Source organism: Hemitrygon akajei, chromosome 12, assembly GCF_048418815.1.
Source record: "Hemitrygon akajei chromosome 12, sHemAka1.3, whole genome shotgun sequence".
Lineage (NCBI taxonomy): Eukaryota > Metazoa > Chordata > Chondrichthyes > Myliobatiformes > Dasyatidae > Hemitrygon > Hemitrygon akajei.
Window position 1 is genome coordinate 19,295,170 of NC_133135.1, and position 253,776 is coordinate 19,548,945.

The window sequence follows — 253,776 nt, forward strand, 5'->3', positions numbered from 1 at the left end:
CCAGGCAGCGATGGGAATTGAACCCGGGTTGTCCGCATTGTAAATGCATTGTGCTAACCACTACGCTACCGTGCCGTCGGTTTAGTAATATTGCAATATTCAGTGTATTTCATTGTACTGCAACCGCAAAGCAACAAATTTCACAACATACGCTAGTGATATTAAACCTGATTCTGAAAAAAATAAAAGGAGACAACAGCAGCAAAACAAGCCCCTTTCCTGTCCCTCCGGCCACCTACCACTCACACACCCAGACGGGTCTCCGGTCCTTGTCCCCAGATTCTCAGACTCAGACACTGGGCCTCCGACTTTGGGATTCACCCTAGGACAACAATCACACGTTTGATCTTCGGGCTTCAATTTCTGACCCGTGACCCAGACCCTAGTGACTCCTTTGGGCCTCCACCTTCGGCTTTGCCTCTAAGCTTCGCTGGTTTTGACCTTTGGACCTCTGCAGCTGGACTCAAATGGACCTCCCCACCAGCCCTGGTGACTCGCTTCCTCTTTTAGCCCTCATGGAAAAGCTGCTACATTAAGATTCACGGTATATTCCATATTTTTGTATCCTGACAGAAGTCTTGCAAGTGGTGCAGATTTCCCACAGACTTTCAATCTTGTTACCAAAGTTTTCACTCACACTTTTCTGTATCAAGTACAATAACAATATTTTTAATAGCTGCTGCTAAAAGTTGCCACCTCATCACTTCCCATCATTTCTGTCTGTCAGCTATAATGATGTTTTGCCATTGATAAGCTAATATTAGACAGACACTAAGGTTAAAAGATCTATGGCAAGATAGATTAAGTAACATTAATGATCAGGCATGATCTAGGCACAAGTACATGTGATATCAATAAGTTTGGAAGAGTGCAGAGAAAATTTACAAGCATGTTGCCAGGACTTGAGGACCTGAGTTATTGGGGAAGTTTCAATAGGTTAGGACTTAACTGCCTGGAGCATAGGAGAATGAGAAGAGATTTGATAGAGGAATACAAAATTATGAGGGCTATAGATAGGGTAAATGCAAACAGGCTTTTTCTGGAGGTTGATTGAGACTAGAACTGGAAGTCATGAGTTAAAGGTAAAAAGGGAGAACTCCTTCACTCAGAGGATGGTGGAATGAGTCGGGCAGAAGTGGTGGATGTGGGTCCAATGTCAATATTTAAGGGAAATTTAGATGGGTACATGAATGGCAGGGGTATGGCTGTGGTCCGAATGCAGGTCAATGGGACTATGCAGATTAATAGTTTGGCCAAGACTGGATGGACTAAAGGGGCTGTTTCTGTGCTGTGGTGTTCTATGACTCTGACTCCATGGATGCACAGGTGCAATGAAAAACTTACTTGCAGCACTATCACAAGCACACGGCGTCAGGTAACAAAGTAGCTCACGCCCGCACTTAGCAATTCCCATCCATAAGGCTTCAACAAAGAAAGGGCATTCTGTGGCACACGTTGCTGAGGGTCCGTGGGCAAAGGCTTAATTTTCAACAAATCACTCAAGTGGCTGGCTTTGTCCTGGACTAACTTCGGAAGTTTTCTTGGAACTGCCCTCTTCCAGGAAGGTGAAAAACTGTCCATCACATTCTTAATTTGTGTAAATGGAAAATGGTCATGTTCACGATTGGTGTAAGATTATCCGGGTAAGTGGAAAATATTCCATGATATTCCCAGTCTGTATCAGGAAGAAAAGTGATCAGGGATCAGACTTGCCCCCATATACATTTACATGTATTAGCAATTTACTGTGGTGTGCTGGTCAGGATGTGACATGCAACAAAACACAACAACAACATTCAACATTATAAAGAATAAAGAATGATGTATATAACAATAAAGATGGCAGTTAAAATCTGGATATGGAATTAAATGTGCAAAAATACATTAATACCAGCAAGTATTTACAATGATAGTATCTCTCCCTCCCTAGGTGGCACATGGGGCCTCCACAAGGGTCTTCCATTTCTGCTCCCCCCCCCCCATATTCCCCACCCTGACCTTTTACTACTTCTCACCTGTCCAGCACTTTCCCGAGTCTCCTCCTCTTTCTCCTGTTGTCCACCCTCCTCTCCTATCAGATTCTTTCTTCTCTGACCTTTGACCTTTGCCGCCCACTTGCCTTCACCTTTCACTATCTGGATAGCCTTTTTACCTTACACCCCCCCCCCCCCCCACACCTTTTTATTCTGGCATCTCCTTCCTTCCTTCTCAGTCCTGAAACATCGACTGTTTATTCGTTTCCACAGACACTGCCTGACCGGCTGAGAAGCAGCATTTTATGTACTGTATGTTTCTTTCGGTTTCCAGCATCTTCAGACATCTTCCATGTTTCTGTGCGTACAATGTAAACAGCATAATAAAAACAAGTTTTAAAGTGTTTACAGTGCCGTGACGGGTGCTAGGGAAAGTCAGAAAGTCACCCAGCACAGGACAACAAGAGTGCAACTTGTCCTCAAAGCCATAGCATTAAGACAGCAGACCGTGGATAATGATGCTGATGAGGACGGGATGATGGGATGCTGTTGATCAGTAAAGGGAAGTGTGAGACAGCATAGTGAAAGAGGCTACTCTCTAGCAAGACTACGGCATGAACGTTGCCTGCCATCTATCTGTGGAAGCCCATTGCCTAGGAACTGCTAAGTGCCGGCATGAGCTACTGAGAAATTGGGAATGGGATGGAGTGTTTTGCAACCAGCAGCAAGCAACGCCATGTCTGGCTGTACTAGAGGGAAACAGACTGATGAATCAGCCAGAGGGGTTTCAGTCTAGACACTGCCCAGTCATTTCCTGGGGCTGAGATGGCTGATCTCCAATATCTACAGTCATCACCTTTTGTGCTAGTTGTGATTCCAGCCACCTGAGAGTTCTTCCACTAATACCCTTTGACTTCAATGTAACGGGCTCCTTGACAGCACACACAGTAAACTTGATGTTAAGGTTAGTCACTGCTGTAACACGAAATGGACTAACACTGCATTAAGGCTGGAGACGAATGCTTTCGAGTGTATCGCATCTGGGCATTGGCCAACCAGTTACTGGTGCATTAGCGCCGCCTGACAGCACTTTCATTGATCCTGAAACTATGAAGGGGGGGTATAATTTTACAGCGATTGGAAGAAAATATAGGTGGGGGGAATAGCAGACATAGGTTTTTTTTGCACATAGAGTGGTGGGTGTGTGGAACACCCTGCCAGGGGTGGTGGCACAAACAGATAGATTAGAGTCATTTAAGAAAATCTTAGATCAGCAGCTAGATGATAGAAAAGTTTAGGGCTATTTAGGGGAGGAGGGTTAGAGTGGTCTTCGAGCAGGTTAAAAGACTCGCACAACATTGGGGGCTGAAGGGTTTGTACTATGCTGGACGGTTCTATGTTCTACTCATCACTCTTTGGATATTGGGAACGAGCTGATAAAGTTGTGATTGGTCAGAATGGATATGAGTTCCCTTTTTGTGGGCGGGGCAAATCGAAGTGTCTTTCCACTTAGTCAATATGGAAAGTCAAAGTTTCCATTAGTGGGAGAGTTGAGGACCAGAGGGCACAGCCTTGGAATAGAAGGACATCCCTTTAAAACAGTGATGAGGTGGAATTTCATTAGGCAGAGGGTGGTGAATCTATGAAATTCATTGCCATAGATGGCCGTGGACGCCAAGTTATTAGGCATATTTGAAGCAGAGGTCGATAGGTTCTTGATTAGTAAAGGCGTCAAAGGTTATGGGAGACGGCAGAAGAATGGGTTTGAGAGGAATAATAAATCAGCCATGATAGAATAGTGGAGCAGACTCAATAGGCTGATTCTGCTGATATGCCTTATGGTTTTATATCTGGAGCACACTGAGTGGCAGTACATCCAATTCTGTAACGTAACTTCAACACCTCAGAAATGATATAGGGCCCATAGCCTGTCCTGTATCCAGCATATTCAATTCTTTCGATATATCATTGGCTGAGGACTATGTTCCATTATTGGTGGGTACCACTCTGTGATGGAAGAAAAAAATGTGCAAGATTATTGCATGAACGCAGGCCATAATTTCCAGAAGAGTCAGTCTTGCCTTATTCACTCAAGTACTGGCCCCTCCCATCCTGAAGGATGGAGATAATCATGCAGGCTCATCCTTCAAAAAGGCAGCATCCATCATTAAGGACCCCATTGCCCAGGACCTCATTTCTACAATCAAAGAGGAGGTACAGGAGCATGAATACACACATTCAGTGTTTCAGAAGCAGCTCTTTCCCCTCCGCCATCAAATTTCTGAATGGTCAATGAACCCATGAACACTACCTCACTATTTTTGCTCCCTTTTTGCACTACTTATTTAATTTATAAACAGTATGTATATTCTTTACATATATGTAAATCTTATTATAATTTTATATTTTCATTTATTTCACTGTACTGCTGCCATAAGCAACAAATTTGACAGCATGATCAGTGAATTTAATTCTGATTCAGATTCTGACCCTTTCCTCTGGTTATTGTTCAATTCTCCAGCACCACTCACAGCCAGGGGAGGCAGAGATCTAATTTATTCACTGTTGACGTGGGATTATTTAGCTCTTGTAATACATTTGTTACAATAAAAATGGTGGACATATCATGAAAGCTAACAATATTTTGCTAACAAAATGTGTCATGAATTTACTTAAATAATTAAAATCATGTTAATATAACTGTATATTTACATTAATATTTAAAGATGATAAAGTGCAAATGAGAGGTCAGTTCATTGGTGTGGGAGACAGGAATGAGTCCTGGAAGAGCATTTATTCCAGAGGAATATTGTCCAACACTTTCCTAGTTTATTTCCCTTTATTTTGCAGTATAATATCTCATAAATCGCCACCTTCATTCAGCACAGGCATCAGTACCAAATCCCATCTTAAAAGCATGATTATTACTCAAGACAAGAGCATAGCCAACAGAGACCACTTCATTATTTCAGAGTTAAAACCACATTAAAATAAGAGTTAACTTTCACTAATGGCAATCTGCAAACAGGCAAAGCATTACTGAGGCATATATATTTATTGACACAGTAATGGGGATTGGGGGGGGGGGAGTTTTGTTACATATCTCTGTTGGTAGCTTCAAGTCCCAGTGGAAAAGACTACTCCAGCCTGCCTAATATATACTGATGAGTTTCATCAGTTCTTATTTAGACTCGTGCTGGATAACTTCCAACCACAGGAAACACAGCACTGGCTGATGGCCAAAGTCTGTCTGTTCATTTCTACCTCCAGGTAGGTATTTTTCTACTGGTCCACCCACTGAGATAGATGGTCAGCTGAGGTGCAGAAGTTTGCTTAACCTCCACTCCGACCTGTAACCCTGACCACTCAGAAATGGGAGGATTGATGCATGATCTTTTGAATTAGCTCCACATAACTGAAGCAAATAAAGCCTCTTAAGAGTCCTCCCTCTTTTTTTTTTACAGAACTGTCTCTAGATTTACCTCACTTACAATCTCAGAGATGATTTTGTCTTGCAACTTGAAACAAAACAAGAGACCTCTTAGACACGATAACCAACAATTATTATGTTTGTTTCCTGTATCAGCTCGCACTCTCTTTTCGCTATCGGAGTGGTTTGGCATTTGTACGATGAGAAAAGAAAGAATCTGCATTTGGTTAGCGCCTTTCATGACCTTAGGCATTCCAGAGCACTTGACAACCAACTAATTATTTTTCAAGTGCAGTCACTGTTGTTTTGCTAAAATGAAATTAAAATTAGATGTTTTATGCTTAGATAGATCCATTTTCCCACAGCCTACTACTCGATCACAAGTATTAGAAACGGGTAAAGAATGTGACATTCTTCGCTAAATTGATTACACTGAAGCTGAATTTAACTTAATATGGAGAAGATGTTAAAGGGTTAAAAATACAAAAGAACAAGCATGCTTTACCAATACATAAGGTGAAAGAAACTGAATGGTTGCGCTGCAGGCAACAGTTTAAGTCTGTATCTGCTTGGAATAGGCCAGAAATGCCTGTCATTAAAGTAAACTGCCCCCTTCTCTTCAAGCAATGCTCAATCTCACCACACACAAGTGCAAAGCATTGCTCATTGGCAATCCGATTTTTAAGTATGATATTAATCAAAAACTGGCAATACACTTGGTGTATGATAATGTTACAGAGATATTAAGAATAAGTTTACAGAAGTTTTGATAACCTTTGATCAGCTTATGTTTTATTTATCTTTTTTAGAGATGCAGCACGGTAACAGGCCTTTCCGGCCCAGTGATCCCATACTGCCCAGTTACACCTAGGTGAACAATTAACTTACTAACCTGTACGTCTTTGGAATGTGGGAGGAAACCAGAGCATCTGGAGGAAACCAACACAGTCACGGGGAGAACATACTGTACAAACTCCTTGCAGACAACAGTGGGAATTGAACCCAGGTCACTGGCACTAAGCACTACCTACCATGCTAACAATATATTGAATGCAAATCAAAATTTCATTTTAACACTAACTCCTTAAGATGGCTTCCATTGCTCATCCAGTTTCAACAAGCTCCATATTTTATCATTGTCAAGCCAAAAAAAAGCTTTGAAGCAACAGAACATTTCTCTCTAAATGTCTTACACTCCAAGTGATAAGTCACTTCATAATATTTTAAAAAGGTGGAACTTTATTGTCTCCTCAAACAATTAAATTAACTCTTAAGGCCGTATTAGTACTAATTTAGTAATCTGTACATGTAACCACAGAATGCCTTTAATTCTAAGCACATTATTTTGTTCTTTAGAATATATTCGCATTGTTGTTTTGTATACATATTTCGGTTCCTCTTGAAGCCGACTGAATAGCAAGTAGATAGAACATCATGCAGTTGTGAAACTGTCAAATTGTGAGAGGCTATATTAAAAAATCTTTCTTTATTGCTTGCAAAGCCCATATAATTTAGCTTCCTTCACTATTTATAACAAAATTTGCATCAATATACCCTACATTGCTCTTGTAACATATGGAAAAGCCAAGAACACTAATAAACTGCAGTACAATGAACGATGTGAAACCTGTATTTTATAGAGTGCTGTATATCACATGCACGTTGACCATTAAAGATATTATTAAGATTGGTAAGACTCCAAAGATGGCACATTTATGATCCTGAGAACAGATGGAAGAATACATTTTCCTTGCAAATATTTTTGAAATTGCTCTTCTGGTAGCAGTATAAATGTGATGTACAGATGTAAGAGCCAACAAGGCAAGGACAAGAGGTCCAGATTTGCACAGTAAAAGCTTCACATGCACCCTGTCATTTTTGATGGATCTGAATGATACCTTGGAAACTTGTTGACTGGTATGAAACAGCGCAAATAACTCACTGCAACTACCCAGATAATTCATACACCCAATCAGTTGGCTTTACTCTCTAGATATGACATATGAGCCGTCCCTGGAAAGATGCATCATTTTCCGCTATGAGTGATATTCAATGTCACTGATACAGGAAAGCAGAGGGAAACAGACTCACAAGACACTGCAATATGATGTTACAATCTTGACAGTTCCTCCTTCTCACTTCTGAAAGCACTGCCTGCAGATATCCCAGACCAACTTTGATTACCATATTGATTGAAATAGTTCATCATAGTGTGATTTTAGGTTTAATGCTAACAGATTGGGAAAGAGAGCAAGAATTATCTAACAAAAGAACAACACTCTACCACAGGGATGTTTCCCCATTCCAGTTCATTGATAGAGTTGATTAAGTTTAAATGAAGCAGACGCTGGATAAAAGTAAGGGTATTGACCAGTGAGCATTGCGCTCTGTGCTTGAAAAGGTCTGATACATGCAGAAAAGCAAGATTTACTAAATGCTCTAATCTTCAATCAAATCTTACATCAATACAGACAAAGTTTGGTAATGAGAGATTCAATGAAGCATGCTGGAGAAAGAATTAATCCTCTTGGTCCAAACTGGGTTCAACTTTGAAGCTTGCTCCTAAGCAAAGACAGTTATCTAAATGCTAAATAAGAAACTTATTGTACTTTTCATGGCATGCTAATCTTTTGTCTATTTCATCTCCATTATTTGTACTCTCATAGATTGCAGTCGTCATGGTGATTACCAACTCAAGATAGGGCTAGCCTGGGGACCTTGCTGGAAACCAACCCTGAATGTAAAACAGAGCTCAATAAAATCTCGCTCAAAAGACAAGGCACGGCAATTAACCACCTTCTATCCAAGACCTGAGAGTGACCAGTCCTTCAATATTGTCCTGCAGTGGCAGGTCACCTCCTTCTTTATTTTGGCTGCCATGAAGCTGGTAGTGACCAGGCCCCTGACCGAAGTTTGCATTAAGACTGGTAATTTCATTTGCTTGACTGTCAATATAGTTAATGGGATCATTGTTTTGGAAATGTGATCTTCCAATCGGCGGTATGGATTTATGCAGCTCCTTTCCGACTTCGTGCGGACTACAGACCTCTCCCTAAGCACTGCCCTCTTGTAGCCAAAGCCTTAATAAGTTTTTGATGTGTCGAATCAAGCGCTCGCCAGGAGGCGGATATTAAGAAGTGTGATCTCTGTATTTTTCAACATTGCGGGATACACTTTACACAATCTAGAATGTAGGATGTTAGCCACGGGCGGGGGTTGTAATCTTATAAAATGTATGACGCCAGAAAGAAAATTGTGAAATCCTGAAACCCTCAGCTCAAAGCGTAAAGTTTCAATGATGATGATGTATGAATAAAAAAAATAAAATGTATAGTCAATGATCTATACGAGGCTGATTCCATGCCGCACTGACATGAAAAAATAATTCATATAAAGCCTTCTCATTGATCCGCTCGCAGCTTTTACAATAGTGTCAGGCACGATGTCTGAATGCAATAACTTATCCTGCGGTAAACACATTACTCGGAAACAAACTCGCAAATACAATGAGTTTTAACCAATCAGATAAATTGCGCCTCAAACAATCTGCAACTCAACCTTAAGATCTCTCAAAAAAAAGAGACCCAGGAAATGGAACTTGTAACTTTGGGACGGTGAAGGACGGACGATTGCATGTGTTCATTAGGAACCGAAGAGAGAATTGGCTGGCGTGAAGAGAAACTGCACGCCTCTGGTGACAGGTAGTAAGTAGAATATATAACAGGTGACAAATCCCAGGATGATCATGAAATTTACACGCGTTGTCAGCTCGGAGCTTTCGAATGGGCGGCCGGGGCCCAAGCAAAACAGTCTGCATTAATCGCAAACTATTATAGTCCACCACCCGCCCCCCTCTCCACCAAAAAAAACGGGCTCCGCCGAACGCAGAGCGATTTGTTTCACTTTTACGGCTTGCATTTGCCAAGTGTTAATTATAAACAGAGTTGGGAAACGTGAGTGAGCACGGTTGTTTACAGCGGACCGCGACCAAACATTGACAGAACGGATTGAGGAGGAATATATAATGAGCCGACTACAGTAACAAGAGAGCGTTTTGTCGAGCCATTCATATTTTAATGACACACTGGATATGCAAAGTGATGGCAGGTGCTGGAACTATCCAGGGTGCTGCTTTCAAATCAAGATCAACTTCGACAAAACCCACAATACCAGCAGAAAAGCGCTTTTCCAGCGGGTTCCCTTGTCAGAACCGTCATTATACGTACAGTGGTTAGGAAATTTCCAAATAACCAGAACAGCAGGCTAACAGAGGCGCTCTCCAATGAAAAAGTTGAACGCAAAAAAATTACAATAAACAAAACGTGTCTGATGTACAAAATATTAACCAAAATATGAACCATCCGCAAATAATAACCAGAAGGACGCAAGGTACCGGAGAAAAAGATTCTTCTACCTGGCAATATTTTACTAATTATATTTTAATAATTACTATCCACATAAGTGTGGTGTTCAGAAACACACAATTTGACAAACATGTCACACGCATTGCGTAAGTTTTTTTTTAAATGTGCGGATATTTAATTCTATTAAAGTAAGCTTTATGGCAAATAATAGCATCTCAATTGCATATATATATATGTGTGTGTGTACAATAAAGAAGGTTTTGAAACACCTTTCCCCCATTTCATGCAGATACTTAATTCCATTAATGTAAGTTACATGGTAAATACTGGAACTATCATTTCATATATATATATATATATATGTATATACATATATATTTACATATATATATATATATATATATATATATATATATATATATATATATATATATGTAAAGATTTTGAAATATCTTTCCCCTATTTTGCAACACAAGATAATGGGACAATAAACCTTCAAAGAGAAAATAAAAATGGAAACAGGCCAATTAGATAAATATCGTCTGGTCACTCAAATATAAGCCCCGGTCTCTGTAAGCTTATTTGTTAAGGGCGTGTAGAGAATAGTACTTTCGCTCCCTGTAAGGCAGGGTATATTTGTTAAATTGTGGCGGAATGAAAATCTGAGCAATACTACGCCAGTCATTCGGAGATCCCAGATCAGCTTTCCCCAGTGACTGAGATGGATATCATTTACAAATGGATCGTCTTCTCAAGAAATGAGTATCTCGGGTTTTGCAGCGCATAATGTTTACAAAGAAGCAGTTCCGCGGGATCATTCCCTGAGGTTTAGATGAAAAAAAAGTTCAGCCACATAATCCTACAGATGCCACTCCGATTTTAAATCTATTTCTGTTCCATTATTTTTGCAGAATAAATGTGATTTGCTTTACCATGTATGCATATATCCTATAGATTAGGCCGCGCTACTTTATTAATAACATTTATATAGGTCAATAAAAGTAGCTTTGACATAAGCCCTCAATATGTTGATTACTGATTTTGTTCATTCTGAAACGTGTCGTTTGCTCATCTAACTCCAGAAATGCAGAGAGCATCTCGCAGAGGTAAAGAGAAATATGAAACCACGCACTTCTTCAAGCACGAGATGGTTCTTCTAAGATTGACACTATATACAAGGGGAAAAACTCAAGCATAAGACAAGCTACTTGTCTCAAAAGCTGCATGTGATTTTGTAAAGCATGCGCCTGTTAGCTTCACATGCGACGGCTCTTTAATGTGTCAGCTTTTCCCTCGACTTGTCTCTCCCGCCCAGTGATCGTCTTTTACCTTTCTAACTGCCTGAGTATTCAGCTTGCAATTAAAGGCGGGTGCAAGGCAGTCGCAGAATGCCCCCTTTTTTAATTTCCCGCTGACGCATCAGGTATTCTCTGGGCTTCTCCTACGGCTTGGAGAATTGAAATGCCAAGTATCTGAATAGGAGAATAACCCAGCTTCAGATAATAGGAATATTCGGTAGTTTGACTCACCGCATTTCCGAATAATATAAACATCAAATAAAATGTTTAATTAAAAAAATCCGTGCCTTAAAAAGCACGCAAGGATCTATCGATCCAACGTCATTTATATGAAGTCATTAAAATGATCCCATTAAGAATATTATCAATTATAATCATGTCCATAATATAACAAAATAAAGAGCGAACGTGATGACTGTATAATGTATCTGATTCTTGCACGCTTCCTGTTGCCGAGGCCAAACCTAAATATGTCTTTTCATTTCCAGCACACAACAATTTGTTTAAAATATTTTCTCCAAGACCCACTGAATCGCAGTCTAATATGACATGATTAGAGAATAAATAAACCCTATAATTGCCCTCAATAGTGTATTGTTCCAATCAGATTCTGAACCTACTCGTCTCATTTCTCAAATTGTTTCAAATTATACTGATCAGGCATGTAAAGCACACCATTACTGCGCAATACACTGATAAATCATCAATACATTGTATAATAGTCTGATGTGCCTCTGCTTTACAAATTCATTTCGGGCAAATATTTTTCGCAAAATGAAAGGTAAGAGGGACATCTGTAGTAGACTTTCCAGGGATGGGGTGTTTTAAATTATTACGGCTAAAGTTGTGTATTTTGTGTCCGCCGTGCCCACGCACGGCGCTTGATGTCGCCTGAACGTGTTAACTTCCTTTAAAAAAAATCAATCTGCAAAGGCCAAGACCACATCAGGGAATTAAGGGCACAACCGGCCTTGTTTGGCGGACTGTTAACTTCTCTATTAGCCCAATAAACATAAACAGACACGTTCGTAAATTAAACCAACGCATAAAATAATTGTTAAATTTTGGTATAGCAGAGCAATTCTCTGCCAGAGAAGCAAATTGACGCTATGATTCAGATTTACCCAATTTGAAAAGAAAGACATTAACTATAAGACAATAGAGCAAAATTAAGCCAATCGGCCCATCGCGTCTGCTCCGCCATTCCATTAAGGTTGATTTATTATCCCTCTCAACCCCTTCTCTCCGTAATCTTTGAAGCCCTGACTAATCAACCTCCGCTTTAAATATACTCAATGACTTGATCTCCACAGCCATCTGTGGTCACTGATTCAGCACCTTCTGGCTAAAGAAATTCCTCCCATCTCTGTTCTAAAAGGACGCCTTCCTATTCTGAGGCAGTACCATCCGACCCCAGACTCCTCCACTATAGGAAACATCCTCTCCACGTCCACTCTATCTAGGCCTTTCAATATTCGATAGTTTTCAACGAGGTACCCTCCTCATTCTTCTAAACTCCAATAAGTACAGGCCCAGTGCCATCAAACGCTCCTCATACATTAACCATTTAATTAGCCACCCTCGGTGTGTGAATAAACACTCGCTATCTTTCGAATGAGTCAGAAGAGTGAGCAGTTTGAAGTTTTGAACATTCGGGTTAGGTAATCCATTCGTTTGATGGTTCTTTCACGACAGTCCCACTTCATTATCCAATTGTCCTACGTAACATATTCCCTGAGACGAAATGACCACAAACGTCGACAGTATTAAATCAAATCACGCCAACAACAACAAAAAAAAAAGACATTTTGGAGTGGCTGGCTCACCGTAGACAACAAAGCTTGCTCCAAAGTGGTATCTCTACTGAATATGGACCAGTGATGTCAATTGGATGTGAAGTTCAAGCCCTTGAATCTGCAGAGAGTTCGTCACCTGGAAGTAGTCTTGTGTTCTGGTGAAAGGTCATCGACGTGAAACATTAACTCTGTCTCTCTACAAATGCTGTCTGACCTGCCGAGTATTTCCAGAACTTTCTGGTTTTACCTCGGGTTTCCAGCGTCTGCAGTGTTTCACTTTTGGATTATACTGTAAGTGTTGGTTTCAAATTAATATCAACGCGACGGTCACCTGGCAAAACGCAGGTGGACTTGTCTTCCGTCAGGGCGCTTTTCACGATCGGACTCACTCTTTTAAAGTTATGACCTTAACGTCAAAGTTAGTTATTGGAAATTCAGTGAACCCCTGTCATGTTTTTTTTACAAATACCCAGACGTAATGCCAAGTATGAAGTACCAGACTAAATACAAGTATATAACGGTACGAGAAAAGAAACGTTCATAACGGCAGCTCGACCAGGCTACTGAAGCCAGCCTTCCGAATAACTCCCTTGAGATGACAAGGTCATGATGTTGCAATTAATTAATTAAACGCAAGAGGCCGAAGGCACGGTGCATGTTGCTGTTAACGTAAGGCGCTGGAAAGGAAACAAAATAAGGTTGAGACTAATGTCTGGTAAAGTCTGTAGGGTCCCCATTGGCGCGGTTGTGTTTAAAGCACAGCTTGTTGACTCCAGAACTGTCGAGCTACGGGAGTTGCTAGGTCGACGTGAAATTGATTGATGTCTGGTGTTCCGAGTGATTACCCTCGTTACCTTGTAAAAACTGAAATTGCTCGGGCAAGACGCAAGAATTTGGGGTGTAAATGTCTTAATGTCCGTGCGACAACTAAACTGTCTGATTGTGGGATTTGCATCAAGTTTCTCTGAGAGTATGACTGCCGCTTTCCTCCTCGTTCGGCTTCCTGGCAGTTACTAACTTCCCAAAGTCTCCCGCAGCCCGGCGAACTTAGTAAACTGCATTCCCTTTCGAAGTTAGAATCCTCCTCAGTCGCACTGTGAACCTCCAAACAATCCCGCGATATTGATTACCGTGAGAGGAACTATGTCTACTCCGACCAGGGCCCGCAGTTCATCAAGTATCCAAACGATAAATTACTCTAATTAAGTATGATTATGTCTGATGACGACTGCAACCTAAATGTGACATTTAATTTTTTTTTAAATAATGCATTGGGACTCACACAACGCAATCAACGACGTGTATAAATTTCATCATAGAATTAAGTGAATGTTCTAAACTTTTAAGTAAGTTACTTTGTCATTCTTGAACTCAACGTTCAACTTTTGCTATCTCTTGTGGGGTTGTTGAACATCTTGCTTTAGTGAATTTGAAGAATTTTGTTTTAGATGTCCCCTGACAGAAGATTTATATCGTCTCCCCTCACTCCAAGGGCTCGTTTTCAGCTCTCGTTTTTAAATTATAAAGGTGTGTATCTGAAGTAGATGGCGCCAAAGTTATTCACTGGGTTTCTAGATAAATCACGGTCTACTTTGTTATGATCTTGCACTTTATCGTTTACCTGCACTGCACTTTTCGATATCCTTTACATTTTATTCAGCATTGTTGTTTTACCTTATTCCAGCTCAGTGATTTGATCTGTATGACCAGTATGCAAGACAAACGTTTCACTGTATCTTGATACATGTGACAATAATAAACCACACTAAATGAACGTTTGCTGTACTTTTCATTCCACTTGCTGGCTGTGGAAAAATTGCCCTGAGTTCAAATAATCTCGTAGATACAATATCGGGCAATTCTACCGATAAAATCTAAAACCAATCGTGATTATAATGCCACGACCTGTAAATAGTGCTTAAAAGTGACTTAAATGCAGGACTACGGATTCCACGGGCAAGCAGTTACTAAGAACTTAATCATTCTCACTTAAGCAACAGTGAAAGCCGAATTTCCAAATGGTTGTAGATCCCTAACTGCTTGCGGTTTGCGTTACAGGAGTGGGATTTCATCTAAATTCTACCCAAACTAGTATTGAAACCAATGTCCCAATATAATTTGACTACTTAGAATTAAATGCAACTTTACAATAAATCAGCAAAGGCTATGAAAAGATGTGTTTGGGCTAATTTTATTTATTTAAAGATACATCACGGTAACAGCTCCTTCCGGCCCAGCGAACCCGCGTCACCAAATTTCACCAAGTAGTCCACGCGTCTTTGCGATGTGGGAGGAAACTGGAGCAACTGGAGGAAATTCACGCGGCCTCGGGAAGGGCGGGAAACACACACACTCCTCACTGGCAGCGATAGGAATTGAACCCGAGTCGCTGGCGCTGTAGTAGTATTACGCTAACCGCTACGCTACCGTTAACAAAAATAATGTAACTATAACAGGAGAGATCTGCCAATTTCTGCTCCTCTCTCCAACTTCAACACGACCACTACCTCGACCAGCTTCTCCGAAACCAGGTTTAACACCTTGCTAAATCTTTAGGCTGTAATTCACTTATTGATAATTCACAATCAATTCACTTATTGGGGGGGGGAACCCCCGCAAGAACGGTAAACAGACGCTCTCAGATAAAGTTCCCCGCCTAGTTGGGAGTTAGCACTGTTTCAGAGTGGGAGTCCAACTTTCATGGAGTTCATAGCGCAGTTTAACGTTGGCAGAGCAGTACTGAGAGCGCGCTGCAGTGTCACATGTCACATTTTTCACAAGTCGCACTACTCCGAGGCTCTATTTGGCCACTCGGGTGACGCAGTCTGCAGCGTTACAGAAAGGCCTGGAGTCCTGGCGGATATTTATCAACCCCACCCCCAACGCACATCACCAGGTTATCAGATCTTTGTCTCAATCCCGTTTCTTGAATCTTGATGTGCGCCTGCTGTTTGCCGATATTACATTTCAAAAGTACTCTTAAGAGACATTGGGCACCGTGCGGCGATGGAAGGCGCTATGTTTCTGCTGTTCCCTCTTCCTGATGGCGAATTTATCATTGTAAACTCAGTACTGAGATGTCAATAAATGTAAACTCATTTTGAAATTAAGATAATGCCAAAGAACTTTCTCTCGGCGCTGATTCAGTCCTGAATATTCCACATAATTTCAGATTTGTAGGTTAGCAATTTAATTCTAATTCTGTATTGCTATTTCAACGTGTGGCTAAGTCATTGTAGAGCAGCTTTCTCATTTCAAACAGAAATTCAAAGTAGTTTTTGAAATATATATCATATACGTATATAAATCAGCTTTTAACTAATAATCGGTCTGTTTTGCACCTTCTGTTCTTTGAAATATAGGCGCTATCCTCTGGTGTCCCGTTGCAGATTTCCCGTCAGTTGTAACAAAAGCGCAGGACCCTTCGTGATTACTTCGGCGCCAAAGTCTTCCAGCCAACATTTGACGTCTTGATGATGAGCCGGAGCACTTCAGACCGGAAGTGGCTCAGGAAGAGTAATTTCATTCAGTCAGTGATTATTTTCTGAACAGTTTGAACAGTTCTGACGTTAAAGAACCACAAACACACCCCTGTTGTCAGTATCAGAGTGAAAGGCGGCCCCTGACCAGTCCGGATAACAATTATAAAGTCAGAAAGGCGATTTTTTTTTAGTTTTGCTGCCGAATTGCTTTCTAGAGGCAAAGATGAATGGACTGAAATATTTTCCCTGTGATATTTACGCTTAGCAAGACTAACAAACTGTATTTAATATATTAAACTAATTGCTCCATCTCTCCTTAATCATGGCTAATGCAGAGTGGTTTGCCAGGAATTGGGTAGTTTGATATTTTTATTCAATTCACTTCTGCCGATGGAGCATAAATATTCTCACGTTTCCATTTTTTTTTCTTGTGCGTTTTTGATGCCCAATTTAGAAAGCCGGGGACTGCAGCGCCGCTCATTCTACTGAACAGGTAACTCACACCAGAACAGTGGCTGGGTTACAGTATTTGGAAACATGTTTGTTACTTACTTTGTCCCTGGGTGCAGTTTCTTTCGTGGTTTTTGCGGTTAGCCCCTGGGCAGCATGCGGAAGTTAGAATCAAATAAATATCCTGTCACGTACAGATTCGGAGGTGAGTTTAACAGGCCTCCGGGGTTTTCTAACCGGCTGCTCAGGGATGCGCCGTAACCTCGATACTGCTTTCGCCCAACAGTGAAGGGCGAATGAATTGTCTTTAGCTCTACTTTCTGAGAGAGAATTCGGTGTAAATGGACAAACAACCTGCATGGTTTCGTTTTATTTATTTATTTAAAAATTTCATTGACTGGTTTCAAGCCACAATCAAAAAAAAAATTTTCGGCGGAAAAGACCCGCATTTTCACACAACATAATCACACTTGCTAATTTGTCACTGCACAGAGAATAGTCATGCCTCATCGTTGCCCGGGTTTGACGTTGAAGATGTTTTAGCAGAACTCGTAAGATAAAGCGTAGGAAAAAAATGCTCGCCACTTGTATCTCAAGACTCACTTTGCAAAACTCCACCACGTGTGCATCTGCAAACCTGTCCCGTAATGATGTAGACAGACACTGACAGTCCCTTCTGTGTAAATGCAGAGTGTCCCCTCGCGTTCGGCTGCAGATTTGCATGTCTGCTGGCGAATGTGTGTGACAAAGGGAAAGCAAAATACGTTTGAAAGTGTGGCATACGCCAAGTGATAATGTAAAGCTAGAGGTCCTACAAGGAAAATAGAGCTGAGGTTAATTTGACGGAGTTGTCTTCTAAATTGGATTTCTTTTAAAGTGATAAGATAGCCTCCCCGCAGGGATGTAAATTGATGCCATCCTTACTGGACATATACGTTATGCAATTAGAATGTATGGCTTTTGTATTATGTACACCAATCAGATAAACCAAGCAGCCAATTTCTATCATACATTTTACAAATACAAAAATATAAGACTGAGCTTCAGATAAATTTCAGTACTTATTCCCTGTTTTTAAATAATGTATAGAATATTTAGATTTATGTAATGCGTGAATTATATACATGATTATTCCACAAGTCCTTTCAATGCTAACAAAATGTATATTTCATAACGATTTACTTTTGCGCGTTGACCGTCCAACAGTAGATATAAATTTGCTAATTTTACTTACTTTATGGAAAAACAATGTTTTGGTTAACCACGCGTACTTATCAAAAGGAAAGACAGAAAGGAGGTCACATTTCGCCTGCAGGTATGTGGGGCAGCTGTTTGCTGACCAGCACCCAGTCACACCTATCCCCGCTTCTAAAGGCATGCTTTAGCGAGTAATTAATAGAAAATAATGACATCGCCAGAGGTGCTTCACACAACACAATCTGCAGAAATCGCCAAATAATCCTTCGCATAGTGTTATTACTTGGATGTCTTGGTCGCAGAGCGACTGCGTTGTATTTCTATTGTTGTTTGAAACCGATGGAGAAATTATTGCCACGGTATAACACTAACTATGTAGGTATACATCACGACACAGTCCAGTCTTAGAGAATTTCTCAAACTGGTCTTGCATTCATCAATATAGACATAACTACATCAGTGTAAGCTCCATGAAATTGTCGCCAGCCATATCACACTATCAAATAAAGCTTGCTGGCACTGAAGTTAAAAAAAACCCACAACATTAAAAAAGACACCTCAGTTGTCACTAGTACAAACCTAACAAATGACTTTTTTGACCGATGTGATAAGAAAAGGAAAAAGACAGCTGCTTGTTCCTACGTTGACCCAGGACATAAAAATACAAGGCCAGAATTGTGGAGGCGGGGGAGGAGATTGGTGTTTTCCCCCCGCTACTCACGATGATACTGTGAGTAACCGCACTAGACAGTGGGCAGATCTAAACCTAAATGCACTGATTCGCATTATCCCTGGGTTAGAAACCCTGTCGGGACACGAGATCAAGTCATCGGCGTGGGCAAAGGGACGTATATTGGCCTTGCGATCCACTCCATCAAAGACACGTGTAATGCAACACTGGAGAAGTACGCGCTTCAGCCATTTGTAATAGCAAGGCATGATTGCTTTTTTAATTCGCCTTGTTTATGCTATTTTTCCGAAATCCAGTTTTTTTCGAAAACATACCCCACGCAGTGTCAATATATTTAGCCCATTCTTGTACTGATACTTCTAATAAATAGACTCTCATTGAATGCACTTGAACTAATGTCATTGATGAAACGTAACATTACTTATAACAAAAAAAATAATCTTTCATTTAATGCATTTATAGAGGCCCGGTCGATGGCCTACCCTCGTCTATAATTTGTAATCAAGAGCACAATTTAGTCATTTTGAAATACTAATTATCTAATCGTCCCAGGGTTTAACAATTGCTGCATAAAATACTTGTCTGCCCAATTAGCTAAGACAATTATTAAAATTCTGAGCCTTAATTATGTCTCAATTTTGTACTGGCAAAATTGTCTTTAATGCAGTAATTAAAATCCTATCTGCACCTCTGCCTTTAGGGCACTGGGTGATTAGAACCTGTCAGAGGGGTGCACTCAACTAAACTAGTCAGGCGTGTTGTGCAACATGACCCCGGATTGTTAAGTCTGTCAACATATTAACCCGAATTCCCTACAGCCCCTGCGACCACGATTGGTAGATTACAAGGAGAGCGAGACGGAGAGCATTAAAGCGAAATTTCCCCGCACCCATCACTTCATTTTCCAGCGGAACTTTCTTTTGTGCAATAATTTCCCCTGCATTTCGCTCCGCAGAGCATCTCAGACAACTCCGTTTAAGGTTCAAGATTGTTTAAATGTCATTTCCACTGCACAGGTGTAAAGCAGAACGAAATAATTGTTACTCCGAATCCGATGCAGCATAAAAACAATGAGATAAAGCTCATAATAATAAAACATAATACATATAAATACATAAGATAGCTTTTATACACAGGTCGCTTGTATGTCCATAAAGTGACGCAAGGCACTGGAGGGTCTGTACATAAGGCGACTCTGACATGATGTGATCAAGTAGTGGTGGTTGGGCGGGTGGGTAAACAGGTAGAGGTGTTGATCAGCCTTACTACTTAGGGAAAGTAACTGTATTTGAGTTTTGTGATCTTGGCGTGGATGGTACGTAGACTCCTCCCTGATGGGAGTGGAACAGCTATCTATAAAATCATTATTAAATATGACACACACAGAAAATGTCTTAATTACACTGTGAATTGGCCCAATATTTTGATTTATATGTCGTGACACTGTTAGTTTAAAGTGTCTTACGTACTTATTTAAAAACTTCAAAGCAACTAACCAAAACTGTGGCGTGGCCAACAGCTCCAGCAAAGTGGAGGAAGTTGACATACAAAATGGACTGTCCTTCAGTGCTGTCCTGACGTTGAATGAAAACGTGAGGCAGGGAAATTCAGGACCACGCATCAAGGTGAATTAAGGATGTGCCCCAGAAATGTAAGTAAATTATTCACGGAATGTTAATCTGTAATGGAATGCGTGCAGAAAAATGGATTTTAAAGTATTTATAATCTGTGAAGAATTGAGGAGGTTGTGATATACGCAGTCCTACATAATGTCAAAAGTAATTTAGTTAAAAAATGCCTGAGCTGTTGGTGCTGGGATGTATTAAATAGGCTGAATCAACCAAACTTATCTTCCCCCACCGCCGTCCTTAGTTACTGCCCCATGAAAATAAACGGCACGTGGTGATTGTAAACCCAAGGGTGCAGGGGTAAATCTGACTGCCCCTCTGAGCGTGCTCAGCCTTGTAAATGCCCTTGTTCAGAAGTCTCTTTGGGCAAGAAATGAAGTGCAAATCTGTGTCCCGACTTGTTCATACTGACTGTCGGCATATTTTTCTCTTGTCAGCACCGATTGACTGGTCAGGCTCACCTCTGTGTTCCACCTCTAACAGCTCATTGACAGAGCAGTGACCCACCCGAACCTGATAATGGAAACCTATCGATTTCCCGGGCTCGGGGACTCGGAACTGACTGACCAGACTTATGCCATTACTTGTGTTGAACTCACTGCATTTGTTCTCCAGAATGCTTCGCCCCTCTGTTCCGAAAATAAAGTGAATAGGCCAGCTTCTAATGTAACTTGCTCAATTCAAGCATTATGACGAAGCTGGTTGCTTTTATAAACAAAATACATGAACAGTTTATTGATAGACAAACCCTCCGGCATTTTGTATGTGCGTTGCTTTTGATTTCCAGTATCTGCAGACTCTCGCGTGTTTATGAAAAATGTTTTATAATATCCCCGGGTGCCCCTCTTTCCTCCCAGAGTCCAAAGTAGGGTAGTCTTTGTAAATTGTCCGGTGATTAGGTGGGCGGTGACGTTCGTTGGGTCGGAAGGATATGTTCCGCGCTATTCTCTAAATGAATAAACAAAATAAAAATAAATTATTTTTGGTGCATGACTTAAAGCCTACGCATTCACGTCTTTTGGCTTTAAAAGTGGTAAATGTAAACACTTACTGCAAGGTTTCATACGTAAATATTATACTTAATTATCTGGCATGCGATTAGTGTCACCGCTGTCCAGAAGACATCCCTCTACGGGCAATGATCATTTGTCTTGTGTTGGTTCAGGGACAAATGCCCCGCCTCGGTCGATATGCGTGTTTTAACTGAACCATAAACTTAAGCAATACTTTACCATTTACAACTTCGCTTCAACAATTTACTGCAAAAGCCAAATTTTTAAAAAAACACAAAATAAAAAAAAGTTCTGTAGATTAAATAATAAATGGTTATGTTAAATGTTAAAACATCAATGCAATCAAATTGCAGTAGAAGTAATAAAAAATACTAAAAATCTAACTTAAATATACATTCTGAAAAGGTGTCCAGACGTTATAGCCCTTTTCATCTGTAAGGGCTTTCTTAAATATACAGTTTTGACTACAGTAAGTTCCCTGAGGGGTAACGTCATTATTTACAGACTTGAGTTTTTCTATAGTGGGCGATAAGGCCAGACCCGGAGCCAGATGGTTGGTGTACTCCTCGCTAGGAGAAATACATCTCTTTAGAGATTGCTTTCTTTCTTGTCTCGGTAACCATGCTACCTTTAATAGAATTTGGTCATGGTACTTAAATCACATTACATGTTCTTTTATTCAGTTTCCATGTGTTGTTGTCTGGTCACAATACGACTTCTAACCTCATCTGGGCCTGGCCCTGCTGTCATGTACTGATACACTCGATGCAACTAATGAAGCAGCCAAACAACGCAATCAGGCCGAGTGAAAGGAGTCCTGTGTCACTTAATTAACACTTCCTTTACTCAACAAGCAAGTTAGTATCTGGACAGGTTTCTGCGCAAACATCATTTGACACATTTCTAAGGCAGGCTGTTGTCCAGACCTGGTTGTTCCCCCCGCTTTTGTCGACATCAACTCCGTTAAAAATCACAGTTAAATCGCTAAATTACCCCGTTACCTATGGACTCACTTTCAAGGACTCTACAACCCATGCTCTTAGTATTATTTGTTTACTTGTTAAATCTATTATTTGCACAATTTCTCACACTGGTAATTTGGCCGTCTTTGTTATGTATAGTTTTTTTCATAAATTCTCTAGCGTCTTTATTCTCTTGTGAATGCCTGCAAGAAAATGAGTCTCAAGGTAGAATATGGTGACATATACGTACTTTGATAATAACTTTACTTTGAACTTTGTTACGAGTCTCTCCTAAACCAACACAATTTTTGCACTACAGGGCTATTTAATTCGTAATGCGCTCTGCGCAACAAGCTGAGTCTGTGTGGACTATCATGACTACTGCTCCCCTACCTGTCCAAAAATGAAATAGGAGCGAGCTTTAAGATGTGAATTTTTTTTATTTCTTCCATTTTCCATACTTTAATTGCAAAGAAGATTTTAAAAAATCAGTTCAGAATTTGAGGTCAGATTGCAGGAAATGGCTCGATGCTTGAGCCATTTTCAGTATGAACTTCCATCTAAAAACATCCAAAGTGAACTCCTCTTCAGAAATTTATAGAATGCATTTTGACAAAGCAATCCATTGTTAAAACGTCTGGCCTTGCCTTTTTTAAAAAAATAGACAACTAGACCTGATGATGGTGAAATTATGTTGAAGTCAGGTTGCTGTGAGGGGAACCAGCGGGTGGTGGTGGGCTCCCTACTGCTTCGTCCCGTTAAGTGGCAGAAATTGCGGATTTGGGAGATGCCATCTGGAGTGGCCTATGCGAGTAGTGCAATTTGATGGTGGCGCACACTAGAGTCGTGGTATATTGCTGGTGGAGAGGATGAATGTTTGGTCATCAAGATTGGGGGTATAATGGAGAACTAGGAAGACTATCAAAACTTATAGTGGGATTCAGAACAGATGGAAAGATAGGCTGAAAAAAATGGCAGGTGGATTTTTATGAAGTTTTTTTTGCATTTTGAGAGGACAAACCAGGGTAGGACTTACACAGTGACTCCAGTCCCCTACCTACTTGAAAGAGTACAGAGAAAATTTACAAGGATTTAACATTATTCCCTAGATCATAGGGAAAAGAGGGGAGATTTGATATAGATATTCAAAGTTGTGAAGGGAATAGGTACGGTAAATACAAGCAGGGTTTCCCACCGACATTGGGTGAGACTAGAACTAGAGGTCATGGGTTGAGGCTGAAAGGTGAAATATTTAAGGGAGAAAATGAGGGGGAGCTTCTTTCTACAGGAGGTGAAGAGAATGTGGAACAAGCTGTCAGCAGAACTGATGTCGATGCAGTTTCCATTTCAACATTTAAGAGGTTTGGAAGTGATTCTCCAATATTGAAAGGCCTAGATTGGGTGAACCATCCTCTCCACGTTCACTCTATCTAGACCTTTCAATATTCGAGAATATTGAGGAGCACTTCTCAGAGCACTACAGAACAGGAACATACCCTTCAGCCCATCTAGTCTGTAGCAAGCTATTAATCTGCCTGGTCCCATTGAACTGCACCTGGTCCATAGCCCTAGAAAAGAAGGACATTTGTTTGGAACAAAGGGCGGGGTATCTGTAGAAGTCATGGCCACAGTCAGCTGTGGAGGCTAAGTCATTGGGGATATTAAAAGTAGAAGGTGATAGGTTCTTGATAAGTAAGGGCATCAAATGTTACTGGAGAATCAGCTGAATGGGGCTGAGAGGGATAATAAATCCACCATGATAGAGTGGCAGAGCAGACTCTTGGATCTTGAGTTCCTTTCCTCACACAGATGTAGCTTGACCTGCTGAGTTTCTCCTTCAGACTGTTTGTTGCTCTGTCAGAACTTTAATTGGCTGAAAGCTTATTGGGAGAAAAGCTTTTGCGATTTGACCTACCAGCAGACACACAAAACTCAATTAGTTACCTGCACAAACATGCCTACTGAAAGGCTGTAGTTTGCTGAAATAAAACCATTTTCTATCATTGTGAACTGCAAAGTCCAGGCTAGAAATGGTCATTGTAAAGCCAATTATTTTCCCTAGTCCCTAGTCTGGAGATCATTTAAAAGGTTCATTCTGATTCCAGCACTTAGATGATTGCTTACAGAAATTTTAAAATGACCAACATTAAATTCTTGCGTTTGTTCACTGTGTATTTATCTGATCTTTCCCTCTCTTCATTTCTCTTGCTGTTTGGGCTGCACTGTAGTGGTTAGCAGAGTGTTTTACAATACCAGCAACCTGGGTTCAATTCCCACCGCTGCCTGTAAGGTGTTTGTATGTTTTCTCCGTGACTGCATGGTTTCCTCCGGGTGCTTCATTTTCATACTGGTTGATAGGTTAATTGGGCATTTTACATTGTCCCATGATTAGGCTAGGATTAAATCAGGAGATTGCTGAGCCTATTCCACACTGCACTGTATCTCAGTAATTAAATAAATAATACAGTCTCCTTCTCCAATTCTCAGTCAATTCTTAAAACTTCTCAGCTAAGGAATTTGCTTGCACCTGTCCATGACCCATGTGTCCCATTGTGTCTCTATGTTGTCAGATTGCACTTACAGCAAGTGATTGTGCAGAAATATTTGTTGATCTGAGGGATCCAATTAACAGGGCATACACTACAAGATGGACTTCTCAAAGGGACTAAAGATAGAGTTGATGGAGTTCAACTTGTTGAGCTCAAAGAACATGAACTAAAGCAGAAACGTCATGAAAAGTTAAATAAAAATACAATGAAAAGTTGAATGGTTTACACAACATTATAGAGTAAAAGCTAATTGGAAAATGAAAGAACTACATATTCATTACACTTAGTGGCCTCTTTATTAGTTACACCTATATACCTGCTCATTACTGCAAGTATCTAATCATCCAATCATGTGGCATGGTGACATGGTCAAGAAGTTCAGTTGTTGTTCAGACCAAACATAAGAATGGGGAAGAAATGTATCTAAATTGGATTGGATAGTGGACTACTTGACAGATAGACCTCAGTATGTGCGGTTGGGAGACTGTAGGTCTGACACGGTGGTCAGCAGCACAGGAGCGCCACAGGGAACCGTACTCTCTCCAGTCCTGTTCACCCTGTACACATCTGACTTCCAATATAACTCGGAGTCCTGCCATGTGCAGAAGTTCGCTGATGACACGGCCATAGTGGGGTGTGTCAGGAATGGACAGGAGGAGGAGTATAGGAAACTGATACAGGACTTTGTGATATGGTGCAACTCAAACTACCTGCGTCTCAATGTCACCAAGACCAAGGAGATGGTGGTGGACTTTAGGAGATCTAGGCCTCATATGGAGCCAGTGATCATTAATGGAGAATGTGTGGAGCAGGTTAAGACCTACAAGTATCTGGGAGTACAGTTGGACGAGAAGCTAGACTGGACTGCCAACACAGATGCCTTGTGCAGGAAGGCACAGAGTCGACTGTACTTCCTTAGAAGGTTGGCGTCATTCAATGTCTGTAGTGAGATGCTGAAGATGTTCTATAGGTCAGTTGTTGAGAACACCCTCTTCTTTGTGGTGGCGTGTTGGGGAGGAAGCATTAAGAAGAAGGACGCCTCACGTCTTAATAAGCTGATAAGGAAGGCGGGCTCTGTCGTGGGCAAAGTACTGGAGAGTTTAACATCGGTAGCTGAGCGAAGGGCGCTGAGTAGGCTACGGTCAATTATGGAAAACCCTGAACATCCTCTACATAGCACCATCCAGAGACAGAGAAGCAGTTTCAGCGACAGGTTACTGTCGATGCAATGCTCCTCAGACAGGATGAAGAGGTCAATACTCCCCAATGCCATTAGGCTTTACAATTCAACTGCCAGGACTTAAGAACTTTTTTTTTTAAAGCTATTATTAATGCTTTTTGAGTTAGTGATTTAGATGCATATCATATTATTACTGAGTTAAGTATTGTATGTAATGAGTTTTTGCTACAACAAGTGTATGGGACATTGGAAAAAATGTTGAATTTCCCCATGGGGATGAATAAAGTATCTATCTATCTATCTATCTAAATTACTTTGACCATGGAATGGTTGTTGGTGCCAGATGGGGTGGTTTGAGTAATTCAGAAACTGCTAATCTACTGCGATTTTTGCACACAACAGTCTCTAGAGTTTACAGAGAATGCTGTGGGAAAACAAATAACATCCAGTGTGTGGTAGTTCTGTGGGAGAAGACACTTTGTTAATGAGAAAGGTCATAGGAGAATGGCCAGATTGTTTCAAATTGACAAGAAGGCATGCCAGGAATAATTTTTTTTTTGTGTGTGTGATTGTGCAAAAGTCTTAAGCAGCCTAGATTTCTTAAATGGTTTCAGATAGTATGGCCTCCACAGAGCCCTGATCTCAACATCATCCAAGCTGACAGGAATTACCTGGAGAGAAAGAAGCAAGCGAAACAGCCAATGAAATGTGGCAAGTTGTGCGAGATACTTGGAACAACCTGCCAGATGATTTTCTTATAAAACTATGTGACAGTGTACCTAAGAGAATTGATGCAGTTTTAACGACAGAGGATGGTTACACCAAGTATTGGTTTGTTTGTTTTTTTTTACTGTTTACTGCTCTTAATAGTAATTTTTTGATATTTAAAAACCTTTTCTATTTTTGAAGGCACCTTCACTTTACAGGACATGTACTTTTGCACAGTACTGTATATGTAATGCTATGTGCCTGTGATGCTACTGAACGTAAGTTTTTCATAGCACTTGTGAATATAACAATATAAAAAAGCTTCCTTCCTCTCCAGTTTAGCCACATGAGCAGCATCCTTTTTACTGCCTGGACATTTTGATTTTTGTATCCATAGAAATGCTTTTATTTCAAGTTCAATTCCATGAGCATTGCCAGCATGGCAAGGTCTGCATTTGTTGCTCATTCTTAATTGGTCTTGAGGAGTTAGGGGTGAGGAATCTTCATGAACTTCTGGAGTTCTCCAGGTGAAGGAACTTCCACAATGGCACTGGATGGTGAATTCAATGGTAATGTATTTCATGATGTTGTGTGACTCATAGAGATTAGGTTAGCTTTATTTGTCACACAGATGACGGAATGGAGATACGTCTCTACCAAAGAAGGTGTAAGGCACTTCCTCCCTCTGCTACGCTGCAGGTCACTCTTGGGTAAGGTGTAGCATTTCTGTAGCCCTCAAATCAGGGTCACGTGAAGCCATGGGAGTTTGTGGTGGATGGTCGTATGTGCAGCTGGTGCGTATCACAAGTCCTGGTGATGCAACTACTGACACAAGGCAGACAATCTCTGAAGGGTATTGATAATGGCTGGGGTCACCTGTCTTGTAAAGACACTGCCCAGAAGAAAGCAACAGCAAACCACTTTGGTAGAAAAATTTCCAAGAACAACCATGGTCATGAGGCCATGATCACCTACGTTGTGCGACACGGCACATAATGATGATGACGATTTGCCACAGGTACATCAAAAGATACAGTGAAATGCGTCATTTGTGTCAAATTAAATCAGTGGGGATTAAAATGGTCCTTTTGTTCCAATTCCCACTAATCCAGTCTCTCCTGGGCACATAGCACAGTGGTTAGTGAGGCACCTTACAGCGATCACTGATCAGGATTCAATTAAGGATTGTGGTTCTCCTTGTATCCATATAAGACCATAAGATATAGGAGCAGAAGTAGGCCATTTGGCCCATCGCGTCTACTCCACAATTCAATCATCAGCTGATCCAATTCTTCCGGTCATCCCTTCTCCCCATACCCTTTGATGCCCTGGCTAATCAAGAACTTATCTATCATATGGGTTTCCCCTGGATGTTCCAATTTCCACACACACTTTAAAGCATATGGGTTAGAGTTAGTGAGCTGTGGGCTTGCTGTGCTGCCGCCGAGAGCACGTCAACACTTGTGGGATGTCCGGCGCAATCCCCTCACGTATTTGATTTGACGCAAATAGAGAACTTCACTATATCTTTCAATGTATATTTGACAAATAAAATTAATCCTTAATTCTTTCTCAAGCCCTCCAGTCCTGGCAATATCCTTGTGATATTTTTCTATACCCACTCGAGTTTAATCACATCCGTTCTATAGCTTGGCAATCAGAAGTGCGTACTATATTCCAGATGCAGTCTCGCCAACGTCTTTTACGTCTGAACTAAGATATCATTAATCATATACTCAATGCCCTATCCAATGAAAGGAAGCCCGCAAACTGTGGCTTGGAACTTGTAAGAGGTGGGTGGCAAAGAAGCATTTCCTTCAGGACATCCACCTGCAATGTTATGTACATGATTGGCCTTCCTACCTAGGGAAGAATATACCTACGATAGAGGGAGTGCAGTAAAAGTTCACTGGACTGATCACTGAGGTGAGGGGTTTGTGATCTCACTGAAGCTTACAAAGCTCTTGTGCCTCCTCAGGGTGAATGCATAGATAATATTTCCCCTAGCTGGCAGGTTTGGATCTGCCGTGTGAATCCTGAAATGAGGGGGTTAGCAATTCAGGGCTGAGATGTGAAATTATGCCTCCTTGTATTAGCTGTTGCTGCACTGGGAGTAAGCCTCTGGCTGCCCACCCAATCAATGCCTCATCATCTTTCACACCTCTATCAAGTCACCTCTTAATATCGCTCAACCTATCTTCATAGTACATCTCCTCTAGACCAGGCAGCTTCCTGGTATATGTCCTGGGCACCCTCTCTAATGACTGATCTCCTCTGATGATTTTAATGACTAATCATTTCATGAATGAACCTTCAGGTAAAGTAGTGAAGGCAATATTCTTGTTGTAATTCAAGATATATTTGGATAACATGACAAGATGAAGAAGGCTTCCTCATTCTTATTCACCCAATAACCTTGGAAGCTGAGGTGTGAAGGAAGGTATTTCACCACCCAGAATTCAGTGAATCCAGAATATTCTACCGAAGTGTATTGTGGAATATCAGCTACTACGTATGGTCAAGAGAATAGAAAGATTATTGAATATTAAAGAATCAAGGAATATAGGGTTATTGAAGGAAATGATGCTGAGTTAAAAGTTCAGTTATGAAAGCTGTAAACCCAATCAGCTCCATCATGGGCACCAGCAAACAATACACCTTCAAGGAGTGATGCTTCAAAAAGGCAGCATCCATCAATAGACAATAGACAATAGGTGCAGAAGTAGACCATTTGGCCCTTCGAGCCTGCACCGCCATTTTGAGATCATGGCTGATCAACTACTATCAATACCCGGTTCCTGCCTTGTCCCCATATCCCTTGATTCCTCTATCCATAAGATACCTATCTAGCTCCTTCTTGAAAGCATTCAGAGAATTGGCCTCCACTACCTTCCGAGGCAGTGCATTCCAGACCCCCACAACTCTCTGGGAGAAGAAGTTTTTCCTTAACTCTGTCCTAAATGACCTACCTCTTATTCTCAAACCATGCCCTCTGGTACTGGACTCTCCCAGCATCTGGAACATATTTCCTGCCTCTATCTTGTCCAATCCCTTAATAATCTTATATGTTTCAATCAGATCCCCTCTCAATCTCCTTAATTCCAGCGTGTACAAGCCCAGTCTCTCTAACCTCTCTGTGTAAGACAGTCCAGACATCCCAGGACTCCCATCACCCAGGACATGCCCTCTTCTCATTGCTATAATCAGGGAGGAGGTACAGAAGCCTGATGGCATAGGCTCAATGATTTGGAAACAGCTTCTTCCCCTCTGCCATTAAATTTCTCAATGGACATTGAACCCATGAACAGTTAATGACTATTGCCCGGCAGCACTCACATCTACAGTGATGAAATGCTTTGAGAGGTTGGTCATGACAAGACTGAACTCCTGCCTCAGCAAGGACTTGGACCCATTGCAATTTGCCTATTGCCACAATGGGTCAATGGCAGACACAATCTCAATGGCTCTTCACATGGACTACACAAACACCTATGTCAGGATGCTGTTCAGCGACTATGGTTCAGCATTTAATACCATCATTCCCACAATCCTGATTGTGAAGTTGCAGAATCTGGGCCTCTGTACCTCTCTCTGCAAATGGATCCTCAACTTCCTAGCCAGAAGACCACAATCGGTGCGGATTGGTGATAACATCTCCTCCTTGCTGACGATCAACACTGGTGCACCTCAGGGGTGTGTGCTTAGCCCACTGCTCTACTTTCTACATACACATGACTGTGTGGCTAGGCATAGCTCAAATACCATCTATAAATTTGCTGATGATACAACCATTGCTGGTAGAATTTCAGGTGGTGACAAGAGGGTGTACAGGAGTGAGATATGCCAGCTAGTGGAGTGGTGCCACAGCAAAAACCTGGCACTCAATGTCAGTAAAAGGAACACATTCCAATCCTCATAGAGGGAACAGAAGTGAAGAGAGTGAGCTGTTTCAAGTTACTGGGTGTCAAGATCTCTGAGGATCTAACCTGGTTCCAACATATCAATGTAGTTATAAAGAAGGCAAGACAGAAACTATACTTTATTAGGAGTTTGAAGCAATATGGCATGTCAACAAATACACTCAAAAACTTCTATAGTTGTACCGCGGAGAGCATTCTGACAGACTGTATCACTGTCTGGTATAGAGGGGCTACTGCACAGGACCGAAAGAAGCTGCAGAAGGTTGTAAATCTAGTCAGCTGCATCTTGGGTACTAGCCTACAAAGTACCCAGGACATCTTCAGGAAGCAGTGTCTCAGAAAGGCAGCGTCCGTTATTAAGGACCCCCAGCACCCAGGGCATGCCCTTTTCTCACTGTTACTATCAGGGAGGAGGTACAGGAGCCTGAAGGCACACACTCAGTGATTCAGGAACAGCTTCTTCCCCTCTGCCATCCAATTCCTAACTGGACATTGAATCTTTGGACACTGCCTCACTCTTTTAAAAATACATAGTATTTCTGTTTTTGCACATTTTAAAAATCTATTCAATATATGTAATTGATTTAGTTGTTTATTATTATTATTATTTTTTTATTATTTTTCTCTGCTAGATTATGTATTGCATTGAACTGCTGCTGCTAAGTTAACAAATTTTACATCACATGCCGGTGATAATAAACCTAATTCTGATTCTGGATCTTTATTTCCTCTTTTGGCACTACTCATTTAACATATATATATATATGTATATATATATATATATTCTAATCTCAATAAACGGAGAACTGGCATGTGAGATCTTAAATTCACAGGAGTGATCCCAAGACTGAAAGGCTTCGTATCTGATGAGTGTTTGATGTTTCTGGGGCTGTATTCTAAGGATGAGTGGGATCTCACAGAATCCTTACCAGATACTTAAGGCGGCACAGTAGTGTAGAAGTTAGCATAATGTTATTACAGTGCCAGTGACCTGGGTTCAATTCCCGCCACCGTCTGCAAGCTGTTTGTATGTTCTCCCTGTGACCATGTGGGTTTCCTCCTGGTGCAATAGTTTCCTCCCACATTCCCAAGATGTATGGGTTAGTAGGGTAATTGGTCATATGGCTGTAATTATGCAGTGTGGGTTCATTGGGCTAGAAGGGCCTGTAACCGTGCTGTAGCTCTAATTGTTTTTTTTTAAAGTAAACACTGAAAAGTGAGATGATGTTTCCATTAGGAGAGTCTAGGATCTGATGACACAGCCTCAGGAAAAGGTGGTCATCTCCTTAAAACTGAAATGAGGAGGAATTTCTTCCAACAAAGGGTAATAAAGCTCTGGAATTTGTGGCCGCAGGGGGTAATGGAGGCCAAGTCATTGGGTATATTAAGCTGGTGATTGATAAGTTCTTGATGAAGGGTTACATGAAAAGGCAAGAAGATATGGCTTAAAAATCAATCATGATGTCCAATATAACTCAGAGTCCTGCCATGTGCAGAAGTTCGCTGATGACACGGCCATAGTAGGGTGTGTCAGGAATGGACAGGAGGAGGAGTATAGGAAACTGATACAGGACTTTGTGATATGGTGCAACTCAAACTACCTGCGTCTCAATATCACCAAGACCAAGGAGTTGGTGGTGGACTTTAGGAGATCTAGGCCTCATATGGAGCCAGTGATCATTAATGGAGAATGTGCTGAGCAGGTTAAGACCTACAAGTATCTGGGAGTACAGTTAGACGAGAAGCTAGACTGGACTGCCAACACAGATGCCTTGTGCAGGAAGGCACAGAGTCGACTGTACTTCCTAAGAAGGTTGGCGTCATTCAATGTCTGTAGTGAGATGCTGAAGATGTTCTATAGGTCAGTTGTGGAGAGCGCCCTCTTCTTTGTGGTGGCGTGTTGGGGAGGAAGCATTAAGAAGAGGGACGCCTCACGTCTTAATAAGCTGGTAAGGAAGGCGGACTCTGTCGTGGGCAAAGTACTGGAGAGTTTAACATCGGTAGCTGAGCGAAGGGCGCTGAGTAGGCTACGGTCAATTATGGATAACTCTGAACATCCTCTACATAGCACCATCCAGAGACAGAGAAGCTGTTTCAGCGACAGGTTACTATCGATGCAATGCTCCTCAGACAGGATGAAGAGGTCAATACTCCCCAATGCCATTAGGCTTTACAATTCTACCGCCAGGACTTAAGAACTTTTTAAAAGCTATTATTAATGCTTTTTGAGATAGTGATTTAGATGCATATCATATTTTTTTTATTTTTTTTTACTGAGTTAAGTATTGTATGTAATTAGTTCTGCTACAACAAGTGTATGGGACATTGGAAAAAAAGTTGAATTTCCCCATGGGGATGAATAAAGTATCTATCTATCTATCTATCTATCTGATTGAATGGCAGAGCAGATTGGCCACTTTTGTTCCTAAACCGCAGGTCTTACCTATCCACTTTAAATATACCCAATGCCAAGGCCTCCACAGATTTCTGTGGCAATGAATTCCACAGGTTCACCACCATCTGGCTAAAGAAACTCCTCCTTAACACTGTTCTAAATGGATGTCCTTGTATTCAGAGGTCATGCTGTCTGGTCCTAGATTCTCCATGAATGGAAACTTTGGCTTTCCATATTGACAAAATACTTCAAATATGGTCTAACCAATGGCTTATAAAACCTCATCCTGGCTTTTATGTACTAGTCCTCTGGAAGTGAATGCTAACATTGCATTTGTCTTCCTTACTAACAACTCAACCTTAATCCTTAGGGAATCCTGCAGGATGCCAACATTAATGTTGTTGGATGTTGAGGATAGTGATCAGGCTTAGCTTTATTGGAGACTTTAGTGGATGAGCTTTCTGTTACGTTTTTTAACTTCGAAACATTAAACTAATTCAAATGAAGACACAGCAGCCCGAACTGGTCTAACTTCGTGTTTACTTTAAGTGAGGTGCGGATGTATCACGTGGTTATGCGATGGCGTATGCATTCACATATTCATATATATAACCCGTAATGAATTATTTAATCAAATAAGAATGTTTAATCAACCAATACATACATACAAGATTACTCAAATATTATTTAAATATTAAATGCACAACATTTTATCATCACATTCAAAGAGTAACGATGTCATGCTGTGTTCATCAGTTTATAATTAGCTCTTTTAAATTTCACTTATCCCTTTTCAAACACATATTTAGTACAGAGAAAGTTAGTACTGAGAAATTTCCAGTTTTGGTAACACACACAAGTATTTATAAATTTTCTGAACTGGTGTTGATATTCCAAATTAAATTGAAACAGACGTCCAGAGAGTACTCGACCAGCATATTCCCTCGTCACTGGCTGTGTTCTGTCCCTCTAACAATGATTTATCCATTTATCAAGTTTTATCCTCAATCCACAGCTCATTAGGAAGTGTGTTAAATGCTTTCAGGAAGCTTGGGAATATCTGGCCATCCAGTTAGGATGTTGCATTCCGTAAGACACCACAGGGTGCTTCAGTGATTTCAGACTTACACTTTCATGATTTGTGCTCAAAAGCCAGTCACAATAACCTTCAAAAGGTTCCTGGTCATACTTCTGTATGACAAACAAGCTTGAGCACATTCACAAATAGCACATAAACTGAAGGGGCATATTTCTCCAGGTAATATTCAGATGCTGACAGAAAAAGGCTATTCGTTCAACCATATCTCATTGACCAGTGCATGCCCAACTGTTCTAATCCCATCTTTCGGTGTTTGGGCACCAACCCTCTATGTATAAGTGATTTAACTGTTTGACTAGACATTTCTTACATATTTCTAACTCTAAATCCACCATATTCTCCAGCAGTACGTTTCATATACTTAGCCCTCTCTTGATGGAAAGTAGTCCCTCCAAATCAAACAAAGGTTTTCAACAGGAATCCCAGTCTCTATAAAAGAGAGGTACCACTTAGTCTTCGTGGGAGCAGTCATCGTCGGACAGTCTGAGGCAGAGTTGTAAGGCTTTGACACAACGGGGCTTCGGCGAGAACAAGCAGAGGCAAGGTAAGTAGATAACTTTGTTCCTTATTTCTTATTTAACTCTAGAGAGAATAGGGGGTATGTCTACAGAGCCAGTGTTCTGTTCTGGGCGTCGGATGTGGGATTTCCAGAAGACTCCCGGCCTCCCCGATGGATACAGCTCCTTAGAGACTGTGTCAAGGAACTGGAACTGCAGCTCGATGACCTTCGGCTTGTTAGGAAAAGTGAAGCAGTCAGGAGCTACAAGCAGGTAGTCACCCCAAGGCTACAGGAGACAGATAAGTGGGACTTGGGAGTCCTTGTGCAGGATAACCTAAAGGTTAACCTCCGGGTTGAGCCGGTGGTGAAGAAGGCGAATGCAATGTTGGCATTCATTTCTAGAGGTATAGAATATAAGAGCAGGGATGTGATGTTAAGGCTCTATAAAGACTCTTGTGAGACCACACGGAGTATTGTGTGCAGTTTTGGACTCCTTATTTTAGAAAGCATATACTGACATTGGAGAGGGTTCAGAGAAGATTCACGAGAATGATTCCAGGAATGAAAGGGTTATGGTATGAGGAACGTCTGGCAGCTCTTGGGCTGTATTCCCTGGAGTTCAGGAGAATGAGGGGGGATCTCATAGAAACATTCCAAATGTTAAAAGGCCTGAACAGATTAGATGTAGCAAAGTTATTTCCCATGGTAGGGGAGTCCAGGACAAGAGGGCACAACTTCAGGATTGAAGGATATCCATTTAGAACAGATACGGAGAAACTACTTTAGTCAGAGGGTGGTAAATCTGTGGAATTTGGTGCCAAGAGCAGCTGTGTAGGCCAAGTCACTGGGTGTATTTAAGGCAGAGATAAATAGATAGATTAGTCAGGGCATCAAACGGTATGGGGAGAATGGTAATGGGGATGACTGAAAGAATTGGATCAGCCCATGATTGAATCACAGAGCAGACTTGATGGGCTGAATGGCCTATTTCTGCTCCACAGTCTTATAGTCTTATGGACTGTCAGAAGAGGGAAGGGGGAAATGTCAGATACTCTAGAGCACCCATGTAGCCACCCCCCTCAACAGTAAGTACTTCATTTTGAGTACTGTTGGGGGGACAACCTACCTGGGGGAAGCAACTGTGGCTGTGCCTCTGGCACTGAGTCTGGCCCTGTGGCTCAGAAGGGTAGGGAGCTAAAGAGGATGATAGCAGTAATAGAGGACTCTATGGTCAGGGGACAGATAGGTGACTCTGTGGATGTGAAAAGGAAACGCGGATGGTAGTTTGCCTCCCAGGTGCCAGGCTTCGAGACACGTCCACAATATCCTGAAAAGGGAGGGTGAGCAGCCAGAAGTCATGGTACATTTTGGTACCAATGACATAGGTAGTAAAAGGCAGGAGGTCATGAAAAAAGAAGCTGAGAAGCAGGATCTCAAGGATAGTAATCTCGAGATGGCTGCCTGTGCCATGCAACAGTGAGGATAGGAATGAGGTGGCAGATAAATGTGTGGGTGAATTGGAGCAGGGGGCAGGGATTCAGATTTCTGGATAATTGGAACCTCTTCTGGGGCAGGTGGGACCTGTACAAAAAGGATGAATGGCACTTGCATCCGAGGGGGACCAAAATTCTTGTGGGCAGGTTTACTAGAGCTGTCGGGAGTGGTTTAAACTAATATGGCAGGGGGCTGGGAACCAGTATGATAGAGCTGAGGATGGCCAGCAGATGTTCTGTTGGTAAGAGATGGAATTACATCTTTAGAAAGAGGTGACATAGAGTCAGACAATGTTGAATCTTTGTGGGTGGAGTTAAGAAACTACAAGGGTAAAAAAAACCATTATGGGAAGCATATATAAGCCGCAAAATAGTAGCCAGGATGTGTGGGAGATTGCAAAAGGAGCTGGATAAGGCAGATAATAAGGGTAATGACACAATTGTAATGGGGGACTTCAATATGCAAGGAGATTGGGAAAATCAGGTTGGTGTCAGATCGCAACAGGGGGAATTTGTTGAATACCTATGAGATGTCTTTTCAGTGCAGCTTGTGCTTGAGCCTACTCGGGGAAAGCCATCTTAGATTGGGTGTTGTGTAATAACCCAGATCTTATTAGGGAGCTTAATGTCAAGGAACCTTTAGGAGGCAGTGATCATAATATGATTGAATTCATACTACAGTTTCAGAGAGAGAAGCACATGTATCAGTATTGCAATGGAATAAAGGGAATTACAGAGGTTTGAGAGAGGAGCTTGCCCCGGTGGATTGGAGGTGGATACTATTGGGGTTGACGGCAGAGCAGAGATAGCTGAGTTTTCAAGTCAAGTCACTTTTATTGTCATTTCGACCATAATTGCTGGTACAGTACATAGTAAAAATGAGACAACGTTTTTCAGGACCATGGTGTTACATGACACAGTACAAAAACTAGACTGAACTACGTAAAAAAAAACAACAGAGAAAGCTACACTAGACTACAGACCTACACAGGACTGCGTAAAGTGCACAAAAACAGCGCAGGCATTATAATAAATAATAACGGGACAATAGGGCAGTAAGGTGTTAGTCCAGGCTCTGGGTATTGAGGAGTCTGATAGCTTGGGGGAAGAAACTGTTACATAATCTGGTCATGAAAGCCCGAATGCTTCGGAGCCTTTTCCCAGACAGCAGGAGGGAGAAGAGATTGTATGAGGGGTGCATGGGGTCCTTCATAATGCTGTTTCCTTTGCAGATGCAGCGTGTAGTGTAAATGTCTGTGATGGTGGGAAGAGAGACCCCGATGATCTTCTCAGCTGACCTCACTATCTGCTGCAGGGTCTTGCGATCCGAGATGGTGCAATTTCCGAACCAGGCAGTGATGCAGCTGCTCAGGATGCTCTCAGTACAACCCCTGTAGAATGTGATGAGGATGGGAGCGGGGTGGAAGATGGACTTTCCTCAGCCTTCGCAGAAAGTAGAGACGCTGTTGAGCTTTCTTTGCTATGGAGCTGGTGTTGAGGGACCAGGTGAGATTCTCCACCAGGTGAACACCAAGAAATTTGGTGCTCTTTTCAATCTCTACTGAGGAGCCGTCGATGTTCAGCGGGGAGTGGTCGCTCCGTGCCCTCCTGAAGTCCTGAAGTTTCTGGGAATAGTTCACAAGGCACAGGATAGATATGTCCCACAGAGAAGGAAGTTCTCAGATGGCATGGGTAGGCAGCCGTGGCTGACAAGGGAAGTTAAGGACTGTCTAAAAGCCAAGGAAAGGGCATATAAGGTAGCAAAAATAAGTGGGAAGTTGGATGACTGGGAAGCTTTTAAAATCCAACAAAAGGTAACAAAAACACTATAAGAAGGGAAAAAATGAAATGTGAAGGCACACTCATCAATAATATAAAGCAGGATACCAAAAGTTTTTTCAGTTACATAAAGAGTAATGATGTTATTGGAAGATATTTGAAGGGACTGGATATATAAGTATCTGGATAGACAAGGACTGATTAGGGATAGTCAACATGGTTTTGTGTGTGGTATGTCATGTCTAACCAATTTTATAGAGTTTTTTGAGGAAGTTGCCAGTAAAGTTGATGAAGGCAAGGCAATGGATGTTATTTACATGGACTTTAGCAAGGCCGTTGAAAACATCTCTTTGGAGGTTGGTCAAGAAGGTTCAGTTGATTGGCATTCAAGATGAGGTAGTAAATTGGATTAGACATTGGCTTTATGGGAGAAGCCAAAGGGTGGAGTGGTAGTATATGTTCTTTCCTCTGACTGGAGGCCTGTGACTAGTGGTGTGCTGCAGGGATCAGTACTGGTTCCATTGTTTTTTGTCAACTATATCAACGATCTGGATGATAATGTAATAAACTGGATCAGCAAATTTGTGGATGACACCAAGATTGGGGAAATAATGGACAGCGAGGAAGACTATCAAAGCTTGCAGTGGTATCTGGACCAGCTGGAAAAATAGTCTGAAATATGACAAATGAAATTTAATGCAGACAAGTGGGAACTGTTGCACTTTGGAAGGACAAACCAGGGTAGGATTTGCATAGTGAACAGGAGGGCACCGAGGAGATGGTAGAACAGAGTGATCTGGGCATACAGATCTATAATTCCTTGAAAGTGGCATCACAGGTGGATAAGGTTGTAAAGAAAGATTTTGGCACATTGGCCTTCATAAATCAAAGTATTGAGCACAGGAGCTGGGGTGCTATGTTGAAGTTGTATAAGATGTTGGTGAGACAGAATTTGGAGTAATATATGCAGTTTTGGTCACCTACCTGCAGGAAAGATGTCAATAAGATTGAAAGAATGCAGAGAAAATTTAAAAGGTTATTGCCAGGACTGGAGAACCCGAGTTATAGGGTAAGGTTGAATGGGTTAGGACTTCATTCCCTGGAATGTAGAAGAATGAGGGAGATTTGATAGAGGTGTGAAAAATCATGTGGCGTATAGATAGAATAAATGCAAGGAGGCTTTTTCCACTGAGGTTGGAAGATATTAGAACTAGAACTGGTTTAAAGGTCAAAGCTAAAATATTTAAAAGGAACATTGGGGGGAGCAGGGTAGTGAGAATGCAAGGTGCCAGCAGAAAGAGTGGATGCAGGTTCAATTTGAACAATTAAGAGAAATTTAGATAGGTACATGGATGGGAAGGTTATGGAGGGCTCTGGGTGCAGGTCAATGGGACTGTGCAGATAAGTAGTTCAGCTCAGACTAGTTGGGCCAAATGGCCTGTTGCTGTACTGTTGTGTTCTATGACTTTATGACTCCATTAAGTCAGTTTCAGTAACTACTTCAAACTAAACTGTGAGAATACCAGAAGGCAAGATTAGGATTAACGTTAAGATGTTACTCCTTTATTAATAGGATTTAGAATAGTACACGCAGTGTACACCTCTCAGCCCACAATGTTGTGCCGACCTCTTAACCTAATCTAACCCCTCCCTCCTACGTAGGACTCCATTTTCCTTTCACCCATATTCTTATCTAAGAGTTTCTTAAATGCCTTTAATGTATCTGGATCTACCACTGCCCTGGTGTGGTGTTTCACATACCCACCACTTTCTGTGTAAAGAAGCTATTTCTGACATCCACCTCCCCTCCCCCCCCCCCCCCACACACGTACTTCCCTCCAATCCCCTTAAAATTATGTTCAAAGTTCAAAGTAAATTTTATTATTAGAGTACGTATGTGTCACCACATACAACCCTGAGATTCATGTTCCTATGGGCATACTCAGCAAATCTATAGAACAGTAACTGTAACAAGATCAATGAAAGATCAAGTAGAGCATAGGAGACAACAAACCACGCAAATGGAAAAACAAATAAATAGTAATAAATAATGAGAGCACGAAACAACAAGATAAAGAGTCCTTAAAGTGAGATCATTGGTTGTGGGAACATCTCAATAAATGAGTGTAGTTATCTTCTTTTGTTCAAGAGCCTGATGGTATTAGCCTCTAGGTATTAGCCATTTCCACTCTGAGATCAAGTCTCTGGCTGTTCACCCAATCTATGCCTCTTATCATCTTACAGACCTCTATCAGGTCTCCTCTCATCCTCCTTTGCTCCAAGGAGAAAAGCCCTAATTCTCTCAGCCTATCTTCATAGTGCACGTCCTCCAGCCCAGGCGGCATCCTGGTAAATCTCCTCTGCACCCTCTCTAATGACTGATCTCCTCTGACGACTTTAATGACTGATCATTTCATGCATGAACCTTCAGGTAAAGTAGTGAAGGTGAAATTCTTGTCGTAATTCAAGATATAATTGGATAACATGACAAGCTAAAGAAGGCTTCCTCATTCTTATTCATCCAGTGACCTTGTGAGCAGAGAGTTGGAAGTAGATTGAATGACACAGGTTTGGCAAATCATCAGAGACACACGGTGTACAGGATAACATTGTGTACAATCAAAGGCAGTCTACTTGTAAATGCTGATCTAATGTTATATAATTCAAAATTTAAAATAAAATATTGTACTCAGTGGTAAGTGATTCAAATTTAATGATTAGGTACTAAGGCTAAAAAATCAGAGCTGTGCAATCTTTTGGTAAGAAATAGTTGTTTGGATGTTACCCTTAGCGTTTGGCAGTCATCAATCAAACTAGTAGTCGGTCACAAAACTCATGCATTCAATTTCCTAAAACATTAATTCACCCTCAGAACTGACAGTAAATCAACCAATCTGTCAGTTTAATATCAGTAGTGAAAATGTTACTGGAATGTATCATCAGAGACAGTGATTGAGTACTTGGACAAGCATCAGTTGATCAAAGAGACGTAGGACAGATTCTTTGAAGGGTAGATTACAAATTACTACCAGCAGATTTACTTTCTCTTTGCAAAGAGGTCTATCAGAGTTGTCCACTCAGGTTCTCATTGGTTGTCATTGGTGAGTCCTGAGTCCAGAGTTCCCAACCTTGGGTCCACAGACCCTTGCCTAACGGTACTGGTCCATGGCATAAAAATGGTTGGGAACCCCTGCCTGGGTCAATACCAAAGGTCAATCGTAGGTCCAGAAGTCAGGACTCAATATCCAGAGAACCAAGTTTGCTCATCTCTGCAAGCCAGCTCAGGAAGCTGAAGGCCCAATATCTGCCAATCCACGAGTCCACTGGAGGCTAAAGATAACATCTCCTGGAGTTAGAAGACCATGTATGTGTATGGGTGGGAGGAACGGTGCTTACTTTGCTGTTGTGTGCTTTGTCACTAGGAAAGTTCAGCTTTGTTGTGTTCTGTGTTGTTCTGCCAGGCATTGTGGGCAAGCTACATTGGCGCTGAAATGCGTGGCAACACTTGCGGGCTGCTCCTATCACATCCTTGGGCCTGCCAGTTGTTAACGTAAATGACACATTTATCTGTATATTAAATCTGAATATGAACATTAATGAAGGGTTTGAGCAAAAGTCAAGGTTTCACAAGAGAACATGAGCAAAAGTGAGAGTATTCAGATTACCAATTAGCCTTTTGTGAATTACCAGTATTCGTTGAAAGGTGAAGTGTAGAGATAATGGGTTAATGTTTTGATGGGGAAGATCTGATTGGCATCCCTCTAGTATTTGTACTGTAGCCCCAACATTTCTTCACATCTAGTAATGACTTAGTTGAAGAAACAAAATTACACAGGGCAGTCAGGCTATCTAGCACAAGAGCTAAGAATATAATTGAGAGCGTATACTTCACAGAAGCCACTTGGTAATTCAGTTGTACACCCTTTCATTTCATTCTCTCTCAAGCACTGCTCTGGTTTCTACTGACATGTACAGTTTTGTGGATAGAGTCTGCAAGTGGCACTAACTCAGTAAGTTGTGCAGATGGAAGAACAGTTCCACAATGAGACAAGTAGGTTAGAAGAGAAAGCTACTGAGTACTGAAGTATTTGTTGGGCAGTATGAGTTGTTGAGTGGAGAGGGTCAGCATCTTTAAATTCCTTGGCGTTCAGAGGATCTGTCCCGGGACCAGCACTTAAGTGCCATGAGAAAGGAAGCATGGGAGTGTCTCTACTTTTTTAGAAATCTGCACAAAAACGTTGATAAAATCTATAGATGCACAGTGGAGAACATCCTGACTGGTTGCATCATGGCCTGATATGGAGACACCAATGCCCTTGAATGGAAAAGCCTACAAAGAGAGGTGGATACAGCCTAGTCCATCTCGGGCAAAACCCTCCCTTCCATTGAGCACGTCCAGAAAGAGTCCTGCCACAAAAAGGCAGCATCAATCATCAAGGACACCCACCATCCAGGCCATGCTTTCTTCCCATTGCTGCCATCAGGAAGGAGGTAAAGGAGCTTCAGGTCCCACACCACCAGGTTCAGCAACGGTTATTAGCCTTCAACCATCAGGCTCCTGAACAAGCATGAATAACTTGGCTCACCTCAGATCTGAACTGATTCTACAACCTCAGAACTCACTGTCAAGGACTCTACAACTGATGTTCACAGTATTATTTATTTGTTTGTTTGTTACTTGTTTATTTTCATATTTGCACAGATAGATTTTTGCACATTGTTGTTTGTCAGCCTTTGTGTGTAGTTTTTCATTGATTTTATTGCATTTCTTTATTCTACTGTGAATGCCTGCAAGAAATTAAATCACAGAGTAGTATATGGTGACATATACATACTTCAAAAATAAATTTACTTTGAACTTTTGAAATTAGGATTGAGAAAGCTCAATTTGCAAGTATTTCCTTGTCACCGGGAGTTGAGGAGCTCTTGGCACTGCAAAGTAGCAAATAGAATTAATTATGGAAATAAAATCACAAAATGCTAATACAGAAGCACAATAAGTAATCACAAAGCCCAAAGAAATGCTTTTCTCATTGAAACCAGAAACCAGACATGGGGAACTACTGCTTCTGCACCTTGTTTAAACCCCTCCTGTAGTCTGCATTCAGTTTTGGACAGTGACTTTCAAAACAAGCACTGACAGCTTTGCAAGGTTTACAAGACAGTTTCACGAAATACGTACACTTAAAGGCTTAAACTTGGCAGCTTGAACTTGGCTGGTATTCCATTGCGTCTAAGTCAGAGGAGATGATTTAATCGAGATGCTTGAAATAATGAAGGATTCAGTCGAGTGAGCAAAGAGAAAGAAATTCCAACAGCAATGGAACATGGTAATAAATTAAGGGCTGTTCTGTCTAGCAATGCAATCCAGAAGCACGTTGTATACTGAGTGAAGAGCGGAAATCTCGAACCCTATAAGGATGGTCAATTAAATTGTTCAAGTCTAAGACTTTTGCTGGGTTAAGTTATCAATAGGATATGGAGCCTAAGTGGGTAAATAGATTTGGGGTTGAGGACTGCATTGATCCAATTGAACACTGCATCAGAACTGTGGACCAAACACTTACATTCTCAATGACAATGTACAGCTTCTGCTTTTATGCTTCTGAATTCCATAAGTTGTCACGTAACTATTAAACAATGCACACCCGAGATACAGATTTTGTGGCAGTTGGATTCGTAGAAGCAGATCTACTGATTGCCAGTACACTAAATCAGTTGCCCTAAACACACACCTCCCTTGGGTCTTATTGTGAGCAGATTTAGGCCCTTTATCTAAGAAAGGATATGCACCAAGGGTCCAGAGGAGGTTCACAAGAATGATTCTGGGAATGCAAGGGTTAATGTATAAGGAGTGTTTGATGGCTCTGGGCATGTACTCGCTGGAGTTTAAAAGATTAAGGGAGAATCTCATTGAAACTTGTCAAAAATTGAAATGCCCAGATAGAGTGGATGTGGAGAGGATGTTTCCCATCGTTGGGAGAGTCCAAGACCAGAGGGTGCAGCCTCAGAATACAAGGATGTCCCTTTAGAACAGAGATGAGCAGGAATTTCTTTAGCCAGAGGGTGATAAATCTTTGGAATTCATTGCCATAGATGGCTGTGGAGGCCAAGTCATTGGGTATATTTAAGATCAGTAGATACAGGAGCAGAATTAGGCCATTTGGCCCATCGAGTCTGCTCCATGGAGGTTCATAGTCTGCTCTTGATTAGTAAGGATCTCAAAGGTTATGAAAGAAGCAGGAGGGTGGGGTTGAGAGGGATAATAAATCAGCCATGATCGAATGACAGAACACACTTAATGGCTAAATGGCCTAAATCTGTTCTTATGTCTTATGGTCATATCCTTAGATTGGATAAATGTCTTGCAACTGAGTAACAGTGCCAATTTTCCAAGTCTTATTCATCCACAAAACCAAAATCTAACAGAATTATTTTATGCATTGGTTTAATTTATGAAAGTTTATGTTTACTGTTACTGGGAAATAGAGAAGTTCACAGTCCACCAAACAAGGCTGGCTGCCCTTAATACCCTGATGTGGTTTGGGCTTTTGTAGAGTATATTCCCCCCAGCAGCAGGTCAAGGGCAATTACAGATGGACAATATATGATGTAGCTGCCATAACACACAGATCCTGAAAATGAATATTTTTTAAAAATGGCATGCTTGATAGATGTATCATTTGGTGGTGAAGCATAGCAGTTAGCGCATCGCTTCACAGTGCCAGTGATCAACGATCGGGGTACAATTCCCGCTGATGTCTGTAAGGAGATTGTACATTCTCCCCGTGGCATGCTATGTTGGCGCTGGAAGAATGGCGACACTTGTGGGCTGCCCCACACAACCCTTGCTAATTTGATTTGATGCCAAGGAAGCATTCCACTGCATGTTTCGGTGTACATATCACAAATAAAGCTAATCTTTAAAACATTTAATCTCCAATTATCTTGCAATAAGATAAAGAACTCTGCAGTCAGTGGCATACCCTGTGAAGTCAGGGTCAGATGTGGCTTGATAACAGGATGTAGATTGTCTACAGCACAAGAAACAGTATTGCTAGAGTACAGTAACAAAAGGATTAATGAGGTTCCAAGTGCCAAAGCACGAATGATACATTTAAATATCTGAGCCCACTCACTGGCCTAAATGGTAAACCTGCTGTTCACTTTATATATTTTCATATTGTTTTGTTGTTGAAACAAAATCATTGTATCCCTGCGGACAAAGAGTAGACTAAGTTTGGGAGGTGTCTGAAGATAGGTGTACATAATTGATTTATTTACATTAACACTGCACATCTGAAGCAAGAAGGGACAGGTGAGTTTGGTGATTTCTTTCAGGAAAGTGCAGGGAATATTCTCACCCTAGGCTTTAAGACCTCTCATAAAATTTAGGAGCAGAAGTAGGCCATTTGGCCCATCGAGTCTGATCTGCCATTCAATCATGGGCTGATCCAATTCTTCCAATCATCCCCACTCCCTTGCTTTCATCCCATATCCCTTGATGCCCTGACTAATCAAGAATCTGCCAACCTCTGCCTTAAATACACCCAATGACTGGGCCTCCACAGCTGCTCGTGGCAACAAATTCCACAGATTTACCACCCTCTGACTGAAGCAATTTCTCCGCATCTCTGTGCTAAAAGGATGTCCTTTAATCCTGAAGTCACGCTCTCTTGTCCTAGAATCCCCTACCATGGGAAATAACTTCACCATTTCTAATCTGTTCAGGCCTTTTAACATTTCGAATGTTTCTATGAGATTCCCCCTCATTCTCCTGAACTCCAGGGAATACAGCCCAAGAGCTGCCAGACGTTCCTCATACCATAACCCTTTCATTCTTGGAATCATTCTCATAAATCTTCTCTGAATATCTGAGAATCTTCTCAGTATATCCTTTCTAAAATAAGGAGCCCAAAACTGCACACAATACTCCAAGTGTGGTCTCATGAGTGCCTGATAGAGCCTCAACATTACGTCCCTGCTCTTATATTATAGACAGTAAACAATAGGTGCAGAAGTAGACCATTCGGCCCTTCAAGCCTGCACCGCCATTTTGAGATCATGGCTGATCATCTACTATCAATATCCGGTTCCTGCCTTGTCCCCATATCCTTTGATTCCCCTATCCATAAGATACCTATCTAGCTCCTTCTTGAAAGCATCCAGAGAATTGGCCTCCACTGCCTTCCGAGGCAGTGCATTCCAGACCCCCACAACTCTCTGGGAGAAGAAGTTTTTCCTTAACTCTGTCCTAAATGACCTACCCTTTATTCTCAAACCATGCCCTCTGGTACTGGACTCTCCCAGCATCTGGAACATATTTCCTGCCTCTATCTTGTCCAATCCCTTAATAATCTTATATGTTTCAATCAGATCCCCTCTCAATCTCCTTAATTCCAGCGTGTACAAGCCCAGTCTCTCTAACCTCTCTGCGTAAGACAGTCCGGACATCCCAGGAATTAACCTCGTGAATCTACGCTGCACTTCCTCTACAGCCAGGATGTCCTTCCTTAACCCTGGAGACCAAAACTGTACTCCAGGTGTGGTCTCACCGGGGCTCTGTACAAACGCAAGAGGATTTCCTTGCTCTTGTACTCAATTCCCTTTGTAATAAAGGCCAACATTCCATTAGCCTTCTTCACTGCCTGCTGCACTTGCTCATTCACCTTCAGTGACTGATGAACAAGAACTCCTAGATCTCTTTGTATTTCTTCCTTACCTAACTCTACACCGTTCAGATAATAATCTGCCTTCCTGTTCTTACTCCCAAAGTGGATAACCTCACACTTACTCACATTAAACGTCATCTGCCAAGTATCTGCCCACTCACTCAGCCTATCCAAGTCACCCTGAATTCTCCTAACATCCTCATCACATGTCACACTGCCACCCAGCTTAGTATCATCAGCAAATTTGCTGATGTTATTCTCAATGCCTTCATCTAAATCGTTGCCGTAAATGGTAAACAGCTGTGGTCCCAATACCGAGCCCTGTGGCACCCCACTAGTCACCACCTGCCATTCACTGCTACCCTTTGCTTTCTATCTGCCAACCAGTTTTCTATCCATGTCAATGTCTTCCCCCCAATGCCATGAGCTTTGATTTTACCCACCAATCTCCTATGTGGGACCTTATCAAATGCCTTCTGAAAATCGAGGTACACTACATCCACTGGATCTCCCCTGTCTAACTTCCTGGTTACATCCTCGGAAAACTCCAACAGATTAGTCAAGCATGATTTACCCTTGGTAAATCCATGCTGGCTCGGCCCAATCCTATCACTGCTATCTAGATATGCCGCTATTTTATCTTTAATAATGGACTCTAGCATCTTCCCCACCACCGATGTCAGGCTGACAGGTCGATAGTTCTCTGTTTTCTCCCTCCCTCCTTTCTTAAAAAGTGGGATAACATTAGCCATTCTCCAATCCTCAGGAACTGATCCTGAATCTAAGGAACATTGGAAAATGATTACCAATGCATCCACAATTTCCAGGGCCACCTCCTTTAGTACCCTAGGATGCAGACCATCTGGACCTGGGGATTTGTCAGCCTTCAGTCCCATCAGTTTACTCATCACCGTTTCCTTCCTAATGTCAATCTGTTTCATTTCCTCTGTTACCCTATGTCCTTGACCCATCCATACATCTGGGAGATTGCTTGTGTCTTCCTTAGTGAAGACAGATCTAAAGTACTTATTAAATTCTTCTGCCATTTCTCTGTTTCCCATTACAATTTCACCCAATTCATTCTTCAAGGGCCCAACATTGTTCTTAACTATCTTCTTTCTCTTCACATACCTAAAAAAGCTTTTGCTATCCTCCTTTATATTCCTGGCGAGCTTGCGTTCGTACCTCATTTTTTCTCCCCGTATTGCCTTTTTAGTTAAGTTCTGTTGTTCCTTAAAAACTTCCCAATCATCTGTCCTCCCACTCACCTTAGCTCTGTCATACTTCCTTTTTTTTAATGCTATGCAATCTCTGACTTCCTTTGTCAACCACTGTGGCCCCTTTCCCCCCTTTGAATCCTTCTTTCTCCGGGGGATGAACTGATTTTGCACCTTGTGCATTATTCCCAAGAATACCTGCCATTGCTGTTCCACTGTCTTTTCTGCTAGGATATCCATCCATTTTACTTTGGCCAGCTCCTCCCTCATGGCTCCATAGTTTCCCCTGTTCAACTGCAACACTGACACCTCCGAGCTGCCCTTATCCTTCTCAAATTGCAGATAAAAACTTATCATATTATTCTATACCTCTAAAAAGAAATGCCAGCATTGCATTGGCCTTCTTCACAACCGACTCAACCTGGAGGTTAACCTTTAGGGTATCCTGCACAAGGACTCCCAAGTCTCTTTGCATCTCTGCATTTTGAATTCTCTCCCCATCTAAATAATAGTCCGCCCGTTTATTTCTTCCACCAAAGTTCATGACCATACACTTTCCAACATTGTATTTCATTTGCCACTTCTTTGTCCATTCCCCTAAACTATCTAAGTCTCTCTGCAGGCTCTCTGTTTCCTCAACACTACCTGCTCCTCCACCTATCTTTGTATCATCGGCAAATTTACCACAAATTCATTAATACCATAGTCCAAATCATTGATATACATCGTAAAAAGTAACAGTCCCAACACCAACCCCTGTGGAACTCCACTGGTAACCGGCAGCCAGCCAGAATAGGATCCCTTTATTCCCACTCTCTGTTTTCTGCCGATCAGCCAATGCTCCACCCATGCCAGTAACTTCCCTGTAATTCCATGGGCTCTTATCTTGCTAAGCAGCCTCATGTGTGGCACCTTGTCAAAGGCCTTCTGAAAATCCAAGTACACCACATCTACTACATCTCCTTTGTCTACCCTACTTGTAATTTCCTCAAAAAAAAAATTGCAGTAGGTTTGTCAGGCAGGATCTTCCTTTCAGGAAACCATACTGGCTTTGGCCTATCTTGTTATGTGCCTCCAGGTCTTTATAATGGAAGATGGGTTAAAACTGGGGTACATAGAATATAGAACATTACAGTACAATACAGGCCCTTTGGCCCATAATGTTATGCTGACTTTTCAACCTAACCCTTCCCTCCTATATAACCCATTTTTCTATCATCCATGTGCCTATTTGGTCATTGTCTGTCATGTCCGACGATGACAGGCGAGTTTTGCGGGAGAGTTTTTAAAGTGGAAAAGCCGTTGCACTCTCTGGACCTCAGAAGTCCGGGTTCCAGTGGTAGAAACAAACATCACAAACTGGGGTCTTCCTTGACTGCAGTGGATGACCACGACGTCTCCTGTACCTCGTCACGCTCTGTGCTCTCCACGGAGTGTTGCAGTAACGCCTTCCTGGCTGTTGGATCTCACTGAAGGTTTCCTCCGCCCAGTCTGGCAGAGTTGACTTTGCATGCTAGGACAGAAATGTCCCTGTCTCACTGGAGTAGGAGGCTGCCAGCTACCTTCAGAGGGTTTAGACTGTCTCCAAAAGCAGTGTACCAGGCTGTGGTCTCTGTAGCATGCAAATGACTACTTGGAGCCACGGGTGAGAGCTGAAAGTCATGTGGGCACCAAAGGTGAGTGAGCTGCCCTGGAATGTTCATGACAAGCCCTTTCACCAGAGGTGCTACCCCTCTTTGGGCACCGTATTCACCCCTTGTGCCCACCTAAGAGTTTCATAAATGTCCCTAATGTATCCACTTCTACCTCCACCCATGGTAGTGAATTCCGTACTCACCACTCTCTGTTTAAGCAACTTACCACTGATGTTCTCCCGATCTTTCCTCCAATCATCTTAAGCTTATGCCCCCTTGTATTAGCCTTTTCCATCCCCGTAAAAAGTCTGATAATTCTGCAAACAACAAGAATAGGAGAAGGATCCCAAAACAAAAGAAAAATTTGCAATAACCCTGTAATTTTCACAACCTTGGGATATTTCAAAGAACATTGTAGCCAATGAATTACTATTTAATGCACTGTTATTTCAGTAATGTAGGAAATGTGGCAGTCAATCTTGCACCTACTTGAAGCACAGAGACTAGTTTTGAGGGAGTAGAAAGCAGAGCATCAGTGCAGCTTAGCTTGCAAAGGGCAAGGTCTGATGCATTACAGCCTTCCTTTTCGACATACACTCGGTGACCTCTTTATGAGGTATACCTGTACACCTGCTCATTGATGCAAATGAGGGGTCTGTATGTCCTCCACGTGGAATGCGTAGGTTTTCTCTGGGTCTTCTGGTTTCCTCCCACAGTCCAAAGACATACCAGTTGGTATATTAGTTGGACATTGTAAATTGTCCCGTGACTGGGCTAGGGTTAAATCGGGGTTGCCAGGCGGTGAGGCTCTAAGGGCTGGAAGACCCTGGTGTGAACTGCATCTCTAGAATAAATAAATTGCTTAAAAAATGGCCTTGTCAACATTTGTAAATCATAAAGATAATACTTTGAAATTTCTAATTTTATATTAGCTATTCCAAAACAACAGAAATAAAACACAGAGTTGTTTGCAAACATACTCTACATTTATCTATCTGCCCAAATAGTGAAGCTATTGCTTTTCCATCCTCTGATTTTCAAAGTGTCCTCACCCTCACCAACCACATCTGTACACTGGAAGATGGAAGTCAAAACACTCTGGAGGCGATCTGATGATATGTCCAGCCTCTCAGTCTGCTGCAGGAAAATTCACTACAGTCCACTGGTAGTTCTGACTCACTGAGAGTAGAAGAACCAGAGGTGCTTGCACTGGACCCTAACCACACCATCTTCACAAGAAGAGTGAGGCAGTTATCCTGGGCAATAACTGTACTTCATATAAATATATCCTACCTTCTAACAGTGATTTCACTTACAGACGATATTTGTCATAGAACTTTCTGAAACACCTTAGTCATAAAGCACAACAGCATAGAAACAGGCCCTTTGACCCACCTAGTCCATGACAAACTATTATTCTGTCAAGCTCCGCCAACCTAGACCTGGACCACAGGCCTCCATACGTCTCCCATCCATGTACTTATCCAAACCTGTTCAACATCGAATTTGCATCCACGACTTCTGCTGGCAGCTTGTTGCCCAGTCTCCCCACCCTTAAAATGAATCTAAATGCAGTAATAATAATAATAGAATTGGAATTGGTTTACTATTGTCACGTATACCAAGGTATGTATAGTGAAAAGCTTGTCACACATATTGTTCATACAGATCAAATCATTACACAGTGCAGAATAAAATGTAGCCACTACAGTGCAGACAGAATGGTATAAGATCATAAGGCTTAAGACTTTTGGATCATTGGGCTCTCTTCCAGGGAAGGTGGGACCTGTACTTAAGAGACGGTTTGCACCTGAACTGGAAGGGGACTAATATTCTAGATGGAAGGTTTGCTAGTGCTACATGGGTGGGGGGGGGGGGGGGGTGGGGGAGTTAAACTAGAGTAGCAAAGGGATGGGAACCAGAGTGCCAGAACAGATAGTGGAGATAGATGTTGTTAAGAACTCAGACAAAAGTCTGGAACCAAAAGTTTGAGCATGATGGGAATAATGTCCAGAACTGTGTATATTTCAATGCAAGAAGCATTGTAGGAAAGGCAGACGAGCTCAGGGCATGGACCAACTCCTGGAATTATGATATTGATATTGTAGTGAGTCTTGGTTGCAGGAGGGGCAGGACTGGTAGCTCAATATTCCTGGGTTCCGTTGTTTTAGATGTGACAGAGCGGGAGGGATTAAAGGAAGAGGGGTGGCATTACTAGTCAAGAAAAATGTCAGTGCTCAGGCAGGACAAACTAGAGAACTCATCTAGTGAGGAGTTATGGGTGGAACTGAGCAACAAGAAGGGTATGACCACATTAATGGGCCTATATTACAGACCATCCAACAGTCCGAGGGGTTTAGAGGAACAAATTCGTAATGAGATCACTGAGTGTTGCAAGAAACATAAGGTTGTTATTGTAGGTGATTTTAACTTTCCACATATTGACTGGGATTCCCATACTGCAAAAGGACTAGTTAGGGTGGAATTTGTCAAATGTGTTCAAGGAGGTTTCCTTAATCAGTACGTCGAAGTCCAAATGAGGGAGCGTGTGATACTTGATCTGCTAATAGGGAATGAGACAGGGCAGGTGACAGAAGTTAGTGTAGGGGAACATTACATCTAGTGATCACAATCCCATTACAGTATTTTCAAAGTAAATATGCAAAAAGATAGGCCGATCTGCAGGTTGAGATTCTAAATTGGAGAAAGGCCAATTTTGTTGGTATCAGAAAAGATCTGGCAAGTGTGGATCGGAACAGGCTGTTTTCTGGCAATGGTGTAGTTGGTAAGTGGGAGGCCCTCAAAAGTGAAATTTTGGAAGTGCAAAGCTTGTCAGAATAAAAGGTGCAAGGAACCTTGGTTTTCAAGAGATACTGAGGTCCTGGTTAAGAAAAAAGGAGGTGCATAGCGGGTATAGACAGGTAGAACACTTAAGAAAGATATCAGGAGAGTGAAAAGAAGGCATGAGGTTGCCCTAGCAGAAAAGGTGAAGGAGAATCCTAAGGAACCATACAGATATGTTAAGAGTAAAAGGATTGTAAGGGACAAAATTAGTCCTCTGGAAGATCAGAATGGAGCCAGAAGGGATGGGGGAAGATCTTAAATGAATTTTTTTGCATCTGTGTAATGTATATTTAAGAGACTGATACAAGTCTATAGAAGTGAGGCAAAGTGACATCAACATCATGGACCCCGTAGAGGTTACAGAGGAGAAGGTGTTTTCTGCCCTGAGTCAAATCAAGGTGAATAAATCCCCAGGGCCTGACAAGGTGTTCCCTTGCAGAAATTGCCAGGGCCCTAGCAAAGATATTTAAACCATCCTTGGTGACGGGTGAGTTATCAGAGGATTGGAGGATACACAATGTTGTTCTACTGTTTAAGAAAGCCTCCAAAAATAAGACAAGAAATTATAGGCTGATGAGCCTAACATCAGTTATTAAGTTATTAGAAGGTACTCTAATATTGGTCAAGAAAGGAATGGAGGGCTATGGGGTGAGTGCGGGCCAGTGGGACTAGGCGAGAGTAAGCATTCGGCACGGACTAGAAGGGCTGAGATGGCCTGTTTCCGTGCTGTAATTGTTATATAGTTAAGGGACCAGATAGATGAGTATTTGGATAGGCATGGACTGATAAGGATAGTCAGCGTGGCTTCGTGCATGATACATCATGTCTAACCAATATTATAGAGATTTTTTGAGGAGGTTACCAGGAAAATTCTAGAAGGCAAGGCAATGGATGTTGTCTACATGGACTTTAGCAAGGCATTTGGGCAAGGTCCCATATGGTCAACAAGGTTTAGTTGCTCAATATTTAAGATGAGGTAGTAAATTGGATTATAGACAATGACTTTGTGGGAGAAGCCAGAGAGTGGTAATAGATGGTTTCCTCTCCACCTGGAGGCCTGTGACTAGTGGAATGCCACAGGGATTGGTGCTGTGTCCATTGTTCTTTGCTGTCTATATCAAAAATGTGGATGATAATGTGGTTAACCGAATCAGCAAATTTGCAAATGACCCCAAGATTGGGGGTGTAGTGGACAGCGAGAAAGGCTATCATTGCTTGCAGCAGGATTTGGACCAGCTGGAAAAATGGGCTGAAAAATGGCAGATGGAATTTAATGCAGTCAATTGTGAGGTTTTGCACTTCGATAGGATCAATCAGGGTAGGATCTTGCAATTGAACGATCAGGCACTGAGGAGTGCAATAGAACAAAGGGATCTGGGAATACAGATATATAATTCATTGAAAGTGGTTTCACGTGTAGATGGGGTCGTAAAGAAAACTTTTGGCACATCGGCCTTCATTGAGTACAGAAGATGAGATGTTATTTTGAAGTTGTATAAGGTGTTGGTGAGGCCTAATTTGGAGTATTGTGTGCAGTTTTGATCACCTACCTACAGGAAAGATGTAAATAAGGTTGAAAGAGTACAGGGAAAATTTACAAAGGCATTGCCGGGTCTGGAGGACCTGAGTTATAAAGAAAGATTAAATAGGTTAGGACTTTATTCCTTGGAATATAGAAGACTGAGAGGAGATTTGATAGAGGTAGACAAAAATTATGAAGGGATAAGATAAATGCAAGCAGGCCATCTCCACTGAGGTGGGGGCGAAGGACTACAACTGGAGGGCATGGGTTAAGGGTGAAAGGTTTAAGGGGAAAATGAGGAGAAGCTTCTTCACTCAATGGGTTGTGAGAGTGTGGAATCAGCACAAATGGTGCATTCAAGCTCAATTTCAACATTTAAGAGAAGTTTGGAAAGGTACATGGATGATAGGGGTATGAAGAGTTATGGTCCAGGTGCAGGTCAATGGGAGTAGATGGTATAAATGGTTTGGCATGGACTAGATGGGCTAAATGACCTATTTCTGTGCTGTACTTTTCTATGACTCTATCATAATGAGGTAGATTGCGAAGTCAAGAGTTAATTTTTATCATACTAGAGAATCATTCAGTAATCTGGTAACAGTGAAATCAAAGCCGTGCAGGAGTCTGATGGTACATGATTTCTGGCTTTTGTATCTTCTGTCCAATGGGAGAGGGGAGAAGAGAGTATATCCAGAATGGGTGAAGCTATTTATTATATTGGCCGCTTTACTGAAGTAGCGAGAGATATAGAGAGAGTCCATTGAGGGGAAGCTGGTTTCTGTGATGTGTTCACAACTCTGCAGTTTCTTGTGGTCATGGGCAGATCAATTGCCATACTAACCTTTCATGCATCCAGATAGGATACTTTCCAAAAATTGGCAAGGGTTGACCAAGACATGCCAAATGTCTTTAGCCTCCTGTGAGAGTAGAGGTAGTGAGCTTTTGTGGCCATGACATCGTCATGGTTGGATCAGACAGGTTATTGGTGGTGTTCACCTCTAGGAACTTAAAGCTCTCAAGCTCAACGCCATTGATATAGATAGGACTGTGTGCACTGCCCAGCTCTGAGCTCTTTTGTCTTGCTGATATTGAGCAAATGGTTAGTTGTCATGTTACTAAGCTCTCTATCTCCTTCATGTACATGGCCCATCTGCAAACTTGTAGATGGAGTTAGTGCAGAATCTGGCTGCACAGGGAAGAGACTAGGGAGCTGAAGGCACAACCTTTTGGAGGAGCACTGTTGAGAATAATTGTGGCAGAGACGTTGCTGCCTATTCTTACTTGCAGTCTGTTGGTCAACATGGGAAAGATCCAGATGCAGAAGGCAGTACTGACTCCCAGGTCTTGTACTTCGGTGATGAGGAGTTCGTGAAGATTTGGCATGACATCTAAAACTTTGACAAACTTCTATAGATGTGTGGTGTAGAGTATGTTGACTGACTGCAAATACCAATGCCCTTGAACTGAAAATCCTGCAAGAAGTAGTGGATACAGCCCATTCCATTATGGGTAAAGTCCTCCCCACCATTGAAACACATCTACACGGAGCATTTTCCCAGGAAAGCAGCATCCATCATCAGGAACCCCCACCAGCCAGGTCAGGCTCTCTCTTGGCTGCTGCCATCAGGAAGGTGGTACGGAAGCTTCAGGACTCACACCACCAGGTTTAGGAATAGTTATTACCCCTCAACTATCACGATCTTACAGAAAAGGGGATAGCTTCACATGCCCCATCACAGAAATGTTTCCACAACCTATGGACTCAAGGATTCCTCATCTCATGTTATCATGTTATTTTATTATGTTATCATGTTATTTTTTATTGTTATTATTTATTTCTTTTTGTATTTGCACAGTTTGTTGTCTTTTGCACACTGGTTGAATGCCCAATTGGTGTGGTCCTTCATTGAATCTATTTTGTTTATTATTCCATTATGGATTTATTGACTATGCCTGCAAGAAAATGAATCTCAATTTATTTTGAACTTTGGGTCTTTGCAAGTTTTTTAAATTTGTTGATGTATCACAATTGGACTAAGTTACATTTTACAGCAATCTAAAAGAAATTTTCTTATTGCTTTTTAAAATGGCATTTAACACAACTTACTTTTATAAAGTTGCTCCTTTTCTGAATGGGAATGCTAGGCTTTGATTACATACAAGGTTCATTCCATCATTACCACACATCACTCTCTATCTACAGTTTAATTTTCAAAAACTGCTGCGTTCAGCCTAAACTGGGCTTAAGTTACATGACAGAATTGAGTCTATGATGTATGAAAGCAGATTTTCACCTGAGATCAGAAATCACTGCAGCCACGTTCAGTGACTATTGACGTCTGTTTATTCCTTGTTCCTTAAAGCACCTTTGGAGGATGTCTCTACATCTCTATTACATTTAAAATTTACAGTGTCCTCCAGTGCATTATTGTAACTCATATTCTTTCAACATTTAGATGAAGTAGACAGAAGCCTGGATGAGATCATTGTTTAAAGATTGACTACACAAGAACATTTTTTTCAAATTTAGGTGAATGCTAGAAAAGACAGGGAGAGCAAAGGTGCCTTGAACTTCAACAAAGGCACGTTCACCTTCACAGTGAATTTTTTCCTTCACAAGATGAATTTGCAAGACTCATTTTAGACTTTAGTTGCTACTTAAAAGCTCAGTGACCCAGAATGTCTTGTGGACGTGCTTTTCTTCAGTAGCAGAAAAATTGATATGGGGGATGACTTATACCATTAGTTACTGCATTCTTTCTTCTGAACAGCCAGAGACCTTTTCCCAGGTGGAAATGGCTAATACGAGGGGGCACAACTTTAAGGTGATTGGAGGACAATATAGGGAGTATGTCAAAGGGAACACATTTATAGATATGTGAAAAGAAAAAGATTGGTCAAGACAAATGTAGGTCCTTTACAGTCAGAAACAGGTGAATTGATCATAGGGAACAAAGACATGGCAGACCAATTGAATAACTACTTCGGTTCTGTCTTCACTAAGGAGGACATAAATAATTTTCTGGAAATAGTAAGGGACCGAGGGTCTAGTGAGATGGAGGAACTGAGGGAAATACATGTTAGTAGGGAAGTGGTGTTAGGTAAATTGAAGGGATTAAAGGCAGATAAATCCCCAGGGCCAGATGGTCTGCATCCCAGAGTGCTTAAGGAAGTAGCCTAAGAAATAGTGGATGCATTAGTGATAATTTTTCAAAACTCCTTAGATTCTGGATTAGTTCCTGAGGATTGGAGGGTGGCTAATGTAACCCCACTTTTTAAAAAAGGAGGGAGAGAGAAACCGGGGAATTATAGACCGGTTAGTCTGACATTGGTGGTGGGGAAAATGCTAGAGTCGTTTATCAAAGATGTGATAACAGCACATTTGGAAAGAGGTGAAATCATCAAAGTCAGCATGGATTTGTGAAAGGAAAATCATGTCTGACGAATCTTATAGAATTTTTTGAAGATGTAACTAGTAGAGTGGATAGGGGAGAGCCAGTGGATGTGGTATATTTAGATTTTCAAAAGGCTTTTGACAAGGTCCCACACAGGAGATTAGTGTGCAAACTTAAAGCACATGGTATTGGGGGTATGGTATTGATGTGGATAGAGAATTGGTTGGCAGACAGGAAGCAAAGAGTGGGAGTAAATGGGACCTTTTCAGAATGGCAGGCAGTGACTAGTGGGGTACCACAAGGCTCAGTGCTGGGACCCCAGCTGTTTACGATATATATTAATGATTTAGACGAGGGAATTAAATGCAGCATCTCCAAGCTTGCGGATGACACGAAGCTGGGCGGCGGTGTTAGCTGTGAGGAGGATGCTAAGAGGATGCAGGGTGACTTGGATAGGTTAGGTGAGTGGGCAAATTCATGGCAGATGCAATTTAATGTGGATAAATGTGAGGTTATCCACTTCGGTTGCAAGAACAGGAAAACAGATTATTATCTGAACGGTGGCCGATTAGGAAAAGGGGAGGTGCAACGAGACCTGGGTGTCATTGTACACCAGTCATTGAAGGTGGGCATGCAGGTACAGCAGGTGGTGAAAAAGGCAAATGGTATGTTGGCATTCATAGCAAAAGGATTTGAGTACAGGAGCAGGGAGGTTCTACTGCAGTTGTACAAGGCCTTGGTGAGACCGCACCTAGAATATTGGGTGCAGTTTTGGTCTCCTAATCTGAGGAAAGACATTCTTGCCATAGAGGGAGTACAGAGAAGGTTCACCAGATTGATTCCTGGGATGGCAGGACTTACATATGAAGAAAGACTGGATCAACTAGGCTTATATCACTGGAATTTAGAAGATTGAGGGGGGAATCTTATTGAAACGTATAAAATTCTAAAGGGATTGGACAGGCTAGATGCAGGAAGATTGTTTCCGATGTTGGGGAAGTCCAGAACAAGGGGTCACAGTTTAAGGATAAAGGGGAAGCCTTTTAGGACCGAGATGAGGAAAAACTTCTTCACACAGAGAGTGGTGAATCTGTGGAATTTTCTGCCACAGGAAACAGTTGAGGCCGGTTCATTGGCTATATTTAAGAGGAAGTTAGATATGGCCCTTGTGGCTAAAGGGATCGGGGGTATGGAGAGAAAGCAGGTACAGGGTTCTGAGTTGGATGATCACCAATGATCATACTGAATGGCGGTGCAGGCTCGAAGGGCCAAATGGCCTACTCCTGCAACTATTTTCTATGTTTCTATGAACACACACAAAGAGCTAGAGGAACTCAGCCAGTCGGGCATCTATGGAAATGAATAAATAATCAATGTTTTGGACTGAGACCTTTCTTCAGCACTGGCAAGGAAGAGGGAAGACGTCAGAATTAAAAGGTGGGGGAGGGGGAAGGAGGACTAGCCAGAAGGTAATAGGTGAAACCAGGTGAGTGGGAAAGGTAAAGGGCTGGAGAGGAAGGAATTTGATAGGAGAGGAAAGTGGACCATTGTAGAAAGCGAAGCAGAGGCACCAGGGTGAGGTGATAGACAGGTGAGGAGAAAAGATAAGAGGCTAGAGTGGGGAATAGACAAAGAGGGAAGAGGGAGGGAAGAACTTTTTTTTTTAAAAATCGGAAGGAGAAATTGATATTCATGCCATCAGGTTGAGACTACCGAGAAGGAATATGAGGGGTTGCTCCTCCACATCGTAGCCTCATCGTAGCAAAAGAGGTAAGAGGAGGCCATGGACTGACATGTTGGAATGGGAATGGGGATAGGAATTAAAATGGTTGGCCACTGGGAAATCCTGACTTTTGGTGGATGGAGCAGAGGTGCTCAACAAAGAGATATCCCAATTTACATCGGCTCTCACCAGTGTAGAGGTGGATGCATCAGGAGCTCCAGATACAGTAGACTACCCCAACAGATCGACAAGTGAAAACAATAGACAACCCTAAGAATTTACAGGTATGTCAGAGGCAAGTCCTTTACACAGAGGGTAGTGGGTGTGTGGATTGTCGTGGTAGTGGTAGATGCAGACACATTAGGGGCATTTAAGAAACTCTTAGCCACATTGATGATAGAAAAATGAAACGTTATGTAGGAGGGAAAGGTTACATTGATCTTAGAATAGGTTGAAAGGTCTGCACAACATCATGATGTAATGATCTATGTTCTATGAAAGGTCTTGCAGTTTTCAGAACTCTATCCCATTAAATTGACAGTGACAATCACTTTCATTGTGGTTAATGAGACTTAAAAATACTGATCCAGAATTTGTGGTCAGAAGCAAAGGAAAGGTGGTCACTATTGGCAGTGGTGAAGCTACCATCAAAAAGGTAAATGATTCCTGAGCCACAAGCTCTCTCTTTCCTGACACCCACTGCTGTTGGGTGCCGATTCAACACCAGCCCTGGCAACCAGAAAATGTGATGTCAGCAAGTTGGCTAAGCAGTCAATCACATTAAAGATGAGATTTAAGGGGAAAAAAGTGAATTGTGGTCTCTTGTTAAAAAAAATGAAGCAAATTGCTTAATAAAATATAGGAACTCATATGTGCAGTGAAATAAAAATGTAAAATCTAACACTTGTATTTTAACTTTTAAATCCCTTTATATTTTAAAATATTCAAACAAAGGGATATATTATGTAAAATAAGACCATAAGACACAGGAACAGAATCTGGCCATTTGGCCCATCAAGTCTGCTCTGCTCTTCCATTATGGTTGATTTATTATCCCTTTCAACCCCTTTCTCCTTCCTTCTCTCCATAAACCTCGATGCCCTTACTAATCAAGAACGGATCAACCTCTGCTTTAAATATACAATGACTTGGCTTCCACAGCTGACCCTCGGCAATGAATATCACAGATTTGCCACCCTCTGCTGAAGGAATTTCTCCTCATCTCTAATAAAAATCTCTTTTATTGGGATTAGATAGCTTGGTAAAAACATTCACGGGTTATGTCTTGTATATTTATGTGCAAGTCAAACTACAAAACCTTGAATGTGGTGAATATTATAGAGCAGTAATGGATGGAATCCACATCAGTTATATTAGCTTCCCTTAAGTACAGAGGAGGAGGCTGCAAGTACTGCAGCTTGTGGATTAGTGGTGAATCATTGACATAAAATTGCATATGCTCAGAGAATCATTGCTATCAGTTTCTTAGTGTAACAATAGCAAAACTCCTATAGATTCTTGATCTATAGGTGGTGGATCTGTGGAATTCATTGCCACTGATGGCTGTGGAGGCCAAGTCATTGGGTATATTTAAAGTAGAGGTTTATAGGTTATGATTAGAAAGGGTTTCAAGGTTACGGCAAGAAGGCGGGGTGGAGAGGGATAATAAATCAACCATGATGGAATGGCAGAGCAAACTCAATGAGCCAAATGGTCTATTTCTGCTCCCATGTTTTATGGCTTTTATAAGAGCTTGGAGTAACTTTACCAGTTGCTTTGAGATCTGACTTAAAGTTAAAGCACTTTTAAGTAGAACTATATTATTGCCGTGTAAGGGTTGCACTGACATATGTAAGACCTGCTCCTTCAACTGTGTGCACGGCTTGTTAGGATTATTTATTTTCCTGCAATGCTCAATTCAGAAGCCACTGAAACAATAAATACCACTTGAAATTATTAATCACCACTACTAATCACCATTGTTTCAGTCAGAGGTGTGTAAATTATGAACATCAAAGACATTTTAAGCTCATCTACCCAGAGGAGAGCCAGCATATCATGCAAGGGTTTGTAATTGTAAACCTCATTCACAGAAAATAATTAAATAAACTCTTCAAAGCTTTGAGAATCTACAGCTCGGTTAGATCATTTCATAGTAACACATAAAACAGTGGAGGAACTCATCAGGTCAGGCAGCATCTATGGAGAGAAATAGGGTCAGGCCAAGACCTTTCCAGCATCTGTAGAATCTCTTCTGTTTAGATCAGTTTATGTTGTTCTTAATTAAAATAATCAACACATACTTAATTCTTATAATATTAATTCAGGAACTCAAATATCCCTACACATTAGAGGAAAAAGTCAAAAGGGGGTATATAACTAAAAGTAATTGTGGATTAAAGTTTATTAAAGGCATTACTCTTCAATTTATTTTAAATCCTCTCAGGGCTCCAGTTATGAACGCACTGTCGTTTTAACTCATCTATTGACATCAAGTGCCCTGCCTGTGTTTGCATGTTTTACTTAGGAAACCAGCAAAGATGGAACAAAGTTATTGCCACAGCTGTCCTGGACTAGAGGGGGTAGTTCTGGTCAGAATCAGAGGTTTTCAACCTCTGAAAATTCTGCTGGGTACAATATCTCTCTCATGTCCCTTTTTATATAAATGGCCCCCTCTCCTCGGGTTTTGTCCTCTTCCTTTCAAAACCATCATTATCAAATGTTCTACAAAGTCCTGCACTTCAGCTTTTACAAACTACCTTCCATCTCTTCCTTAAGTTTCTTGAACATAGAACAAACCTCTCCCATTAGGTGTTCAACATGAATTCAATGAAGTGACCAACAATCTGCTGAAGGAACACAGTGCTTCAAACAGCATCAGATACCGAGATCCTCCAGTAACTTGTTTCTTGCTCGAAATCCCAGCATCCACAGTCTCATGTCTTTACTGAAGTGGCTTTGATCAGAGTCACAAGTAACCTTCTCTATGTAATGCTCTGTCCCTCCTTCTTTGACTCTTGGGATTTATCCACCTTTGCGTCCCAAACATCCACCATCTGTACTTTCTTAATATCTACATGGTTCAGACAATCAATATTTCACTCTTTGCACTATCCTCCATGTCCTTCTCCTTAGAGAAAGTAAGTAGTAGTCATCTTGGACACTGCCCACATGCCATGGCCTCACACATTGATTACCTCTTTGGTCCCTAAGGAAACCCATTCTTTCCCTAGCTACCCTTCTGCTTCTAATGTACTTATAGAGTGACATAGGACTTTCTGTAATATTACATGTGAAGAATACTTTATGATCTTTTTGCCCTCTTAATTTCCTTCCTAACTACTCTCCTACACCCTCTATAAGCTCCAAAGGACATTGTTAATTGTACTTGTTTCTTTTCCTTGATCAGATCTTCAATAAACCTTTGACATCTTTTCACCATAACTGAAACATTCTGTCCTTGAATTCTTACCAACTTACTTTTAGAAGGTTTCCACTTGTCAACTTGTTTTACCTGTAAGCAACGGTTCCTAATTTACTTTTGCCAAGTCTTCTCTTGTGCTATTAGAATCGGCCATCCCCGATTTAGAACCTTAACTTGAAGCCCAACCTTATCCCTTTCCATTTAACTGATAAAGCTGTGCTCACTCTTTACAAAGTATGCTCCAGCCAACACTTCCTCCACTTGTCTGGTTTCATTTCCTAAGGAAAGTCAAGTACAGCCCTTCCCATATAGGACTATCTACATATTGTTTCAAAAAAAATACCTCAGATGCACCTAACAAATTCCACCTCATCTAAACCTCTTGCATTAAGGCAATCCAGGTCATTATTGGGAAAGTGAATCCCACTCCCTCCCCCCCCCCCCCCGCAATAATCCCAATATTGTTTTTACACCTTTCTGTAATTTGCTTACTTGTCTGTTCTCTAACTCTCTCCTGATCATTGCAAGACCTATAACATAAACCCCAAAGTGATTGCCCCCCTAACTAAAATGATCTAATAGTAAACTAGAGCTGGGTAAATAAGGGGGAGGGGGGGAATCAGAGGATATACAAGTAGGATTAAAAGAAATAGGATGGGAGAATACTCATTTGCAGAGTTTTGCCAAATGGTCCATGCTGTAACTTACAGTTACAGTTCATTAAGAAATCTTTAATTGAACCTGTCTGGTACCAAAGAGATCCTAGAATAGGGTGAAAGTGCAGAATGCAAACCTTTAGTGAACTTGGAAATATTTAGTAATACTTTTGAATAAGTTCTCCAGTTTCATATAGAAATCATGTATCAGAGAAATTCAGGTATCAGTAACATCACACTTCACTTCCCTCCAGCTATCAGCATGCATTGATGCCACAACTGCCCAGCAAAAGTGATGCAAAAATATGTGGACAGAGAAGTTTATAGATGCATTGCTTATAGATTTTCAGTACAGCAAACTATTGGCAGAAACTTTGCAACTCAACTTAAAATTATGAATTTATTTCTGGAATATTAATTACATGGATTAAAACTCAAGTCAACACTCATGTAGCTGTAGAAGGCCTATTTGTTCATGTACTGTTATTGCCAATGTTGCAAAATGCAAAGCTAGTTCAGAACATAAACTGTTGCTGGTCCAGATTGTACAGCTCATTAAATCACATTCGAAGATTTAATTATCCTAAGAGAATAAACACATAACTGATGGACCTGCACTAGTACCCTAACCCAGGATGTGTTCAAAGTAAATTCATTATCGAAGTATGTATGCACTCAGTGGCCACTTTATTAGATATACTTACTCATTAAAGCAAAGATCTAATTATTGTATCATTTGGCAGCAACTCAATGCATAAAAACATCCAAACATCAGAATGATCTATGTGACTTTGACTGCGGAATGATTGCTGGTGCCAGATTGGGTGGTTTAAGCATCTCAGAAGCTACTGACATCCTCCGATTTTCATGCACAACAGTCTCATAGAGTTCACAGAGAATGGTGCAAAAACAAACAAAAAAATATTTAGTGAGTGGCAGTTCCATGGGTGAAAATTTCTTGTTAATGAGAGAGGTCAGAGGAGAATGGCCAGAGTGGTTTAAGATGACAGGAAGCAATAGTAACTCAATAACCACGTATTACCACAGTGGTGTGCAGAAGAGCACACCAAGTTCCACTCTATCTAATAAAGTGGCTAACGTGTGTCACCATACACATTAAGATCTTTTTCATGTAGGCATTCACAGTAAATACAATAGAATCAATGGTAAACTACAAAGCATGAAAATCAACCAATGTGCTAAAAGACTACAAACCGTGCAAATAAAGAGTTCTGAGAACATGCATTGCATAGTCCCTGAAAGTAAGTCCATTAGGCTTTGCCTGCGATGGACTGCAGTATCCACTTCTTTTCCATTCTTGGGCATTGGTGTTTCCATACCAAGCTGTGTAGCAACTGGTCATGATACTCTCCAATGTACCTCTATTAAAGTTTGTCAAAGTTTTAGATGACATGCTGAAGCTGCACAAACTTCTAAGAAAGTAGAGGCATCATTGTGTGTTCTTTGTAATGACATTTACACATCAGGACAGATCTCTAATAGGAATTTCAAGTTACTGACCCTTTCCACCTCTGATGCCCTAATAAGGCCTAGCTCATGGACCTCCGGTTTCTGCCACCTATGGTCTAGTCTTGCAGAGAGAAAGATGAGAAGTAAAGGTCTTCTGGAATGGAGCTGTTGTTGATATTTCATTAGAGTCCTAATTGATCCTTATAACCTTCCTTGAAATTGTACAAACTCGTTGGGATTTAGATACAGAAGGTGAATTTTAATTACGTATTTCTTCCCATTCTGCTCTCATGTAAACTCAGTGGCCACTTTATTAGGTATACCTGAACACGGACTTGTTAATGCAAATATCTAATCAGCTAATCATGTGGCAGCAACTCAATGTGTAAAAACACACAGACATGTTTTAGAAATTCAGATGTTCAGACCAAATATCAGAATGGGAAAGAAATGTGATCTAAAAGACTTTGACTGCGGATATGATCATTGGTGCCAGACAGAGTGATTTTATTATCTCAATAACTACTGATATCCTGGGATTCTCATGCACAACTGTCCCTAGAATTTTCAGAGAATGGTGCGAAAAAACATCCAGTGAGTGGCAGTTCTGTGGGCAAAAACACCTTGTCAATGAGAGAGTCTGAGAAGAAAGGGCAGGCTTGTTCAAGCTGACAGAACGTCAGTAACTCAAATAAACACGCATTACAACAGTGGTGTGCAGAAGAGCATCTCTGAATGCACAACACATCAAACCTTGAAGTGAATGGGCTACAGCAGCAGAAGACCGCAAACACACTCTTGTCACTTAAGAAGATCACTCAAGATTTCATAAGTTTTCTCCTCACCATTGGTCCAGAGCATGTTATGTTCATATCAATTGGCAGACTGACTTAAGTTCAGATTCTATGAGATTGTAAGGTGCCACATTTTGTGGAACCTCTCAATATCTGCTGTTAAAATCATCTCTGGTGACCTTGATCACAGGACAACTTTAATCAGTCCATGATCCCTTGAGATCAGTGCTGTCTCACTGCAGGATTCATTATAAGCAGCACTCCTCTAATCTCTCAAGCTGAAATTTAGTCCACAGTAATAAACAGGACAATAACAACTTTGAAAACAGCTAAGAAAAAAAGTGGTAATTTTTATAGTGTTACTGGCAAGGGCATTGTCTTTTCATGAAGGTTTTCCAGGTCACTTAGATTTACAGATTTATAGATCTAGTAACATGATGGCCAATTGCAAGAAAATGTTATTGACAGTGCGATGTTTCACATCAAGTCCAGAGGATATCACACAACACAGTTCAGTCAATATTGTAAAAACAGGCTAATTACTCTTTATTATGCCTTAATGTAACCCTGAAGCAGTATTTCTAAGATGATGTCAAATCAAGTATTGGCAAACACTCTTAAGTTAAAGATAGATTCAGTATAACACATCTAAAAATTTAGTATCAAATTGAACTGACCAAATATTTGTCAATTCCATTTTTGTGTAGAAATATACTGCAGTATAAAAAGTGGAAAAAACTGCACCCAGTGGCCACTTTATTAGGTACACCTGCTCGTTAATGCCATTATCTAATCAGACAATCATGTGGCAGCAACTCAAAGCATAAATGCATGCAGGTCAAGAGGTTCGATTGTTGTTCAGACCAAACATCAGAATTTGGAAGAAGTGTGATCCAAGTGACTTGGACTGTGGAATAATTACTGGTGACAGATGGAGTGGCTTGAGTATCTCAGAAACTGCTGATAACCTGGACTTTTCATGCACAACAGTCTCTAGAGTTCAGAGAATGGTACAAAAATCATCCAGTGGGCAGCAGTTCTCTGGGTAAAAACACCTTATTAATAAAAGAGCTTAGAGAATGACTAGACTGGTTCATGCTGACAGGAAGACAACTCAGATCGCCATGCGTTGGAAAAGTAATGCCGAACTTTGAAATAGATGGACTACAGAAGCAGAAGACCATAAACATACAGAAATGCACCCAGGAGGTACCTAATAAAGTGGCAATTGTATACATAGTTTGACAAGCTTGACAAGTTTGTAAGCATTGAATATGGTTTGACAAGCTTGCAAGCATTTATTCAGGCATAAAACCTCAATGGCAACTGCACTGGTTTGTGATTGCACATTTTCACCTACAATTTCCATTAATTTTTTTCTGTGTTAATGCTTATACTGTGATTGCAGGCTTTGGCCACCTTCTGTGAAGTGAGTTCTGAAGTCTTCCTCCCAACAGTTACTATGTTGTATACAAATGAATATCATATTGATCAATTGTCCATGAGCAATGCCCCAGGCAAGTTATTAATAATATATTGAACTCTTGCATACAACATGCACTGCCTGTTAACGCAACATTTTCTTTGTTATACTTTCAGGCCATGCTTTTCATTTTATGGCGGTTTATTATACTTACTTATATCCTTCTCCCCTGCATTTCTCTTGGAGATATCACACAGTGAAGATCATGAACTTCGTGCCTCATGAAGGACGGAATAGGCACTTCAATTCAGGGCGCAGCTCTTTGGAAAATGGGTACAAGAGACAGAGGAGAAGCCTGGCAGTGACTTTCCTTGTAGCAGATAGAGTGAGATAGAGAGATTCCTATGTAGTTACTGAATCAGAATTGATTCTTGATATCACAATTACAGTGTTTCTTAAGTCCCAGTCATTTGTTCTCTTCCCAGGAATGAGCTTCTGAATTTGTGCCTGAACTCCATCTCCAAGTTTTAGAACTTCATCAGGGATACCATCTGTTCTCTTGGCCTTGTTGCTTCTCAGTTGATATACAATCTTGCCATTCAGGGATTGTGATAAGTCTGTTCAGGACCGTTAGCTGTAGAATGGGGTTAAGAACATTCAGAAACTCTTCGACATCTTCTTCCAGTGGCTGCAGACTCCCCCGTCTTTGATAACTTTGCCTTTGTTTGCAGTTTTTGGTCTTCACATTACTGAACAGTCAACCATGAGATGGTTTCCAAGGATCTTATGCACCCACTGGAAAGAACCAATAAAGACCCAGACTAATAATCTTTCTTGAAGATGGCAATTCCAGCAACATGGCCCTGTAGTGAAAGTGGCAAAACAAATTATTACTTAATTCACTGGACTGGAACTTGACCCTCAATATTCTGAATCAGAGTTCCAACAGAGAGCCTACACAAAATAAGTGGTCAAGCCTACACAACATCTCAAACATCCAGGACCAATAGCAAGTTGAAAAAATGATCACACTTAAACTCTAAATCTAGATCACAGCAATGGTCATTTTTAGAAGGAATTTGTCATGAATGCGAACAACTCATTTCACTGTATGTTTTGATATTTATGTGACAAATAAAGCTAATCTTTAAATCTTATCATCCCAAAAATAGCTTTAGCAGTGTTGAAGTTTCGTGTGGTTACTTAAAAAGTTATTAAAATCCAAAGCACACAGGACATCTTTAATAACAGAACAGTATTAAATCTGTATTTCCCCTCAGTTCTGCTCTTGATAAATTACTGATTGTTTTCAGATCATTGAGGTCCACTGTTTGCTCTACATTCCTTTGTGATGAAGCAGAACAACAGGACTGAAGATTTACACACACTGCAAAAGCCTTCAATAAACCACACTAACTTCTCTGAAAGAAAAGTATTTCATGCTGTTACAAACTTACAACACAGCTTCATCTTTATTTGCATTTGCACCTTTTTTTTCTTTTACACTTAGGTTTATTTGTCTTCAATTTCTTTGATTCAATAGGCTTTAAAAAAGCTGTAATTTTGTGCCAACACAATCTAATATATAAGGTAATTATATCTGGATCCTGATTAGACCACCAAAATTGCCTAGAGTGATCTACAAGATTGTTGATAGCTCCTTAATAATGTTGCTTCAAATGGGCTCAAAAATTAAATGATCACTTAAATTTCCATTCAAAATTCACAAACTTGCTGTTGAGAACTGCACCATTAATACAATCACTTTCTTTAAAGCTAATGATTTAAATTCCCCACCATCAAAGCATTGATCACCAAATCCATTTTTCTGATAATTAAAATTCAATTTAATTATTTTTGCAGTTCCAGGCTGAACACAAATGAAAGCAGAAATGCTGAGAATTTATATATATTAGTGTAAAAGCTTTCCTGACCCCAACAATAAAAAAGGAAGTACTACACCAGTAAATCTGCGAGGAATACCACTCTCTTCCCTATGAACTATTAAATTACCTTGATTCATTTTTAGAAAACCAAGTAATGGACATAACAGTGGTGATTATTTTAAGAATATACCCTTAAAATACTTTGTAGACTGAAATACTTTTTTGTCAAACATCATTCCAATTAAAGCTCTTAAATGTTGGTGTGTGGCCGAGTGGTTAAGGCGTTTGTCTAGTGATCTGAAGGTCGCTAGTTCGAGCCTGGGCTGAGGCTGCATGTGTGTGCTTGAGCAAATGCTCTCCCCTTGGACAACATTGGTGGCGTGGAGAGGGGAGACTTGCAGCTTGGGCAACTGCCGGTCTTCCATAAAAAAAACCCTTGCCCAGGCTTGCGCCCTGGAAACTTTCCAAGGTGCAAATCCATGGCCTATTGAGACTAACGGAGGCCTACACATACAAAGTGCTTAAAATAGTAATTGCAGGCAAATGGCTTCCCCACTTAAAATAAGCTCTTGCAAGGAATTTCTTTAGGTTTCTCTCATCACCTTCATGAGAAGATCAGCATTTCCAACCTTTTGTTGACAATTTCTGATCAGGAAAACTCCCAAGGAACTTGCAAGGATTACATCCATCTCAGCAGACTAAATAAATAATTTGCATTATACACACAAAATTACAAGAAGGATTTTCTTTTTGATATTTGGGGTCCATGTGTAGTGTTGTTGCTAATTAATGGTGACAAGGGTATGAACTTGTAGGGACATAAGAACTTCTAGGTAAGCAGATCCATTTACCATTCCAGTAACTGTATGAGAATAATGAAGCTGTTGACTACTCAAAGTTTTTTTCAATTCATCAACAACCAACTCAAAAAATTATGCGATAAAAATGCCAGTATTGGCAAGGTTTAAAAGTTAGGAACACAAAGTCACCTTTTCTCATTCAAGCATGCCACCCAATCTGTGGATGTCTCATACTATTCGCACAATATGGTCAAAATGTTATTTCCTGGGAAAAAATCCATTTAAATCAATACTGATTTAGTCAAAATTCTCCCCAGGGAGTCTTTTCATGGACTGACTTAACTACTCAATCACTGTAATATTGTTTCTGCAAATTAGTTTGAATTTATCCCCCTTCAGGCAGATGTCATGTTCTCTGCTTCTCCTGTTCTGTACGAAGTGAAATATTTGGCCATCATCTTCAGTACATTATGTACTCCCTTTAAAATTCTGAATAAGGCAAACTAGTCACCTCCCAACTTCTTTGATTCCAATGAAATTTCAGAAAATATGATGGAAGATAACTAATACATCGACACTACAGCATCAGGATAAAATACAGCATTGTGTGAAAGGTCATAGTTTAAGCCCAAAGTCAGCAGAACAGCTGCTCTTAGCTATGTCCATCACATTTAAAAAGAGATAATGGACCAAATCTCATTGACTCAGACCTGTCACTGAGTTCATGCTAGTAGTGTCCTGACACCTGCACTAAATAGCTAGGTCAAATATAGGGAATGTCTATTATCAGGGACCCCACCACTTACAACATGTTATCTTCCCACTACTATCATCAAGAAGCCTCAGGACTCACACTATCCGGATCAGGAACAATCACTACCCCTCCATCATCAGGCTCTTGAACCAAAGGGGATAACTTCACTCAACTTCACTTGCCCCATCATTAAAATATTACCATGATCAATGGACTCATTTTCAAAACTTTTCATCTCAATCTCTTTTATCTTTTGCTTGCTTGCTTGCTTGTTTGTTTATTTATTTATTATTATTATTCTTTCTTTTTGTATTTGCGCAGTTCAATGTCTTTTGCACACTGGTTGAACACTTAAGTCAGTGCAGTCTTTCATTGATTTTGTTATGGTTATTTTTCAATGGATTTATTGAGTATGCCCACAAGAAAATGAATCTCAATTATGTATATGGTGACATATATGTACTTTGATAATAAAATTTACTTTGAACTTTATATCTTGTTGGCTCAAAACATCCTGGGCATCAGATATGATTGGGTGCAAGACCTCCAACCACACAGAGGAAATTATATCCTCCAAACATCCTTGAATGTTTTGACCACAACCACTAACACTTGCTGTTGTAAAAACTAAGAGATTTCTAATAGTTTGTTAAATGACTGACATGCAATGGCTTTTTTTTTTGAAAATAAACAATTAAATGTATCAATTTAAAAATACACTTAGCTAAAGCACAATCAAAAACATTAAAAGCTTACACTTCTGTAAAATTAACTGTTTTGTAACTTTCTTCAACACTTACAGAACTACTATCTTAAGAAACAAAGAGGCATAATAGCTATGGAATCTTAGCAATATGGACAGGTGCCCAGTGATTCCATGATCAGTGCAGCAGCAGAGCAAAATGACAGATTTAGTATTTAATCCCAGACTTGCTTCCATTTACAATGTTAAAGGTAACTGCTGATAAACAGACTTCACAGTTGAACTGCATGCTTAGCTTAGCTGGTAGATGGAAGAAAACAAATCTTTTCTCCAAATCATGGCAAAGTTTATCCTCACAGTCAGGTAAAAAGAAGCACATAAAATTTGAAAGTATTTATTAGCAATACATGTTTCATTTCTATTAAGTTTCAGTGGAACACACTGCAGCTCAGAGTCCACTAACTGCCAGAGATCAATGAGAATCAGCAGAATTGTAAAATTAAAAACAAACACGAACTAATACATAATCAGAAGATGAGCACAGTCACATAATTCATATTCCTGGTGTAAATTGAGGTTCAGCAATGTTAACAGCCATTATTGCAAATATTCTGTATCAATTGATACACATTTATTAATATCATCTGGCTGAATAAATTAATTGTGGGATAATAAGGACACAAACATCAAACCTGTGTTAATTATATGACTGTACATTTTATTTCTGCCACTAGATAAGTAGACTTGTAGTAATAGCACATTTCACATAGTGTTTACACAGTTTACTTACAAATATGAGCGTGCACAATCACATCTGAGCACTTAATATCATATACCAGTGTTCTTGTTGGATACACAGTAATCAGGCATAAAAATGCCTAAAAGATACAGTGAATTTTCAAGAAACTCTTATCTCTTAGGTGAGTTCAGAGTTGTAAAGAACATGCTTTCCTTTACAATTAAGATAAAATTGTACAGAAAAAATATACTTTTACAATATCCAATTATGAAATACAGGGAGCTCAAAAAAAGTTAGGCAGGAGTTACTTTTAGTTTCAGCAAATTAAAAGCTACATTGAATCAGTACCTGTAAACCTACTCCAAATAAGTCAACTGGTTAAATACTATTTCAGCCTATTTTAGAAAATACAAATATAAAATCCAATAATATCCATCTCCATAGCAATGCACCTGGTATTTATGTACATGCTAAACCTAGTAAAAGACAAGTACATACATTTTGTTGAGTTATCCTTAGGAAGGTGAATACTGACCTTTGTCAGGGAAAAAAAATATTTAAATGCCCCTTTCTAAGAACATGACAATTCTAAAACAATTAATATGCTAAAATGTACAGCAATACAGTAATCACTAGACTTGGGGAACTATTATCTACATACTGCCATATTCAAAATAGATCTGGCTACTAGAAAATCTCCTACTGACAATGTTAGATGTATTAGTATAGACCTAAAAGTACAAGCAATTGCATAATAGCGAGCAGCCATCTAGATTTCAATTTCAACAAAACTGATGAAAATAAAATCAGGAATTGAGAACAAAGTATTCAAATAAGATTGCTACATAAAAAAAATATAATGAGATTTTAGTCCAGTAGAAAAATGCTTGGTGGAAAAAAACAAAAATTGAATCATACTTGAAGTGTATTTTTTAGTTTTGCTGCATTCTGAGTTTTTGAATGGGAAAAAATATTGTACGTACTATGCTTTACATATTACTAGTGTTAATATCGCCATACTTTGTAATGTGGCCTGGGAACTGTACTCGAGAGTGCTCATCATCGTTAAGTTAAAAGTACGAATACTAAAGTGGCTGATCACTGTCACACACATGCTTGGAAAGCTTTTATTATTCCCAACACTCTGACAGGTGGCAGTTTGAATGAAAAGAACCGTTCTCTCCTCACTCGAATCATACCTCCAGACAAAGGACAGCACAGATAGTGACTCTGGAAGGACTTAGGACATTCTGCTCTCCTGGCTGGAATAGTAAGTATATCTCCAAGCATTTTGCAATGGGGGGGGGGGGGGAGGCAAGGATGGAATTAAAAACAAAACAAGTATTACAGTTTATGTCTCATACTTTAAAGGTATAGTACTGATGTAAAAAAACACATTTCATGAAATTGCAAGTAAACAAGAACCTCTGCAAATTTGTGTGTGTGTCGGGGGGGGGGGGGGGGACTATTTTTAAGTTTTTGTTTAAAATTAAACACTTCTGCTGCAACCAAAGATAACCATCCACAGTTGTTACATGCAATGCTAAACAGGAATGTCGCTTCCTTACTAAATTGGAAGTTAGAACAGTGTTCGTAAATGTGTCAGTGAAATTGAATGCTTCATTTCCTGCTGCCATAAGGTTCCTCAGGCAAAAGGACTATCTTTCCGAAATGATTAGGGAAACATCTGACTTGCTGCTTATGCTAATATCTAGCACTAGCTATTGTAAACTATCTTCTTCATCGTATCTACAGCTTTGTCCAAATTGCGGCAAATCTAGAAACAGGATTCTTCATGCTGATTGGCTGGTGATCTAATTATTGAATTATATTTTTCAATATATGTATAATTATTTGAGCTTTTAACAAAATCAAGCATTTTCAAATTATTTTAAGGTTATAAATAGCTTACATCGTTGCAATGATCTATTAAGCTTTCTAATGGGTAATAGAATGCACTTTTACTAGGTGCTAATAGAAAAACACCAGATCAAATTTACAGCAGATTAATTCATCACTATCAGATAATTTTAGGAAGCTGTCTGTGCCATTAATAAAGAAAACGATGATTCAGTTACTGGGAAATTTTCTTTTGATGGCAGTGAAATTTCTACCATTCCAGCACCAGTGCGAGGAAGATTTGCATTAACAACATGCCGCTGCAAGTGCTTGATCCAATCTTCTTGGACAGAAAGTGGACCTCGGAAGACCAGATCACAGAACCTGGAGGTAAGTAACAAAAGCACAATTCTGATTAATCTAGCATTCATGTTGATGTTTCTATTGCTATGACTTCTTTAAAATTCTAAGACAAGAAATTAATATCCAGTAAGATTAATTCAGAGAAAACTGCATGTAACTGAAAATGCTAGCCATTAATTAAAATACTTTTAAAAACTAAATATGTTTAATCTAAAGCAATCCTTAAATCTCCATCAGCAATATTATTATGGATATACAAATTATTTTAATCTGCAACATAAGCTGAAATGCACTTGCAATGAAGTTCCGCACCTGCAAATTCCTTACCTGCACTTGAGTACATAAGCATCATCAAGAGATGGAACAAATAGGGAAGACTTCTTTTTGGTCCCAGACCGTGATCGTGACCTCTTTTGCTTGCAGTCAAAAGCTGGAAAAATATAGCTTTAGGAATAGGTTTCATTTTTCTTGCAAACAGCAACTAACTTAAACTTTACATTTAGCCTGATTACAACATCATCAGAAACACTCGAGGAATCCATTTGTCACCAAATTTGCACAATTAAAAAATATTTAGCTACACCTACAAAATTCTCATTTCTATTATTCATTTCAGCAATATCTTTGTTCTTCTGCTTTGAGAGCAAGCACACACTACTTGAGGTAATGGATCATACTTATGGGTCCAGAATTGATTTCTCATGTATTAAGTCCCAGAAAGTGCCAGCTAGATTAGAGTCAGTGCAACAAGCCGCTCCATTGACTTCACAGGATGGAAGAAATGAGTGATCTACAATGCCACTTGTTACTATTGGGAAATCTACAGGTATGGAAGATGTCGGCCTTAGTTGTGACAATGCACAGCAAGAAACTACCTGCTATGACTTATTTTGTACATTAAGAAATTAGAACAAGGTATACCATCACTACCACTGGCCCGTCATTAACTAGAGGTCAAACCACAACATGGGTCACATATCATGAAAGCAATACTGATCCTGCCATTACATTTGTATTGTGTGTTTCTTTCAATTTAATTACATTACTCCAGGTATATTTTTAAAAAATGCAAATCTTAAGACTAGAGAAAGAATCAATTAAAAATTTAAATAACCTTGTTATTCACAATGAAAGAATCATCAGTCTGCACAAGCAGTCTGAACGGATGCAATTATGTCACTGTACTGTTAAAGAATAAACCACTAAAATAATTACTGGTTAAAACCACTAATTTAACCATATATCTAAAGGTTCTGTTACCCATATTTGACTAGTTCACAATACATTTCTGTTTCTAATTATTAGTGTGCTATTTCATGATCTATCTCAAAAACAAGCAAGTGTTCATTAAACCTCATAACTAAAAACACAACAACTAAGGTCTTGGCCCGAAATGTCGACAGTACTTCTTCCTATAGATGCTACCTGGCCTGCTGCATTCCACCAGCATTTTTTGTGTGTTGTTATATGAATTTGAGCACAACTACCAAAATTTACAAAGTTTGTATTAGAGTTGCAATCATCCATTTTCCTGTTTAAATAGATCAATGGAATCACAGGGTCGAGCTGAAACATTCTTATTTACAGAATCACAGATATGTGACGGATCTTATCCATACAGTTTTCAGCAAACTAGATGCATTGGTCTGTAAAATGACATCAGGAAAGTTTCATATTTATGTTGGATCATGAACTAAAATTGGTTCAAGTCCTTTATCCAACACTACCTGTATGCCTGGGTTTAACACAAAGGCACACATCAGGATTCCTCATATCAGTTACACGGGTCTGCTACAACTTTAACAATTTTGGTGAATCACCACAGTGGGAGGTATTAACCTCACTGCTGGTTAGTAGTCAACCCACTGTTCACCAAGCTTGTATAAAATATCACAGTTAAGTACTTAAGATGTTAAAAGGCAAGTGCTCAGCAATTTATGCACCTAAAATATTTTACATGTGATTTAAAGCCCACCCAAAGAACATTAAAAAAGTAAGTAAAGAAAACTTACGAGTGCCAGTCAGATCCCCAGCTTGCTTTCTTCTTGCATAGACTCTGAGATGATTTGCCAGGCTAACTGCACTTGTAAAGGTTGCATGACAATGAACACAAGTTCTTAACTTCACAGGATGTCCTTTTGACAAAAATGGAAAGCAATAATTTAAATTGATAAGATTCATTTGCAGTCAATTAAAACTTCTGAAAATCTGCAAATATGTAAAATAAGGCTATTTTATAGTTTTACTTTCTGCATTTGATCAGTATTATGTTAATATCTATACCTTTATTCTAGCATTTAGCTAAATTCTAGCTTTTTACTAAAAGACAATGGTTAATATTTCAATTCTCCTTATGTTCAAGGTAAACATTCACAATAAATGATTAAATGCCTTGATATTTAAAACAGAAATTAATGTTATACAATAACGTAATGTCTATTCACAATTACTGAACCCAACCTGAGATATACAATGTATAAAGTGTATAAAGCAAAGGGCTTTATTAATTTGTGTAAGACATTGGATTGCACTGGGAAGACAAGGTATGTGCTAGACTGGAAGTCAAGCAGCACTACACCAAAGTATTGACAAAGTTGTAAATACAGTACTTAATCAAATATTGAGAAAAGCTGCTTGGGGAATGAAGGGACTGTAAATGGCTCTTTTACTTCACATGAAATAGCTGATGAAGGCATGGGAGGTAAGGTGGTAAAATAAAACAGACTGGTGAACAGCTGTTAAATACAACACTTAAATTAGTGCTTTTGTACAGTCATCACTTTGCATGTTCAGTCAATAATGAAAGCTAATGATTTGTAATTCTGATGGCTGCACTCAAACCTCTGCACTGAACAAAGAATGGACCAACATCCAAATTAACAAACAGTATACACAACTGTATAGATAAAATGCAGCATCAAAAACATACCCAATTAATAATCATGAATCTACTTTTACAAGTTTTTAAAATATGTAAGTAATAACAAAAAATCTAAGACAGCTGTTTACCCTGTGTTGGTGAGATAATGTAGACTGCTATTTTAGGCATATAGAAAAACTCAGGAAGAAATTGACAGCCTAACTATTTTGATTCAGGGTTTAGGGGGAAAAAAATTGAAAATAGTGTCTTTTTGTACTTGCAGCCCTTTTAGAACCCTCATTTAGACAAAAGCAAATCTAAATAATTTTAGCATCCACAGGACAAGTATTAAGTTTCACCCTAAATGATCACAAAGTGCAAACTGTAATGTGGAGAATGATTACATCACTTACTGGATGAAGTTTGTGATGCTTAAGCTAATTTAACTATTCTCCTTATTGTAAATAATGGGCGACTTTACTGTATAAAAGGGCTAATTATCAGAATTCATCTGGGGAAAATGCAATTCAAAGTCCGTAAGACTTAAAGGACATGGCGAGTAGGGGAACGCAGCACTGTGAGTACCGCATCACTTTATTCAAAAGCCGACAACTATTAACATAACACCACTTTCAGCAATGTCCTTGAAGTACTGAAGATGGAGCACATGGTCTTCCCTGCGGATGGAAGGAGAGCATTTTGACAGCAATTGTTTGAGCTAGAAGAATGTGTCAAAGCTGAAAGATTATTACCTGGTATTAATACCATGTTTAATGATTGACCTGGGAAACTGAGTGTCCTATTCAAAGTTTAAATTCCATTCAGTCTTGTTCCACTTTACTATAACTTGAACAATAAAAATTATTACATGGCAGTTTTCCTACAAAGGACTGAAAAAATAAAGCACATCTTGCTGACATATACCAAATAGTTTAGGCATGATGTGGGCCATAAATGTGGGTTTGACGGATGTTCAATCTTTGCTTTGTAGTTTCTATCAAGAGAGTTTAAGCACCTGGAACAAGCAGTTATCTTATTTGTCCCTGTTGGATGCAAGAATGCATAGGCAACTGACAAATGCAGCCTGCATAATAATAACCCAATCATAAAATTTCAAGCCCAGTCACTTTCTTAGCCACAGGTGTAATATTCAACAAGTGAAGCAGTTCATACTAAAGCACAATGAGTGATTTCAGTATTTTGTTCTTACAGTGGCATGCAAAGGTTTGGGCACCCCGGTCAAAATTTCTGTTACTGTGAATAGTTAAGTGAGTAGAAGATGAACTGATCTCCAAAAGTCATAAAGTTAAAGATGAAACATACTTTTCAACATTTTAAGCAAGACTAGTGTATTATTTTTGTTTTGTACAATTTTAGAGTGGGGGAAAAAAGGAAAGGAGCACCATGCAAAAGTCTGGGCACTCCAAGAGATTTGAGCTCTCAGATAACTTTTACCAAGGTCTCAGACCTTAATTAGCTTGTTAGGGCTATGGCTTATTCACGGTCTTCGTTAGGAAAGGCCAGGTGATGCAAATTTCAAAGTTTTATAAATACCCTGACTCTTCAAACCTTGTCCCAACCACCAGCAGCCATGAGCTCCTCTAAGCAGCTGCCTAGCACTCTGAAAATGAAAATAAATGATGCCCACAAAGCAGGAGAAGGCTATAAGAAGAGAGCAAAGCATGTTCAGGTAGCTGTTTCCACAGTTCATAATGTAACTAAGAAATGGCAATTAACAGGAACAGTGGAGTGCGAGTTGATGTCTGGAAGACCAAGAAAACTTTCCAAGAGAACTGCTTGTAGGATTGCGAGAAAGGCAAATCAAAACCCCCGTTTGACTGCAAAAGACCTTCAGGAAGATTTAGCAGACTCTGGAGTGGTGGTGCACTGTTCTACTGTGCAGCGACACCTGCAAAAATATGACCTTCATGGAAGAGTCATCAGAAGAAAACCTTTCTGGTGTCCTCACCACAAAATTCAGCGTCAGAAGTTTGCAAAGGAACATCTAAACAATCCTGATACATTTTGGAAACAAGTCCTGTGGACTGATAAAGTTAAAATAGAACTTCTTGGCCGCAGTGAGCAAAGGTATGTTTGGAGAAAAAAGGGTGCAGAGTTTCATGAAAAGAACACCTCTCCAACTGTTAAGCACGGGGATGGATCGATCATGCTTTGGGCTTGTGATGCAGCCAGTGGCAAAAAGAACACTTCACTGGTAGAGGGAAGAATTAATTTAATTAAATACCAGCAAATTCTGGAAGCAAACATCACACCATCTGTAAAAAAGCTGAAGATGAAAAGAGGATGGCTTCTACAACAGGATAATGATTCTAAACATATCACAAAATCTATAATGGATTACCTCAAGAGGCGCAAGCTGCGGTTTTGCCATGACCCTCACAGTCCCCCGATCTAAACATCATCGAAAATCTGTGGATAGACCTCAAAAGAGCAGTGCATGCAAGACAGCCCAAGAATCTCAGAACTAGAAGCCTTTTGCAAGGAAGAATGGGCGAAAATCCCCCAAACAAGATTTGAAAGTCCCTTAGCTGGCTACAAAAAGCATTTACATGCTGTGATACTTGCCGAAGGGAGTGTCACTAAGTACTGACTGTGCAGGGTGCCCAAACTTTTGCTTCAGGCCCTTTTCCCTTTTTATTTTGAAACTGTAAAAGATGGAAATAAAAGAGTAATCTTGCTTAAAATATTTAAGAAATGTGTCATCTTTAACTTTATGCCTTTTGGAAATCAGGTCATCTTTTACTTGCTTAGCTATTCACAGTAACAGAAATTTTGACCAGGGGTGCCCAAACTTTTGCATGCCACGGTATATGCAGGAATAGATGATCTGTACACCACTTGGGCTAAACTGTGGTGTAAGTTTCTGTCCTGCTTCCTGTGCACTCACCTGCTACTCTGCTTGTTCCTCCTCCAGCCATAATAAATCCCAATTACTACATCTGTTTGGTAACCCAGGATTTGTCATAGACAGCAGATCAAAATCTCAGTGGTTAACTTCAAAATTTTTAAATCAGTTTCTATAACTAACACGACTTAAAACTCAAATCAGCAAACTCACAACTGGGTGATAACTAATCTATCTGAATGTGATACTGAAAAGCTCTTGCTTATTCATGATGTTTTAAGTCTATTGTAGAAATGATGAACGTAATGATGCAACTCTTGATTTTGATGCCTGGAACTAAAGCTTACATTATGTTAATAAAAATGGCTTTGTCCATTTCAAGCCACGTTCAAAATTACAGGGATATAAATGGAGATAATGGATGAACAAAACACATCAATTTTCAGGGTCTAAGAGGGCATATTAACCTGTTAAAACTTAATTCTACATCCTGCAATAGCACAGAATGAAACATCAATTATAGTGCCTTGTAAACGTATTCAGATCCCACAACTATTTTCATACTTTAGAGTTTTTGATCTAATCTACAAAACATTGGGCATCTTGTCAAATCAAAATGAAAATTCCAAAACCTGTCAGTAATTTACTAAAAAGTAAAAACCAAAATAGTCAGGCTGAAAAAGTATTCATTCCAATTGCAATTACTACGCTAACTTTCCTCAGGTGCAATGTAGCCTATTACCTTACCAACTCAGCCAACCTGTTGATGTGGAAAATTGGAGGATCACCTGCATAAATACCTTTCTCTGTAAGGTCCAACAGTATGGTAGATTTTCAACAGAGTAAACCAAGATGAAGAGAAAAAGAGAATTCAAGGCAAGTCAAAGAGATGTTAATAGAGAAACACAGCTGTGGAAGGATACAAGTCAATCTCAAAGGCACTGAACATACCCTCAGTGTAGCCCATGAAAAAGTGGAAAAATATGAAACCATAGCCACACTGCCCCTCTACTTAGTCACCAGAAAGAATGGCACTATGATGCCAGCAGTCACTCTGAGTGAGCTGCAGAAGTTAGTGGCTGCAACTGGAGATGAAGTTCATAGTTCAACAATCCCTCAGGCCTTACATTAAAAAAAGTATTAATGAAAGAGTGGCAAGGAAGCAGCTCTGGCTTAAAAATAAGCATATCCTTACCCATAGAGACTTTGCAAAGCATCACTTTGAAGAAACTGTAAAGACAGAGTCATAGAGCAGTACAGCACAGAAACAGGCCCTTCAGTCCATATAGTCCATGCCAAAATCCTTTAAACTGCCCATTTCCAATTACCTGCATGAGGAGCACAGCCCTCTATACCCCTACTATCCATGTACTGATCCAAACTTCTCTTAAATGTTGAAATCGAGTTCACATGCACCACTTGTACAGGCAGCTCATTCCACACTCTCACAACCCTGAGTGAAGAAGTTTCCTATCATGTCCCCTTAAACTTTTCACCTTTCACCCTTAACCCATGACTTCTAGTGGTACTGCCACCCAATCTCAGTGGAAAAAGCCTGTTTGCATTTACCCTATCTATACTTCTCATAATTTTGTATACCTCTATCAAATCTCCTTTCAATCTTCTATGTTTCAAGGAATACAGTCCTAACCTATTCAATCTTTCCTTATAACTCAGGTCCTCCAGATCCAGCAACATCCTTGTAGATTTTCTCTATACTCTTTCAGCCTTGTTTACATATTTCCCCTAGGTAGGTGACCAAAATTGCACACAACACTGCAAATTAGGACTCAACAATGTCCTCTACAACTTAAACATAACATCCCATCTCCTGTACTCAACACATTGATTTATGAAGGCCAATGTGCCAAAAACTTTCTTTATGACCCAATCTTCCTGTGATGTCACTTTCAACGAATTATGGATGTGTTCCCAGATCCCTTTGTTCTGTCACACACCTCAGTGTCCTACCGTACACTATGTAAGACCTACCTTGGTTGGTCCTATCAAAGTGCAAAAGCTCGCACCTGTCTGCATTAAATTTCATTCGCCATTTTTTTCCAGCTGATACAGATGCCTCTGCAAACCCATGATAGCCTTCCTCACTGTCCACAACCTTGCGGTGTGGAAGAAGGTCTTGTGATTGGATGAAAATAAAGTGGAACTTTTTGGCCTCAACATTAAGCAGTATGTGTGGCATAAATCTAATGCTGTGCATCAGCCAGGTAATACCATCCCTACTGTAAAGTATGGTGGAGGTAGCATCATGCTGTGGGGATGCTTTTCAGCAGCAGGGTCTGGAAATCCAGTCAGGATTGATAGGAAGATGAATGCTGCTAAATACAGAAAGATCCAGGATAAAAACCTGCTAGCCTCTACCAAAAAGCTTGAATTGGGGAGGAAGCTGGTCTTTCAACAGGACAATGACCCAAAGCACATTGCCAGAGCAACCATGAAGTGGCTTCAAATTAAGAAAATTTATATCTTTGAGTGGTCCAGTCAGAGTCCTGACCTTAATCCAATCAAACATCTCTGGCAAGTCCTCAAGTCCACTGCCACTTCCCAACTAACCCAACACAGCTTGAGCAATTTTACAAGGAGGGACGAGCAAACCTCGCTCCATCATGTTGTGAAAAGCTAATAAGAGACTTTCCCAAAGACTACTGGCTATAATAGCTATGAGAAGTGGCTCAACTGGGCAAAGGAGATGAATACTTTTGAACTGCTGACATTTTAGTTTTTGAATTTTTAGTTTTTCATGCTTTACAATTTGCGCTTTTTTTGGGGGGGGCAGGTGGCTCTACTGTGAAAAAAGGAACATGTGATTCACAAATAAAAATTCTCAATTAAATTGATCAAAATCCCTCATTTATGTGAACAAAGGGTTGGGGGTTGAATAGTTTTACAAAGCATTGTATCTCCGAAGAAAGCTTTGAGATTAATCATAGCAAATAAAACTGCTCTGGCAACAAAGTTTAACACATCAGTTTCAAAGTGCTCTTAAGTGCATCAAATTCCTCAAAGCCTTTATATTCCATTCCTCAATTTTGGCTTATTTTGTAAATTAACACAAGGATGGCTAACCTGTTTGGTAAGTCATATCTGCACTTGTCACTGGTTGTGATGATACACTAGGCTGCAAAAATGAACTGCCAAACTGTGGATGAAAGGGGCGTCTGTGATTAGGCAGTCGCTTCTTTGCAGTTTGAACATGACCTCTTCCTGGCTGGGATTTTATTGGTAATCGTGTTTCCTCTCCAAATTTAGTCTTCAGAATTTGCATCAGAGAACTTGACGGTTCATGTGTCTCACTGTATTTTCCTGGCTGCAGGTCGGGGAGGTCATCATTGAGGTCTAATTGTGGTAAGGGGAAGGATTTTGTCTTCATCTCATTTTGCTGCAGTTTTATAGTTATACCATTTGGAGCAAGAAATAGGCCATCACTTGTTGCAAATTTCTGTGAAACAAAGGGCTTATATCTAAATTGTTTGCTACTCAACAACTTTGCAATATTTTCAGCTTCTGCTTCATTTTGCATCATTTCAGTCAAAATGCAGAGTGGGGATTTGTGTGCTTCCAGTTCTGTTTTCCCCAACCTCTTCAAGTGACCACGGACATGATTTGACAGGCCAACCTTTGTGTCAAACCAGCCCCCACACAGAGGACATGTATTCTCAGTTGATGATCCAGATTTCACTTCTGTGGAAACAAAATGAGAATGGGATTACCCAATCTAATTAATTTAATAAGGAAAAAAGCAATCATGGCTCTACTAAAATGGAAAAAAGTGCTTAATCAATTAGTTCAGTTTCATGTGAATAAAAATCAGTTTAATTTTTTTAATTTAATAGAATCATTAGCAGCTGTGAGTCAAATCTATTTCTGCCTAATAACTTACATCAAGATTTAATGTAGAACAACTCAAGTTTAAATACACACATTTACACAAAAAGACTGATTTCTTTTGCAATGTCTGACACAAAGAATTTAGTATGTTTTGCCATCATGGTGGCTATTGAAACATCTGGACCACATAACAATGATCACAATGTCTAAGGCTTAGGTCAGCAATATGAAATCACACTAATAGTCTAATGGTCTTTGCTTAACCTAATAGATCTTGTCACTCTATTCTGAGATACTGGACTCATGTTTCTGGGTTAAAACTTATTAACAGCCAAATATAGAAGATAGAAACATATTTTAAATCAGCTCTATGACATTTTTAAATTTTGCTCTACCCAAAACTTTTAGCAATCCATCAAAATCGCAGCCAGTGAAAATCTGATGGGACTTTAATTACCCACTTGTTTCATTTAATGACATCTGTGACAACAAATGCACAATGATCTCTATTTAACATTACCAATTTTTTATTCTTCTCTATCTACATTTCCAATAACTTCCATCTCCTTCTCTGCAGTCAATTATTTCAAACTTTTTCCTTGATCGTGTTTTCTAAAAACACACTGGAATCACAATCGTATTGCCTGCCTTTTCTCGGTTTCCAGTAATTTAGTATGTTGAAGCTCTCCACACTAGTTTGGTTAGCTGTTAGACACAAACTAAATATTCATGAGGCAATTGGGGGAGGGAGAGGCTCTGAGTAAAGTCATCTGCCTTAGGGGAAGTGGCCAATCATCAAAGACCAAAATGCTTTGGTCTCAGGTTACTTTTATGGGCAATAATTATGATACATGAAGCAATGATATTATCAAAACAAAACATCCCAGAAGACAGTTCTGCTGGAAAACCAATTTTCCTGGAATGACCTATGTTAGTTGCCAACATGGCCTTCCATGATACATTCAAAGAAGCTGCTAACAAACTCTAAAATCATGCAAGAGGGTAACATTCAGTTGCCATTCAGTCAATGGACTTTTTAAATAACATCTCCCAGCAGAGATTCCCTTGCTAACCTGAAGCTAAAAGGAAAGAGCACCTAGCTTGACCAAAACTTGCTGGAGTGCATCCATAATCACCATTTTGTATAATGGAAAAGTCATCAAATTCTTCCACTAAACTCAGGATGAGTGCACAAAATAATTTGGCATATACCTATCAGAGCAGAAAATTTCAGTGCAAACCTGGAACCACAGGGTCAGTTAAAAAAAATAGGTCAAAAATCAATCAACCAGTACTAAGATGAAACAAGACAAGTAAACTAAACCACAGATGAATTGACTGGAAAAATAACTGAACTGTAATCAACAATATTCCATATTTGTGAAGCTTCATAGTAAAAAAAAGTACTAGTTTTTCCCATGTACTACTCTTCAATAACTACAAACAAAAGATCCTTACCAATTGGAAAAAAAAATAGTTTGTTGACTTGAGGGTGTAAAAGCCAACATGAAAATGAACTAATACCATGGTTACTCTCTGGGTTGAAGAGTTGTTAAAGCAGTAAAAAAAAATTCATAAATCTTGTGTTAAACAGGGTAGAAAGTAGGTCATATATGATGGAGGTACACATTTCAGGCTGAGACCTTTCAATCTGGACCCATGGTTCACTCTCACTGACTGTGATTGGCAACATTTAGTCACAGCAAATTTTGGAGTCATAGAGTACCACAGCACAGAAGCAGCAGGCACTTCGGGCCATCTAATCTGTACTGAACTATTAATCTGCTTGCTTGGTCCCATCATCCTGCACCTGAACCAACCCCTCCCATCTGCATACCTATCCAAATTTCTCTTAAATGTTGAAAATGAACCTGCATCCACCAAACATTCCACATTCTGAGTGAAGAATTCTCCCCATATTCCCCTTAAACATTTCACCTTTCACTCTTAACCCATGACCTTTAGTTCTAGTCTCAACCAACCTCAGTCAAAAAAGCCTGCTTCCATTTTACCCTGTCTATATCCCTCACAATTTCCTATCAATCTTCTACATTCTCAGGAATAACTAAGTACATACTTAAGAGTTTTAGTATACATTTTCAAAATTTCCAAACTACAAGGAAAATTCAGACCACTTACACAAAGCAAAATTCTACCTGTAAGCTCTGATTTATCATTTTCAAATTATGAAACGTCGGCTATTACAAATCTTAAGAATCTTCTCTAAAACAACTGACAGTATTCATACAAGAACATTGCAGATCAGTCATCATCAGTATGTTCCTTCTTAACATATATATACTTTGGCTAAGCTGGTTTTCAAATATCACTAAAGCAGAAATATGCTCAATGCTCAACAATCTTGTCATGGATCAATATGCTTGTTTCTGAGCCAGGAGATTCCATGTTGAAGTCCCACAGCAGAAACGTGAGCACTAAAATTTGGGCTCACTCTTCAGTGGAGGTTCTTGTCAATGAAGCCAAAGGCCTGTCTACCTTCTCAGGAGGACTTAAAACATCCCACGGTTATATTCTGAAGTAGCATAGGGGAGATATCAATTAAATCTTGGTCAACATTACTCTTGCGACTGTCAGCACAAAAACAAAAGATATCTGGTCACTTTCATTTCACTTTCAGTTGCCAAATGTTTTGCACAAATTGTCTGTCCCTGTTCTACAACAGTTACTACACTTCCAAAATACTTCAGTGTCTGCAATGTATCTTGAGAAGTCCGAAATTAATATGAAAGGCCTTATTTGTCTGTTTCAAGTACAGAAGCTATTTGGCACATATTTTTGTTTGGTGTAAACACTGGGATTTCTCAACAGAATGGAGGACTTGAGAATCTCTGTCTAACTTACATGGCACCCTAATTATCACACCACACCAATTTCCCACAGGTTCAATCACATTCAATGAACTTCAACTGATTGGGGATTGAATTGATCAGTACTGATCAACAAGCTTCAAAACCTAGGCCTCTGTACATCCCTCTGTAAGTGCATCCTTGACTTCCTCATCAGGAGATCCACAATCAGTAATAACATAACCTTCTTGCTAACAATCAACACAGGTGCCCCTCAAGGATGTGACTTAGCCCACTGCTCTACTCTCTCTACACTCATGACTTGGTGGCTAGTCACAGCTCAAATGCTATCTATATATTCGCCAACAACATCACTTTTGTTGGAACAATTTCAGATAGCAACAAGGAGGCATACAGAAGTGAGCTAGATCAGCTGGTTGAGTGGTGTCCAAAAACAATCTTGCACTCAATGTCAGCACGACCAAGGAATTGATTATGGACTTCAGAAAGGGGAAGTTGGGAGAACACACACCACTCCTTGTTGAGGGATCAGCAGTGGAAAGGGTGAGCAGCTTTAAGTTCCAAGGTATCAAAACCTCAGAAGATCTATTCTAGGCCAAACATATTGATACAACCATGAAGAAGGCATGACAGCAGGTATACTTTATTTGGAGTTTGAGGGAACTTGGTATGTCACTAAATACACCAGAAAATGTTTAAACATATAGTGGAGAGCATTTTGATTGGTTGCATCAAAACCTGCTATGTAGGCTCCAATGTGCAGAGTCAAAAAGAGTCTTCACAGGATTGTTGACTCAGCCATAATAGGCATAGTCACCCCTCCCACCACACCAAGGAAGTCATCAAAAATCTTTTGATTGATGAATCATGCTGCAGCAACAGTAAACCATTTCTCTTTCTGATTTGAGTAGAACAGTGCACTCATGGCACCAAAATATTTCTATTAAGGATGATCTCTTGACACTATATAGCTAAAAGACTTATCGGGTCCATTCAGCTAAGGCAACAATAAGGAAACCATTTTTTTTTAAAAAAAGGTTTAATCTGACAGCTTCTCAAAAAAAGCATCTTTGAAAAGTCAGAAATGTGTGCATTTACTTCTTTTCTAAGTTCAAAGTACATTTGCTTTCCTTTTTGCACAATGTCACCTTCTACTTTTTGCACAATCATTCTAGTTATTCTCCAGAAATTGCATCAACATTCAATTCAGCCAAATAAAGCGTAAGTCCCAAATATAATTTAGCCTTTATATGTCCATGGTCATGCACTTCTAGGAACAGATGTAGTGAGCAGCAATTGGAACCCTGATTGTATTCTTGCTTTAAAACGCAGTAAGGTCAAAAGTGGTGTCCCTCGCTGCTTCCTTCTGTTCCCAACTGAGACAGGAAACAGCACAACCTAGTGGTTTGAACTTATGACTAGATCTTTTAGAGATATCAACAACCAGATCAACACATCTGCATGCAAAGTTAAACTGTTCAGATTAATATTAAATCACTAACATTTTATTGAAGTCATTTAAAGTAGTCAAATAAATGGTTCCCTATAGTAAATAGGAATCAGATATCTAAACTTTCAAGAAGCCAGAAGAAATTTGCTATCAAATTTGGCTGCAATAGAAACTGTACAAGTGGACTAAAGAACGATTTCCAGAGATGAAAACTATCCTAAGACTACATGGGTAAATATATTTCAACTAGCATAAACTGTCAACATAATGAATAAAAAAGGCATAAATCCTTATCAGATTAGATGTATGTTTTTTTTTTAATTTTGGGGTCTTTTCTGATTCATAAAACGTATCTTCCAAATACCTTCTATTTATAAAAGTGTAGCTATAAGACAACACTTTAAGGTATTGTACGGTTTGCATTTACTATATGTAAGAATCAATCTTCATTCCCACTGGGCCATGGTTCCATTCCTCTGCATTTGAAATAAATATTCTTACTCCTTTTGTTATTAACTAAAGTTATAAATAAAAAGAATGATTTATTATAACAAAGGCGTAGTGTTGAAACATTACTGGTCTCCAAGTATCTTGGGAGGTTTGATTATATCAGCAATCTCATCTTTCAGATTTCAAATCTGATACTGCCACGATGGTCTTTGATCCATCAACAGGAGCAGAAAAGATCTCAATGCAAATCAGAGTCTTCTAAGTAACCTGTTGCAGTTTCATGCAACTGTAAGCAACTCAATGGAATACTGAATTACTCTTCATCTGAAATTCTTCTGATAGGAATTGTGAGGAATTCATTGGGAGATGAGTAAGTTCTGCATTTGTATACGGTTGATTCCTACCACAGATTTAGTTAGTCCTCTGACTGAAAGACAGGACACACATATCTTCTATTTAATTATATAACCTTCCTTTTATCTAGACTTACTCCATCCACTGGGAATTGATCCTCTGAAATACAGTATAAATACCTGGATTGATTGAAGTCTGTCGGCTTTTAGTATCACTTTGTTTCATCTTCTTGTTTCAGACATTTTAAACAATATGTGTGTGTATTTTGTCACTAAAGTTTTACACATATTAAATAAAAATTCAGGACTCAAGACCCCATGTTTGATTATTTTTATACTCACACATACAGATGAAACTTACCTTTCTTTATTCTCCTAACAGGAGCATCACTTTTTTTGATCCGCCGCCTCTTATCACTGGATGCTATTTGCTCTGGTGGAACCAAATGACGAGCATCATAAGTTAAGCCAACTCTATAAAGATGTCCTCGAACATGATTTGACAAGCCAACACCTGTGTCAAATACAGCTGGACAGTACGGACATGGTCGCTTCTCAGTGTGAAAATCAGTCCAATTATAGGTTATATTAAGTGGAGCATCATGTTGATAAAGAACTGGATCCCTAACTTCTATACATTTAGCATCATTATTGATATGAAAATCTTCATTAATAAAATGATTGTGACTAACATCTTGATATTCCGCTGAGTAAAGGCTTTGGTTACCATAGTCACTGTTGCCATAATCATGAATGTCATTATCAAAATTAACAAAATCATCATCTTCTTCACTCTCATCATAAGTATCAAAATCATCATCATCAATGCCATTTTCATCAACTAACTGCACTTCAGTACTGAAGTACTGAGTTTCTTTATCATCAACATCAAAATTATTCTCACTAACAGTCACTGCAGTAGCATCACTCATACAGTTAGCAGTTTCCACAATATCGCTTCCTGGTGAGTTTTCTTCACCATCACATTCTAATGAATTTTCACATGGATCAAGTTTATTCAAAACAACAACAGGTGCTTTGTGAAATACATCTGGATATTGATCCAAAATATTATTGCCAACCGACACACTAACCATGACATCCTTAACAGATTTTCTAACTGATACAGCGCCCGCATCTGCACATTCTGTTTCTCCTGACATCTCTTCAGCATCAGACTGATGGAAGTTCAAAGTCAATCGTGTATCACTATGATTTGTTTCCATTAATGGAGATGAAGGAGGAAAATCTTTTACTATCTCTACATCATTATCAGATTTCCCTAAATGCTGATAACTAACAACATGATCCTTCGACAGCAGGATTACATTGTTCCCTCTGACATCATTATCACCCTGCTTTCGAACATGGTCTTGATGTAGGAAGCTAACCCTTTGGTTACTAGAGTTTAATCCTGTCAGAATCTTTGTTGAAGATTTACTATAATCTATCACAGAATCAGATGAGTGGTGTATATACTTTGTGGCTGTGTAGCTTGGCTTCTGAGTAATAGCATTATCAGTGACCTTGCTGTACAGTCCTGAGGAATTCCCTAGTGCATTATGCGCAACAAACCCCCTTTTTATACCTCCCTTTACAACAAATTTGTTCAGATATTCAGATTCGTGTGATACAGTCTTATTGTCACTCACCAAATTAAGTGGTTTTGAGCTCAAGCTAGGCATTTTTATTCCATGTTCATTTTTATGTTGAACATGGTAAAGACGCTGATGCAAGTATTTAACATGCTTTTTAAAGATACTCCTAACTGGCGTGGTGAAAGGGCATTTCCTACATACATAAATGCCTCCTGATTTACAATGAGTTAATAAATTTTCTAACGATACACCTTTCAAAGGTTTTTGAAATGACTTGTTAACTGCATCATGAATATAAATTTGATGCCCTTCGAGTTCATCCATTGATGCTGCCATGAAGTTGCATTTATCACAGCAGTAGTATCTTTTGTCCTTCTCATGTGTTTTAGCATGCTGCACAAAAGTTTTAGGGCAGTTTGTTCCAAATACACATTGCGGACACTGTAATTTTGCATTCCGGCCTTCATCCTGAAAGGTACGGAGCTCACGAATCTCCTCCATCAACCGCTCCCTTTTTTCCTGATGAAGACTCCTATGCTTTTGGAGAGGTGCACGGTCACGAAACGCAATTCCACATTCTTTACATATATAAGGTCTTGGCAGATTTGTTTTACTGTGTCCTTCTAAATGATAAATCATGTGTCTCTGCAAATGCTTTTTTTCCCTGAAATTGACATTACATTTAGTGCAGGGGTAAAACGATGGTTCTGTCTCAGTGTCATCATCTGAATGCGACTCTGAACCGGTGCGTAGATCATCTATCGTTACAGCGCTACCTGGAGGAAAAACTGTTGAACCAAAAGGTAAAGTTTCTTCTACTCGTGCAGTTGCAGCAACATTTGTTCTTGCTGCTTCTAGGTTTTTGACAGGAAATTTATAATCACTGAAGATTAACTGTTTAATTGCTTCCACAGTTTCTTTGGGAAGGTTTGATCCTGTCTCACCAACAAGATTTCTTTTGGCAGGCAAGTATTTTGGTTTTACAACTGAAACTTTTGCTTCACCATGTCTCATCCCTTCCAGATTAACTGCAGTCTTTTTAGGTATAAGGTGCATGTTTGGACTTTCCACTTCAGAGAAATCCACCATGTGAACAATGTCCATTTTCCGTTTCCTTTTTCTTCCGTAGTTCAGATTTGATTGGATATGGGAATTTCCATCAATTTGAACTATCTGTTCATCCTTTTCCTTTGTAAGCAGGAACTGCATGAATTCTTTTTCAGGGTCCCAATTTAAGCCAACGTCATTTAAAGTTTCTGATTCAGCCATACGAATATCAGAAGAACTTAACGTTCTTTTCCCCATTATATGTCTTCTGTTACCATTCGTTTTTTCACTTTCTTTACAATATGACATCTGGCTTGTAGAAGCACCATTTGATTGGACTGTAGATTTGTGGTCCACTATTGGCAAAGGACTCGTCATTTTAGGCTGTGTCTTAATTTGACCCTGAAAAGGCACTAAATTGGGGACCAGCAAGAGGACTGGGGCTACCGGCTGAGCTTTATCTGAATTATCAGATGATGTTGGAACCTGAACAGAAGGAACAAAGTGAGACAATGAGCTGGAATCTGCAACTGGCTGGCACAGAGACTGAGAAATACCCAAGGAAACATCAGACTGCTTTGCGTTGGAAGATTTAGTTGAAGAGGGCTGTGGAAGTACATCCCTCACAGCAGTTCCTGTAGGCAAGGTAAGTTTTGCATTCGAAGCAGTAGGAGCACCAGTTTGCATTAACACAGTCTGCTGGGTTCCACTTAAGGCTTTTATAGAACTGTCCCTGGACAGATGTTTAGACAAGTTTAAAGTATTGCTTTTGGGAACTGACATTTGATTCTCTGTTAAGGTCTGAGGTATACTTGTGGTAACAGTGGTTGATGGGAGATCTTTTTCATCTCCAAATCCGCTTTTAGCACCAGGTGAACTAATGTGGGTCTTCATGCTATCTGTATTACTCAACTTCAATCCAGAGGCTTCAATTTTGTTCATCCTGAAAGTAATAAAAACAACAATTATTACACAGATACAAGTACAAAGCAAAACATTTTAAAATTATGAATATTGATAGAAACATAGAAAATAGGTGCAGGAGTAGGCCATTCGGCCCTTCAAGCCTGCACCACCATTCAGTATGATCATGGCTGATCATCCAACTCAGAACCCTGTACCTGCTTTCTCTCCATACCCCCCGATCCCTTTAGCCACGAGGGCCATATCTAACTTCCTCTTAAATATAGCCAATGAACTGGCCTCAACTGTTTCCTGTGGCAGAGAATTCCACAGATTCACCACTCTCTGTGTGAAGAAGTTTTTCCTCATCTCGGTCCTAAAAGGCTTCCCCTTTATCCTTAAACTGTGACCTCTCGTTCTGGACTTCCCCGACATTGAAAACAATCTTCCTGCATCTAGCCTGTCCAATCCCTTTAGAATTTTATACGTTTCAATAAGATTCCCCCTCAATCTTCTAAATTCCAGTGATGAATTCTTAAAAGTCAACATCCATCCACCACTAATACAGTTGTAGCAGACATAGAAAATTATCATCAGTAATAAAGCGATACACAAAGGAAAGATACAATTTTTGTGGTTATAGCATTATCAAGGTATAAGACAGGCCTTTTATGATGAAATACAATTAAGTCATAACCATAATAGAGATCTCTGAGACAAGTGAACAACCCAAAGGCTTTGGGTTAACCTGGTATGCAAACCTATAAAAAATTTAATGCCAATTAAATAATAACATGGCTGAATACTAAAAGTATGAGTTCTTTCTACTTCTTTATTCCCTTAGTATTAGTATTTGATCTGTGTATTGCTCTACACTTGTAATTTTTAATCATACATTTTTATACAACACTACTTAAATGTTTAACATTGTCAAAGAAAAAATCAATATATTTAAGCTACAGTTTTATATCTCTAATGTGTATTATTTAATCAGAATGGAAATTTGTAAATTATTAAATAAGTTTATCCTATAAGCCTTTATGGGCTTATAAATCATTCAAAATCTCAAGAATGCATTCAATTATATATTAGTGCTCAACAGAATTTTTAAAACAATTAAATTTTATTTATAATATTTTACCTTAGTTTAACTGCATGAATAAAATAATTATAAAGACTTAAATCAACTGAGTTAAAAGGTGCAACTGCTTCATCAACCAAGAGATTAGTGGTTTCAACAACTATTATATCTACATCTTGTCTGTTGCTGAAGAAAAACGATTCCTGCTGTCGTTCTCAAATACTGGGGACTTTAATTATGTGTGAAGAATCAAAATTCCACACATTTTAGTTACAACCTTCCTGTTTCCCCTTCAAAACTCTCAGCTGCTGCTAAAATTGACCAATTTCCATGGGAACAAAATACACTTCCAATGAGATCATATTCAATGTTATCACTCTAAAATGGTGCTAAAACAGTTCCCAGCATGAGTCTCTGTGTTAAATACGCAGCAGAAGCTAAGGGGTGGGCACGTACAAACAGGTGCTAAGAATCACGACTGAAAATGTCAATGAATAGGAAAACAAGCCTGGAAATGCTATAATGTTTGTCTCATTTACCTTAACTGATTTTAATCAATATGAGCAACCTGTACAGAACAAGTGCTGTAAAATTAATTGCTGTGACAGTGAGCAATGGGAGTTTTATAACACATCCTTCCTTCCAAAAGCTCTCATTTAATTTGTAATCAAACAAAAAAAAATAACAAGCATTTAAAACCAGCTGAAACACACACAGAAATGGTGAAAGCTTTAATTTCAAAATGACTCTGGTGTCCAAGATCCATAGCCAAATGTATGCTCAGTTAATTTAATATGCTGTACCTGAACTAGCTTTTCTCAACAGGAAGCAACGTTGCTAACGAAGTGGTAAATTCAGTGTTAATGAGTGGTGGCTTCACTGTTACCACCTCAGAGGTAAAACCTTCCGTGCTCCATATTCTACCCATCTGTTCTGGTGTTAGGGGTTCAAAGAAAGAACAGACGTTTCCCACTTAAAGCAAACTTCAGTGGTACCCTCTGAACAGCAGGATAGCAAACCCTCACAAAATCACGAATGGTCTCAGATTACTGTTCTCATTATTGGAAGTTTTATATTAACAACACTATCTACAAGTTACATAGAAGCAGCACATCCAAGTCCCATAACTTAACAACCTTATGTGCTTTTAAATCAAGGTCCAGGGTGGAGAAGGATGAAACCATCTAATTAAATTCTGTAAGGATAATAAAAATCAACAAAATTAAAAGATACCAGTGCAATATAAACATAAAGCAGCAGTATGAATTCTTTGTGCACTCATTATTGGGGTGTTTGACAAGTCATTAAATTCACAAATTACAACATAAAATATTGTTGAAAGTGCAGACCTTGCAGCATATGCTGGATTCCCTTCAATACTGCAATGAATGTGGATACCTTCCTTTATAGCTCTGCATCCAAATCACAAACAAAAGCCATGCTCATGAACAAAACATGCATATAAAGGTCAGAATTTTTATTCATTATGATAAGAGACCATAATGAAGCTATCCTTATTGACTTTCCTTAGAAATCTCAAATGTCAGTATTTTTGCAAACTATCAGCACTTGCTATAACACCCATATTGCACTACATCTTGAGGGTAATGCAGAAAAAATGAGGTGATAATTGCATATTAACATAATTATTCTGTAATCCCTTTGAGCAGCCTTCCTGGGTCATTTAGTAATGCAGATTAAGTACAACCTCTCTGTCATCAGAGGTATGTTGCCCACTTTTTGTTCTCTTTAACAATTATTTAAAATGGAACAGTCATCCAAAATTAAATCAACATGACCAGCTTAGAGGACAATTTTGTATGATTACATTTGACTAATATTTCTGAGGTAGTGTGCCAACAGAGAATCCATGCAAAAAATGATTTTATTCATATAAAGACAATAAATCAATACTTCAACAAGTCATTGTTATACTGATCCATCTCTGAAAGCAAATTATAGTTAGTTTTCACTATTATCCAGGGGTTTCAAAGATCAAGAGCAAACTGCCCATTGTATTATTCAATTAATACAACAACAAAATTAGAACCTTTATATCCAAAGATTAAAGAACACTCATGAGGAAGCTACAAAAGGCACAATGCTAACCTCCTCTTTCCTTAATTCTATTCTTGCTCTTTAGAAAGATTTCACCTGCTGTTTATGTTCTTCAGAAAGAAGCCACGACATGGTGCTGGGATTAAGCTATGATTGAGTCTTTATAATAAAATAGATTGGAATCTCTATTTGTTTTCTTCAGCACCAAATTGAATGCTAGCTCAGGCACTGTGATACTGGAAATCAGTATTTTACTTTCTCGTTCCTTTTCTAGCCTTTTTACACAAAAAAAACCAGAATAGTTGTAGAGCATAAATTATCATGATCAGTATATTGCAGATGGCGTCTTCGAGAGCCAATGAGGTGAAGACCTGGGTCCCATCCATGCACAGCAGAAACAAACTGCCTGAAGCTGAACTAGATAACTAGAATATGGTGAGTTGGAAGATTCTTCAATTAATTAAAAAACTAAAAAAAAAGATTAAAGTAGATACATCTATTGCTGTATCACTGACTTTCTGACCCACTAATAATGAAATAGCATGATACAAGGAAAAGCAATGGGAAGCACAAAGGAACAAAAGACAGCTAATATAACAAGCACAAGAAAATCTGCAGATGCAGAAAATCCAAGCAACACACACAAAATTCTAGAGAATCTCAGTAGGTCAGGTAGCATCTATGGAAAAGAGTATACAGTTGACGTTTCGGGCCGAGAATTACCTCAGCCCGAAACGTTAACTGTTTACTCTTTTCCATAGATGCTACCTGACCTGTTAAGTTCCTCCAGCATTTTGTGTAATAATAATAATAATTATTATTATTATTATTATAAGGAGTCAACAGCTAATGAAACACAAAAGGGGTAATGTAGACAAAACAGGAAAGGGGCATTTGGTCAGGAAGTATGAAATCTCATAGGTAGTTCTTCATACTTCCACAGTTCAAAGATGAACTGGTTAATTGGTCATTGCAAATTGTACTGTGATTAGGCTAGGATTAAATAAGGGGATTACTCAGTGGTATGGGTCATTGGGCCAGAAGAGCCTTTTTCATGTTACATTTCTAAATAATAAGGAAGTTAACTAACTAAATATATACGTACATACAATCTTCAGCAGTTCCTTGGTGGAGAGGCTAACTTCCTTCTATTATAGTTCTATAGACTTCAAATTGGCTCATGAGGACAACGTGGGTCCCCACAAATCCTGCCACAGATGGGCCAGGCCTTGACTGGCCTGGTATTAATCTTCTTTCCACTAATCACATTAACTTTCCATTGTTCCCAGTGAAGGAACCTGAGGTCCTCAGTCATTTTGAATGGTCACGTGCAAGTTGATATGTCCCACTAACACCATGAGTAAGGGAGGACATTCCAACTTTTCAGAGACTTTATTTTTAAAAAACAGTCTTGCACCACTTCCTCTGCCCACCTGGTAATCACTTCCCTTAAACAAACTTGAAGTAGTGAGTCTCAATATAAGGCCTACAAACAACAGTCTGCTGTCAAAGCCACACAAATGTAAATTAAAATTTTGGCATGCAAGATTTTGCCAATATTGATTTGATTACTCTGCTGGTTAAATTCAGAATTTTGCAGACAGTGCTATGTAATGTCCGACAGAGATAGTCCACGCCTCAGAGGCGCACAGATGGGTAGAGATCACTGCTATGTGATAGACTGGAAGCTTTGTGTTAGATTTGAGGTCTCCCATGCCTGGGAGGAAAACAATGAGACGGGAGACCTCAGACACATGAGCATGACCATTTTCAAGAACGTGAACTATGATCACACAAACAAAAGAAGTGCTCTCGGCTGTCTACCACAAGGAAAGTCATTGTAAGTGCACTCCTCAACCACCTCGCCACAGCCAGACTCTGAATGATAATGTTAAATCCAGCCAGAGTTATAGTGGCCATTGTATACACACACACACAAACAGACCCTTCTAGTTCAACGAGCCTGTGCTGCCCAACTACACCCATTCAACCAACTAACCTACTAATGTACATGTCTTTGGAATGTGTGTGAAAACTGGAGCACCTGGATGAAACCCACATGATCAGGAGGAGAATACACAAACTCCTTACAGGCAGTGGCAGAATTGAACTCTGATCACTGATGCTCTCATAGTGGTATGATAACTGCTATGCTACCCACATGACATAAACCTCACTGCAAATCAACTCCAGGAGAAATGCAAGAAAGCAGCTTCAGTTAATGTGCATTGTCTTTCTGACCTTTATTGTCATTTGTCAGTACACAACTGTAAAAGAACAAAATATTTGTTACTCCAGATCCAATGCAGCCTTAAAAAACACAATAAGCATAAAAACAATTAACATACATATGGACGATTAGTTTAGATACAAACTGATTGAATGTACATAAAGTGGTGCTAGGTACAGGATTATCTATAGCCTTTGACTTTGTCGATCAAAAGGGATATTCAAATAAACATCACCATAAACACCAGACCCATAACAAAGTTGTGTCAAGCAAAGCCACCCGCTCATGCAACATAGAAACAAGCTCTTCAATCCCATGAGTTATTCCAACCATGAAGCAGCCATTTACACAAACTTCGTTTTATTCTCCATATATCCATCAACTCCACATATCTTATTCCCAATTCTAACACTCACCTATACATTAGGGACAATTCACAGTGACAAATTAAACCACTAACCAACACACAACACACACAAATTGCTGGAGGAACTCAACAGGCCAGGCAGCATCTATGGAAAAAGAGTATTGTCGACGTTTTGGGCCAAAACCTTTCAGCAGGACTGAAGAACTCTTCAGCAGAAATCTACACACCTTGGGAATGTGCAAGGACTGAAGCACCCAAAAGAAACTTCCTTAGTCACAGAGACAATATGCTGACTCCACACAGGCAAAACCAGAGAACAAGATTGAAAGCAGATGGTGAGAAGCTGCGAGACAGCAACTGTACGAGCTGCACTTGAGCCACTCTCTAAACTGTGTCATTGCCCAACACTTTTTCCAAATCTTCTCAATACAATGTTGCATCTCAGGTAGAGCAGAGCTAATCTGGAGGACAACTCAAAACACAATCAACCAATGGAATAGTTAAATTGATGATTGGTACTGACATCATGGGTCGAAGAGCCTGTTCCCGTGCTATACTTTTCTGTATTTTGTGTTTGATCCTATTTTGGATCCTGAGCTTTTAAGAACCCATAATATGTACGGTAGGTATGTGACAGGGTGGAAATATGTTCTACCAAAGGAGGAATAAGGCACTCCTTCCCTCCACTAGCCTGCAGGTCACCCTTGGGCAAGGTGTTACACCTGATCAGAGTCACGTTAAGCCATGTAAACAGGTGGTGGATGGTAGTATGAGAAGATGTGCATATCACAACTTCTAGTTATGCGACCACTGATGCTAGGCAATCTCTGAAGAGCATTGATAATAGCTGGGGTCACCCATTCTGTAAAGACACTGCCCAGAAGGAGGCAATGGCAAAGCACTTCTGTAGGAAAATTTGTCATGAACAATCATTGTCATGGACCATAATCGCCCATGTCATACAACATGGGCTCAAAATATGACATACAGCTCATTACGATGATGAATATGCAAGAATGAATATAAATTTATACAACAAACTTCTCAAAACAATTCATAGGATATCAATTAAGGGCAGTCAATGCTGCTTTACCAACAAATGCAAATAATTGAGAAAGCAGAGATAAATATCTAACTATTCTGCTTCAGTGGGGTTGGTTAATCAAGATAATTCTAAAAGAAAACAATGTCAAGGTTCAGCTTTCTTATCTGGGAGCTGAACTGACAGGAAACGAGATTCATGAATAAAATGCAATTACAATGTCAGTTCAGACAACCAATGTCCCACAAGTACAGCATTACAACTATCACCACCTTCCCCAGAACTATTCCAAAACTGGTACTGAACAGCTTTGGATTTTGGAGGATCATGTAATGCTGCAGAAGAGACATGGCAAAAAATTAAGGCAGAATGTAGCAATATAGAATATGTTACCAAAAGCAAGAGGGTGATAGGTAAATGAGAAGTTTTCAGATAAGTTTATACAGGAACTGATGTAAATTTGAAGCTCTAATCTCCAAAGAGACTAGGATTTAGATGCAAAATTCTAGTCTCTTTGGATTCTATTAAGTATTTGCGATACTTTTAACTCATTTACAAGATCTAGAAATTACTGGGAAGACCAACATGTATAGCTATCCCTAATTTCCCTTGAGAAGGTGATGATGAGTTGCCTTTTTGATTCATTGCAGTCGTTAATGTTCAATTGCCAATCATTAGCAGAATGTCACAAGGAACATATGACCCCATGATTCTGTTATACCATTCAAAAGCAAGGCAAAATAAAACCCCTGATCCTGAGGCTATACTCCTATGCTGTCCAGTTACATAAAACAGCCTTCAGCCAATTATTCTGTCATTTCCCCTCAGAGCTTTATACATCTCCTCTCAATACTCTAATTCTAGAAAATTATTGTCAAATCAATCTTTTGTCATGGGAGAACAACTTCATCCTAAGAATTAAATCTCTGATTTTATGGTTCATGGACTCCAATCCAAGTATCTTCTTCATTTACATACAGAGGTCAAAACAGTACAAGATACTCATTTAGGATTTCACAAACTTTAAAGGAGGGAAGTTTTGCTGAAACTTTTGTCGTGCAAACTCACTTTACGATGAAGAGCAACATATCCTTTGCCTTCCTAACCATTTTTTCAGTTTCTACATCTAATAGACTATCAAACAATCACTTTTACACCAAGATCTATGAGATTCTCATTGAATCAGAATCAAAATCAGGTTTAATATCTATGCTCGCGCACATACACACACACGTATATAACTAAATAAGTAATGCAAAAAAGAAGTTTAAATAGTGAGTAAGTGTTCATAGGGTTGGTTCATTATGCAGAAATCTGATGGCAGAGGTGAAGAATTAGTTCCTAAATCATTGAGCGTGCATCTTCAGGCTCTTGTACCTCCTCTCTGACGGTAGTAATAAGAAGACAGCATGTTCTGGGTGACAGTTCTTAATGATGGATGCCACCTTATTGAGGTATCGCCTTTTGAAGATGTCCTCAATGCTAGGTAAGCTAGCACCCATGTTAGCTGGCTGAGTTTGCAACCTTCACCAGCTTTTTCCAATCCTGTGCAGTGGCCCTTCCATAACAGGGTGACGCAACCAGTCAGATTACTCTCCTCTGTACATCTGTAGAAATTTGCAAGAGTCTTTGGTGACATACCAAATCTCCTCAAACTTTGAATGAAACATAGCCATTGATGTGCCTGCTTTGTAATTGCATCAATATATTGGGCACAGGATAGATTCTTTCATCTTATTGATGTTAAGTACAAGGTTGCAACGCCATTCTATCTCACTTCGGTATACCAGAAATCTATCTCACTCCTGTACTCCTCCCTGTCACCATTTGAGATTCTGCCAACAACAGTTACGTCATCAGCAAATTTATAGATGATGTTCGAGCACTGCCTAGCCACAGTCCTGGATGTAGAGCAGCAGGCGAAGCATGCATCCTTGGGGTGTGCTGGTGTTCACTGTCAGCAAGGAGATGTTATTCCTGACCCGTGCCGACTGTGGTCTCCTGGTGAGGAAGATTATAAGTATTTTTCTATTCTTTCTTGCAAAGTGAATAGCCTCACTTTTTTCTCCACTTCTTGCTAATTCCCTTCACATTGGATGATTTCAGGCCCTCACAAGTCACTTCCCAGTATACTTGATGTTTTACATCCTGTGGGTTCAGACACATCATTTAATATTAATCATGAATAATTAGTAGTAATCCATATAGTGATTGGTAAAAGTCTACAAATGTAAAATTGACCACTTTATTCCTCCTACAATAAAAATACATCAAAGTACATACATGTAATTATATACAACCCTGAGATTTACTTTCTTGTGGGCATACTCAATAAATCCATTCTCTCTCTCTCTCTCCCCCCCTCCCTCCCCTCTCTCTCCTTCTCCCTAATAAGGGAAAAAGAGGTGTCCCCGTTTCACAGCGAGAAGGGAGACATAGCAAAACAACTCGCCAATTTATGCTTTAAAAGTCTGTTGCGTTGCTTTTTCCGAGCTCTATGCTCAAAGAACTTGGGTCTCTGGGCACACAGCTAGCTCGCTGCTTTCATCTCCCATGACACACCAGGCAGCAGCACTGACTTTGAGTCCGCCCGCCTCCAGAGCCATGAAAATCCAGTACCCTGAAGATGCGCTAGTCTTCTAGGCCATGTCCTTGGCATATCGAAAAGCGGGTCCCATTTCCACGAAGAACAGAATTCTGCAAACAAGCAGTAAATATCAAGAACATGAGATGAAGAGCCCTTGAAAGTGAGTCCATAGGTGTGGGAACATTTCAGTGATAGGGCAAATGAAGTTGAGTGAAATTATCCCCTTTGGTTCAAGAGCCTGATGGTTGAGGGGTGATAACTATTCCTGAACCTGGTGGTGTGGGTTCTGATACTGCTGTACATTCTTCCTGATGGCACCAGTGAGAGCATGACCTCGGTGGTGGGGTCCCTGATGATGGATGCTGCTTTCTTGCGATATGCTCAATGGTGGGAAGGGCTTGACTCGTGATGGACTGGGCTATATCCATTACTTTTTGTAGGATTTTCCGTTCAAGGGCACTGGTCTTTCTATACCAGGCCGTGATGCAGTCAGTCAATCTACTCTCCACCACAAACCTACAGAAGTTTGTTAAAGTTTTAGATGTGACGCTAAATCTTCACAAATTCCTCAGGAAGTAGAGGCACTGCAGTGCTTTCTTCACAATTGTATATACACTATGGGCCCAGGACCAGTCTTCTGAAATGATAACACCAAGGAACTTAAAGTTGCTAACCCTCTGATGACGACTGGCTCATGAACCTCTGGTTTCCTCCTCCTGAGGTCAACAATGAGCTCTTTGGTCTTGCTGACATTGAGTAAGAGGTACCGGTTGTGGCACCACTCAGCCAGATTTTCAATCTCCCTCCTATATGCTGATTCACACCACCTTTGATTCAACGGTGTCATCAGCAAACTTGAACATGGCATTGGAGCAGTGCTTAGCCACACAGTCATAAGTGTAATGTGAGTAGAGCAAGAGGCTAAGTCTTGTGGTGCACTTGTGCTGATGGGAGATTGTGGAGATGCTACTGCCAATCTGAAATGACTAGAGTCTGCAAGTGAGGAAATAGAGGATCCAATTTCACAAGGAGGAACTAAGGCAAAGGTCTTGAAGCTTATTGATTAGTTTTGAGGGGCTGGTAGTATTGAATGTCGAGCTATAGTCATTAAAGAGCATCTTGATGAAGAGCAGATCCAAATTGTCTCTCAGGCAGGAGTTGATATGTTTCATCACCAACCTGTCAAAACACTATATCATTGTGGATTTAAGTGCTACTGGACGATATTCATTGAAGCAGATTACCATGTTCTTCTTAGGCACACATATAAGTGAAGCTTGCTTGAAGCAGTTGGGTATCTCAGACTGCCAAAGCAAGAGATTAACAATCCAAGTGAAAACTCCATCCAGTTGATCAACACAGGCATTTAGTACTCAGCCAGGTACCCCATCTGGCCCAGTTGCTTTTCATGGGTTCACCCTTCTGAAGGATGCTTGCACGTCAGCCTCAGATACTGAAATCACAGGATCATCAAGGGCTGCAGAAGTCTGTAAAGGTTTCACCATGTTTGACGGTCAAAGCGAGCATGGAAGGCACTGAGCTCATCTGAAAGCAAAGCCCTGTTGTCACCTATGTCACTTGATTTTATTTTAAGAGTCGATAGCATTCAAGCCATGCCACAACTGTCAAACTGTTGATTCAAATTTAGTCCGGAACTGCCACTTCACCATGGTTTTCTGGAGACTGTGCCTGGATCTTTTGTTACTTTCTTAGGCACTAGACTTGAACGTCTTTAACCTGGCCATCAGCACATTGTAGATCTCATGGTTCATCCAGGGCTTCTGGTTGGGGAAACCTCTGAATGATTTTGTAGAGACTCACTCATCCACGACTGTCTACAAAGGTCTCAGGTTGACAATATTATTGAGACCATGGCCCTTAGTACAAGATTCTCCAGTTTAAGGCTCTAGGAGTCTAACTTGCCAACTGCATTTCCAAGTTTATATGCTGTTTCATGTTTTGACCAAAACATTGTGTTTTTCTCTCTCTAGACTTGCTGAGTACTTCCAACACTTCGGTTCCAAATTTCAGATTTCTCGTCTGTGGATTTCTTTTAAAAACTACAAATTACTGTTTATTTTAGCACTCTTTTTTGTCTTTTAACCAATCTTCTCTCTCCACATTAATATATTTACCCCATCCTGTGACCCCTTATTTCATCTCACAATCTTTGCATCAATTGCTGCTTTAAATCTAAACATTCTACAGTCATTGATAACTCCGCTACTTACAACCTGAAAACTCATTAGGTTTGCCAAATACCAATGATTTTCCTTTCATTAAATTGCATTGACTCTGCTTGATCTTAAGATTTCCTAAGTGCCCATTACAGCTTAATTCATAGATAATAACTGAACACACAAAGAACAGAAGGAAGTACACCATGAAATAGTTCATAAGGTGGAAGGAATATTTATGCAAATATGAATCTTTAAACACTACAAAATGCTATTAAAATCAAATAGGGTTTTGGGTTTACAAATGGTTATACTAAAATCAAAAGGATGTACACTGAAACCCCACAGAGCACTGATGCATTATAGATCTTTTGGACCTCCACCTCAAAGATCCAAAGGAAATATCCTTATCAGTTAGTATTATTGAACATCCCAGATTTATATTAGGTACTTATGTTTCCACAACATTAATAAAAACTAATGTTCTGTTACTACAAAACCCAAAAGGTACTTTTAATCTCCTCCCAGTGTTTTTCAATTAATTTTTATTCAATCCAAGTAGACTAATCTGTGGGGTAATTTTCCCTTCATCAGCATTTCTTTGAGTATCTGATGTATATTCCTGAGATTCTCCCTACTTGAAATAAAATTGATCATAACAAATTAATATTGTTTTTAGTTCCTCTAAAATATTCCTTCTCCTCTGTAACTTGCTTATAAGGACCATCTGGACTAAATTATTCTACTTTATTGGCTTGTACTGGCTAAGCTCAACAAGCTCCCAAGAAGTGAAATTATGCATGAGTGAAACTGAAAAACACTGAATCTATGAATCATTATGGATATCAGTTCAGTATTACTGTTTAATATGGCTTTAAGTGTGTTGGCACCTTCAGCCCTTCACAAGAAACATGCATAAAGTGCATTTCTCAAAGGTCAAAAAGGCTGCTTTAGGTCTGACATACAAGAAAACAGATGGCAGCACTGGTCATACATTAACATGGAAAAGCACTCTGAGTGCTAGCTTGTCAAGTAGTTGCAATTCTTTGCAAAATGGCAGTTTTGAAGCACAACCAATCAATTTAAAAATAGTTCTGTAAATCCTGTGTAAATTACCAATCTGTAAAATTTCTGCAATTCGCAAAACATTTTTGTATACTATTTTCATAGTTTTAAAACAAAAATCATAATCCAACATTAAATTTTATCAAGCAACTATAATGCTTAAAATATACTCAACCAAATCTCATCTCTTCCAGTCAAAGTCATGCAAGATTCTTTCACAAACTAAAAATGATGTTCAATTGACCATTTAATGTGTGTATCAGGGTAACAAAATTACCTCTCTCAAACTCAAGTGTTTCTCTTCTTAAGATCAAGAGCATCAATTTAAAATTCAGAAATAATGTGAATTCCACCTACTTTGTTTGAGAGATTTGCTGATTACAATTATTGACAGATTCCCTTTAGCATAATAAAACAAGCCTGCTGCACTACAAATCACATATTCTGGCGACAGGACAAACATGAGTCTGTCCTGTTAATCTTGCAGTCAAGAAAAACAATGAACCAGTATTAAGGCAAGCAGAAAGAATTAGATTGCTTTTATGAGGTGTGCATTTGTCATTTGAATATAGACCAGTGCTTTTTTCCTATTAGCAAATAATAAATTAAACCGCTTTAGCACCAGTTTGTGAATAAAAATTACAGAATAACACACACTACAACCCTTTGTTTTGTTAGTACAAATCTGGCAAATCTCATCAAGACATTGCCACTGGAATAAGGCTAATGAGGCAGCCAACTTGGAGAAACAAAGGGTCTTATAGAATAAGGCAACTTTAATTTACATACCAAATAATTGCCTTCAGAAATAAATATCAGCCTGAACACATTTTAATGCTTAAAATTAATGCTTACATTAAAAATATCTGAAAAGCTTGGGATGACCATCATCCCCACATCATCTTCAACGCACAATCTGATGGAAGAACTCAGTGGGTCGAGCAGCATCGGTGGAAGGAATGAAATTGTTGATTTTTTTGGCCAAAACTGTGCATCAGGACTTCAGGCCCTAAGACTTCAAGTTGAAAGCATGATAAAGATCTCACTACCATGTAAGACAGATCAGTTTCTTGACTGGCAAACTCAATCAAACTTGGACTCAATTTGTTGCATCCACCATCAGTACCATTGTTTGCAGAGGTTTGCAGCCTGGGATCCACAGACCCCTTGCTTAATGGTATTGGTCTGTGACATTTTAAAAAAAAAGGTTGGGATCCCCTGATCTAGGATGTTTGATCATATGTATGCACTACTTAAGTCACCAAGGTTACATTTACAGCAGCTCTTTTCCTCGTGACCTTTGCCACCAAGGAGGAAAGAAGATGACCAATCAAGGTTCAGCAGCTCTAAAGTTTTCTCTAGGTCTGCACAACTGAAAATATTTTGCCCCGAATTCTCTGCCTAAAAATTCTCCAAGGATTGCAGCAATTTAAGGAAAAGGCCCAACATCATCTACTTGCTGTAATTAAAAATGTGCAATAATGTACCTTGAAAATATTACCAGCATTCCTAAACACAAGATGTCAGAAAGATCAGACGACAAAGCTACTGAAATGAAAACTATGTGGTATCCTTGCTTTACAGAACAATTAAGTCCAATATGCAACTTATGCTAAGCAGTGGTTAGACTACTGTTGGAGTATTGTTGGCAGTTCTGAGGGACATACTTTAGAAAAGATAAGGCATAGAGTAATCCAGGGTTAATTAACTTGCATCAAATAATGAGCAAAACTGAAATTGCTCTTCTTGGAGCACAGACTATCAAGGATCTTTATAATAGACATAATTTTTGATGAAGTAACAAGAAATTGTGATCAGTAGGCAAAAGTGTAACCAGAAGGCAGTGGTTTTCAAACAGCAACTTGTCAGTTTTGAATACACTGCTTAAAAGAACGGTTGTGACAGTTTGTATAGTAGCTTTCAAAGAACATGATATAGAAGGGACAATTTGCAGAGCTTTGGGGAAAAAGGTGTGGCAGTATGGACAGAACCAAGATCAGCACATTGAAGTTCAAGACTGTTAAGATAGTAGGCAAAGTGTTTTATCCTGAGATCCCTTTTCATAGAGAAATTGGCACCATTGGTTTTCTCTGAGAAAATAGTCCCATGAGAAACTATTGTATGATATATTAACTTGATTTAGAAGGCAGGATTCTCTCTTCTATGTCAACTGGTAGTAGGTACATTCTTTATATGAAACACTCAACTACAGCTTTGTCATCTTATTCCAGAGGTTAAATATCCTATTGTACTAGTGAAGAGCAGGGAGATCTTACATGCCTCCCTCCCTCAATACTAAGTAGATTATTTTACCATTCACCTGTGCAACATTTGACTACCGGTAGATAAAAATAGTCACTGCACATGTAGGCAATTTGTTGCAAATGATGCACTACGATTGAAAGAGAGTGAGATGTATAAAATAACACAAATTAAATGCCATTCTTTTCCTAGGCATTGTAATAGGTTTTGTCTTAAATCCATAGACTGGAATATGTTTAACGCTCTTTAAAATACAACATATCTGACTATAATAAAACAAACACATACTTGGACAACCTCCTGTATTTAGATTATATAAATTTTGTTCATAGTGTTTTTCAGGAAGCCACTAATGCATCAACCACAGATGGTGCTAACCTTTGAGCTTGAAATCTCTTTCAACAACCAGGCTATCAATTAGAATCTTGCTGAATCTGTAAAGAAGCTGGCTTCCCGAGTTGAGAGAGAAAAGCAAGATCTGGCTGGCATTACTCATTAGAATGCTGCATAATCATGACTTGTGAGGGGTTAAAATGAATTTATTATAATGAAAGGATTCAGTTTTGCTTTCCAGGAAATCTACGAATGAAATAGAAATGAAACATAGGGGATTTCTTTTGTTCACTTGGAACAATGGGGCATCCAGAGTTCACAACTGCTCGTTCCTGCTTAAGTCGAAATACAGCAAGAGCTTTATACCTGTTATTGAAAATTGAGCAATAGCTAGATAATACCAAGTTTCAACGATTTTCTAAATAATTATTGCATGTACCATCAGCAAATTAAGCTTCCTTTTTATAGTATGTTGAATGTCCTTAAAATACTGCAGATGCATAAAAAGTCTAAAACAGAAAATGAATTCCTATTTAGTTCAGGAAGATCTGATACTTCTCTCTCTACCGATGCTGTATGCCTAAGTAATTCCAATATTTTGTATAAATTCTTTGACTGCTCTGAGACAAACATAAACGTTTCTTTCCAAAGTAATGGCCAAACTATTCAGAGCTCAGACTAGGAAATAAACAAAACAAAAATAGACCACAAAGCATATGAGCAGAACTAGGCCATTCAGCCCATCAAGTAGAGACTTTATGCCAATGAGCGGACCAGTGTTCTTTTACCATAAAAAAGTGGCCCAAAAGGGAGCTTAGAGAACCCTGAAGAAAAATTGTCTTGAGGTTTGTCCAGTGAGTTACAAAAGTGTAACAACTAAGTACAATGCCTAATCATAGATAAAGAACATAAACTAAAAGCTACTGCAGCAAAGCATTTTGTGGAGCCATTATGGTCAAAGATGAGAGAATAACTGTTAAATTTAAACTGTGGAACAAACACATAAATGATACTGTGGTCAGTAATCAACACATCACCTCAATGGGTGACATCATTAATATAATAACAAGACTGCAAGGTCATATCAGTAAAAGTTACATTGTCTAAAAAATAACATTCGCCAAAGTCAACTTTTGAAATCAAATTTGAGAAATAGGCATCACTTAACAAGACCATCAATTACTGCTGACCTAAAGCTATCTAAATGAGTTGCCTGCTGGTGCAATTAATTGACAATCATATTGGTGTGGCATAAGAGTCAAAACAAACTAAAACCATCAGGTCTCGCTTTCTCAAGTTCATTAACAAACCAGCAATCCAACTACTTCATGGTCATTCACTGCTATATTGTTAAATTTCCAGAATTATTCTTCATTGAAATTGAATTAAAATCCTTAATCAGCCAGAGTGGGATTTGAAGCTAATTTGTGAATATTAGTTCAGAGAATCCATGCAAAGTGATCATATTCTTGATGGGTGCCAAAAGCTGCAATTAAATAACTAAATATTTTTCTGTTGGAAAATGTAGGAAATCACTGAAAAGCTAAAATAAAAATATTTTCAGCTAATTACGTATAAATGTAGTTATTGCCAAAGTCTTCAAATTAATTTAAATTAAGTGACTCTAACTTAGATCTGTTGCTTCCTTCATCGATTCACTTTTCACCATCATTTAATGTCCCTTTTACAAATCCAAAGCAGAAACAATACCTGATTAAACCAAATGCTCTTTCAATATTTTTTAAAACTTCTTTTTGTTTTCAATGTCTGATACAAGTTCCTTGTATAAAAAAAGCATTATCAAAATCAACACCCATCTCTTCTCTAATCCTACATTTGAATCTAAATTCAGATGGATGTGAATCTGGATGAATCCCTTCCACAGAACTAAAGCAGACAACTAGTAAATAGTACTTTCTGTTGCAATATCTGTCTGCCATCACACCATCAGCTTTCAAGCTTTTTTTAAAAAAAAATCAAACTCAGACTTCCTTTGGTTTCACTCTTGCCTATCTTAATTGCAGCCAAGGCAGCTCTTCCTACCTTGCACTATTGGCCCTCCACTTCATCAGATTCTACATAATAGCAACAACCCCTAGTCTCCAGCACCTTTGTAAAGTGATCAGTTATGTTTAGGATACCAAAAACACCATAGCAATTGTAATTTCTTCCCTATCACTGATTCAGGATGAAGGAAACTGACTACAGGATTGACCTACTAAACCCTGTGCTGAGCATTTAGCCAATGTTCTTGCAATTACACCCAGCATATTTCTGCAGAGGATCAGAATTCAGATGGATCTGAATGGGGACACTTGAAGTTCACTTAATATTTTTAAAGGTACCTATCTTTATCATTATTGATCACTGTTAAATTGTCTTTAATAAATTTTACTCTTATGAATTTCAATAATGATTTAAATTTTGAATATCAGACACATTTTAAAACACTTAGTGCCTGAAAGACTTTGACAAAAGGCAAGATTCTCTTTGCCTTTCACTTTGACAAACACTGTTGGGCATTCCAAAAATAGAGTACACTGGTTGAGGCCTGGCTACTGCTGGGGCTTTAGCAGCAATCAGCAACACTAAATGTTTTTATATTTATCTCTGGATTTTTCTCCCCCAGGGAGTTGTGAAGGGTAGGTCATCAGGAACATCTATAATAGAGGCAGATACATTTTTGAAAATTTAGGGCTTTGAGGGTTTTGGGGATCTGGCACAGAGAAGAAGTTGACCTGGGTGGATGAGCCATGATCATACTGAATGGCAGGGCAGGTAATCTATTCCCGCTCTGATTTTCACATGCTCTGGTGTTCACTACAATACATCACCCGACTGTGGATATAAGAGGTTCAGGATAATCAGACTCAAATCATTCAGCTGGTAGAGCATTCCTAGCATTGTTGGCCCAAAAATTATTAATCTTCCAATATCTCAACTCTTAGCATATGGATCAATATCAGGTCATAGAAGAGAAGCTACCTTTTGTAGTGTTCTTTAGAGCTTAGAAGAATGAGGGGATGATTTTGTTGAAATGTAGAAGATACCTGGGGGACTTAAAATAATAGAAGTTGAGATGGAAGAATCTCCAACAAGGGGGCATAGTTACAACATTACGAGGTAGTTATTTAAAACTGAGGTGCTTCGGAACTTGTAAATGTGGTAAGACAATGAAATTCTGTAGCCCAGATGGCAGTGTAGGATAGATCATTGGGAAGTAGATATTCTTCTGGAAGATATAGGAATCTGGCACATAAAAGGAGATAAGCTCTGGGGCAGACCCACCTTGATTATGATGAATGGTGGGGCAGGCTTGAGGGGTCAAGTAGTCTATGCCTATTTTCTTACGTTCTTACTTTTGCTTACCAGCCTGACAATTTTATGCATTTCTAAAAAAAAACTAATATTTAAAATAAGGATGATTGAAACATAGTAGTTGAAGATATTCTAAGTCACTGTAACTATGCTTCTTTCCATCCTGCTTCTTAGTACTACATTCTATTTTCCAGTGGCTTAGCCTCACCGGTTCTGCATTTGATACATCCTTCACCACAACTGCATCTGTTCCATTTCCCATAATTTTTTCTCACCCTCCTCCTGCTTTACCAGATTCTCAGTTCAGCAGATCATGCTCTGTCATTTCTGACACCTCCAACCTTCTGGCACCAGACACATTTCCCTCATCTTTTTGGTATTCCAAAATTATTCCTCTGGCCTTCTCATGATATCTCTCCATGAAGGTCAACATCTGCCTTTTTCCCCTCTCTGCCTAACAGCTAAGAATTCAAACATTCCTCCTAGTGTTTAATAGCAAGAGTAAAACTATTATATTGCAACTGAGCCATGGCTTCCAATACAATATCCCAATACAGCACCATAACAGATGTGTGCCCACCATTATATCATACCAGTGGCTGATGTGTGGCCACCAATAGAATACATGAGTTTTAGAAAGCCAGATATGGATCTGAAGTTACACTCAGGCCATTGATGACCAGGCGAGGATTGATATGGTACCTGGGTATATTAATAAACTTTGGCCCCAGGACTGCCCTCAGCATCAGCGTGAGCTACAGTGATCAGGAGAACCATGGAGGACTGGGAAGATAATGATGAGAAGCAAGTCCTAACTGCAGCATCCATACAGCTTTTCCTGGTCTTCCATACAATTCTGCCCAATAACACCACAAACTATTCCTCACAAGGAATTGGGATCTTTTGGGAAATCCCAGCCTCAGTCCATGAGGTGAGTTTTTTTTTTAAAAGGCAGAAAAAATAGTGCCCTGAATCATTGTTAAGCATGAAAAGTAATTTCCAATTCAGCAACTCAACTGTTGGCAACCTTGACACAGTGAGACATCAGCAGCAGGGCACAAGGATGGCAAGTGCAGGTGAGCCAGATGGACCCATCCCATGCATTGTATATTTCATCATGGGCCCCATATTGCGCACCATATTATTGGACTTTGCAGCTTTTCAAATACATTACAATATGCTCATAGTTTTAATTTTGATTGAAATGCCAAATAAGGGATCTTGACATATTATTAATTGGGTCAGTTTCCTCTAAGTGTTCTAACCTCCCTGCTTCACTTACTTTCAGAAGGAAATTATCAGCATTAGCATTCTGGACCATTAAATTCACTATTAATTAATACATCCACAAGCAATATTTTAAAAATATATACAAAGATTTGCACCTATACCATTAGCCTTCAGAGTTGTAATGAAAATAATATATATTTTAGGTAAAGAAAAATCATTCATATTTTTATGATTTTAAATAGGTAAAGATATTATAATAAGATACTTAGAAATCTAGAAATTAAACATTTACATTGTTTTAAAATACAACTTAAACCTGAAAGGTACTTACTCCTTACACTCCTCAGCCCCATCTGTGTCTTTCAAAGCCATGGTGTAGCTGGAGGCCAAAGGATCTAAACACCGACAATATTGGTCTCAAATTCTATTAAAAAAATACACAAATTCACATCATTTCCAACAATACCCCGCATAACTTTTTAATCTATTTAATTTATTATAGGTTTTTAAAATTAGGCAAAACACCAAACTATGTTGTTCATACATTTCATATTTAGGATTGTAATCACTGTTTAACTATCTTTTGTTGCAGGTACATGTAAAAAGTTGAAAACAAAGATAACGTCAACAAAATACGTACAAGCAAAATACAAAATACAGGAAAGATTATGTGTGAGAATTTTTCTGGATTCAATTTTTATGATAGTTCAAGACAGTAGTTGTCATTAATTTTGACATATAGTTTTTATTATCAATATTATTTGCAAAAATGGGTAATTTAGAAATCTTAGTTCACATTAGTGCATTGTCTCCAAGATAGAATGTTGAAATGTTATTCAATGCCAGCTTTGTTTGAATGTTAGCAATGACTGACATTTAAAGTTAGTTATCCTCAGTGGCCTTGGCCTCAATGGTAAAGCATGCTATTGTAAGAAAGCACTTATTACTGGTACAGCAATGGCCCATCCCCACTCTACATAAGCCATCAAGTAATAGATATTAAAAGAGGCTGCAAATAAATCTTACTTTCTTAGTTTAAAATGTATCAATAAAGAATCCGATATAGAGAATGAAAGCTAAGCAAAGCCAAGCTGCATTGAAAGAAATTAATTCTTCAGGAAGCCATTAATTTGTTGGAAAATAATTTAAACAAGAGAAAAAATATATATAAAGAAAAATAACCCAAAATAACCCCCAATCAACAGAATAATTTAAAAAGAAAATATCAGAAATGCATTTTTGCATCACTATTTAATGCAACCAATACTATTTTAGAAATGCACAACAGCTTTAAGCAATATTAACAAATATAATTATATTTATTGCACAGGTTCCCAAGCATTTTCTATTCCTCCATGTTATTCTAATACTCAAATTTTTGAGGTTTAAGCAAGTTCTTATTTCATTATTCTGTAAGGAAACCTGCTTCAAAGTACGTCATGCTTCAAGCCACATTTAAACACAAGAGATTCTGCAGATGCTGGAAATCCAGAGCAACACACGCAAAATGCTGGAGGAACTCAGCAGGTCAAGCAGCATCTATGGAAATGAATAAACAGGCAATGCTTTGCGCCAAGACCCTTCATTAGCACTGGAAAAGAAGGGGGAAGATTTTGGCTCCTTCACCCTTCCTTTTCAGCCCTGATAAAGGGGCTCGGCCCAAAACATTGACAGCTTATTCATTTCCATAGAGCTGCATGACCAGGCGAGCTCCTCCAGCAATTTTTGTATGTGCTATTCAACCCACATTGAACTGATTTCTTATGTAACAGAATGAATATCTTTAAAGGCTGTATTGTGGAGTTAACTTTTCTCTTTTTGTGGGTATAATGCAAATTGTTTGCTTAACATAGAAACATAGAAAATAGGTGGAGTAGGCCATTCGGCCCTTCAAGACTGCACTGCCATTCAGTATGATCATAGCTGATCATCCAACTCAGAACCCTGTACCTACTTTCTCTCCATACCCCCGATCCCTTTAGCCACAAGGGCCATATCTAACTTGCTTCTACTATTAAAGTAAGAGCAAAACATTTAATTGCTCAGCTTATGCAAGATAATACCAAAATAATAACACTGTGAACAATGTTTGATATTATAAGCAAACAGGCATCTACAAACATTTGTAGTTCTGTTATATCTGCCAAAAATAACGAAGTTAGCTGATTGTAACCACAAGACATACCTACAGATCAAGATGGCAATGTAATCTCTACTTAAATATGGCATTGTTAAGACTTTAATTTTACTATTTATTGTCTATAACAGAAAACACATCCAAAAAGATTGACTTTAAAAAGATGTTTTATTCTCCACTGTGTTGGCAATATATGCACTTTGATTTAACACTACTGCTTTTAAAATGAGTACTTTCTATAATGATTATTGTACAATAGGTGTAAACAGCCAGCATTTTTATTATTAGTTTATTATTAGCATAACCAGACGCAATTTATTTTAGAAGCCATGATAGCACTCTCTGAACCAAACCAAAATTAAGAACTGAAAAGTTCAAGCAATAACCACTGTGTAATGTGTGATAGAAAAAAGAAAAGATCATAATAATGTTTCATTTAAAAGAGTTAGTCAGTTACCAAATTGGGATTTAACAAATGTTCTGTTACAATGAGCAAATAATGTATATAATTATATTTTCTCAACTTTCTTCTCTTCTAAAGGTGTTGACTACCTCTGTAGAATAATGGCTTAGGGGTGCCCTTCATCACCTCACTGACATACTAATTATTCACCTGCATATCTTAAGAATGAACATTTTCAAGCTATTCAATTATGGGGATCAGTACACCATCTCAGGCAGTTCCTTGAGAACAAGGGTAGTCTTCTTCAACTCCTGTTCTGCGGCAGCTAATGAGGACTAAGTGGGAACAGGCTCTTCCCCAGATGGAGCAAGAGATATCTGACACGACTATATAATGGCATGCTACTTCCAATATATACTCATGGCCTCTGCACAAATTCAATTTTCAATTCCATCTCAACTGCTTCTTCTACACGATCATGTCTCAGGGATTCTCAGGGGTCTTCTTCAAGAGGCCTTGCATCTTTTCTGTTGTCAATCTGATAATCTGTTCCCATGATGAAGCTAGTAATAAGAGTACTGGCTTCAGGAGACTACTGACATGCAAACAATATGGCCTTCTCTACGGTCTTGATGTTATGGAAGCTGGCCTCAGTGAAAATACTGATGTTGATTCACTTACTGTTACTGTGAATTTGCTGTATTTTGCAGAGACTTTATTAGTGGTATCTTACTAGTTTTGCAAGATCCCTTCTGTAGGTAAACCTGATCTTAGAAGCAAACAGGAGAGCAGGGATCAATACTGTTAGACAGTATATAAGTTTGTACCAGATATAAGATTTGATTTTCAAATAGCCTTTCATTCAAATGACCGAATGCTGTGCTGGCCTATTAAAGCAGTGAATTTCATCATAATGCTTGCTTTCACCAAGAGGTGGCTCCTGCTATGTGGGAAGTACCCCACATTTTTCAAAGTCCCAATATGGGATAACACAGCGTTGTTATTACATCTTCACCTTATAACTCAAATGATCCAGGTGTGGAGTTTGCATATTTGTCTTTAACTATGGTAGTCTGGTTTCCTCCAACATCCCTAGGACATCAATAGGATGTAAAACTGGGCTGAGAAGTGGCAGATGGAGTTCAACCCAGATAAGTGTGAGGTGGTTCATTTTGGTAGGTCAAATATGATGGCAGAATATAGTACTAATGGTAAGACTCTTGGCAGTGTGGAGGATCAGAGGGATCTTGGGGTCCAGGTCCATTGGACACTCAAAGCTGCTGCACAGGTTGACTCTGTGGTTAAGAAGGCATACGGTGCATTGGCTTTCATCAACCGTGGGATTGAGTTCAAGAACTGTGAGGTAATGTTACAACTTTATAGGACCCTGGTCAGACCCCACTTGGAGTACTGTGCTCAGTTCTGGTCACCTCACTTCAGGAAGGATGTGGAAACTATAGGAAGGTACAGAGGAAATTTACAAGGATGTTGCCTGAATTGGGAGCATGCCTTATGAGAATAAGCTGAGTAAACTCAGCCTTTTCTCCTTGGAGCAGAGCATGAGAGGTGACCTGATAGAGGTGTATACGATGATGAGAGGCATTGATCATGTGGATAGTCAGAGGCTTTTTCCCAGGGCTGAAATGGCTAACACAGTTTTAAGGTGCTTGGAAGTAGGTACAGAGGAGATGTCAGGGGTAAGTTGTTGGTTGTTTTTTTTTAAAACACAGAGAGTGGTGAGTGCGTGAAATGGGCTACCGGCGACAGTGGTGGAGGTCGATACAACAGGGTCTTTTAAGAGACTCCTGGATTGGTACATGGAGCTTAGAAAAATAGAGGGCTATGGGTAATTTCTAAAGGGTGTACATGTTCGGCACAGCATCATGGGCCGAAGGGCCTGTATTGTGCTGCAGGTTTTCTATGTTCTACCCTGAAGACTGATTCATCTTATTTCTCTCTCCACCCAAGTCAGATTAGTCCAATTACTGTGTCCCTTTAATCTAATTCAAAATAACACAGAAGAGACAGTTGTCAATCTTTTGAACTTCATTCTTCATGTACTCAAAAGATAAATTTGCTGAGGCATGAAGAAATCTAAGTGAGAAAATATATTTAAATTGATCTTCACCAGTTTTCAAATTTATGTTAATTATACAAGGAACTACAGTTTAAATGAAAGTAGGTTGTAAAATCATACACCTTTCTCCAATTTTCTATTTTCTAATGTCTTAAACATCCTGCTAGAGCAGAAGTTACCCACCTTTTTTATGCCACGGACCCCAGGTTGAGAGCCCCTGTGCCAGAGAGTGGCACAGTAGTTAGCATAACACTATTACATTACCAGTGATCCAGGTTCAGTTCTGTGCTGCCTGTAAGGAGTTTGAAAATTATGCCATGACTGTGTGGGCATTTTCCAGGTGCTCAGATTTCTTCCCACATCCCAAAGCCATACAGGTTGGTAGGTTAATTGGTACATACGTGGTGTGGGATCACTGGGCTGGAAAGGCCCATTGTGGTGCTATATCATTGTACAAAAGTACTGGCACATCTGCATCCTTCACCACCTTATAAGGTGGCAATTATTCTCTCACAAGTTTGAACAATATAAGTTACCATATCACATCGACAGTTAACTTTCATTTGAGGGTTCCTTCCTGGTCATTCATTGACGATTTCAAAATTTATCACCAACACAAACCAGAAGCTACGAAGACCAATGGAGAAAGTAATTTCGATGCAATTACACTCCTTTCTAAAGAGTTTGCTGAGGAGTTGCTTTACCAAAGCAGGAAAACCTGGTTGAATTGTCACTATGAGCGATAAAGTCAAAAGTGACAAAAACAGATGTATTAGAGAGAATGACAACAGCAGCAGTATTGTGAAAAAAAATGACCTCTGAATACCATACAGCCAATATAGTGAAATCAGCTTCACATCATGTTCTGAGTACTCTGACTTAAAACAGATCCTATGATCAGAAACCAAGGCATTATCAGCACCATCTAGTGGTCATCTTTTCTTTTTGGTTTTGGTACCTAGTTAGAATTTACATCACTAGATGTCACTATTATTAACAGTAAATTCACAAAAACACGTTAATTTTCTGCTGCAAGTATCACATAGTTATTTCACAGCAAACAAATTGTAAATATTATGGCCACAACTTCTGTTGTTTCAATGACATTTATTTAAAAACACATTTTCATAAACTTGCCAGATTTATTCAGTTTTGTGCCAACTGTGAACTGTAATGGTGTTTTGGTCTTCATCTGTTGGGAATTGGGTATGGGCTGCCCAAACACATTTCATTTAGAACCCTTAGAGAGACTTTAATCCCATCTGTCTCAGATCAGTATTCCAACTAACACCACCACAAATCGTCGAATTTGCCAATTTTAAGAACAAACAAATTAATTTTTAAAGTCTCATAACTGTAAACACAGACGGTAACCATATAAAATGATTACTTCCTCATTCCAATGATTAAATAAAAATCTATTTTCAATTTTACAAACTGAGCTTCTTATTCCGTGATTTATGTCAAAATCCTGCAGGACCTATCTTGTCAATTGTGATGAAATGCTGCCATCCACAGGCTGGTGCTTTCACTGAAATTTATCCCACATTGTTTTGATTTAGTCGGTACTGAAAGGTATACAAACAAAATATTAGGCAAAATATGAATTAATTTAGGTAAATAATTGCAATAAATGCAGAACTCCTAATCTAACCCTTAAACTGCTCACTTACCAATATCTACTTCCCTGGGCCACGACTACAAGGTGAACTTGCCAAATTACATTTTTAATTACACAATTCCAGAAATTTTAACCCCATTTATAATTAGGCCTACTGGCTATACTGACGGAATAACGGTGACATCTTTAATTACCTGGGATTACAGGTTAGACACCCTGTACTCTTCCAAGTATAAAGCAGCCAATGTCTTGTTTGGTAGAATGATCTCTACATTTAGTTTAAGTGGTTATGGGATGCGAAAGTTGCAATTCATTTCTAATTGCTGTCCCTTCCCATCACTGCTGAATTGACTCTTGGATTGTAAGCTGTTTCAGAGTTCTAAAGCAACCTCTTTGGTAAATCTGCTGCACCACTCTGTGACTAATCCTGTAAAGTGATGCAAAGGGTGCCTGTAAGAATGGGCTGAAAAGTCATAGAATTTCTGCTCTATCATCTAGTATTCCGGAACACGACGTCAACAAGTTAGGAATGCACTTAAGGTAAAAAAAAAATGAATACAATTTCTGGACAGTTGCACTATAGCTCAAATTCAGCCATCCTAACTTCAAAAGATTTTGATGCCTCACGCAAAATTCTCGCATATCAAACCTCCGTGTGACAATAGAAGCATGCAAAGTGCTGGAGGACTCAGCAGGTCAGGCAGCATCTATGGAGAGGAATACAGATTTGATGTTTCAGGCCAAGACCCTTCAAAGATTCTTAATAGGGTCCTGACCCAAAACATCAACTTTATTGCTCTCCATAGATGCTGTCTAACCTGCTGAGTTGTGCGCTGCTCTGGATTTTCAGCATCTGCATAATTTCTTGTATTCATGTGACAATAGAAGATGTTTTAACTGAACAATACAATGGTTTGTCCCTTCAGGTGAGGGTAAAAGCTAGCAATTACAATCTAATGAAACTGAACTACTAAAGTATTTTGGGAAATAAACTCTGTCCTGTCTCACAGTCATATAAAAACATGTTGGAAGATGCACAGATGCCAAATATATTCCCCAAGTAAAAAATCAATTGTGAAAGTTGTTCTACATTAAAAATCAAAAGTAAAATACTGCGGATGCCATCTGAAATTACCACAAAAAAATTCTGAGGAATCAACATTTTCAAAAGAAATTCGCTGTCCAGTGTTATTAACATGTCAGGCAGCATCCATGAAGAAAGAAACAAATTCAATACTTGCAGACTTTAGTCTTTTGTCTGAGTATTACAACAAAAATAAACAATTCAAAACACCATAGACCATAAGACATAGGAGTAGAATTAAGCCATTTGGCCCATCAAGTCTGCTCCGCCATTCAATCATGGCTGATCCTTCTTTCTCCTCCTCAGCCCCACTCCCCGTCCTTCTCTACATAACCTTTGATGTCGTGTCCAGTCAAGAACCTATCAATCTCTGCCTTAAATACACTGAAAGACCTGGCCTCCTCAGCTGCCTGTGGTAATAAATTCCACAAAATTCACCACCCTTTGGCTAAAGAAGTTTCTCCGCATCTCTGTTTTAAATGGATGCCTCTCTAACCTGAGGCTGTGCCCTCTTCTCCTAGACTCCCCCCACCATGGGAAATATGCTTTCCATATCTACTCTGTATAGGTTTTTCCAATATTCGAAAGGTTTCGATGAGATTCCCCCCTCATCCTTCGAAATTCCAACAAGTACAGGGTCAAACATTCCTCATATAATCCTTTCATTCCCAGAATCATCCATGTGAACTTCCCTCTGAACCTTCTCCAATGCTAACACATTATTTCTAAGATGAGGTGCCCAAAATTGATTACAATACTCAAAACTGAGGCCTCACCAGTGCCTCATAAAGCCTCAGCATCACATCCCTGCTCTCATATTTTCGATTTCTTGAAATGAATGCTAACATTGCAATTGCCTTCCTCACCACTGACTACCTGCACGTTAACCTTTAGGATGTTCTGCACAAGGACTCCCAAGTTCCTTTGCATCTCAGATTTTTGGATTTTCTCCCCGTTTAGAAAATGGATTTATTTCTTCTACCAAAGTGCATGATCTACAGTTACATTGTATTTAATTTGCTAGTTTCTTGCCCATTCTCATAATCTAAGACCTTCTGCAGCCTACCTGTTTCCTCAACACTACCTGCCCCTCCACCAATCTTTATATCATCTGCAATCTTGGCAACAAACCATCTATTCTATCATCCAAATCATTGATATACAGCATTGAAAGCAATCCCAACACCAAGCACTGCGGAATACTAAGGATGTTTTTATTCCCACTCACTGTCTCCTACCAATCAGCCAGTACTCTACCATACCAGTAACTTTCCTGTAATACCACGGTCTCTTAACTTGGTAGCCTCATGTGTGGATAAGCAGCCTCATGTGTGCATCAAACACATGATGTGCTTTATCAAAATAAAGCATCAAACTTTAAACTTAAGAAGCCTCTTCAAAAACATTTTCAGCTATTAATAAGATACTGACTCTTTCCAGCAGCTTTAGCTATTTCACTAAATTAGTCAAACTTCAACTTCAAAATTTAAAAAAGTAACCACAAATAAGGGTGCAAATAACTTCATGAATGAAGCTGATCAACTTTAATGAAGAACTCTTATCCTCCCTCCAAACATATGTCACTATCTTCCACTCTATCTAGATTAGATTATTACTCATTAAGTTTGCTGATGACACCACTGTTATTCGTAGAATCTCAGGTAGCAATGAGAGTAAGTGCACAGGAGTGAGACAGATTAGCTGATTGACCACATTTGCAACAACAACCCTGCCCACAATGTCACCAAGACCAAGGAGTTGATTGTGGACTTCAGGAAGGGTAAGCTGGGAAAACGTACACCAGACCAAAGGTGCTCAGTTCCTGGGTGTCAACATCTCAGGCAATCTATCCTGGTACTGACAAACTGATGCAATCACAAAGACGACACATTCGGGGTATGAAGAAATTTGGTAAATCAATAAAGACACTTCCAAATGTCTATAAATATACAGTAAAGGACATTCTAACTGGTTGCATCATAGCCTGCTGTGGGGGGTTCAATGCACAAGATCAAAAGAACCTACAGAAGGTTCTAGACTCGGCCAGTTCCATCACAGGCATAACCCATCCACCATTGAGGACATCTTCAAAATTCCTCAAGAAGGCAACAACCATCACTAGGAATGCTCACCATCTGGGATATGCTTTTCTCATTACTACCATTGCGAGCAGAAACAGGAGCCTGAAAACACACACAATGACTTAGAAGTAGCTTCTTTCCCTCTGCCATCCGATTTCTGAATGGTACATGAATACTATTTGTTAATTCTTTTTTACATTATTTAAAATATGGTAATTTTATATCTTTGCGCTGTACTGCTGCAGCAAAATAACAAATTTCACAACATGTAAGTTAGTGATAATAAATCTGATTTTGATTCTTTTTCTCTGGTCCCCTTTGGTTTTTGGGGTGACATAGTAGTGTATAAGGCAGCATGGTAGTGTAGTGGTTAGCACAATCAATTTACAGCACCAGCGATCACTATTCAGAGTTCAATTCCCATCACTAGCTGTAAGGAATTTCTATGTTCTCCCTTTAACCGTTTTGCTTTCCTTGGGATGCTCCAGATTTTTCCTACATTTCAAAGATGTACGGTTAGGGCATGCTATGCTGGTGCCCGAAGCATGGCGACACTTTTAAACTGCTTGAGGTTCATTTGATTTGAAACAAATGATACATTTCACCGGATTTTTCGATGTACATGTGACAAAGAAAGCTAACCTTTCATATTTATAAAGCTAATCTTGCTCTTTATGGGGCTCACTATGCTACAGCCAAGAATAAAGTAGAAGCCCAAGCTCAATCTCTTAAAAAGCTTTCTTTATATAAACATTTCACAAGTTTGACAATGGTATACAAGAGAAAGATTTCAACTGAGAAAGTTTAAGTGAAGTTACTAAAATCTGTTTTCATGTGGAGAGCCAACTGCATGACAGTTATTAGATAAATGGCATTTGAACATATATCGATTAACAATCATCCAATGAAATACAGTCGACCTTCACTAATCCAACTACCTGTAATCTGGTTCCTTTGATAATCCGGCACTAATTTCAAATTTTCCACGCAACTGTAATTTCAAATTTCCCGGGCCACCGTACCAATCTGCTGCACATTGTTTTGATTGCACTAGATCTGTTCAGGTGTTGGCGTGCTCTTATAAGCACAGACAGGCAATTCCTGCTTGTTTTCCTGCATTTATTAATATCATTTGTGTGAGGCGCGGCCGCCCGGCACCCGCCCATCTCACCCGCCAGTGGCGGGGAGCTGGCGCGCACTGGGTCGGTCTGCCTTCTCGCCTGCCTGCCGGCAGTTGCACACTGCCCTCCAGCATCGCCCAGCCAGCGCTCCGCTCTCTTCTGCCTACAGCCTCAGATCAGACGTGGCGACCCGCTGAATTTAAGCATATTACTAAGCGGAGGAAAAGAAACTTAACGAGGATTCCCTCAGTAACTGCGAGTGAAGAGGGCCAGCGCCGAATCCCTGGCTGCCTGGCGGTCGCGTGAAATGTGGCCTATAGAAGAGCTCCTTTCTCCGACTTCTGCTTCTACTCACCCAGATCTGCTGCCACCAACATCAACAGTTTTGAAGAAACTGTTGTGCCAGTTTCAGCAACAGTTCCTGATGCTTCACTCATTTTTCAAGATGAAGATGTTGATGATCCTGACAACCCCACACTTGCAAACATGTGACTTTGCCTGCAGGTATATTAAACGTCTCATTTTAGAAGCGGAAGTGCTCAACTGTTCTGTATAAGTTAATTCCTGTACATTTACCTGTACCCTTTATTTTATCTGTGCCTATACAGTATATTACTTTACTAAAATTTCACTTACTACTCATTTACTATTTCTGTTTCATTATCTAACTTGTACTGACTTACATGATATTTTTAAGGTATGATGAGGCAGTTAGCTATTACTTAATGTGATCCTTCTGTAATTCGGCATTTTCACTAATCCGGCACTCCTCAGGGCCCAATGGTGCCAGATTAGTGAAGGTCGACCTGTAATTCAATAACTATAGCTACATACAGCAAGACTTTGACAGCACTCAGGCATGGAATATTAAGTGACATGTAATAATTGCAATACAAACTACCAGACAATGGCCATTTCCAACAAGACAATTTAACTGCTAACCTCTGTCATTCATTGGCATCTGCATCACCAAATCTCCCTTGCCTTGGAATCGCAACTGGATCACCCATAAAGACCACATTGGAAAGAACAGGTCACAGGCTAAGTCTCCATGACAAATCACTATCATACTTACCCCTCTTTGCACTGTGCTGCTGCAGCAAAATAACAAATTTCACATCATGTAAGTTAGTGATGATAAATCTGATTTTGATTCCTTTCCTCTGGTCCCTTTGGTCTTTGGGGTGACATAGTAGTGTATAAGGTAGCCTCTTCACTTATTGCAACTCAAAAGTCAGGTCCATGTTGGAATAATACCCACTTTGCCTCAATGAGTGCACTCAATATGCTTAACAACATCCACAACAAAACAACCTACTTAATTGGCACCACAATCATCACTCTAAATATTCATTGCCACCACTACCAGTAGAACAAGACTACACTGCTCATCATCAATACCGAGCATTCCAATTACTCAGTTAGGCAACCCAGACAGCACCTCCCATACAACCTCTATTACTAAGGCACATAGGAACATCACCACCAAAGGTGTTTTTACCAACTCATACACATCCTGATTTACAAAGATATTACTAATATTTCAGCATCTCTCAGTCTAAAATCAGAACTCCCTAACCAATAGTATTGTGGAGGTTTGAGCAAACTTATCACTATATTATAAAGAGCGACAGGGGAGCTACAAATGATGGTTTTGACAGCTCCACATCCTGAAGAATGAACTTTAAAAGTATTCAAAAGGAGGAATCTTTTACTGCTATTCTTCATTTTGACAAAAGTTGACTTCTATATGATAAATAAACTGAGTAAATCCTTTAGAGGGAGATATTAAAAAAACATTTTAATACAGAATTGGGTGAAATCCCAAAGTAACAAAAGCTCTATTTTCCAAAAACAAAACTATCAATGGATCACGAACAGCACACGGGAAACAATAAAAACTGTCAAAAGAAACACACAAAACCAAAGAGATCTTAAGCACGGTAAGAGAAATAAAAAACAGCAAAAGGTGACAAAGCTATTTGTAAGAACCACAAAAAACGGAATACCAAAGGAATTTGTACAGTGCATCAAAATTTTGATTCGACATCACCTCAAAATTTTAAAAAATGGTAAGTAGATAAATTATTTTGGTTAGTTGGGGATTTGGTGATAAAAGACCTCTAACTAAATAGGAGATCTAAATAAGGTGGATTACGGGTAATCAGGTGGAAACTTCGTTGGAACAACTTTCAAAAAAATGAAAACTTAATAGGAGAAAATAGCCAAGACTCTCTTCAATTATTTGGAGAATTATGTTGCTTAATTGGGAGAGGACACTATTGCTAAACCATTTCCAACTGGTATCAGTCACATGCATTTGCGTGGCTGTTAGACACTATGCTGTGCTTAGAGCGAACAGTTTTTAAATAGTCAGTTGCATCTGTTAGGTGAAAGTAAATAGCAAAACAATTCAGAACCATTTTGCTCACTGCGGTTTCAAGCAGTGGAGTGAAACAGCCCAGAGCGAAAATGAAACAATTTCACTACTGTGACAAGTTAGGAATAAGAAAGAATTTGAAGGAAGTAAGGTGAGAGGGAAATGGGAATGGGGAATGGTGAGTGGGCAGGGGGGTGTTGGGGCGGGGTGGAGATTATTGGGAGTTAGAGAAATTGATGTTCGTGCCATCAGGTTGGAGGCTACCCAGACGGAAAATAAGGTGTTGCTCCTCCAACTAGAATGTGGCCTTATCGCAACAGTAGAAGCCATGGACTGACATGTTGGAATGCAAATCAGAAGTGGTAATTAGGAACTAATACACGGTTTTATAGTACTGTAGTAGTATTGATAGTGTTCTAATTTGTTCTGTATTTCATTTAAAATACATAATTTGTTACTCAGTTTGTCTTTTTTTTATACCTTTTTAACTTTTTCCATGAAAATTGAAGTAGCAGCTTAACTGGGCAAAAATGTGTCCTGATGTGTCCAGATGAACCTGAATCTACTGGACAGTGCCTTGAAAAAGTATTCAACCCCCTCAACTATTTTCACATTTTACCATCAACACTTTCTAAACTTAAAATAGCTTGAAGCTGGATTTTTAAGCTAATCTACAAAACATTATGCATCATTCAAATCAAAAAAAATATCCAAAGCCTGTCAAGGATTTACTAAAAATTAAAAACGAAAATTGGTGAGGTTGAAAAAGTATTCATCCCCTTTGTAATTACTACACTAACTTTCTTCAAGTGCAATGTCGTATATTACCATACCAACTTACCCAAGCTTGTTGATGTAGAAAATTGGAGGATCACCTGTTTTTAATGGATGCAAAAGAATAAATACCCCATCTCTCTGTAAGGCCCAACAGTATGGTAGATTTTCAACAGACCAAACCAAAATGAAGACTAAAGAGCATTCAAAGTAAGTAAGAGAAATGATAATAGAGAAGCATAAATCTGGATAAAGATACAAGACCATTTCAAAGGTACTGAACATACCTCGGAGCTCAGTGCAGTCCAATGTGAAAAACTGGAAAAATATGAAACCACAGCCACACTGCCTAGGTCAGGCTGCCCTTCTACTTAGTCACTGAAAAAGAATGGCACTGTGATGGCAACAATCACTCTGAGTGAGCTGCAGAAATTAGTCACTGCAATTGGAGATGAAGTTCGTGACTCCACATTCTCTCGGGCCTGACACAAAAAAAAGGACATTTAATGGGTGAATAGCAAGAAAGAAGCTCTGGCTTTTTAAAAAAAAACATATCCTTGTCCGCACTTAGAAGATAATGCAAAGATGTGTAGGGTCTTGTGGTCAGATGAGACGAAAGTGGAACTTATTGGTCTCAACACTAAACAGTATGAGTGGCATAAATCTAATACTGCACATCACCAAGTAACAGCATCCCTACTGTAAAGAATGGTGGAGACAACATCATGCTATGGGGATGCTTTTCAGCAGGAAGGATTGGAAATCTGATCAGGATTGAATGAAAGATGAATGCTGCTAAATGCAGACAAATCCTGGAGAAAAATTTACTAGCCTCTGCCAGAAAGCTTAAATTGGGGAGGAAGAGAGTCTTTCAGCAGGACAATGACTACTTTCAGAGCAACAGTGGAGTGGTTTCAAATGAAGAAAATTGATGTCCTTGAGTGGCCCAGAGTCCTGACCTTAATCCGATCAAACATCTCTGACGAGACCAAGATTGCTATCCACCGCCACTCCCCAATTAACCTGGCACAGCTTGTGCTATTTTGCAAGGTAGAATGAGCAAATTTTGTTCCATCATGTTGTTCAAAGCTAGTAGAGACTTATCAAAAAAAAAACTACTGGCTATAATAGCTGTGAGAGGTGGTTCAAATAAGTACTGAGCAAAGGGGGATGAATACTTTTGAACTGCTGACATTTCAGTTTTAGACTTCTTAGTTTTTCATCCTTTAGAACATTCTTTGCTTTTGGGACATGTTCATTTAGGTCATAGACCAGTCACTGAATGATGGAATGGTATTAAGGGGTTCAATCAGCAGAACTGAACTTTGTGTGGATAACCAAACTGACAATCCTACTTACATTCAAGGTTGAATTATTTGAAACAGATTTCATTTTAACCAGCGGTAACAATGGACTGTTTCTGTTCATATTTTCCAAAGCAAATCACTCCACTGATAAAAAAACACCATCTTATGTGTATCCATTTTTGAATGAGCTACAGTTGTCTTCAGGTCCCAGCACAAGCTCTGGAAACCTGCCACAAATTCTTTTCCCCTCTGATCTCCAAACTGACTTTAATCTGAAATGAGCTTAAGATACTTTCTAACAACATTCACCCGTTTCTACTTATATAACGTTTTTACAGAAGCACAGTTCCTCAAGCCTATTCAATCTTTCAATCATATTAGGTTCACCTCCATCTTTTCATCACCTAACTGCCCTGGTTTTGCAAACCTTAGTTTGCTTTCTAAGAAAAGTAATGGTCCCTCCTGTCCCATTTTTGCTTTTTGTTAAAGTCCACATCTAACCTGTCAGCCCATAGTTTTATGATATTGAATTAAAAAAACCTATTAAACATGCCAGTATCAGTGCTGTCATCTCACTGCAGCTTGGAACTATTTTCCATGAGAAAGCAAATCTAACATCCGTGTGACAGGTGAATACATGGTGCTGCAACTTAAACTGCAGTATACCAGATACAGGTATTTTTTTGCACATCAAGGATAAATAGAAGATCAGGAAAAAGCACCAAAAGGCGAATAGTATAATTCCATGAATTATTCCATGGGAGCATTATTCCATAATTCCATGGGAGCAAACCAATTCTACAGTAATTAAGACTCAGTCAAACCAGAGATGCCCCATAGCACATCCTAGTGGTTCTGGTATCAAACTAATAACTCAGTTGGCAACTACAAACATTGCCACAAGTTGTAGCACTTCAAATTAAAAATCACAGCTCCCAGATCCAGCATCAACTAAATCACACTGCTGAAAGAGTAAAGGGGGAAACATTAACCCGAAAGGTCTCTTTTTATGCTGCAAAATTCTGATTCTATCTCTTCAAGACATTTAATTTCTCAAATGCATTGTCGATGTACTGTTTTAACTGAGAAATGTGAACAGCAGCATGCTTCAACATACTGAAAATGAATGGCTTCCCTAACGTTGACTCTGATGTCTCTAAAGAAAAACAAGGGCATTCCATGTTGAGTAACTATAAAATTCCAGAAGCACCAAAAAGAACAAGTAACGCAAGCGATTTTACATTTTAGCTGACATCCATGGCTACGCAGTAATGAGAGCTTCTAAGAGAGAAAACAAAACACAAAAACCCAGATGTGTCTAAACCTGTCAGTGTATTTTCATTTAAACCCATTTCAATGCTTTACTATTGCATTCATTCTCCAAAGGTGGGCCAGAGGGAAATATAGTGCAAGTTGAATGTAGTCTGTCGGCCATATATTGTGCATGATGAGATTAATAGTCTCACTCCTGTTTCAATGTTCTGTCACATGGAATATACTTACTTCAAAACTAATTGAGGTGGAAGGAATAACCAATTCAGTAAGTACGGCATTAGGAATCTGCAGTGATAAGAACTGCTGAAGATGGCTATTCTAACCCTTTGGAACGAGCTGGCATATACAGATATTAAGCTCTAGGAAGAACAGTGAGATGCAAAAAAAATATAGATTTTACTAAGTGGCATCTGTGAACAAAGAATTAGATTTAATAAACATTCTTCAAAGAATTAGAGAATGGAATAGAGACTATTAGAATGGAGAATGTATCTCTAAAAGAAGCTTTGATCAGGTTTATTTTTCTTATTTTAATACTCAAAAATACAGGAAATGCAAATGGTAACCTCAGAACTTTGGTAGAAAAGGACAAGCACATTCTCTAGACTATTATATGTTATTAACACCCAAGCATACCTTAATTTCACATCTATTTAAACAAACTGTTTAGTTATACAATAAAATTTCCAGTGAGCCTGGTGTGTTTGATGGGAGCAGGAAATATACAAAATATATCCAACCACAAACCTACTCATACGCCAGACCTCTGGTACCCTGAATGTCAAACCTACTTGTTGCTGTGCAATCCAGACCCTAACTCTGGCAATACACCTACTTGCCTTCTAGACCTCTGCCCTACATTATGGACTAACTAGTGAGACAGTTACCAAACTTTCAAAATTCCAATCAAATACAACAATGTCAAAAAAACAAGAAAATCTGCAGATGCTGGAAATGCAAAGCAACACACAAAAAATTGCTGGAAGAACTCGGCATGTCAGGCGGCATCAATGGAAAAGAGTAAACAGTCAATGTTTCGGGCCAAGACCCTTCTTCAGGACTGAGAAGGAGAGAGAGCCTAAATAAAAAGGTGGTTGGGGTGGAGGGGGAAAAGAGGCTAGCTGGAAGGTCATAGGCAAAGCCAGGAGGGTAGGAAAGGTCCTTCCTTCTCAGTCCTGAAGAAGGGCCTCGGCCCAAAATGTTGACTGTTTACTCTTTTCCATCGATGCTGTCTGACCTGCTGAGTTCCTCCAGCATTTTGTGTGTGTTGCTTTGGAATGTCAGTGTTTTATTTTATTTGTTCAATGTTCATACAAATAGAAGCGCTGGATTTTTCATCCGAATTCCACCATGGACAGTCCCAAGCCCAGCTGAGAAAGGCGGGTTACATAGAGGACCAGCAACCCCATCTAGTAAAAATCCAGTGCTACAGAAATGGCAAAAGACCCCATCCCTGTAAGAGGAAAGAGAAGATGGGCTAAACCTGGAACAATTTGAAGGACTGGCCCAGGACAGAGAACTCTGGCGAGTGCTATCAGCGGCCAATGCCCCAGTAGGAGTGATGGGCTTAAGTAGTGCAGATTATTTTAGTCTTTAAATCACATAAATAACATTATTTATTGTTGTGCTATTGGCATAACAAATTCTTCATTTTCATGGATTTTCCTCATTGATAACTTCATTTAATTGGAAGAGTGGGTTAGTGAAATTATTAAATGGCTATCTTCTTTAACACTCTAAAATGTAAAAACTTTTGTGTTAATGGTTTTTCATTCATAAATAATAGATGGATTTGTTTTTCATTTTGTCCTAAGACTACATCACCCTGTTACAAAATTCATACAAAAACTTATTAGATTGTCATGGCCCCTCCACCACACACGCACACACACATTCTACAAAAGTAAGCCAAGCAGATTCTAACAGGGTGAAAACAAACTGCTGGAGGAACTCAGCAGGTCAAACGGGATCTGCAGAGTCAAAGAGATGGTCAACATTTCAGGCTGAGAACCTTCATCTGTTCTTCCAGCTGCTGTATTTTGCTCCAGATTCCACCATCTTCAGTCTGTTATCTCTGCCTCCCAACAAAGTTCCGGTCATATAGTTACATTTCACAGCATTGTAAATACAAATTCCACATTATCTGGCTATTTTCACTTTGACATTCATGGATCTTCCCTCACCATCATCAAGGGAACTAAACAACCCTTCAAAATGAAGCACAAATTCACAAGCACTTCTTCAAAACTTGGTGTTCCTGAGGTGGTCGCATGTAAAATGGTAAGACTAAGTGCAGTCTAGGCTACCAGTTTTCAAAGTACCTACGCTTTGTCCACAATGCCCCCCCCCCCCCCAAAAGCTCCCAGGTTCATTTCAATCCCTTTCCATTCCCACGCTGACCTGTCAGTCCTCAGCATTCTCCTTCTCCAATGTGAGTCCAATGCAAACGAGAAAAATATCTTATTTTGTACTTGGGTAGTCTATAACCCAATAATGTGAACACTGAATTTTCCCCATTTCAGCTAAGCCTAATATCTTTGTTTTTCTAGTTTTTACTCCTCCTTATCCACCCTAGTCTTCCCATTTCAGTTCACTTCCCCAGAAACACCTCCTTTGTTCCCATCACCCATTTCCATCTTACTTCCATTTCTGCTTCCATTGACCTACTACCCACACCTTCATCAATTGCATCCCCCATCACCTATCACACATTTGCCTGTCTCCCTACTCTACCCCCTCCCAGCTCTTTCCATCATCCTTCATTCCTCCGCAATCCAATGATCACCTACAAAGTACTGCAAGGGTGGGCTAACAACTTAGAAAAGTATGGATAAAGTAAAAAGGAAGGAAAGTGCAGGAGAGAATATGCAAGTCTTCAGAATAAAGAATAAGACAAATTTGAGAAAGGGAGAGGAATTTAACTTGGGGCAACTTGAAGGAAAAAAATTGGAAAGGAGGACGGTGAACACAGGACCAAAAAGTGTTATATTTGAATGCAAGCAGTATACAGAATATTGCTTTATACAAGATATTGTTTATCTGCAGATGCTGGAAATATGAGCAACACACACAAAATGCTGGAGGAACTCAGCAGGCCAGGCAGCATCTAGGAAAAGAGCACAGTTGATGTTTTGGGCCGAAAGGTCGACTGTACTCTTTTCCTAGGTGCTGCCTGGCCTGCCCAGTACACAAAATACAGTAGATGATCTTGTAGTGCAGTTAGAAATTGCCAGAAATGACGTAGGCATCACTGAGTCATGAATAAAAGATGATCATATTTGGGAGCCAAGGATACACATTGTATTGAAAGGATCAAGCAGGTGGGCAGAGGAGATAAATTGTTTTGTTGGTAAAAAATGAAATCAAATCCTTAGAAAGAAATGATAAAGTAACAGAAGATATACAACCTTCATTGATAGAGTTAAGAAATTGCAAAGGAAAAAGACAGTGACAGGAGTTACATATAGGGCTCAAAAAGATGTGGGGTACAAATTGCAACTGAAGATGGAAACGATATGTAAAAAGGACAATGTTGCGATGGTCATGGGGGATTTCAATATGCACGTAGTTTAGGAATAAAAGATGAAGCTGAATCCTAAGAGAAAGAATTTGTAGAATGTCTACAAAATGGTTTCTTGGAGGAACTTGTGCTCAAGCCCGCTAAGGAAAAGGCAATTCTAGATTGGGTTTTGTGTAATGAATCAGATTTGACTAGAGAGTTTAAGGTAAAGGAACACGTAAGAGCCAGTGAACATCATATCATAGAATTCACCCTACAGTTTGAGAGGGAGAAGCTAAAATCTGATGTATCAGTATAATAGAGCAAGGTAACTACAGAGGTATTAAAGAGGAGCTGGTCATAGTTGATTGGAAGGGGACTCTAGCAGGAATTATGGTACAGCAGCAATGGCTGGAGTTTTTGGGAACAATTAGGAAGGCAAAGGACTGGTTAATCCCAAAGAAGCAGCATTCTAAAAAAGGGTGAGGCAATCATGGCTAGCAATGGAAGTCAAAGACAGCATAGCAGCAAAGGAAGACACATACAATATCGCAAAAATTTGCAGGAAGCAAGAGGATTGGGAAGTTTTTTTAAAAACCAACACAAGTCAAATAAAAAATCCATAAGCAAAGAAAAGATAAAAGTTAGCCAATAATATACAAGAGGATACCAAAAGTTTTTCTCAGATATGTAAAGAGTAAAAGAGAGGCAAGAGTGGACATTGGACTGCTGGAACATGATGCTGGAGAGGTAATAATAGGGAACAAAGAAATGGGGGAGTTGTGAACAGTGTAGAAGATAGGCAAAGAATATAGCATGATATAGATCAATTGCAGACATGGGCTGAGAAATGGCAGATGGAGTTTAACCCAGATAAATGTGAGGTGTTGCACTTCAGTGTAGGGCAAATGCAAGGAGACTATACACTGTTGAGGTTAAGATCCTTAACCGTGTTGCTGAGCAGAGAGACCTTAGGATCCAAGTTCATAGCTCCCTGAATGTGACTACACAGGTCGATAAGGTGGTTAAGAAGGCTTATGGAATACTTGCTTTTATTAGTCAAGGCATTGAGTCCAAAAAAATCAGGAAATTAAGTTGCAACTTTATAAGCTACATCTGGAGTATTGCGTAGAGTTCTGGTCACCCCACTATAAGAAAGATGTTGAGGCTTTGGAGAGGGTGCAGAAGAAGTCTACCAGCATGCTGCCTGGCTTGGAGGGTATGTGCTATCACTAGAGGCTGGATAAACTTGGGCTGTTTACTCTGGAGTGCTGGAGGCTGAGTGGAGATCTGATTGAGGTTTAGAAGATTATGAGAGGCATAGATAGAGTGGACAGGGAGCATCTGTTTCCCAGGGATGAAATGTCTAAAACCAGAGAGCATGCATTGAAGCTGAGAGGGAGTAGGTTCAAGGGGGATATGAGGGGCAAGTTTTTTTACTCAGAGAGTTATGGATGCCTGAAATGCGTTACCTGGTATGGTGATAGAGGCAAATACATTAGAGACTTTTTAAGAAACATTTGGATAAGCACATAGATGTAAGGGAGATGGAGGGATATGGACATAGCATAGGTAGGAGGGATTAGTGTTTGGGTGTTTTTAATTTGCTTTTTAGCTGAATCGTTACAACTTTGTGGGCTGAATGGCCTGTTCCTGCGCTGTACTGTTCTATGTTCTATGTAAGAGATGTCAGTCTTCATTATTGAAGATATCAGTAGCATGCCAGAAATTAGAAAGCTTCAAGGGGCAGAAGGAGAAGGTGCTTGGTAAACTGGAAGTTCTGAAGGGAGACAAGTCACCTGGACCAGATGGATTACACGTCATGCTTCTGAAAGAGGTAGCTGAAGAGATTGTCAAGGCATTAGTAATGATCTTCCAAGAATCACTAGATTTTAGAATGGAACAGAACTGGATAATTGCAAATGTCACTCCATTCTTTAAGAGAGAGGCAGAAAGAAAGGAAATTATAGGCCGTTAATCCTACTTTAGTGGTTGGGAAGGTGTTGGAGTCGATTATTAAGGATGAGGTCTCAGGATACTTGGAGGCATATGATAAAATAGCCGGTAGTCAGCATGGTTTTCTCAAGGGAAAATCTTACTTTATTTCTGTTGGAATTTTTTGAAGAAACAACAAGCAGGACAGACAAAGAATTGTTTGATATTGTGTACTTGGATTTTCGGAAGGCCTTTGACAAGGTGCCATACATGCCGCTGCTTAATAAGTTAAGAGCCCATGGTATTACAGGAAAGATTCTAGCTAATACAAGATAATACAGTGGCTGATTGGCAGGAGGCAAAAAGTGGGAATAAAAGGCTACTTTTCTGACTGACAATGATTAGGGGTATTCCACAGGGGTTGGTATTGGGTCTGGGACTTTTCATGTTATAATTTAATGATATGGATGAAAGAATTGATGACCATGTGGCCAAGTTTACGGATGATACAAAGATGGGGGTAGAAAGTGTTGAGGAATCAGGGAGTCTGCAGAATGACCTGGACAGATTAGATTAGGAGAATGGGCACAGTTTCAGATGGAATACAACGGAGGAAAGTGTATGGTGGTGCACTTTGGTAGAAGGAATAAAGACGTAGACTATTTTCTGAAGAGAAAGTAAATTCAGAAATTGGAGGTGCAAATGGTCTTGGGGGTCCTCAAGCAGGATTCCGTAGAAGTTAACTTGCATGCTTTGTTGATATGAAGGAAGGTGATTGCAAAGTTAGTATTCATTTTTTGAAGACTAGAATATCGAGGAAAGGATGTGCTGGCATTGGAAGTGATCCAGAAGTGATCCTTGCATGCTGTCTCAGCACAATCTTTGGACCATGTTGGCTGTTGATGCAAAATGACACATTTAACTCTGTTTCAACTTGCATGTGACAAGTAACACTAAACTTAATACTGAGAGGCCTATATAAAGCGGATGTGGGAGAGGATGCTTCAAAGATGACCATAAGACAAAGGAGCAAAATTTGGCCACTTGATCCATTGAATCTACTCCGCCATTCCATCATGGCCGATTTGTTACCCCTCTCAACTCCATTCTCTAACCTTCTCTCCATAACCTTTGATGCATTGTTTAATCAGGAACCTAACCACCATCACTTTAAATATACTGAATGACTTGGCCTCCACAACCGTCTGCAGCAATATATTCCAGAGTCACCACAATCTTGTTAAAGAAATTCTTCCTCATCTCTGTTCTAAATGGATGTCGCTCTATTCTGAGGCTGTGGCCTCTGGTCTTAGACTTACTACAGAAAAACATCCTTTCCACAGTAATTTCAGTAGTCAATAGGTTTCCACTTATTCTTCCAAACTCTAGCAAGTACATGCCCTAGTTATCAAAGTGCTCTTTATTCCCAGAATGATTCTTGCAAACCTTCTCTAGACCCTCTCCAATGCCATAAGGCATAGGAGTAGAATAAGGCCATACAGCCAACGAGTCTGCTCTGCCAATTCATCCTGGCTGAGCCCAGATCCCATTCAATGCCATACACCTGCCCTCTCACCATATCCCTTGTTGCCCTGACCAATCAGGAATGAATCAACTTCCACCTTAAATAGACCCAAGGGCTTGGCCTCCAACACAGTCTGTGGCAGAGCATTCCACGGATTCACCACTCTTTGGCTAAGAAAAAAAACTTTTGTTCTGAAAGGTCAGCCCTCAATTTTGAGACTGTGCCTTCTAGTTCTGGATACCTCCACCAGAAGAAACATCCACCTTATCTAGTCCTTTCAACATTCCACAGGTTTCAATAAGATCCACATGCATTCTTCTAAAATCCAGTGAGTACAGGCCCAAAGCTATCAAACACACCTCAATCCCTTCAATCCCGGAGTCATCCTTGTGAATCTCCTCTGGACTCTCTCCAATGACAGTACAGTCGGCCCTCCTTATCCGCGGGGGATTGGTTCCAGGAACCCCCGTGGATACCAAAAAACGCGGATGCTCAAGTCCCTTATTTAACTTGTCTCAGTGCGGTGGTCCTTAGGACCCAGAGGAACCCCGGACCTTATTTAACCTGTCTCAGTGTAGTGGACATTAGGACCCGGCGGTACAGCTCTGAATTTGCAGCGTTTATGTTCATGAAAATAATGACGATCGCGATTGAAAATAAAATGGAAGTAATAAAGCGATCGGAAAGAGGTGAAACACCATCGGTCATTGGAAAGGCGTTAGGCTACAGTCGGTCAACGATTGAAACAATTTTAATGGAGCATGTGAAAGGCCCTGCCCCGATGAGCGCTACAATTATTACTAAGCAACGCAGTGGTTTAGTTATTGAAATACATGTTTCTTAAGTGTTTTATATGCATAGAAAGGTAAAATATATACTATATACTAAGACAAACATTTGACTAACTAACGTTAAATAATACCCGGATGTACCTGTTCAGACTTCAAATCTGACTTAAAGATGGCCTCAGGAACGGTACTCGTTCATAACCTGGGGACTGCTTGTACTTTAAAATCATCTCTAGATTACTTATAATACCCAATACAATGTAAACGTTATGTAAATAGTTGCTATACTGTATTGTTTAGGGATTAATGACAAGAAAATACATACTCAAACGACGACTGCTGGAGAGAGAACTTCCGGGTTTTCCCGATCCGCGGTTGGTTGAATCCACGCATGCAGAACCCGTGGATAAGGAGGGCCGACTGTATATCCTTTCTGAGATAAGGAGCCCAAAATTGTTGACAATACTCCAAGTGCGGCCTGACTCGTGTCTTATAAAGCCTCAGCATTATCTCCTTGCTTTTATAGAAACACAAAAAACCTACAATACAGGCCCTTTGGCCCACAAAGTTGTGCTGAACATGTCCCTACCTTAGAAATTACTAGGCTTACCCATAGCCCTCTATTTTACTAAGCTCCACGTACCTATCCAAAAGTGTCTTAAAAGATCCTATCGCATCCACCTCCACCGCCGTTGCCGGCAGCCCATTCTATGCACTCACCATTCTGAGTAAAAAACTTACCCCGACATCTCCTCTGTACCTACTCCGCAGCACCTTAAACCTGTGTACTCTTGTGGCAACCATTTCAGCCCTTGGAAAAAGCCTCCGATTATCCACGCAATCAATGCTTCTCATTATCTTGTACACCTCTATCAGGTCACCTCTCATCCTCCTTCACTCCAAGGAGAAAAGGCCAAGTCACTCAACCTATTCTTATAAAGCATGCTCCCCAATCTAGGCAACATCCTTGTAAATCTCCTCTGCACCCTTTCTATGGCTTCCATATCCTTCCTGTAGTGAGGCAACCAGAACTGAGCACAGTACTCTAAGTGGGGTCTGACCAGGGTCCTATATAGCTGCAACATTACCTCTCGGCTCCTAAATTCAATTCCACGTTTGATGAAGGCCAATACACCATATGCCTTCTTAACCACAGAGTCAACCTACACAGCTGCTTTGAGCGCCCTATGGATTCTGACTCCAAGATCTCTTTGATCCTCCACACTGCCAAGAGTCTTACCATTAATAGTATATTCTGACCTACCAAAATGAACCACCATACTTATCTGGGTTGAACTCCATCTGCCACTTCTCAGCCCAGTTTTACATCCTACCAATGTCCTGCTGTAACCTCTGATTGCCCTACACAGTATCCACAACACCTCCAACCTTTGTGTCATCAGCAAACTTATTAACCCATCCCTCCACTTCCTCATCCAGGTCACTTATAAAAATCACGAAGAGTAAGGATCCCAGAACAGATCCCTGAGGCACTCCACTGGTGACTGACCTCCATGCAGAAGATGACCCGTCTACAACCACTCTTTGCCTTCTGTGGGCAAGCCAGTTCTGGATCCACAAAGCCATGGCCCCTTGGATCCCATGCCTCCTTCCTTTCTCAATAAGCCTTGCATGGAGTACCTTATCAAATGCCTTGCTGAAATCCATATACTATATTTTTATATTTTATATTCTATTCCTCCTGAAATAAATGCCAACATTGCATTTGCTTTCTTTACCACAGACTCAAGTCTTGCACGAGGACTCCCAAGTCCCTTTGTACATCTGATGTTTGAATTTTCTTCCCAATTAGTTAATAGTCTGCACTATTGTTCCTTTTACCAAAATGCATCATCATACATTTCCCAACAGTGTATTCCATCTGCCACCTTTTTGCCCATTCTTCCAATTTGTCTAAGTCCTGCTGCAATCGCATTGCTTCCTCAGCACCATCTACCCCTCCACCTATCTTCGTATCATCAGAATCAGAATCAGACTTTAATCGCCAAGTACCTATGCACATACAAGGAATCTACTTCCGGCAGATGTTGTCTCTCTGCTCATAACAATAATAATGATAAATATAAATGAAAATATAGATAATACATACATACATTATATCATCCGCATACTTTGCCATACAGCCATCAATTCCAGTATCTAAATCATTAACAAACAATGTGAAAAGTAGCGGTCCCAATACTGACCCCTGAGGAACACCACTAGTTACTGGCAGCCAACCAGAAAAGGCCCCCTTTATTCCCACTCACTGCCTCCTGCCTGTCTGCTATTCCCCTATCCATGCCGGTATCATTCCTGTAACACCATAGGATTTTATCTTGTTAAGCAGCCTCATGTGAGGCACCTTATCAAATGCTTTCTGAAAATCCAATTAAATGACATCCCACTGACTTTCCTTTGTTCACCGTTTGTTACTTACTTGAAGAATTCTAACAGATTTGTCAGGCAAGTTTTCCCTTAACAAAAACCATGCTGACTATGATTCATTTTATCATTAGTCTCCAAATACCCCAAAACCACATACTTACTAATGGGTTCCAACACTTGCCCAACCATGAGGTTAGGCTAAATGGCCTATAATTTCCTCTCGTTTGTCTTCCTCCCTTCTTAAAGAGTGGAGTGACACTTGCAATTTTCTAGTTGTCCAGGACCATGCCAGAATCAAGTGATCATGACCAATGCATCACCAACCTCAATGGGTCCTGAGAGATGTAGTCCACCTGGTCCAGGTGACTTATCCACCTCATGACCTTTCAGTTTACCTAACACTTTTTTCCTTTGTAATAGCAATGGCACTCACTCTTGCTCCCTGATACTCATCAACCTCTGGCATACAACTAGTAGCTTCCACAGTAAAGAATGAAGCAAAGTACCCATTAAGTTCATCTGCCATTTCTTTGTTTCCCATTACTACCTGACCAGCATCATTTTCCAGTGATCCAATATTAATTCTCACCTCCCTTTTATTCTTTAAATAACTGAAAAAACTTCTGGTAGCCTGCTTTATATTATTGGCTAGTCTGCCCTTATATTTCATCTTTTCCTTTCTTTTAGCTTTTTTAGTTGCCTTCTGATGGATTTTAAAAGCTTCCCAATCATCTGACTTCCTGCTCTCTTTTGATACGTTATATGCCCTTTTCTTGCCTTTTATGCAGTCCTTACCTTCCCTTACCTGCCACGGTTGCCTCGCCCTACCAGTACATCTTTTCTTAGGTAAGGGCCCTGAATAATGGGGGAGTCTGGGACCAGAGGATACAGTTTCAGAATAGAAGGATGCCCCTTTAGAAAACAGAGATGAGGAGAAATTTCCTTAGCCAGAGGCTGGTGAATCTATGGAATTCATTACCACAAATGGTTGGAGACCAATTCATTGTGTATATTTAAAGCGGAGGTTGATAGGTTCTTGAACAGTAAGGGCATCAGAGGTTATGGGCAGAAAGCAGGGGAAAGGGGTTGAGAGGGAAATTAAATCAGCCACAACTGAAAAGCAGAGCAGACTTCAATTCTGCTCCTCTGTCTTATGGTCACCCACGGATACTACTTGACCCACTGAATTCCTCCAGCAGTTTGTCTTTTGATCTAGATTCCAAGATCTGCAGCTTTTTGGATATCTCCACATTCATGATCAAACCTAGGTTGATCAGTCAACAAAATAAAATTTAAAATGACCATAAACTTAAATTATAAATACCAAATGACAAAAGTTCTGCAAAAGAATGAAATTGAGTTGATAGGAAGAGTGATTAATTCTTATCATAAGTGAAGCTAACACAATTACCTTCAGCTTACAGTGAAAGGACTGCCTAATTCATCATCCCTCTTAATAGTCATAACACCAAAATTATACACTCAACACGATTCTGTCTTCACAAAAGCAGCACAATTCCCAATAAAAAGCTGTTAATCATCAGGCATTACAATTCTGCCACACAATCATAACTATTAGAGTTAATACAACTGTAAATAAGTAATTATAATGCAGCACTAATCTTGTGACATAATTGCCTAATTCATGGCTGTTAAAGAATACACAATTCTTTCAATACATTAATTGCAAATTATTAAACAATCAACATCAGCTTCAGCTTTTGTCACTTTATTAGAACTAAAACATGCATTCTCCCTACTATATCCAGCCACTATCTATACATATTTTGCTCAGCTATGAGGTATTCCTAGGATTATAACTTAATAACTAAAGTCAAATTATTCAATTTTCAGTTGTCGTTCATTAGCCTGACATATATCATTCCAGTTTTTTTGGGGGGACTGTTCGTTACATGATTTGCAAGCACAGAGAATATGATTATCAGTTTTCAGCACTGGGATCACTGGACATAAATAAATAAGGATAAACCTAGCTTAATTGTGCTCTAATTTCTCAATATTCCAAGAGAAAATTATGGTTGAGATCCATTTCTGCAGAATGGAGAACGGAAGTGAACATGGGAGTTGCTGCTCCAATTGGGGTGCAATTTATGCCTTTATCCAATTTAAGACACGATAGCGCAGTGGTTAGGGTGACACTATTATAGCTCAGGTTGTTTCGGAGTTCATTCCCAGCACTATCTGTAAGGAGTGTGAACCGTGAGAGCTACTTCTGGGTCCTTTGCCTTCCCTCCCACACTGCAAAGATGTACTGGTCAGTAGGTCATTGTAAATTGTCCTGCGATTAGGCTAGTATTAAATAAGTGGGTTGCTGGGTGGTGGTGCTCAAAGGGCCGGAAGGGCCTGTTCCACACTGGATCTCTAAATGAATAAGGATGATTATATTTTTAAAGCAATTTCCTCAGAGGCAACTATTTGGTTTAAAATTCTTCATCCACAGTGGACTGAAAGGTATCGACTTTGATCAACAGTCACAATCTCAAAACACAAAACAGCATTTTCAAATCTCTTACTAGCTTTCCTTTCGGTTAGTCCTGACGAAGGGTCTCGGCCCGAAACGTCGACAGCGCTCCTCCCTATAGATGCTGCCTAGCCTGCTGTGTTCTACCAGCATTTTGTGTGTGTTGTTGTTTGAATTTCCAGCATCTGCAGATTTCCTCGTGTTAGCATTTTCCTGTTTTAGTTTAACAGTTTGAAGCAACAACAGTATTTCTGTCACATATATATGCATCACCTTTAAACACTACTACAGGATTAAAAATGGTTCACAGGAATCCCGTTACAATAAATAAGCTAAAGACAAAGTTGACTTTCACCCACCATCTCAGAGGACAAACTTCAATGAATTTGTTTCTCAAGTACAAAGTCTCTTCCTACTTCTATCTTCCCTCATTTACACACAAATATATAAAAATACAGCCAAAAATATTGAAAATTAATAACAAAGGAAACATTAGAGAATATGGGCCAATTAAATAGCGAATATTTAGCTGTAGAAAATGCCATCATCCAAGAGCCTAGATTAGTGTGGGAGGGGGAAGATTTCTTTTGAAAATCAAACCCAGATGCCTGTTAAACTTGTAAAACTTTAAAGAACGCATCAAAAGAAAATCATTTATCACTGTACATAAAGCCAAACTTAGCAGTTTTGAAAATAAGGTAATATAATGATTTTGTTTACAAGCTTATTTCATAGATTGGAAATTCATTTAAATAGAACATAAAACATTCAACCAAACATAATTTTGAGAGAATAAACTGGACATAAGTTTGTTTGACTACTATTTAGTCCAGATTACTGATGCAAGCCCTGATGGTCGGTTACATACAGCGCCATGGTAGCATAATGATTAGCGCGATGCTATTACAGCTCGGGGCATTCTGGAGTCCGGAGTTCAATTCTGGCAGATTCTGTACTTCTGTGGGTATTCCTCAAGTCCTCTGATTTACTCTCAACAGTCCAAAGACGTGCTAGGTAGGTTAATTAGTCATTGTAAATTGCCCCTTGAGTAGGTGAGAGTTAATCAGGTTTGTCGGGGGGGGGGGGGGGGGGGGGGGGTTTGCTGGGGTGGCGTGAAGGGCCTACTGCTTATATGATTGGATAGGTAAATGAACAAAAACAAAAAAAAAACATCCCACAGCCCTGGAAAGCACCCTACATGACTAACATCCACAATCTGCCATCTAACCAAAGTACTACACTTTTAGAAAGGCATACTTAGGTTACATTATCCTTACTTTGGTCCTCTGCCCTGAAATTTAGATGTCCTAAACAACTTTGCTACAAAGTACAAATTGTCACATAAACCAACTGAAGTTCAGCTTACAACTTTTAATAGTTTCTATCCTCACTTGCCTATGTGCCATCTACTGGAAGGGGTAAAAAATAGGGGGGAACAAGAAGAGAATGAAAGGGGAAGATAGAGAAATAATAAACTATCATTTACTATCAGGAAAGAAAAGAAATGGCTTTATTTTTAAAATTTTCTCCCAGCAACATTTTAGAAAAGAGTAAAATACAATTGAGTGTCCTGAAAATGGAGTCAGCAGCAGATAACAGTGGTGAAGGTGGCATTGGGCATGCTTGCCTTCCTCAGCCAGAGCCATGTTGAAATGTCATGTTACAGGAGCACATGGCATTGGCATATTGTGTGTAGTTCAGGTTACCTGGGTATAAGAAGGCTATCATTGAGTTGGAAAGGGTGTAGAAAATAATCAAGGCAATTTTACCAGTACTGGATGTTTTGAGCTTCAAGGAGACTGGATGGATTGAGACATTTTCCCCTGCAACTTAGAAGGTAGAAGAGTGACCTTAGAGATTTATAAAATCATTGGGGCACAGATAAGGTGAATGGTCACAGTCTGTTTCCCAGAGTAGGGGTATCCAAAACCAAAAAGGTGTTTAGTGAAACTCTCTGCTCCCAGCTCTCATCCATGCTGGGTCTTTGCCATTCCCTCTGACCTTCCCCTCTCTGAGGCAGAAAGTTCTGTCCTCAGTAAGGGCCTCACCTTTGTCCTCCTGCACCCGCCATGACGCTAAACTCTTATTCTGCCATATCCGTCTTCAAATCTATTTCTTTGGCAAGGACTCTCTACCCCACACCAATGACACCTGTCTTCAACCCTCCTCCTTTTCCTGGATATCCTGCCCTGGTCTTCTACCTGCTCTGGACCTTTTCATTGGCAACTACCAACGGGACATCAGCCATCTCGAATTTAACATGCCTCTCTCCAATTCCAACCTCACTCCTTCCAAATGCATAATTCCGTTTACAAGGATAAGTGCCAGGAGGGAGATCGGTGGGTAGGGATGGGGGGACGAGTGGGCAAGGGAGTCGCATAGGGAGCAATCCCCGTGGAAAGCAGAAAGAGGGGGGAAGGGAAAGATGTGCTTGGTAGTGGGATCCCGTTGGAGGTGGCAGAAGTTACGGAGAATTATATATTGGACCTGAAGGCTGGTGGGGTGGTAGGTGAGGACAAGGGGAACCCTATCCCGAGCGGGATGGCGGGCCGATGGGGTGAGGGCAGATGTGCAGGAAATAGGAGAGATGCATTTGAGAGCAGAGTTGATGGTGGAAGAAGGTAAGCCCCTTTGTTTAAAAAAGGAAGACATCTCCTTCGTCCTGGAATGAAAAGCCTCATCCTGAGAGCAGATGCGGCGGAGACAGAGGAATTGTGAGAAGGGGATAGCATTTTTGCAAGAGACAGGGTGGGAAGAGGAATAGTCCAGGTAGCTGTGAGAGTATTCTTGTAAGCGGAACAAGTGCTATACCTGCCCTTACACTTCCTCCCTCACCATCATTCAGGGCCTCAGACAGTCCTTCCAGGTGAGGTGACGCTTCACCTGTGAGTTGGCTGGTGTGGTATACTGCGTCCGGTGCTCCCGGTGTGGCCTTTTATATATTGGTGAGACCCGACACAGACTGGGAAACCGTTTCGCTGAACACCTACGCTCGGTCCACCACAGAAAGCAGGATCTCCCAGTGGCCACACATTTTAATTCCACGTCCCATTCCCATTCTGATATGTCTATCCATGGCCTCCTTTACTGTCAAGATGAAGCCACACTCAGGTTGGAGGAACCACACCTTATATACCAGCTGGGTAAGCTCCAACCTGATGGCATGAACACTGACTTCTCTAACTTCCGTTAAAGCCCTTCCTCCCCTTCTTACCCCATCCCTGACAATATTTAGTTGTTTTTTTTCTCTCTCTCTGCCCATCACTCTGCCTGTTCTCCATCTCCCTCTGGTGTTCCCCCCTCCCTCTTTCTTTCTCCCGAGGCCTCCCGTCCCATGATCCTTTCCCTTCTCCAGCTCTGTATCACTTTCGCCAATCACCTTTCCAGCTCTTAGCTTCATCCCACCCCCTCCAGTCTTCTATCATTTTGCATATCCCCCTCCCCCCACTACTTTCAAATCTCTTAGTATCTTTCCTTTCAGTTAGTCCTGATGAAGGGCCTCGGCCCGAAACGTCAACAGTGCTTCTCTTTATAGATGCTGCCTGGCCTGCTGTGTTCCACCAGCATTTTGTGTGTGTTGTTTGAATTTCCAGCATCTACAGATTTCCTCATGTACACAGCAATATTGTTTTGGTGTATTACAACAGCATTTACAAGATAGTTAAAGTTGAACAGGTTTAAAATATTTAGATCAACCATAAAGTGGTTAAATAACACAAAATATTTACCATATTCGCAACTAAATCATTTTACTCAAACTGAAACAAAATTACCAGCAATTTACTACCAAAAAAGAAAAACCTTTCCTCATTCCTTTTTCAATTTACTCATTTCTAAAATTTGAGTAATTTGAATTGTTAACATTTTACTATAAAAATGAAAGTACATCTTGCAATTCCCCAAAATTCCCACTTGTCTGATAAAGGGTCCGATTAAAAACTATGACTTGGCCGGTTGAGGTTTTTCCTTAATTACTGTGATCAATTAAATGAACTTCCAAAAAAAAACTAAACTAAAATTATTAGAGTGGTTTCTAAGGATGTCACAAGCCTAGACAGATATACATAAGGTCCACAAAAAGTCAAACTGATTGCTTAATTTAATTAATAAAAGGCTTATCAAAATACTAAATATAAAAGCCCAAACATGCAAGGAAAAAAATGAAGAAACAGAAAAAAAAAACTTTAAATAAATAATAAAGCATGATGGCAAGTTGCACAAAAGACTACCATGGCCATTGTGAACCGAGGGGCCTATTCCTGTGCTGTTTCACTCTTTATAGCTCTATGACTTTCACCAAACTGGAAGAATTACCAGTATTCTTTACTCTAACACCAATACTCTAAAACAATCTCTTTCTGCTCCAATTTACTAAAATTAATATATTTTTAATGTTGTTATTTAAAATGTTTTCAGCTGCTAAGATCAAACCCAGCACCAATCCCTAATGCACTCTTCTACTTAGGCAGACAACAATCTACTACTATGATCTGGCTTCTCCCGCTAAACCAGTGGTTCCCAAACCTTTTGGGGTTACTGCCCCCTTGGCTCCCAGACCACGTCCTCAGTGACCCCTCTCCCTTTCTGACCTTTACAAAAAAACTATGAAGAATTTTGATTTACAATGCACAGTGAATTTAAAGTAGTGACAAATAATTGCATAAGTTATTCAACTTCATTCGAAGCTACAAATAAAATTTGTTTTATTACAGTTAAAAACAATTTTAGAGTGTGCATTAGCAGTCCAACTACTCACTACATCATTGTTTTGTCATGTTTCAATGCGACGGATGGGCCTGGTACAGTAATATCAGCTTTTCAACATCAGGCTAAATGTACTAGGGAGTCTCAGATCCCCATGTTCTGTAATTTGCGGTCCGTTTCGTTGCCTTGAAAGAAGTTGAGCAACTGCACTGAAACCACACTCCACCAAATATGATGTTCAAGGGAATAAAGAACCATAGAACACTACAGTACAGTACAGGCCCTTTAGCCCTCCATGTTGTGCCAACCCATATAATCCTTTTTTAAAAAAGTACTAAACCCACATTACCCCATAACCTTCCACTTGTCTTTCATCCATGTGCCTGTCCAAGAGGCTCTTCAATACCCCTAATGTTTTAGCCTCCACCACCATCACTGGCAAGTCATTCCAGGCACTCATCAAGTTCAACATCTTTGAACTTTTTCCCCACAGTGCAGGATAACGCTCAGAGATTTAGTTCTGCAACCAAAAATCTTGATATGATTTTTGTAATCTCAAACTCATTTTGTAGCAAGATCAGTACTTCCTCCATCATTTCAGTCTATTCCTCATTACAAGAAAGAGAAAATCTGCAGATCCTGGAAATCCGAGCCACACACACAAATTGCTGGAGGACCTGGCCTGCTGAGTTCCTCCAGCATTTTGTGTGTGTTGCTCCTCAATACAAGTGTTCAGTAATGGATTTATTACCCAATCTGGAATTTGGATCAAGAAAGGATCCTGAAATCTCTGACTTGTCTGTCTGCCATACGATTTCTGAATGGACATTGAACCCATGAATATTACTACCTTACTACTTTTTTTAATTTCCCCTTTTTTGACTAGTTATTTAACTATTATATATTGACATACCGTAATTCAGTTTTCTTTTTTCTCTCTATTATCATGTACTGTATTGTACTGCTGAACATAGTTTACAACATATGCCAGTGATTCTGATTTTACCCATGTGGGCACAGTATACATGAAGATCATCTGGTGATTCCAGTTTAAAACGGCGCTGGTGAAACACAGTGACGACTTACAAAATTACTAACTTCTTTATTAATCACAATTTTTCTGGAAAAAGATCACTGCAATCAATAGCCTGTAACTTTCCTTTTGAAGCTGAGCTTTTGAATCGACTTTAAAACCTGGCATTTTCATGGTGTGAACTAAAGTCTTGAAAATTCATGACAGTTGCAGTGTGGCATTTACAGGATGAATTGGGGTAGCAGGACCCAGGCCTGAGAGCGTATTGAAGTGGTAGGTTGGAGATTGAGTGCAAGGAACAAGCCAAGGTTTGGCTGATTTAAGTGCCGGGCCACATTGAAAAAGACAGGGTGTCAGGGCTGGAAGAGAGGGACAGGCTGATGTTCAGCTTGCTGCTCAGTGAAATTTACTCATCTCTACACTGAACTGAGGCTGTGGCCTGCAACTGACACCAGACTGACTGCAGTGATGACTGGCTTTGTGACTGTAAAGTCACTTTTGTGAACTTCAGTTCTGAATGATATTTGCTTACTTTTTATTGTTTGCACAATTTGTTCGATATTTCTTACACATTGGGCGCTTGATGGTATTTTTTTTATTGAGTTTCTTTGCTTATGGTTGCCTGCATGGAAATGAACCTGAAGGTTATATATAGTATACTTACTTTGACAAGAAATGTACTTGAACTTTGGTATTCTTCCTTTCACTTCCAACCAGAGAGCTCAGAAATTGGAAAAGGCTGCAATGGCCAATGTTACACTTAAATAGGGCTAACTTGGACAGAAGTGTAGAGACAACTGATTTGATTTTGATAAGATTCACATTGTTTCCTTGCAATTGAAGATTGATTTCAGTAAATGCTGCCAATAATTCTGCCAAATAAACAATGTCATGCCTAATATTCTTGAGTCAATTACTGACAGAAGCATTCAAGTCTTCAAAGAATTTTAACACAGTCTCAAGAAGTGCATAAATGTGTTTCAAGCAGTTTCTTTTTGAGAGCTATCTGACTTCTGTGTGCAACAGTAAGCATTCAAACTGCATTGATATACTGGGTCCAGTTTATATCTTCAGAGATATTGACACCCAAGAATTTGAAATTGCTCACTTTTTCTACTTCTGATTCCTCTATGAAGACTGGTGTGTCTTTCCTTGTCTTAGCCTTTCTAAAGTCCACAATCAGTTCTTGGTCTTACTGATGTTGAGTCCAAGGTTGCTGCTGCACATCAACAAGAATGTACAATTACTACAGCTGTCCGTGCAATTAGTGGTGTGTAGTTTGGGAGTTCCATTATGGATGAGGTGCCAGAAGACTGGAGGATAGCTAATATTATTCAGTTGTTTAAGGAAGATTCTACAAATAATTTGGGAAATCATTGGCTGGTAAGCTGGATGTCACCTGTGGGTAAATTAATGGAAGATATTCTAAAAGACAGCACATACAAGTATTTGGATAGACAAGATTTAATTAGGGACAGTCAACATGGCTTATGCATGGTAGGTAATCTCTAACTAAACAAATTGTTTTTTGAGGCGGTTACCATGAACATTGATGAAGGGAAGCTGGTGGGCATTATGCATATGGACTTCAGCAAGGCCTTTGACAAAAAGTCTCACGTGGGAGGTTGGTCCAGAAGGTTAAGTTGTTTGGTGTTCATGATGAAATGGCCAATTGTATTCAATGTTGGTTTATGCAATTTCACCCTCTCGGGGGTGGTGGGAGTTTTTTAAGGGGGCAATAAAGATAAATGGGGTGGTGGGAGGGGGCGCTTGGGAACAAGGGGAACAGTTGAGGGTTTACAGGCTTAATTTAAGAAATGAATTACTTACACAATCATTTGATCCTGAGTGCCTCATAATTGGTTACAATGACGATCACCTCATCTCTTGCTAATCCACTGTTCCCTTAGATTTTGCTTGAAGTGTGTTATAGTTGTGAAAAGCAATGTGATACTTCTGTATTTGGCATATCATGAGAAATCTGGACTGAAGAAATCGTGTTATTTCTGGGTCCCGTCCATGCATTATTGCCATTCACTACAGTAGTAGTGTTATTACGCTTCCCAGACTGTAATCACAGAGTGATGCAATTGCTATGAATTCGGGTATAGTGTTTAATGGGATAAAATTCAGAATCTACTCTTTTGAGTGGTCTTGACTGCATTTCTCTAATTATTGGCCCAACTGAGGTATCTACCCACCTTTATATACCTTCAGTCAGATTTTGCCTGAGCTATGAAAATGTCATCACTTTCCTCTTTATTGATCACAACACTTGAAGTTGGATTTTAATGATATACAATAGGCTGTGGTCGTTAATGGCAGAAGCTGACCAAATGAAAAAGTGTAGACAGTAGAGTGTGGAATATCTGAAACAAGGATTTATACCAGCTCCAAGCAACCAACAGCAACTAATGCGTCTGTTGTGTGAAAACGTTTTTTCAAAGAGCAAACATGAGGAAATCTGCAGATGCTGGAAATTCAAACAACACACACAAAATGCTGGTGGAACACAGCAGGCCAGGCAGCATCTATAAGGAGAAGCCCTGTCGACATTTCGGGCTGAGACCCTTCGTCAGGAAACAACTTTGTCAGTTTTTTCAAATGAGGCATTGAAACCATCCAGGATCCTTGAACATTTGAAGAAAATACACACTGATAAAGCAAACTTTGCTTATTTTCAGTCACCGTGAAAAATTCAGAAATGGAAAATACCTCAAATCATGTTTGCCAGTTCTTCACAAATTTGCAATGTTTTGCTTCTTTCATGCAAAGAAGATATGACAGATAGTATCCTAACTGGCTGCATCACCAAATGGTATGGGGTGTGGGGGGAGGGGGAAGAGGATGACAGCACATGATTGAAGAAAGCTGCAGAGTTGTAAACTTGGTGAACTCCATCATGGGCACTAGCCTCTATAGTATCGAGAACATCTTCGAAGAGCGATGTCTCAAAAGGGCTGTGTCCATCATTAAGGAACCCCATCACCCAGGACATACCTTGTTCTCATTGCTACCAACAGGAAAGAGGTACAGAAGCGTGAAGGCAGACACTTAATGATTCAGGAACAGCTTCTTCCCCTCCGACATCCATTCTCTGAATGGACATTGAACCAATGAAGACTATCTCTGTTTCTCTCTCTCTCTCTCTCTCTGTCTCACACACACACACACAAATTCTCAATTTTTTTCTACTGTTATGTATTACATTGAACTGCCGCTACAAAGTCAACCTATTTCATGACATATGCCAATAATACTTAAATCTTTTCTGATTCTGAAAAAAATAAAATGAAGCCCAACCAGTGCAATGTTATTTCAACTGCTTGAAATTTATACTGCATATCCACTGCACTTAAATGTGTAATGTCTTAAGACATGTTTTTTTTTGCCTTATAGACATGTACTTTTTTAAAAATCTTTAAGTACTGCCTATACAAACCTCCAGTCCATTCTGGTAACTTGCCTTTGACATTATGTTGTGTCTGGTATTCATCCATTTGTTATGCTCAAAAAAGTAAGAAAATTTGCTGCTAAAATAACAAATTCTACACTTCACATTTTATAGAGAGTACAAACCGAAAGAGATTTTAAAATTACTGAATACGTGAGAATTTTTTCAAAATTCAGCTTTGGAACCCTAAGATATATCTACTCAAAATAACATGTTCTATTAAAGTCTTCCATTAACAAAAATAAAGAGTTCTATCATATTAAACATTTAGAATTGCATTATGTTCATAGCGTCCCCCCCCCCCCCACCTTATTCATTTTTCAGAACCCTGACATCACAGGCAAGAATGTGTCGTTTTCGTAAACAGCTATCGGGTAAGATTTAGACCCAGTACCAGAAAGTCCCCAGGTTACGAATGAATTTCGTTCCTAAGTTCTTCTTTAAGTCAGATTTGTATGCAAGTCTGAACAGGTACATCCGATATTATTTAGCGTCAGTCAGTCAAACATTTGTTTTAGTATATAGTAAACATTTTACCTTTCAATGCATACAAAACACTTAAGAAATGTATGTATTTTAATAATTAAACCACTGCGTTGCTTAGTAATAATTGCAGCTTTCATCAGGGCAGGGCCTTTCGCAAGCTCCATTATTCTCACTTTATCCTTTAAAATTGTTCCAATCATTGACTGACTGTAGCCTAACGCTTTTCCAATGACCAAAGGCGTTACACCTCTTTCCAATCGCTTTATTATTTCCACTTTATTTTCAATCGTGATCGTTTTTTGTCAACAGAACAGAAACAGTGCGGATTCAGCAGCAGCCGCAGGCGGCAGGTCCTGAGCTTCTCCCAGGTCCTAAAGTCCACCGCACTGAGGTTAAATGGGACAAGTGGGGGCGGTGCTGACTGGAAAAGGGGGGAGTCAGGGTGAATTTTGCTAAGAAAGATTTAAGCCAAATACAACATGATCCGACTTGGCGGACGGCATTCTCCTTCCTCGAGCCGACTAATTTTTAATATAATAGGCTTTATGGCAGGCCGTTCGTAAGTACGAGTTGTTCGTAAGTCTGACATTCATAACTTGGGGACACCCTGTAATGATAAAGGATCTGCAGTATATTTCTAAGTCAGTGACGTGGAGAGGACCCTGCAGGTTGCAGCATTCCCATGCTGATGACACGGCCATAGTGGGGTGTGTCAGGAATGGACAGGAGGTGGAGTATAGGAAACTGATACAGGACTTTGTGATATGGTGCAACTCAAACTACCTGCGTCTCAATGTCACCAAGACCAAGGAGATGGTGGTGGACTTTAGGAGATCTAGGCCTCATATGGAGCCAGTGATCATTAATGGAGAATGTGTGGAGCAGGTTAAGACCTACAAGTATCTGGGAGTACAGTTGGACGAGAAGCTAGACTGGACTGCCAACACAGATGCCTTGTGCAGGAAGGCACAGAGTCGACTGTACTTCCTTAGAAGGTTGGCGTCATTCAATGTCTGCAGTGAGATGCTGAAGATGTTCTATAGGTCAGTTGTTGAGAGCGCCCTCTTCTTTGTGGTGGCGTGTTGGGGAGGAAGCATTAAGAAGAAGGACGCCTCACGTCTTAATAAGGCGGGCTCTGTTGTGGGCAAAGTACTGGAGAGTTTAACATCGGTAGCTGAGCGAAGGGCGCTGAGTAGGCTACGGTCAATTATGGAAAACCCTGAACATCCTCTACATAGCACCATCCAGAGACAGAGAAGCAGTTTCAGCGACAGGTTACTGTCGATGCAATGCTCCTCAGACAGGATGAAGAGGTCAATACTCCCCAATGCCATTAGGCTTTACAATTCAACTGCCAGGACTTAAGAACTTTTTTTTAAAGCTATTATTAATGCCTTTGAGTTAGTGATTTAGATGCATATCATATTATTACTGAGTTAAGTATTGTATGTAATGAGTTTTTGCTACAACAAGTGTATGGGACATTGGAAAAATGTTGAATTTCCCCATGGGGATGAATAAAGTATCTATCTATCTATCTATCTATCACTATTCTGACAGGAACTGACTGTGTTACAATCATAAGAACTTTTACTTGGGTAGACACAGGGAAGGTGTTTCCACTTGAACAAGATAAATCCATTAGGGAATTTAAAAACTGTCTCCTATCAACTTCAAATAGTCAACAATAAATCAGTGGGGAATTTTGGAAATTTTGGTGAGAATGGAGAATGCACTGTTAGCTGAGACAAATCAGCAGGCCTGTTTTTGAGGGAGTGAAAAAATGTAAAGGGCAAACAAACATGTTTGGGTTAGATGAAGGATTGTGTGAGCATGGAACAGATTAGTTTCCCCATATAGTCTTCCTATATCATAGACTTGATGAAACTAGATGCTCTTTATAAAATATTTATTATTTAGAGATACGTTCTTGAACAAGCCTTTCCAACGCACCAAATCACACTGCCCAGCTTAGCCTAATCAAAGGACAATTTACAATGACCAATTAATCAACTAACTGGTACATCTTTGGACTGTGGGAGGACACAGGAGCACCCAGAGGAAACCCATGTACAGTCAGCCCTCATTATCTGCAAATTCCACATGCGCGAATTCAACCAACCGCGAATCACGAAAACCCGGAAGTGCTCTTCCAGCACTTGTTGTTCGAGTATGTACAGACTTTTTTTCTTGTCATTATTCCCTAAACAATGCAGTATAACAACAATTTTACATAGCATTTACATTGTATTAGGTACTATAAGTAATCCAGAGATGATTTAAGAAGAGGTTAGTTATGAAGGTTCAGTCGTTAGGTATTAATGCTGGAGTAATAAAATGGATTCAACAGTGGCTAGATGGGAGATGCCAGAGAGTAGTGGTGGATAATTGTTTATCGGGATGGAGGCCGGTGACTAGCGGGGTGCCTCAGGGATCTGTTTTGGGCCCAATGTTGTTTGTAATATACATAAATGATCTGGATGATGGGGTGGTAAATTGGATTAGTAAGAATGCTGATGATACTAAGGTAGGAGGTGTAGTGGATAATGAGGTGGGTTTTCAAAGCTTGCAGGGAGATTTATGCCGGTTAGAAGAATGGGCTGAACGTTGGCAGATGGAGTTTAATGCTGAGAAGTGTGAGGTTCTACATTTTGGCAGGAATAATCCAAATAGAACATACAGGGTAAATGGTAGGGCATTGAGGAATGCAGTGGAACAGAGAGATCTAGGAATAACAGTGCATAGTTCCCTGAAGGTGGAGTCTCATGTAGATAGGGTGGTGAAGAAGGCTTTTGGAACGCTGGCCTTTATAAATCAGAGCATTGAGTACAGAAGTTGGGATGTAATGTTAAAATTGTACAAGGCATTGGTAAGGCCAAATTTGGAATATTGTGTACAGTTCTGGTCACCGAATTATAGGAAGGATATCAATAAATTAGAGAGAGTGCAGAGACGATTTACTAGGATGTTACCTGGGTTTCAGCACTTAAGTTACAGAGAAAGGTTGAACAAGTTAGGTCTCTATTCATTGGAGCGTAGAAGGTTGAGGGGGGATTTGATCGAGGTATTTAAAATGTTGAGAGGGATAGATAGAGTTGACGTGAATAGGCTGTTTCCATTGAGAGTAGGGGAGATTCAAACGAGAGGACATGATTTGAGAGTTAGGGGGCAAAAGTTTAAGGGAAACACGAGGGGGTATTTCTTTACTCAGAGAGTGATAGCTGTGTGGAATGAGCTTCCTGTAGAAGTAGTAGAGGCCAGTTCAGTTGTGTCATTTAAGGTAAAATTGGATAGGTATATGGACAGGAAAGGAGTGGAGGGTTATGGGCTGAGTGCGGGTAGGTGGGACTAGGTGAGATTAAGAGTTCGGCACGGACTAGGAGGGCCGGAATGGCCTGTCTCCGTGCTGTGATTGTTATATGGTTATATGATTTAAAGTATAGAGGAGGATGTGCATGGGATATCGTGGATTGGGATCGAAAAAAATCGGAAGTTCACTTACTAAGTAAGTCGGAACAGGTACTATTTAACGTCAGTTAGTCAAACGTTTGTCTTAGTATATAGTATATATTTTACTTTTCTATGCATAAAAAACACTTAAGAACGTATGTTTCAGCGCCGGGCTCCGGAACGGAAGTTCCCGAGTTCGATCTAGTGACAGATCGCTCCCGAGTGCACTCTCCACCGTGCCGGGTTGATGTGAAGGATCAAAAACCCAAAACCCAATAATTAAACCACTGCGTTGATTAGTAATAATTGTAGCTTCCATCGGGGCAGAGCCTTTCTCACTTTATCCTTTAAAATTGTTCCGATCGTTGACTGACGTAACCTAACGCTTTTCCAATTACCTTTTCACCTTTTCAATGCGTTTCACCTCTTTCTGACTGCTTTATTATTCCACTTTATTTTCAATCCTGATCGTGATTATTTTCGTGAACAGAAACTGCGAATTCAGAGTTCTTCCGCCGGGTCCTAATGTCCACCACACTGAGACAGGTTAAATAAGGCCTTGGGTTCCGCTGGGTCCTAAGATCAACCGCATTGAGGCAGGTTGAATAAGGGACTTGAGCATCCGCGAATTTTGGTAACCGTGAGGGGTCCCAGAACCAATCCTTCGTGGATAAGGAGGGCCGAGTGTATGCACAAAAAAACATACAAATTTTCTTACAGATACTGGAATTGAACTCTGACTGTCCAAGCTGTAATTGTATCGTGCTAATAGAGTCATAGGACTCTATTTATCACTTAGTTTCTCCTTTAATATTACCTTCCAGTGTAACATTCAAATTAAATCATGAACAAAAATAAGTTAAGCATAAATAGAAATATGAAAAAAATGGAAAATGATGTAAACAAGAGACTCACAAATGTGAATTATCAGGTAAATTATTCTTACTTTTTCTTCAATCACTCCCTTTTCCTATCGTTTCTCACTCTCTTGTGAATGTGCATACATCTTCTTTTATTCAGCAGCTATTTCTCAGTAACTGGTTAGATGCACAGAGCTGTTTTCTCGATTGCAATGAATTCATCTGCAACTAAAATAATAAACCTTGAAACATTTCAACTAAATTCAGTTTGAATAACAACCTCTTCCATAGTATCACTTACATTTTAAAATATTTCTCATAAAGTAAATAATATTCACATCCTCAAGTCAAAAATTGACATTAGCTTCAGGATCTAAAATTAATTCATTAGTTCACTTACACAGAATATTCTGGAGTTTCTGAACTGTAAGCGACTGTAATATGAGGAAATCCAACATGTAATGCTGCAGATATTTCCATCTGCATAAAGACTGCACTGGAATAGTTAATAATGGTTCCCAAATGGGATAAATTATCTGGAGTACAAAATGTGGAAGATAGTGCTTGGTGTGTGTATGTGTATACTTTCTTCTTGTACTGCATTCTATCTTGGATAACCGTGAACAATATAACAGAATTGAATACGTTCACCACTGCAACTGCTGTATTTTTGTTGCAATCCAAGGTCATGTTGAAATGTGTCAGTTCTTCAAGATTTTTCTCCAATTTCTTATTGTGTACCCTGATGCTCAAGTGACAATCAATGTATGGCACAAGAAAATAAAAGCATTCTGATCAGCAAGGTTGTAACGTACTATAGGTTGACTTAAAAATTGCTGTTCATGCAATCCCTGTCAATGCTGTATTTACTGTTACTAACCAATTGGAATCCTCTACAATACAACTTAAAGTAAAGCTCTGCCCATATATGACTAAAAGACGTAAATCAGTCACAATGTCTCCCAGACATTCTTATTGTAGTGCTTTAAATCTGCTCAGCAAATTAAAAAATGACTCCTCAAATCAAAAACAGTGAGAGGGAAGTTATGAGACCATGTTGAAAAAGATTTGAAGCTTATCTCTGTTGTATCCCTGAATGGAAGAATATTTTGAAGGCCTCTATTTGATTTTTCTGACATCTATGTCAGCTGTATTTTCCCATCTTTACCATTCGCGAGTAAAGAATCTGCTCTCAACAATTACTTTAAAAATGCTTCAACATTCACTATGCTATTTGTAAGTTAGTTTTGAACCTGAATCATACTTTTGCACTTGGAATCCAATTTCTAAAGCCAATAACCATCTCTCTGTAGCTTAAAGGGGACAGAGATTTATTAAAGGTAGTGAAGAAATATATACAGCAAAACGAGCAGCTGTCCGCAGCATTGCTCAGGTTATTATGCAGGCAATGTTTCCATTTATTTCCATGTAACCAGATTTTATAACACTCCTTGCAAGGGAAATAAAATCCAACTTAAATATATAAAGAGTTAAGATTATGTAGTTAAACTAAAGTTGCCCATAAAAATATGTGCATTGAAAATAAATATGCATATAAAAATAATATTTAAGATAGCTCTCCTGAAGTAGGGACATATTGTTGCCCAATATGTAAATTTACTTGACTGTAATGTTCTAATGTTTCAAAATACTCTATATATTGTTCTTTTTAGTCTGGTGTAAAACTGCATAGATCATTTTCATCTCCAACTCTGAAGCAACCCACATTTAGCTTGACCAAGGGAAAAAGCATTGCATTGCGAGGTTAATGCCACCAACTTTTAGTGATCTTGCATCTTAGAACATAGAACAATACAGCACAGTACAGGCCCTTCGGCCCACAATGTTGTGCCGACCTTTAAACCCTGCCTCCCATATAACGCCCCCCCCCACCTTAAATTCCTCCATATACCTGTCTAGTAGTCTCTTAAATTTCACTAGTGTATCTGCCTCCACCACTGACTCAGGCAGTGCATTCCATGCACCAACCACTCTCTGAGTAAAACCTTCCTCTAGTATCCCCCTTGAACTTTCCACCCCTTAACTTAAAGCCATGTCCTCTTGTATTGAGCAGTGGTGCCCTGGGGAAGAGGCACTGACTGCCCACTCTATTTATTTCTCTTAATATCTTGTATACTTGTTAATCTTCATAGCAGAACAAATTTGAACAGTGAACTAGTCAATTGAATTGATAAGATACAAATCTATGGAAAAACTGGTATCCAAGGTATGAAGACATTTTCCCAACAGCATTACCCATATTTATTGCAACCTTACTTGTTATCACAGTGATTTTTGGATAGATAATCTTATGCCGCTTCACAGTAGTGGTGTATCCAAATCCCTGAGTAATATGATTGGAGCTGCTTCTTTAGATTCAAGATTACATTATGGCACACTAGGTGGTGACAGAGAGTTTAAAACTTAAATAGGAAAATGTACAGTGTAAACTGTCCAGGAAGCTTAGTTTACTGGTACAAAAACTGCTCTTTGATGCAATTATTGGCAATTCAAATAGTGATAAGTGGCATTTGAGAAAACAGCCTGCACCAGAGAATCAAGTGATGTAACAATTCAGCCCAAGATTTTCAAAATCATTCCTGTCGTATTCTTCATAGTCTATTTCCCGAATTCTTAAATTTCTGTAAATTTAAAGCAAACTCTCTTGCAGATGGGCTTCCTATCAAAAGCATTTACACACATTTTCAAGCGTAAATGTTAAACAATTACACTTGAAAATGTACTGCTTTTCAAGCATAATTGTTTTAACATTTGCCTAAATACAAGATGCTCTAATACAGGCTTAATTCAACTGTTTTAGTACCTCATGGAATTACAGATTAGCATTCATCAAAATTTTCTAACTAGCACTAAGGTAACATCTCCCATTAATTGATTATTGCAATGTTCAATCTAATACTTCAACGCTGCTTTGTAGGCCACTGTATGTTCACACTAGACAACAAGCTTAGAACTTTATCTTTCGGAGCTCCCTATCCAACATTACATGTTGTTAAAATTTAAAGGGAGTTTAAAAGCCAAAAGTAGATTAATTGAGCCATTGAGCATTGCAGCACAGAAACAGGAACCTGTTTTTTGCCTGGTCCCATCTACCCACACACAGACCAGAATCTTCCATACCCCACTCATCCATGTACCAAATAAGGGAAGTTTTTACTTGTTCCTAAAATAAAAGGCATGATCATGTCTGCCTGCTACATACAGTCAGGTACATCAGATGTGCATGTGGCAAGAAACCCAGGTTAAATAACACACACAAAATCTAGAGAAATTCAGCAGGCCAGTCAGCATCTATAGAAAAGAGTATAGTCAACACTTGGGGCCTTGACCCTTCTGCAGAATGGGAGAAAAAATATGAGTAGAGTTAAAAATTGGGAGGGGAGGGGGAGGGAGAAACATAAGGTGATAGGTGAAACCAGGAGGGATGAAGTAAAGAGCTAAGAAGTTGATAGGTGAAAGAGATACAGGGCTGGAGAAGGGGGGAATCTGATAGGTGGGGATAGAAGAAAGGAAAGGGGGGGAGGAGGAGAACCAGAGGGAGGAAAATGGGCAAGCAAGGAGATAAGGTGGGGGGATGGAGAATGGTGAAGGGGTGGCGGCGGGGTGAGGCACTACCAGAAGTTCAGTGCCATCAGGTTGGAGGAATATGAAGGGCTTGTTCCTCCAACCTGAGTGTGGCCTCATCATGACAGTAGAGGAGGTCATGAATAGACACTTTGGAATGGGAATGGGAAGTGGAATGAAAATGGATGGACTCCGGGAGATCCCACTTTTTCTGGCAGATGTGACAAAGGTGCTCAGCGAAGCGGTTTCCCAATCTACATTGGTCTCATCGAACACAGGAGGCCACACCAGGAACATCAGACACAGTATACAACCCCCAACAGACTTACAGGTGAAGTGTCGCCTCACCTGGAAGGACTGTTTGGAGCCCTGAATGGTAGTGAGGAAGGAAGTGTAGAGGCAGGTGCAACACTTGTTCCACCTGCAAGGATAAGTGCCAGGAGGGAGATCAGTGGGGACGGACAAATGAAAAAGGGATGAAGGGAGTCATGTAGGGAGCAATCCCTGTGAAAAGTAGAGGGTGGGGGGTGGGGAGAGGGAAAGATGTGCTTGGCAGTAGGATCCCATTGGAGGTGGCGGAAGTTGAATTACGTGCTGAACGTGGAGGCCAGTGAGGACAACAGGAACTCTATCCCCAATATGGTGGCCGGAGGATGGGGTGAGAGTGTGAAATGGAAGAGATGCGGTTGATGGTGGAGGAAGGGAAGCCCTTTTTCTTGAAAAAGGAGGACACCTCCTTCATTCTGGAATGAAAAGCCTCATCCTGAGAGCAGATGTAGCAGAGACAGAGGAACTGAGAGAAGGGGATGGTGTTTTTACAAGTACATGGTGGAAAGAGGTATAGTCCAGGTAGCTGTGAGAGTCCGTGGGTTTATAATAGACATCAGTAGATAAGCTGTCTCCAGAGGTAGAGACAGATAGATCAAGAAAGGGGAGGGAGGTGTCGGAAATGGACCAGGTGAATTTGAGGACAGAGTGGAAGCTAGAAGCAAAGTGGATGAAGTTGACAAGTTCCGCATGGGTGCAGGAAGCAAAACCAATGTAATTGTCGATGTAGAGTAGAAAAAGTGGGGGACAGCCACCAGCGTAGGCTTGAAACATCGAGTGTTCCACGGAGCCAACAAAAAGGCAGGCATAGCTGAGACCCATGCAAGCACCCGTGGCTAAGGACAAGTTCCGGCACATGGTGGAGGGGAACTGGGTGGTGGTTGGTTCTGGTGTCCAGAAAGAAATGTAAAGCTTTGAGGCCTTTCAGGTGGTTGTGGGGGAGAGAGGCATATAGACTGGACATGCATAGTAAAAATATGATAGGGAAGGGGCCAGGGAACTTGAAAACACTGAAAAGATACAGAGCATGTGAAGTGTTACAGATGTAGGAAGGGACTGAACTAAGGGGGGGATAAAACAGTTGAGCTATGCAAAAAAAAGTTCAGTAGGGCGGGAACAAGCTGAAACAATGGGTCTACCTGCAGTTTGGGGATATTAGGTAGGAGGTAAAAATGTGAGGTGCAGGGTGTGGGAACTATGAGGTTGGTGGCAGTGGATGGGAGATCCCCAGAGCTAATTAGGTCAGTGATGGCATGGGAGACAATGGCCTGGTGACTCTTAGCGGGGTCCTGTTCAAGGGGCACGTAAAAGCATGTATCTGAGAGTTGCTGGGTCTCAGCAAGGTAGAGGTCAGTACACCAGACTACTACAGAACCCCCTTTATCTGCAGGTTTGATGTTGAGGTTAGGATTAGTCCAGAGGGAGTGGAGAGCAGAGCATTTGGAAGGAGTGATGTTGGAATTGGAAAGAGGAGTGATGAAGTCAAGGAAGTTGATGTCACATCAGGAATTGGCAATGAAAAGGTCCAGAGCAGGTTGAAACGTCCAGTAAGAGGAGGGCTGAAGATGGGAGAATGGGTCATCATTGCAGAGTGGAGAATCCTTCCCAAAGAAGTAGGCTCGGAGACGGAGGAAGAAGAGCTCAGCGTCATGGCGGACATGGAACTCACTGAGGTGTGGGCGCAGGGGGACAAAGATGAGGCCCTTACTGTTCTGTCTCAGAGGGGGGAAGGTCAGAGGGAATGGTGAAGACCTGGCATGGATGAGAGCTGGGAGCGGGGGAAGGAGGGGGTTGGGTAGTGTCTGAGGAATCTGGAGGTTTCAGGTGTTCAGGTGAGGAATTATCTGCAGAATTAAAAGGACTAAACTCTAACTGACTTATTGGCAGCTTGACAAGTCATGCTGTGAGAATAATGTCTGAACAAAGAAGAGTTTGTTGCATGAGAAAGCTGCTCTGTGTACCCTTAATCAAAGTATGTATGTGATAACGGGTGTTTAACAGCAGCCTCAGACAGTACTCGGGTGCTCACTCGATTTGCAGATTTTCCCAAACTCTGCGAGTGGGGCTCTGTAATTCAACTGAGATGCAAGCATGCTAATAAACAGTATGTAATTTCAAATTAACTGTGTTTGACAATCATTCCCTGGGTCTGAACCTACAGTCCTCTGGTATAGAGGCAGATTGACACAGGGATGGTGGGGTGAGAGAGCCCAAGAGCTGGTGGTGGGACGTGACAGACACAGGATGGTGGATCTGCAGATTTTCTCTTGTTTGTGATCAGGTTAAATAAAGTACATTTTGTGTTGATTTATTTGCTTCCCCCTCCCCCACTTCACATAATTTCCATGAGAGTAAATTTTACTCCTTTTCTCCAATTATTAGGAAGTCACCTGTGGAGTCTGAAAAGATGAATTTATGTAATCTCACTAAACTTGGTTCTTCCTCCAAGATATATTCCTTCAACTGGTTTAAATCATAGCTGATCTCTTGCAAGAACTCAGTGCACTAATTTCCGGCTCCATTTTTCTACTTCAGATAGAACTAAATAACTTAGATTAAGTCTGAAGAAGTAGCTAGTACCTCAAAAATAGATCTGAAAAAAAAATCTCAATTTTCAATGGGGAAAAGTTAAAGTTAGGCCCTGCTTAGACCATTAAATTCATTTTATGAGGTTTAAAAAAACTAAGATATTGTTCAAGTTCCTATGTAAAATTTTAAATCTTTAAATTACCAAAATGCATTTTACAGGACTGAAAACAGGTTAAGAAAACTAACTTGTAGGGATTTTTAAAGTAATACAAAGCCAAGAATACTTGATTTGTTGTTTACCCAACATTAAACATCCTACTAAACAACTCAGCAGGTCAAGCAGCACCTGCGGGGGAGGGGGGGAGATTGGCGATATTTCTATCAGGATGGTGAGTGGAGTGGGAGACGGCCAATTTTGCAGGGTTTCCACACAGCAACAATTCCTTCCCTGTTCTTCTGCGACCCCCCCCCCCCCCCGATGCTACTTTACCTGCTCCATTCCTACAGCAAATTGCTTGTTGATTCGCATTCCAGTATCTGCAGTCTAAGACAAGAAAATCTGCAAACGCTGGAAAACCAAACAACACTCACAAAATGCTGGAAAACTCAGCAGGCCAGGTAGTATCTATAGAAAAGAGCAACAGCCAATATTTGGGGCCGAGACCCTTCACTGGGACATGCTGATAAAGAATCTCAGCCCGCCACATTGACTGCTTACTCTTTTCCATAGATGCTGAGTTTCTCCAGCATTGTGTGTGTTGTCTGCAGTCTCATTTCCACATTTCAGAAAGCATGTTAAAATACATACATTTTCTTCTTCCCTCTCTAAAATACATGAGTTAAATTATATTTGATGTTAGTAATCAGAATCACAAGGACTTTTATTTCAACTTCCTGCTATGAAGCTTAATATATTTAAAAATTTATACAGAAAGTACTGATACACTGAAAAACATCTTTCTCAAGTACTCCCTCATGATCCAAGAATTGGTTGCCTGCCCAAACCACAGTCAAATTCTTGGTCCCTCTCCAAACATTTACACTCCCCCCCATCAGCTATATACAGGCTTCCCCCGCTATTCGAAGGTAGAGCATTCCTATGAAATGATTTGTAAGCCGGAATGTCGTAAAGTGAAGAAGCAATTACCATTTATTTATATGGAAAAAATTTGTGAGCGTTCACAGACCCAAAAAAAACCTACCAAATCATGCCAAATAATACATAAAAACTAAAAAAAAGTAACATATAGTAAAAGCAGGAATGATCTGATAAATACACAGCCTATATAATGTAGGGATACTTTTCTACAATTATTGCAGCACTGTCAACCGCAGCGAAAATCTCACACAGGCGCTCTCAGCAGCACACACGGCAAAAACACACAGCGCGAGCACTCCCGACAGAAACACACGATGCACGCACTCCCGGCAGAAACACTCTTTCCAGTAACCTTTAAGCTATGAAGCTACCAAATAACACATAAAAACAACACAGCCTATATAAAGTAGAAATAATGTACGCCCAGTGTAGTTTCACTTACCGGAATCGGGAAGACAGTGAAGACACTGATGATGGTGTGTTAGGCTGAGTTGTCAGAGGTTGAGGTGATGGGAGGTAGAGGAGACTGGGGTGTCATCTCATCGTCGTCTGTTTCCATCAGGGCAGGCAGGTCACCTTCTTCTATGTCTGCCTGCCTCAATGTCGAAGGTTGAGTTTCGTTGTCTGCTGTTGCTGATGTGGAAGGCTTGAAATAGGACAGTATGCTCGACTGCTTAGCCTCACACATTTTTCTATCGTACAGTTCTTTGTAAGCACTCAAACCACCCTGCAAATATGCCCTAAACCTACGTACCCTTTCAAAATTAAAGTCATACGTTTCTGCAATCATTGCAGCATTGTCAGTCGCAGCGAAAATCTCACGCAATTGCTTCCCGTTCAGTTCCTGGATGTCTTCACTTTCGGGCCGTTTGCTACTGCGCTCAGTTTCAATTGTTATCCTTTCCTCTTCATCTCTCAGTTCTTGGTCATGGATTGCCAAAACCTCTTCAACATCATCTTCGTCAACTTCCACAAACACTTAGCCAATCTCACTATGTCCTTACTTTGTTCACCACGATCGAAACGCTTAATTATGTCTAGTTTTACGCTAAGTGTAACACCCTTTTAGGCATTATTGGTACCTTAGAACTCATCTTGCTAATGGATGCACAAAATAAATTGACATAAAGCACAGATGCTCACAGACACGTGTTTAAGCAATGCTGGCTAGAATGCAGTTCTGGGGGAGGAGCTTGGCTGCTCGGCACGCGCTGCCTTTTTTCATAACAGTGAAAACAGGTAACTAATGTAGGTCTTTCGTAACAGCGAGCTGACGTAAAGCAAACGTTCGAAAAATGGGGGGGGACACCTGTACAAGATAAAAATTAATTTAAATAAATGAATTTAATTATGATACCCATGCTTAAGGTGGTGTTGCATTTTTGATGAGGGAGGATAAAACAGTAATGCTTGAAAAGAATACTCTTGAGGGATCATCTATCAAGGTAATTTGGGTAGAACTTACAAATAACAAGAGAACGATCACCTTGATAGGGCTATATTGTAGACCCTCCAACAGTCAGTGGGAACTTGAAGAGTAGATGTGTCAAGAAATTGCACGCAGTTGTGAAAATAGTAGAGTAGGTAGTACTAGTGGGAGATTTTAATTTTCCCTGTATTGACTAGACCACCCAGAATGCAAAGGGTCTGGATGGAGCAAAATTTGTGGAGACAAGAAAATCTGCAGATGCTGGAAACTGAAGCAACACACACAAAATGCTATCGACCCTTCATCAGAAGTCCTGTTTACTCTTTTACATAGATGCTGCCTGACCTGCTGTGTTCCGCCAGCATTTTGTGTGTGTTGCCAAAATTTCTGCAGTGCATCCAAGAGACTACCTCATGCAATATATAGAGGAACCTGTAAGGGAAGGAGTAATACTGCATCTCCTGTTAGGCGACGGGATGGGCCAAGTAACTGAGGTGCAATCATGGAGCCCTTTGATCCAGTAACCACAATTCTATTAGTTATAAAATGACTATGAAATAAAAATAAGAGATCCCGAGATTAAAATCCTGAACTATAGCAGAGATAACTCTGAGCACATTACATAGGATCTAGCTGGGGTTGATGGGAAGATTTTAAAGATCAAAGTTCAGTTGGTAAGTGAACAGCGTTTAAAAGGATCATATCAAAAGTCCATGTTCTTGTTTGGGTGAAGGGTGGACATACAAAGTTCAGGGAAGCCTGGTTGAGGGTGAGATAGTTCTGGTAAGGAACAACATGGAAGCATATAACATGTTTAGGCAGCTAGATACAAATGGATCCCTTGATGAATACAAACTGTTTAAGACCAGGCTTAGGAGGGAAATCAGGAGGGCAAAAAGAGTGTATGAAATAGATTTGGCAGGACAGAGGTTCTTCAGTTATATCAACAGTAAAATGGAGACTGGGTCATCTTAAAGATCATTAAAGCTGTCCATGAGCTGCAGGAACTGACAGCTATTCTCTGTACTTATTTCTCCTCGGTGTTTACTGAAGAGAATATCATGGATGTCAAAGAAATGAGGGTAAAATAGGGAGATCTCTGCATGTTACAAAGGAAGAGTTATATACACCCATGAAGCACACTTAAAGTGGGCAAATCCCCAAAGCCCATCCAAGTGCACCTCAGACCTTGTGAAAGACCAAAGAGATCACGAAGACCCTTGTACAGGCTTCATCAATGGCCACTGGCAAAGTTCCAGAAGACTGGAGAGTGGCTAATATTCTTCTGTTTTTCAAGAAAGACAGCCAGGACAGGCCAGGGAACTACAAATTGGTGAGCCTGACTTCATTGTGGGGAAGTTACTGGAGGGAATTTTGAGAGACAAGATCTACCATCACTTGGATAGTCAAGGCCTGATCAGGAATAGTCTGCATGATTTTGTGTGGGAGGTCATGTCTGATAAATTGTATGGAGTTTTTCCAAAGGGTAACTAAAGGGATGACAGGTAAAGGTAGGGCAGCAGATACTGTCGATATGGACTTTAATAAAGCATTTAACATGATAAGCACATCTTTAAGGTTAGGTTGTATGGATTTAGGGTGAGCTAGTGAGAAGGATTCAGAACTGTCTCGGCAATAGGAACTAGAGGGTGGTGGTTGAAGGTCGATTGTCCAGCTGGAGGCCTGTAACTAGTGGGGTGTCCCAGGGTCAGCACTGGGACCTCTATTATTCATAATTTTTTGTAAATGATATGGAGATGAATGCACAAGGTACTGCTAGCAAGCTTGCTGATGATATTATATTTGGGGGTGTTGTTGATAGTGAAGTTGATAGTTACAAAGTGATTCACTTAGGGAAAAGGACTGAGGAATGGCAAATGAATTTCAACTTGGATAAGTGTGAGCTGTTGCATTTTGATGCCAAAACAGGGTAGTACTTATACAATGAACTGCAGTCTATCATTATGCATTACATACAAACAAACAGCAGGTACCTTCATGTCTCATACACACAATAAGTTGTAATGCTCTTAGTATAGTAAAACATTGTATGCCACTTAACAGGAATATTATCAAATTATATGTGACATTGAACCATCCAAGTTACAATTAAGGAAGATGACCAAAAGCTTATTTTAAGGTAAGCTTTAAACAATGTCTTAATTAGGACAAAGGTCGCTGTGTTATGAAAGTTAGCAACCAAGAGTGTACATTAAAATCAGGTTCAGAGGCATTAAAGAAAACAAGATTATAAAAGACCATAAGACATCAGAGCAGAATTAGACCTTTGGCCTATCGAATCAGTTCTGCCATTCGATCCTGGCTGATTTATTTTTCCTCTCAACCTCATTCTCCTGCCTTCTCTCTATAAATATTGATGTCCTTCCTGATCAAGAACCTGTCAATTTCTGCTGTAAATATACCCAATTACTTGGGATCCACAGCAGAATGTGGAATATACCCAATTTCCCTCGGGATCAATAAAATATGTCTGTCTGTCTGTCAATGAATTCTACAGATTCACCACCCTCTGGCTGAAGAAATTCCTCATCTCGGCTCTAAATTGACTTCCTTCGATTCTGAGCCTGCGCCCTTTGGTCCTAGACGCTTGAACTATTGGAAACAGCCTCTCAGCCTCGCCATACCCATCTATCCAGGCCCTTCAATATTCAGTAGGTTTCCATGAGATTTCTCCCCTCCCCCCAACATTCTTCTAAATTCCAGCAAGTACAGGCCCAGAGTCATCAAACATTTCTCATACATTAACTCTTTCATTCACAGGATAATTCTCATTAACCTCCACTAGACCTTCTCCAATGCCAGCATATCCTTTTTTAGACACGGGGATCAAAACAGCTACTGAAAATGCAGTATGACCAATGGCTTATAAATCATCAACATTCTATTCTTGCTTTTACATTCTAGTTTTCCGGAACTGAATTCTAATATTGCATTTGCCTTCCTTTCTACTGAATGAACTTGCAAGATAACCTTTAGGGAAGGCTGCACAAGGACTCCCAAATTCCTTTGTACCTTTGATTTCTAAATTATTTGAATACTTAAAACACAAAAGAATTTTAAGATACCATAATTGACTCTGGAAGTTTTAATGGACGAAGTATGAATGATCAATCAAGTCAACATCTACAGGAAGTACTTGGCAAGAGATGGCACTTGAACATCAATATAGTAAGCAACATCAACTGACGTAGTAACAAAACCAGAAGTGGTTAAAGTTTACAACAGTTCTCCCAGAAGACAGAGCTAATCCTTTTCTAGATAAATGCTTTTAATGATTAAACAATGTGATGTGACTTTGAGACTTGTAATCCAATAAATTGCCAAAAGAACTACCCCCAACTCAGAACTGGTACAACTGCTTTCATGGGTCAGCTGACACAAAGTTTCTGTCACAAAGTTATGGGCTCAAATTTCACTCCATAAAATTTAAAAATCGAGCTGATACTCAGGGATAGCACAGAGGAAATTACGTATGCCTTTTTGAGGTGGTGTCTTTCAAATAAAATATTAAGCATCTGCTCTCACAAAATAATTACAATGTTTTGTGAAAGAGCAGGGAAACCATCCCAGGCACCTTAGTCATTATTTATCCTTCACTTAGCATCATTAATACAATCTGCCTGTGGGGTTCAAAGCATACAAATTTGTTGCTATTTCTAAATTCACAGCAGTAACTTGTAAAATGCTTTAGGGTGGCTTGAGATCAAGAATGACGTGATGCAAGCTTTCTTTCACGTCCTCTCCTCAGGCCAAAATTAAAGAATACACTAAAACACAGTATTCTGTAAATTATGTCACTGCAAATTATATTTCAAGGAATTTACAATATGATTTAACTAAACACTTTACAATATGCCATAAAAATAAAAGAACCTTGTGGATAAAATAGGTAACTGCTTGAAAGATAGGAAACAGAAATTAATGTGAAGAGATTTTAGTATGTCAGGGGCTTCAGATTGCACTGCTTATGTGAGTGACCACAATCAAAAATAAATACGTAGTACCTTATTGATGCCAGTAAATTGGAAGTAGTATAGTTTGTGCAGGTGGATAAGTAGGAACGTTGTCAAATTAAGTGAACAGACTGGAGACAGATAGAGTTGTGTGGGGAAGTGTGAATTAACCCGCACTACAAACAATGAGTACAAGTTTCATGAGATTTCTGGGATTTAAATGCCTTATATACAAGGCACTAGTGCATACGTACAAAGGTTTATCAGCAGAACTAATGAAATATCAATCTGTCTTTCAAGGAAGATGGAATAAAAAGAATGATAAACTGACATTTTGATCAGACACAAATCTGTTCAGAACCCACATGGAAGAGAATTTAAGACATCAACTGTCTCAATGATGGTTTAACTATGATAAGGGAGGGCTGCATGTCATCAGAATGCCTGCAAAAAATTGCCTTCCTTTATACTTTCAATTATCAGTATCTCGTGAAGTGTAATAAGATTTAAGACATTACAAAATTAGGGAAGTGCAATGCCGCAATCTGTTCCCAAGCTGCGAGACTGTGCGGTAATTTGCTTCTACACAGAACTTCCTACGTGAGTAACTACCAAGACACCCTCCATATGCCAAACCAAACCAAAGCATAAGCCGAAAGGAGATAGTTTTGGTCAAATGATGAATTCCAGGAGGATCCCATAAGAGGCGATGTCAAGTGTGTTTTCTGAAGCTTGGGCCTAAATAGCAATGGCTACGTCCATACTGGACCAGATAAATCTGTAACCAAAGCTTTTTCTCTTCGTTTTGACCCTCCATCCACACTGAAATGACATTCCCCCACCCCCCCCCCGAAAACGGATATTTTCATAAACGCTCTCCAGAGTGAATAAATCTGAAAAAGCCTAATATCTAGCGTAGTGTGTATGGGGTAACCGGCTATTTTTAAAACTGCTGTCTTGACATGCCGGACCAAATGTTAGCGGCAGCGCGGCATTTCATTGTTTTCTTGAACGCAATTTCCAACATCACAACAATATCTGACAATAGATGTGTAACAGCCTAATGTAACATTGTATGGAAATACAAGATAACACTGATGAAGACATGTTTTATACATTTAACAAGATGTTTTATTAATGTACTGCTTGTGCAAACATTCAATAGATGCAATTGTCACTTTTGCCCAGTAACTCATTTTATTGCACACGTTAAATACAGCAAAATAATACAAAGACATGGCAAAAGTAAAGGTAAACAAACGAGGTAACAGCAAATTACACTTTTGACCAGTAACAAGCCTTATTGCATTTAGTCGTAGCTGTTGTCCCTTTCATCGGTGAAGAGACTACGGCTGTAGGAAATGCTTCTCGACAAATGCGCACCAAGTCTTTCGTTTAGCAATTTCCTTTTAAGTTTTTCTAGTCTGTAACTGGACAAACGCACACCAAGTATACCGTTTCCTCTTCGCTTGTTTTCTGTATGTCCTGCGCATGCCCAGTAGGAGGGAATTCGCCTTTAAAATGAGGGCACAGGTATTTTTAAAAACGCCTAGTGTGGACGCCTGTTGTTTTTACTCAAAACCAGCATTTTCAAAATTATCCGGTCTAGTGTGGACAAGGCCTAAGAAAACATCAAATGACAGAACAAGGGGATTTCATAATACACAAGCAGCTAAGACCAAAGGGAAGCAAAGTCCTCGTTGGGCCGTAGGTGTTGAAAAGGCCACAGAAGTTGGTAAAACATGAAGGGATTTGAAGGCAAGAATGAGAATTTTAAACCAGAGTGCTGAGATGCGAACATTCAGCTGACACCAACAAATATACATCTTATGAATGTATGAAACTTGATGCATAATGGACAAAAAGTCTGGAATGAGCTAAAATTTATCCAGTGTACAGAATGGCCGATTAGGTAAGAGGGCAATAAAACAGCTAAGCTCTTCAAAGAAGTAAAGGATGACTATGGATTCCATCACTTGTAAGTTTAGTGTCCCTGCTTATTAACCCCACCTGGGTCTACCCCTGTGTCTGCTTTCACTTATCCCCCTCCTGCCTCTGTCTCTCAAGTTCCCTGAAATTGTAGAATGCAACATTGAGGACAAATGGCTGTAAAATGCCCAGATGAAAAATGGTGGCCGCTTTTCCTCAAGCTTGCATTAGGGCCTAATCGTAACAATACAGGATGCCACAGATTTAATGGAAGTGGGATGGAGAATAAAAGTGACAAGCAATCAGAAGCTCAGAGTCGCTCCAAATACTGAAGCAGGTGCAATGCAAAATACACTTAATTAGATGTTCAAGTGAATTGTTGCTTCACCTGGAAAGATCCCTGGATGATGGGAGGAGGTGAAAAGATAAAATAACGCATTGCCTGTTGGTGTATGGAAAAGTGTCGTAAGTGATGCGGTTAGTAGGAACAGATGAGAGGACCAGGGAGCTGTGAAGGGAACAGTCCCTGAGTAATGTTGAAAGAGGTGTAGAGGGGATGACGTGAGTGGTGGTGGAATATTTTTGAAGGGCATGGATTTGCAGAAAATGAATTATTAAATCCTAAAGCTAACAGTGCTGAGGGTGGCGTCTTTGTCCTGTCCCATATTACAGAGGTTGACAGCAGAAGCACGAGATGTGATCAAGGGCTTTGTTAACAATTGTAGACAGGAAGCTGCCCTTCCTTGGTGGTGGCATCTGTCGGTCTCGAGAGACCATGGATCTGTGCCTGGAGTTTCCAGGGCGCAGGCCTGGGCAGGGTTGTATGGGAGACCGGCAGTTGCCCAAGCTGCAGGCCTTCCCCTCTCCACGCCACCGATGTTGTCCAAGGGAAGGGCACGGACCCATGCAGCTTGGCACCGGTGACATCGCAGAGCAATGTGTTGTTGAGAGCCTTGCTCAAGGACACAAACACGCTGCCTCAGCTGAGGCTCGAACCAGTGACCTTCAGGTTACTAGTCTGATGCCTTGCCCACTAGGCCACGCGCCCTTCCTTATTTGGAGCTTTTTCCCCTTACAACCAAAGGCGATGCAACATTTGTCCTTCCAAGTTACACATCAGCCTTGAACTTATTAAATACAGAGCTTCAAAGAAGATTAAACCCAGTTCCTATTCCAATATTCACAAACTGCTTACTCTATATGGAACATAAATATTGGTAAAATCAATATTTATTACCCATCCCTAATTCAGAAGAAGGTTTTAATCTTGAAACACCAGAATCTACCTAGCACAGATACTTCCATAGTAAGGATGTGCAGTACAGTATTTAAAAATTGGCAACAATAAAGTAGCCATGATACACTTTCATAACAGGATAGTGCAGAACTTAGAGATCAGTTAGAACGTGCCTTCCCAAATACCTCTCATCTTTTTTGGGGAATTTGGAAGGTGTTACTAAAGTTTTCACAAACTGCTGCTGTACACTATCTTAATAATCAGACTCTATAGTCACAATGACTCGGAGATGAAAGGGCTGCACGTTTGGAACGTTGGATAGTCACAGAGTACTACAGCACAAATGACGCTTTGGCCCATTTAATCCATGCTAAACTGTTATTCTTCCTATCCAATCTAGCATATCTCTCCATACCCTCCCAACCATGTATTTAACAAAACTTCTCTTAAATGTTGTGGTCGTACCCCATCCACCACTTCCACTGGCAGCTTGTTCCACAAGCATACCACCCTCTCAGTGAAGAAGATCTCCCCCGGGTTTCTCTTAAATGTTTCACCTTTCTCCCTTAACCAATGACCTCTAGTTTTAGTTTCACCCAACCCCAGTGGGGAAAGAAAGCACGCTTGCATTCTACCCACTTATACTCATAGATATGAGCATCAGTAAGGGCAGATATACAAAAAGAGGGGTGGAATAAGAGAAGACTTAAAGGAGCAGATTATGATGGGGCATAAGGTGGGAGGGGATATTTAGTCAGAAGAACTAGACAAGAGAACACATGTTTGTGGCAACACCTGTCAAAACATAAAACAGTATGGCAGATAGGCCCTTTGGCCCAAGATGTTATGCCAAACCTTTAAGCATTTTGATTATCTGAATTAAATCTGCTCTCATCTTCAAAATGCAGCTGAACTCTGTTCTAGTTTCCTACATCTCATCTCCAATGGCAAGCCTCCCTGGAACATTACGAATTTTGGTCACATTCCCCCATGCCATGAACATATCACTCAGACAAAACTGAATACAATTCTCTAGCTGCAATCTCACCAAGGCCCTTCAGAATTGCGCTATAAGATTTGCTTGCTCCTATTGCAAAGTAAAGGACTGCATATTCTGGAACCTGGAGCAAAAAAGTTGTGGAGGATCCTATATACAAATTATTTTGTAATAAAGGCAAAGATACCATTTACTCTTTTAGCTACTCGTTTCACCTGTACACTAATCGTCAGCAACTAGAATTCAAGCACATCTAGGCCCATTTGAAAACCCACATTGCTCAAATTCTCACCATTTAACGAATATGCTGCATTGCTGTTACATACATTAAAGTTGAGAAGCTCACATTTTTCCATGTTACATTTCAAGTACAATGTTCTTGCCTACTCACTCTGCTTGTCCATATCATCTTAAAGCATCTTTACCAGAGTCCTGCAGACTACCACTATTTGGTACTTCGTCCTCTCAAAAAAATTACTGATACGAATTGTGAAAATTGGGGCCCAACCACTATCCCCTGCAGTATCTCACCAGTCACAACCTACCAACCTGAAAATGCTCCAATAACTTAAAATTCTTTGTTTTTTGTTCAATAACCAGTTCTCAAACCATGACAAATATTACACCTAATCATATGTGTTTTAATCTTGATCAATCTCATCTTGCCTGTGATCTTAGTAAATATCTCCCAAAAATCCAAGCCAACAGGCACTCTCTTATCCAGCCTCCTACTACACTGGAGAAACCAAACGCATATTGGGTGATCATTTTGCAGAGCAGCTGTGCTCAGCTCATGGAGGTAATCCTGAGCTTCCAGTTACATGCCACTTTAATTTTCAATCCCACTCTTATTCAATCCTGTCCATCTGCGGCCTCCACTACTGCTCATGAGACTGAGCATGAATTACTGAAAAAACCTATCATCCATCAGAGCATTTTACAACCTTCTGAAATGAATGTTACATACTCTACTTCCTCTCCCAACCCACCCCCCACCCCACCCCAGATCCTTCTGGCCTTTTTTTTTTGCCTATTTTGTTTTATCCATTTCTTGGTTTTCCTTTGCTGAATTCTAAAAAGATCCAAGTCCTCAGGCCAACTACCTCTCCTGGCAATTTTATAAGTGTCATTCAGTGGTGGTGCATTGAAGCTACTCTTGGTGGCAGACAGTGAACCAGACTACAATCTGTGTCTTCACTATGCAACGCACACAAAATACTGGAGGAATTCATGTACATTCAAATACTATGGGAAAGAGTAGTCGACATTTCGGGCCGAAACCTTTCAGCAGAACTCTTTTTTTTCCTTAGTGCTATACAACATGGAGAAACAAAGATGCAATCAGTACATTGAAAAATCACCAACTGGTTTCCTTGCTTGTTTTTGATTTGATGTCAATATTGAAAGCTTGTCTAAGACTTCAGACAGTCCATACTGCATGCCTCTGAACTGAAGAGTGTGTCCTATTGGTAGAGTGCATGAAGCTTTGACAGAGAGAGAAAAATATATCACACTCACGCAGTCATATCTATGTCATTGACAACCATTCACTGGGACAGCATTTTCAGTTTTGCATTTAATGCCCAGATGTTTCTGAAGCCAACTGAGCCAGCAGTGACTCTCTAATCTCGGTTTCACAGTATTTAGTTTGTCTCCCAAATTGCTAAATGGATTTATCAGGGATTTATGGTATATAGCAAGTAGATTTCCACTACACAACAAATGAGCACATTTTATGATTCAATATTTCTGTTGACAATCTTTGAATACTTACAGCAGTTGAATTATAAAGTAGTGTAGCAGTTAGTGCGACACTATTACAGCTTGAGGCATCGAAACTCACAGTTCAATTCTGGCACCATCTGTATGTCTTCCCCATGGAATGTATGAGTTTTCCCCCGAGTGCTCCGGTTTCCTCCCACAGTCCAAAGACGTTCTGGTCACTGTAAATTGTCCCATGATTAGGTTAGGGTTAATTGGGGCTGACAAGGGTACTGAGGTGGAGTGGCTTGGAGGGCCAGAAGGGTCAACTCAGCATAGTATTGCTAAACGTATACATTTTCAGTGGAAAAAGTGATAGGATACAGTATCAATAAAAACTGAAGAGAGTGCTTAATAGTTCTGTTATTAATCTTCTCTTAGTCTTTATCCCAAATTAATTTTAACATCAATTAGGCTGGAACAATATGAAAATGTTAGAAGCCAATGTAAGCACTATCTATTAAAAATCTGAAGACAACTTTGGAGCAATGTCGGCTATAAATGATGCCATGTGCTTATCTATACTACATCTGTTGATCCAAGTCTGCAAACTGCAGTTCATTTTTCAGCCATGTATTAGCCTAGTTACAATAATTAGCTGTAACATGAAATTTATTGCTAAGGAAGGAGCTTTTACATGCATGTGAGCTTGCACCTTATGGTCTACATACACTGTACTTTCTCTGTAACTGTAATACATTACGCTATGTTATGTAACAGTTTTACCTTGTTCTGTCTCAATGCACTGTTGCAATGAATTAATCTGTACGAACAGTAGGCAAGACAAGTTTTTCTCTGTACCTCAGTACATGTGGCAATAGTAAACCATTTTGCTACCATGTTCCTTACTCTTTGGCTTTGAACTTACATTGTGACTTTAGGACTGTGGTACTCACCATTTTGTGGACAGACCAAATTAACAATCCAAGCCACTTCCAAAAAGCACTCATGAACATCCCAAGAGGGGCGAATTTGCTGCTGCCATTCTGATTGCATTCCAGAACACATTCCTCACACTGATTAGCAGAAGAGCGCCAACTTCTTGCAGTTAAACTGGGAAATGTAGAGACAAGAGACTACAGAAGCTCGAACGTGCAGCAAAAAACAAACTGCTGGAGGGACTCAGTGGGGCAGGCAGATTTATGGCAGGAAATGGGACAGTCAATGTTTCAGATTGAAACTCTATCTCGGCTGGAAATCCGTTGATGGTATATCCACTCCTTTCACTTCAATGGACTGAATAGCTAGCAGCGACAGAAGAAGGTTTCAATTGATTTACATATTGTATTATATTTATTGACTTATTTTAATCGATTTCTAATGCATATTTTACAATAATTATATGCTTAATTAAAATTTTAATAATTTTTAAGGAATTGATTTTAATAGCATTGTAATATTTCTGAAGTATTCTCCATTCTTTTACAGCCAATGAGATCAATGCTTGGGGTAAACAGCTCTCAAGTATTTTTCCAGGTATACGTTTGTAGTTAATGACTGAAGGGCTTCACTTGCCGAACAGGAGTCAGCTTTGTGAATTTCCTTCACTTGAGTTCCAATAGGAAAGTGGCAACCTCAAATGGCACACAGTCACTGTTTAGGATAGAGAAAAGCACCCCACAAGCTAATTTCAAGTGCTTTAATGCTTGCTACATTTGGTCATTACATTTTTTTGCACTAGAGCCATCACTTGCAGAGTAGTTATGGTGCAATGGCACAAGTATACATGAAATTTATAGAAATGCAGAATTCTATTTAATATTTGGTTAACTTGAAAGCAGAAACTGGGCTATGTTTTTGTTTAAAAACAAGTTAAGTACCACAGTACCTACACTGCCTATAAAAAGAATTCACCACCCTTGCAAGTTATCTTGTTCTATCATTTTACAACACTGAATCACAGTGGATTTCATTTGGCTTTTTTTGACATTGATCAACAGAAAAAAAATTCTTTCATGTCAAAGTGAAAATTGATCTCTACAAAGGGATCCAAATTAATTACAAATGTAAAACACAAAATAATTGATTGTATAAGTATTCACCCACTTTAATATATATATTATTAAATCAACACTAATGCAGCCAATTGGTTTTGAAGTCACTTAATTAGTTAAATGGAGATCACCCGTGTGCAGTCAAGGTGTTTCAATTGATGGTACTAAAAATACACCTGTATCTGGAAGGTCAACTACTGGTGAGTCGGTATCCCGGCAAAAACACTACACCATGAAGACAAAAGAACACTCCAACCAACTCCGCAAAAAGGTTATTGAAAAGCAAATTTCTAAGTCATCGACTATCCCTTGGAATACAGTTAAGTCAATCATCAAGAAATGGGAAAAATATGACACAGCTGTAAATCTGCCTAGTGCAGGCCGTCCTCAAACACTGAGTGACTATGCAAGAAGGGGACTAGTGAGGAAGGCCACCAAGATAGACAGGTGTAGATAGATAGTTCTTTACTGATCTCAAAGGAAACTGTAGCGTCACAGTCACATTACAAGTGCACAATATAAAAATTAGAGAAGCAGAAAAAAATAGTTACCACAAACAGCCTAACAGGAAGGGATGTGAAGGAGAGGTCTTCATACTCCAAAGGACCTCAGTCCCCTCAGGAAGTAGGGGCAACTCTGGCCCTTCTTGTACACAGCCTCTGTGTTGGTTACCCTTCTTGTACACAAATAAGAGACCTATGACAACTCTGGAGGAGCTACAAGCTTCAGTGGCTGAGATGGGAGAGACTGCACATACAACAACTGTTGCCTGAGTACTTCACCAGTTGCAGCTTTATGGGAGAGTGACAAAGAGAAAGCCACTGTTGGAAAAAAACTCAGATGAAATTGCAGCTAGAGTTTGCCAGAAGGCATATGGGTGAAGTCAGCTGGATGAGGGTTCTATGATCTGATAACACCCAAATTGAGCTTTTTAGCCATCAGGCTAAATGCCATGTTTGGCATAAGCCAAACACCACACATCATCAAAAACACACCATCCCTACCAAGAAGCATGGTGGTAGCTGTGGGGATGTTTCACTACAGCAGGCCCTAGAAGGTTTGTGAAGGTAAAGGGTAAAATCAATGCAGCAGAATCCAGGGAAAACCTGATACAGTCTGCAAAAGAACTGTGACTTGGGAGATGTTTTCCAATGACTCCAAGCATAAAGCCAAAGCTACACAGGTACACAGGAATGGCTTAAAAAAAACAAAGTTAATGTCCTGGAATGGCTGTCAGAATCCAGACCTCAATCCAATTGAGCATTTGTGGTTGGAATTGAAAAGGGCTGTTCACTTACAATCCCCATGCAATCAGACAGAGGTTGAGCAGTTTTGTAAAGAAAAATGGAGAAAAATTGCAGACCAGATGTACAAAGCTAATAGAGTCCTATCCACGCAGACTCACAGCTGTAATAGCTGCAAAAGGTACATCTATCAAATACTGACTTGAAGGGGGTTTGTAATTATGCAATCAATTATTTTCTGGTTTATATTTATAATTAATTTAGATCACTTTTTAAGAGATCCATTTTCACTTTGACATGAAGGAATATTTTTCTGTTGATCAGTGTCAAAAAAGCCAAGTTAAATCCACTGTGATTCAATGTTGTAAAACAATAAAACATAAACACTTCTGGGGGGGTGGGGAGTGAATACTTTTTTTTTTAGGCACTGTATGTAAAACTGATTATTCCTCAGTTTGCACACTCAAGTGGCACCTTTGTAACTTCTCTCTAAGGTTATGGTCCACAGGTTCTTATTTTTTTTTAAATCCAAAAATATGATACGAGCAGAGGCCAATCAGACAATCTCTTCCTCAAAGATTTAAATCTTTGCCTCAGTTCACAGAAATAATGGAATCTCAAACAATCCATCAAGTTCAGTGAAAAACAGGCTTCTCAACTGTGACTCCAAGTCAAAGCTCAACTTTCAAATAGCATGTATTCTTTTACACTTTTATTCAAACTGCTTTTGTTCTTTAACACATCTGCCCTCCCCACACACCACAGATATTCTTTCCTTGTTCTCCTAACATCATGTGAGCATTACCTTTTTCCAGTTTCATACTAGTCCAGCTGTCCTGTCCCATAAACAGGTTTTCCATTTAAACTGCTAGAAAAAGCTTGCTTGCAAACATGGACAAGTTACAACAGAAGTCAGCTGATTAAGTGAGTGGTCATGTTACCTGCAGACTTTGGGTTTGGGCTTGGAATCAACTGAGCTCATTCTCAGTGTCTCACTGCTTCCCCCTCTGCCATCACATCTGCTGCACCTGACTGCTGATTGAAAAAATTGTCACAAAGGTGACATAACAGGGGTTGCCGTCATCTGTAAAAGTGTATGAATAGTTCCAACTTCAGAAGGAAGAAAGAAACTAGATGAGAAAATGTTTGACATCAATAGTTGCTGGATTGCACCAACACACTTCATGAAAAGTCACAAAAAGATCAAAATCCTCCAGTCCAAGTTTCAATGAACAGTACTATCAGGTTTGCTTGGAATCACCAACACTAAAATGTATTATCTGTTTTAGTTCCCTGTTCTCCAAATGATCAATCTCGTGTGCTTGTAGCTGCTAACATTTACCCTGCATGTATAACCGCAACAGCCAGATCTTAACAAATTCAAAAGGTGTGTTACCACTGAATGAATGGATGCTCCTAAGATGGGCAAGGTGGGTTGAAGTAGTGCTCCTGGTCAGAAGGCATGTTCACAGAGCCTCTTTCATAGTTCAAAATTCAGGGCTGTATCCAGGCATTCCTGCCAGGAAAATGCAAGTGAAGTCACCATAAAGAAAGCCTACAAAGCAGGCAATTATCATTATCCATTTTGCCTTCTCTTATGCACAAACAGATAAATAAATTAGGTTTCCTTACCTCAACACCGAGCATAGATACACACAAATGCTGGAGGAAACAGTAAGGAGATTGAGTGACTATGCCCTCGCCCTCCATCATTAAATTAATATTTGAAGACATATTTGAAATTCCAGAATGCAGATCTCACTAAAAAGCAGTTGAATGTTGGCTCTTCAACAAAATGGTTTCAAGAGAAACTGATTTAGCAAAACCCCAGTTGTTCTGTGAATAAATTAGGACTGTTCTACAGGTCAGTGAGATACCACTGCCGATTAATTTTAGATCTTGCACTATTTGTGACAACATTTAGCAGTTTTACACTAGAGAAAAAAAAAGGTTCTTGGGCAAATGAGAATCCTGACAAAAAAATGGAAGGTAAATTTCCTGGTAGGCATAAAGATGCCTAGAAATATGTGCAAAATTGTGCTATTTTGGGTTAAACTTTTTCCAACAGCAGAGCATTTTTTTAAAAAAAGTTGTGCAAACAAATTTCTAGGCCAGAATTTATACACTATAGTTTACAAGCAGCTTTATTTACAAGCTGGTTGAATGAACACCGGAACCAAACCTTGAGTCAGATTTTCAGCTCAAAAACATGGCTGAATACCTGACTACAAATAACATTGTCAATTGTTTCTTCATTTGACATCAAATGCAACAAACTAATGGGTTTAACTGTACAAATTATAGATGTTTAATGTTTGTCATTTAACCAAAAATAATTTTCTATGAAATATACAGAAATTTCAATTGTTATGCCTATCATTTTCGGTCAATGCGACTGTCACAACATTTTTATTGTGCAAGGATTCATGGAATTTACAGGCTACCTAATCCATAATTACGTACAATTGCAAACCTCAAATTGTTCAGTCAATGGTACTTAATATTCTAAACAACAGGTTCAAGAATAGTCTACTCCTTATAATCTATGATTTCTTTCTAAATGATGAAGTAGCAAAGAATTTAGTCCTAAACAAAACTGAATAAAAATTGAGATTAGAGTATAAAAATTAAAAGAAAACTATGCCCAGATCAATGATATTCATTGCATAATTTACATTCACGTTTATTATTAATGGATTTGTCAGGTAACTATTGATTTTGATGGTTTTATTTTCTATTTTGTTATTTCACTCTTCCCAGCATTCTTTTGCAGTCTGCAGCAGAGTTATTGGCCCAAAATTCTTTACACGACTTCACAAAAACCATTGGGCACTTGATAATTGGCTAAAAAAGAGATACATGTTTTTGTGTACATTTCCGTGGATCCAACATTTGAAAAAATTGACCCCAACTTTTTAGTGAAATTTTAATTTGTTTTAGTGCCTTTCTCCTAGTATAAAACTACTTGAATTTTTACAATCGATGTACACTAAAATTTTCTCCAGTTAGATGTTCAAAGTTAATGGTCTAAAAAAAAACAACTGTACTCACTTGAATTTACCTAAATTTTATGAACCATTTTTCACCAAAAAAACTTAATATTTCAAGGTCCAATACTCAAACTACATTCCTTTTCCTAAGATCAGTGACCTGCAACATCAAATAAATCCTCACAGGTGCCTTGCCAATGGAGTTCAGGGACTCAGTTACTTTGAGTTTCTGAGCTTCAGAATTATTGCGGGCCACCTGCCATTATTCACAGCCCGCTGCTCATCGTTGAATTTAGGAGGCCAACCAAATATCATCAGTTATTCCTTCATCAAGTGAACATTTTAAAATAATTGCAAATACTAGAAATATAAATCAAAACAGAAAATGCTGAAAATGCTCAGCAGTTCAGGCCACATCAGTGGAAAGAGGTTCTGAGGTTAACCTGAAGCACTGACTTTTCCCAAACCTGAGTATTACCAGCATTTTCTGCTTTTCGCTTACTTCTCCTGAAGTTACTGGTGCAGCCAGAGCAGGCAGTGCATTTTCCCATTTATAGTACAGTATATGAATGCCCACACTTAAATGCACGTGATAACTGGCCAGTTTGTAGAGATGAAGGATCTGCATGAGCCTGTATACATAGAATATGTCTCCTGCAAGCACTGTTCTTCAGGAGCCTGTCCAGGGTGCTCTGACCCCAACACTTTAAGCCCTCCCATCAACTCAATATCCTTTCATTAGCTGAAAGAATGCGGCTTGCATTTTTTGCCCCACCCCATTAAAAAGTGGCTGCAAGGATCACACCTACAATAATAAATCCCAGAAACTGTGAGAAGACGAGATAATAGAGAGTGCCATGTGATACTGGCATCACACAGGAAAACACAATTGAGCTATTCTGGAAATTTATAAATGAATATCTCAAAGATTTCAACCTCTATGACTTCTAAGTAAGGTGGCAAACGTTGCTGTTTTAATGCTATTGAAAATGCAATAATGCATTTCTAGTCTATCAACTTGATTGTATAGTTGTCGAGATTTGTGATACTGCAATGCTTGTATGGGTCTATCATTTATTTCCCTATATCTTGGATGGTTGATCTTAACCTTCAAGGACTTCTATTAATAGACATAAAATGCTTTGCCTTTTTTTCTTACTGGTCCTAAATTACCAGCCCAATGAGAAAACATTGCATAACACTGACAAAGTGGACTTTGCAATTGCTTGTCTTTTCAGCTGTAATGCAGGGCAAAATTCTGATCAAACTGTGGTCAGGTATCCTGTTCTAAGTTTTAGAACTCTGGCATCCTAACAAAATCAATATATTGAATATTAATGTATGATTCCATTCTTTCTACACATTTCAGGATATTAATTTAATCAGCTTTTTTTTTTATATCCCAGATGCTTAAAATATTTGTGATGTCCCATTCTAACCGTTCATTGTAGGCAGATGAAACTGGGAGGGGGAGGGGAGGGGAGGGCTGAAGTTAGGAGCAGGGAAGTTGATTGGTGAAAGAAATACAGGGCTGGAGAAGGGGGAATCTAAAAGTAGAAGACAGGTGGCCATGGAAGAAAGAAAGAGAGAGGAGCACCAGAGGGAGGGAGGTGATAGACTGGGAAGGAGATAAGATGAGAGGGAAATAGGAATAGAATGGTGGGGAGGGGGTTATTACCAGAAGTTCAAGAAATCTATATTCATGTCATCAGTTTGGAGGCTACCCAGACAGAATACAAGATGTTGTTCCTCCAACTTGAGTGTGGCCTCATCATGATAGTAGAGAAGGCCATGGACTGACACATCAGAATGGGAAGTGGAATTAAAATGGGTGGCCACTGGGATTTCCCGCTTTTTCTGGCAGACAGAGTGTAAGTGTTTGGCAAAGTGGTCTCTGAATCGGCATTGGGTCTCACCGACATATAAGAGGCCACACCAGGAGCACCAGAATCAGTGTATGACCCCAAAAGGCTCACAGGTGGAAGTGTCGCCTCACCTGGAAGGACTGTTTGGGGCCTTGAATGCAGTGAGGGAGGAGGAAGTGTAGGTGTAAGTCTATAGGGAGTCATCTACTAGATTGGGTGCTCCTAGTATGGCCTCCTGTATATCAGTGAGACACAACACAGATTGCGAGACCACTTCACTAAGCACCTACACTCTGTTTGCCAAAAAAAGCGGGATCTTCCAGTGGCCACCCATTTTAATTCCACTTCCTATTCCAACAGGTCAGTCCATGGCCTCTACTATCACGATGAGGCCAGACTTGGGTTGGAGGAGCAACACCTCATATTTCATCTGGGTAGCCTCCAACCTGATGGCATGAACATAAATTTCTCGAACTTCCAGTAATGCCCCCCACTTCACCATTCCCATATACCTCTCACCTCGTCTCCCTACCGGCCTGTCACCTCCCTCCCTCTGGTGCTCCTCCCCTTTTTTTCTTCCATCGCCTTCTGTCCTCTCCTATCAGGTTCCCTCTTCTACAGCCCTATATCTCATCAATCAACTTCACAACTCTTAACTTCACCCCTCCCAGCTTCACCTATCACCTTATGGTTCTTAACACAAAGTACACTGCAGATGCTGTGGTCAAATCAAGACGTACAAAAAAGCTGGATGAACTCAGCAGGTCAGGCAGCATCCGTTGAAAGGAGCAGTCAACGTTTCGGGTTGAGACCCTTCGTCAGGACTAAAGAAGGAGGGGGCAGGGGCCCTATAATGAAGGTGAGGGGAGGGTGGAATGTGCCAAGTGAAAAACCAATCAGAAGAAAGATCAAGGGGTGGCCTATCCCCTCCCTGCTTCCCCTCCCCCAACCCTTGATCTTTCCTTTGATTGGTTTTTCACCTGGCACATTCCACCCTCCCCCCACCTTCTTTATAGGGCCCCTGCCCCCTCCTTCTTTAGTCCTGACGAAGGGTCTCGGCCCGAAACGTTGACTGCTCCTTTCAACGGATGCTGCCTGACCTGCTGAGTTCATCCAGCTTTTGTGTACACCTTACGGTTCTTCCTCTCCCCTTTCATTCTCTTACTCAGACTCATCATTCTTCCAGTCCTAAAGAAGGACCTCGGCCCAAAATGTTGACTATTCTCTTTGCCATAGATACTGCCTGACCTGCTGAGTTCCTCCAGATTTTGTGCATGTTACTTAGATTTCCAGCACCTGCAGATTTTCTCTTGTTAGTGAAGATGGATACATCAGGATGTTCTTCATTAACCGTAGCTCAGCATTCAATACTATCATCCACTCAAAACTAGTCAATAAGCTGCAAGACCTAGGCTTCAGTACCTCCTTGTGGAACTAAATCCTCAATTTCCTCACTTGCAGACCCCAGTCAGTTTAAAATAGTAACAACATCTCCTTCAATCTCCATCAACACAGGCTGTGTGCTTAACCCCATGTTCTACTTGCTTTACACTTACGACTGTGAGGCTAAGCATAGCTCCACTACCATAAAAGTTTGCTGACAACACCACAGTCGTCCGAATCAAAGATGGTGATGAAAGAGCATATAGATCGGAAAATATAAATCTGGCTGTGTGGTGGCACAACCACCTCTTAATCAATGTCAGCAAGACCAAGGAGCTGATTATTGACTTCAGGAGGTAACTAGAGGTCCGTGAACCAGTCTTCATTGGGGGAATCAGAAGTGGAAAGGCTCAGCAACTTAATTCCTTGGTGCTATCATTTCAGAGTACCCATCCTAGGTCCAGCATGCAAGTGCAATTACGAAGAAAGCACAGTGGCTCCACTACTTCCTTAGAAGATGGCAAAGATACAGCATGACATCTAAAACTTTGACAAACTTCTACAGATGTGTGATGCAGGCAGTACATTGATTGGCTGCATCACAACCTGGTATGCCCTTGAAAAGTAGTGGATACGGTCCATTCCATCTCGGGTAAAGCCCTACCCACCACTGAGCACATCTACGCAGAGCACTATCGCAAGTAGGCAACACCCATCATCGAGAGACCCCACCATCCAGGCCATGCTTTCTTCTCGCTGCTGCCATCAGGAAGGTGGTACAAGAATCTGAGCATTTGCACCACCAGGTTCAAGAACAGTTATTACCATCAGGCTCCTGAACCAGAGGGGATAACTTCACTCACCCAATCATTGAACCGTTCCCACTGAATTGGACTCACTTTCAAGGACTCTTCATCTTACGCTCTTAATAACAATATTAATAAATAAGCAATAAATATAATTATTACACTTTTCCTCTTTGTCTATTTGCATAGTTTTGCACATTGGTTGTTATCTGTTCTGTTGGGCATGGTCTTTCATTGATTCTATTGTGTTCCTTGTATTTCTTGTGATTGCCTGCAAGAAAATGAATCTCAGGATTGTATATAGTGACAGATATATACTTAGATAATAAATTTACTTTGAAATTGAACTTTTTGTTAAGAACTCACTGAATCTGCCCCACAAAGCAGTCACCAATCCATGATTCCCCCTCCCTGAACATTCCTGATCCATATAGAAAAAGCAAATTTCACCATAACCCTCTATGGCCTGGAGCTAGATAGCAATGGCTTGGCAATGAGAAGACATAATTCCCCATTATGCAGGCCGAGAATCATTACTAAACAGAATTTAATCTCCCAGTCCCAAGCCCCTTCTGGCCTGGTGAAAATCCCAATATAATGCAGATAAATAGCAAAAACTTGCTTCATTCTTCAAGTCTTCACTTCAAACAGCAAAACAAAGGCCAATATTGCAAAGTTAATAAGTAGTTTAGGATAAGTAGAATGAAATCAATTTGGCTCAAGCCAAGTGAAGGAGATTCCTATATTAAAAAAGACAATGCTGCCAATGTACGTTTGCCTGGATATCCAAGAGCACAAAAAGTAGCAAACGACAAAAAAGAGAAGCTTTTATCGGACACCAGAAGCTTAATACTTTCTGCATTCATCCAGGCTTCCCTCAGTATTAAGGGTGAAATTAAAAAGAAATTAGAAAACCAGGAAGGCATAAAAATACTGACAGGTAAACATCAAAGAAGATCCAAGGAGCTTGGAATTAGAGAACCTAAAAGCAAGGAAAAAGCAGAAATTATTAGTAAGTAAAAAAGTCAACCTTTTTAAGGAAACAGGACATGTGTGTTTAGGTTCTCAGATACGTTGCAGCTGTCTTTACAATGCCAATGTTATAATTATGGAGGAAGTGAAATACTGGACGAGATAAGATAGGAAATATCAAGCAATTTAGCATCTTTAAAAGTAGATAAACCACTAGTCATGAATGAAGTATTCTAGGCTGTTTAAAAAGAGCAAGGGAGGAAATACAAAATGATCTGACCGTTATTTATTCTATCTGGCTTCAGGAATGCTGGAGGGGGAATATTTAAAAAGGGAGGAAGAGGTAAACTAAGTAATTACAGGCAAACTACTTAGCTTCAGTGATGGGAAAATTATTGAAAACAATTCCAGGGATAATATAAACCATTATTTGAAAAGACACTGATTAATCATGGATAGCCAGCAAGGCTTTGTTCAGGTTATGTCACTTAACTCAATTGAAAAGATAAGAAGAAAGGTTAATACAGCCAATGAATATGATACAGTCAACATGGATTTTAACAAAGTTTTTCATATGGTCTCATTTCATCAATTGGTCAAAAAATAGAACCTGAAAATTCCGGGAAAGTGGGAATTAGGACCCAAGGCTGGCAGGAAATAGAGGCACTGTGTAGTGAATGTTCTGTGTCTAGATTACTACTACTAGTGGGTTTCAAGGTTCAGTACTTGATTCCTTGGCCATACATATTAGTGACTGAAACTTAAATGTGTGGGAGAATGATGAATAAGTTCACAGAAGATAAATAAAACTGATCATGCAGTTGACAGGAAAGAAGAAAGATTTCAAAGATAGCTTAAAAATTACTGAATTGCTTTTTGATTTACTGTTTTGGAGATTTCTTCAATATGATTAGCTGTGAGGCCTGCTATGTAACATTACTGTTACTGAATGAGAGATTCCATAAAGCCAATCCTGACAGCAACAAAAGAAGAAATCCATGTCATATTGGTTCCTAGAGATTTGTGGTAGTTTTTCTTTTGAGGCCTTAGTGGATACTACCAATCCACTTTAAGCCCTTCTATAAAGGCTTGTATTTTCAGACTTGGTATCATGCTGCCTATGAATTTCATGATAGATCTTGAATCTTTTTGTGTGTGTGTCTTACAATACTTTCCTTTGGAAGAGGCTGGTAATATTCTTTCCCCCCCCCCCCCCCAAATTTACCATGTATTTAGTCAATATGCTGGAAATATCAGATGAAACTCAGGCAAAATTGATTTTAATAGGTTTGTAATCATCTCATTTCCTGTTTCCTTAATTTTGTTTACATTTTGCCCACAAAATAATAATGACAATAGTTCAACAAGCTGTACAGATGAAGGGAACAGTTAGGGGGATCTGCAAAGCAATCCAATCCTTTGATGAATCATTCTGAGATTACTTCCCAATCAGGTCAAAAGCAGACTACAGGATTACTAGCATGAAGCAGTGGCCACTAACACCCACCTCCCACCCCCCCATCCCCAAGCAATCACCCCAGCAGATTGATACTGTGGGAGGGCACATGACATGAAGGATTTAAAGAGAATTTAAGGAGGCACTCTTCCATAGTAGTTCTTATTTAAATATAAAATGATATATGTTATGCCAAACAAGGCCTCAGGTATTCCCAAGAATGGTAGAAATAAGAAGCATTTTTGAAGCATTGTCACTGTTATAATATAGGAAATACAGTGCCGACTGATGAGCAGAGCAAAAATCTCACTGAAATCAATGTAGTAATAACCCAGCGCTTTTGTTTGGTATTTATCAAGTGGGCATAATGCATTTAAACTATGAGTTGTAACTCTCAGAATTAGAGAGGGCAGTACAAAAGGTTAAGGCAAAAAAAGCAAATTCACTTTAGTGATGACTTCCTCATAATGAATCAATCTGTAGCTCGAATCTCTGAAAGCTTACAACAGTGCCATAAACTGCTGTGTCTTCCGTAAAACATTAAAATTATAGATGCATCTTTAAATTAGAAACATTGAGTGATACTATGAGAAATGTTTACACTACCTAGTTATTTCCAGAAGTCAATGACTGTGTGGAATATTCAAGAAGCTCATCTCCAATGGAATCTAATGGAAAGCTATTATTTTCCAAATTTATGTTGATTCTGTGATAATCATTTCACTATGACTGAAGCATTCAGGATTAGATGGGATCTTCAATGCTGTTAGCAAGTGAGACTAGATTTGCACACCCTGGAATAGAGGAATGGGAAAGAACAGACTCCTCGGCCTACCATGTCTGCACCAACCAAGATACCAATCTAACTAATCCCATCTTCCTGTATATGGTCCACAACCTTCTATTCCTTACCTGTTCATCCATTTGTCTAACTGACTCTTAAACATGGCTATTGTATCTGCTTCTACCAGACCCCACCCTCCCCAGCAGTGTCTTCTCAGTAAAAAAAACAACTTACTTTGTGCATCTCTTTTCATATTTCCCTTTCTCCCCTTAAAGTAGTTATCTCTAGAAACTGACAATGCCACCCTGGGGAAAAGACTATCTGCATCTCTCATGATTTTATATACTTCTATCAAGCCTCTAGAGCTCTAGAAAAAATATTCCACATTTGTCCAACCTCTCCTTATAACTCATACACTCCAATCCAAGCAGTCATCCTACAGTCAGAACTACACACAGTACTCCCAATGTGGTCTAAGGTTTTATAAAGTTGCAATATGACTTGCCAACTTTTATTCTACATTCAATAAAGAAGATATCCACCATCATGCTACATGGGATAAATTCTGAGCTGGACATCCATGAGGCCCAGAACATCATCAGAAGCCACAGAGTTGTATCTGCAAAAAAAACACAGCCCAGCGAATCCCTCGATTACTATCCATGGCTCAATCAGGGCAGAACAGGATACCAGAAACAGGGCATCCTAACAGAGGTGTCATCTGGAAAAAGTAACAAAGCTGTGGAAAAATATTGGACAAAGGAAGAAGCAATCTCAATTTATAATCCTCCCATATCCATTTGTATATGGTGATGGGCCAATTAAGCAATTACAAAGATCAGACAGCCCAACTCTATTATAAATACCGGCCAAGCATTTAAATGAATAAACTGACAAGGCATAGCTCATGAGCATCCTCGGTCAAAAGTCTGTTGCTAGACACCTCAATCTTCTCCAGCAGGTCCTCATAAATTTAATTCAATCCACAATATCTAAAAATGACTACCAAATGGATGTAGCAAAAACTGAAAGCCCTTACATCATTCCTTCCCTGATACCATTGATGTATTCCAGAAATAGTTGTGCCTCTAGCAAAAATATTCTAGTTGAGCAACATATACAGAATCTACTCAGCAAACATAAAGAAATTATCCAGACAGGATCCACCATGCAAAATCCAATCTGGCTCATTTCTGATCCACCACTCTCTGTAAATTCCAAGTCATCATCTGCATTCTCACCAATAACCAACCTCTGGTGTTCAGTTTAGGTTCCTTCAAGCATTCCTTCACAGAGGTATACAGCTCAGAAACAGGCCATTCACTTAACTGGTCCAGACCAACCAAGAATGCCCCATCTGAGTTAGTTCCATCCCATCCCATCTGCCAAAGTTCGGCCCATAACCTTCTAAACCTTTCCATCCATATAGCTATCCACGGGTCTTTCAAAAGTTGTGCAGGACGAGATCTTGATTCAAATATACAGTGGATTCCAGTTCATTGGGCCAATCGGCTAATCGGGGTAGCCACTTATCTGTGACAATTATTAAAGAACAAAAACTAATCAAGAAAATAGCCAGGATTCCCTTGAGGAGTTTGGGACACTCTGCCACTTAATCGGGACAGGAGACTATTGCTGAATAGTTTCTAACTCTCGTCAGTCATGTGAACTTGTGTGGCCGTTAGACACTACAACATGGTTAACACAATGTTTTTTTTTACATAGCATCAGTTGTGTGTGTTTGAGTTCAAAAAGCAATGACTTTTGTCACTGGTAGTGGCAAGAAATAAACAATAAGACAATTATAGAAGTGTTCTGCTCACTGGGTTTCAAGCATTTAGGTTTGGAGATGACAGAAATGACCAGGAGTGAAAATGAAACTATTTAATTACTTCAAATTAGGATCTAAGAAAAATTCGAAGGTATTGACAATCATCTCAAACGTTACAATGAAAATGAAGATTTGGAGGATGCAATCGTCAATGAAGGTAGACCATTATCTACACTGTCTGTGTTGATTTCATTCATTTACAATTAATGAAAAGAATGCGCCACTGAATGAATTCCTCCATTGATAACTAATAGGAACTAACACACAGTTTTACTAATACGCAATACTAAGTATTTTTTTAAAAATACTTTAATTATTTCCATGAAACTTTGGCTAACTGTGACAGCCACGTCATTAGGCCAAAATGTACTGGTCCCTACCTGTCCCAACTAATTGGAATCCACTGTATTGACAAAAGTGTTGGAACTCCAGAGGCAAGACAACATTCAGCACACTCCACCCTGTGAGCTTGTTGTTACATTCAATAAGATCATGGCCAACCCAATTCCTCAATATCTTACATCTCCAAAAATCTATTTGGACCACACTAGGCATCTGAAACTTAAAACAGTTATGAATTGATAAAATGTGAAAGGTAGAATGATGAAAGCCAATATAAAAGATGCAGGTTCTAATAATGGTGCAAAAAGAGAAATACCTGGATGACAAACCTTTGAAGGTATTATAACCATTTGAGAAAGCTTTATAAATTGGCTACAGGATTCTGGGTGTTGCTTATCAACTGAGTCAAAAAACAAGGAAACAATGTTAAACTTTTGTTAAAAGTTTGGCAGCAACCAGAGGATTACATCCAGTTCTGTTCACACTATTGCAGGATAGATCTGAAAACCATATGGATGTCCTTGGGGAAAAAAGATTCAGTGCAATTGTCTCAAGGACAAGAGACCTCAATTACTTGGACAAACTTCAGAAAGTTGGACAACATTTGTACAATCAGGAGTTCAGTCAAGGTGAATGAAGAGTAGTTGTTTCTGCTACTGACAGAATCAAAAAGCAAAAAACATAAAGCAAGTGTGAAAAAAAAGATCTTCCAAATACAAGTACTTAAAATTTGGAACTTAATGCCTAATATGCATATTCAACAATCATTTTCAAAAGGGGAGTGGATAAATCTTCTTAAAGTACATACATGTCACCATATACGACTCTGTGATTCATTTTTTTGCGGGCATACTCAGCAAATCCATAGTATAGTAACCATAATATGATCAATGAAAGATCAACCAGAGTGCAGAAGACAAACTGTGCAAATGCAAATATAAATAAATAACGAGAAGATGAGATTATGAGATAAAGAGTCCTTAAAAGTGAGATCATTTATTGTAGAAACATTTCAATGATGGGGCAAGTGAGTGGAGTTATCCCCTTTTATTCAAGAGCCTGATGGTTGAGGGGTAGAAAATGTTCTTAAACCTGGTGGTGCGAGTCCTGAGACTCTTGTACCTTCTACCTGATGGTAGCAGCAAGAAGAGAGCATAACCTAGTTAGGTGGGATCTCCAATGATGGATGCAGCTTTCCTACGACAGCGTTTCATATATACGTGCACAATGGTGTGGGAGGGCTTTACCCATGATATACTGGGCCAAATCCACTACTTTTGATAGAACAGTCAAAAATTTGTCTTGAATTTTGCTCATACAGTTCAATTCATTACAACAGTGCATTCAGGAAGTACAAGGTGAAATACCAGAGTGCAGAATTAATTGTTTCAGTTACAGAGAAAGTGCAGTGTCGACAGACAATAATGTACAAGGCTACAAAGTAGATGATAAGGTATACTGTGAGCTCAAGAGTTCTCTACTAATGGGATACAAACTGTCCTTGAGCCTGATAACATGTGCTTTCAAGCTTTTGTATCTTCCATCCATTGGGGGGGGGGGGGGGGAGGGAGGAGAGACTGTCCAGGGTAGGTGGGGTCTCTGGTTATGTTGGCTGCTTTGCTGAGGCAGCAAGAAGAAGAGTCCACGGAGGAAAGGCTAGTTTCTGTGATGTGCTAAGTTAGCTCCACAACTCTATAGTTTCTTGCAGTTACAGGCAAAACAGTTTCCATACCAAGCATTAATGCATTCAGATAGGATTTTTTCTATTGTACAGCGATAGAAATAGGATAGGGTCAAAGGGGACATGGCAAATTTGTTCAGCCTCCTCTGAGGAAGTAGAGGCTTACCTTGTGATGAAGGGGATAGAGAGCCCACTGAATGTTCTGCAGAGATTTGGCACGAACTTGACAGCTGACAAACTGGCTTAAGTGTTTTAACAACTCTGATGTTAAAAATACTCAACAATGGAGCCTCCACAGGATACAGAATGCTATTAAGATTCATAACACTCAAACATAAAATTTTGTGCCTTAGCCCTGAAAGACTGACCTTTTATCACGACAAAAAAAAAACCCTGGTTCTATATTTTCAAGCCAAGGGGAAAACACTCAGCATCTGTCAGTCCCCCATAGATCCTCATCTTTCAATGAGATCATTTTTCATATAAACTTAAGAATAGAGCCATCCTACTCAATGGTTTCCACAAAGGAAGCAGCTCTTTCATCAGTTATTACAATAGTATCCCCCACGTAGAGCATCTAATGGAAACATATTGATTCACAAGAGAGTAAAAGTACATAATATCTTGAAAAAAGTTATTTTCCTTATATTCCAACCCTTTTGCAATGTAGATGACTGACATACAGCAAACGACAAAAGATTTTCTGATAGCACGTTCCAAACCCACAATCTAAGACAAGGGCAACAAGCACCATGGAATGTCATGACTTCAAATTTCAACTCCACACTACACAGTATTGCAAAATGGGAGGGTAGCGTCATTCCTGAGTCATTATTGGGTTAAAACCTTTCAGTTCTCTCATAGCTCTCCAGCAGTACCCTTCATGGTCACAGGACTGCATTTTGAGATAATGATGCATTGCCTACTCAAAGTTAATTATCGATGTACAATAAATGCTGGTATACATTTGATGCTGAAAATTGAGTGATGACCACTGGTCTCCTCAGAAATAAAGAAAAGCAATCAACAGCAGAGAACACTGGTGATGCCAAAAGACTCAATAAACTGATTAGAAAGGTTGACTTTGTTATAGGAGTTAAACTGGACATACTGGAGGCTGTGGTAGAACAAAGGACCCTATGGAAAAAAAAAATCGGGCAATTCTGGACAATGTTTCTTGCCCTCTGCATGCCACCTTAGCTGAAGAGAGGAGCACCATTAGTAGACTAAGACAACTGCACTGCTCCAAAGAGCACTATACGAGGTCATTCTTACCCTCGGCAATAATGCGTCAACCTATAGCCCAGGAAGGGATAACCCCCTCCAGTTAGACTGTTTGAGGTAACTTACTTTTTTATTCTTTCTTACTGCTCTTCTAATATTTGTATATCTGTGCACTTCTAATTTCCTTCGGGATCAATAAAATATCTATCTATCCAGAAAAATGTAATTATTTTTATCATGTACAATTTCATCAGGTTTGCAATAAATTGGAATGTTTATTCAAGAGCACCAAAATCAGCATACATGTACTTATGGATGTGACAATAAACTTGGCTTTGATTATCCATGAAATTCAAAACATTATATGTGAAGTAAAGGTAAGAATGAAACAGTTAATAGAGCATATACAGTTTTTTTTCTCCAACATATTAATAGATACCATAGGGGAAAGGAAACATTTTATTTCCATTCCTATTCACCTGAGTAACTTGTTTAAACGTAGAGCCAAAATACAAATATTTTCCAAAATAATTTCTAAAATATTCAAATTTCAAATATTACATTCAAATACTATATTTAAATTTCAGCAATTTGAATATAAAAACATTTTTGAATTGCTGTTTTACAATGTTGATTTTTTTAAAATCATAGATCACTTCCAAAAAAAACCCTTCCCAACTTTTAAAAAAGAAAGTGACTGGATAAACAATGCACCAATTCCAAAGAGCTTAAGATATAGGACCAGAATTAGGCTATTTGGCCCATTGAGTTTGCTCTGCCATTTCATCATGGCTGATCCAATTTTCCTCTCAGCCCCAATCTCTTGCCTTCAAATCTTTGTTGCTCTCTGTCAGTTAAATGATGTGAATTGACATTTTTGAACTATGCTAACAGATCAGTTTAAATAGATAGTGATGACTATCAAGTGATATTTCTGAGTGCATCAAAATAATCCATCTTCTATCAGTAAGATTAAGTTTTTAAACAAAAATTTAAATGACAAAATATTTGCTAAATCTTCAACGAAAACTGCTAATCTTCACTACACCTTTATTTGAGGGTCAACATTACACCTAGGCCTCAAAAACATTGTAAATATTTGAAATATGAAAGCAACTATGACAGTTGTGTCAACTATAAACGGACTGATAAGTAAAGAGCTAAGCATTCCGTATGTTACAAGCTCCCCCACATCTATGAAGTCTTACACTATGAAATTCAATTTAAATCTAAGAAGATGCAGAGCACAACAATGAAACCATGAAAACCACATGCTTTTATAATGTACATCCAGAAAAGCCAGAATGGCTAACATCACCCTCAGCAGTCAATAAGATTGTACTCAAGCACCATTTATGAAACCCTATTATGTACAAACTGGACATAGCATGTGTCTACAAAATAACTGATATAATTCAAAGCAGTTCTTTAGCCATAGAGTACATGTCATACTACCAATCCTCAATTCAGATAATTTTAGACCCAATATTAACTAGGGTGTACTTAAGATCAGGCAGGAAAACAGACGTTACCAATTTTTAAAAACTAAGACAATGAACTACTACACCTTTGCATTTCTAAACTAAGGTAACATCCTCACAATTAAAACTTGAAATTTACATTGTTATACAGCAGTGAACTTTTAACCACCTCACATTTTAAAAATAGAATTATAAACCGTTACCATCAAAAGCACCCAAAAGTCTTGATAGAAAAATTTACAGCTTGCAAAAGTTGTGCAAACATTTAAAACATAAACTTATGCAGCAAAACTTCATATTATCTACATTTAATTTACTTTCTGACCCTCCTAACAGTCATTATCCTATTGCAGTATTTTAAAAACATGCACTGGAATCCAAAGGTTAATGCTGTGTACAGGTATATCATTGGCCTTGATGGTATTCTTTGGTAACAAAACATCAAATACCAAGCAAATTAAATGTTAGCATTAGCATACATGGGACATACTTCAAGACTAGCAATCCAAGTTGAAGAGGATGGAATAGAAAGCTGCAAAGTACAAACCCTTTTAATTCCTTCAACATTTTCCTAATGTTTCTCCCGTTTTGCCCAGAATCAAAGAATGATTTTACTTTGTGTGCGAGTGCATGGAGTTGCAGAACCAACTCGAAAAGAGAGCATTTAATGCCTTTAGGCTCAAAATTTGAAACAAAAAGAGATTTAAAAGCTAACTTTTTTATTATTTATTTTGCCTGCTGGGGGTTGGCAATAACCCCTCGAATTGGTCCGGAATGTCATGTTGGCGTGGCAAGAAAGACATGGAAGCGGTGTGTGTGCCCCATGCCGCCAGGCTTGTGTCAGCATGAACATGTCACGCTACCGTGTTCGCTGCTCCCAAACGCCACAATCCAACCAAGAAGCTGGGCAAGGCGGAGGGGAGGGGGGGAGGAGGGAGGCTGGCACACGAAACATGTACTTCAGAAGAAAAAACATCCAAACGGAACAACCACCGTCAAACCCGAGCGCCAAGCGAGCCGCTGAGTTCCGGCGGCACGAAAGTTTTGTTGCTTTCTTCTTAAAGAAGAAAAGGGCACGTACCTTTGGCACGAGGGAAGGTGCGCGAAGTGGCCGGGCTGCCTGTGTATGTTGTTTTATTATTGTCAGCGCTCGTCCTCCATCCATTCCAGCGCCGCCATTTTGCTTTACTATTGTGCGAAGATGGCGGCGGGAGGGAGGGAAGGAGAGATGGCGCTGGGAAAAGCCCGAGCCCTCCCCCTTCCCTTTCCCCACCCCCTCATAGCCCGGCCGGAGCCAAGCTCAAGCTGTCTTCTGTAACGCAACTATTTTGGAAGAGAGGAAGCTACCAAAAAAAGATCAAGTAAGGTGTTTGGGTTCCTTCCCCCCCTCCCCCCGGTGGCAACGGCTGCCGAGGCGAAAGCTTTGTCCGGCCGCTGTGCGTGGTGTGGCGGAACTGGAGCTCTTCGCCGGGCAGTTGCAGCTCGGTGGCTCTGCGCTGGTTGGAGTGGCAGCTGCGGCAACCGTAGTAATAGTAGCAACGCAAATGGTGGTGGGCTTCCTGGCCAAGCGTTGGCACGGCTCTTCTTCCCTTTCCACGCGCAAACATAATCCGAAATTACATAGGATCCTACCCTTTTCTGGCAGCATTGGGTGAACTTCACCGCGGCATTAAAAGCAGGCAGGTGCTAAAGAGAAACGCGTCAAGACCAAGGAAACTCGACGCTTCTTTCACCCCACTCCAAGAGAGCAATAATTCTTGGCTGTTGGGCCAGCTTTTCAGACCAACATACTCCCACCCCTTAATGAAACGTTGGGAAGCCAGAGCCCTCGGGAAATGAGGCCAGCCAAATAAAATTAGTTTTATTTGGAGAAAATAATTAAACATCCAGATGAGAAAGCTCCAATAGCAATGCAATCCTACATAATTTTTCTATACCTAGCATATATATAGTATCAATGTAAACAAATTGTAACATCCACATTTATAATAAATAACCTGCAAGCATATTTTGTAATTAAACTATTGTAAATAAATTCTGAAGTAATACACAGGAAAATATTTACTGGGGTAGTGATCTATTTGCCTTTATTTGGAGAACAACTGCTTGTGCTAGGTAGCATTAAAAGAAATTATTGACAATTCAACTGCTCATATATAATATAGGCTTAATTACCTTCAAACAACTTATACCTTTCGTCATACTTATGGAAGCTTAAATTCCAACAAATTAACCAATAGTAATATGTTTTCAGGCACCTGATCTTTATCTCTCTGAAATCAAATGGTTATTTTTAGCTCTTCCTTATGTACTTCAGGTAGTACACAATACACTTAGGAAAATATTGTTTGTTTTACAGAAAATAAATACATTGTATTTATGTTATATAATAGAAACAATGTAATTCAACAGGTAACTTCACAGACATTCATTAAGCTGCATGTCAGTGTAGAGTCAGCATAACATTTTACAGCACTGGCTTTCAGTGTTCAATTCCTGCTGCTGTCTGTAAGGAGTTTATACGTTCTCTATGTGACTGAGTGGATTTCCTCTGGGCGCTCTGGTTCACTCTCACATTCCAAGGATGTTTGGATTAGGGTTTGTAATTTGTGACCATGCTATCTATGTTGGTGCCAAACACATGCAGGATATCCATGTTGGTTGTTGATGCAAACAATTCAATTCCCTGTATGTTTCAGTGTTTCAATGTACATGTGACAAACAAAGCTAATCTTTATCTCTGACCAATTAAAGACATTTTAAGTTTCAAATGGAAAATGGCCAAAGGTAAATTAAGAAAACCTTCACTAAGATTGATCCAAAGGTTAACAGCAAAGAGAATCAGAACCGGATTTAATAAAGCAATAAATATTTAGTTTTTATTAAGAATCAGGTGAGTGTGAAAAATTGCTTTGGACCACTGAAACAAGACACAAGCACAAGGGCAGATACAAAGTATGATAGAGATGTTACCTGAGTATGTTGCACCTTTACTTAGCATGTTTGACCAGCTAAAGTTACTGATGCCAATAGTAAATATTTTTATAGTACTTAAAAGATATAGACATGTTGGTTTTTGAGGGAAAGGTTCTTGGGAATGCAGATTATACCAAGGACACATCACATTAAGAACATTAGGCCATGTTCGACTACTAAGTACAGAGCCAAATACTTGGGTTTGTGACTTACAAGTATTTGGTCTCCTGGCTGACCTACTTTGTCCACTTTCTTGCCTGATCATCTCTTCTCTTGATTACTGTAATGTTCCTAAATCATTCAACCACGATGTTGAATTAACTCAGTGACTGAGAATTTACACCACTCTAGGCTGGAAAAATCCACACAATCACAACCCACTCAGTAATAGATATTCCATCAATTAAAAAACCCCACTTGTTTGAAGCTATCCAACTTGAAAAACTTTCAACACTTCTCTGGATCTTGAACCTGAAGAGTTCTTCAACATAGATCTGTAAAGGTTCTTGGTCAATCACCTGATGCAATTGCAAGAGCTTACTTGGTGCATTTCCAGGGTAATGCATAATAGAAGGAAGCAATCTCTTTTGTACTTGCGATCTCAGTGAGAATATTGTTCCACTTTTAATCACCTTGCACAGTCTTAAACCTCTGGAAATGTGTGAGGTTTCTTTTGTGTTAAACCAGACCTTTTATAGTATTGTAAAATGTTTTAATATTAGTAACTTCATATTTAATATTATAGAGTGCATAATGACAATCACCATGTTAACAGTCAGATCCCAGGGGCCAAAAATTTTGCAGAAAAGGTTCACCTCTGTGCAGTTGTAAAGAGTGAGCATCAAGAAAACAGCCATTCAAAGAGTGAGGTAAAGTTAGGCATGCAATGAAGCTTTTAGGTAAGAGCAAGGGAAAGGCTAGGCTGTCAGAGATGAATTTCACGTGAAGGCAGCAAGAGACAGCAAGGCAAAAGCAAAATACTGTGGATGCATGAAATCTAAATCTAAAACAAACAGCTGGAAATACTTATTTAGCATCTTTAGAAAAAGAAAACTTTAACATTTTAGATCATTCGTTGTTCATCAGTACTCTAAGAACTTTGAGATCCAGCACAAGAAGTGATAGATGGAGGAGCCATACAGTCAAAATGAAAGCACTTTCTCAGTTCCGATGAAAGGTTCCTGGTATTAAACATTAACTTTCCTCTTTCCACAGATGGGGCCTGCCTGACCTGCTAAATTTATCAAGCTTTTTATCTTTATGAATGAAATGACTTGATAGTATGGAAGATGAGTGGTTAATAAAATCATGTTGTACAAGGCAAAAGGACACAGTAATAGGACATACAGAGCAGTAAAAAATTATTCTTAAATGACACCAGCAGAACTATTACTAATATATGTGCTGTTAAAACTTTGTAAGTAGATTTATTATATGAAGCAGTTGAAGTCAACATTTAGTAGGAAAATGCCTAATCGAAAATGATTAGGTTGAAATTAGTTTGAAATGGAAAATAAATCAGCCATGATTTGAATGGTGGAACAAACTCAATGGGCCGAATGGCCTAACTTGGTTCCAATGTCTTATGTCTTATTAAACATGGTTAAGAATCAAATTTGGAATGGGTTGGAAATTTGAACTGGAAGGATCATGGAAACTCAGAATAATACTTCAGTCGTTTCAGAAAATCAATTAACCTATCATTGGTCACCATGAGCAGAGGATAGTGTATTGCTTCAGATAGCAAAGTGAATAGAAGGAAGGATCAGCTTCACATTTTAACATGAGAACTGAATTTGGGGCTCTGAATAGTGAAACAGGAGACAAAAGTGAACCTAGCAATAGAAGCAGGCCATTTAGTTTCTCAAGTCTAGTCTTCCTTTTAGAGTGTGATGAGATTAAGTGATAATTTGGCTAGCATAGCAAGAAGTTTTGAATACAGAAGCAAGGATTATCATACTACAATTTTACAGCCCTTGGTGAGACTACACATAGATATTGTTTGGAAAGGTACACTTGCATGGAGAGATTGTTATAAAGTTTTACCAAACTAGTTACCAATAATAGTAATAACTTATTTGTAGAATGCTTTTCTCAAATGATGTAATTCAAAGTGCTTTACAATGAGATTAAATGCAAGCATGAAGATAACAGACAAAATTATGTTAATTAAAAGCAAGATTAAATAAATAGCTTTCAAGCTATTATTTAAAAGTGTCAACTGAGTTTGCATCCCTTACAGTTTAGCTATTGAGTCCCTCAGTTTAGGAGCATAGTTAAAATAACTAACCTGCCAATTTTCTTTTGAGGAGGATTTTTTAAAGTTTACAGACACGGTGGAAGAAGATCAAAGAGCTTGAGCAGGATTATAAAACAAAAGCGATTCTGCGATATACAGGTGTCTCCCCCCCCCCCCACCCCCTTACAAAGGTAGAGCGTTCCTATGAAACCTTACTTAGGCAGAAATGGCGTAAAGCGAAGAACCATTAATTTATATGGGAAAAAATTACGTAAAAGCTAAAATCCTCTTTGTAATGCGAAAACAGGCTACTAATGTAGGTCTTTTGTGAAAGTGAAGTGGCGTAAAGTGAACATTTGTAAAGCGGGGGACACCTGTACTCCATTCCCGGACCACTGAGAGCTTTTAAAACAAGTAAGATAACTTCAGAATCAATTCTAGAAGAATTCTACAGGAAGCCAAAGCAGAGTAGTTTGGATGGAAATGATGTATTCTCTCATCTGGGTTTTAGTCAAAAGTGCAACATCATTCTGAATGAGTTGAAGTTTGTCAAGATTAAAGCACATACTTAAAAGGAATTTTTATAGACCCAGAGAAACGTTTTTTAAGAAGCAAAATACTCTTGACTCTGAAAATACTGAGTAAATTTGCAGCATCTTTAGAGAAAGAAACAAATAGCTTTTTATCAGAAGTAGGAAAAGGTAGTTATAAACACCCTTCAAGATATAGATGGAGAGCAAGAATGAAAAGGAAAAGACTAAGTATTAAACAGAAAATGTTAAATGACAATGGTGAAGGCTTAAGTTATGTGGATTGATTATCTAGAATTATCAAAGGAATTTGGAATGAATACATTTCTAACATTTTCAGTTTTGATTTCATATTTCCAGCATCCATAGTATTTTGTGTTTGCAAATAATGGATCCAATGTTTTGATAAGCTTTAAGGGAGCAAAGATTTCACACTCTTGCACTGTTCTGTTTGAATGGCTTTCATTTTATTAATGGCATCTGCACAAGATTGAATGGCTCTTTGTAACTCAGTTTGTAGCAGCACCCTTGTATCTGAATCGAGCTTGTTAAAGTGGAGAAACAAACTCTAATAATACAGGTAGTGTACAGAAGGAGAATATTTCCAGTATCCCAGCCTTTTTATCAACACCACTAAACACATATTCTCCAGCTATTATCACATTTCTGTTTTTAGGAGCATGCTGCTTTGTAATGTATTGTTATGTTTCTTACTTTGCAGTTCACTTCAAAGATACTTCAGTGGCTGCAAAGTAGTGGGTTCAGCACCACTACTTTGTGCCAGCCAAGATTCCCCACCTGAACTCATCCTGTCTGCCTGCTTTTGACCTGTTACCCTCTCTTCTCGCTATTACCATTGGGTGGGAGGTGCAGGAGTCTAGGGTACAGTGCCACCAGCAGTTTCAAGAGCATTTGTTGCTCTGCAGCCGTCGGGCTGCTAGAGCAGCGTCTCTTGCCTTGGTGCTGAACCACTTTTGTATATTGGATATTTGTTGGCTTTTGTTGTGTGTGGTTTTTCATGGGTTATACAGTATTTTATCTTTGTTTTCCTGGGGTACCTGCAAGAAAATGAATCTCATGGTTGTATATGGTGTAGATACTTTGATAATAAATTTACTTTGAACTTTGAAAGCACTGGCATGCGAGTCTTTCCTGTTTCTTCCTCTTCCTAAACATTACCTCCTGTGGTCTTCTGAGGAAGTTGCTTCACAGATCTAAATAGGGAACATCCTTTTAATTTTGTATACAAAGTAGTTTCTCCTTTTTCAAATTTCTCTGAAGTGCATTGCTCTCCTATTATAAGTGGCAACATTTGGACCCTACCCATTGTTAATTACAGTGTTCATTCATCTTCAAGGCAAACAGAAGGCCTTTTGCTTCTTCCTGAATCATCTTCCCTCTTCAGCAGCAATATTCACAATGCAATGTGCAATGAAAACAAGGAATGGGTGAATACTGCTTAAATGATTGGATCTCACATGTGATTGTACACAGGAAAGACGTGCAGGTTTAAATTAACTCTGATGTCATTACCAATAAAATGTAACAGGATATCCTATTGTTCAAAGGAAACCTAGAGAACTGTGAGAATCAGCTAAAGTTTGACCAGTCCATAAGATGCTTATGTTAATTTTATAGGGTAAATTTAGTAATTCCAGTATGGCACCCCACTGAAGTTCGCAGGAGTAACAACAAAGATCCAGAATGGCAGACCTGATTCTCCTGTCATGCTTGTTTTGAGCATATCTCCAGACAAGAGTACCTCAATTAATCCTACTCTACAAATATACATACAGTAAATCAATATCATTATTTTATATAACACAACATGACCTCTTCTCAACTAAGAGCACCAAATATGTGTTTATGAGATAGTCTTCATCATAATTCAGATTAATTGAGAGATGCAGATATAATCAAAGTCGACAGTAAACGAGATGTGGTGTTTGAGTTCAACTACAACATGCCTGGGAGGAATTTCAGCTAAAGTTCTTTTAGAGTCACAGTACAACAATTTTAAAAACAGAAGTGCTTATTTAATGAAACATGTATCTGAATATATCCAACACAAAATATGCCTTTAGTTCTGAATATATCCAACACACATTATGTCTTTAGTTCCATCATTCATTCTGCATTGGAATATTAATGTACAGCAACTGCTTGATTTCTAGAAGAATAAAACATAGTCCAAGACTTAAAACTATATGACAGTAAATTGTTGGTTTGATTAGTTAAGTTGATTCATTGTTGAAAAATTCTTTTGTGCTTATTTTGTAAGCTAAAAAGGGGATTTCCCCATTTCAGACCAAGAGGAGAAAGTCTAATAGATTGACAGCAATGGTTGGAAAATGTCGCTAACAACAAAACTAAATTATTTTAAAGAAGTTCAATGGCAAAGTGCTGTGTTTATAAAAAGCCTTGTTCAATTTCTCAGATAATATGGTTGATGCTCAAATTAACAATATGGAGCAGATTAAACATTAAGTCCAATATATATTTAAATGAAATAATTCATTGACTTTCTCATATCAAATTAACAACAATTTACATCTATTCAGAAAAGACTAACATTTAGAAAAAAATTCTTTAGAAAAGCTTTTTAGAAATATGTTCCACGGAGGCCACTAACTTAAAGACACTGTGCAAACAAAGGAGATATCAGAGGCGTGATCTTGTAGTCAGATATTTGAAGGTATGCCAAAGAAGAAGCAGAAGATACTGCCTGACCAGCTAAGTTCCTCCAGTATTTTGTGTGAGTTGCCTCGGAATTTCCAGCATCTGCAGAATCACGTGTTAATGAGTTTGCTAATGACAAATGAGTATAAGACTTCAAATAGGTCAAAATCTACTGTTATGACAAAAGTTCAAAGGGTGACAAGTATTGTAAGAAATTTTGGAACCAGCGACCAATGATAAATTTCTACCATGGTGGAAATTTGTGGCCAAAGGCGGAACTATCAGTAGAAGAACAAGACAATGCAAAAGGACAGAATTGCCTCAATTTATTTATGGGAATGTAAAACTGCGGAAGAGAGGAGACTGCAAGGCACAAACCATGCATGAAAGGATTGTTCTTTAATCTTCCGTACAGATTTTACATTGTGGAATTTTTCATAAAGCTAAGAGAATTGAACAGCACAGAAACAGGCCGTTTAGCTTACCACAACCAGGCTGACCATTAAACATCCATTTACATCAATTTTTTTATTCCTTTTCCATCCTAATTAAATCCCACACCTTTCTTCTCAGCCACCTGCATTAGGGACAATTTAAAGTAGTCAAGCTATTAACCTGCCATGTCTTGGTATATGGAAGGAACCCAGGAGAAACATGTTTCGAATATAGACTAGTACAGGCCCTTCAGCCTACGATTTTGTGCCGACCTTTTAACCTACTCCAAGATCAATTTAATCCTACCCTCCCACGTGGTCGTCCATTTTCCTTTCATCCCTGTGCCTATCTAAATCTCTTAAATGTCCCTAATGTATCTGCCTGTAAACCACCCCAGCTGTGCATTCCATATACTTACCACTCTCTATGTAAAAAACCTATTTCTGACGTTTCCCCCCCCCCCCCCCCATACTTTCCTCCAAACACCTTAAAGTTATGTCCTCTTGTATTAGCCATTTCTGCCCGGGAGAAAAGTCCCTGCTGTCCACTCTATTGATGACTCTTATCATCTTATGCACCTCTATCAAGTCACCTCTCATCCTCCTCTCCAAAGAGAAAAGGCCTAGCTCGCTCAACCCATTCTCAGGAGACGTGCTGTCTAATCCTGGTAAATTTCTGCACCCTCTCTATAGATTCCATGTCCTATAACGAGTTAACCAGAGCTGAATACAATATTCCAAGTGTAGTCTAACCAGAAATTTATAGTAATAAAGGCCAACACGCCATACACCTTCTTAACCACTGTATCAACCTGTGTTGCAACTTTGAAGAATCTATGGATGTGTATCAAGATCCCTCTGTTCCTCCACTCTGTTAAGAATCTGCCACTAACCCTGTATTCTGGCTTCAAGTTCGACCTTTCAGAGTGAATCACTTCACACTCCAAATTGAACTCCATCTGCCACCTCTCAGTTCAGCTTAGCGTGTTATCAATGTCCCGTTGTAACCTACTACAACATTCTACAATATCCACAGTTCCACCAACCTTCATGTAATTTGCAAACTTACTAACCTACCACTCCACTTCCTTATCCAAGTCACTAAAATCATAAAAAGCAAGGGGGCCCAGAACAGATCCCTGTGTAACACCATCGGTCACTGATCTCTAGGCATAATATGCTCGATCTATTACTACCCTCATATGGAGAGGCATACAGACAGCACCAAAGGCCACAATTGAATCCGGCTCTTTGGGCTGAACTAACAGTGCTAATTCCTGGGCCACTGTGCCACATGTTCAGTCAGAAGAGAGTTGTTAGGGAATGAGTGGTTTGATATCTCTAGCAGACTACAGTGATGGAAAAAGGTAAAGACATTGCAGAGGTTTAAATGCAAAGGTGATTGTATTAAAAACTTGCTGTTCCTTATCACCTTTTCACATGAACCCAGGTGACAGAAAATTAATGCAAGGGCAAGGCTGATGAACAAATAAGATATGATACTGTCATGGTTTTTGGGGTTTAGCTGAGTTTTATGAAGAGGGGAATAATCAGAACCCTACAGCACAAAGCACAAGTGCAGAAAATAATGAAGAACCTGTAAATCACCAGGAATAATATTTACCTGATGAGGGCATGCTGGCTATGGAATTCAATCTGTGACAGGAAGACCAAATGACCTGGAACTGATTCTGAGCCAAAGTTGAAAATTAAACACTTAGACAATGCTTGTTCTTCTTTCCAGCTTCCTGATGGCTGTTGCTACAGTTTCCTAATCCAGGACTGCTTTTTACCTGCCTGCCTACTCAGCACATCAACAGGATTTTTTTTTTTGTAAAATGCTAGTTAATGTACATTTGGTGGAGCGTATTACATATATTTAGGTATGACTATTATGTCTTGTCAATAAACAATTAACTTTCCATTATGTCTAATACCCTGCTTTAAAAGAGGAAATTTTAAAAACAAAGGAAAAATGGGCAGAATTTAGTAATATAAGGGCAGCCCAGGAGTTTTTTGATATTACTCTACCATCTTTGATTCAAGATTCAAGGTTGCTTAATGTTATTTCCAGTACACAAGTGTAAAGGTGAAGAAAGTAATTGTTAGATCAGATCCAATGCAGCACAAAAAAAGAACACAATAATGTAAAAAAAACAATAAATGTAACTACATGAGATAGCTTATATACATCGATTGATTGTTTGTCCATAAGTTGATACTAGGCACAAGAACCTTTGTACATAAGGTGACTGACAGGAAGTGATAAAGTAGTAGTAGTGGTGGGGGCTGTGGTGGGGTAGGTTAGTGGGTGGATGTGTGAATCAGCCTTACTGCTTGGGGAAGTAGTACTTTTGAGTCTGGTGATTTTGTCATAGATGCTATGTAGCCTCCCCCCGATGAAAGTGCGACAGTCTACGAGCAGAATGGGTGGGATCCTTCATGATGTTACTGGCCTTGTTCTAGCACCTTTCTCTATATGTCCTTGATTGTGGGTAGTTTGGTACCAGTGTTGTGCCTTCCACAGCTACTTTCTCACTGCTGAAGTGATTTATAGGATTCCTGTCTGAGAGATTTATGTGATAATAGTTGTGATACTATTAAGGAGGTTTCATGCTCTACTGAAGACATCTCTGCACTGAATCATGGGCTATAACAGAAAAAGAATGAGCACATTATAAGTGATACAAACTTCATTGCATAGCTAAAAAACTTGACCTCCAAATAAAAGATAAAGTGAAATGCTTAGAAATTAGAAATCAAAAACTACAGATGCTGTAAATCTGAATTAAAACCAGAAGGTGCTGGGAACTCTCAGCCAGTCAGCTAGCAAATGTGGAAAGTGATAATGCAATGCTTAATGTCAATTTGTTGACCTATCACTTAATGTATCATCCGTGTTCAATCTACCATGTGCTGCAAGCTGTTTACCATTTTCTGAACGAAAGTTGGAGATCAGTCCTGCCGAAGGATTTCGGCCCAAAACCTCAACTGTACTCTTTTTCTAAATGCTGCCTGACCTGCTGAGTTCCACCAGCATTTTGTGTGTGTTGCTCAGATTTCCAGCATCTGCATATTCGACTGTACTTCCTAAGAAGGTTGGCGTCATTCAATGTCTGTAGTGAGATGCTGAAGATGTTCTATAGGTCAGTTGTGGAGAGCGCCCTCTTCTTTGTGGTGGCGTGTTGGGGAGGAAGCATTAAGAAGAGGGACGCCTCACGTCTTAATAAGCTGGTAAGGAAGGCGGGCTCTGTCGTGGGCAAAGTACTGGAGAGTTTAACATCGGTAGCTGAGCGAAGGGCGCTGAGTAGGCTACGGTCAATTATGGATAACTCTGAACATCCTCTACATAGCACCATCCAGAGACAGAGAAGCAGTTTCAGCGACAGGTTACTATCGATGCAATGCTCCTCAGACAGGATGAAGAGGTCAATACTCCCCAATGCCATTAGGCTTTACAATTCTACCGCCAGGACTTAAGAACTTTTTAAAAGCTATTATTAATGCTTTTTGAGATAGTGATTTAGATGTATATCATATTTTTTTACTGAGTTAAGTATTGTATGTAATTAGTTTTGCTACAACAAGTGTATGGGACATTGGAAAAAAGTTGAATTTCCCCATGGGGATGAATAAAGTATCTATCTATCTATCTATCTATCTATCTATCTATCTATCTATCTATTTTCTCTTGTTTGTGATCAAAATTAAAAGTTGCAATATATAATGACAAATAGAGAAAATTACAATGTACAACCTGACCTGTCATGTCTTTGTGTCTGTGGTATCAGAAGGTTGTCAGGTTGTAGATACACAATTCCTGGTGGGCATAATTTTACCTGAAATGATCGCTGGTGTAATCTGTCCAAGGTAAAACTGCTTTGCACATTTGTGCATGAGTAAAGTAGGCAAATTGCTCTAATTTATAGTGACATTGTTTGACGAGACTAACATGTATCACAGACAATTCTTCCGAGCATCTGTTTCACTGACCCCTCAACTAACCCAGTGCCAAAGGTGATAATATCTTTTTTCATAAAGATTAAGCAGTGTCAACACATTATTGATAGTTAATTTATCAAGGAAAAAGAATTGCAAGTTTTGAAATGTTAATCAAAGCTCAAAGCTTGCAGCAGAATCTGGACCAGTTAGAGATATGGTCTGAAAATGGCAGATGGAATTTAATGCAGAGAGGTGTCAGGTGTTGCACTTTCAGATTTCTAACACAGTAGGTCTTACACAGTGAGCGGTAGGGCACTGAGGAATGTGGTGAAACAGAGGAATCTGGGAATACAGATCCATAATTCCTTGAGAATTGTTTCACAGGTAGATGCAGTCATAGAGAAAGCTTTTGGCACACTGGCCTCCGTAAATCAATGTACTGAGAACAGGAGTTGGGATATTATGTTGAAATTGTATAAGACATTGGTGAGGTCTAATTTGGAGCATTATGTCCAGTTTTGGTCACCTACTACAGGAAAGATGTAAATAAGATAGAAAGAGTGCAAAAGAATTTACAAGGATGTTGTCAGGACTTGAGGACCTGAGTTATGGGGAAAGGCTGAATAGGCTAGGACCTTATTCCCTAGAACGTAGAAGGCTGAGAGGAGGTTTGATAGAGGTGTATAAAATTATGAGGGTAAATGCAAGCGGGCTTTTTCCACTGAAGTTGGTGGACACTACAACTAGAGGTCATGGGTTAAGGGTGTAAGGTGAAATATTTAAGGAGAACATGAGACGGTGGTGAGAGTGTGGAATAAGCTGCCAGTGTAAATGGTGGATGTGGGGTCAATTTCAACATTTCATATGCCTTATACAGCAATTTTGAGAGGATTTCAATTTAAATTCTACTCATGGGAAAGGCCTGAAGAAGTGAAAATAAAAGCTGTCTGATTACCATTAAAATCTATTGGTTTACTGACATCCCATTATAAAAGAAGATCCACCCTACAAGTATGGCCATATGAAATTCCACCCCCACATCAACATGATTTTACCTTAATTGTCCTTCTAAATGGTTATGCAATTTTTTTTGTTGGTCTTAGGTGTTTGAAAATATATCAAGAACCAATCATACAGATAAATTAGGGTTCTACTTCAACATCAAATCAAGACCACCAGGTTATTGCAAATCCACACAATGAAAAAACCAAAAAGATTGCAGCGCACATGGTTGCAATGGCCTCTCTGGCACCAATAAATAGTGAAATTTCTTGTCCTATTCGTCTTTTCTAAGATCAAAAAACACCACTGATCATAAAGAACAATAAAATCTCCAAATCTACCTCATTAGCAAGCAGGAAATGAAAGTGCTGCACAGTTACAGCCTAATGCGCGGAGTGGGCCCTCGCTCCATACCACGGTCAATTTCTCGAACTTCCAGTAATGCCCCCTCTTCACCATTCCCCATTCACATTTCCTTCTCTCACTTTATCTGCTTACCTCTCTCTGGTGCTCCTCCCCTTTTTCTTTCTTCCATGTCCTCTCCTATCAGATTCCCCCTTCTCCAGCCCTATATCTCTTTCACCGATCAACTTCTCAGCTTTTTACTTCACCCCTCCACTGCGCCCAGTTTCACCTATCACCTTGTGTTTCTTCTTCCCCTCCCTCCATCCTATAACTCTGACTCCTCATCTTTTTTTCCTCCAGTCCTGATGGAGGGTCTTGGCCTGAAATGTCGACTGTACTCTTTTCCATAGACACTGCCTGGCCTGCTGAGTTCCTCCAGCATTTTGTGTGTGTTGCTTGGACTGGTCAAAATACTTGATCAGAGCTGAGGGATTGTGCAGCCCAGCTAACAGAGGTTTTAATGGACATCTTTAATATCTTTTTGCAACAGTCCACTGTCCCTACAGCTACCATCAGTCCAGTGCCTAAGAGAGCGATGGTAACTGGCCTAAACAATTACTGCCCAGTGTCACGGACCTCAACAATCATGAAGTGCTGAGAGCAGCTGGTGATGGATTGCATTAAATCGCACTTTCCAGCTACATCAGGCCCTTTCCAGCTTGCCTACCGCTCAAACTGGTGCACTGACGCCTCAGTCCTCTACTCTGTCCTGACCCATCGAGAAAATGATTCCTCAAACGCCAGGTTGTTGTTCATCAACATCAGCTCAGAGTTTAACATGATCATCCCTCAGAGGCTGGCAGGTAAACTGGCCTCATTGGGATTTAGCACCCCTCTCTATAACTGGATCTTGGACACCTTGACGGAAAGACCCCCGTTAGTCCAAGTTGGTAGCAACTCTCAAACTCCGATATGATGAGCACTGGTGAAGTTCACACTGCTGACTCACGACTGCACTTCCAGATACAGCTCAAACCACATAATCAAGTTCACTGATGATATATACAGTGGTTAACCTCATCAGCAACAATGATGAATCAACATACAGAGAGAAGGTAAAGAGGCATATCAAATGGTGTAAGAACAACAACCTCAGTTTCAACTTAGACATGTCAAATAAGATGATTGTGATCTATAGGAAGGTGCAGTTTGACCATTCTCCATTGCATATCAATGACTCTGCTGTGGAGAGAGTAAAGAGCACAAAGTTCCTTGGTGTGCACATAGCAGACAATCTAACCTGAACCCATGTGTCCCCATTAGTCAAGAAAGCACAGCAGCTTTCTGAGGAGGTTGATGCGTGCAAGGCTACTGCCCCATTCTGACAACTTTCTCCAAGAGCACCATCAAGTGTCCTGTCTGGCTGTTAATGTGGTACAAAAGCTGCAAGCCATAGAACTGCAAGACCCCACAGAGGACAGTATAAACTGCCGAGAGGATCACTGGGGTCTCCCTTCCCACCAATTGTGACATTTACTGGGAGTGTTGTATATGAAGGGCCAAAAGCATCATTGAGGATCCCTACCACCCATCTCACAATCTTTTTGACCCACTACTATCAAGAAGGAGGTACAGAAGCATCAGGACTAGGACTGCCAGACTGGGAATCAGCTTCTTCCCTCAGGCTGAGAGACTAATGTATACCCTGCCACCACCGAGGTCTTGTCACTAGGACAGCGAGCTGTTCACTGTTTTCTGTACTATTACTTGTGCTGTGCAATACATGCACTTTTAATGATATTTCATTAACTTATTTGTGGTAACGTTTTATGTGTTGTGTTTGATATATGTATTGTGGGTGCACTGTGGTCTGGAGGAATGCTGGTTGTATATTAGTCAGACGACAATAAACTTGAACTTAAACTTGATCTTGAACTCTGTACCTTTCTCATTAATTTCTAGGGGGTGTGCTCCAAGATTGGAGAGCTGCTTCCAGGCTAGACAAGCCTTTACTCCTTGAGCTAAGTTGCCACTCCAAATGAAGGATGTGATGGTGCCGAAGAGAGCCCAGAGAACATTTATCAGAATGTTGCCTGGATTGTAGGACTTCAGTTATGGGAAAGAATAGATGACTGGGTTTGTTTTCCTGGAGCAAAGGAAACTCAGGAGTGACCTGAAAAAAAGTAAACACGAGATTCTGCAGATGCTGGAAATCCAGAGTAACACACACAAAATGTTGGAGGAACTCAGTAGGTCAGGCAACATCCATAGAAAACTAAAACCCTTCATCAGGACTAAAACTGAAGGGGAAATAAGCCAGAAATTACCTGTAAAATATGTATATTCATTTTAACAAAATAAACTTTATTCACAATATAAAAATATTTACAAGTGTAAACAGTTACATGTCTTTCCACGTATATTGTCAATGTTTTTCATACTATTTCATAAGCTTAATGTGAAACAGACTAAGGAGCTGGTGGTGGACCTGAGGAGGGCTGAGGCACCGGTGACCCCTGTTTCCCTCCAAGGGGTCAGTGTGGACATGGTGGAGGATTACAAATACCTGGTGATGAGAATTGACAATAAACTGGACTGGTCAAAGAACACTGAGGCTGTCTACAAGAGGGGTCAGAGCCGTCTCTATTTCCTGAGGAGACTGAGGTCCTTTAACATCTGCCGGACGATGCTGAGGATGTTCTTCGAGTCTGTAGTGGCCAGTGCTATCATGTTTGCTGTTGTGTGCTGGGGCAGCAGGCTGAGGGTAGCAGACACCAACAGAATCAACAAACTCATTCGTAAGGCCAGTGATGTTGTGGGGGTGGAACTGGACTCTCTGACGGTGGTGTCTGAAAAGAGGATGCTATCCAAGTTGCATGCCATTTTGGACAATGACTCCCATCCACTCCATTATGTACTGGTTAGGCACAGAAGTGCATTCAGCCAGAGACTCATTCCACCGAGATGTAACACTGAGCGTCATAGGAAGTCATTCCTGCCTGTGGCCATCAAACTTTACAACTCCTCCCTCGGAGTGTCAGACACCCTGAGCCCATAGAACATAGAACAGTACAGCACAGTACAGGCCCTTCGGTCCACAATGTTGTGCCAACCCTCAAGCCCTGCCTCCCATATAACCCCCTACCTTAAATTCCTCCATATACCTGTCTAGTAGTCTCTTAAACTTCACTAGTGTATCTGCCTCCACCACTGACTCAGGCAGTGCATTCCACGCACCAACCACTCTCTGAGTGAAAAACCTTCCTCTAATATCCCCCTTGAACTTCCTTCCCCTTACCTTAAAGCCATGTCCTCTTGTACTGAGCAGTGGTGCTCTAGGGAAGAGGCGCTGGCTGTCCACTCTGTCTATTCCTCTTAATATCTTGTACACCTCTTTCATGTCTCCTCTCATCCTCCTTCTCTCCAAAGAGTAAAGCCCTAGCTCCCTTAATCTCTGATCATAATCCATACTCTCTAAACCAGGCAGCATCCTGGTAAATCTCCCCTGTACCCTTTCCAATGCTTCCACGTCCTTCCTATACTGAGGCGACCAGAACTGGACACAGTACTCCAAATGTGGCCTAACCAGAGTTTTATAGAGCTGCATCATTACATCATGTCTCTTAAACTCTATCCCTTGACTTATGAAAGCTAACACCCCATAAGCTTTCTTAACTACCCTATCTACCTGTGAGGCAACTTTCAGGGATCTGTGGACATGTACCCCCAGATCCTTCTGCTCCTCCACACTACCAAGTATCCTGCCATTTACTTTATACTCTGCCTTGGAGTTTGTCCTTCCAAAGTGTACCACCTCACACTTCTCCGGGTTCAACTCCATCTGCCACTTCTCAGCCCACTTCTGCATCCTATCAATGTCTCTCTGCAATCTTTGACAATCCTCTACACTATCTACAACACCACCAACCTTTGTGTCGTCTGCAAACTTGCCAACCCACCCTTCTAACCCCACATCCAGGTCGTTAATAAAAATCACAAGAAGTAGAGGTCCCAGAACAGATCCATGTGGGACACCACTAGTCACAACCCTCCAATCTGAAAGTACTTCCTCCACCACGACCTTCTGCCTTCTGCAGGCAAGCCAATTCTGAATCCACCTGGCCAAACTTCCCTAGATCCCATGCCTTCTGACTTTCTGAATAAGCCTACCATGTGGAACCTTATCAAATGCCTTACTAAAATCCATGTAGATCACATCCACTGCACTACCCTCATCTATATGCCTGGTCACCTCCTCAAAGAACTCTATCAGGCTTGTTAGGCACGATCTGCCCTTCACAAAACCATGCTGACTGTCCCTGATCAGACCATGATTCTCTAAATGCCCATAGATCCTATCTCTAAGAATCTTTTCCAACAGCTTTCCCACCGCAGACATAAGGCTTACTGGTCTATAATTACCTGGACTATCCGTATTACCTTTTTTGAACAAGTAGACAACATTCGCCTCCATCCAATCGTCCGGTACCATTCCCGTGGACAACGAGGACATAAAGATCCTAGCCAGAGGTTCAGCAATCTCTTCCCTTGCCTCGTGGAGCAGCCTGGGGAATATTCCATCAGGCCCCAGGGACTTATCCGTCCTAATGTATTTTAACAACTCCAACACCTCCTCTCCCTTAATATCAACATGCTCCAGAACATCAACCTCACTCATATTGTCCTCACCGTCATCAAGTTCCCTCTCAGTGGTGAATACCGAAGAGAAGTATTCATTGAGGACCTTGCTCACTTCCACAGCCTCCAGGCACATCTTCCCACTTTTATCTCTAATCAGTCCTACCTTCACTCCTGTCATCCTTTTGTTCTTCACATAATTGAAGAATGCCTTGGGGTTTTCCTTTACCCTACTCGCCAAGGCCTTCTCATGCCCCCTTCTTGCTCTTCTCAGCCCCTTCTTAAGCTCCTTTCTTGCCACCCTATATTCCTCAATAGACCCATCTGATCCTTGCTTCCTAAACTTCACGTATGCTGTCTTCTTCCACCTGACTAGATTTTCCACTTCACTTGTCACCCATGGTTCCTTCACTCTACCATTCTTTATCTTCCTCACTGGGACAAATTTATCCCTAACATCCTGCAAGAGATCCTTAAACATCGACCACATGTCCATAGTACATTTCCCTGCAAAAACATCATCCCAATTCACACCCACAAGTTCTAGCCTTATAGCCTCATAATTTGCCCTTCCCCAATTAAAAATTTTCCTATCCGCTCTGATTCTATCCTTTTCCATGATAATGCTAAAGGTCAGGGAGCGGTAATCACTGTCCCCCAGATGTTCACCCACTGACAGATCTGTGACCTGACCCAGTTCATTACCTAATACTAGATCTAGTATGGCATTCTCCCAGTCGGTCTGTCAACATACTGTGACAGGAATCCATCCTGGACACACTTATCAAACTCTGCCCCATCTAAACCCTTGGAACTAATCAAGTGCCAATCAATATTAGGGAAGTTAAAGTAACCCATGATAACAACCCTGTTATTTTTGCACCTTTCCAAAATCTGCCTCCCAATCTGCTCCTCGGTATCTCTGCTGCTACCAGGGGGCCTATAGAATACCCCCAGTAGAGTAACTGCTCCCTTCCTGTTCCTGACTTCCACCCATACTGACTCAAAAGAGGATCCTGCTACATTACCCACCCTTTCTGCAGCTGTAATAGTATCCCTGACCAATAATGCCACCCCTCCTCCCCTTTTTCCCCCTCTCTATACCTTTTAAAGCACTGAAATCCAGGAATATTGAGAATCCATTCCTGCCCTGGTGCCAGCCAAGTCTCCGTAATGGCTACTACATCATAATTCCATGTATGTATCCAAGCTCTCAGTTCATCACTTTTGTTCCTGATGCTTCTTGCATTGAAGTACACACACTTTAGCCTTTCTACCTTAATAGGCTGGTCCTGGACTTATTTCCACTTGGCATAATTAACTTATTATTATTTAATTATTTATGGTTTTATATTGCTATATTTCTACACTATTCTTGGTTGGTGTGGCTGTAACAAAACCCAATTTCCCTCAGGATCAATAAAATATGTCTGTCTGTCTGTCTGTCTTATTCCAGTGCTCTGCCACTCATGTGGCATCTGGGGTTTTATATTAAATACCACAATAATTGAGGGGTTTCCACCCTCTCCAGTGGGAGAAGTCCCTTAAACTGTGGTCCTTCCCCACCTCACCAAGAAAGGGAGTTTGTGGAGTACCTCCGAGATGGATTCTTAGAGCAGCTTGTACTGGAACCCACCAGGGAGAAGGCAATTCTGGATTTAGTGTTGTGTAATGAACCGGATTTGATATGGGAACTCGAGGTAAAGGAGCCATTAGAAGGTAGTGACCATAATATGATAAGTTTTAATCTACAATTTGAGAGGGAGAAGGGAAAATCGGAAGTGTCAGTATTACAGTTGAACAAAGGGGACTATGGAGCCATGAGGGAGGAGCTGGCCAAAGTTGACTGGAAAGATACCCTAGCAGGGATGACAGTGGAACAACAATGGCAGGTATTTCTGGGAATAATACAGAAGGTGCAGGATCAGTTCATTCCAAAGAGGAAGAAAGATTCTAAGGGGAGTAAGGGGCAACTGTGGCTGACAAGGGAAGTCAAGGTCAGTATAAAAATAAAAGAGAAGAAATATAACATAGCAAAGATGAGCAGGAAGCCAGAGGACTGGGAAATTTTTAAAGAGCAACAGAAAAACTAAAAAGGCAATACGGAGAGAAAAGATGAGGTACGAAGGTAAGCTATCCAAGGATATAAAGAAGGATAAAAGCTTCTTTAGGTACGTGACGAGGAAAAAATTAGTTAAGACCAAAGTTGGGCCCTTGAAGACAGAAACGGGTGAATTTATTATGGGGAACAAGGAAATGGAAAACAAGTTGAACAGGTACTTTGGATCTGTCTTCACTAGGGAAGACACAAACAATCTCTCAGATGTAATAGTGGCCAGAGGACCTAGGGTAATGGAGGAACTGAAGGAAATTCACATTAGGTAGAAAATGGTGTTGGGTAGACTGATGAGACTGAAGGCTGATAAATCCCCAGGGCCTGATGGTCTGCATCCCAGGGTACTTAAGGAGGTGGCTCTAGAAATTGTGGATGCATTGGCAATCATTTTCCAATGTTCTATAGATTCAGGATCAGTTCCTGTGGATTGGAGGGTAGCTAATGTTATCCCACTTTTTAAGAAAGGAGGGAGAGAGAAAACAAGGAACTATAGACCAGTTAGCCTGACATCAATGGTGGGGAAGATGCTGGAGTCGATTATAAAAGATAAAATAGCGGCACATTTGGACAGCAGTAACAGGATCGGTCCGAGTCAGCATGGATTTACGAAGGGGAAATCATGCTTGACTAATCTGGAATTTTTTGAGGATGTAACTATGAAAATAGACAAGGGAGAGTCAGTGGACCTGGACTTTCAGAAAGCCTTTGATAAGGTCCCACATAGGAGATTAGTGGGCAAAATTAGAGCACATGGTATTGGGGGTAGGGTACTGACATGGATAGAAAATTGGTTGGCAGACAGGAAACAAAGAGTAAGGATTAACGGGTCCCTTTCAGAATGGCAGGCAGTGACTAGTGGGATACCGTAAGGCTCGGTGCTGGGACCGCAGCTATTTACAATATACATTAATGATTTAGATGAAGGGATTAAAAGTAACATTAGCAAATTTGCAGATGACACAAAGCTGGGTGGCAGAGTGAAATGTGAGGAGGATGTTATGAGAATGCAGTGTGACTTGTGTTACGTACCCCGTAACTGGGTGTCTGACCAGCAGAGAAAGAAGAATCTGTTGGAGTCTGGTGGTACCAAACTAAAGGTGTTTATTAGTAAACTACACAATACAATATCAAAAATGCAAATATACATATAAAACAAGTTAGCAGTAATAAACCTAAAAGTGTAGGAATAATAATAATCAATAATAAACAAGCTCTATCGATGTCTAGGGGTAAATGAATTGTCATAGAAAAGTATAAAGTTCAGTTCATAAATGCTGAAGTAGTTATGGTTGTTGTGTTGAAATCATTGGAGAGAGAGAGAGAGCGAGTGAGAGGTAACAGCTACAGCAGCCAAACCTTCCTTTGCTTTCTTAATCCATCATATTGTTGTAGTCATTCAGTTATGATCACTCTGGTCTTCAGCCAGACCGTTCTTCTGTGGTGGACTCATCACTCTGGCATGAGTGGACACACACACAAGTCCCCACCGGCCCTGCTGTAACACTGTGAGCTTTACTGACTGATCTCCTGGTTCGGTCTTCGAAGCCCCCACCTTCCTGTGGGTTCCCAACACTCAATCAGTGTCCACTGGTGTGTCTGAAGGGTGTCTCTCCAGATCTGTCTTTTTATCCCCACTCACGGGGTCTCAGCTATCCATCAACTCTGAATGACTGTGTCCATCAAATCAGGCCACTCCTGCTGTCTCCTGAGGAATGTTAACAAGCAAAGTACAGTCCTTGTAGTAGAAAGTAAATAATCCAGGAAGAGTCATAATACAGCAAATCAACAGTCTCTCTCCCCCTCTTATCTGTAGCAAATGTTCTTGCCTGGACTTTATCTCTCTCTCATGAGCAGCATAACAACAGCAATAGTTCGTAGTTCTCGGGGGGGGGGGGGGGGGGAATGGTTAACTCTGCACCCGATTGTCCATCAGGTCTGTTCATCACTCATAACACTTGGACAGGTTGGGTGAGTGGGCAGATACAATTTAATGTGGTTAAATGTGAGGTTATCCACTTTGGTGGCAAGAACAGGAAGGCAGATTACTATCTGAATAGTGTCAAGTTAGGAAAAGGGGAATTACAGCGAGATCTAGGTGTCCTTGTTTATCAGTCACTGAAAGTAAGCATGCAGGTACAGCAGGCAGTGAAGAAAGCTAATGGCATGTTGGCCTTCATAACAAGGGGAGTTGAGTATAGGAGCAAAGAGGTCCTTCTGCAGTTGTACAGGGCCCTGGTGAGACCACACCTGGAGTATTGTGTGCAGTTTTGGTCTCCAAATTTGAGGAAAGACATTCTTGCTATTGAGGGAGTGCAGCGTAGGTTCACAAGGTTAATTCCCAGGAATACTGGACTGTCATATGTTGAAAGATTGGAGCGACTGGGCTTGTATATACTGGAATTTAGAAGGATGAGAGGGGATCTGATTGAAACATATAAGATTATTAAGGGATTGGACATGCTAGAGGCAGGAAACATGTTCCCGATGTTGGGGGAGTCCAGAACCAGAGGCCACAGTTTAAGAATAAGGGGTAGGCCATTTAGAACGGAGTTGAGGAAAAACTTTTTCACCCAGAGAGTTGTGGATCTGTGGAATGCTCTGCCTCAGAATGCAGTGGTGGCCAGTTCTCCGGATGCTTTCAAGAAAGAGTTAGATAGAGCTCTTAAAGATAGCAGAGTCAAAGGATATGGGGAGAAGGCAGGAACGGGGTACTGATTGTGGATGATCAGCCATGATCACAGTGAATGGTAGTGCTGGCTCGAAGGGCCGAATAGCCTACTCCTGCACCTATTGTCTCACCCTACCTGATAAAAATACACAAGATTCGGAGAGGCAAAGATAGGGTAGAAAGTCATAATCTTTTTCCCATGGTAGGGCCATCAGAAATAAAGAAGGCATAGCTTTAAGGTGAGAGGTAGGAGTTTAAAGAGGATCTGTAAGAGAACTTTTTTTTTACACAGAGTGGTTGATATCTGGGTTGCACTGCTAGAGGAGGAATGGGATCAGTTACAATTATTACGTTCAAGAGACATTAAAAAAAATTTAAGTAGGCAAGGTATGGTAGGTTAGGCTTCTAACACAGGATTGGTGTAGCTGGGTCAAAAGGTCAACATGAAAAAAGAGCTAGTTTTGGTGCTGTACAGCTTTATGACTCTATGTCTCTCAGCCAACTTCCAAGACTCATCTGTTTATTCATTCATTTATATATTTATTTGATCTATTTACAGTGTATTTATTTGCTTAGCAATACAGTACAGAGTTGGTCTTTCAACCTTCAAGCCATCCTGCCCCAGCAACCCTCGACAACGTTGGTTAACCCTAACCTAATCACAGGACAATTTACAATGATCAATTAACCTACACTGTACATCTTTGGACTGTAGGAAGAAATCGGAACACCTGGGGGGAAATCCACACATTGCATGGGGAAGACGTACAAAGACTCATTATACAGGGCGCCAGAAATTAACTCAACTCCGATGCCCTGAGATGTAATGGCATCGCATTTACTGCTACATTACCATTGTCCCCAACTATCTGTGGCTATGTAGTCTCTTCACTGAGTGCTTCTTTGCCACTCACCACACAGAAATAAACAGTGATGGTAGAGGAGAAGGAAATTAATAGTTTTAGGAATATAATAGTTGATTCATAGATTCAGATAAAATATCAGCAAAGTATCTTGTTGATCATTGCACTTATTATAAATCTCTACTGTTCTTGTAGAATGCCACTTAGAGGAAGCACTGGGGAAGATAAAGATTTTTTTTTGCTTTATTTGTCACATGTACATTGAAACAATGAAACTTAGTGAAATGCATCATTTGTATCAATAACCAATACAGCTCGAGGATATGCTCGGGGCAGCCCACAAGTGTTGCTATGCCTCCAATCCCAACATAGTGTGTCTACAATTTACTAACCCTAACCCTTTAGAATATGGGATGAAACCCACACAGTCACAGGGAGAACATAACGACAATAGCAGGAATTGAACCCCAAAATTCCAGTAGCTGGTGGTTACACTACTATGCTGTCCATAAAATATGGAACTCTTTTAAGAGACTTTTGGATAGGTACATGGAGCTTAGAAAAATAGAGGGCTATGGGGAAGTCTAGTAATTTCTAAGGTCAGGACATGTTTCAGCACAACTTTGTAGGCAAAAGGGCCTGTATTGTGCTGTGGGTTTTCTATGTTTCTATGTTTCTTCACAAACCTGAGTGTCATCAGTCTACGGGGGCCTTTTTGTTTAGTATATGTGCTGCCAAAGTGAGCACATATGTGCTGTGGGAAGCCTTTATAATCCTCTGTAATGCCACCAATCAATGAATTCATTAAGCTTCGATGGAAGTAACAGGGATTAATGAAGCTAACAGAGAATATTAGTCCAGAACTCAAGAGTACTTGTCAAGATCCAGATGATGCAGATATCTTTGTTGCCTTTCACATCTAGGAGAAGGAAAACCCTCATCTCAAACCTCTGCTGCCTTGTGCCTGTACCCACTCATGGGAAAGGCTTTGGGAGTAAACCCCAATGAAAAATCCATTGGTGAATTCTCTAAGACTGTCCTACATTGAGTTCAATGCTGACTGGCAATTCCTGCAACACTGCTGGTGCCAAACTGTATCAGTCTCTGCCGTTCCTTTAGATTCAACCAGAAGCCATGGATTACCGCAGAGGTGCGTGCGCTGCTGAGGTCCCATGATTCCGCCTTCAGATCAGGCGACAAGGCAGCTTTAACAACAGCAAGGGCTAAACTGTCCCAAGCCATCAGAGGGGCAAAGCGTGCACATGCCCAGCTAATCCACAGTTACTTCCAGGACAGCGGCAACACGCAGCGCATGTGTTAGGGCATCCAGGACATCACCAATTACAAGACAACATCACCTGACTGTGCAGGTGATGCCTCCCTCCCAAATGCGCTGAATAACTTCTACGCCCAGTTTGAGGCGGAAAATGACGTGGCGGCGAGGAAGTCCACCCCTCCTACAAATGACTAGGTGCTGTGTCTCTCCGTGGCCGACGTGAGAAGAACCCTGTGCAGGGTCAACCCACAGAAGGCTGCTGGACCAGACAACATCCCTGGTAGAGTGCTCAGAGGATGTGCAGACCAGCTAGCAGATGTTCTCACTGACATCTTCAACATCTCCCTGAGCAGCGCCACCATTCCAACGTGCTTCAAGGCCGCCACCATCGTCCCCGTGCCAAAGAAGTCTTCAGTGTCCTGCCTAAATGACTACCGTCCCGTTGCACTTACATCCATCATCCTGAAGTGTTTCGAGAGGCTCGTCATGAGGCATATCAAGACCCTGCTGCCCCCCTCACTGGACCCCCTGCAGTTTGTGTACCGTCCCAACCGCTCAACAGATGACGCCATAGTCACCACCCTCCACCTGGCCCTAACCCACGTGGATAAAAAAGACACATACGTTCGGATGCTGTTCATAGACTTTAGTTCAGCATTCTACACAATCATCCCTCAGAAACTGATTGGAAAGCTGAGCCTATTGGGCCTGAACACCTCCCTCTGCAACTGGATCCTAGATTTCCTGACTGGGAGACCTTAGTCAGTCCGGATCGGGAGCAGCATCTCCAACACCATCACACTGAGCACGGGGGCTCCCCAGGGTTGCGTGCTCAGTCCACTGCTGTTCACTCTGCTGACCCACGATTGTGCTGCAACACACAGCTCGAACCACATCATCAAGTTCGCTGATGACACCGACCGTGGTGGGTCTCATCAGCAAGAATGATGAGTCAGCTTACAGAGAGGAGGTGCAGCGGCTAGCGGACTGGTGCAGAGCCAACAACCTGTCTCTGAATGTGAACAAAACAAAAGAGATGGTTGTTGACTTCAGGATTACCCCCAGCAAGGAACATCTTGTTCTCCAGGGTGTCTTCAACGCCAGAGTGGGTGCAGATGATGACTCATGGCCCTCCTGCCTAGATCACTTTGCCATGGGCAAGATGATCAAGAGCAGACAGCGATCCTGGAGTGCTGCACCTATCATCTATGTATCACCAACTCATATTTCCAGACCAAGTTTCAACCCAAGGTTTCCTGGCAACACCCTTGCTCCAGACACTGCCACCAGCTGGACTTGATCCTGGTCAGGCATTCCTTCAAATCCATCAATGGAGAGATAATTACACATGGGCAAACAAATGGAGAGATGGATAGAACATTACTCTGACCTCTACTCCAAAGTGAACACTGTGACTACCTCAGCCCCAATGCTCTTCAGGATCTTTTTGCCCTGTTCCTGAGGCACACATTGGGCATTACAACAGAGGGGATCTACCTCCACACTAGATCCGATGGCAGGCTTTTTAACTTTGCCTGCCTGGGAGCTGAAACCAAAGTGCGTGAGGCTATGATCAGAGACATGCTGTTTGCTGATGATGCAGCAGTTGCAACCCACACTCCACATCACTTACAGAACTTGATGGATCACTTGTCCCAGGCCTGCAAGAAATTTGGTCTGTCTATCAGCTTGAAAGAGACAAACATCTTGGGTCAAGATGTGGAGGCATACCAGTCATTACCATTGATAACCACAAACTGAATGTTGTTCATCAATTCACATACCTGGGGTCCATCATCAGTAACAACCTCTCCTTGGACACAAAAATCAACAAGCACATCAGGAAGGCTGCAACAAAACTTGCCTGCCTCACCACATGAGTATGTGAAAAATCCAAACTCTCAGTCAAAACGAAGACTGCAGTGTACAACTCCTGTGTCACCAGTACACTGCAGTACAGCAGCGAGACCTGGACAACGTACACTAAGCAAAAGGGAAGGCTCAACACCTTCCACTTAAGGTGCCTTCATCACAACTTGGGCATTTCCTGGAGAGAAAGAGAATCCAATTCTGAAGTTTGCTTTCGTGTATACCCTGATCAGGCAGCTGGGTCACATCTACCACAAGCAGGATGGCCACATTCCAAACTGACTTTAGGCAACAGAACCACTGGCTGCCCGTAAATGCACTTCAAGAATATCTGCAAGCTGGACATGAAGGCGTTGGACATCAGCACTGAGTCCTAGAAGGAACTTGCAGCCAACTGCACCAGATGGAGAAGTACCCTGAAACAACAGGCAAGGAAAAATTTCTGAAAGCGGCAGAGGACAAATGGGACACTGCATCTCCAGCGGAATTAATACCACCTATAAGTGCGACCTTTGCAACAGACTGCCACACTCACATTGATCTTGTCAGCCGCAGACAGCACTGCACCGACAATGTAGGTAGCTGGGGCGCAACATCCATGGTCGGCCTCGACCAATGGAAGGGCACACTTTCACTTGTTTGCTGATTTAATCCAGTAAGTGCTACTGCGTGGACTAGGAGTATTAGCATGAAGTTTTGTCCTTGTCACTGATGAAGCAGGCTATTTGTTTGAAGACATTCTCCAAGTACATGTATGTCACCGTAAACAAACCTGAGATTCATTTTCTTGTGGGCACACTCAATAAATCCGTAGAATAAAAACCATAACAGAGTCAATGAAAGAACGCACCAATTTGGGCATTCATCCAGTGTGCAAAAGGCAACAAATTGTACAAATACAAAAAGAATAATAATAATAAATAAGTAATAACTATTTGTGAACCTGATGGTATGAGCCCTGAGGCTCCTATATCTTCTTCCTCATGGTAGCAGGAAGAAGAGAGAATATCCTGGGTGGGTATAATATGCACACTAGTTCCACAGAAGGAGTTGCTGAGGTATCAGACTACATTATTTTTGATGGCAAAGCTTATTGCGTAAAGACATCATCCTTCTTCCAGTTCACCCTTCCAAAAGATTGTGTACTCGCTGCCCTTTTCTGTGAGGGAACCATTTCTAGCCTGCATCCTGCCTATACTCTGGTCCCCAGTTCTTGAACCTACCCGTGCTGCGACCCCCTAGCTCCCAGCCATAATTACACTTCATAGGCTCCATTGAAAAGAACAAGTTCTTTGCTTGCCCAACACCAAGTTGACAGAGGAAACAACTGAAAGATTTCAGATCTTCACTGACTGACTGCTGAGAATCCCTCACCCATGAACAGCTTTCAGGATGGCCCTGTAAACCTTCAGTCCACACATGGGTACACGCAGAAACACAGTGTAAATAGTAAAAGGAGCACTGCCACCATGCCTCCTGCCACAACCATGGGAGTGTTTAGCAGTCTTCTAGGGTGAAGTCATGATCAATCCCAAGGAACTGCCTAAGAAAAAAAGAGATATCAGGATGGAATTGTCAAGTCAGACCTATTGTAAGGAATTCAAGTCGTCAAGTCAAGCTTATTGTCATTTAACAATATGTATACCTTCAAGTGAGATGTTTCTCCGAACAAGGACATAAAGCACTGTAGTATACATAATACACAATAACATTTGAAAGTAAGGATGAAATCTACAGATGGATTACACATAAATAAACACAGTGCATAAGTTAAATATTGTAAAATATAGAACAGATTAACCAGTGAATTGTAGTAGGATAAATCCATAAGGTCATCTGTCAACCTCCTTCATCCAGTTCATCACAGGCAAAGCACTCCACACCATTGAATACATTTACAGAGTGTTGCCTCAAGAAAACGGCATCATCATCAAAGACCCCCAACATTAAGGCCATCCCCGAATCTCACTAGTACCATTGGGCAGGAGGTACAGGAGTCTTAGGTCTCACACCACAAAGTTCTGGAACAGGTATTACATGACAACCATCAGACTTCTAAACTGATGTGAGTAACTTCAATCACCACTACTCTGATCATGAACAAGAGAAAATCTGCAGATTCTGGAAATTCAAGCAAAATACTGGAGGCCAGGCAGTATCTATGGAAAAGAGTACAGTCGACGTTTCAGGCCGACACCCTTCATCACCACTATTCTGAACTGATTTTATGACATACAGACTCACTTTCAAGACCTCTTTTCAACTCATGTTCTCAATACAGGTGTCCCCCACACCCTTTACAAAGGCTTATGAAACCTTTCTTAAGCCGAAATGGCGTAAAGTGAAGAACCATTAATTTATATGGAAAAAATTTTCATAAAAGCAAAAATCCTCTTTGTAATGCGAAAACAGGTTACTAATGTAGGTCTTTTGTAAAAGTAAAGTGGCGTAAAGCGAACATTCATAAAGCGGGGGACACCTGTATTAATTTTTTTGCACATTAACAAATAAAACTAATCTTTAAATCTTTAAACCTTTGATTATGCAGAAGCCAATGGGCATCGGGAGGGGAAGACACTCCAAGGGTCGAAGTCAAAACTTGCACAAAAGCAAGATGGTCGTGCTTGTTGGAGGTCACTCTTTCTAACCCAGGTCATCACTGCAGGAATTCCAAACATCTTCAGCTGTTTCATCAGTGAAATTCCTTCTCTCAAAGGCCCCGAAGTGGGGATGTTTCTTTATAATTAAACACCGTTCAGTTCCTTTTTGAACCCCTCAGGGGAAATGCAGCACGACAAAAAGAGCATTCAGAGGCTGCTAATTGACAACTAACATTCACATTACAGAATCACTATGAATGATCATCTCAACAAAGAGTCAATTAACTAACTTGACAAACAATGGCATTACCATTACTGACCCACATGCCATCGAAATTCTGGGGCAACCAGTCACAGAAAGTGGTGTGGGCAGGTTTAATTGTATGGTGTGACAAATAGTTTAGCTAGTGACATCTTAAAAACCTTTACACTATCTACAAAGTGTGTCAGGGGTGTGGCAGAATACTCTCCAATTAGGTTTCATATAAAGAAATAGGGGTAATTTGTGCCCCTTTTATAGCCACTATGCATGCCCCTCGGTGCTCTATAAAACAGCTGTAGCTTGCGTGCATGCATACTGTGAAAGCAGTTTAGAAGAATGACAGGAATCTCAATGTAACCTATCAAATGATGGAGTGGACTGTAAAGAATATAGTGGGGGTGGAATCTAGGACCAGAGGGCACAGCCTTAGAATAGGACATCCCTTTAAAACAGAGATGAGAAGGAATTTCTTTAGCCAGCGGGTGTTGAATCTGTGGAATTCATTGCCACAGATGGTTGCAGAGACAAAGATATTGGGTATATTTAAAGCGGAAGTTGATAGGTTCTTGATTAGTAAGGGCATCAAAGGTGACAGAGGGAAGGCAGCAGGATGGGGTTGAGAGGGATAATAAATCAGCCATGATGGAATGGTGGAGCAGACTTGATGGACTGAATAGCCTAATTCTGCTTCTATGTCCTATGGTCTTATGGAATCGTGCTGCACGCCACACTTTGAAGGTGCAGCATGAGTGCAATCATCATTTTTGTAAAGAGGTGGAGCAGGCATTGCTGATGTAAATCAGCAGGTAACACTGATCCGTCACCAGCACACCATTTTGGAACAGAACTAAACAGGTTTTCAAATTAACACACACAAAATGCTGGAGGAACTCAGCAGGCGAGACAGCACCTATGGAAAAAAAGTACAGTCGACGTTTCAGGCCGAGACCCTTCAGCAGGAACTCAGCAGCCCGAAATGTTGACTGTACTCTTTTCCATAGATGCTGCCTGGCCTACTGAGTTCCTCCAGCATTTTGTGTGTGTTGCTTGGTGTGGTGAACTACATATACCTGTCTGGACACGCCCCTCTGCTGACTGCTCCTGTGGCTCCTCCCACAGACCCCTGTATAAAGGCGATTGGAGGCACTGCTCCTCCCTCAGTCTCCGAGATGCCGTGCTCCCTTTTGCTGCTAATAAAAGCCTATCATTCACCTCCCGTCTCCGATAGTTACTGATGGTGCATCACTTGGATTTCCAGCATCTTCAGATTTTCTCTTGTTTGTGATTGGATTACTACACTGTGAAGTCTCTTCCAGGAATGACTACCCTGAAGAAGTTTAAATCTTCCCAGTCCTGCTGAAGGGTCTCAGCCCAAAATGTTGACTGTACTCTTTTTCCATCTAAGGAATCTCAATGTGTTCAATGTTCACATGATGGTGGCTATACAGGTTGATAGAGTGGTAAAAAAAATCATGACATGCTTATCCTTACTGGTCAGGAAATTGGGTCCAAGAGTCATAAAGTTACTTTGCAGCTTTATAAAACTCAGGTTAGGCTGAATCTGGAGTACTACCTTCAGTTCTGGTCAGGACATTATAGGAGAGTTGAAGCTTTGGAGAGGGTGCAGAAGAGGTTTACCAAGATGTTGCCTGGAGAGGATGGACAAACTTGGTTATTTTCTCAGCAAAAGTTGAGGGGTGACAAATAGAGATTTATAAGACAATGAGAAGCATAGACAGCCAGTAATCTGATACCAGAGGTCTTGCGTTCAAGACGAGAGTGGGTAATTTCAAAGCAGATGCGCAGGACAATTTTTTTACATGGAGAGTAGTGGGTGTGTGGAATGTGCTGTTTGGGGTGGTGTTGGAGGCAAGTATGATAGTGATGTTAAGACCATAAGATATAGGAGCAGAATTAGGCTATTTGGCCTATTCAGGCTGCTCTGCCATTTCATCATGGCTGATCCACTTCCCTCGCAGTCCAGTCTCCTGCCTTTTCCCCATAACCCTTCAAGAATCTATCAACCACTTCTTTAAATATACCCAATGACTTGACCTCCACAGCTGCCTGTGGCAACACATTCCACAGATAAAAAGGCTCTTAGACAACACGAGTGAATCTGCAGATGCTGGAAATAAATAAAAACACAAAATGCTGGCAAAACTCAGCAGGCCAGACAGCATCTATGGGAGGAGGTAGTGACAACATTTCGGGACAAAACCCTTGGGCCCGAAACGTTGTCACTACCTCCTCCCATAGATGCTGTCTGGCCTGCTGAGTTCCACCAGCATTTTGTGTTTTTAAAAAGGCTCTTAGATAGGTTCTGCAAATGGAAGGATATGGACATTGTGTAGGCAGAAGGGATTAGTTTAGTTAGACATTTAGTTACTAATTTGTTTAGTTCCGCACCTATTGTGGACAAAGGGCCTGTCCTGTGCTGTTCTGTTCTACGCTCTGTAATACCTTTATTGTCCCATGCATTGTAAATGCCATCTTTCTCCAGAGCCATCCTCTTTGGCAATTTAGTCCCTGTGAATCATACTCACTCACTTTTCCATGGTTCTTATCATCCTCTGATACCTCATAAATATTTTTGGCTACTTAACAGTGAGTACTAGCAGAATATGCAATCAATACACATGAATTATCAAAGAATAAATAAATTATACAACCTTGAGATTTGGTAGCCACAAAACAAAATACTTGAACGAACCCAATTAAAGAAAAAACATAGAAGACAAATACCTGATGTGCAAGAGAAAGAAAAAAAACATAAATCATGAAAACAACTGAAGCAAACAACAATATCCCAAACCAAAATGAGTCCTCAGATTCCCAGAGTAGGTGCAAGGACTCACCTATCAGTTCATCATATTACAGAGCATAGCAGCCGGGGCAGTTTTTATAGCCTCACCGCTACGGAGAAAGGAGTGCCCATTGTGGAAAATGAGTGAAATCGGCTCTCATCCCGGATCCTGACACCTTGTCTTTTCAGTCTATCTGGGTTGGCGATTGAATTGACCAAACAATGGTACAGCAAACAGGTCTGGTGTCCTGGAGAGGAGTGAACATTGCGGAGAGCGAGTGAAACCAGCTCTCACCTCCAATATGGTCAGCGTTTACACCATATGGGTAAACTGAACACAGGCTTGTCCTTGGCTGGAGGAGAAGGTGGAAATCATGCTTCTGGTCACTGTGTATTAACATCAAATTAACTGTTGCCACATCTTCTATTTTTTAGCAATTATGCTCAGTTTCTCAACACACTGCTGGTTCAATGTTCATTCAGATTCCTACCAAGAAAAATCTACATCCCATTACCTAAACCAGTCAGAATAGCAATCAAAAGAATGGCTCATCTTTGATTTGCTGTCCCAATGTACAGAAGCCAAATGTAGTTTCCAATCCAAGATCAATTAATTGAACCTGTGCCTTTATGTTCTGAATAAATGCTCTGTGGGACATTTATCAATTGCACCACTAAAGTAACTGACATTGTTATTATATTTTATCTATTTCTATAAATGAGCTCAATAAGATATTGTTACAGGACATTTTAGTCAAGTCAAGTCAAGTACCAAAATTGTCCTTAAGAATATATTAGGCCAATTCTTTCTTGAGGTAGTGTAATAGAGAGTTTAGTTTTAAAAAAGAACTAAATACCTGAAACTTGTAATTCTTTATAACAAATTGACTTATAGATGGTAAATTAATAAGACCATAAAACATGAGCAGAATTAGGACACACAGCCTATTGAGTCTGCTCTGCCCTTCCATCCTGGCAGATTTATTGTCTCTTTCAGCCCCATTCTCTTACCTTTTATCTGTACCCTTAGACACTCTGACTAATTAAGAACCTATCAACCTCTGCTTAAAATATACCCAATAACTCGGCCTCTACTCCTTTCTATGGAAATTAATTCCACAGATTTGCCACCCTCTGGCTAAAGAAATTCCTCCTCATCTCTGTTCTAAAGGTATGTTCTTCAATTCTGAGGCTGTGTCCTTTGGTTCTAGTATAGGAAACGTCCTCTCCAAATCCAGTCTAAGGTTTTCATTGCTTGATAGGTTCAATGAGATCCGCACCTCACCCCATTGTTCTCAACTCCAATGAGTACTGGTCCAGAGCCATCAAACACTCCTCATACGTTAACCCATTCATTCCTGGGATCATGTACCTCCTTTCTTCAATAAGCAGCCCAAAACTACTCTCAATACTCCACGTTGTCTGGCCAGTGCCTTATAAAGCATTAGCGTTACTTTCTTGTAGATAATGAAGAATCCACTTTAAAATTTGGCTGTAAAAGTCCACTAAGTGATCAAATCAAAGTGGACCATTTTACCCCATAATGTCTGAGAGTTGTCGCCTGGCCTCAGCAAAGTAGAGGTCAGTCTGCCAAACTACTACAGCATCCCCCTTATCTGCTGGTTTGATGGTGAGGTTAGGATTAGTGTGGAGCCAGTGGAGAGCAGTGCATTCGGAAGGAGTGAGGTTTGAATCGGAGAGAGGAGAAGTAAATTTAATACGGTTGATGTCTCATTGGCAGTTAGCAATGAAAAGATCCAGAGCAGGCAGAAGACTAGAGTGGGGTGTCCAGGAAGAGAAGGAGGGTTGAAGATGGGAGATGGTGCAGGCTGGAGAGTCCTTGCCAAAGAAGTAGGCTCAGAGACAGAGGTGGTGGAAGAAGAGCTCAGTGTCATGGCAGGCACCCAACTCACTGAGGTGTCAGTGTAGAGGGATAAAAGATGAGAAACAAAATTCATCGATTAATTAAATTTATAATTTGTTATTAAAATTGGTAAGGATGAGAAATTGGTAACACCATAAGACCATAAGACATGGGAGCAGAATTAGGCCATTCAGCTCATAGAGTCTGCTTCACATCCAATTGTGACTGATTTAGTTTCCCTCTCAATTCCATTCTCTTGCCTTCTCCTGTAACCTTTGATCCCCTTCCTAATCAAGAACCTATCAAACTCCACTTTAAAGATTCCACAGATTCAACACACTCTGGCTAAAGAAATTCTTTGGAGTGAAAGAGGATGAGAAAACAGCTTCTTCCCCAAGGCTCTACGACTACTGAACTCACTGCCACCACCTAGGTCTCAGCTCGTATAAAGCATCAGCAGTGTTATACTGTTTGCTTTTTAACTTGTGATGTAAGTACACCCGATGTGTTGTGTACCCAAGTCCAGAGGAATTTTGTTTCATTTGGCGGTATTAAAATATACGGTTGAATGTCAATAAACTTGAACTTGAATTGCACTAGTAGAGCTGTGTAAGACCAAGAGAGGACAGCTAGTTTGCACCCCCCCCCCCAACAGGTAAATGAGGTTTTTTGGAAGACATATGGTAGACATATCTTCATTAATTGAGGCATAATATATAAGTGGGGAGGAGGGTTAAAGGCACAACTACCGTAGATTCCGGATTTTAAGCCGCTACTTTTTTCCCACATTTTGAACAGCTTTGAACTTTGCGGCCTTTAATACGGAGCGGCTAATACATGATTTTTTTCATGCCACCTCGTAAACATTTTGCTTCATAACAGTAGACCAATAAAATTGATGAATAGTTCACAGAGGTCCAATGAAATTGTACGATAAATCAAGCGCACTTTCACAATTAAATTATTGTAAATCAGTCATTTGTACTCACCCTCATCAACATGGAAAACACTCGAAGCATTGTGCTGCCTTATGGCAGTTATTTAGTTTATAATATTTTCGCTTAGTAATTCATTTTCTAGTTAAAGTTAGAAGAGTTTTAACTATATTTGTTTTCTGTACTACATCGCGGGATGCTATGACGTCACACCCGGTTTCGCGGTGTCTTGTGGGAAAAATGCCGTTTGCGATAAACGGAAAGGCGGGGGTCGAGCGGCGGAGCGAAACGCTGCTTTTAAGTTAAAGGCGATCAATAACTTTTCCTGGTAGGCTGCAGTATATATATTTTTTACCAGTCGTTAGGAGATATTGGAATGTTGTTCAGTAAAGAAGTATACGCAACGTATATTTAAAAGTAGCCGCGTTACGGGCACGGTTCGAAAAAAAGCATTTGCAATATGTATTTGTTTTTGTTACCATATGGATTTAATTAAAAGTTAAAAAATCCTCACGTGTAATATCTTTCTGTGTAAATATCTCATATTACAACGTGGGACACCTGCGGCCGAAAATCCGGTGCGGCCTAAAATCCGGTGCGGCCTTTACAATTAAAAAATTGATTTTATTTCTAAAATTAGAGCCAGCGGCTTTTAATCAGGTGCGCTCTGTAGTCCGGAATCTACGGGTATATAAAATATTATATGGCCATTGCTGGCGTACCTGTGGACAGGTACTGTTACCAAACTATGGGAGAGGGTTCTTAAGGAGGCAGACAGGGTAGATGCTGAGAGGATATTGCTTCTCATGATAGAGCCCAGAGCTAGAAGACATAGTCTCAGAATAAGGAGATAAGGAAGAATTTCTTCTCTGATGTTTGTGCGTCTTTGTAACACCTTGCCAAACAGAAATGTTGGGTAGAGTTCTTGTATATTTAAGGCTGGGAGATTTCTAATTTGTAGGGAATCAAGCATTATTGGGAAAGAAGGAAAGTTGAATTGAAGAATGTCTGATGGGCCAAAATTCTACTGAAAAACATGATGAGATTGAGGGACTGAATTGCACATTTCTGTCCTCTAGCTAAAGGTCTTAATGTATCTCCACTCGTTGAGTACCATTTCACATTAATGCAATTCATTAATGTTCCTGAGCTTGTATTTCAGTTGTGGTAGGACTTCACTATTTTAATATTTCCTTGAAATGAGGACCAACATTCCATTAAATTTTTCTATTACCTATTGCACTAGTTTTCTAGCTTTTTATTTGAGGCACAAAGATTGACAAATACCTTTCTGCTGCAATAGTTCTCCACTTAAATAATATTGTGTTCTTTTGTTCTTTCTTCCAAAATGAACAACTTCACATCTTCCCACATTAAAACATTAAATAACATATGGCAGCATTTTGTACACTTACCTAACCAAGAAAGAGGGATTTGAGAAATCCCAAATAAGCCACCATTTTGTATTTAATATAGCAATAATATCTGAGTAATATTGCAAATATATAGTTTGAGTGAGCATTTTTTTGCTTACATAATTAATTACTGGTTATATGTAAGAAGCACATGAATGGCATACATCATTATGGCACATCATAAGAGAGCACTTCACTGAAGTAAAATGAATTAGACACATCTCCCAGCTCTCAGGATTTTAATTCTGATTAGTTTTGGAGTTACAAATCATAACACTGGCGACAAGTAAGTTTTTAAACAAACCTGAGGTGAGCTACCTATTGAAGAACAGTATGTGTTTTATTCTATATGGGGAGCAAGAGCAAGATGGTCAAGTTAAAAAAAAGTGCAGTACATGTTTCTTCACAATGGAGAAAAAGGTTCGAGTTTTAAAACAAGGCAGAAAACTGATGAAATTTACTGGTTCATAACCAGTGAGTACCAGCCGATAATAATAAATAATAAAACAAGCAGAAATGGCTGGCTACATTAGAAAGATAGATGTGTTTGATTGCATAACAGATAACTGGGTGATGTATACTGAAAGAATTATGCAGTATTTTACAGCAAATGGAATAGCCGTTGGGAAACAAGTGCCAGTTTTGTTGAATGTAATAGGTGGAAAAGCGTACAGTTTTCTTTAAAATTTAACTGTTCCAAACAGACCAGCCAAAATGAGCTTTGCTGATAATCTGAAAGTAATGCAGGAACTTTTCAAACTAAAACCACCGTTATTGCAAAAAACTTTAGGTTTCATAAGTGGAATCAAATGAAAGGCAGTCCATTTCAGCTTACACAGCTAAATTGAAGAAATTGTCTTAGCATTGTCAGTTCAGTGATGGGTTTAATGATACAAAGAAAGATCATATAGTTTGTGGAATTTTACAAGAAAGCTTTCAAAAATGGCTCCTAACTGAAATGCAATTTACATTTAAAAGAGCAGTTGAAATTTCTGTATCAATGGAAACAACAACCAGAGATACAACTGAGTAGCAGTAAGGAATAAAGTGAGTGTGAACAAAATTGGAATATCTAAACAGAAACCTGCCTACCTGAACAAATTGTGTTACTGTTGTGGCAGGGGTTCACAGATATCACATGAATGCAGGTTTAAAGGTAAAGCTTGCAGAAAATGCAACAAAGAAGGACACATAATAAGAGCATGTCAGGCAGACAAAAATTAATAGACCGGACAAAGAAGAGGAAAAGATAAAATCAATTTGTAGTTTCAAAAAGAGCATTATTATGCATGTTGTTGATAAAAAATGATAATGATGAGAGTGACACAGGACTGAGTAGTCTTAAGATTTACAATGTGAAAACTGACAAGAGGCAAGCAAAGTGGGTTACACCAGAAGTGAATGGCAAATTAACTAAAATGGAATTGGGCTGAGAAAATTCAAGTAGTGGTGGATGCCCCAAGGCAAAGGATGTGTCACAGTTGAGGTCTTTTTTGGGTTTTGTCAATTAATATAACAGGGTCCTGCCAAACCGGGCTACTATGCTCCGCCCCTTGAATTCATAACTACAGATAAGGAAGAAATGGGAATGGACAAAGCAGTGTGAGGTGGCTTCCAAAAAGGTAAAGGAAATTGTGACATTAGACACTGTCTTCACATGTAATGATCCACATCGTGCAGCGAAGCTTGCCTGTAGTACCTTGCCTTATGTTATAGGTGCAGTCATGCCACATGTTGTAAGTGATGGATGTGAATATCCCATAGCTTTTGCATCATGTTCCCTTACTGCTGTAGCTTAAAAAATGCACAGATTGACATATGGGCCTTGAGTCTGGTTTAGGGTGTAAAACTTCTCAACCAGTGCTTGTATGGGAGAGAATTTACCCTCCTTACTGATCATCAACCATTAGTGTCAATATTCAATCCACAACAGCTCTTCCACCAATAGCAGCAGCAAGAATGCAGAGATGGACTCTATTTCTTGGAGGACACAATTACAAGATCAAATTCAAGACGACAACTAATCATGGTAATGCTGAGGGATTGGCCTGTTCACCCTCAGAAAAGGAAATCACTGAAAAATTTACAAAAGAGGACACTCTTCTTGATGCACTTTCCCTAATAGAAATCAAAAGTCTCCCTATTAGAGCACAGATAATCCAGAGGGAAACCAGAAAAGACCCATCACTGCCTCAGGCTGCCATCCATTGTTCAGGATGCCAAAACATCCAGAAGGTGTGAAGAGCAGCATCTCTCCTTCCCTTGGAATGGCATCATTGCCTTGGCAGAGGATTAATGTGGACTTTGCTGGACCATTTATGGGTACAAATTTCTTGGTAGTAGTGGATGCAGCTACAAAGTGGCTAGAAGTGTTCTCAATAGCCTCAACTACAGCCTCACACACTGTTGATGAGCTGAGAAGCCATCTTCTCAAGGTCTGGTGTTCCATCGTGTCAGCATCATGTCAGGATGCTGTTCATCAACTATAGCTCAGCATTTAATACCATCATTCCCACAATCCTGATTGATAAGTTACAGAACCTAGGCCTCTGTACCTGCCACTGCAATTCAATCCTTTACTTCCTGACCGGAAGACCACAATTTGTGCGGATTGGTGATAACATCTCCTCGCTGACGATCAACACTGACACACTTCAGGGGTGTGTGCTTAGCCCAATGTTCTACTCTCTATATACACATGGCATGAGAGAGGAACTGGCCAAGGTTGACTGGAAAGGGGCACTAACGGGAAGGACAGCAGAGCAGCAGTGGCTGGAGTCTATGCAAGAAGTGAGGAAGGTGCAAGACAGATATATTCCAAAGAAGAAGAAATTTTCGAATGGAAAAATGATGCAACTGTGGCTGACAAGAGAAGTCAAAGACAAAGTAAAAGCAAAGCAGAGGGCATACAAGGAAGCAAAAATTAGTGGGAAGACAGAGGATTGGGAAGTTTTTAAAAGCTTACAAAAAGAAACTAAGAAGGTCATTAAGAGCAAAAAGATGAACTATGAAAGGAAGCTAGCAAATAATATCAAAGAGGATACTAAAAGCTTTTTCAAATATATGAAGAGTAAAAGACAGGTGACAGTAGATATAGGACCGACAGAAAATGACGCTGGAGAAATTGTAATGGAAGATAAGGAGATGGTGGAGGAACTGAATGAGTATTTTGCATCAGTCTTCACTGAGGAAGACATCAGCAATATACTGGACATTCAAGGGTGTCAGGGAAGAGAAATATGCGCAGTCACAATTACAACAGAGAAAGTACTCAGGAAGCTGAATAGTCTAAAGGTAGATAAATCTCCTGAACCAGATGGAATGCACCCTCGTGTTCTGAAGGAAGTAGCAATGGAGATTGCTGAGGCATTAGCAATGATCTTTCAAAAGTCGATAGATTCTGGCCTGGTTCCGGAGGACTGGAAGATTGTAAATTTCACTCTGCTATTTAAGAAGGGGGCAAGGAAGCAAAAAGGAAATTATAGACCTGTTAGCTTGACATCGGTTGTTGGGAAGTTGTTGGAGTCGATTATCAAGGATGAGGTTACAGAGTACCTGGAGGCATATGACAAGATAGGCAGAACTCAGCATGGTTTCCTTAAAGGAAAATCCTGCCTGACAAACCTAGTGCAATTTTTTTGAGGAAATTACAAGTAGGCTAGACAAGGGAGATGCAGTGGATGTTGTGTATTTGGATTTTCAGAAGGCTTTTGACAAGGTGCCGCACATGAGGCTGCTAAACAAGATAAGAGCCCATGGAATTACGGGGAAGTTACATACATGGATAGAGCATTGGTTAATTGGCAGGAAACAGAGAGTGGGAATAAAGGGATCCCATTCTGGTTGGCTGCCGGTTACCAGTGGTGTTCCACAGGGGTCTGTGTTGGGACCACTTCTTTTTACGTTGTATATCAATGATTTGGATTATGGAACAGATGGCTTTGTGGCTAAGTTTGCTAATGATACATAGATAGGTGGAGGGGCTGGTAGTGCTGAGGAAACAGAGAGTCTGCAGAGAGGCTTGGATAGATTGGGGGACCGGGCAAAGAAGTGGCAAATGAATTACAATGTCGGAAAGTGTACGGTCATGCACTTTGGTAGAAGAAATAAACGGGCAGACTATTATTTAAATGGGGAGAGAATTCAAAGTTCTGAGATGCAACGGGACTTGGGAGTCCTCATGCAGGATACCCTTAAGGTTAACCTCCATGTTGAGTCGGTGGTGAGGAAGGCCAATGCAATGTTGGCATTCATTTCTGAAGGAATAGAGTATAGGAGCAGGGATATGATGTTGAGGCTCTATAAGGCACTGGTAAGACCCCACTTGGAATACTGTGTGCAGTTTTGGGCTCCTTATTTAAGAAAGGATGTGCTGACATTGGAGAGGGTTCAGAGAAGATTCACTAGAATGATTCCAGGAATGAGAGGGTTAACATATGAGGAACGTTTGACCGCTCTTGGACTGTACTCCTTGGAGTTTAGAAGAATGAGGGGGGACCTCATAGAAACATTTTGAATGTTGAAAGGCATGGACAGAGTGGATGTGGCAAAGTTGTTTCCCATGGTGGGGGAGTCTAGTATGAGAAGACATGACTTGAGGATTGCAGGGCGCCCATTCAGAACAGAGGTGCGAAAAAAAAATTTTAGCCAGAGGGTGGTGAATCTATGGAATATGTTGCCACGGGCAGCAGTGGAGGCCAAGTCATTGGGTGTATTTAAGGCAGAGATTGATAGGTATCTGAGTAGTCAGGGCATCAAAGGTTATGGTGAGAAGGCAGGGGAAATGGGACTAAAGGGGAGATTGGATCAGCTCATGATGAAATGACGGAGCAGACTCGATGGGCCAAATGGCCAACTTCTGCTCCTTTGTCTTATGGTCTTATGACTGTGTGGCTAGGCATAGCTCAAATACTATCTATAAATTTGCTGATGATACAGCCATTGTTGGTAGAAGCTCAGATGGTGACGAAAGGGTGTACGGGAGTGAGATATGCCAACTAATGGAGTAGTGCCACAGCAACAACCTGGCACTCAACATCATTAAGATGAAAGAGCTGATTGTGGACCAGGAAGGGTAAGACGAAGGAACACATACCAATCCTCATTGATGGATCAAAAGTGGAGAGAGTGAGCAGTTTCAAGTTCCTGTGTGTCAAGATCTCTGAGGATATAACCTGGTCCCAACATATTGATGTAGTTATAAAGAAGGCAAGACAGCGGCTATACTTCATTAGGAGTTTGAAGAAATTTGGCATGTCAACAAATACACTCAAAAACTTTTATAGTTGTACCATGGACAGCATTCTGACAGGCTGCATCACTGTCGGTATGGGAGGGCTATGGCACAGGACTGAAAGAAGCTGCAGAAGGTTGTAAATCTAGTCAGCTCCATCTTGGTCACTAGCCTATAAAGTACCCAGGACATCTTCAGGGAGCGGTGTCTCAGAAAGGCAGCATCATTATTAAGGACCTCCAGCACCCAGGGCATGCCCTTTTCTCACTGTTACCATCAGGTAGGAGGTACATAAGCCTGAAGGCACACACTCAACGATTCAGAAATAGCTTGTTCCCCTCTGCCATCCGATTCTTAAATGGACGTTGAATCTTTGGACACTACCTCACTTTTTAAATTTACAGTATTTCTGTTTTTTGCACTTTTTAAAAATCTGTTCAATACACATATACTGTGATTGACTTATTTGTTTATTTATTATTATTAATTTTATCGTATTTATTATTTTTTCTCTTTGAGATTATGTATTGCATTGAACTGCTGCTGCTAAATTAACAAATTTCACATCACATGCAGGTGATAATAAACTTGATTGTGATTCTGAATATGAATGGAATAAGACACATTAATAAGACTACAAATGGCTTAGCAGTAAGGTTTGTCCAGGTTCTAAAGAAAGCACCTCAATGTTATTAGAACACATTACACTGACACTGAATCAGAAGCTTTCCAATTTCCTTCTTACGTATCGCAATGCAGCACACCCCACAACCAACAACTCACCAATTATCCTGTTCCTGGGTCATTTCTTGTGTTCACGCTGCGATCTCCTCAAACCCAGTCTCAGAAGGAGTATGCAGGACAAACAGCTGTGACAAATGAAGGGCTTTTCAAGCAGAGAGGTTCAATGTTTCACTCCTGGACAAGTAGTCCTGGTGAGGGAACTACAGAGGTGATCAAAGATGAGTACCTGGAAAGATTAAAGACAGAACTGGACTGCTCACCTACACAGTGGAGATTGTGTCTGATATCGTCTGGTGATGATACATTGATCAGTTCAGAAGATCAGAGTCAATTGCTAGAGAAGAAAGGTGTCCAGAGCTGTCAAAACCACTTCCTGCAGTCCCAGAGTCAACTCCTAAAACCGCCACAGAACCTGAAGATTGTTTCACAACCACAAGTACCTCCTGTCAAGCAGTGACCCACCCCCCCAATAACATCAATTGTCAGGTGAGATGTTATCCCACAAGAGTAATTAATCCTCCACAACAATTAAATCTTTAGGCCTGAATGGGACAATTTAAAATTTTCTGTGCTGTGGAAGTCTAAGCAGGGAGGAGTGTTGTCTATTTAATATTTGAGTAATACTGTAAATATATTGTTTGATCAAGCATTCTTTGTTTTATTTGAAATGATTGATCACGGGTTATATGTAGGAAGTATACATAAGAAATAGGAGCAGGAGTAGGCCATCCGGCCCATTGGGCCTGCCCCGCCATTCAATAAGATCATGGCTGATCTGTCCGTAAACTCAGCTCCATCTACCTGCCTTTTCCCCATAACCCTTAATTCCCCCTCTATGTAAGTACATGAATGGCATATGTCATTACATCACCATGTCATAAGTTAGTACCTCACTAAAGTAAAACAAAGTGGACACACATCTCCTGGCTTCCATGTTTTCTCTTTCAATTAGTTTTTTAAGTTACAAAACATACAAGCCACAGTTCAATTGAAAGGCACAGTGAGATTAAGGGGTTGAATTGTTCAGTGCTACTCCTCTAATCTATGGTCTTCATATTCACTTAGTGGCCACATCATTAGGTACACCTGTACACCTACTCGTTAGTGCAAATGTGCTAAAAACAAAAACAGCAGTTCTGTGGGCAAAATTGCCTTGTTAATGAGAGATGGTCAGATTAGAATGGTCACACTGGTTTCAAGCTGACAGGAAGGCAACAGTAACTCAAAAAACCATGCATTATAACAGAGGTGTGGAAACCACGCCACAGAAACTGCCATGAGCACCGCGGTGCCTGATGAGCCTATAAGGCTCAGGACTGACTTTAACTATAGAGTGGTGGGCAGAAGAGCATCTCAGCAGAAGACCACGAGCATGCACTCAGTGACCACTTTATTGGGTCCAGGAGTACCTATTAAAGTGGTCACTGACAGTCTACATAAACTGATTGTATGTATATCGAGGAACACTGGGGCAGGGGTATCCATACATAAGGTGACACTGACAGGAAATGATAAAGTGACAAAGTGACTCATGGCAAGAGGAACTCTTCTAGATGGCAACAGGGCACAGTAGGACAGTAACTGTGTAGGTATGAAGTGTGGAGTGTAAACGTAAAGTGAAAGTATGACAATGTAACTGAATCTGCTGATGGAATTCCAGAAGTACCTTTTATATTTGCTGTCGTTCACCTTTCATTGAACGTGCTGCTTGCTGCATTTGCAGTCCTGGAGACGTGGCTGCCATTATGAGCTCAGGCTGAAAATGACAGGATTCCCAACATTCAGTTGATTCAATGTTCAGGTTACTTTCACTTTTGAGTCCAGATATACTTTGCTGTAAATTACACGAATATCTGCCGAGATAGAAGCAATATAATATCAGTTTGATTGCACAGAATGTTTTGAAAAGTGCTACATCTGCAGAAGAATGGTAAAAAAGATCAAACATTGCCCTGACAGGAAGAGTTTTAAGAGACGTATGCAGTAAATAAAAGAAATAACAACCATACATCAATGGATCTTTTCATAACCATGGGATATATTGAAGTGCTTTCCAGCCGTTCAAAATGTAATCAGTGTTATGATGTGGGGAATATTTAATTCTTTACTGTTGAGTGTTCTGTAATTTTTAATATAATGTAGTTCTCCATCCAGTGGCAGCAATAACAAAAATAGGCTCTATGAGCATGAAAGAAATTGCCAGTTAATGTCAGTTGTTCAGAATTAAGGAGACTTTTTGGCAAAAGTAATTTGAAGATAATGCCCACTCATCTGCAACCTATACATACAAAATGCAGATTGGAGAAATATCTGTAACTTGGATACAAGTGGACTTCTCTCTTTATCACAAATTATTATATTAAATCAAACACTGTTCATCACATTAGATTATAGATTTCCTCTTAGTTCTTCATTTTTATTAAATTATTATTTGCACAGCTTGTCGTCTTTTGCAGATCGGTTGTTTGTCAGTCTTAGTTTGTGTGTAGTTTTTCATTGATTATATTGTTTCTACTATGAATGCCTGCAAGAAAATAATTCCCAAGGTAGTACAGTGGATTCCTCTTAATTGGGCCATCGGTTAATCGGGGCAGCACTTATCTGGGACAACTCTTAAGAAACAAAAAAGAAATTGAGAAAAATGCCGGGATTCCCTTCATTTATTTGGGGCATTATGCTGCTTAATTGGGGAAGGTGTCTTGACAAACAGGTTCTAACTGGCATCAGTCACACGCACTTGTGAGGCTGTGAGTCGCTATACTATGCTTTGAACAAAGTTATTAAAAAGCATCAATTGCATGTGTTTGTGTTCAAAAAGCAGTGATTTTGTCACTGATAGTTGGTGAAAAAAAAGCAATAGGATAACTCCGAACAATTTTGCACAGTGTTGCTTCAAACATTCAGGCTTGGAGATGCCAGAAACAAGCGGGAGTGAAAATGAAATGATTTCACTACTTCAATAAGTTAGGAATTATGAAGTATTTGAAGATATCAATAGACAATCATCTTGAATATTACAATGAAGATTTGGAGGATGCAATAATCAAAAGCAATGTATGAAGGCAGTCCATTATCTGCACTAGGTGTCTGTGTTGATTTTGTTCATTGTGTACACTGGATGAATTCCTCCATCAATAACTATTAGGAGCTAATACACAGTTTTACAATACTGAAGTACTATTGGCAGTGTTCTAATTTGTCCTGTATTTCATTTAGAACCATAGAACACTACAGCACAGTACAGGCCCTTCAGCCCTCCATGTTGTGCTGACCCATATAATCCTTAAAAAAAGTACTAAACCCACACTACCCCATAACCTTCCATTTTTCTTTCATCCATGTGCCTGTCCAAGAGGCTCTTAAATACCCCTAATGTTTTAGCCTCCACCACCATCCCTGGCAAGTTATTCCAGGCACTCACAACCCTCTGTGTAAAAAACTTACCCCTGATGTCTCCCCTAAACTTCCCTCCCTTAATTTTGTACATATGCCCTCTGGTGTTTGCTAATGGTGCCCTGGGAAACAGGTACTGACTATCCACCCTATCTATGCCTCTCATACTCTTGTAGACCTCTATCAAGTCTCCTCTCATTCTTCTACGCTCCAAAGAGAAAAGTCCCAGCTCTGCTAACCTTGCTTCATATGACTTGTTCTCCAATCCAAGTTGATTTTATTATACCTTTTTACCTATTTCCATGAAACTTCGGCTATTTGTGGCAGCTGCATAACTGGGCCAAAATGTCCTGGCCCCATTGTGTCCCAATTAACCAGAATCCACTGTATATGGTAACATACACTCAGCAATCACTTTATTAGATATACCTTTACACCTGCTGGTTAATGCAAATATCTAATCACCCTATCAATTCATTAAACCATACTGACAATGTCAAAAGGTTCAGTTGTTGTTCAGACCAAACATCAGAATGGGGAAGAAATGTGATCTAAGTGACATTAGCTGTGGAATGATTTTTAGTGCCAGACAGGGTGGTTTGAGTACCTCAGAAACTGCTGATCTCCTGGGATCTTCATGTACAGCAGTCACTATAGCTTACAAAGAAAGGTGCAAAAAAGCAGCAGCTCAGTGGGTGAAAACACTTTGTTAATGAGAGAGGTTAGAGGAACCAGACTATTTCAAAGTGACAGCAAGGCGACAGTAACTCAGACAACCCTACGTTATAACAAGAAGACCTTTTTGAACATACATGTCGAACCTTGAAGCAGATGGACTACAACAGCAGAAGACCCTGAACATACACTCAGTGGCCTCATTTATTAGATACTTAATAAAGTGGCCAATGAATGTATACATACTTTGATAATAAATTTACTTTGAACTTTTGAACTCTTGCATTTTTGTAAAGTTCAGAGATTAAATCTATGTTGCTCTTTTGTTCTCATTTGCATGTTTTTTAAAAATTCCTGTGGCAATAATTCAGTCACAAAGACATTGATTCCTTTAACCATGCAGGGATTATGTCTGTCTTTAAGCATAAATTCAGTTTGCACTTCTCGCTGTCTCAGTAAAGCATAACCCCACCCTGAACATTCCTTCTTCACACTCCCCCCCCCCCCCCCCCAGTTATGCATAAGATACTAAAGCTTAACAGTACGTGTCATCAGGCTCAAGGACAGCTTCCATCACACAGTTTCCTGACTATTCAACAGACCAATTGTATGATTAAATGGACTTAACCTTACAGTCTAACTTATCATGGCCTTGCAGCCTGTTGTATGCCTGCACTGAACTTTCTCTGTAAATCTAACAGTATTGCTTTCTTCTTGTGCTGTCTTTATAAACTGATATGATGAACTAACCTCTACAGATGACATGCAAAGTTTTCACTGTACCTCAATACATGTGACAATAAACCAATTTACCAATTTCATTTGAACTGCAATTTGTCTCATGCTGAGTAGAGCACAAGCAAGCTTTTTACTTCTGAGAAGCAAAGCATTGAAACCTATAAGACCATAAAACTATAAGACAAAAGAGCAGTATTAGGCCATTTGACCTGTTGAGTCTATCTCTGCTATTCTATCATGGCTGATTTATTATCCCTCTAAACCCCATTCTCCAGCCTTCTCTCTGTAACTTTTGCCACCCTTACTAATCAAGAACCTATCAACCTCTGCTTTAAATATACAATGACTTGGCCCCTACAGTCATCTGTGGCAATGAGTTCCATAGATATAACACCCTGATCCATAACATTTCCTAGAGATGATACAGCAACACACACACACACACACACACACACACACACACACACACACACACACACACACACACACACACACACACACACACACACACACACACACACACACACACACACACACACACACACACACACACACACACACACACACCCCACCCCGATGGAAATCAGCACATCAGGCTGAGTCCAAGAAGTTCAAAGTAAATTTTATTACCAAAGTGCATATATGTCACCATAAACAACCCTGAGATTCGTTTTCCTGTGGGCATACTCACCAAATCTATAGAATAATAACTATAAAGGAATCAATGAAAGATCAACCAGAGTGCAAAAGGCAACAAATTGTGTGAATGCAAGTCGAAATAAATAATGAGAACATGAGATAATGAGAGAAAGAGTCCTGAAAGTGAGATCATTGATTGTAGAAGCATTTCAATGATGGGGCAAGTTTATTCAAGAGCCAGATGGTTCAGTGGTAGTAAACTGTCCTTGAACCTGATGGTGTGAGTACTGAGGACTGTACCTGATGGCAGCAGCAAGAAGAGAGTATGACCTGGGTGGCGGGGATCTCTGATAATGGATCCTGCAACTGCGTTTCATGTAGATGTGCTTAATGGTCAGGAGGGCTTTACCCATGTTGTACAGGGCTGAATTCACTGGCTTTTTAAAGGATTTTCCATTCAAAGGCATTGGTGTTTCAATACCAGGCCATGACGCAGCCAGTCAATGTACATTTCCACTACATATCTATAGAAATTTGTCAAAGTTTTAGATGTCATGCTGAATCTCCACATACTCCAAAGGAAGCAGAGGCACTGCCATGCTTTCTTCATAATTGCATTTTCATGCTGGGTCCAGATTAGGTCCTCTAAAATAGTAACACCCAGGAATTTAAAGCTGCTAACCCTCTCCACCTCTGAACGTCTGATGAGGACTGTTTCATGGACCTCTGGTTTCCCTTTCCTGAAGTCTACGATCAATTCCTTGGTCTTGCTGACATTGAGTGAGAGGTTGTTGTTATGACACAACTCAGTCAAATTTTCAGTCTCCCTCCTGTATGCGGCATCTTTGGAGAAGAAAAAGCAGTCAATGTTTCAGGCAGAGATTCTTCATCAGCACTGATGAAAAACTAGGTGATTATTTTCTCTAATAAAAACACAAAATGCTGGCAGAACTCAGCAGGCCAGACAGCATCTATGGGAGGAGGTAGTGACGATGTTTTGGGCTGAAACCCTTCATCAGGAGTGAAGTAACATGGGATGGCCGGGGGGGGGGGGGGTGGATAAGAAGTGGGGGGAGGGATGAAGTAGAGAGCTGGGAAGTGATAGGCTGAAGGGAGATGGGCTAGGGGGAAGGTGGAGAATTATGGGAAATAAAAGAGAAAGAAAGGTAGGGCTGGGGGGAGATTATAGTGAGGGGGAAAAAAGAGAGAGAAAAAGAGAACCAGACTAAGATTATAGATAGGGATGGGGTAAGGGGAGGGCAGGGTTATCAATGGAGGTCTGTGAGTTGAATGTTCATGCCGGCAGGTAGGAGGCTACCTAGGCGGGACATAAGGTGTTGCTCCATCAACCTGCGTGTGGCCTCATCTTGACGGTAGAGGAGGCCATGGACAGACATATCGGAGTGGGAGTGGTCTATGGAATTAAAGTGTGTGGCCACAGGGAGATCCCGCCACTGCTGGAGGACTGAGCGCCGGTGTTTGGCGAAATGGTCTCCCAGTCTGCGGTGGGTCTCCCCAATGTATAAATGGCCACATCGGGAGCACCAGATACAGTATATCACCACAGATGACTCACAGGTGAAGGTAGTGCTTCACCTGAAAGGACTGTCTGGGGCCTAGGATGGTGGTGAGAGAAGAAGTGTGGGGGCAGGTGTAGCACTTCTTCCATTTGCAGGGAAAAGTGCCTGGAGGGAGGTCGGTGGGGAGGGATGGGGGGGGATGAATGGACAAGGGAGTCGCGTAGGGAGCGATCCCTGCGGAAAGTCGAGAGTGGGGGGGAGGGGAAGATGTGTCTGGTGGTGGGATCCCATAGGAGGTGGCGGAAGTTACGGACGGTTATACGTTGGATCTGTAGGCTGGTAGGGTGATAGGTGAGGACCAGGGGGACTCTATCCCTGGTGGGCTGGCGGAGGGATGGGGTGAGGGCAGAGGTGCATGAAATATGGGAGATGCGATGGCGGGCAGAGTTGATAGTGGATGAAGGGAAGCCCCTTTCTTTAAAAAAGGAAGACATCTCCTTTGTCCTAGAATGAAAGGCCTCATCCTGAGAGCAGATGCGGCGAAGGTGGAGGAATTGAGAGAAAGGGATAGCATTTTTGCAGGAGACAGGGTGGGAGGAGGAATAGTCTAGGTAGCTGTGAGTGTCTGATTATTTTTTCTTCCATCTTCTTGTTTCAAATCCGATAATACAGTACAGCAAAGGGAAGAGACATCTAACATTGTGTGCAGGTTGATAAGGTGGTTATAAGGCGTAAGTTGAGCTTCATTACTCAGGCGAATGAGTTCAAGAGCTGTGAGATAATGTTGCAGCTCTCTAAAACCTTGGTTAGATCACACTTGGAATATTGTCTTCAGTTCCAGTTGCCTCATTTACAGAAAGGGTTTGAAAGCTTTAGAAGGGGTGCAGAGGAGATCTACCAGGATGCTGCCTGGATTAGAGAGCATGTCTTATGAAGAAAGGTCAAGGAAGCTAGGATTTTCTCTCTGGAGTGAAGGAGGATGAGAGGTCACTTGATAGAGGTGTATAAGATGATAAGAGGCATAGATCGAGTGGACAGCGAGTCTTTTTCTCCCAGGGTGGAGATGGCTAATACAAGGGGGCATAATTTTAAACTGATTGGAGAAAAGTATGGGGGGGGGGGGGGGGAGTCAGATGTAATTTTTTTTTAAACACAGAGAGTGGAGTGTGCCTGTAACGCTCTGCCAGGGGTGGTAGTATAGGCAGATAGATTAGGGGCATTTAAAAGACACTTTGATAGGCACCTGATGATACGTGGGAAAGATTAGATTGATCTTCTGGTCAGCTGAAGGATCAGCACTGTGGTGTAACATTCTGTGTTGTAAACAAAAACTAGTTGGCAGAAACTGCTTAATTTCAATGACACAGTGAGGCAAGGATGAGTTTTTAAAATTGAGGCATGGTTGATCTGGACATCACTGCAAGCTAGCAAGCCAGTAAGTATAATACAGAGAGAAAGCTGTTGCCCTCTCAAGTTCAGCCCCCCTTTCAATGCAGCTGATAAAACCAAAGAAAGGGCAAAGACCGATACAGCTTCTCACCAGCGGCATCGCAGGGGTTGCCAGTCAGCATTGAACTCAACATAGGGCTGTCTTAGGGACTCCAGCTCTGTATCTTTCCTTGGGGTTTGCTCCTGAAGCCTTCCCCCATGAGTGGGTATAGATACAAGGTGGTAGAGGCTTGAGTTTAGTTTTCCTTCTCCTAGATGTGCTGCCAGCCATGGCTGATAAGCTCCATCTGCCTGAAGTGACTGGTTTTAAGGCGTCAGTAACCTGCCTTTACTTCTTCTCTTGTCAGTAGGAACAGTTCCGCCAGGCTTAGTAGCTAAGGCCAGGAGCCACACGTGAAGTCCAAGAGCTGGACTTGATTGTCAGAGGCTTTTTGAGACACACACCATTGGGAGCACTTAATAGGTAGTGCAAACTTATCCCCACTACCCACCTCCGTTGCCGTTGGCTGTGATGACCTTAAGAAATCTGCAGGCTGGCAAAGACAAAGACAGTTATAATGGGTGGATGAGTTAAGAAACTATCAGTAGGTGTATACAGTTCAATGCTGGATGGAAGTTGAAGAACATTCAGAAAAGCATTGTACAACTACAAACATAACCAGGGACTGGATGACAGTTTCAACAATTCCTCTCATTCAATATTGGATATCAGATACTCATTAGAAATCTGAAGTGGTGTTTGAGAGAAAAAGTAAAGTGACATCAGAGTAAATATATATCTTGATGTCTTCAAGTTTTGGTACCAAATATTGGGACACAGATGGTGACCAAAACTTGATTCATAAGTAGCTCCACAATTAACCTGGTGGAAGGAGGAATTGTTATTTTCCAATAACAATCTGATGAATAATATCAGAAACAAGCACCAGCTAAGCAATGGAGAAGGTCACTAAATTATTCCATAAGTTAAAAAAAAATTACCATTTAATCCAGTCACGAGGTTAAAATAGGTTTCATGTTGTCAGTAATCTGGACATGGTATAGAATACAGCCATGTCATTTGCAAATAATGTTAACAATTCAACGCCTAATGAAGTACTTTTATACAAGCACAAGTACGTATATACCTGTGTGTGTGTGTGTGTATATATATATATATATATATATATACATACACACACAAATATGTGTGGCACGGTAGTGTAGCGGTTAGTGTACCGTTATTCCAGCAGGTTCAATTCCATCACCGCACGACTGCAAGGGTTTCCTCTGAGTGCTCCGGTTTCTTCTACACTCCAAAGACATACGGTTAATAGTAGTATTGCAATCCCTTGAGTCAATGTTCTCCAAAGAGGTTGTCTTTTTGTGGGTCCTCAGTTGGTTTAGTGGCTGATCCAGGATCCACATAACTGAGATGTTAGAATGGATTACTGTCCTTGACAGATTGGGGCCATGGTCCAGTGGGATGGAGTGCAGGACCACTGGGGACCTTTCATTGCTGCAACCTTCCTCAGACTTCATTGCTATGATGATGTCATCTGCCAACTCCACTGTTGAGGTCTTAGTTGGACTGCTCTTTGTCTGGAACCTCCTACTTGACCTTAATGTCATGGGCAACTCTAGCCCCAGGCGCATTGCTCTCAAGAACTCACAAGCCTCTCCACCACAACAATGTGACAAACCCCAGAGAAGATAGGTTAGTATGTCAATTGGTCAATTGGATGTAATTGGGCAGTGCAGGCTTATTGGACTGGAAGGGCCTGTTGTTGCACTATATCTTAAAAATAAAAAATAATATTTTTCAGCTGACCTTTGGGAAAGACACAATAACACAATGCCCAATAAACATATGAATGTCTGACTAGATTAAGTGATAATGAAAGCTAACTTCATCCACAACTCTGACAGTTGTGGAGATCTGCCAGGATTCAAAAATGCTGCCACTGGATATGATAAATGATGTGATATAGCAATCGAAACCAATACCTAAATATCAGCAAAAGACCAGTGCAGTCATGTTTTCTTGCAAGCACACAATCGCAGATGCTAAAGAAAAATATTTTTGAAAATAACATGGTACACATATAACAAACCAGAATCATCGGGCTATGAATACAAGTTGGATCTCTTTTAAATATTAAATAATTGATTTGTCTGATTTTGTTTTGATTATACATTTGTGCAATTGAAAATAATGAATTGGCCACATTGGATATCAGGAAATAAAGATGTGAGATACTATTGGGGGCAAGGTATTTTCAGCTGAATGTCATCAGGGGAGGGATGGTATTAACTTGCCAGTTCTGATTCAGGATTTCAATGGGAATCATTGACAATTACCTTCTTCCAGACATAGCATTAACAATGTTAACTAGATCTGGTTTTGAAAGAGCAGATCAATCCTGCATAGGCTGATTTCAATAAAGTGCGTTACAGTGGGAACCTAAGAAATGTATTGGTGTATTGACATTTGTGAGAAACTATGGAGATGAATTTATGCAAAGTTAGTTCTCCATGGACAATTCCAAGCCAGTCTACAAAAGGAGGAGGGTTGGGCATGGGAATAGCAACCCCATCTCACAAAAACCCAGAGCTACAGAATCACCAAAAGTTCCAAACACCTCATCCTCAAAGGGCTACTGGCTGCACACCCTCTACTGTTTGCAAATGGCAACGACATGCTCCTTCTGTCTAACTCATGACACTCAATCTTTTCCAGATGCTAACTTCATTGCAGCTCTTGTTCATTCTAGCTTCATAAAACTTTGTGAAAGAAAATATCACTTGTCTCTTTGTTCACAGCTCCATCGTCACACTTGAGTCAGATAAGCAGGTGAACATCTGCAGAAATTCACCCCCTTTAAGTGCCCTGAAGAGAGAAAAAAAATATTTAAAAATGCTGAATTGAAAAAAAAATCTTTAAAATGGCACTGAGCCGCGACTTCCACTGAGGTTGTGGCTCAGTTTTTGTTATTTTTTAGTGAGTCTTTTTTGTGTTTGTGAGGACAGGGAAGAGAGATGGGGGTCTGGATAGGGTTTTAGGGACAGGGATGTCGGTAAATTACAGGAATTAGATAGACTGGAGTCTTAAACTGCAAGTCTCCACTATGGCTTCGAAGGTCAATGACGTGGACATGGGACATTTATGGACTGGGCTAAGATGTTCAGCCAATAGACTAATGTGGATGAAAATTGGTGGCTCCACCAGGTCCAGCAAGTTGTTAGTGGGTTCTGGGGTCAGAGTTCCACACAGGCAGGTGGAGTGAGATACAGTAGTCTCCTGGGTTCGTGAATGAATGAGAGGCCTCGTGTTCAGGGTCCCTTCATCGGCAGGTCTGGAGTTTGAGACCAGCTGTTCCGCGATCAATTCTGAGGATGCCAACTTAGTGTGGCATGGTAGTGTAGCAGTTACCATATACTATTACTGATCAGGGTTCAATTCCTGCTGCTGCCTGTAAGGAGTCTCACATTTCAAAGACCTAGAGTCTGGGTTAATAAGTTGTGAGCATGCTATATTGACACCAGAAGTGTGGTAACACTCGAGGGCTGTCCCAGCACAATCTCGATGATTTGATTTGGCACAAATGATGTATTTCACTGCATGTTTCAATGTACTTGTGAGAAATAAAGATTAATTTCAATCTTTAAATAGAGTTGTCCTGGAATGAAGATTTAAAATTCATGCTAGTTCTAAACTTTGCCTGGAAAGAATATCATTAAAACTTACAGTCTATTGTTATAAGAACTCAGCAGGTCACTTAGGTTGTCCATCCCATTTCCACTCTAATTTTTACTTTCTCTGCCTTTAGCCTCCTACACTGTTCCTTCAATGCCCAAGCTTGAGAAACATCTTATTTCTGGACATATTGGGATATACATTGACTTCAGCAATTTCAGACAAACAGTGTGGACTGTTTGTTGTTAAGGTTGGCCATCTCTGATGGAATGTCATCCACCTACAACATAAATTCAGTTTTACCCTCTCTGTAGATGCTGCCAGATTTTCTGGCTATTTCTCCTCATTAATTTTCAAATTCTGGGGGTTTCTGGCAAGGACAGTATTTATCGCCCATCCATAATTGAAAACATACTGGCTCTGAAACTTTGATGCCCAATGACCAGCTTTATCATGGTGCCTTGATGCCACATTTGGTCACATACTGGATATTTCCATAACTCTCAGCTGCTTAAATTTTCTAGTAACTATTATGCTCTGTAAGCAGCTCCAACATTTACTTTATTTTCTCTCAGGATCGGAAGAATGTCAGAACTGGAAAAATCAGCAGGGTGTTGTAAACTCAGCCAGTTCCATCATGAGCGCTAGCCTTCTCACCATTGAGAAATCTTCAAAAGGCAGGATCCTCACAGAGGACATCAAGGACATCTTCAAAAGACGATCACTGTCATTAAAGATTCCCACCACCCAGGACATGACTACCATCAGAAAGGAGGTACAAGAGCCTGAAGACTCTTAATCCATTAGGAACATCTTCCTCTCCTCCATCAGATTTCTGAAAGGGCAACAAACCAAAAACACTACATCACAATTATTTTTGTTCTCTTTTTACACTACTTATGTAATTTTGTATATATTTACTATTATGATTTATAGTATTTTTTATGTATTGCACTGTACTACTGCCACAAGTCTACATATTTCACAACACATGCTAGTGATAAATCTGATTTTCTAGCCACAAACAAGAGAAAATCTGCAGATGCTAGAAATCCACACATTTTCTTGTTTGTTATTGAAGGTAACATTGTTTATCAGATGATTCTCATTGGCATTATCTGATTTTGCTTCAAGAACAATCCATTCTATGTCAGACTGCTGTCATATGTAAAAGCAGAAAATGCTTGAAATACTAAGCAGATCTGACAGTATCTATGAAGCACGAAACTTTAAACTCTGCAGATTATTTTCATCATTCACTCTTTTTAAAGATTTGTGTGTGGGACTCAAATGGGGGAAACAGTCTCCAGTAAAAGTGCAAGAGCATGTTGCTTCTTTTTCCACAGATGATGCAAAGTTTTTCTAGCATTTTCCCATTTCCGATTTCTACAATTTTGATTTTTAAAAATCAATTATGTAAATCAAAGTTAAGGTCAAGTTTATTGTAATATACACAAGCACATATATGCACAAGTGCAATGGGAAATTTTCAGGTACAACGCATCATACATACAGTTCCACAGGAGTGGCCGCAAAAACGGGTTGATTAAAGAATCGGGCACCGCAGATCATGAGAGGTTATAATAGTATCTGTTCGGATGCGTGTTCCACAGATCCAGCGCTGCTTTGGGGGCGAGGGGCTTCGGTCTCGTGATGTCGCGGCGGCGGTCCACACGCGGGTGAAGGCCGCGGACATTCGCGCGCCGGTACGGCTGGAGGAGACCGGCGAGCGCAGGGGCAAGAAACCCGATCCGACCTCTGGTTAGAGCGGGCTAACCCTGCGGGACGTGCCGCGGATTGTCAGCGAGAAAACCAGGTGGCGTCAGTGAGCGGCGATTGTGGCGCCGTGGGCGGGGAAGCTGAGGAGCGGCGAGCATCCGACGACCGCAGATCCCAGTGCGCGGTTCAGGCCCCGCTGTTTTCCGGGGCCTTGCCCCTTGTTGTAGTGGTGCGGCGGGGACGCCATTTCCAGTTTCCAATTTGCTCCTGAGGCAGCATCGACCACAACCCTCTCTCCACCTCCACGGACACTGTCCGACTCGCTGGCCTTCTCCAGCGGTCTACTTTTAGCTCCAGATCTCAGCATTTACAGTCATTTGTGTCCCCGCTATTCTCCAAGTTCCAGAAATTTGGAAATGAGGAATCTTTGATTACCTACTAAGCATGCATTAAATGGTTAATACTGAAGAAAATTTATTGAACATTAAAACAAACCTTTTCTCTGTTCATTTAAGCTATTTTCAGTTTTTAGCTGTAATATAAAGGCAATGAGAAGACGATAACTTAACCTCCAAAATATATAACTCAAGTTGGAACTCAATTAGCCCTAATACTCCATTTTAATTTTAAACGTGGTTGTAATTAAGTATAATAACGAGGCTGTGTAGCTCTTATTTTGCTGATTGGTAGAGCAAATGCATTTTATGGTACAGTAATGTCCTCTGCCTCTGATAGAATTACATTTTGAAAACAGACCAGAGTACCCACAGCTAGGAAACGTGTATCCTTATTCTGAATGGAAGATAAATTCAGAGGCCATTTGGCCCATTGAGTCTGCTCTGTCATTTCATCATGGTTGATCCATTTTCCCTCTCAGTCCTTATCTCCTGCCTTCTCCCTGTATCCCTTGCCCTGAATAATCAAGAATCTACCAACCTCTGCCTTAAATATTTGTAATGACTTGGCCTCCACAGCTGCCTATGGTAACGAATTCCACAGATTCACCACTCTGGCTAAAGAAATTCCTCCTCATCTCCACTCTAAATGGACATTGCTCTGTTCTGAGACTGCGTCCTCTGGTTTTAGACTACCCCACCATAGGAAATATCCTCTCCACATCCACTCTATTGAGGCCTTTCAACATTCAATTGGTTTCAATGAGGTCACCTCTCTTTCTTCTGAATTCCAGTGAGTAGAGGCTCAGAGCCATCAAACGCTGCTCATATGATGAGCTTTTCAAACCTGGAATCATTTTTGTGAACCTCCTTTGAACCCTCTCTAATATTAGATAAGGGCCTAAAACTGCTCACACTACTCCAAGTGAGGCCTCATCAGTGTCTTATAAAGCCTCAGCATTACATCCTTGCTTTTATATTCTAGTCTTTTTGAAATGAATGCCAATATCGCATTTGCTTTCTTCACCACAACTCAACCTGCAAGTTAATCTTTAGGAAATCCTGCACAAGGATTCCCAAATCCCTTTTGGTCCAAGGATGGACCACAAGTCCAAGGATGCTGTCCAAGTTGCATGCCATCTTGGACAATGTCTCCCATCCACTCCATAATGTACTGGTTAGGCACAGGAGTACATTCAGCCAGAGATTCATTCCACCGAGATGCAACACTGAGCGTCATAGGAAGTCATTCCTGCCTGTGGCCATCAAACTTTACAACTCCTCCCTCGGAGTGTCAGACACCCTGAGCCAATAGGCTGGTCCTGGACTTATTTCCACTCGGAATAATTTACTTATTATTATTTAATTATTTATGGTTTTATATTGCTATATTTCTACGCTATTCTTGGTTGGTTCGACTGTAATGAAACCCAATTTCCCTTGGGATCAATAAAGTATGTCTGTCTGTCTGTCTTTGCACTTCAGACTTTTGAATTTTCTCTCCCTTTCTGTGCTTAACTACACAGTTGGCTAGGTTCCTTGAGTCTTATAATGCCTGACAACTAAAGGGAAAAAATAAAAGTGCTATAGTGCCTCCCATTTGGCCTATGCTTTTTGAAAAGAGCCGCCACCTTATTTCCCAGCTCTTGGTCAAAAGCCCTGTAGGCAATGATATGCTAGGTCTTTTTTAAACCATAAGATATAGGAGCAGAATTAGGCCATTTGCTCTTCAGGTCTGCTCCGCCGTTCCATCATGGCTAATCCATTTTTCATCTCAGCTATCCCTTCATGCCAGTGAAGAATCTATCAACCTCTGTCTTAAATATATATAAAGACTACGCCTCCACAGCTGCCTGTGGCAATGAATTCCACAGATTCACTACTCTCTGGCTAAAAAAATTCTTCCTCATCTCCATTCTAAAAGGACACCCCTCTATTCGAGGCTGTGACCTTTAGTCTTAGACTCTTCCACTATAGGAAACATCCTTCCACACCCACTCTATCAAGGCTTTCACCATTCGATAGGTTTCAATGAGGTCACCCCTCATTCTCCTGAATTCCAGTGAATACAGGCCCAGAGCCATCACTCTTCATAATACAATCGTTCAATCCTGGAATCATTTTCATGAACCTCCTTTGAACCCTTTCCAGTATTAATACATCCTTTCTAATATGAGGGGCCCAAAACTGTTCACAATACTCCAAGTGAGGCTTCACCAGTGCTTTATAAAGTCTCAAGTATGTCAAAAGTTTCTGCTTCTATTATCTTTCAGCTACTAAGTCCCACTCTGAGTAAACCTAAAATTTTTTGGGCATTTAGTTTACAGCTACACTCATTAGTTTCTAATCTTTCCGCTTCATCCTACCGATTCACCCTTTCTAGCCTCCTAAATTTATACACTTGAATAAAATCTCTCTTTTGCCTCTTCAAAGAAACCAAACTAATTTCTATGTAGTAGAAGCCTTTTAAATCTTGTCTGTGTCCTTTCTGGCACTATCATTATTCTTGTAATATGGGAACCAAGGCTTGCATTCAGTACCATAATTCTAGTGATGTTTAATAGAATTACAGTACTGAAAATATTAATGTTTACTGTTTTCCCTGCTCTTGAAAGTTACCTGTGTGCCTTCTGGTCT

The 253,776-nt window shown here is 40.1% G+C and overlaps 1 protein-coding gene and 1 long non-coding RNA gene across 6 annotated transcripts; one reads left to right on the plus strand and one right to left on the minus strand.

Annotated features, from left to right (window-relative positions):
• Positions 1-71,520: 71,520 nt before the first annotated feature.
• On the minus strand, positions 71,521-195,215 carry LOC140736757 (zinc finger protein 644-like). Of its 5 annotated transcripts, XM_073062653.1 has the most exons (8): positions 194,581-194,695; positions 154,666-154,807; positions 112,047-112,139; positions 88,779-92,005; positions 82,575-83,189; positions 75,777-75,899; positions 74,092-74,194; positions 71,521-73,785 (listed from the first exon to the last, which is right to left on the minus strand). In XM_073062653.1, exons 3-8 carry the CDS (start codon positions 112,085-112,087, stop codon positions 73,593-73,595), a joined length of 4,302 nt encoding a protein of 1,433 aa, XP_072918754.1. In that variant the 5' UTR covers positions 112,088-112,139; positions 154,666-154,807; positions 194,581-194,695; the 3' UTR covers positions 71,521-73,592. The 5 variants fall into 5 exon arrangements, with proteins under 5 accessions (XP_072918754.1, XP_072918755.1, XP_072918757.1 ...); XM_073062654.1 differs by lacking the exons at positions 154,666-154,807; positions 194,581-194,695 and adding an exon at positions 195,132-195,215; XM_073062656.1 differs by lacking the exon at positions 154,666-154,807 and having other exon boundaries at positions 74,092-74,208; positions 194,581-194,686.
• Positions 194,685-210,000, plus strand: LOC140736759 (uncharacterized). Its single transcript, XR_012101002.1, has 3 exons — positions 194,685-194,860; positions 204,102-204,240; positions 209,609-210,000. It is a non-coding gene; the product is annotated as an uncharacterized lncRNA (long non-coding RNA).
• Positions 210,001-253,776: the final 43,776 nt, after the last annotated feature.

What these genes read in the sequence shown, in the direction of transcription:
- LOC140736757 (XM_073062654.1), bottom strand. Translation starts at nt 112,087, where the DNA reads ATGGCTTTGAAAGACACAGATGGGGCTGAGGAGTGTAAGGA. An exon ending in TGTTAGGAGAATAAAGAAAG is followed by an intron (nt 83,190 to 88,778) that starts GTAAGTTTCATC and finishes TTGTTTCCACAG; the next exon opens with AAGTGAAATCTGGATCATCA. An exon ending in GCTTATGTACTCAAGTGCAG is followed by an intron (nt 73,786 to 74,091) that starts GTAAGGAATTTG and finishes ACTTACCTCCAG; the next exon opens with GTTCTGTGATCTGGTCTTCC.